This window comes from Primulina tabacum, chromosome 7, assembly GCF_025594145.1.
Source record: "Primulina tabacum isolate GXHZ01 chromosome 7, ASM2559414v2, whole genome shotgun sequence".
Lineage (NCBI taxonomy): Eukaryota > Viridiplantae > Streptophyta > Magnoliopsida > Lamiales > Gesneriaceae > Primulina > Primulina tabacum.
The window spans coordinates 21,844,883-22,133,240 of record NC_134556.1 but is presented as its reverse complement, the minus strand read 5'-3'; the positions used below and the strand labels follow the sequence as shown (position 1 = coordinate 22,133,240).

At 37.2% G+C, this 288,358-nt stretch overlaps 2 non-coding genes and 1 pseudogene across 2 annotated transcripts; 1 reads left to right on the top strand and 2 right to left on the bottom strand.

Annotated features, from left to right (window-relative positions):
• The first annotated feature begins 119,968 nt into the window (after positions 1-119,968).
• LOC142550602 (uncharacterized) lies at positions 119,969-237,690 on the top strand (annotated as a pseudogene).
• Positions 171,741-171,851, bottom strand: LOC142552443 (small nucleolar RNA R71). The gene has a single exon (XR_012821774.1). It is a non-coding gene; the product is annotated as a small nucleolar RNA R71 (small nucleolar RNA).
• Positions 207,725-207,833, bottom strand: LOC142552458 (small nucleolar RNA R71). Its single transcript, XR_012821788.1, has one exon. It is a non-coding gene; the product is annotated as a small nucleolar RNA R71 (small nucleolar RNA).
• Positions 237,691-288,358: the final 50,668 nt, after the last annotated feature.

Below are 288,358 nucleotides of genomic sequence, written 5' to 3'. Positions count from 1 at the left end.
AAATGAGTAAGTCTCTTGTGACACAGTTCTATATATATGAGATGGGTCGATATATATTTGTTTAATAAAATTGATCCCTAAAATATTCTTATGTGTTGTCAATAGTAGAGAATATAGAGAAGAGAGAATGATTTTTTGTGTGCTTTATTCATCATTGGAGACCTCTATTTATAGAGTAGATTTACAGAACTTGAATAGGTAACAATATCAATAATCACCTATAATATCTTTTCTATAATACTCCCCCTTAGATGATTATCGACTCATTAAATCACTTCTAAGAGATGTGGGAGTTCAAATGCTGCCTCGTTAAACCCTTGTCAGTAAAAACCCAATGGAAAAATCTGAACGAAGGAAAAAAGACTACAACAATAGATACTCCCCCTGATCTCAATCATCTGAGATCCTTCAACTGATGCATCCCTATCTTGTGCACCAATTTCTTGAATGTTGAAGTTGGTAATGTCTTTGTAAATAAGTCAGCTACATTGTCGCTTGAACGAATTTGATGGACGTCAATATCACCATTTTCTTGAAGCTCATGTGTATAGAAAAACTTTGGTGAAATATGCTTTGTTCTATCACCTTTGATGTAGCCTCCTTTTAACTGCGCAATGCAAGCAGTATTATCTTCGAATATTACTGTTGGGTCATCTTTGGCTGTTGGGAGTCCACATGATTCTTGAATTTGTTGTGTCATAGATCTCAACCACACACACTCCCGACTTGCTTCATGCATTGCAATGATCTCAGAGTGATTTGAAGACGTCGCTGTTAAGGATTGCTTCACCGACTTCCATGATATAGCAGTGTCTCCTCGTGTAAACACATAACCTGTCTGGGATTTAGCTTTATGTGGATCAGAAAGATATCATGCATCTGCATATACGACTAAAGGAGACTTTGATTTTGTCGAATAAAATAATCCCATATCAATTGTACCCCGAAGGTAACGAAATATGTGTTTTACACCATTCCAATGTCTTCGGGTTGGACATGAGTTATATCTCGCTAAAAGATTAACAGAAAATGATATATCTGGGCGAGTACAATTTGCGAGATATGACAGTGCACCAATGGCACTTAGATATGGTACTTCTGGACCAACGATTTTTTCTCCATTTTCAGGTGGTCGAAAAGGATCTTTGTTAGCATCAAGTGATCGAACAAACATTGGTGATGCCAATGGGTGTGCCTTGTCCATGTAAAAGCGCTTTAATATTTTTTCTGTATATGATGATTGATGAACAAATATTCCCTCTTGCAAATGTTCAATCTGCAATCCGAGGCAAAATTTTGTCTTTCCTAAATCTTTCATCTCAAACTCATTTTTCAAGTAATTGGCAGTTTTAGTAAGTTCTTCTGGAGTGTCAATAAGATTTAGATCATCAACATATACTGCCACAATTGCAAAACCCTCATATGTTCTTTTTATAAAAGCGCATGGACAAATAGCATTATTTGTGTATCCTTCTTTTAACAAATATTCAATAAGACGATTGTACCACATGCGACCAGATTGCTTTAATCCATATAAGGATTTATGCAGTTTTATTGATAACATAACCTTGGGCGCTTCACCATTTTCTTTCGATAGTTTGAATCCTTCAGGCACTTTCATATATATATATCACTATCAAGTGAACCATAAAGATAAGCAGTTACAACATCCATAAGTCGCATATCATGAGTTTCTGAAACTGCTAAACTGATTAGGAATCGAAAAGTAGTGGCATCCACCACAGATGAATATGTTTCCTCATAGTCAATTCCAGGTCTCTGCGAGAAACCTTGGGCTACGAGTCGGGCCTTGTATCTTACAATTTCACCATTTTCATTCATCTTTCGTACAAAAACCCATCAGTATCCTACTGGGATTACATCTTCAGGTGTTCGTACTACAGGTCCAAACACTTTATGTTTCTCTAGTGAGTCTAATTCAGTTTGTATGGCCTTCTTCCACTTTGGCCAATCATCTCTTTGTTGACAATCCTTAACGGATTGTGGTTCTGGGTCTTCATTATATATGATGTCAAGGGCAACATTTAGGGCAAAGACATTGTCAACAATTGTGTTATTTCGATCCCACAATTTTCGAGATAATATATAATTTATTGAAATCTCATTATTTTCATGAGAATTTGATTCTTCAGGAATAATATTATCCAAGTTTGGTTCATTGATCTCTCTTACTATATCATCCAAGATTTCTTTTTCGGGAGCTTTTGAATTTTCTTTCTCTTGTACCTTTCTTTTTCGAGGTACAATATCCTTTGAACCTTGGTCGACCACGCTTCTGGCGTATTTTAGATTCATTTTCAGGTTGAATAATAGCTGGTCCTACGGGGACATCAATTTTTACAGGGGTATTCTCTGCATGTATATGTGACTTTGTCACATTCTTTATATTAACAAAAGCATCGGGCAATTGCAAATGAATGATTCTTTCAACTTCTTTCTCACATTGATTATTTCGAGGATCATAATGAGATAGTGTTTTCTCATTCCAGCAAATCTTTTGTTGTTCTTCGGGACACAACTTTATTTCTCCTAGATTTGGAAATTCCAATTCATCGAAGTGGCAACCTGCAAATCTCGCAGTAAACAAATCTCATGTTAAAGGTTCAAAAAATCTAATAATAGATGGTGAATCATATCCCACATAAATCCCAAGTCTACGTTGTGGGCCCATTTTGGTTCGCTGTGTAGGTGGGAGAGGGACTTGTACTGCACAACCAAATACTCGAAGGTGAGAAACATCAGGCTCTCGACCATAAGCAAGTTGTAAGGGTGAGTATTGGTGATAATTAGTTGGCCTTATACGAATCAATGATGCAGCATGTAATATGGCATGTCCCCACACAGATGATGGAAGTTTGGTTCTCCTCAATAATGGTCTAGCAATTAATTGCAAACGCTTAATAAATGACTCTGCTAAGCCATTTTGTGTATGGACATGGGCAACCGAATGCTCAACTGAAATCCCTATTGACATACAATAGTCATTAAATGTCTGCGATTTAAATTCAGCAGCATTATCAAGACGAATTGTCTTGATTGAGTGATCTGGGAATTGAGCTCGTAATTTAATAATTTGCGCAAGTAATCTAGCAAAAGCTATATTTCGAGTTGAAAGCTATATTTCGAGTTGAAAGCAAACTAACAAGTGACCATCTAGTAGACGCATCAATCAATACCATGAAGTATCGAAATGGTCCACATGGTGGGTGTATAGGTCCACAAATATCCCCATGAATTCTCTCCAAGAAGGTTGGGATTTCAACATCAATCTTTGTAGGGGAAGGTCTTATAATTAGTTTTCCTTGTGAGCAAGCTACACATGGATAATCATTGTGTAAAAGAATCTTGGTCTTATAATTAGTTTGCCTTGTGAGCAAGCTACACATGGATAATCATTGTGTAAAAGAATCTTCTGGTTCTTTAGAGGGTGTCCATGTGAGTTAATTATTATTCTGCGCATCATTGTTGCCCCAGGGTGACCAAGTCGATCATGCCATAATTTGAAGCTCTGTTGGTCAACAAACTTCTGGTTTGTGACAATGTTTGCTTCGACTGTTTTTATTGTTGTAAAATACATTCCAGAAGGAAGTGCACATAATTTTTCTTTTATCTGCTTCTGGCCAGATATAATAGATGTTATGCAAAGGTATTCGAAATTATTTTCATTTAATGTTTCAATATGGTATCTATTTCGGCGGATGTCTTTAAAGCTAAGCAAATTTCTACTGGATTTGCTCGCATATAGGGCATTTTCAATATATAGGCTTGTATTATTTGGTAAAATGATTTTTGCCTTTCCATAATCTTCAATAATTTTTGATGCACCCGATATTGTTGTAAAATTATTTTCAGCTAATGTTAACTCCATGACAAATCCTGAACATGAACTGAACATCAAAATAAAAACGAGACCACGATAACCTAATAAACAATAGAAATTCAAAGTAGGAACAAGAGCAATGAAAGTAATTACTTATTATTTTCTAATACACCACCACCAATCAAATTATCTATATTTCCATCTGGATTAGCAAAGAAATCAGAGACGTCCAAGTGAGTTATATCAATTGGATCATCATTGTCCACAAAATTTATCTCCATTTTTTCATTTTCCTTGATTGATTTTTGGTACAGATCCACAAGATGTTTAGCCATACGACAGGTACGAGACAATGCCCTTCCACTCCACATCTATAACATTTTTCTTCATATACTTTGGAACTCTTCTCCTTTGCTTCTTCATTATTGGAATTCCACTGCTGGTGGCTTGTTTTATGTTTCTTTCCATTTTGTTGCTGATAGTATCTTCTGTGGCCATGCCCACGCCCACGCCCACGTCCATGTCCACGTCCATTGTTATGATTTTGAGTGGAATTAGCATTCGCTTCAGGAAATGCAATTTCATATTCTTCAGGAAATGTAGTTCCATTTGCTTCAGGAAATGGTGTGGATCCAGTTGGGTGCATTTGGTGATTTTTCTTGAGCAGCTCATTGTTTTGTTCAGCAACTAGTATGCATGAGATGAGTTCAGAGTACCTTTGAAATCCACGTTCAGGATATTGCTGCTGCAGGAGCACGTTTGATGCATGAAAAGTGGAGAATGTTTTTTCTAACATGTCTTGATCAGTGACTTTCTCTCCACAAAGTATCAGTGTGGAACTAGTCTTGAATAATGCAGAGTTATAGTCACTTACGGACTTAAAATCTTGTAACCGTAGGTGCATCCATTCATATCGGGCTCTTGGGAGAATTACAGTTCGTTGATGGTCAAATCTTTCTTTTAGATTTTTCCAAAGCTCTCGTGGCTCTTTCACAGTGAGATATTCGACTTTCAACTCATCATTGAGGTGATGACGGAGAAAAATAAGCGCCTTTGCACGGTCCTGCTGGGACATTTCATTTCCTTTTTTTATTGTATCTCCTAAATTCATAGAGATAAGGTGGACCTCGGCATCCAAAATCCATGATAAATAATTTTTTTCAGTCAAGTCAAGTGCTTCAAATTCAAGTTTGGTGATGTTCGCCATTGCAACTTAAAAAAAATTATATAATTAGAATTATGACATAAATAGAGTAAAATTGCATTACTATTATTGAAAATAAGCATTATAACAAATTATGCATGTTACTACTTTTACTATGTAATTTTGAAATTTTGTTATTCTATTTGTTAAACTAACATCGATGCAGGTGTACATTGAGATGTGCTCAATTAATAATTTATATATCTATTACAAATTGCACTAATTACAAATTGTAGCATTATAAACTAAAGAAAAAAATAAAACTCTTTTATGCACAATTATTCTAAATACGTAAAACAAATATCACAGAATCATGCCCAACTTCATAAACAAGCCATTTATTTCTTGAAAAGGAAAAAAATCCAACACTTTGGACTTAAAGAAATTATAATAAAATTTATGTCTTAAAAAAAATTACTCCCACACCTAGAATTCTCACACCACTGCTGCGGTTGTGAAGAATTATTATTATTATTAATTTTTTTTTTGTCCAATTGATATCAAAAATAGTGTTGTGATTGACTCAAAAGTTATCATAAAACTAGTAAATACTAGTATTCACACAATATTTTAGCGACTATTTAAATCATCAAAATCCAAATAATATAAATCTTAAATAAGCAATCCAAGATATGAAAAAAAAACTTAAATCAAAACAACAATACATTTGTAATCAATATTCTTCAAGAATATTGTCGAAACATATGATAGTTATCTAAATTCTTCAGGAATATGATAACATTATATTTTATATCAATATTATTCATAGATATTGATAGATCTTTATGATTTTAGATCAAGATTCTTCGGGAATATTGATAAATCTTATTCATCTATATTTTATTCATAGATCTATCAATATCTTCAACATAAAGTTGTGTTGTGCTACTGCAGGAGCATCAACATAAAATTAAAAGTTGTGATTCTTCAGGAGCATCAATATAAATCTATAATTTGTGCTGTTTCGGGAGCATCAATATTAAATCTAAATATTGTGCTTCTTCAACAGCATTCATACAAGAATAAGAATAAATTATTTATAAATTTTACCTTGAAGAGCACTCGTGCTGATAACGAGTTTTTTTGTTAATATAGATCCATATAATAATTAGAAAACTAAAACAAAATAATAACAAATTCTACAAATAGAACCAACTATATTAAAACGCAACATATGCATAGGGATACTACTTTCCTATAAAGCTCTAGATATAATCAAAATATTTAAATATTTTGAACTTAAACTGAAAAATTATTATTTAAATAAAAATATAGGAAATTTTAGGACTTGAAATGAAAATTTATTATTATTTGATTACAAGTATAATTAAAATATTAATAAATTGATGTAATAATTCTAATACTTAACAGGAAAGCTACGTGTGTGGAAGGTTAATAAAATATTTAACGAAAGTCATATGTACGTGTATTTTTATCATATGTATTTTTATCAAATAATATAATAATAAAAAATAATATGTTATGATCGAAAAATAGTTGAGAATGAGGGAATAACTTTTTCACAAATATATTTGATTTTTTTAGATTTAGTTGTTTTAGCAGCTCAAGTAACTTTTCATCAAACCAAGTGCTTCAAGCAACTAAAAAAATTTAAGTGCGAAAACAATTCTATTTACAAAATGAAGTGAATATCAAAACCATATAAGTAAATAATAGATAATAAAGAGTGTAGAGAATTTGTTTATGGAAGTTCAAAGATAAAGATTCTATATCTCTATTTCTTCAATTTCTACAAAGATTTCACTACAAGATTAGATTAGTACAATATTTATACAAAACCCACTTTATCTCGGTTCAACAACCCTCTTAACTGAAATTCCTAGCAACTATACAACAAAGTCTATCGGTTCATTAATAAGCTTTCTGACCGTTGCAAAATTTCTCACCACACGGTTTAGCTAAATAATTCAGTAGATGAGTGAGAGTAAACAAGTGCACAAAGTGATCCTAAATTGATATGATAGAATTTAAGCGTGTGCAAATCAGATTCAAAATAAAACTTTGAGATATCCTGATAATCGATTTAGAAAATGCTTGTAAGTATGCAAATTTTCCGAGATTCAGTTATGTGGAACGTTTCTGCTTCATTCCCCTTTCATAGATATTGATTCAAAGACAATAAATTTGAATAGTAATCGTAGATGTACTAGATCCTCGATATCTTATCAAAGGATACTACGTGTCTTTGATGTCTTTCCAACGTAGTGCTAGGCAAAAAATTCTCTTAGACAATATTTAGATATGGTAACCATCATACTTTTTATTATGTTATAGGGAGATAATGTTCGTCCTTACTGATCAAATTCAAAATAAACTATTAGATAATTGTCAATTGGACGCATAGAATGTTTTCATATCAGTCCAATGATTAGTTCGATCGGTCTTTACTTATTCAGCTCAATTTATCCTTGACTATTGTAGAAAATCAGATCAATACCATTTTATTCTTTAAGCATATCAGACAATCTTAATTGAGATCAGTTTAATTCAAGTAACTGTTTAACTGATTAGATTTTGTCATTGGATCAGTTCAGTTTGTAATCATCAAAACTTAAATCTTATCTTAATATATTATTTATACTTCATTTCTTGCTAAATGGACTCCAATTGATTTTTTTTAAAAAAATTTAATTATGTTTGACAAAGTTACTCTCAACATGACTTTCATTTTTTTAATCCATACACATTATTTTTTTATTATAAAATGTTGATTTACTTGTAACTTAAACATAATGTTTTCTTGGTTAACAAAAAAATTAACATTTTAAAATTTAGTAAATAAATTTTATAATATTATAAATATAATATAAAATAACTAAACTATATAAAAATAAATTAGTATAAACTTAAAAATACTTGCGTGTCAAAAATTTAAATTTAACAAACTAAAAATAGAACTTAAAAGAAAATAAAATTTGATATTAAAATGAAGGCCTTTTATTATTTTATTTGATTTTTACAAAATATAAAGCATACCTCTAGTGATTAAATTCAGATTTTTTACAATATAAAGCTATTATTTTGAGCAGTAAAATTTAAAATTTTATTATTTTTTCTATAATAAAAGATTGGTGAGAAAGATAAACAGATCTTTGAATTTGTCCAGAAGAAAATTTAAAATTTATTTCAAGAATAGAAATATAATCTATAATAAATGTTTTAAAAAACCATGCAACAAAATGTATTAATATATTCTGGTTATCAAAATATTTGTAGAATTACATAACAATATATTCAAATTCTTCTTCGGAAAAACTTTTAAAATATCATTCTCTGAAAAATTCTCATTTGGGTTGATAAAATTCTGCATTGATCATCGCTCTAGCACAAGATCCTTCAGTAAAATCAATTTTTGGTTTTATATCCATTAAATATTAAAATTCATTTCTAAAACTGTATCAATTTTTCTAATATTTTGAAAATTAATTTGATGAACAATATTGTTTTGATTTATAATTAAATCTTCTACTGTATCTTTTATAGAAGATTCAACTTCCTCTCTTATTTGAGAAGTAGATGCACAAGATGTTTGTGGAATATCTACGATATAATCTATACAATGAATATTAAAAATTAATTAACATAATAATTTTAATAATAATTTTACAAAAATATTTAAAATTTAATGAATAATTTTTTTTAGATAATAAAGATTGTTAAGTCTCCATAGTCTTTTCATTGAATATATGATTCCTAGAAAGAAATTAAGTTTTTTAAAAAAGAATTCTATAAAAAAAATATAAGAAGATATATGATAAATTATTAAAATAGAATAAAACATCTCCTGATCAGAAAAAATCAAAATATTATATATATTAACATGAATTAAGAGTAGCAATTATTATATTTATAATTGTTTAATTTTAATATTTATTTGTTTTTTTATATATTTTTTACTTTTAATATGTTTAATTATACTTTTTGACAATAGCAAAATAACAATCAACAAAATGTCAATACCGTGAATTTTGTTGAAAATAAGAGATTAAGTATTGAAAATAAGAGTTTTAAATATTGAAAATTAGGGTATGATGATGTGTGTGATGATGTATTTATTTTTGAATAATTTTTACAAAGAAACTTTATAAATAGGTGAAACATATATTACTTAAAAATGCTACTAATTTTTTTTTACAAGCTCATTCTCGAATATTCATAAATTATGTATGCATGCAACATTGCGAAAAAATTTCACCTTTCAAAAATAACAGTAATAATCTACTGATTGAAAATACTGCAATTTTAAAAAAAATAAAACAAATATGAACGAGTAAAAATCCTGATAATAAAATGATTGAGTAAAATATTTATGTCCACTCCTATTTCATAAACGTAATGTGTGGAAGAAATAAGGTCCTCGGGTTCACGTGCGCAGATCCAACTCCGCCTACTCAGTCTTCTGCACCTCCAATCACTTGATCAATTTGTTCACCTGTATCTTTCACACTTAGTGAGTCTAAAGACTCAACACACTTGTAACGTTATAACGAACACATATACCTAACAAGCAACAGTGAAAAGTACAGTAATCAAAATACGTTTCATGACCTTAAAAGCAGAAATGTAAACATATCGTAAAAGCATAACGTGTCAAAACATCTCATCATTCATCATATAATTGTTCGTTTTCTTCAATCGAATTCAGTTCGTTAGTTGTGACTTTCGTATCAGCTCTACTCGATGGATTTATGTACATATAACCGTGGTACCCGACGGTAGGGACATCAGCGATAATATTACCCATCCACTGAACCTTGGCCTTACAGCTCATCGTATACATATATCGTCTGTCACAACCAACTCTCATCTTTCAAAAACATCATCATTTTCATCACTAATCAAAATCATGCGCATATGTAGTTTTTCCTTAAAATCAAGCATGCAACTTATTTTCATAATTACATAAAAATCATATTCGTGATACATAACGTTTAGAAACATGATAAATTTTTTATCATGGCGCTGTCAGTACTAAAAACTCAACCGGGTGCAAAATGACTATTTTGCCCCAGGAAACCCTAAATGACGATTTTACCCCTGGACATCAAAATTTCGACCACAAGCCAACCAAACTCCTTAAAACACCTCAAAACATAATAGTAAGACGTAAAATCGACCCCGTTCAAAACCTATACCATTCGTTTTAAAACTTGGACTGGGTCCCGATTTTAACCCGAATCAACCCGAATTTCAACCAAAATTTTTCCAACTTTAAATATGACTTAAACCTACATGTCTAGCCCCTAAACAACACGTTCCAGACCACGAATGTGAAAGGAGATCCATTACGGTGCTCAGATGCGTAATGGAAGTTTCAAAAATCATATTTTCAAGTAACAAAGCCGAGCACCCCACTAGGTGTGTAGCAAATAACAAAACAAACACAAACATAGGGTGTTTTTAAAGATCTACCTATTAATCACAAAGATTGATGATGGCTCCAACTAAATTGTTCAACAACTTAGCTCTTGAATGGTAGACAAATCTACAAGGCTTCCTTGAGCACTCTTTTTTCAAAATCAAGCCCACCACCAATAAGCTAGAATCACCTTACACTTGCACTAGAAAATGCAAGGCATTTTCTGTTGGAAACTGAATTTCAAAAGTTTGACAAACTGAGAGTTAATATATTGAACTAACTGATCAAGAATACTGAAAGAAACAGATTTAAAATACGCAAACTATCAGTTACCCTTAACTAAAGGTTAGTATGAAGATTTTCAAAGTCAACTGGACTGGCAAACTTAACTACGCTGACAACTGACTGATCAGTTGGAACTGATCAGTTACTACAATAAGTTGTGAGCCTATCAGCTGATACTTCGGCTGTACACGTCATCAGTTAAGGAAAAGAAAGTTCAGCTGACAACTATACAAAAGCTGACTGCAACAAGTAGTAAGATTGCAAAAGCTGTTGTGTAAGATTGTCAGAAGAATGTTGACATGGCAAACAACGGATAGAATGTTTTAAATCACATTCAATATTACCGTTGGAGGTAAAGCCTATAAATAGCAAAGAAGAGCAGCTGAGAATCTCTATAACTCTGAATCAACCCGATTGATATCCTATTTTATTAAGTAAGCTGTTACTCTGCTGAAATATTTGCTCACACTTATTGAATACATTCATTGAAATCAAGGCTATACTTCGAGCTTACAAGCACAAACTATTATTGTGATTATACTTGATCTTGTAGAGATCAGTTGTGCTAATTTATTTCATTCTAGTTGAGTAGTATTAACTAGATTGTAACTAAGAGTTTTAGTTTGACATTGATAAGTCCAAAAATGAAGTGGGTCTGTACAACTCTTTGTATCGATCAAATTCTTTTAGTGAATATCCTATCTTTGAGATAGAAGTGGTGACATTGGAATGTTTGAAATCTTTGAACATCTATAAAATCTCGTGTCTCCTTATTTCAGCTTTATTCTATCTATCAGTCAGTTTATTTCCGCACTATTTTTGTTAACTGATTGATATCGACTTAAAAGATTCCCGAGTATCAGTTTATCACTACACTGACTCATCAAAGAGGAAAAGGTTTTGAAAATTGTTTGTGTTTATTCAACCACACCTTCTAAACACTATTTCACCTTTACCCGATCCTATCAAGTGTTATCAGAGCAGTTAAATCTTGTTCCTAAATATTCTTATATACAAACTAATTACCATGTTTTCATTCAACAAAATTCCAATGTTCTCAATAGTAGATTTTGATGATAGGAAAATCAGAATGCAGGATCTAGCCGCACAAGACAATGACATGTGGTACGTTATTAAAGACGGACCCATGAAAATATTAAAGGCAAACACTGCTGTTTCCATAACTGATTGGGCACCTCACCGCATTGGAAAATCTTGAGATGAATGGACAACTAGAGACAAAAGAAAAGCCAACTTGGACAACGTGGCTAAAGACATTTTATACAAAACGCTGGACAAAGTCATTTTCAGCAAAATAAAAATGTGCAAAACTGCCAAGAAAATCTGGGAGAAACTGATTCATCTCTGCGAAGGCAATGAGAAAACCAAGGAGAATAAACTATCTGTTGATGTTCAAAGATTCGACAATATCAAGATGAATATTGGAGAATCCATGCACGAATATGATGAAAGAATCAGCAACATAGTAAATGAACTGAATGCGCTCGGAAATGTGTATTCAAATAAAGAGGTCTTCCCAAGGAATGGGATGTTAAGACCATGGCAATGCGAGAATCAAAGGACCTGAACAAGATCAAACTTCATGATTTATTCGCTGATTTAAAAGCCTATGAGTTTGAGTTGCAAACCAGAGAAGCGGAACCTTCTACACCAGCTGCTACAACTGCCCTAACTGCTGTCAAACTGGAACCAACTGGTTCAGTTGACAAATCTGCTGATCAGTTAAGCAATGATGCTATGTCATTATTTATCAAAAAGTTTGGGGGAGATATGAGAAGAAATTAAGGAAACTTTCAAAGACAATATCAAAGAAATAACTCCAAGGAAGAACCTAATGATTGCTACAACTGTTGCAAAACTGGTCACTTTATTGCTGACTGTCCTAAGCCAAAGAAGGACAGTCGAGGCTCAAAATATTACGAGCACAAGAGAAGAACCAAGGATGATAATAAATCTTACAAAAAGAAACATGAAGTGCTTCTAGCAGAAATAGCAAGTCCAAATGGGCAGAATCTGACAGTGCTGATTCGGAACCTGAGAGCTTGAGCTGCTCCAGTGATGATAATGAGGAGATCAAGTGTCTGATGGCTGATGACATAGAACTGGAGTCAACCAGTCAAAATATATTCTATTTTAGTTCAAATGAGTTCAGATGAGATGAACTTATTTCTACACTTCATGACATGGTCAACTAGTATGACATGCTTTCCCTATCTTTTGAAAAAGGCCAGAGTAAAGCAAACTGATCCCAAAGACGATAAAACTGAAACTAATGAATCAGTTGATCTGTTGAGTTTTAAACGGCATATTGCTGAGCTGAATGCTGGAAGAAACAAGAATCAATCTATGATTCAGCAGTTAATGATTGAAAATTCAAAGCAAACTGAGCTTATTAAGGCATTGAATAAATCATCTGTTGCAATAGCTTAAATACAATATAAGCAAAAACCAGTTATTGATAATAATGGTTTAGGGCTCAGCAACAAAGATGAAACTTCAACCAATGTTACTCAGCCAAAATTGAACATGGACAAAGGGAAATATATTCACTTTGTAAAATCAATTGTGGTACAAGAACAACCTGAGCTAAGTAAACCAGTTTTGAACAGCCTATTGAAAATAAGAATAAGGCTAGAAGGTATGGTATTGATTATAGCCCAAAAATTTCAACTGACCCACAAAGTCAGTCATAAAAAAGGTTCAGCAATAAATACCTGAACTATTCAAATGACTACTTCAATTACTATAATAGAAAGCCAGTTCAGAAAAGATATCGGCTGAACAACCAGTTGAACAAGGCTAAAACTCATACTGCTTCATCTGCACACCACACATGAAGCACACACAAGCCGAGAAAAACTATTTGGAACACAGCAACTGGAAAGTCAGTTAGACTGGTCCAAGTCTAGGTTACTAAAGGACTAATCAGTTTAGGACCCAAATAGTTGTGGGTACCAAGATTATATATTGTGTATGATTGCAGGTGACAGGTACAAACAGAGAATCGACCTGGTATCTGGATAGTGGTTGATTGCGTCAAATGACAAGGGATGCAAAATTTCTATCCCAACTGATCAAATACACTGGTCCAAACACCAATTTTGGAGACAAATACAAAGGTAAAATTGTGGGTAAAGGTAAGCTTATCTATGGTTATTTCACTATCAAAGATGTTTTACTAGTTAAGAATTTGAAATATAACTTGATTATCATCAGTCAGTTATGTGACAATAAATTCTCACTTCAGTTCGACAGACACACTTGCTCAGTTAGAGACTCAACGGATGAGGTCATCCTAACTAGCAATCGTTGTGGGAACACCTACAAAGTCAGTTGGACTGATCAACCTTATGCACCAGTTTGTTTTATATCTTCCAAATCTTCTAAAAACTTGTTGTGGCATAAGAGGTTGAACCACCTAAACTTTAAATCTATTGCTTATTTGAGTAACCATGATCTTGTAACTGGTTTGCCCAAATAGATTTTTCAAAAGATAAAATTTGTTCAGCATGTCAGTTTGGTAAGCAAGTAAGATCTTCATTTAAAAATAAGGGTTGTAAATCATCTTCCCGATGCTTAGAACTGCTATATATGGATCTTTTCGGTCCTATATCAGTCATGAGATTAGGGGGAATGAAATACACCTTAATAGTCGTGGATGATTTTTTCAGATTTACTTGGTTCATCTTTCTTAAAACCAAAGATCAAACTGCTGGACAACTGATTAAGCTTTTCAAAAGACTATTAAATGAAAAATCAGTTGGGGTTTATAGAATAAGGTCTGATCAAGGGACTGAATTCATCAATCAAAATCTTTCACAATTTTTAGAAAATATTGGGATCAAGCATGAGCTCTCAGCAGCGAGAACTCCTCAGAAAAATGGTGTAGTTGAGAGAAGAAATTGGACCCTTAAAGAAGCTGCTAAAACAATTCTTGCTGATTCTGGTATTTCTCAGAGGTTTTGGGCAGAAGTAGTAAACACTGCATGTTACACTCAGAACAGATAAATGATTAATAAGAATCATTTGAAAACACCGTATGAGATCTGGCATGGACGCAAAAGCGTGGTTTCTTATTTCAAAATATTCGGCTGCATATGTTTTATTCTTGATAATGTCAAAAATCATTTAAATTTTTTTATGCTAAATCAGCAGAGAGAATATTTATTGGGTATTCATCAGTTAGTAAAGCTTACAGAGTTTTTAACAAATGCACTTTGAATGTAGAAGAGACTATTCATGTTGTATTTGATGAATCTGTGCCAACTGATACAGTTGAGCTAATTGATCGCTTTACAGATATTAGTTTGGAGGATGATAATGAAGAAGAGAATCACATTAATAGAAATATCCATCAAAAACCAGAACAAGAAGTGTTGGATCAATCAGTTGAACAAGAAATTGTTATTGATAATCAGTTGGTAGAACAAAATGATAATAATCAGTTACTAACTGATACAGCCGCAACTGAAACAACTGAAACTGGAGAAAATATTCATTTGCCAAATGTTGAGTACAGATGGAACAAATGCTGAGTCCAGATGGAAGAAATAACATCCACCAGAATTGGTAATAGGTAATTCATATGATCCGGTAATAACTCGAAATCAAATGTTTAATTTATTTATTTATTCAGCTTTCATTTCCCAAATGAAACCTAAGAAAACTGATGACGCTCTTGATGATCCTAACTGGGTAATTGCCATGCAAGAAGAGCTAAATCAGTTTACCAATAACAGTGTCTGGAACTTAGTTCCAAGACCAGTTTCTAAAATCATTATAGGTACAAAGTGGGTATAAAGAAACAAACAGAACGTAGATAGTTTAGGTGTGCGCAACAAAGCAAGGCTTGTAGCACAAGGATATAGGAAAGAAGAAATAATAGATTATGACGAAACTTATGCACCAGTTGCAAGACTGGAAGCAATCAGAATGTTCAGGAATAGATTATGATGAAACTTATCCACCAGAATTGATAATAGGTAATCTATCTGATCCGATAAGAACTCGGAATCAAATGTTTAATTTATTTATTCATTCATATTTCGTTTCCCAACTAAGAGCTAAATTGGTTTACCCATAATAATGTTTGGAACTTAGTTCCAAGACCAGTTTCTAAAACCATTATAGGTACAAAGTTGGTATACAGAAACAAACAGACGAAGATGGTTCAGTTGTGCACAACAAAGCGAGGCTTATAGCATAATGAAATAGGCAAGAAGAAGGAATAGATTATGTTGAAACTTATGCACCAGTTGCAAGACTGGAAGTAATCATAATGTTCCTTGCTTATGCATCATTCAAGAATTTTAAAGTCTACCAGATGGACGTTAAGAGTGTATTTCTGAAGGGTGAGTTGCAGGAAGAAATATATGTTGAACAACCACAAGGTTTTGTTAATCACTCTCTTCCTGATCATGTTTATCAGTTGAACAAAGCCTTATATGGTCTTAAATAAGCTCCAAGAGCTTGGTATGAAACTATTTCAAAATTCCTAACGGATCACGATTTTACTGTTGGATCAGTTGATAAGACTCTGTTCAAATTTTCAAAAAATGATCAAATTTTACTTGTGCAATTATATATTGATAATATTATTTTTGGGTCAAATAACCCCAAATTATGTGAGAAATTTGCCATGTTAATGCAGGAAATATTCGAGATGAGTATGATGGGTGAACTGACATTTTTCTTCGGTCTGCAAGTGAAACAACTGAAAATTGGTACTTTTTTAAGTCAGATCAAATATACAAAGGAAATGCTTAAGAAATTTGGCATGGAAAAATGTTCAGATGCAAGTACTTCTATGAGTTCATCAATCAAACTAGACAATGATCAAGGGGGAATATCAGTTGAGACGACGTTTTAGAGAGGTTTAATAGGTCCATTATTGTACCTAACTGCTAGTTGTCCTGATATTGTATTTGTTGTTTATATGTGTGCTAGATTTCAGGCAAATCCTAAGCAACCACATTTTTCAGCTGCCAAACGCATTTTAAAATATCTTAACGGCATTCAAAATGTGGGCTTATGGTATGCTAAGGACTCTTCTTTCAATTTAGTTGGACATTCAGATTCAGATTATGCAGGATGTAAGCTTGATCGTAAAAGCACTAGTGGATCATGACAGTTTCTAGGAGACAGACTAATTTCATAGTTCAGCAAGAAGCAAACATCCATAGCAACTTCCACAACTGAAGCAGAATATCTTGTTGTTGGAAGCTGCTATGCCCAACTGCTCTGGATTCAGCAACAATTGAAAGACTTTGGAGTCATTGGAAAAGAATCTCGGATATTTTGTGATAATACAAGCACGATGGCAATTACATACAATCCAGTTCTTCACTCTATGATCAAGCATATCGATGTCAGGCATCATTTCATCAGAGATCATGCTCTGAAGAAATCAATAAGGCAGGAATACTGTTGGAACTTTTCAAGTTCGCAATCTTGATTTTGATGATAACAAAACTTGTTAATTGTGTTACTAATGATCTACCTTAGTGTGCAGCATCTAGGTTCACTCACAAGATGCTTTCTTCGCAAAACTAAAGAACCAACTGATCGCATGAAATGAATCAGTCTAACTGGTTACGTCAATTGAGCAGTCCAGCTGATTGTCCAGTTGATAGGTGATTCAGCAGAAAAACCTCAGAAGCCTGGCCAGTCGAAGGAGTGTTCAACTGATGAAGAAACCTAGCTGATCAGTCCAACTGAACAAGTGTGAAATCAGTTCAACTGACGAGTCAACTGATTTCACCAGCCCAACTGAAAGATCAGTTCAACTGACCAGTTCAAAGCATCAGTTAGAATCCTTTAGTTATGGATGAAGACAAACTCTTTCAAGTGGAATCAAGCTGTACGTGAAGGTACAAAGCCATTATCCAGTCAAAGGACAATAATGGATGTTGCATCATAGCATTAAAGACAAAAACGTTACAGAAGGGCAGTCGAAAAGTCGAGACACGAAGTCCAAGAAACGAATTTAAGATGTAACGGATACAACCAATGAGTCTCATTGTACGATCAGTTTTCCAGCCTATATAAAGAGAAGATCAGTGAAGACTCAAACAAAAAAAAAAAAAACAAAACAACACAAGAGAGAGAAAAAAGGGCACGCTTCAAAGTTATATCAGCTTGAGAGAAGCATTCAGCCCAGTTGAGGGAATTCTTTACAGACATATCAACTTAAATTAGAAGCATATTTCCCTCAGTGTCTGATAACATCCTTGTTCAGTTCTCACACACAAACACTCTCATCCACTCAAATACAGTCTTGCACAAAGACGTTAAACTTGTGTATGTAGTCTTTCTCACATAGACATTAAAGAAGTGTTGACTAGAAGGTGCTGCCTTCAGTCTAAGTCTAGGAGTTCAGTTTAGGCAGTGGGTAAGTCCTAGCTGAGTGGGTTTGTACCGGGTGTTGTATAAATCAAATTCTTCTAGTGGATCCTACATGAGGCGGTAGAAGGGGTGACGTAGAAGCAGTTGAAGTCTCCAAACATCCATAAATATATCTTGTGTATTTAACTGTTTAACTATTGTTTTTAAACTGTTTGGATCAATTAGACTATCCATTAGTTCAGCTGTCATCATAACTGAACTAATGAATGCAATAACTAATCTATCCCTTTTCGGTTATTTATTTACATAAAATAAAATACTTTCTAATATAACAGTCTTCTTCACGAAGGATTAATTCGAATTTCTTCCGCTTGGTTTTTAACCAAAGTCAATGTAATTCATCGGTGTTCGTATTCTTAGAACACGAGCTATTGTAGCTCACTAGAGAATATTTTATTTGAAGCATCCGAAAGAATGTTCAACAAACGATCCTTCAATTAGTATCAGAGCAGGTTGTTCTAAGAAGAACATTTGAAGAAAACTGTGTTTTAAAAATATTACTTTAAAATAGTGTTAAAAGCAATTTAAAAGTATCTCATACGATTTTCAAAACTATTTGAAAATATTTATATGTCGCTCTTTGGTAAATAGTAAAAGGGGATCGATTAAGGTGTTCAAATACGCAACAGAAGTTCAAAAATTATTTTCAAAAAGAAAAACCGAACACCTGTACTAGATGTGTAGCAAATACAAAACACGAAATATGTCATACATAGGGTGTTTTAGAATTTTTACCTATCAATCTTAAAAGATTGATTGTGGCTCCAACTTAATTGTCAAACAACTAAGCTCTTCAATGGATGACCCAATCTACAAGCTTCCTTGTTCTTGAAATCTTTCCTTCAAATTAGGTCAACCACCAACAAGCTAAATCCACTCTAATTTTGCACTAGAAAAATTAGAGAATTTTTCATTTGAGAAGAGAGTGTTTCCTCAACAATTGAAGAACAAAAATATGGAGAATAAAATGCTCAAAATTTCGGCCATGGTGGAGTAGGAGAGAAAGGGAGACATTTTTCTTGGTTGTGAAAAAGGTGTTGTGTTGTCCCAAAAGCATGCATGTCTTTTTGACTCAAAAAGTAGTCTCCAACCCTTCACCTTCCAAGCATGCATTTTAAGTGAGCTTGTAACATTTACAAAGCCCATGGACTTTATTTTAATGTCTCAAACACATTTGAGACCATTTAACCATTACTTGATTTTACTCAAGCCCACTAGTTTAATAATTATTTTTAATTAGGCTCTACAAGGCCCAATGTTGTTTAATTAACCCAACACTTGAATTAATTTAATATTTGGACTCTACTAGGTCTACTAGTGTTTAATTAATTCAACACTTGAATTAATTTAATTTAGTCCAGAATAATGTATATGAAAATCACAATTTTCAAATACATTACTCGTTTGGTCAACTTTTAATTTAGGAACACTTCCTCAAATTGAAAGTTACATTCTCCTTATAGAAGTCATACTTCTATTTTTATTTACGCTTATAAACTCCTTTATAAGCCGTTCAACACATTGAACTATTTTACTTCTCAACGGGATCTAGAAAGTTAGCACTTGTGTGACCCTCAATGGTTCATTGATACAACTAGCCGTAGGTTCACATCTCCATGTGATTCGGACTAAACATGTCCTTATACGAGCATACCCCAATTGCTCCATTCTTACTTATCAACTCCTTGATAACAAGAACGTCAGAACTCAAGTCTGATAGTACCCAACCAATCATGTTAAACGCCTAGCAGCATCGCTTACATGATTCCCTATGTATCAAATGATAGTGCCTGCAAGAACCATTCAATTATGGTTAGCGTACAGTACGGTCCCTTCAACTCATATATCCCGATCGATTCGACAACCATTGGTATATCGAGAGCTGTCAATGAATCGATACTATGTGTCATGTCGTAGTTGCATCGATGGTGTAATCTATGAAACCTCTTTCATAATTACCACCATACTCTGATCAGAGATTTCATACTACATATACATGAGATCACATAGGATATCCATACCCGAAGGTAAGCGATGAATCCCCGACTACAATGCATCGACTCCTATATGTTTAGACAGAACACCCAACCTTGCCACCTAATGATCCCTTGAGAGTCAGTAAGCAAGTCAAAGTATAGTGCTAGCACATAGAGTCTCAATGTTGTCTCGGGTCTTAAGGACTAATGGTGTACAACCATAAACTAGGACGTTTACACTCGATAAGTGAGAACCACTTGGAAAGTCCTTTATGGAGGGTTGTTCAGTGCACTCTACAAGGAGCACCTATCTGCATGCTCGGACATCACAATGTCCCCTACCAATGAAACATGATACTCACATCGCAGATACTAGTCTCGAACTCGAGCGGCCTATATCCTTCTTAGCGGCGGATGAATCGACTAGGAACTGTTTAGAATATACAGTATTCCAAATATGAGTTTCATGATACTCATCATATGAGCATCTTATATTCTTTCTACTATTTTGTTATTCAAGGACTTTATCTATGCAACTAGCATGGGTATACAGATAAAGATGTGCCAAAACAATAATTTCAAATATTATTAAAATAAAGATTTTTTATACATAGAGTTTCATTGTAAACACTCGGCCAATACTTGGCTCGACGGGCACCTACTCTAACAATCTCCCACTTTCACTAGAGCCAACTACCCTTATGCTTCAAACCCATCGATTCGCGATGCTTCTCGAACAATGGTCCAGGTAAAGGCTTAGTTAGTGGATCAGCAACATTATTTGCGGAGCCGAATTTGTCAATCGAGACTTCTCCTCTCTCTACAATCTCTCGGAGGATGTGGTATTTTCTCAATACATGTTTGGACTTCAGATGAGACCTTGGCTCCTTTGCTTGAGCTATAGCTCCCGTGTTGTCACACAACACCGGGACAGGAGCAACTCCATAGGAACGATGTCCAACCCTTGGACGAAATTCCTTATCCAAACAGCCTCCTTTGCTGCATCTGATGCAGCAATGTATTCGGCCTCAGTGGTGCAATCCGTAGTACTGTCTTGCTTGGAACTCTTCCAAGAGATATCAACACCATTGAGCATGAATACGAATCCAGAGGTTGACTTCGAGTCATCGATATCGCTTTGAAAACTAGAGTCGGTATAGCCTTCTAATTTCAGTTCTCCACCCCCATAGACCAAGAACAACTTATTGGTCCTTCTCAAATACATGAGGATGTCTTTCACAGCTTTCCAATGTGAAAGACCGGGGTTCGATTGATATCTACTCACTACACTTAGTGCAAAATCCACGTCAGGACATGTAGATATCATCCCATACATGATGCTACCAATTGCAAATGCATACGGAATGCGTGTCATCGCCGCTATCTTTGCATCAGTCTTGGGAGACATGAACTTGAATAGGGACATGCCATGACACATTGGTAGATGTCCTCTCTTGGACTCATCCATCGAGAACCTCTTCACGATGGTATCAATGTACGTGGACTGGGTGATACCAAGCAATCTTCTTGATCTATCTCTATAGATCTGTATTCCCAATACAAAAGATGCTTCACCCAACTCCTGCATCGAGAACTTACTCGCTAACCATATCTTAGTTGATTGCAACATTTCTACATCATTCCCAATGAGTAGAATGTCATCAACATAAAGCACCAGGAATGTCACAGCACTCCCACTGACCTTCTTATACACGCAGGGTTCCTCAGGATTCTTAGTAAAACCAAACTCTTTGATTGTACTATCGAATCTAAGGTTCCAACTCCTAGATGCCTGCTTTAGACCATAAATAGATCTCTGAAGTTTGCATACCATATGCTCACTTCCGACAGATGTAAACCCTTCGGGTTGAGACATGTAAATCTCTTCCTTAATATCCCCATTAAGAAAGGATGTCTTGACATCCATCTGCCATAACTCATAGTCATACCATGCAGCTATGGCTAGCAATATCCTAACGGACTTGAACATTGCAACTGGAGAAAAGGTTTCCTCAAAGTCAACTCCTTGTCTTTGAGTATATCCTTTTGCCACCAATCGCGCCTTGAAGGTCAATACCTTCCCATCCGCCCCAAGTTTCCTCTTGAAAATCCATTTACACCCTATGGGAACAATTCCCTCAGGTGGATCCACGAGATTCCACACTTGGTTCGAATGCATGGAATTCATCTCAAATTCCATCGCTTCAAGCCACTTGGATGAATCGGCATCAGATAACGCTTCCTTGAAGGTCATTGGATCACATCCATGGTTAGGCTCATCATGGCCTTCTTCAAGAAGCAGACCATACCTCATATGTGGTCTCGAGACTCTCTCGGATCTTCTAGGAGCTTGTATCTCCTCTCTTGGCTCTTCAGGTGTGGGTTCTATAATTGTGGGTGTCTCTCGAACCTCTTCGAGTTCTATCATCTCCCCTTTTCTATCCAATAGAAATTCCTTTTCCAAAAATGTTGCATTCCTAGAAACAAACACTTTTGTTTCTTGGGGATGATAGAAGTAGTATCCAACCGAATTCTTTGGACATCCGACAAAGTAACATAAAATGGATCGACTATCCAATTTATCTCCCACTACCTGCTTCACATAAGCAGGGCACCCCCATATTCTAAGATAAGAATATTTGGGAGGCTTACCCATCCATATCTCATATGTTGTCTTGTCAACTGCCTTTGAATGGACATTGTTCAACAACAGTGCCACTGTCTCAAGCGCATATCCCCAAAAAGATGGCGGTAACTCCGTGAACCCCATCATAGACCGAACCATGTCCATCAAAGTCCGGTTACGACGCTCCGAAACACCATTCAACTGTGGTGTAGCGGGCGGAGTCCACTGCGAGAGAATCCCATTTTCCCTAAGATACTCTTGGAACTCGGCACTCAAGTACTCACCACCTCGATCCAATCGATGTGTCTTGATGCTTCGTCCCAACTGTTTCTCTACTTCACTTCTGAATTCTTTGAAACTTTCAAAGGCTTCAGACTTGTATTTCATCAAATACACATACCCATACCTCGAAAAGTCATCGGTAAAGGTGATGAAGTAGGCATGTCCATGCTTAGTGGTGATGCTAAGAGGACCGCACACATCGGTACGGATCAAATCCAATAACCCTTTGGCTCGCTCCACATGGCCCTTCAAGGGAATTTTGGTCATATTTCCTTTTAGACAGGATTCACAAGACGTGAGAGCATTAATATTAGACATATCAAACATGCCACTCCCACTAGCTTGTTCATCCTTCTTAGGGAAATATGTCCTAATCGAGCATGCCACAATTGTGTCGAATTTAGAGTATCTTGTTTTCGCTTGTTTGTTGTTGTTATTGCTTGGACATTGTTTAGTGGAATATCTTTCAATTTTAAGTTATAGAGATCGTTTTCAAGTTCTCCAGTACCAATTAAACATTTATTCTTGTAAATGTTGCAAACACATTTGCTAAATAAACAAAAATATCCATTTTTATCAAACATAGAAATGGAAATAATGTTTTTTCACCAAATCTGGTACAAACAGAACATCTCTTAAATATAACTTAAAATCATTGTTCAACAGCAAGTAAACATCTCCTTTGTCCTTGGCAGCAACTCTTGCTCCATTGCCCATCCTCAAGAAGATCTCACCTTCCCTAAGCCTTCTACTTCTTCCCATCACCTATAACTCATTACAGAGATGTGAGCCACAGCCGTTATCAAATATCCAAGAAGTATAATTAATTAAAATGTTTACTCCAATGTAAAACATACCATTTCCAAAACCTTTCTGGGCAAGATATTCTCTGCAGTTACGCCTCCAATGTCTAGGCTTCTTGCAGTGATGACAAATATCAACAGTCTTGTCAGCCTTGACTGGTGTGGCTGCCACAACGGGACTCGGAGCTAGCCTCTTCAAGGGCACGTTCTTCTTGGGACATTGGAAAGAACGCTTCTTTCCCTTCCCACGTGGATCAATCTTTGTACCAGATGAAGAACCCACATAAAGAACCGACTTCTCATTATTCATAGAAGCCTGCATATAACACTTGGCTTTCAAGTCATGGTCACACCATTCCTTGTAAGTCTGCAATTCCTCAGGAGTGCAGTCAGTCAGAGCCTCAACAGGGGGTGACTCAGTAAGTGTAAACGCTATCCTTTCCGAATTCAAGACAATTTTCAGATTTCTTAGCCAATTGAGGTAATTAGGTCTGGTTAATACGTGTTTGTTGAGTATTACAGATAGCGGATTGCGAATCGAAGACATTGTCAAAAAGTATTGAAAAGTAAAACAGATAAATGTTAATGACTATTTTAAAATATTTAATAAAATATAAAGTATGGACTTTTACTTTATAAATGTTTACTCCCACTGTTTTGACATCTTTCACTACCCTCCAGTGAAAACGGGAAACTCCTTTCCTCAGTAGGTACGCAAGGTCCAATTAGCGAATTAAGATCCCGAATAATATCAGCCAATCACAATTCCTAAAAGGTAGTTTCCAATTGCATCTCCATGCAACCCTCTACGTAAACTTTTGTCTCACGTTTGATTAGGACCCAATAATATGACGTCGTTCATCTTTACGTGTCAAGCCTTACCCATCGATGTTGAACCTTAATGGACGGTCGCCATGAGTTCCCTTAATAATATGAGCTGAAATCATGGGAGTTCCATGTAGTTCACATCACCATGTCAATGGATGTCACAGCTTTCCGGCATCCAGGGCCCCCCCAATAATATGAGCCGAGCCCCAAGCACGGGTAGCGTTCATCATGCACCCATTGTCGATGGAAGACATGGAAATTATAAACAACTTTATAATTCCCCTTTTCGGGCTTGATATTAATTTTGAATCTTATTCAAAATGAGGGTTTTTAATTTTGAAAGGTCTCATCATTAATTTTATTTAAAAATCTCGCCATGTTTGATCGTATGTTTGCTGGATTCATGCAACTTTGTTATTATAATAATAATAACTCACATACTCATTATTTATAACATATCATGCATATATTATAAACAGTAAACAAAACAAGGATGATCAATCGCCCCAAAACTAATGGCCCGTGTGAGCTAAACACGGGCCTAGGTCCAATCCTAGGAAAATGCATGGGATGCAAATGCAACTATTACATATGCTTCCAATATTTACATGCCTTCGATCTTCATAATCATCAAGGCCACCATCTTCCAATCTTGATCTTCCACTATACTAATATTTACAAATAAATATCCATGGCAAATAGGGATACATCTCATGGGGTGGGAACGGACCATAAACCAAGCCCACTTTATAAATTGATAATTATTACAATAATTCAACACAAAATATCATAGCATACACCTAGCAAATTGGGCTTGGGCTTTTGGTCATCCTTCATGCATAATATCACATATCATACACCATCAATTAATTAATTATCACAATAATTAATTGATCCAATATTATATATCTTGATTCAATCACTAACCGCCACGATTATAAACTAAATTAACAAAATATACAAACTCCTTTGTCTACTTTCTAATTAATTTATTTATAACCGAATTTCTTGTAAATCACAATTTACTATAAATAAAGTCCAACTTAAATTATTTATTTCATGAGAAAATATTTGCAACTTTTGTAAATTTAAACTTAAGGGTCCAAAAAATCATTTTTCACCAAAAACATTTTGGCCCATTTAAATTTCACAAATATGTTAGCCATCTAATGGCCCAACAACATCAAGGCCCATGACACTTTGATATTCCAAAACACTTTTGGAAACCCTAGTCGTCATCACCGTCGCCGGAGCTCCGTCGCCGGATTCCGGCCAACAAATATTTTTTTAATTTTAAATAGAGGGCTTCGGGCCGCCCCTCAAGCTGCCCTTGCTGCCCGAAATGGGCAGCCCCTCGGGCAGCAACATGCTGCCCGAAAATGTCCTATGTGTTGGCTTTGATTTTTTTGCAAAATTACATCTCATGCGGTTAGAAATCGACCTCAATATAATATCTTGTATAAGCTACACAAAATAGTATCCTTAGCTCTGATATCACTTGAAAGAAGATCGATTAAGGTGTTCAAATACGCAACGGAATTTCAAAAATTATTTTCAAGAAGAAAAACCGAACACCTCTACTAAGATGTGTAGCAAATACGAAACACGAAATATGTCATACATAGGGTGTTTTAGAATTTTTACCTATCAATCTTAAAAGATTGATTGTGGTTCCAACTTAGTTGTCAAACAACTAAGCTCTTCAATGGATGACCCAATCTACAAGCTTCCTTGTTCTTGAAATCTTTCCTTCAAATTAGATCCATCACCAACAAGCTAAATCAACTCTAATTTTGAACTAGAAAAATTAGAGTATTTTTCATTTGAGAAGAGAGTGTGTGAAGGCGACCGGGTGGTACCATACTGAACTGATCGGTCACTGGCGACCGTATAAAAATAACACTCCCACATAGTGAATGAACCACAAGCCATATCGCATAAATCTCAAAAATAATCATTTTCTATTTAATGCACGTAAAATAATTAACTGGCATAATGAAAATTCCTGTAATTTTACCAACTGGATTGGATTGGATCGTTCCCAGGCTCGCTGCAACCTAACTGTGCCATGAAAAATATGCAATAGCTTAAACTTGACCAACTATGCAATTTACGTTCAAAAGATGCGACTATGACGCCTAATGACTTCGCATTTAATCATGACTCCGAACCAACCTGAACCGACACCAAACCGACGTATAGTCATGATTAAAATACGCTGAAAAATCATAAAATAATGCTCCTAAAATGATAGGGTCGAAATCTAGGTGGAATAGAGGCCAAAACACGAAACGCTCTTTCGAGAGTCAATTTGGCACATTGCACCGTAAATTCTCGTACGACCTCAAAAATGATCCAAATGACAAACGGTTGAAAACATGACCTTCCTAACTCAATGAGGCACTGTCCAGTCCAAGGCCATGGGCTAAAAGCCAACCAAGAACTCAAACAAGCCTTCTAAACGACACAGCAACTTGCTGTAATTTCCAGCAGCTGCGACCTTGCTTGCATCGCGTCGTTTGCGAGACTTTTGGCCATTGGGGCTTGAACCACCGACCAAAGCCTCTCCACAACGTCCCAAGGAGTGATTTGAACCATGGATAAGGGCCCTAGGCCAGCCACAATTCGCCTCATTCCAGCAACCACCCGAAAGTTCTCACCGAGGGCCCTCATGCGTGCGTGTGTAGTGTTTATGCTATGATCGATGTCTTGCGTCGTTCCAGTGGCCATTTGATTGACCATGGCACGATCTAGACATCTAGGAGCATGATATGAACCGTGGCTAAGGGCCATAGGCCAACCAAGATCCACACCAAGCCAACCAACTCGAAGTACATGTGCTGTCAAAACCGAAGGGCCGAGAGGGGAGGGGGCTGTTGTGACGTTTTGATTAAAAACCGATGAACCATGGACCAAGCCACCAAAAGGGCAACTTAGTCACGTCTTAGACATGCTAGGGAAGTGATCCAACCATGGCTATAGGCCCTTGGGGCAGCCAAGATCAGATCCAACCCCTTGACAAGAAACTGAATTTTCGAACCACATTTTTCTGCACCTAAGGGACTTGCTGTCATTCTGAATTTCCAGCAAGCATGGGGCTGGTTTGAATGGACCAACATGGTCCTAATGCATCCTACTACATGTATACAAGCCGCCTTGGGAGCCTGGAATCGAACCAATCACCTGAAACCACAAAACTCAGAAAAACGTGAAGCTTGTCATGAAAGGGCCGAAATTCTGCATGTGTGTTCCAAAATATTTTGACATGGCTCTCGATTTTTGCTTGCTAAAACATGATCATGTACTGAAAAATAAATGATAATATGACTTGATTGAGGTTTGAAAGAAATCTAGACATGCCTGGTTTCGTTTTGAAAGAAAACGAACGAAACAACGACGACGCGGCACGGAGGAGGTGGAGCGCTACTCTTGCTCTTTCTAGTTCTCGATTTTTCTTGCCTTCCCTCTAGCTAAGACTCAAGATTTTTCTACACTGAAAATGGATCTGTATGGTGAGGTATTTCGGTGGAGAGGGAGAGGGATTGAGTGGTTATGAAGGTGAGGAGAAGGGTGCACAATATAAGGATCATATCAAGACCAAGTCCACTCCCCTTTTGAATTTGAATTTTGAATTGATATCAAATGAGTTGGTGGATGCTTCTAGGAGGTGGTGGCCGAAATTTAGCTTGATTCTAGACTAGGATATGTCCATTTATTTAATTAAATTGTGCTCCCAAAAATCCTAGAATTATCCTACTAATTACAAGCAAAGAATTGGTCAAAGTTGGTGAGTTGGAAAATGAATCTTCTAGCACTAAGGGTGGCCGAAAAATGCATGATAAAATAAAGGGAAATGTTGATTATCTAGTCAACTAATAATCCTTGAAAGCCTTACTAATCCTTTAAATAATTTAGTGAGCTAACCCCTTAATTTAATAACTTAAATGAGTTCATTTCTTAATCACCTCAAATAATTAAATTAAATCTTCAAACCTTCCTTTCTAACTTAAATGAACTTAGTTACTAGCTAAATTAACTTCTGGAAATATTTCTCGAATCTTAAATTCTATCTCAAAACTCCAGCTCCGGTCCGGCCTCATTGAAAATACTGAAATGCTAAAAATCAAACTGCTGAACTGAAATAATAAATAATTAACTTCAAATAAATGCATTTAAAATAATTATGCAATGAAGTCAATTAAATTTAAAAATCTAGAATTATGCATGGCTTATACGTCTACTGATTTACGGGTTCTACAATCCTCCCCCCCTTAAATAAATTTCGTCCTCGAAATTAGAACTCACCGAATAACTCGGGGTATCGACTTCTCATCTCCGGCTCAGACTCCCACCTAGCTTCCTCCTCTGAATGGTTGAGCCATTTGATTTTGACTCGCTTAACCAACTTGTTCCGAAGTTTCTTCTCTTTTCTGTCTAGGATCTGCACGGGTCTCTCCTCATAAGATAAGTTCGGAGTAAGCTGCAACGGCTCTAAATTCAGCACATGCGAAGGATTTGCCATATACTTCCTCAGCATGGAGACGTGAAAGACATTGTGTACTCCGGCCAGATTCGGCGGAAGAGCCACACGATACGCTAGCGTCCCAACTCTGTCGAGGATCTCAAACGGTCCAATGAATCTCGGACTGAGCTTCCCTTTCTTGCCAAATCTCATGACACCCTTCATAGGTGCCACTTTCACGAAGACATGATCGCCCACTGCAAACTCTAACTCTCTCCTCCGCTGATCGGCATAACTCTTCTGTCGGCTCTGAGCAGTCCTCATCCTATCACGGATCTTGACTACTACATCTGCTGCCTGCTGAACAATCTCCGGACCCAACTCTGCTCTCTCTCCTACTTCATCCCAATGAACAGGAGATCTACACTTGCGACCATACAGCGCCTCATACGGAGCCATACCTATAGACGACTGGAAACTGTTGTTATAGGTGAACTCTACCAATGGTAAGTTCGACTCCCAACTCCCAGAGAAATCAATGACGCAAGCACGGAGAAGATCCTCTAAGATCTGAATAACTCGCTCCGACTGTCCATCTGTCTGCGGATGGAAAGCTGTGCTAAACAGCAACTTCGTACCCAAAGTCGAATGCAAACTCTTCCAAAATGAGGAAGTGAATCTGGGATCTCTGTCGGATACGATAGAAACTGGAATACCGTGGAGTCGGACTATCTCTCGGATATACAGCTCTGCATACTGAACCATGGTGAAAGTCGTCTTAATAGGCAAGAAGTGCGCTGATTTGGTAAGACGATCTACAATCACCCAGATAGCATTCGATCCTCTGGCTGACCTCGGCAATCCGGTCACAAAGTCCATGGTAATGTTCTCCCACTTCCACTCGGGAATAGGAAGAGGCTTGAGCAAACCTGCTGGTCTCTGATGCTCGGCCTTCACTAACTGGCAAGTCAGGCACTCGGATACAAAACGCCTGATGTCCTTCTTCATTCCTGGCCACCAATACAATAGCTGCAGATCTTTGTACATCTTCGTACTCCAAGGGTGAATAGAGTACGGGGACGTATGGGCGGATAGAATCACTGCTAGGAACCCATATCCTATCTCGGTATCTCACAATACCGTCGCTGACTGTATACAAAACACTGCCCTTGGCTTCATCTCTCTTCTTCCACTGTGCCAACTGCTCATCTGCTGCCTGACCGCTGCGAATACGGTCAAAAAGAGAGGACTGGATAGTCAAGGTAGATAAACGAGGAACTCTACCTCGAGGATAAGTCTCAAGATCAAACCTCTGCATCTCAATCTGAAGAGGTTTCTGCATCGTAAAATGAGCCATCACTGCGACTTTCCTGCTCAAAGCATCCGCATTTACATTAGCTTTACCCGGGTGGTAGCTAATGTCACAATCGTAGTCTTTCACAAGCTCCAACCAACGTCTCTGACGCATGTTCAACTCCTTCTGCGTAAAGAAATACTTGAGGCTCTTATGGTCGGTAAAGCTCTGACACTTCTCTCCATACAGATAGTGCCTTCAAATCTTCAAAGCAAAAACTACGGCCGCTAACTCCAGATCATGGGTGGGGTAGTTCTTCTCGTGGATTTTCAGCTGTCGAGAAGCATACGCTATCACTCTCCCATGCTGCATCAAAACTGCACCTAAACCAAGCTTCGAAGCATCGGTATAAAGGACAAACTCACCAGATCCTGACGGTACAGCCAAAATGGGTGCTGAGATAAGAGCTTGCTTCAAAGTATCGAAGCTCTTCTGACACTCCTCGCTCCACACAAACTTCACATTTTTCTTTGTCAGTGCTGTGAGTGGAACGGCAATAGAGGAAAATCCTTGGATGAATTTTCTGTAATATCCTGCTAGCCCAAGGAAACTGCGGATCTCGGATGCATTCTGAGGCACAACCCAATCTCTGACTGCTACAACTTTTGCGGGGTCTACCTCAATACCACTGCTAGAAACAATGTGGCCCAAGAACGCCACCTTCTCTAACCAGAATTCGCACTTACTGAACTTTGCGAATAGTTTATGTTTCTGCAATGTCTGCAACACTGTGGTCAGATGCCTGCTGTGCTCCTCCCGACTCTTGGAGTAGACGAGAATGTCATCTATGAACACTATCACAAACTGGTCAAGGTACGGCTGAAATACGCGATTCATTAGATCCATGAAGATCGCTGGCGCATTCGTCAGACCGAACGGCATCACTAGGAACTCGTAGTGGCCATAACGAGTCCTGAAAGCTGTCTTCGAGACATCAGCATCTCTCACCCTCAACTGGTGATAACCGGAACGCAGATCTATCTTGGAGAAAATCGAAGCTCCCTGCAACTGGTCAAACAGATCCTCAATCCTCGGCAGAGGGTATTTATTCTTCACTGTAACCCTGTTCAACTCCCGGTAGTCAATGCAAAGCCTCATCGTGCCATCCTTCTTTTTCACGAATAAGACTAGCGCGCCCCATGGAGAAAAGCTCGGGCGAATGAACTCCTTGTCGAGAAGCTCCTGAATCTGTTTCTTAAGCTCTGCCATCTCTGTCGGTGCTAGTCGGTACGGCGCTTTGGATATCGGAGCCGTACCTGGCATAAGCTCAATGGAAAACTCCACCTCTCTCTCTGGTGGCATACCAGAGACGTCTTCGGGAAAAACGTCTAAGAAATCTCTAATTATCGGAACATCTGAGGCTGACTGGCTGGGTTCCTCGGGGACAGATAAAAGGGTTGCTAGAAATGCCCGACACCCTCTATGCATGAGCTTCCTAGCCTGAACATAAGGAATAATGCGCGGTAAAGGAAAGTACCTGTCCGGCTCAAATAAGAACTGCTCCATTCCAGGCGGTCGGACAAGAACGGATCTCCGCTGGAAGTCTATCAACATTCTGTTCCTCAATAGCCAGTCCATCCCTAGGATGATGTCAAATTCCGGCATCGGTAGCACAATCAGATCCGCATAAACAAGATTACCGTGCAGCTCAAGGTCTATATCTCGGATAACATTGGTAGCTGTCATCTCCTCGCCTGACGGCAACACTACTGAAAAGGCTGTATCTAGCCCAATGGTCTGGATCTTGAGAAAGTTTGCAAAGATCTCCGAAATAAACGAGTGAGTGGCCCCTGAATCTATCAAGGCCTTGGTAGCGGAACCAGATATAAAAATTCTCCCTGAAAGAGCGGAGCTCTAAGTTGAATCCCACTACAAGATCTAAACTTATAGACATGCAAAGGTCTAGGTTCCTCTAGCTTAATTTCCCCGAAATAAATCTGAGTAGAGCATGCAATCCTATAACAGTTCTAAGTTCAAAATCTAAATCCCGATTCCCAAAATGCTGAAATTCGAAGAATAACTTAAAGTTTAAAGGTACCTGTCAACAACATAGTCTCCGGGTTGGTTTCCGCGGCATGGAGAGCAAAAACTCTGCCTTGGGTAGGCAGATTCCTCTGAGGACACTGCAGCAACATGTGGTCTGGACTGTCACACTTAAAACACTTTCCTGAGCCAGCCATACATGCTCCAGGATGGCGACGTGAGCACCTGGGACAGACTGGGTGCTCCTGAGTCCTCGGAGCTAGGCGTCCCCGCTGCTGCTGCTGCTGCTGCTGCTGGCCTCTGTTCCTGGGCGGTCCATGAAAAGGCCTCTTATTCTGCTGTTGATGCTGAAGAGGAGGAGGGCGGTACGGTGCCAGGACTGGGCGCTTGCCCTGGCGATCCCTCTCGATATCCCGCAGATCCTGCTCTGCGGCTAAGGCTTGGAGACGGCAATCTCATAAGTAGCAGGGTCAGATACCCTAACATCCCGGCGCAAGATCGGCCGTAAACCCACCAGGAAGTGCATCAGCTTGGCTTTGGCATCATTCGCTATCAGGGGCACAAAGTGACAGCCCCTCTCGAACTTACGGATAAACTCCGTAACCGACATATCCCCCTGTCTCAGGCTCATGAACTCGGTGGTCAGCCTGGTGCGAACCTCCTCAGCAAAATACTTGGAGTAGAAAACCTCCGTAAAGCGGGTCCAAGAAAGTGTAGCCAAGGTCAGGGCTACCGAAGCTCCTTCCCACCATAAGCGGGCGTCTCCAGTGAACAGGTAGGTGGCACATCGGACTCGGTCTGCGTCCCCCAGCTCCATAAAATCGAAGATAACCTCGAGGGATTTGATCCATCCCTCGGCAACCATGGGGTCAGATGTCCCAGAGAATTCCTTCGGGCGCATCTTCATGAATCGCTCATAAACAGCCTCGGGCCCTGTCGGCCTGGCTGCGGCTGCGGTTACGGCTGCGGCATTGCCCCCCGCAAACTGTGCGAAGAACTGTGCCATCCCAGCTAACATCTGGGCACTCATGTCCGGTGGTGGCGGTGGAGGGGGTGGTTGGTCTCCCTCCGGTCTATGCTCCTCTCTGTCCTCTCGGCGAGGCTCCACCTCTCTGTTGCGCTCTAAAATGCGTCTAGGGGGCATACTGTTCCAACATAACCCATACGTAACTAACATGCATAATTCCATAATTTATTTTAAATGAACTCTGAAATACTGAAAATCTGGAAGCATGCTGACAAAATAATTCATGCTATAACTGAAATGCTGAACAAAATGCTGAACTGAAAAACTTACAGACCAAAGGCGTGGCTTCGTGAGCTTCTCGCGGTCAGTAGTAGTGAAACCCTATACAGAACCACCGCTCTGATACCAACTGTGAAGGCCCTCGAACTACTTGCTTGAAAATTTGCGGAAAATTAAAAATTTTCTTTTTAAAAGAACTTAAATGGCCTCATTCATAAAATCACTGGTGAATCAAGTTCAATATTTCAAAATATTGCAGCGGAAGAAAATCAAAGTTTTTGCCAACAACAACGGTTTAAAAATATCCAACAACTGATAAAAATTGTTTGCGAAGAAAATAACAACTGCTGCTCTGAGGTCCTCGGGTGCCACTACTGCCGACCCAAGCTGGCTCACTGGTCCCCGCCCTCGGCCCTGGCCTCATCAGTAACTACAACAATAAAGTCTAGTGAGCCTAAAGACTCAGCATGCATAAATCACAGGTAACGAGTAAAAATCTGAATTTAAAATATGCATGAGATAAAATATCCTGTCCTGAGGCATACTGAAAATAATCTGTACTGAGCAATTATAATACGTGCATAACTGAACTGGAAATCACTGTAAAAATATTTGCTCCTTGGAGCCTGTACTGAAATATCTGATAAAATTTTCTGTTGAGATTATGTTTTACGCCTGTGGCCACTGCACTAAGCTGAACTGATCGGTAACTGGCTACCGGGGAGGCTGAAACTGAACTGACCTGGCCGGTCACTGTCGACCGGGTGGTACCATACTGAACTGATCGGTCACTGGCGACCGTATAAAAATAACACTCCCACATAGTGAATGAACCACAAGCCATATCGCATAAATCTCAAAAATAATCATTTTCTATTTAATGCACGTAAAATAATTAACTGGCATAATGAAAATTCTTGTAATTTTACCAACTGGATTGGATTGGATCGTTCCCAGGCTCGCTGCAACCTAACTGTGCCATGAAAAATATGCAATAGCTTAAACTTGACCAACTATGCAATTTACGTTCAAAAGATGCGACTATGACGCCTAATGACTTCGCATTTAATCATGACTCCGAACCAACCTGAACCGACACCGAACCGACGTATAGTCATGATTAAAATACGCTGAAAAATCATAAAATAATGCTCCTAAAATGATAGGGTCGAAATCTAGGTGGAATAGAGGCCAAAACACGAAACGCTCTTTCGAGAGTCAATTTGGCACATTGCACCGTAAATTCTCGTACGACCTCAAAAATGATCCAAATGACAAACGGTCAAAAACATGACATTCCTAACTCAATGAGGCACTGTCCAGTCCAAGGCCATGGGCTAAAAGCCAACCAAGAACTCAAACAAGCCTTCTAAACGACACAGCAACTTGCTGTAATTTCCAGCAGCTGCGACCTTGCTTGCATCGCGTCGTTTGCGAGATTTTTGGCCATTGGGGCTTGAACCACCGACCAAAGCCTCTCCACAACGTCCCAAGGAGTGATTTGAACCATGGCTAAGGGCCCTAGGCCAGCCACAATTTGCCTCATTCCAGCAACCACCCGAAAGTTCTCACCGAGGGCCCTCATGCGTGCGTGTGTAGTGTTTATGCTATGATCGATGTCTTGCGTCGTTCCAGTGGCCATTTGATTGACCATGGCACGATCTAGACATCTAGGAGCATGATATGAACCGTGGCTAAGGGCCATAGGCCAACCAAGATCCACACCAAGCCAACCAACTCGAAGTACATGTGCTGTCAAAACCGAAGGGCCGAGAGGGGAGGGGGCTGTTGTGACGTTTTGATTAAAAACCGATGAACCATGGACCAAGCCACCAAAAGGGCAACTTAGTCACGTCTTAGACATGCTAGGGAAGTGATCCAACCATGGCTATAGGCCCTTGGGGCAGCCAAGATCAGATCCAACCCCTTGACAAGAAACTGAATTTTCGAACCACATTTTTCTGCACCTAAGGGACTTGCTGTCATTCTGAATTTCCAGCAAGCATGGGGCTGGTTTGAATGGACCAACATGGTCCTAATGCATCCTACTACATGTATACAAGCCGCCTTGGGAGCCTGGAATCGAACCAATCACCTGAAACCACAAAACTCAGAAAAACGTGAAGCTTGTCATGAAAGGGCCGAAATTCTGCATGTGTGTTCCAAAATATTTTGACATGGCTCTCGATTTTTGCTTGCTAAAACATGATCATGTACTGAAAAATAAATGATAATATGACTTGATTGAGGTTTGAAAGAAATCTAGACATGCCTGGTTTCGTTTTGAAAGAAAACGAACGAAACAACGACGACGCGGCACGGAGGAGGTGGAGCGCTACTCTTGCTCTTTCTAGTTCTCGATTTTTCTTGCCTTCCCTCTAGCTAAGACTCAAGATTTTTCTACACTTAAAATGGATCTGAATGGTGAGGTATTTCGGTGGAGAGGGAGAGGGATTGAGTGGTTATGAAGGTGAGGAGAAGGGTGCACAATATAAGGATCATATCAAGACCAAGTCCACTCCCCTTTTGAATTTGAATTTTGAATTGATATCAAATGAGTTGGTGGATGCTTCTAGGAGGTGGTGGCCGAAATTTAGCTTGATTCTAGACTAGGATATGTCCATTTATTTAATTAAATTGTGCTCCCAAAAATCCTAGAATTATCCTACTAATTACATGCAAAGAATTGGTCAAAGTTGGTGAGTTGGAAAATGAATCTTCTAGCACTAAGGGTGGCCGAAAAATGCATGATAAAATAAAGGGAAATGTTGATTATCTAGTCAACTAATAATCCTTGAAAGCCTTACTAATCCTTTAAATAATTTAGTGAGCTAACCCCTTAATTTAATAACTTAAATGAGTTCATTTCTTAATCACCTCAAATAATTAAATTAAATCTTCAAACCTTCCTTTCTAACTTAAATGAACTTAGTTACTAGCTAAATTAACTTCTGGAAATATTTCTCGAATCTTAAATTCTATCTCAAAACTCCAGCTCCGGTCCGGCCTCACTGAAAATACTGAAATGCTAAAAATCAAACTGCTGAACTGAAATAATAAATAATTAACTTCAAATAAATGCATTTAAAATAATTATGCAATGAAGTCAATTAAATTTAAAAATCTAGAATTATGCATGGCTTATACGTCTACTGATTTACGGGTTCTACACAGTGTTTCCTCAACAATTGAAGAACAAAAATATGGAGAATAAAATGCTCAAAATTTCAGCCATGGTGGAGTAGGAGAGAAGGGGAGACATTTTTCTTGGTTGTGAAAAAGGTGTTGTGTTGTCCCAAAAGCATGCATGCCTTTTTGACTCAAAAAGTTGTCTCCAACCCTTCACCTTCCAAGCATGCATTTTAAGTAGGCTGGTAACATTTACAAAGCCCATGAACTTTATTTAAATGTCTCAAACACATTTGAGACCATTTAACCATTACTTGATTTTACTCAAGCCCACTAGTTTAATAATTATTTCTAATTTGGCTCTACAAGGACCAATGTTGTTTAATTAACCCAACATTAGAATTAATTTAATTATTTGGACTCTACTAGGTCTACTAGTGTTTAATTAATTCAACACTTGAATTAATTTAATTTAGTCCACAATAATGTATATGAAAATCACAATTTTCAAATACATTACTCGTTTGGCCAACTTTTAATTTAGGAACACTTCCTCAAATTGAAAGTTACATTCTCCTTATAGAAGTCATACTTCTATTTTTATTTACGCTTATAAACTCCTTTATAAGCCGTTCAACACATTGAACTATTTTACTTCTCAACGGGATCTAGAAAGTTAGCACTTGTGTGACCCTCAATTGTTCATTGATACAACTAGCCGTGGGTTCACATCTCCATGTAATTCAGACTAAACATGTCCTTATACGAGCATACCCCAATTGTTCTATTCTTACTTATCAACTCCTTGATAACAAGAACGTCAGAACTCAAGTCTGATAGTACCCAACCAATCATATTAAACGCCTAGCAGCATCGCTTACATGATTCCCTATGTATCAAATGATAGTGCCTGCAAGAACCATTCAATTATGGTTAGCGTACAGTACGGTCCCTTCAACTCATATATCCCGATCGATCCGACAACCATTGGTATATAGAGAGCTGTCAATGAATCGATACCACGTGTCATGTCGTAGTTGCATCTATGGTGTAATCTATGAAACCTCTTTCATAATTACCACCATATTCTGATCAGAGATTTCATACTACATGCACATGAGATCACATAGGATATCCATACCCAAAGGTAAGCGCTGAATCCCCGACTACAATGCATCGATTCCTATATGTTTCGACAGAACACCCAACCTTGCCACCTGATGACCCCTTGAGAGTCTGTAAACAAGTCAAAGTGTAGGGCTAGCACATAGAGTCACAATGTTGTCCCGGGTCATAAGGACTAATGGTGTACAACTATAAACTAGGACGTTTCCACTCGATAAGTGAGAACCACTTAGAAAGTCCTTTATGGAGGGTTGTTCAGTGCACTCTACAAGGAGCACCTATCTGCATGCTCGGACATCACAATGTCCTCTACCAATGAAACATGATACTCACATCGTAGATACTAGTCTCGAACTCGAGCGGCCTATATCCTTCTTAGCGGCGGCTGAATCGACTAGGAACTGTTTAGATAATACAGTATTCCAAATATGAGTTTCATGATACTCATCATATGAGCATCTCATATTCTTTCTACTATTTGTATATTCAAGGACTTTATCTATGCAACTAGCATGGGTATACAGATAAAGATGTGCCAAAACAATAATTTCAAATATTATTAAAATAAAGATTGTTTATACATAGAGTTTCATTGTGAACACTCGGCCAACACTTGGCTCGACGGGCACCTACTCTAACAAAGAGTTGAGAAGATTGGCTCTGCGACTAATGTTACAGCCACTTCTTTAGACACTTTACTTATGGGTTTTAATTAGTTTGCAGGGGACTGAGAATCATCTGCAAAGATGCACAGCTAAATTGCTCCTTGAACAAGTCTTCTGTTGCAAGCGTACCAGGTCAGCTGTTCTTCAGACGAAACTCATAAATTCTGGGACGTTGGATGATTAAAATGACCAAGTGCATTCCAGTCGAGCTTAGTCAGAGTCTTCTCGACCAGTTAGTCTGCTAAGAAGTCAAGTTCAAGCAGTTTAACTCGTTTCTCTAGCAAGATAAACTCACAACCGATGCAGCAGTTCAAACAGTCAAGCAACCAGTTGATGATATATCCAGTTCTGTCACACAAACCAACTGATATCTGATGTTGTTTAAAATCTGCTACCGTTGTAGTAATCTTTCTTGTTCAACTGATATATGTACTAAGATGTAAATACAAGGAAATTTATTTAAATAAACATCGTATTTGTTCAGCTGTGTTTTATTGTAACTGAATGGATATTTCCAAATCTCTTGTCTATACTTCTTGAATGATTATAATATTTGAATGAATGACTATATAAATATCTTTCAGATATGGGTTTTTATTCAGTTTCTGATGGGGAGCTTCTTGTTTTTCTCTCAATCCAAAAGGATTATAAATAAGTTTTAAAACTCAGTTGTTACGAAAAATTCTTTCCTTTTCACCAACTGAAAAGTTGTTTCTTAATTCTGTCAATCTCTTTTGAAAGGTTTTAACTCAGTTTTGGAGATTGAGTTTTTGATTATTTTAATTTCATTAAATTCAGTTATAAAGGGGAACCTTTAATGATATTTGAACTTTCTATCCCTTGAACTGAATATATTGCACTTAACTGCTCAGGTTTTGTAATCATAAAAAAGGGGGAGATTGTTGGAACTTAGATTGTTGGAACTTTTCAAGTTTGCAATCTTGATTTTGATGATAACAAAACTTGTTAATTGTGTTACTAATGATCTATCTTAGTGTGCAGCATCTAGGATCATTCAGGAGATGTTTTCTTCGCAAAACTAAAGACCCAACTGATTGCACGAAATGAATCACTCTTACTGGTTACATCAAAATTGAGCAGGTCTGTTGATTGTCCAGTTGATAGGTGATTCAGCAGGAAAACCTCATAAGCCTGGCCAGCCAAAGGAGTGTTCAACTGATGAAGAAACCCAGCTGATCAGTCCAAATGAACAAGTGTGAAATCAGTTCAACTGACGAGTCAACTGATTTCACCAGCCCAACTGAAAGATTAGTTTAATTGACCAGTTCGAAGCATCAGTTAGAATCCTTAAGTTATGGATGAAGACAAACTCTTTAAAGTGAAATCCAGCTGTACGTGAAGGTACAAAGCCATTATCCAGTCAAAGGACAATAATGGACGTTGCATAAGAGCGTTAAAGACAAAAACGTTTCAGAAGGGCAGTCGAAAAGTCGAGACACAAAGTCCAAGAAAAGAATTCAAGATGCAACGGATACAACCAATGAGTCTCACTGTACAATCAGTTTTCCAGCCTATATAAAGAGACGATCAGTGAAGACTCAAACAAAAAAAAAAAACAAAACAACACAAGAGAGAAAAGAAAGGGCACGCTTCAAACTTATATCAGCTTAAGAGAAGCATTCAGCCCAGTCGAGGGAATTCTTTATAGACATATAAGCTTAGATTAGAAGCATATTTCCCTCAGTGTGTGAGAACATCCTTGTTCAGTTCTCACACAAAAACACTCTCATCCACTCGAATACAGTCTTGCACAAAGACGTTAAACTTGTGTATGTAGTCTTTCTCACATAGACATTAAAGAAGTGTTGATTGGAAGGTGCTGCCTTCAGTCTAAGTCTAGGAATTCAGTTTAGGTAGTGGGTAAGTCCTAGGTGAGTGGGTTTGTACAAGGTGTTGTATAAATCAAAGTCTTTTAGTGGATCCTACCCGAGGCGGTAGAAGGGGTGACGTAGGAGCAGTTGAAGTCTCCGAACATCCATAAACATATCTTGTGTATTTAACTTTTTAACTATTGTTTTTAAACTGTTTGGATAAGTTAGAGTATCCATTTGTTCAGCTGTCACCATAACTGAACTGATGAATGCAAAAACAAATCTATCCCTTTTCGGTTATTCAGTTTACATAGGATAAAATGCTTTCTAATATAACAGTCTTCTTCACAAAGGATTACTTCGAGTTTCTTCCCCTTGGTTTTTAACCAAACTTGATTTAATTCATCGGTGTTAATATTCTTAGAACATGATCTATTGTAGCTCATTAGAGAATATTTTGTTTGAAGCATCCGAAAGAATGTTCAGCAAACGATCCTTCAAATACATACCAACTGAACAACAAGCAGTTGAAATCTTCACCAAACCATTACCAGAGTGTAAGTTTTCTCATTTTCGCAATATTATTGGTTTAATTGATCTGTCTTAATTATATCAATGATATTGTTATGTCAGTTGTTGTTAATTTCTATTCAGTTAGTCAAATATCAATTATTAACTATTCAGTTAGCCATTATCAGTTAGTTAACTGTTTGCCAACTAATATAAGATCATGCAGATAAGGAACGAGCAGTGAATTGAAACAAAAATTTTATTGATAAAATCTCATCCAGATTACATGATTCAGTTCCCTTTCAATGGCATCTTGCAAAAGGGACAACCAATTAGATAATTCATGACAGTTAAATCTTCTGAAGCCCTCTAAAGATGAAATCTTTTCCAGCACCTTCCACTCCTTCATAAGCATCAGCTGAATAAAACCTTCATCAGTGGCAAGATCTGAAGTGTGGATGACTTCAAGACGCCTCTTATACTTTCTTGCAATTTCCCTCTGCTTTTCAGTAGCAACTAATCCATCACGTTGAATGGTCTGGAGCTCGTGTATCTTGGTCCAAGTGGACATGCCCTTTAAAAAGACGAGGTCTTCGATAGCTTCCTTCAAACTTTCCAAATGGCGAGGTGTTAATGCAGAAAGAGGGACGTTGGAACTGCTTGAACCATCCATCGGTGTTTAACTGTTATTATCTAATGACTTTGCTCTTATTTATAGACAGAGTAATATTGAAGAAATAGATGAAGACGAAGAGACACCAGTCAACTGCAAACCCTTGATTTATTCAGACAAAGTTTCTCTTACCCTTTATTTTATTTATATGAATTTTATTAAGGGGGAATATTGTATATAAAAGGTTAACTGAGAAGACAATAGTCAGTTGGTCTTCAACTGAAATGACTCAGCTTTCAACTGATCACTCAGTTGCTGACCTAACTAATCTTCTCCAATAAGTTAACTAATTAATTGATAAATATTCCATAATAAGTGATGTGACTGATAGTTACGCATTTAGTGGACGTCTTTTAATGAATAGTATTTTAAAACATGGCCCCACGTAGTCCATTTAAATTCTACACACGTTTTTATCTCACATACACACTATTTTATTCAAATTATCTTAAACTCACACGCATCCAAAGATTTGAACAATCACATACATATGTACTTGTCTGCGCCTCATTTCAGTTTTTCTTTAAGCACATTTCAGTTTACAGAGCAAATCAATTCACAAAACTCTCTTTCGCAAATAACTCATCTTTCAGCAATGGCAAATCAAATTCTGGCATACATGCTAAACACAATGGCAATTGATTTTGATTCAGTCCTGTCTATCCAGGACGAGAATATCAAGAACGTTTTTCTTAAACTAGAGGCTGTTGGACTTAAGATATTTTCTGAGACTATCTTCCCAAGAAATTTATCCAAAAGATAATCAGGATCTCTATGCAAATGGATTTATCTCAACTGACGGCAACATCACTACCACCATCAACAATCAACTGCTGATAATCGACAAAGACTCCTTTAGCAACATCTTTCAACTGCCTGTTGATGGACTGGCACATATCTCCGAGGTGAAATCTTCTGATGTCGAGGAGAGGCAAACTTTCCTATCGGCTGATGGATGGAAAATCAAATTTTCTGATCCCAAGAAAGAGCTGAAGCCAGAAATCTGGTTACTGGCTGACATTGTGGCCAAAGGGCTATTTGCCAAAGCATGATCTTTTGCTACTCTCACCCTGGAAAAATTTCAAGTCATGACTGCTATCATGGCTTGAAAAAGATTACAATGGAAAGGTATCATCTTCAACCTTTTAAAAAATATGTTTCAGTCCTTGAAACAATCAAAAGGATTTGCAGTGCCGCTCTGCTATCTGCTGAAAAGCAAGGGTTTAGTGGGTGACTCTTCTGAGAGGTCATCCAAATTCAAGATATTCAATGACAAGAGTGTTCAGCTGCTAAAGCTCGGGTTGGACATCTCTCCAGAAAAATTCATTAATGTGAAAAAGGAGATTGGGACGCAGGAGGCTCCCAAATCAGTTAAGAAAGCCATAAACACAATTCAGAAGAAGACAATCATATGAAAACTGATTCGGAGAAGACTCCCTCTCTTAAAATCGCCAAGAAGCCCAAAACTCTGAAGACAAAACCAGCAATTGCTCTGAGCACAATCCCAACTAAAAGGCTGATAAAATCAGGAGCTGAAAAGCCGATCAAGGCTACTCCTTTGCGAGCAATACCAGTTGAATCTTAAACTGAAGTTAAGTTACTTCCTCCTGCTGGTCAACTCAAGAAGTCTATCACCGAATCCGGTGATAAGAAGAAACTTGTTGTAGTTAAAACTCCACTAATCACTATCTCTGGCTCAATTTATTTGCCTTTTGCCAGACCCAAATGGGTAGTTATTAGAGAAAAGATTGACGCAACTGAATAAGGAATGAGGATTCCTCATGTTCTGACTGACTCTAAGGGAAAGGACAAGATGACTGAAGAGCCCAGACCAACAAACGCAATTCAAACTCATATTGACCTAATCTAGAAAGAAGTCAATGAGTTTTCTGAGAATAAGCTAAATACCTATGATGAATGGGTCATGTTTAGGACTGAAGTGTTTGCCAGACAACTCCAGAATAAATCAGTTTTGAAGAAATTTATTGCCTTGAAAACTTTAGTCCTGAAAGTGGTCAAAGCGGCCTCAATTGTTCAAGCGTTGCAGAGGAAGAAGTACATCTTTGATCTACTACGTGCAAAGAAGTTTGGACAAATGATTGTTCAGCTACGCCAAAATTATGATCCCACCAGTCCAACTGTTTTTAATGACAAAGCAGTTCATTATCAACTGGACTCGGATCTAATATCACTGCAGATGGAGATTAAGCATTGGGAACTGTATCAAGAACTGAATATTCCAGCAGATTTCCACAATCTTTCATCATACGAACAAACTTAAAAATCAGTTCAACCGCAAATTCTATAATGCCCGAGATTTTGTCCTGTTAATCCAAGATTATTTATTTATAAATTGATGTGATTAAAGAAGGATCAGACCGAGAACAAATTTGGAAAAGCATGAGAATTGGTGAGTATTTTTCCAGCAGACTTCGCGCACATGCGCGGCAGAGTGGGGTGCATATGCGCGAGTAGCAAATGCCGAGGCAGAAGAACTCGCGCATATGCGCGAGAAGAGGGGCGCATATGCGCGAGCATGTGAAATGAAGAAGTGCCGAGACAGTAGGTCTCGTGCATATATGCTGGGACAGGGCGCACATATGCACGAGCTGATGAATCCCGAATTGCCGAGACAAAGAGTCTCGTGCATATGCGCTAGTGAAGGTCGCGCATATGCGCGAGACGTGGCAGTACAAAGATTGAGCCACATGTCTTTGCCATGCATATAATATGTAAATGTATTAATCTTCCTTCAGAACTTGCAGCTGAGAACCGAGGAAAATCCATAGAATTCCTCGAACTCTTCAAATTCTAGACTTGTGATTTTGCGAGATCCGTACGTCAGAATTTCAATCCGACTTTAGTTCCGTGCTCATTTCGTCAATGGCTTCAGAAAGATGGAAGTTTTCTTGTGTTCTTGCATGGTTCAAAAGTTTGATGTTGAAGAAATCATGATATGATTGATATTATCTGTTCCTGAGTTTGTGATAATTGTATAACCAAAACCAGATCGAAGAACGGATACCGTATGAAATTGTTATCATTTTCCAGATTTGAATTGATTGAGAATATACAGATTTGGTATTGGAATTGTGTTTATCGATCGATTATGAGTTGCGATTGGTATCTATTGATATTGTATTGCTGGGTATATTGAGATTGTGCTGTTATGCCGTAGAAACAGAATTAGATTGAGTTATGATCATATCCAGTATGATTTGAGTTGTATATTGATGTTGTACTTCTCGAATGTCATGCCAGATTGGTATTGAAGATTTCAAAGACAGAACAAAGCCAAACCCCGAGAAAAGAAAGGTATAAATCAATGTTAAACCGGGAAGATACGACTCGAGTCAGAGATAGCTTGAGTTTTCCAAAATTACATACTTTATTGTAATTGCTTTTATGTTTGCAATTCATGAGATTGATATGCTTAGTCTATTTATTCATAGCAAAGCATGTATTGAGTCTTTGGCAGATGTGCCATGCCTTTGGCAGAGGTGCCAAGTCAATGGACATTTGGTTTATATCGATGTTGTTTAGGAGTAGATCGACTCCTATTGTAGAGATTCGATATAGAAGGCCAAAGTCTGAGAATAAGAACGTACAACCATCTAGCTGGGAAGAGTAGGTGGGAGACTATTGCGTTCTTATTCTAACCGGGATCCCTAGATAAGAGTCGAGTCAATATTATGAGTCAAAGAGTTTGATTTATTGTTTTGTATCGATTTATGCTTTCGTAGACTACGATGCATATTGTTTTATAAATGTTCTATGCTTTTATATATGTTTATATTAAATGCATGTATATGTTGTTTATACTGGGAATATAATTCTTACCGGAATTATCCGGCTGTTGTTGTGTTTGTATGTGTGCATGACAACAAGTGGGACATAATCAGGGTCGAGAAGAGGATGAGAGATTGAGTTTAGATTGGAGATTCGGACCCAGAAGTAGAGTTGATTTTCATCACTTGATATGTAGTGAAGGAACATTAATTTGTATGACTTACTTTTGTACAAGACTTGTACTTTTGATCATGTTGTAGATATTAAACTTGATCTTGTAGTTTGAATGAGATGGGACCTAACTTATTAAAGACTTTGTACATTTGTTTATAAAGTGTTCAACATTTAAAAAAAAATAATTTTATGACCCAATTTATTTAATTGTTCCCAATTAATCCTAATGATGATTAAGAAGAATGAGTTAGCGTCCGGGTCCCCACACCAGGTGATATCAGAGCTGTAGTTGTACTTTTCTTTAGACTGAGATAGAATCGAGTGAGCGGGGTAGATTGAGTTTTCTTTCCTGCTTTTGTAGTGCCAGCATGTTTTACTGCTTTTGAAAATACATGTTTACCTGATTATTTGATTTGATTGGAAACGTGTATTATTGAAGAATGAATCAGAACCGATTCTTGATCAGAGGTATGATGATCAGAGGAGGACTGAGACATATTTGTTATATTTGGTTATTAATGAAAGGGGATCGGTTACGGTGACCGAAAGCGCAACGGAAGTTAAAAATTTTGATTTTTCATGGAATATTTCGGCCACCTCATAATATTGTGTAGCAAATACAACAAACACCAAATATCATACATAGGGTGTTGAGAAGTTTACCTATCAATCTCAAGGATTGATGTAATGGCTCCAACTTTGTTGTCAAACAACAAAGCTCTTCAAGGCAAGACAATCTACAAGCTTCCTCCTTTGAACACTCCTTGTTCAAAAATCAAGCCCACCACTTGCTAGGTAAATCCCCTCTTAATTTGCACTAGAAAATTAAGAGGATTTTTCAAGGAGAAGAATATTTCTTCCTCAACACTTGAAGAAGAAAAGAAGAGAAAAACTTGGAGAGAAAAATCCAAGAAAATTTCGACCAAGCTAGTGTAGAATGAGGGAGGGAAGAGTTGTCTTGGTAGTGCAAAAAGTTGATCCAAAAAGTTACATGCTATGCATTATTTTAATCAAAAGTATCCCTCGACTCTTCACCTCCCAAGCATGCAATGTTACTTGGGCCTGTAACTATTACAAGGCCCATGGACTATTTAAATTGTCTCAAACATATTTGAGCCCAATTAGACTTTACTTGATTTTACTCAAGCCCACTAGTTAAATAATTATTTCCAATTGGGCTCTACAAGGCTCAATGTTATTTAATTAATTCAACACTTGAATTAATTTAATTATTTGGACTCTACTAGGCCCACTAGTGTTTAATTAATTCAACACTTGAAATAATTTAATTTAGTCCATAATAATGTTTATGAAAATCACAATTTTCAAATACATTATTTACTTGGCCTATTTTTAATTTAGGAACACATTCATAAATTAAAAATTACATTTCTCTCATAGAAGTCATACTTCTATTTTTCTCAACGCTTATAAACTCATTTATAATCCGTTCAACACATTGAAATATTTTTACTTCTCAACGGGATCTAGAAAGCTAGTACTTGTGTGGCCCTCAATGGTTCATTGATACAACTAGCCGTGGGTTCACATCTCCATGTGATTCGGACTAAACATGTCCTTATATGAGCATACCCCAATTGCTCCATTCTTACTTATCAACTCCTTGATAACAAGAACGTCAGAACTCAAGTCTGATAGTACCGAACCAATCATGTTAAATACCTAGCAGCATCGCTTACATGATTCCCTAGGTATCAAATGATAGTGCCTTCAAGAACCATTCAATTATGTTTAGCGTACAGTACGGTCCCTTCAACTCATATATCCCGACCGATTCGACAACCATTGGTTTATCGAGAGTTGTCAATGAATCGATACTATGTGTCATGTCGTAGTTGCATCGATGGTGTAATCTATGAAACCTTTTTCATAATTACCACCATACTCTGATCAGAGATTTCAACCTACATACACATGAGAACACATAGGATATCCATACTCGAAGGTAAGCGGTGAATCCCCGACTACAATGCATCGACTCCTATATGTTTCGACAGAACACCCAACCTTGCCACCTGATGACCCCATAAGTGTCGGTAAACAAGTCAAAGTGTAATTCTAGCACATAAGGTCTCAATGTTGTCCCGGGTCATAAGGACTAATGGTGTACAACCATAAACTAGGACTTTTCCACTCGATAAGTGAGAACCACTTGGAAAGTCTTTTTATGGAGGGTTGTTCAGTGCACTATACAAGGAGCACCTATCTGCATGTTCGGACATCACAATGTCCCCTACCAATGAAACATTGTACTCACATCGCAGGTACTAGTCTCGAACTCGAGCGGCCTATATCCTTCTTAGTGACGGCTGAATCGACTAAGAACCGTTTAGAATATACAGTATTACAAATATGAGTTTCATGATACTCATCATATAAGCATCTCATATTTTTTCTACTATTTGTATATTCAAGGGCTTTATCTATGAAACTAGCATGGGTATACAGATAAAGAAGTGCCAAAACGATAAATTCAAATATTATTAAAATAAAGACTGTTTATACATAGAGTTTCATTGTGAACACTCGGCCAACATTTGGCTCCACGTGCACCTACTCTAACAATTAACCATTTTGATAATTAGATATGCCTCCTTGAAGAATCTCAAAGCAGGGTAGTACCTCGAATAATCCGATGGATGTTACAGCGACACCCATGGAAACACTGCTGAAGAGATTTCAGTAGTTCAAACCGCAGACTTTGAAAGGCACTGAGAATTCTATTGATTGTGAGAGTTGGCTTGATGAAATTGAGATGCTGTTTGATTCACTTGATTATACAGATGAGCGAAGAGTTAGACTGATTGGGCACCAGTTGCATGACGTTGCAAAGAATTGGTGGCTCGCAACCAAGAGGGCGTTGGAGCATCGAGGTACAGTTATTACTTGGAAGATCTTTAAAACAGAATTCTATCAACGATTCTTCCCAGTATCGTACAGAATAGACAAGAGTGCAGAATTTGCTAATCTGAGACAGGGTCATTTGAACATAGAAGAATATGTGGCCAAATTCTCTATCTTGTTACGATTTGCTCCACATGTTGCAGAGAATGATGAAGCAGTGGCTGATCAGTTCATTAATGGGCTGAATCCCGAGATCTTTACACTGGTAAATACAGGGAGATCGAATAATTTTGCTGATGTTTTGAATCGAGCAAAAGGAGCCGAAGCGGGCCTGATTAGGCAGAAGGGAGCTTCTTATGTTGCTCCAGCACCGAAACAGCAACAACCATCAGCTCAGTTCCATCAACACCCTTCCAGATTTGATAGTGGTGGTAGCAGCAATGGAAAGAAAGATAATCTGAAAGCTCGAGGAAAACAGTTTAAGAGATCTGGTAGTAGTTCATCTAGCTCCAGCGGTTCACGACAGAGCCATAGTTATACAGGGGTCTATTGTAGAACTTGTGGAGGAAGACATCCCGCAGAGCAATGCCAAGGAGTGTTTGGTAGTTGCAATATCTGTCGACAGCAAGGACATTTTGCCAGAGTCTGTCCACAGCAAAGTTCTCAACGATCCCAGGGAGCAGAATCATCTAGATCAGTGGCTCAGACTGATAGACGATCATCTACTGTTCACTCTTTCGAGCCACCTACTACTAAGTCACAACCGAGGCCAGGAAGAAGCCAGACTGTTAGCCAACCTCCGAGACAGCAGGCCAGAGTGTTTGCATTGATTGAAGAACAGGCATAGGAAGCACCTGATGATGTTGTTGCAGGTAATTGTTCTCTTTGTGGTTACTCTGCTTATGTATTGATTGATACGGGTGCATCCCATACGTTTATATCTGAACAATTTGATTTGATGCATGATTTTCCTGTTGAGTCATTATCTAATGTAATATCTGTCTCTTCACCTTTGGGGAGATGTCTTTTATCAATGAAGTCTGTTAAACATTGTATACTGCAGTACGATGGAAATGAGATTGAGTTAGATTGTATTGTAATCGGTTTGTCTAATTTTGACTGCATTATCGGTATTGATATGCTGACCAAGTACAGAGCTACCGTAGACTGTTTCCAGAAAATTGTAAGATTCAGACCTGAAATGGCTGATGAATGGAAATTTTACGGTAAGGGTTCTAGAGCTAGAATTCCTTTGATGTCTGTGTTGTCTATGACTCGATTATTACAGAATGGAGCAGAGGGGTTCCTTGTGTATTCAGTAGATGTACTAAAATCGAGCCCGTCATTGGAAGATTTGCCAGTGGTATGTGAGTTTGCTGACGTCTTTCCAGATGAGATTCCGGGTTTGCCTCCAATCAGAGAAATAGATTTCAGCATTGAATTGATACCAGGTACAGTTCTTATTTCTAAAACTCAATAGAGAATGACACCGATTGAATTGAAAAATTGAAAGATCAGTTAGAAGATTTACTGGCCAAGGGTTACATCAAAAAGAGTGTTTCTCCTTGGGGTGCTCCAGTACAATTTGTCAGAAAGAAAGATGTTTCAATGAGACTATGCATTGACTATCGGCAACTGAATAAGGCTACGATAAAGAATAAATATCCTTTGCCTCGTATTGATGATTTATTTGATCAGTTGCAGGGTTCTTCTGTTTATTCCAAGATCGATCTAGGATCTGGATACCATCAGCTGAGAGTCAGATATTCTGATATATCGAAGACAGCCTTAGAACCAGGTATGGTCATTATGAGTTTATAGTAATGCCGTTTGGTTTAACGAATGCTCTAGCTGTATTTATGGGTTCGATGAACCGTATATTTCAGAGATATCTTGATGATTTTGTGATTATCTTTATTGATGATATTCTGATTTATTCAAAGAATATGATTGATCATGTTGAGCATCTTAGAACTGTATTGAAGATTCTGAGAAATGAGAAACTGTATGCAAAGGTGTCTGAATGTGAATTTTGGCTAAAACAAGTTGTATTTTTGGGACACATTATATCTGGAGATGGTATTTCTGTTGATCCTAGCAAAGTTGAGACTATGATCAGTTGGCCTAGACCGACATCAGTGCAAGAGATACGCAGTTTTATGGGTTTAGCAGGATACTATTGTCGATTCATTAAAGATTTCTCCAGCATTGCTAAGCCGATTACTCAACTGACCCAGAAGAATGCCCTATTTGTTTGGTCAGAAGCTTGTGAATCCAGTTTTCTAGAGTTGAAGAAGAGATTAACCAGTGCTCCTGTGTTGACTATCCCGTCAGGTACTGGTGATTTTGTTGTTTATTGTGATGCTTCTCACAGAGGAATAGGTTGTGTTTTGATGTAGCGAGGATATGTTATTGCTTATGCTTCAAGACAATTGAAACCACATGAGACTTGCTACCCGATTCATGATCTTGAATCGGCTGCCATCGTATTTGCATTGAAGATTTGGCGACACTAACTATATGGTGAGAAATTCGAAATTTATTCTGATCACAAGAGTCTGAAATATCTATTTTCACAGTCTGAACTGAATATGTAGCAATGAAGATGGCTTGATTTATTGAAAGATTTTGATTGTGAAATCAAATATTATCCGGGAAAATCGAATGCAGCAGCTGATGCACTAAGTCGAAAGGTATGTATCTTATTTTTATCGAAGATTGGTGTTTCGAATTTGATTGAAGATCGCTGTATTTCTGGATTAGTATTTGAGACGGATTGTCAACCTCTGAGACTTTATGCCATTCAAGTTGAACCAGAGTTGATTTTTTTAATTAAAGAAGCACAAAAAGTTGATGAGAATGTTCAGAACTCGATATTGATGGTTAGATCAGGGCATCAATCAGAATATCAGGTTCGTGATGATGTGTTATATGTGAATAATCGACTTGTTGTGCCAAATGTTTCAGATTTGAAACAGCAAATTTTGACAGAAGCGCACTGTAGTCGTTTGAGTATTCATCCTGGTGGCAGAAAGATGTACAATGATTTGAAGAAACAATTTCGGTGGAAACAAATGAAAGCGGATATTGCAGAGTTTGTATCCAAATGTTTGAATTGTCAACAGGTGAAAGCAGAAAGAAAGAAACCATGATGTCAGTTGCATAGCTTATCTATCCCAGAATGGAAATGGGATCACATTTCCATGGATTTTGTTATGAAGCTACCACGATCCTCTCGAGGTTGCAATGCGATTTGGCCCGTTATTGACAGATTGACCAAATCAGCATGTTTTATTCCGTACAGAATGAAGTCAGACATGACCAGATGGCAGAGATCTATGTCAGAGAAGTGGTCAGATTGCATGGTGTGCCTAAGTCTATTGTATCAGATCGTGATCCTCGATTTACTTCGCACTTTTGGCACAGTCTACAACAAGCTCTCGGTACGAAGTTACATTTGAGTACTGCATATCATCCTCAGACAGACGGACAGTCAGAGCGGACTATCCAGACATTGGAGGATATGCTGAGAGCTGTAGTGCTAGACTTTGGCACTAGTTGGCAAGAATCTTTGCCACTTTGTGAATTCTCGTACGACAACAACTATTAGACGAGTATAGAGATGGCTCCGTTTGAAGCGTTGTACGGCCAGAAGTGTAGATCCCCTCTCTATTGGGATGAGATATCTGAGGTACCTGAACTTGGGCTTGATGTGATTCGAGATATGACTGAGAAAGTGAAGCTGATTCAGCAAAGAATGAAGACAACTTAGGATAGACAGGCCAAATATGCAGATATTCGATGTCGACCGTTAGATTTTGAGCAAGGAGACAGAGTATTTTTGAAGATTTTTCCTTTCAGAGGTATTGTCAGATTTGGCAAGAAAGGGAAATTATCTCCACGCTATATCGGTCCGTATGAGATCCTTGAGAAGATAGGTACTCGTGCATATCGACTTGCTATTCCGCCTTCTCTGTCTGGGATACATGATGTCTTTCATGTGTCTATGCTGAGGAAATATCTTGCTGATGATTCTCATGTTCTTCAGCCAGATGAGGCAGAACTTGATGAAACTTTGAGTTATTTTTAGAAACCGATCCAGATTCTAGATCGTAAAGAAAAACAGCTCAGAACGAAGACTATTCCGATTGTGAAAGTTCAGTGGAGTCGTCATGGCGTTGAAGAAGATACTTGGGAAACTGAATCAGATATGAGACAGAAGTTTTCAGAATTATTTCATTGATGTGAGTTTTCTTATTTAGCTTCTGTATATCTCCTTCTTGTATGTGATTTGATTGCCTGTGATTTCGGGGACGAAATCAGATCTTAGAGAGGGAGAATTGTAATGCCCGAGATTTTTTCCTGTTAATCCAAGATTATTTATTTATAAATTGATGTGATTATAGAAAAATCACTCCGAGACCAAATTTGGAAAAGCATGAGAATTGGTGAGTATTATTCCAGCAGACTTCGCGCACATGCGCGGCAGAGAGGCGCGCATATGCGCAAATAGTAAATGCCGAGGCAGAAGACCTCGCGCATATGCACGAGAAGAGGTGCGCATATGCGCGAGCATGTGAAATGAAGAAGTGACGAGACAGTAGGTCTCGCGCATATGCACGGGGACAGGGCGCGCATATGCGCGAGCTGATGAATCCAGAATTGCCGAGACAGAGAGTCTCGCGCATATGTGCTAGTGAAGGTCGCGCATATGCACGAGACGTGCAGTACAAAGATTGAGCCACATGTCTTTGCCATGCATATAATATGTAAATGTATTAATCTTCTTTCAGAACTTGCAGCTGATAACCGAGGGAAATCCATAGAATTCCTCAAACTCTTCAAATTCTAGACTTGTGATTTTGCGAGATCCGTCCGTCAGAATTTCAATCCGACTTTAGTTCCGTGCTCCTTTCGTCAAGGGCTTCAAAAGGATGCAAGTTTTCTTGTGTTCTTGCATGTTTTAAAAGTTTGACGTTGAAGAAATCATGATATGATTGATATTATCTGTTCCTGAGTTTGTGATAATTGTATAATCAAAACCGGATCGAAGAACGGATATCGAATGAAATTGTCATCATTTTCCTGATTTGAATTGATTGAGAATATACAGATTTTGTATTGGAATTGTGTATATCGATCGATTATGAGTTGTTATTGGTATTTATTGATATTGTATTGCTGGATATATTGAGATTGTGCTGTTATGCCGTCGAAACAGAATTAGATTGAGTTCTGATCATATCCAGTATTGATTTGAGTTGTATATTGATGTTGCACTTCTCGAATGTCATGTCTGATTGGTATTGAAGATTTCAAAGACAGAACAAAGCCAAACCCCGAGAAAAGAAAGGTATAAATCAATGTTAAACCGGGAAGATACGACTTGAGTTTGTGATAATTGTATAATCGAAACCGGATCGAAGAACGGATATCGAATGAAATTGTTATCATTTTCCATCTTTGAATTGATTGAGAATATACAGATTTGGTATTGGAATTGTGTATATCGATCGATTATGAGTTGTTATTGGTATCTATTGATATTGTATTGCTGGATATATTGAGATTTTGCTGTTATGCCGTCAAAACAGAATTAGATTGAGTTCTGATCTTATCCAGTATTGATTTGAGTTGTATATTGATGTTGTACTTCTCGAATGTCATGTCTGATTGGTATTGAAGATTTCAAAGACAGAACAAAGCCAAACCCCGAAAAAAAAAGGTATAAATCAATGTTAAACCGGGAAGATACGACTTGAGTCAGATATAGCTTGAGTTTTCCAAAATTACATACATTATTGTAATTGCTTTTATGTTTGCAATTCATGAGATTGATATGCTTAGTCTATTTATTTATCGCAAAGCATGTATTGAGTCTTTGGCAGAGGTGCCAAGTCACTGGACATTTGGTTTATATCGATGTTGTTTAGGAGTAGATCGACTCCTATTGTAGAGATTCGATATAGAAGGCCAAAGTCTGAGAATAAGAACGTACAACCATCTGGCTGGGAAGAGTAGGTGGGAGACTATTGCGATCTTATTCAAACCGGGATCTCTAGATAAGAGTCGAGTCAATATTATGAGTCAAAGAGTTTGATTTATTGTTTTGTATCGATTTATGCTTTTGTAGACGACGATGCATATTGTTTTATAAATGTTCTATGCTTTTATATATGTTTATATTAAATGCATGTATACGTTGTTTATACTGGGAATATATTTCTCACCGGAGTTATCCGACTGTTGTTGTGTTTGTATGTGTGCATGACAACAGGTGGGATAGGATCAGGGTCGAGAAGAGGATGAGAGATTGAGTTTAGAGTGGAGATTCGGACCCAGAAGTAGAGTTGATTTTCATAACTTGATATGTAGTGAAGGAACATTAATTTGCATGACTTACTTTTGTACAAGACTTGTATTTTTCATCAACTACAGCTCCTCAATCCTCAACTGCAGAACTTCAACTATATATAGATGTTGAATTATCATTGGCGAACATCGACAAAGTGATTAAATATATTGCCACTGACATTTAGCTGATCACTACAAAAGCTGTTGAAGAACAAATAGCAACTGAAGAACCAGCCTCACAGGCTCTTTCTCAACCAACTGAAGAGCTAGTTCAGTCGACTACCACGACTGAACAAGCATTTGTCTCAATAATTGAAGAAGTGCCAGCTGAAAGGCCAACCACATATTCAGTTGTTCAACCAACTGAAGGCCCAACTGCTGATTCAGCTGAGCAACCAACTGGGGAACCAACTGCTGATTCAGCTGATCAACCTATTGCAGAGCCTTCAGATTCCACTGTTGTTCCAAATCTCTCTCCTTCTCCACAGCTTCATAAGGAAGCTGTACTAGCAGATGTTTCAAAAATGGTTGGTCTTGAAACTACAACAACTGACAGGGCCTTGGTGATCTTTAATTAAGAAAACCGGCAGCAAGAACTAGAAACCTCTGGAGCCATGTCTCCTGGTATATCAATTAAAATTGAATCAATGTTCGAAGAAATTCAGGCTATTCAGACCAACCTTGTAAGTGTAATGTAATGCCCGAGATTTTATTCTGTTAATCCGAGATTATTAATTGATGAATTGATGTGATTATAGAAGGACCACTCCGATACAAGAAATTGGGAAAGCATGAGCATTGCAATTGTGAGACCAGAAGGTCTCGCGCATATGCGCGGAGACGAGGTGCGCATATGCGTGAGCTGCTATATGCCGAGACAGTAAGTCTCGCGCATATGCACGAGACGGGGTGCGCATATGCGCGAGCAAGATTTAGGTACAAGCATTGAGACAGTAGGTCTCGTGCATATGCGCGAGACGAGGCGTGCATATGCGCGAGCTGGTGACTTCCATAAGTTCCGAGACATAGAGTCTCGCGGCGCGCATATGCGCGGAGACACGACGCGCATATGCGCGAGCAGATGAATTGTTATGCGCCGAGATAGTAGGTCTCGCGCATATGCGCCGATGATGGACGCGCATATTGAAACGTCCTGCCCTTTTTATTGCTTTAAAAGTACTAATTTTTTTTTTTTTTTATCCTCACTTAGCATCGGCCGAACCATAAAATATCTTGACATCATTTTAAAAATAACCATCCAACTGCTGTTTAAAAATCCAAAGGAAAATATTTTAAAGCATAAAATTGTCAAACATTTTACCAAACCTAAAAAGCAATAATTTGAAAAGAATAGCCTATACTAAACCTCTCAAAAATCTCTCAAATGCATAAATAAATAAACTTAAAAATCTTTAACTTAAATCATAAAGCATAATGCGGAAAATATAGCGCTGGTTCTCGGGTTTTGTGCGTCTTCAGCCCAGTCAAATCACTCATCAAGTCCTCCCTCTCAATACCACCTGCATCCATCACACCTAGTGAGTCTAAAGACTCCACACACCATAATCTTGATAACGAGTAATACGTAATACAGTCAACATATAACGGTGAAAAATACTTGTACTTAAAATAATGTTTTCATTAAGATGCATAATCATAAACATTTTCGTAAACATTTTCATGATGCATAAAACTTCAACATAAACATTTTCATAACATGCAAACATGAATTTCCTTTCCCTCAACATGACATGACATAAAATCTTAAACATAATCATGAACATTTCCTCTTTTTTTTCTTTATCCTTTGTTGAATTCAGATCGTTAATTGTGACTTTCCTGACATGACATGACATGACGATGGATCCATCTACATAAAACCACAGTACTGGGCGGCGGGGACATCAGCGACACTCTCACCGGTCAACCGAGCCTTGGCCTAACATGATCGAATAGAAATACGATCGTCGGGGCTCCCTCTGGGGCCTTCTCCCATAAATGGGCTCCCTCTGGGGCCTTCTCCCTTCACGATATTCCCATTCTTCCTCAAACCTCATAACCTCATATTCGCAATAATGGAAACACGATCGTCGGCTCCCACTAGGACCATAACCCTCACGAAGTCGCCATTATCAACGAATTAGTCACAATCACTTCACTTCCTTCAACATTTTTCATTCACATCACTTTATAAAAATCATGCATAACATAACATTTTGTTTTCGAAACCAAGCATGCAATATGTCTTTTAAATGTCTTCCTTAAATCATAAAAATCAAATAGACATTTTAAAATCATAATTTAATCATAAACATTTAAAAATAATCATAATATCATAAAAACAGTGTTTAGGGCACTGCCACGACCTTTACTAATTTCCCGGTGTAAAAAGATCGTTTTACCCCTGGACTAAACATTTTACGTTTTCGACTTTTTTCTTGATTTCATGACTCTAACATGTCCCAAATAATTATTTAAGCTTACGGTGAATTTTTTCATAATTTTATTTTACTTAAATGTTAGACTTTTTCAATTATCTTTTCTTAATTGTTTTAACGGTGTTTTAATCCCGAAAAATACCAAGCATTAATATAAAATTCCTAAATTCCAAATTTAGTCTTTTTATATTATTTTAGTCCTTATGGACCACGACTCGACCCCCGTGAGCCGTTTTCCGAAATTTTCTTTGTTTCAAAAACCCTATTTGACACCTAATTTTCACCCCCGAGCCAACTCTCGATTTTCACGAGTTACCCCCGAACTATGTCGAGCCAAAAGGTGCCCAACATATTAAATTAACTTACTGGACCCTAACTTTATCAAGGAAACCATTCTAATGCCAAAAACGAGGACCCTCTACACACACCTATGCTGGCCGAGAATTTCACTTTGTGTGGACTCTATCTTGTGTGATCGTGTGGACCTAGCCGATGACTCAGGCCGTGAACCAGTGCCTTGTGCACCACCTAAGGACCCTAATGAACCACCCTGGCCCAGCCCGTGCCCCATGCACCGAGCCCCTGGCCCTGCAGCCGTGCGAAGGCACCCCAGCAGGACTCCTATATTCTTGGGTAGAGTCCTAGCTTGGCTAGGACTCTTTCCCGACCCTTAGTGTGAGTCCTAGCGTGGCTAGGACTCCCACCATGACTCACTCAAGGCCTTGGCTAGCCCGTGGAACCAGCCAACCGAGCCCCCCGTCCCTGCACAACAAAACCGAGCCCCAAACTTGACAGCAACAAACGGTTCCTGCACGAGTTCTGGTTTCGTCATTCATTCTTGGTTTTAGTCGATTCATGTGTGGTGTTTGGGACTCCAAAACACGTGTAATACTTACCTATCCATGCCTAGACATCATGGCAGCCCCTTAGTATAAAAAAACGTGAGTCATGGCATCAAACAAATTGCATATAAATCACAAATCCAATGCACGTACAAGATGGTCTTTTTTTTTTTTCCGAAAATTCTGAATGTATACATGTATGACTTCAAGCTTTTCATGCACCCATACTTTAAACAATATTATGATGTAATCGGATGAGAAAAGGGAGATTAAGGTGTGCCTTTGCGTAGTATACGCTCGAATAATCGTTGACGACGAAGAACGGGACGCCACAAAAGCTTGGCTTGATGCTAAACTATCGAAAAACCCTTCCAAAAAGGTGCAGCCGTGAGGTGGTGTTGTGTTTGGGAGAGTTTTCACCAATGAATCTAGGGTGGCCGATTGATTGAGTAGCTAGTGTAGGGTTTTGTGATTTTTTTGCACTTTAAATACTAATCTAACCACTAAGTAGGCTTTAGGCCTAATAAGCCCCAAAATTCGAGCCCATTAGTTAAATTAGGATTTAATAAAATATTAACCAAAGTTTTGATTAATTAAATATGTGAATTTATTAGCCGGGTTGCCAAAAAGTTCGTATTTTAGTTGAAAAACCAACACCGATAAAATTTTCGTCCCGGCGTATAAAATCACTTCAAAACCCTTTATTTTCAAAAATACTAAAAAGCATCGACCATCTTTTAGATAATTAAAAATAATTATTTAATAAAAATATTTTACGTTTTCTTCAGCCCTCGGTCCCCGTTCCTCGATCGTCACTTAAATATTCCTAAAAATACATTTTTTATGCATGATGACAAATAAATCTCATTTAGCATATAAACAAGTACGTCACATAATTAATTAGTAATTAAAATAAATTTACTTCTCATTTTTCGTATTTCCTAGATTTGTATGTAGTTGGATTACGTCGTCTTAATTTTGGACCTTACAATTCCTCCCCCCCTTAAATAAAATTTCGTCCTCGAAATTAGAACCGACCGAATAACTCTGGGTAGCGACTCTTCAAGTCCCTCTCGGTTTCCCAAGTAGCTTCCTCTTCCGAGTGATTCGGCCACTTGACCTTGACCATTGGAATGACTTTGTTTCGCAATCGTCTTTCTTGTCTAGCCAGAATCTGGACAGGTCTTTCCTCATAAGTCATATTTGGAGTTAGTTGAAGAGGTTCATAATTAAGCACATGTGACGGATTAGACATGTACTTCCGCAGCATCGAAATGTGGAACACATTGTGAACTCCAGAAAGTGCGGGTGGCAATGCCACTCTATAAGCTAGTGTCCCAATCCTCTCCAAAATCTCGAATGGGCCAATAAATCTAGGACTAAGCTTGCCCTTCTTGCCAAAACGCATAACACCCTTCATGGGTGCTATCTTCACAAACATGTGGTCGCCTACTGCAAACTCCAAGTCCCTTCGTCTTTTATCCGCATAACTCTTTTGTCGGCTTTGCGCAGTCTTCATTCTATCACGAATTTTGACTACCAGCTCAGCTGTCTCTTCAATCACATCTGGACCAATATCTCTTCTATCCCCAACCTCGTCCCAATGAATAGGAGATCTACACTTCCTTCCATAGAGTGCCTCAAAAGGAGCCATTCCTATTGATGATTGATAGCTGTTATTGGAAGTGAACTCCACTAGAGGTAATTTTGGTTCCCAACTACCTTGGAAATCAATAACACATGTTCGCAGTAGATCTTCCAAAATCTGTATAACTTTTTCTGACTGACCATCGGTTTGAGGGTGGAACGCTGTACTGAACAATAACTTGGTCCCCATCGCTGCATGCAGACTTTTCCAAAAAGATGACGTGAATCTCGGATCTCTGTCAGAGACAATGGATACAGGAATCCCATGCAGCCGAACTATCTCTCGAATATACAAGTCGGCATACTGAACCATGGTGAATGTCGTCTTAATAGGTAGAAAATGCGCTGATTTCGTAAGACGATCTACTATCACCCAAATGACATTCAATCCCTTAACAGTCTTAGGCAATCCCACAACAAAGACCATGGTGATATTTTCCCATTTCCACTCGGGAATAGGGAGTGGCTTCAATTTTTCCGCTGGTCTCTGATGCTCTGCTTTGACTTGCTGACAAGTTAAACACTCGGATACATACCTCAAGATGTCTCTCTTCATGCCTGGCCACCAATATAACAACTGCAGATCTCTATACATTTTTGTGCTACCCGGATGAATGGAATATGGTGTGTCATCGGCTTCCTTCATAATAAGTTTTCTCAAGGAATCATCCCTAGGAACCCATAGACGGTCTCTATAACGGACCAAGCCATTCACTACTGAATATAAATTCCGGCCCTTGGCTTCTTCTCTAGCTATCCACTTTTGCAACTGCTCATCAGTAGACTGCCCATCACGAATTCTGTCTCTCAAAGTCGACTGTACTGATAATGTTGCAAGATTAGGGGCCCTGCCCCTGGCATATACTGTAAGCTCAAACCGCTGTATCTCGGACTGCAACGGTCTTTGGAGCGATAACTGAGTGATAACTGCTGCTTTTCTACTCAATGCGTCTGCCACTACATTAGCTTTCCCCGGATGGTAGCTAATGTCACAATCATAGTCCTTTACCAATTCGAGCCATCTGCGCTGTCTCATATTCAACTCCTTTTGGGTGAAGAAGTATTTCAAACTTTTATGATCGGTGAATATCTTGCACTTCTCCCCATAAAGGTAGTGTCTCCAAATTTTCAGTGCGAAGACTACTGCTGCAAGCTCAAGATCATGAGTAGGGTAGTTCTTTTCATGAATTTTCAACTGTGTTGACGCATAGGCAATAACTCGGTCGTTTTGCATAAGAACTGCGCCCAAACCAAGCTTAGAAGCGTCGGTATAAAGAACATACTCCCCTTGCCCCGATGGCATAGATAACACTGGTGCGGATATCAAGGCTTGCTTCAGCTTGTCAAAACTGTCTTGACACTCGGATCCCCAAATAAACTTAGCATTTTTCTTCGTCAAAGATGTCAAAGGCACTGCAATAGATGAGAACCCCTTGATGAATTTGCGATAATAGCCAGCTAGTCCCAAGAAACTGCGAATCTCGGTGACACTCTTCGGTACTGGCCACTCTTTTACTGCCTCAAATTTACTCGGATCAACTTCTACGCTATCACTAGAAATGATGTGGCCTAAGAACGCCACTGTCAAGCCAAAACTCGCACTTGCTGAACTTTGCATATAGCTTTCTTTCATGTAATACCTGCAGTGCGATCCTCAAATGACGGCTATGCTCCTCTCTGTTCTTGGAATAGATCAATATGTCATCAATGAAGACAATAATAAACTGATCCAGATATGGCTGAAATACGCGATTCATGAGATCCATGAAGATCGCTGGCGCATTGGTCAACCCGAATGGCATGACCATAAATTCATAGTGCCCATATCTCGTGCGAAACGCTGTTTTGTGAACGTCAGACTCTTTGACTTTCAACTGGTGGTATCCAGATCGCAGATCAATCTTAGAAAATATCGATGCTCCTTGCAACTGATCAAATAAATCTTCAATTCTTGGCAGTGGAGTGGGGACCCGGACGCTAATCATTTTCTTAATCATCTTTGGGAGTTAATTATCAATTCAGATAATCAGGGTCTAAAAATTTTTCTTTTTAAAATGCAAGTGCGGAGCGTAATGGAATGTAACTAATATACATCTCAGTAAATAAGTACAATAATGTACAACAATTATTCAAACTAGTCTAAGGTTCAACTACTAAATTTCAAGTATTAAATCAAATCTACAATAAGTCCGGAATCACCACTCTAAACTCGTCTTCTCTCATCATCTTCTTGACCCTGATCATGTCCCACCTTTCTCTTCTCGGTCTGATGAAGACGAAGTCTTGTATTCAAATCTGTCCATACCCAGTCTCTTTTTGAAGCTCTTGAGGCAAGGAGCGAGAATCTATACTAGGATTGACAACTTGATGGTTGGATCTTGAGATACGAAATTTTGAAGATCAAAATCCTTGAAGGAAACCATGGAAGCTCACGTCTTTACCCTTCCAAGCTAGGCATCTATGCAAAATGAAATTTGGAAGGGAATGCCACGTTCAAGAGGTGAATCAAGCCAAGTGTCCCATGCAAAATACATTAATTACACTTTAGTCCCTAAAATTTTCACTAATTGCAAATTGGCCCCCGCTCAATCTTTTTAATTCAATTCAATCCTAAATAATTCCATTTCAATCCTAAATAATTGTAAACATCTTGGAATATAATTCAACACTCCAAAAGTTTCCAATTACATACTCTTAGATTAAAATAATATCATCTTTATTATCTCGGGTCTTACAAGTGGATACTTATTTTTGATAGTGACCCGATTAAGCTCCCGATAATCGATACAAAGACGCATGCTACCATCTTTCTTTTTCACAAACAAAACCTGTGCGCCCCACGGAGAGTAACTAGGGCGAATAAAACCCTTGTCTAGCAGTTCTTGGATTTGATCTTTTAGTTCTTTCATTTCAGCAGGTGCTAGATGATAAGGTGCTTTAGATATAGGAACAGTGCCCGGCATAAGATCAATAGAGAATTCCACTTCACGATCGGGCGGAATGCCAGAAACGTCTTCGGAAAAGACGCTAGGAAAATCTCTCACGACATCAACATCCTCTAACTTATGGCTGATGGATTCATGTGTAGTAGTGACACATGCTAGATACGCCTGGCATCCATGCTTAATAAGCTTCCTTGCACATAGATAAGAGATAATGTGCGGCATTTGCTTGTTTCTCGCCGCCTCGAAAACAAAAGATTTACCACTTGGTGGCCTGATAGATACTCACCGCTGACGGAAATCAATCGAAGCTCCATTCGCTGAGAGCCAATCCATCCCAAGTATAATATCGAATTCGGGCATAGGAAGCACAATAAGATCTGCCCGAACAACATCTCTGAATAAACGAAGCTCCAGATTCTTAACAATCTTAGATGTGAGCATCTGATCACCGGAAGGAATCAAAACTTTGAAACCCAAACCCATGTCTTGAGGAGTAATTTTCAGTCTTTTTATGAAGGTTTCAGATATGAAAGAGTGTGTAGCTCCTGAATCTAGCAATGCATAGGTAGCTACACCTAAAATGATGATCCTCCCTGCGATGAAAATTGTCTTATATGTCTTTTCGTGTTGAATCTTAAGGATTTACTATCATTAATTCCCAAAGTTATAAGAAGGTTTCGTGTTGAACTTAAACGTTTTTAGGAAAAATTGCACTTTAGTCCCTCAACTTGAAATTTGCAAAATTGACCCCAAAATTTTTGAATTATTGCAATTAAGTCGTTATATTATTCGAAGTTCTGATTTAGCTCTTCCTATTTTGAGAATTACATTTTGATCCTTAAGATTTCAGAAATTGCACTTAGGTCCCTTATTTTCGAATTGTTGCATTATAGTCCCTTTAATTTTCGAAAAATTGCGTTTTAGACCTTAAAATTTCGAAATTTGCACAATTATGCCCCAATAATTCGAAATCCCTCTTAATTATGATTTTCTTTAATTTTGGCCCTAAAACATTTTACTTGGAATCAATTTATCCTTCACATAGAATAAGGCACAAAATTCAAATCATTTCTATCGTTTCTAACATCAACACTTAAGTCCCACTAAGTAGAACATGCAACCTAATTTATTCTAGGTTGAATCTTGGTCCCAGTTCCATAATATTAACCAATTTAACATTTCATGCAGCAATATAAAAATGTTAAATAACTAGGTTACCCGTGATGAGTGTAGTGTCTGCCTCTCCCTCAGCATCCTCGGCATTCATAACATAAGCTCGGGCCGTAGTAGCTGCTTTCCTCTTTGGGCAGTCATTGGCTTTGTGTCCATCCTCCTTGCAGTAGAAACATTTAAACGAACCCCATTCACACTTGCCAAGATGTGGGCGGTTGCACTGTTTGCATAGTTGTCTCTCAGCAGGCTTTGGTGTTCCAGGATTTTGTGGCTTTGGTGGCGCTGGCTTCTTGACTTGACCTTGGGGCTTTTGAGGCCCTTGAGGTCTAGGAGGACCCATATTTGGCTTCTTATTCGGCTGATTGTTATTCTGAGAGTGCTGCCTCTTGCGCTGAATCTCAAACTCAATGTCCCTCAAGGACTGATCAGCCTGATATGCATAAGTAACTGCCATAGCATAATTCTCCAGACGCATCATCATAACTTTATCCCGAATGGTAGGTCGTAGGCCATCCATAAAGTGTCTAAGCTTTTCTTCAGCATCCCTGGCAATAAGAGGCACAAAGTGGCAACCCCTATCAAACTTCTTCACAAATTCAGCAACAGTGGCATCTCCCTGGCGAAGAGCCATGAATTCCCTCTTTATTCGGCTCCTTGCATCCGGGGTGAAATATTTCTCATAGAACTTCGTCTTGAACTGTGCACAAGTGAGTGTGGCAAGGTTGACACCGTGCTCGGCTCCTTCCCACCATAAGGAAGCGTCGTCTCTAAACAGATAAGTGGTACATCTCACCCGGTCCGCATCCCCCATATCAAGATAGCGAAAATGTACCTCAAGTGAACGAATCCAACCCTCTGCAGCAAAAGGATCGGTAGTGCCAGAAAATTCCTTCGGCACTAGCCTCCGGAACTGCTCATAAACATCCTGCTGTGGCCTAGTCGCCTGCTGCTGCTGCATCTGCTGTAACTGCTATTGTAACTGTTGCTGCTGTAACTGCTGCTGCTGTGCTTGCTGCTCGAAGAGACGAGCCATCCCCTCAAGTGCACGTGTAGCAGCATCCCGTGGTGGTGGCGGTGGAGGTCCATTCCCTTGACTATTTCCTCGATGGTTAACACTGTTCTCGGCTTGATTCTCATGAACGGGTGCACGTCTAGGAGGCATTATATCTGAATGTTTTCCAAATTCTAACGTAACCAACATGCATTTAAATCTAAGTTCTCTAATCATGGTAACACATCCTGACTTAATTAGCATTTTAAGCATGCAAGGCAATACTACCCAAAAAGCTAATAAACATGTATCATAAACATAATATCCATAACGTCATGCAGGTTAAATCATATAGAATCACATAAAGCAAGTAAAACTTACAACTTGAGGCTTGACGACTGATCTTCCCGGCGCTGATGGTGGCACAACCCTTTACAGGACCTTTGCTCTGATACCAACTGAAACGTCCTGCCCTTTTTATTGCTTTAAAAGGACTAAATATATATATTTTTTTTATCCTCACTTAGCATCGGCCGAACCATAAAATATCTTGACATCATTTTAAAAATAACCATTCAACTGCTGTTTAAAAATCCAAAGGAAAATATTTTAAAGCATAAAATTGTCAAACATTTTACCAAACCTAAAAGCAATAATTTGAAAAGGATAGCCCATACTAAACCTCTCAAAAATGTCTCAAATGCATAAATAAATAAACTTAAAAATCTTTAACTTAAATCATAAAGCATAATGCGGAAAATGTAGCGCTGGTCCTCGAATTGTGTGCGCCTTCATCCCAGTCAAATCACTCATCAAGTCCTCCCTCAATACCACATGCATCCATCACACCTAGTGAGTCTAAAGACTCAACACACCATAATCTTGATAACGAGTAATACGTAATACAATTAACATATAACGATGAAAAATACTTGTACTTAAAATATCATTTTCATGAAGATGCATAATCATAAACATTTTCGTAAACATTTTCATGATGCATAAAACTTCAACATAAACCTTTTCATAACATGCAAACATGAATTTCCTTTCCCTCAACATGACATGACATAAAACCTTAAACATAATCATGAACATTTCCTCTTTTTTTTCTTTTTCCTTTGTTGAATTCAGATCGTTAATTGTGACTTTCCTTACCTGACATGACATGACGATGGATCCATCTACATAAAACCACAGTACTGCGCGGCGGGGACATCAGCGACACTCTCACTGGTCAACCGAGCCATGGCCTAACATGATCGAATAGAAATACGATCGTCGGGGCTCCCTCTGGGGCCTTCTCCCATAAATGGGCTCCCTCTGGGGCCTTCTCCCCTCACGATATTCCCATTCTTCCTCAAACCTCATAACCTCATATTCGCAATAATGGAAACACGATCGTCGGCTACCACTAGGACCATAACCCTCACGACGTCGCCATTATCAACGAATTAGTCACAATCACTTCACTTCCTTCAACATTTTTCATTCACATCACTTTATAAAAATCATGCATAACATAACATTTTGTTTTCGAAACCAAGCATGCAACATGTCTTTTAAATGTCTTCCTTAAATCATAAAAATCAAATAGACATTTTAAAATCATAATTTAATCATAAACATTTCATAAACATTTAAAAATAATCATAATATCATAAAAACAGTATTTAGGGCACTGCCACGACCTTTACTAATTTCCCGGTGTAAAAAGATCGTTTTACCCCTGGACTAAACATTTTACGTTTTCGACTTTTTTCTTGATTTCATGACTCTAACATGTCCCAAATAATTATTTAAGCTTACGTGAATTTTTTCATAATTTTATTTGGCTTAAATGTTAGACTTTTTCAATTATCTTTTCTTAATTGTTTTAACGGTGTTTTAATCCCGAAAAATACCAAACTTTAATATAAAATTCCTAAATTCCAAATTTAGTCTTTTTATATTATTTTAGTCCTTATGGACCACGACTGGAGCCCCGTGAGCCGTTTTCCAAATTTTCTTTGTTTCAAAAACCCTATTTGACACCTAACTTTCACCCCCGAGCCAACTCTCGATTTTCACGAGTTACCCCAGAACTATGTCGAGCCAAAAGGTGCCCAACATATTAAATTAACTTACTGGACCCTAACTTTATCAAGGAAACCATTCTAATGTCAAAAACGAGGACCCTCTACACACACCTATGCTGGCCGAGAATTTCACTTTGTGTGGACTCTATCTTGTGTGATCGTGTGGACCTAGCCGATGACTCAGGCCGTGAACCAGTGCCTTGTGCACCACCTAAGGACCCTAATGAACCACCCTGGCCCAGCCTGTGCCCCATGCATCGAGCCCCTGGCCCTGCAGCCGTGCGAAGGCACCCCAGCAGGACTCCTATATTCTCGGGTAGAGTCCTAGCTTGGCTAGGACTCTTTCCCGACCCTTAGTGTGAGTCCTAGCGTGGCTAGGACTCCCGCCATGACTCACTCAAGGCCTTGGCTAGCCCCTGGAACAAGCCAACCGAGCCCCCCGTCCCTGCACAACAAAGTCGAGCCCCAAATTTGACAACAACAAACGGTTCCTGCACGAGTTCGGGTTTCGTCTTTCTTTCTTGGTTTTAGTCGATTCATGTGTGGTGTGTGGGACTCCAAAACACGTGTAATACTTACCTATCCATGCCTAGAAATCATGGCAGCCCCTTAGTATAAAAAAACGTGAGTCATGGCATCAAACAAATTGCATATAAATCACAAATCCAATGCATGTACAAGATGGTCTTTTTTTTTTCGAAAATTCTGAATGTATACATGTATTACTTCAAGCTTTTCATGCACACATACTTTAAACAATATTATGATGTAATGGATGAGAAAAGGGAGATTAAGGTGTGCCTTTGCGTAGTATACGCTCGAATAATCGTTGACGACGAAGAACGGGACGCCACAAAAGCTTGGCTTGATGCTAAACTATCGAAAAACCCTTCCAAAAAGGTGCAGCCGTGAGGTGGTGTTGTGTTTGGGAGAGTTTTCACCAATGAATCTAGGGTGGCCGATTGATTGAGTAGCTAGTGTAGGGTTTTGTGATTTTTTTGCACTTTAAATACTAATCTAACCACTAAGTAGGCTTTAGGCCTAATAAGCCCCAAAATTCAAGCCCATTAGTTAAATTAGGATTTAATAAAATATTAACCAAAGTTTTGATTAATTAAATATGTGAATTTATTAGCCGGGTTGCCAAAAAGTTCGTATTTTAGTTGAAAAACCAACACCGATAAAATTTTCGTCCCGGCGTATAAAATCACTTCAAAACCCTTTATTTTCAAAAATACTAAAAAGCATGGACCATCTTTTAAATAATTAAAAATAATTATTTAATAAAAATAATTTACGTTTTCTTCAGCTCTCGGTCCTCGTTACTCGATCGTCACTTTAATATTCCTAAAAATACATTTTTTATTCATGATGACAAATAAATCTCATTTAGCATATAAACAAGTACGTCACATAATTAATTAGTAATTAAAATAAATTAACTTCTCATTTTTTGTATTTCCTAGATTTGCATGCAGTTGGATTACGTCGTCTTAATTTTGGACCTTACACATATGGGCGAGATGTGCACTATGAAGATTGAGCCACATGTCTTGCCATGCATTTAAAAATGAAATTAATCCTTCATTTCTTCAGAAACAAGAACCGAGAGTCCAGGGAAGATTCTCAAGTTCTGAAATTTAAATTGTTGATTGTGCAAGATCCGGCATCCGAGTTGAGTTCTGTGCCTCTCTTGTCAAGAGCTTCAAGGGGATGTAAGTTTTATTACTTTTCAGCATGGTTCAAAAATATATTGTTGAAGGAATCATGATATGATTATTATTCTGTGTTCCTGATATTGTGATAATTGTATAATCGAAACCGGATCGAAGAACGGACAACGTAGGCAATTGTTATCATTTTCCAGATTTTATTTGATTGAGATTATACAGAATTTGAGAATATCAGCTTGTGTCTGTTATGATTATGAGTTGTGATTTGTATCTGTTGATATCTGAGTTGCTGGATATATCGAGATTGTGCTGTTATGCCGTCGAAACAGAATTAGATTGAGTTCTGATCGTATCCAGTATTGCTTTGAGTTGTATATTGATATTGTACTTCTCGAATATGTGATTCCAAATTTGGTAATGAAGGCTTCGAAGACTGAACAGATCCAGATTGATATTTGATTTCGTTGACCAGATTGATCTACGAAAGGAAAGGTATAAATCAATGTTAAACCGAGAGAAATAACTCGAGTAAATGAGTTTCCCAAAAACCACATACTTTATTATAATTGCTTTGATGTTTGAAATTCATGAGAGTGATATGCTTAGTCTATTGAGTTATAGCAAAGCATGTATTGAGTCTTTGGCAGAGGTGCCAAGTCACTGGACGTTGGTTGATATCGATGTGCGTAGGAGTAGATCGACTCCTATTGTAGAGATTCGATATAGAGGGCCAATGTCTGGGAATAAGAACGTACCACCATCTAGCTGGGAAGAGTGGGTGGGAGACTTATTACATTCTTATTCAACCGGGATCGCTAGATAAAAGTCGAGTCAAGATTATGAGTTAAAGAGTTAGATTTATTGCTTTGTATCGATTTATGCTTTCGTAAACTACAATGCATATTGCTTTACAAATGTTATATGCTTTTGTATATTTTTATATGAAATGCATGTATACGTTGTTTATACTGGGAATTATATTTCTCATCGGAGTTATCCGGCTGATGTTGTGTTTGTATGTGTGCATGAAAACAGGTGGGACAGGATCAGGGTCGAGAGGAGCTTGAATGATCGAGATTAGAGTGGAGATCCGGGCCTAGTTGTAGAACTGGCTTTGAACACTTGATATGTAGTTGTTGAACCCTAGGTTGTTATAATTTGATTTTGTACAAGACTTGTACTTTTGATCATATTGTAGATAATAAACTTGATCTTGTAATTTGAATGAGATGAGACCTAACTTGTTGTAGAACTTTGTACACTTGTTTATAAATTGTTCAACTTTAAAAAAAAAAAAATTTTACGACCCAGTTTATTTAATTGATCCAATTAATCCTAATGATGATTGAAAAGAATGAGTTAGCGTCCGGGTCCCCACACCAGGTGGTATCAGAGCCGTAGCGGTATGTTCCTTAGATTGGAATAGAAACAAGTGAGCGGGGTAGATTCAGTTTTCTTTCCTGCTTTTGTGATGCTAGCATGTTTTATTGCTTTAGAAAATACATGTTTACCTGATTATCTGATTTGATTGAAAACGTGTATTATTGGAAAATGAATCAGAACCGATTCTTGATCAGAGGTATGATGATCAGAGGAAGAGTGAGGCAGATTTGTTATATTTGATTACTAACCATTTTGATAATCAGATATGCCTTCTCGAAGAATCCCATAACAGGATAATACTTCTACTAATCCGATGGATGTTAAAGCAACACCCATGGAAACACTACTGAAGAGATTTCAGTCCTTTAAACCGCCGACTTTGAAGGGCACTGAGAATTCTATTGATTGTGAGAGTTGGCTTGATGATATTGAAATGCTGTTTGATTCATTTGATTACACAGGTGAAAGAAGAGTTAGACTGATTGGACACCAGTTGCATGACGTTGCAAAATGCTGGTGGCTCACAACCAAGAGGGCTTTGGAGCATTGAGGTACAGTTATTAGTTGGAAGATCTTTAAAGCTGAGTTCTATCAACAATTCTTCCCAGTATCGTACAGAAAAGACAAGGGTGCACAGTTTGCTAATCTGAGACCGGGTCATTTGAATATTGAAGAATATGTGGCCAAATTCTCTACCTTGTTACGTTTTGCTCCTCATGTTGCTGAGAATGATGAAGCAGTGGCTGGTCAGTTTATTAATGGTTTGAATCCAGACATTTTACACTGGTAAATGCAGGGCGAGAAAATAATTTTGCTGATGACTTGAATAGAGAAAAAGGAGCTGAAGCAGGCCTGATGAGACAGAAAAGAGCTTCGTATGTTGCTCCAGCACAGAAACAGCAACAACCTTCCACCCAGTTCCACCAACCACCTCTCAGATTTGATAGTGGTGGTAGAAGCAGTGGAAAAAAAGATAATCTGAAAGCCCGAGAGAAACAGTTTAAAAATTATGGTATTAGTTCATCTAGCTCTAGTGGTTCACGACAGAACCAGAGTTATACAGGGGTCTATTGTAGAACTTGTGGAGGAAGACATCCCAAAGAGCAATGCCAAGGAGTGTTTGGTAGTTGCAATATCTATCGAAAGCAAGGACATTTTGCCAGAATTTGTCCACAGAGAGGTTCTCAACGATCCCAGGGAGCAGAATCATCTAGATCAGTGGCTCAGACTGATAGAAGATCATCTGCTGTTCACTCGTTCCAGCCACCCACTACTCAGTGACAGCAGAGGCCGGGAGGAAGCCAGACTATTAGCCAACCTCCGAGACAGCAGGCCAGAGTGTTTGCATTTACTGAGGAACAGGCACAGGAATCACCTGATGATGTTGTTGCAGGTAACTGTTCTCTTTGTGGTTACTCTGCTATGTATTGATTGATACCGGTGCATCCCATACTTTTATATCTGAGCGATTTGCATTGATACATGATTTGCCTGTTGAGTCATTATCTGTTGTTGTATCTGTCTCTTCACCCTTGGGGAGAGGTCTTATATCAATGAAGTCTGTTAAACATTGTATACTGCAGTATGATGATAATGAGATATAGTTAGATTGTATTGTACTCGGTTTGTCAGATTTTGACTTCATTATCGGTATTGATATGCTGACCAAGTACAGAGCTACCGTAGATTATTTCCAGAAAATTGTGAGATTCAGACCTGAGATGGCTGATGAATGGAAATTTTACGGCAAGGGTTCTAGAGCTAGAATTCCTTTGATATCTGCTTTGTCTATGATTCGATTATTACAGAAAAGAGAAGAGAGATTCCTTGGGTATTCAGTAGATGTACTGAAATTGAGCCCGTCATTGGGAGATTTGCCAGTGGTATGTGAGTTTGCTGACGTCTTTCCATATGAGATTCCGGGTTTGCCAAATATACTTCAGTATTGAATTGATACCAGGTACTGTTCCTAATTCTAAAACTCCATACAAAATGGCACCGATTGAACTGAAAGAAATGAAAGAGCAGCTAGAAGATTTACTAGCTAAGGGGTACATTAGACCTAGTGTTTCTCCTTGGGGTGCTCCAGTGTTATTTGTCGGAAAGAAAGACGGTTCAATGAGACTCTACATTGATTACCGGCAATTGAACAAGGCTACGATAAAGAATAAATCTCCTTTGCCTCGTATCAATGATTTATTTGATCAGTTGCAGGGTTCTTCTGTTTATTCCAAGATCGATATGAGATCTGGATATCATCAGTTGAGAGTCAGAGATTCTGATATATCGAAAACAGCTTTCAGAACCAGGTATGGCCACTATGAGTTTATAGTCATGCCGTTTGGTTTAACGAATGCTCCAACTGTATTTATGGGTTTGATGAACCGTATATTTCAGAGATATCTTGATGACTTTGTGATTATCTTTATTGATGATATTCTGATTTATTCAAAGAATTTGATTGATCATGCGGAGCATCTTAGAACTGTATTGAGAACTCTGAGAACTGAGAAATTGTATGCAAAGCTGTCTAAATGTGAATTTTGGTTGAAACTAGTGATATTTTTGGGGCACATTATATCTGGAGATGGTATTTCTATGGATCCTAGCAAAGTTGAGGCTGTAATCAGTTGGCCTAGACCGATATCAGTACCAGAGATACGCAGTTTTATGGGTTTAGCAGGCTACTATCGTCGATTCAATAAAGATTTTTCCAATATTGCTAAGCCGATTACTCAACTGACCCAGAGGAATGCCCCTTTTGTTTGGTCAGAAGCGTGTGAATCCAATTTTCTAAAGTTGAAGAAGAGATTAACCAGTGCTCCAGTGTTGACTATCCCATCAGATACTGGTGATTTTGTTATTTATTCTGATGCTTCTCATAGAGGAATATGTTGTGTTTTGATGCAGCGAGGACATGTTATGGCTTATGCCTCGAGACAATTGAAACCACATGAGACTCGCTACCCGATTCATGATCTTGAATTGGCTGACATCGTGTTTGCATTGAAGATCTGGCGACACTACATATATGGTGAGAAATTTGAAATTTATTCCGATCACAAGAGTTTGAAATATCTATTTTCACAGTCAGAACTGAATATGAGACAACGTACATGGCTTGATTTATTGAGAGATTTTGATTGTGAAATCAAATATTATCCGGGAAAATCAAATGCAGCATTTGATGCACTGAGTCGAAATATATGTTCTTTATCCTTATCGACGGTTGGTGTTTCGAATTTGATTGAAGATTGCTGTCTTTCTGGATTAATATTTGAGACAGATTGTCAACCTTTGAGACTGTATAATATTCAAGTTGAACAAGAGTTGATTTCACAAATCAAAGAAGCACAGAAAGTTGATCAGAATGTTCAGAACTCTATGATGATGGTCAGATCAGGATATCAATCAAAATATAGGTTCGTGATGATGTGTTATATGTGAATAATCGACTTGTTGTGCCAGATGTTTCAGACTTGAAACAACAGATTTTGACAAAAGCGCACTGTAGTCGTTTGAGTATTCATCCTGGTGGCAGAAAAATGTATAATGATCTGAAGAAACAGTTTTGGTGGAAACAGATGAAATCAGACATTGCAGATTTTGTGTCTAGTTGTTTGAATTGCCAACAGGTGAAAGCAGAAAGAAAGAAACCAGGAGGTCTGATGCATAGCTTATCTGTGGGGACCCGGACGTCAATTCATTACTTTCAATCATCATTAGGAGTTAATGGATCAATTAAATAAACTGGGTCGTAAATTTTTTTTTTAAATGTTGAACACCTTATAAACAAATGTACAATTTCTATAACAAGTTAGGTCCCATCTCATTCAAATTACAAGATCAAGTTTAATATCTATAACAAGATCAACTTACAAGTCTTGTGCAACAGAAAGTCATAACAAACTACTGTTCAACGACAACATATCAAGAGTTGAAAATAAGTTCTACATCTAGGCCCGGATCTCCACTCTAATCTCGATCTCTCAAGCTCTTCTCGACCCTGATCCTGTCCCACCTGTTGTCATGCACACATACAAACACAACAACAGCCGGATAAGTCCGGTGAGAAATATATTCCCAGTATAAACAACGTATACATGCAGTTCATATAAACATATACAAAATCATATAACGTTTGTAAAACAATATGCATCGTAGTCTACGAATGCATAAATCGATACAAAGCAATAAATCAACTCTTTGACTCTTACTCTTGACTCGACTCTTATCTAGGGATCCCGATTGAATAAGAACGTAACAAGTCTCCCACCTACTCTCCCCAGCTAGAAGGTGGTACATTCTTATTCCCAGACATTGGCTCTCTATATCGAATCTCTACAATAGGAGTTGATATACTTCTAATCACATCGATATACACCAAATGTCGAGTGACCTGGCACCTCTGCCAAAGACACAATACATGCTTGCTATAAATCAATAGACTAAGCATATGAATCTCATGAATTGCAAACATCAAAGCAATTACAATAAAGTATGTGGTTATGGGAAACTCAAGCTATCTCTTACTCGAGTCGTATCTTCCCGGTTTAACATTGATTTATTCCTTTCTTTTCGTAGTTCAATCTGGCCAACGAAATCAAATATCAGTCTGGCTCTGTTCAGTCTTCGAAGCCTTCAATAACAAATCTGGAATGACATTTCGATAAGTACAATATCATATACAACTCAAGGCAATACTGGATATGATCAGAACTCAACCTCATTCTGTTTCGACGGCCTAACAGCACAATATCAATATATCCAGCAATACAAACAACAAACGGCCAATCTCAACAACTCATAATCAATCAATAAACACCATTCTAACATCAAATCTGTACAACCTCATTCGAATATAACTGAAAATTAATAACAATTACATAGGTTGTCCGTTCTTCAATCCGGTTTCGATTATACGATTATAACAATCTTAGGAACACATAATATAGATCAAATTATGATTCCCCCAACAATATATTTTCAAACCATGCTAGAACATAAGAAAACTTACATCCTTTTGAAGCCTTTAACGAAAGGAGCACGGAACTAAACTCTGATTGAATTTCTGACGGATGGATCTTGCGCAAATCAAATTCTAAAATTTAAAGAGTTTGAGGAATTCTATGGACTCTTCGATCTTTCCTCTGCAAATTTTGAAGGAGAAGGAATTGAAAGTCTTGTTTATACATGTCCCAATGCATGGCAAGACAAGTGGCACCATTTCATATATCATGGCTCGCGCATATGCGCGCCTGGTCTTCGCGCATATGCGCGAGACCTACTGTCTCGACACATGACCAATTCTTCTGCTCGCTCATATGCGCGCCCCGTTTACGCGCATATGCACGAGACCTACTGTCTCGGCACTTCTGCATTTCACATGCTCGTGCATATGCGGGCCTAGTCTCGCGCATATGCGCGAGGTCTTCTGCCTCGGCACTTGCTTCTTGCAAATATGCGCGCCTCGTCTTCGCGCATGTGCGCGATACCTACTGGATTTCACAACTACAATCCTCATGCCTTTCCAAATCGGGTCTCGGAGTGGTCCTTCTATAATCACATCAATTTATCAATTAATAATCTCGAATTAAACGAATAAAATCTCGGGCATTACAATTCTCACCCTCTAAGATCTGATTTCGTCCCCGAAATCACAGGCAATCAAAGTACACAAAATCAGAATTTATAACAGAAACTGAATAAGAAAACTCACACCAATGAAATAACTCTAGAAATTTCAGTCTCATGTCTGATTCAGTTTCCCAAGTAGCTTCTTCAATGCCATGATGACTCCACTGAACTTTCACAAGTGGAATAGTCTTCGTTCTGAGCTGCTTTTCTTTACGATCTAGAATCTGGATCGATGTTTCAAAATAACTCAGAGTTTCATCAAGTTTTGCCTCGTCTGGCTGAAGAACAGGAGAAGCATCAGGAAGATATTTCCGCAGCATAGATACATGAAAGACGTAATGTATACCAGATAGAAAAGGAGGAATAGCGAGTCGATAGGCACGAGTACCTATCTTCTCAAGAATCTCATACGACCCAATATAACGAGGATATAATTTTCCTTTATTGACAAATCTGACAATGCCTCTTAAAGGAGAAATCTTCAAAAATACTCTGTCTCCTTGTTCAAATTCTAACGGTCGACGTCGAATCATATCAGGTCCAAGTTCAGGTACCTCAAATATCTCATCCCAATAAAAAGGGGATCTGCATTTCTTGCCATACAATACTTCAAAAGGAGTCATCTCTATACTGGTCAGATAGCTGTTGTTGTACGAAAATTCACAAAATGGCAAAGAATCTTGCCAACTAGTGCCAAAGTCTAGCACTACAGCTCTAAGCATATCCTCCAGTGTCTGGATAGTCCGCTCTAACTGTCTGTCGGTCTGAGGATGATATGCAGTACTCAATTGTAATTTCTTACCTAGAGCTTGTTGCAAACTATGCTAAAAGTGTGAAGTAAATCAAGGATCACGATCTGATACAATGGACTTCGGCAGACCATGCAATCTGACCACTTCTTTGACATAAATCTCTGCCATCTAGTCATGTCTGTACGTCATTCTGTAAGGAATAAAGCATGCTGATTTGGTTAATCTGTCAATAACGACCCAAATCGCATCGCAACATCTGGAGGATCGTGGTAGCTTCGTAACAAAATCCATGGAAATGTGATCCCATTTCCATTCTGGAATAGATAAGCTAAGCAACAGACCTCCTGGTTTCTTCCATTCTGCTTTCACCTGTTGGCAATTCAGACATTTGGATACAAACTCTGCAATGTCTGCTTTCATCTGTTTCCACCAAAACTGTTTCTTCAGATCATTGTACATTTTTCTACCACCAGGATGAATACTCAAACGACTACAGTGCGGTTCTGTCAAAATCTTCTGTTTCAAGTCTGAAACATCTGGCACAACATCATCACGAACCTGATATTCTGATTGAAGTCCTGCTCTTATCATCAAAATCGAGTTTTGAACATTCTGATCAACTTTCTGTGCTTCTTTAATTCGCAAAATAAACTCTAGTTTAACTTGAATAGTATACAATCTCATAGGTTGATAATCTGTCTCAAATATTAATCCAGAAAGACATCAATCTTCAATCAAATTCGAAACATCAATCGTCGATAAGGATAAAGAACATACCTTTCGACTCAGTGCATCAGCTGCTGCATTTAATTTTCTCGGATAATATTTGATTTCACAATCAAAATCTTTCAATAAATCAAGCCATCTATGTTACCTCATATTCAGTTCTGACCGTGAAAAGAGATATTTGAAACTCTTGTGATCAGAATAAATTTCAAATTTCTCACCGTATAGGTAGTGTTGCCAAATCTTCAATTCAAATACGATGGCAGCCAATTCAAGATAATGAATCGAGTAGCAAATTTCATGTGGTTTCAATTGTCTCGATGCATAAGCAATAACATGTCCTCGCTGCATCAAAACACAACCTATTCGTCTGTGAGAAGCATCACAATAGACAACAAAATCACCAGTACCTGATGGAATTGTCAATACAGGAGCACTATTTAATCTCTTCCTCATTTCCAAAAAACTGGATTCACACGCTTCTGACCAAACAAATGAGGCATTCTTCTGAGTCAACTGAGTAATCGGCTTAGCAATGCTGGAAAAATCTTTAATAAATCGACGATAGTAGCCTGCTAAACCCATAAAACTGCGTATCTCTGGCACTGATGTCGGTCTAGGACAACTGATCACAGCCTCAAATTTGCTAGGATCAACATAAATACCATATCCAGATATAATATGCCCCAAAAATACAACTTGTTTCAGCCAAAACTCACATTTAGACAGCTTGGCATATAGTTTCTCATTTCTCAGAATCTTCAATACAGTTCTCAAATGCTCAGCATGATCAATCATATTCTTTGAATAAATCAGAATATCATCAATAAAGATAAACACAAAATCATCAAGATACTTCTGATATATATGGTTCATCAAACCCATAAATACAGCTGGAACATTCGTTAAACCAAATGGCATGACTATAAATTCATAGTGGCCATTCCTAGTTCTGAAAGCTGTTTTCGATATATCAGAATCTCTGACTCTCAGCTGATGATATCCAGATCTCAGATCGATCTTTGAATAAATAGAAGAACCCTGCAATTGATCAAATAAATCATCGATACGAGGCAAAGGATATTTATTCTTTATCGTAGCCTAGTTCAGTTGTCGATAGTCAATGCAAAGTCTCATTGAACCATCTTTCTTTCTGACAAATAAAACTAGTGCGCCCCAAGGAGAAACACTCTGTCTGATGTAACCCTTGGCCAGTAGATCTTCTAGCTGTTCTTTCAATTAAATCGGTGACATTCTGTATGGAGTTTTAGAAATAGGAACAATACCTGGTATCAATTTAATGCTGAAGTATATTTCTCGGATTGGAGGCAAACCAGGAATCTCATCTGGAAAAACGTCAGCAAACTCACATACCACTGGCAAATATGCCAATGACGGACTTGATTTCAGTACATCAAATGAGTACAAAAGGAACCCCTCTGCTCCTTTCTGTAATAATCTAGTCATAGACAACCTAGATATCAAAGGAATTCGAGTAGCTTTGTACTTGGTCAGCATATCAATACCGATAATGCAGTCAGAATTACACAAATCGAGTACAATACAATCTAACTCAATCTCATTACCATCATATTGCAGCATACAATGTCTAACAGACTTCACTGATATAAGACCTCTTCCCAAAAGTGAAGAGACAGATACTACAGCAGATAATAACTCAACAGGAAAATCATGTATCAATGCAAATCGCTCAGATATAAATGTATGGGATGCACCCGTATCAATCAATACATAAGCAGAGTAATCCCAAAGAGAACAGTTACCTTCAACAACATCATCAGGTCCTTCTTGGGACTGTTATTCAGTCAATGCAAACACTCTTGCTTGCTGTCTTGGAGGCTGGCTAACAGTTTGGCTTCTTCTTGGCCTCTGCTGTGACTGGTTAGTAGGTGGCTGGAAAGAGTAAACAACAGATGATCATCTATCGGTCTGAGCCACTGACCCAGATGATTCTGGTCCCTGGGATCGTTGAGAACCTCGCTGTGGACAGACTCTGGCAAAATGCCTTTGCTGTCGACAGATATTGCAACTACCAAACACTCCTTGGCATTGCTCTGTGGGATGTCTCCCGCCACAAGTTCTGCAATAGACCCATGTATAACTCTGGCTCTGTTGTGAACCACTGGAGCTAGATGTACTACTACCAGACTTTTTAAACTGCTTCCCTCGAGCTTTCAGATTGTCTCTCTTTCCACTGTTGCTACCACCACTATCAAATCTGGGAGGGGGTTGGTGGAACTGAGCTGAGGGTTGTTGCTGTTTCGGTGGCTGGGCAACATATGAAGCTCCTTTCTGCCTGATCAGGCCTGCTTCTGCTCCTTTACCTCTGTTCAAAGCATCAGCAAAATTATTCGATCGCTCGGTGTTTACCAGTGTAAATATCTCAGGATTCAGCCCATTGATGAACCGATCAGCAACGGTTTCATCATTCTCAGCAACATGAGGTGCAAAACGTAACAAGGTAGAGAATTTTGCCACATATTCTTCAATATTTAGATGACCCTGTCTCAAGTTAGCAAATTCTGCACCCTTGTCTTTTCTGTACGATACTGGGAAGAATCGTTGATAGAATTGAGCTTTAAAGATCTTCCAAGTAATAACTGTACCTCGATGCTCCAAAGCCCTCTTGGTCGTGAGCCACCAATTCTTTGCAATGTCATGCAACTGGTGCCCAATCAGTCTTACACTTCGTTTATCTGTGTAATCAAGTGAATCAAACAACATCTCAATATCATCAAGCCAACTCTCACAATCAATAGAATTCTATGTGCCATTCAAAGTCGGCGGTTTAAATGACTGAAATCTCTTCATTAATGTTTCCATAGGTGTTGTTGTAACATCCATTGGATTGTTTGAGGTACTATCCTGTTCTGGGATTCTTCGAGGAGGCATATCTGATTATCAAAATGGTTAGTAACCAAATATAAAAAATCTGTTTCAGTCCTCCTCTAATCATCATACCTCTGATCAAGAATCGGTTCTGATTCATTCTTTCAATAATACACATTTCCAATCAAATCAGCTAATCAGGTAAATATGTATTTTCTAAAGCAATAAAACATGCTCTCATGCTAGCATCACAAAAGCAGGAAAGAAAACTCAATCTACCCCCCTCAGTCGCTTTTATCTCAATCTAAGGAACTTACAACTACAGCTCTGATACCAACCGCTGCAGGGACTCGTACGTTAACTCATTCTTTTCAATCATCATTAGGAGTTAATGGATCAATAATATAAACTGGGTCGTAATTTTTTTTTTTAAATGTTGAACACATTATTAACAAGTGTACAATTTCTATAACAAGTTAGATCCCATCTCATTCAAATTACAAGATCAAGTTTAATATCTATAACAAGATCAACTTACAAGTCTTGTGCAACAGAAAGTCATAACAAACTACTGTTCAACGACAACATATCAAGAGTTGAAAATAAGTTCTACATCTAGGCCCGGATCTCCACTCTAATCTCGATCTCTCAAGCTCTTCTCGACCCTGATCCTGTCCCACCTGTTGTCATGCACACATACAAACACAACAACAGCCGGATAAGTCCGGTGAGAAATATATTCCCAGTATAAACAACGTATACATGCAGTTCATATAAACATATACAAAAGCATATAACATTTGTAAAACAATATGCATCGTAGTCTACGAAAGCATAAATCGATACAAAGCAATAAATCAACTCTTTGACTATTACTCTTGACTCGACTCTTATCTAGGGATCCCGATTGAATAAGAATGTAACAAGTCTCCCACCTACTCTCCCCAGCTAGAAGGTGGTACGTTCTTATTCCCAGACATTGGCTCTCTATATCGAATCTCTACAATAGAAGTTGATCTACTTCTAATCACATCGATATACACCAAATGTCGAGTGACCTGGCACCTCTGCCAAAGACACAATACATGCTTGCTATAAATCAATAGACTAAGCATATGTATCTCATGAATTGCAAACATCAAAGCAATTACAATAAAGTATGTGGTTATGGGAAACTCAAGCTATCTCTTACTCGAGTCGTATCTTCCCGGTTTAACATTGATTTATTCCTTTCTTTTCGTAGATCAATCTGGTCAACGAAAATAAATATCAGTCTGGCTCTGTTAGTCTTCGAAGCCTTCAATAACAAATCTGGAATGACATTTCGATAAGTACAATATCATATACAACTCAAGGCAATACTGGATATGATCAGAACTCAACCTCATTCTGTTTCGACGGCCTAACAGCACAATATCAATATATCCAGCAATACAAACAACAAACGGCCAATCTCAACAACTCATAATCAATCAATAAACACCATTCTAACATCAAATATGTACAACCTCATTCGAATATAACTGAAAATTAATAACAATTACATAGGTTGTCTGTTCTTCAATCCGGTTTCGGTTATACGATTATCACAATCTTAGGAACACATAATATAGATCAAATTATGATTCCCCCAACAATATATTTTCGAACCATGCTAGAACATAAGAAAACTTACATCCTTTTGAAGCCTTTAACGAAAGGAGCACGGAACTAAACTCTGATTGAATTTCTTACGGCTTGATCTTGCGCAAATCAAATTCTAAAATTTGAAGAGTTTGAGGAATTCTATGGAGTCTTCGATCTTTCCTCTGCAAATTTTGAAGGAGAAGGAATTGAAAGTCTTGTTTATACATGTCCCCATGAATGGCAAGACAAGTGGCACCATTTCATATGTCATTGATTGCGCATATGCGCGCCCGGTCTTCGCGCATATGCGCGAGACCTACTGTCTCGACACATGACCAATTCTCCTGCTCGCACATATGCGTGCCCCCTCTTCGCGCATATACGCGAGGCCTACTGTCTTGGCACTTCTGCATTTCACATGAGTCTCGCGCATATGCGCGAGGTATTCTGCATCGACACTTGCTTCTCGCGCATATGCGCGCCTCGTCTCCGCGCATGTGCACGATACCTACTGGATTTCACAACTACAATCCTCATGCCTTTCCAAATCTGGTCTCAGAGTGGTCCTTCTAGAATCACATTAATTTATCAATTAATAATCTCGAATTAAATGAATAAAATCTCGGGCATTACATTATCTATTCCAGAATGGAAATGAGATCACATTTCCATGGATTTTGTTACGAAGCTACGAAGATCCTCCAGAGGTTGTGATGAAATTTGGGTCGTTATTGACAGATTGAACAAATCAGCATGTTTTATTCCTTACAGAATGACATACAGACACGACCAGATGGCAGAGATCTATGTCAGAGAAGTGGTCAGATTGCATGGTGTGCCAAAGTCCATTGTATCAGATCGTGATCCTCGATTTACTTCACATTTTTGGCAAAGTTTGCAACAAGCTCTAGGTACGAAATTACATTTGAGTACTGCATATCATCCTCAGACAGACGGACAGTCATGTGTCCATGCTGCGAAAATATCTTCTTGATGCTTCTCATGTTCTTCAGCCAGACGAGGCAGAACTTGATGAAGCTTTGAGTTATTTCGAGAAACCGATTCAGATTCTAGATCGTAAAGAAAAGCAGCTCAAAACGAAGACTATTCCGCTTGTGAAAGTTCAGTGGAGTCGTCATGGCATTGAAGAAGCTACTTGGGAGACTGAATCACATATGAGATAGAATTTTCAAGAATTATTTCATTGATGCGAGTTTCTTATTTAGCTTCTGTTGTATATTCTTCCATTATGTGCTTTGATTGCTTGCGATTTCGGGGACGAAATCATGTCTTTGAGGGGAAGAATTGTAATGCCCGAGATTTTATTCTGTTAATCCGAGATTATTAATAGATGAATTGATGTGATTATAGAAGGACCACTCCGAGACAAGAAATTGGGAAAGCACGAGTACTGCAAGTGTGAGACCAGAAGGTCTCGCGCATATGCGCGGAGACGAGGCGCGCATATGCGCGAGCTGCTATATGGGCGCGCATATGCACGAGCAAGATTTAGGTACAAGCGTTGAGACAGTTGGTCTCGCGCGAGACGTGCATATGCGTGAGCTGGTGACTTCCATAAGTTTCGAGACAGAGAGTCTCGCGCATATGCACTGAGACATGGCGCACATATGCGCGAGCAGATGAATTGTTATGCACCGAGACAGTAGGTCTCGCGCATATGCGCCGATGATGGACGCGCATATGCGCAAGATGTGCACTATGAAGATTGAGCCCCATGTCTTGCCATGCAATTAAAAATGAAATTAATCCTTCATTTCTTCAGAAACAAGAACCGAGAGTCCAGGGAAGATTTTAAATTAATGAAATTTAAATTGTTGATTATGCAAGATCCGGCCGTCTGATTTTCGATCCGAGTTGAGTTCTGTGCCTCTGTTGTCAAGAGCTTCAAGGGGATGTAAGTTTTATTAATTTTCAGCATGGTTCAAAAATATATTGTTGAAGGAATCATGATATGATTATTATTATGTGTTCCTGAGATTATGATAATTGTATAATCAAAACCGGATCTAAGAACGGACACCGTCGGCAATTGTTATCATTTTCCTGATTTGATTTGATTGAGATTATACAGAATTTGAGAATAGCAGCTTGTGCTTGTTATGATTATGAGTTGTGATTTGTATCTGTTGATATCTAAGTTGCTAGATTTATCGAGATTGTGTTGTTATGCCGTCGAAACAGAATTAGATTGAGTTCTGATCGTATCCAGTATTGCCTTGAGTTGTATATTGATATTGTACTTCTCGAATATGTGATTCCAGAGTTGGTATTGAAGGCTTCGAAGACTGAACAGAGCCAGATTGATATTTGATTTCGTTTAGCAGATTGATCTACGAGAAGAAAGGTATAAACCAATGTTAAACCGGGAGAAATAACTCGAGTAAGAGATAGCTTGAGTTTCCCAAAAACCACATACTTTATTATCATTGCTTTGATGTTTGCAATTCATGAGATTGATATGCTTAGTCTATTGAGTTATAGCAAAGCATGTATTGAGTCTTTGGTAGAGGTGCCAAGTCACTGGACGTTGGTTGATATCGATGTGCATAGGAGTAGATCGACTCCTATTGTAGAGATTCGATATAGAGGGCCAATGTCTGGGAATAAGAACGTACCACCATCTAGCTGGGAAGAGTAGGTGGGAGACTTGTTACGTTCTTATTCAACCGGGATCCCTAGATAAGAGTCGAGTCAAGATTAAGAGTTAGAGAGTTTGATTTATTGCTTCGTATAGATTTATGCTTTCGTAGACTACGATGAATATTGCTTTACAAATGTTATATGCTTTTGTATATGTTTATATGAAATGCATGTATACGTTGTTTATACTGGGAATTATATTTCTCACCGGAGTTATCCGGCTGTTTTTGTGGTTGTATGTGTGCATGACAACATGTGGGACAAGATCAGGGTCGAGAAGAGCTTGAAAGATCGAGATTAGAGTGGAGATCCGGGCCTAGATGTAGAACTGGCTTTCAAAACTTGATATGTAGTTGTTGAACCCTAGGTTGTTATGATTTGCTTTTGTACAAGACTTGTACTTTTGATCATGTTGTAGATATTAAACTTGATCTTGTAATTTGAATGAGATGGGCCCTAACTTGTTGTAGAACTTTGTACACTTGTTTATAAAGTGTTCAACATTTTTTTAAAAATTTTTTTACGACTTTATAAAATGTTCGACATTTTTAAAAAAAAAATTTACGACACAGTTTATTTAATTGATCCAATTAATCCTAATGATGATTGAAAAGAATGAGTTAGCGTCCGGGTCCCCACATGTAATGACTTCCATTTCTGATATAAAGTCAACCCAATTCATGCATACTATGAAGCTTGAATTTGTAAAGGAGCACACTCTGGGAAGACTACAGCAAATCACAAAGGGTGTAACTTCTCTATTTTTCCAAATGGAAGAGCTTAGAAAAGACAGACTACCAGCTGAAACTCACGTCCAAACTCAAGCCTTGTTCACAAGACGCCCTGATTTTTTGGAAAACACTGTCTCAAAAAGAATGGATTTGCTGCAAGAAATTATGATGAATGCAGTATCAAAACTCTCCTCGAATGTTAGTCTACTATCCAAAAAGGTTGATGCGTTTGACAAAAAGGGGGAAGAGAAAGGAAAAAATCAGTAGGAACAATCTACAAAGAGACCCAGCTAGAAGATATTTGGCAGATTTTGAAGATTATTCTTGAAGATTATTTTTAATCAGTTAGAAGATTTTTTTATTCTTTCATTCTTTGTACGAATCTGTACATTGAAAGAGTTGTCAATAAAATGTTATTTTATCTACAATGAGTTCTGTTGATCAGTTTTTATTTTCTAAGCTTCGTCAAACACCAAAAAGGGTGAAATTGTTGGAAACTGAATTTCGGAAGTTTGACAAACTGAACGTTTAATATATTGAACTAAATGATCAAGAAGACTGATAGAAACTGATCTAAAATGCGCAAACTATCGGTTGCCTGTAACTAAAGGTTAGTACGCTAATTTTCAAAGGCAACTAGAATAGCAAACTGAACTACGCAGACAACTGACTGATCAGTTGGAACTGATCAGTTACTACAATCAGTTGTGAGCCTATCAGCTGATCCTTCAGCTGTACATGTCATCAGTTAAGGAAAAAGATGTTCAGCCCACAACTATACAAAAGCTGACTGCAACAAGTAGTGGGATTGCAAAAGCTGCAGTGTATGATTTTCAGAAGAATGTTGACGTGACAAAAAACGTATAGAAAGTTTCAATTCGCATCAATATTACCGTTGGAGGCGAAGCCTATAAATAACAGAGGAGCAGCTGAGAATCTCTACAACTCTGAATCAACCCGATTGATATCCTATTTTATTAAGTAAGCTGTTACTCTGCTGAAATCTTTGCTCACACTTATTGAATACATTCATAGCATTCAAGGTTATACTTCGAGCTTACAAGCACAAACTGTTATTGTGATTATACTTGATCTTGTAGAGATCAGTTTTGCTAAGTTATTTCATTCCAGTTGAGTACTGTTAACTAGTTTGTAACTAAGAGTTTCAGTTTGGCATTGTTAGTCCAAAACTGAAGTGGGTCTGTACAACTCTTTGTATCGATCAGAGTCTTTTAATGAATATCCTATCCTTATGATAGAAGGGGTGACGTAGGAGTGTTTGAAATCTCCGAACATCCAAAAATCTTGTGTCTTCTTATTTCAGTTTTACTCTATCTATCAGTCAGTTTATTCCGCACTATTTTTGTTAATTGATTGATATCGATTTACAAGATTCTCGAGTATCAGTTTATCATTAAACTGACTCATCAAAAAAGAAAAGTTTGTGAAAATTGTTAGTGTTTATTCAACCCCCCCCTCCTTTTAAACATTCTTTCACCTTTACCCGATCCTATCGTTTTCATTGAGAAGTTTGCTTAAAATTCATCAAATGAATAAGAAAAAGTTTTAAAGAAAAATGGAAGAAAATTTTGGCCAAGAGGGATGGGAGAGAAGAAGGGAAAACTTTTATCGGTGCTTGAAAAATTTAAAAGTTGCATGTGCATGCTATGCCTTGTTTATTGAAAAAGTTGTCTTCCAACTCTTCACCTCCTTTGCATGCAATTTATTTGGGCTTGTAACATCTACAAAATCCATGGACTTTTATTTAAATATCTCAAACACATTTGAGATCAATTATATATTACTTGAATTTACTCAAGCCCACTAGTTGAATTATTATTTCCAATTGGGCTCTACAAGACCCAATGTTATTTAATTAATTCAACACTTGAATTAATTTAATTATTTGAGCTCTATTAGGTCCACTATTTTTTAATTCATTCAACACTTGAATTAATTTAATTTATTTCATAACAATGTTTACGAAAATCACAATTTTCAAATGCATTATTTATTTGGCCAACTTTTATTTCAGGAACATTTCCACAAATTAAAAGTTACATTCCCCATATAGAAGTCATATTTCTAATTTTCCTTGTGCTTATAAACTAATTTATAAGCCATTCAACACATTGAACTAATTTCCTTCTCAACAGGATCCAGAAAGCTAGTGCTTGTGTGGCCCTCAATGGTTGATTGATACAACTAGCAGTGGATTCACATCTCAATGTGATTCAGAGCTAAACATGTCCTTATATGAGCATACTCCAATTGCTCCATTCTTACTTATCAACTCCTTGATAATAAGAACTTTAGAACTCAAGTCTGATAGTACCCAACCAGTCATGTTAAACGCCTAGCAGCATCACTTAAATGATTCCCTATGTATGAAACGACAATGCCTGCAAGAACCATTCCATTATGGTTAGCGTACAATACAGTCCCTTCTTCTCATATATTCCGACCGATTCGACAAATATTGGTATATCGAGAGTTGTCAAAGAATCGATACTATGTTTCATGTCGTAGTTGTATCGATGGTGTAATCTAAGAAACTCCTTTTTTAATTACCACCAACACTCTAATTAGATATTTAAAACTACATACACATGAGATCACATAGGATATTAATACCAGGAGGTAAGTGGTGAATCCTCGACTACAATGCATAAACTCCTATATGTTTGATAAAACACCCAGCCGACCACATATGAGTCGGTAAATAAGTCAAGGTGCAATGAAAACATATAGAGTCTCAATGTTGTCCCTGGTCATAAGGACTAACGGTGTACAACGATAAACTAGGACGTTTCTACTCGATAAGTGAGAACTATTTGGACAGTCCTTTATGGAGGGTTGTTCAATGCACTCTACGAAGATCACCTATCTGCATACTCAGACATCACAATGTCCCCTATCAATGAAACATTGTACTCACATCGTAGATACTAGACTCAAACTCGAGCGGCCTTTATCTTTTCTAGCGGCGGCTGAATCGACTAAGAACTGTTTAGAATATATACAGTATTCCAAATATGAGTTTCATGAGGCTCATCATATGAGCATCTTATACTCTTTTTAATATTTTTATATTCAAGGACTTTATTTATGAAACAAGCCATGGTATACAGATAAAAATGTGCCAAAAAAATAATTTCAAATATTATTAAAATAAAGATTGTTTATATATAGAGTTTCAATGTGAATTCTCGGCCAACACTTGGCTCGACGGGAACCTACTCTAACAATCTCCCACTTGCACTAGAGCCAACAACCCATATGCTTCAAACCCATCGATTCGTGATGCTTCTCGAATAATGGTCCAGGTAAAGTCTAAGTATGTAGGATGTTGTACTTTCTCAATACATGTTTGGATTTTTGATGAGACCTTGGCTCCTTCGCCTGAGCAATGGCTCCCGTGTTGTCACAAAACACGGAAACTGGAGCAACTCCATTAGGAATGATGCCTAACTGTTGGACAAAATTCCTTTACCAAACATCCTCTTTTGCTGCTGCTGATGCAGCAATGTATTCGGTCTCAGTGGTGGAATCCGCAGTACTGTCTTTCTTGGAACTCTTCCAAGAGACAACATCACCATTGAGCATGAATATGAACCCAGAGGTTGACTTTGAGTCATCAATATCGCTTTGGAAGCTAGAGTCGGTATAGCCTTCCAATTTAAGTTCTCCACCCCCATAGATAAAAAAAACTTATTGGTCCTTCTCAAATACTAGAGGACGTCTTTCCCAGCTTTCCAGTGTGGAAGACCAGGGTTTGATTGATATCTACTCACTACACTTAGTTCAAAATCTACGTCAGGACGTGTAGATATCATCTCATACAAGATACTACCAATTGCATATCCATACAAAATGCTTATCATCGCCGCTATCTCTGCATCAGTCTTAGGAGACATATACTTGGATAGGGACATGCCATGACACATTGGTAGATGTTCCCTCTTGGACTCATCCACCGAGAAACGCTTAACGATGGTATCAATGTATGTGGACTGGGTGAGACCAAACAATCTTTTTGATCTATCTCAATAGATCTGGATCCCCAATACAAAAGATGCTTCACCCAAGTCTTGCATCAAGAACTTACTCGCTAACCGTATTTTAGATGATTGCAACATCCCTACATCATTCTGAATTAGTAGAATGTCATCAACATAAAGTACCAGGAATGTCACAGCACTCCCACTGACCTTCTTATACACACAGGGTTCCTCAAGATTCTTAGTAAAACCAAAATCTTTGATTGTACAATCGAATTTGAGGTTCCAACTCCTATATGTCTGCTTTAGACCATAAATAGATCTTTGAAGTTTGCATACCATATGCTCACTTCCGACAGATGTAAACCCTTCAGGTTGAAACAGGTCAATCTCTTCCATAATATCTCCATTAAGAAAGGCTGTCTTGACATCCATCTGCCGTATCTCATAGTCATACCATGCAGTTATGGCTAGTTATATTCTTATAGACTTGAACATTGCGACTGGAGAAAAGGTTTCCTCAAAATCAACTCCTTGTATTTGAGTATATCTTTTAGCCACCAATCGCGCTTTAAAGGTCAATACTGTAATGCCCCAGATTCGACGACTGTACAGTCCATTACATTGAACAGTCTCGAAATCCATCTCATTCCGGTGTGGGATCGGTTCATTCATGTTCCCTCTACCTAGAAGCCTGCCAGGAGCCGCTCATTGTCCGTGCAACATCATGGCACCGGCGATCACCCCCCGCCCTCTTCGGATGCGAGGCCCGGTGCCGAAGAGGGCGTGGGGGTGATCGCCGGTGCCATGAGGTTGCACGGACAATGAGCGGCTCCTAACAGGCTTTTAGGTGGAGGGAACATGAATGAACAGATCCCACACCGGAATGAGAGGGATTCCGAGACTTTTCAATGTAATGGACTGTACAGTCGTCGAATCTGGGGCATTACAGTTGGTATTAGAGCTGACCTCTCTTAGTACGGTATGGTTCGGGGACGAACCAAGCGGAAGCTAGTGGGCATGTGAGGCCCGGGGCCGAAGAGGGCGGGGGGTGATCGCCTGTGCCATGAGGTTGCACGGACAATGAGCGGCTCCTGGCAGGCTTCTAGGTGGAGGGAACATTAATGAACCGATCCAATACCGGAATGATAGGGATTCCGATAGTGTTCAATGTAATGGCCTGTACAGTTGAAGAGGGCTTAAAAGATTTGATTTGTACTACTCATATCACAAAGGTGCATCTTCTTTTCGGTAACTCATCACATAAGAACTCCAAAGTTAAGCGTGCTTGACTTGGGGAAATTTTGGGATGGGTTTTCCTCCTGGGAAGTTTCTCAGGGTGCGTGTGAGTGAGGACATAAGCACACTGGAAAGACTCGCCTTGGTACAGTGAGGACAGTCGTCGAATCTGGGGCGTTGCAAATACCTTCCCATCCGCCCCAAGTTTTCTCTTGTAAATCCATTTACACCCTATGGAAACAGTTTCCTCAGGTGGATCCACAATATTCCACACTTGGTTCGAATGCATGGAATTCATCTCAGATTCCATAGCTTCAAGCCACTTGGATGAATCGGCATCATATAACGCTTCCTTTTAGGTCATTGGATCATATCCATGGTTAGGCTCATCATGGTCCTCTTCAAGAAGCAGACCATACCTCATAGGTGGTCTCGAGATTCTCTCGGATCTTTTAGGAGCTTGTATCTCCTCTATTGGCTCTTCGAGTGTGATTTCTTCAATCGTGGGTGTCTCCCGAACCTCTTCGAGTTCTATCATCTTCCCTTTTCTATCCAATAGAAATTCATTTTCCAAAAAGATTGCATTCCTAGAAACGAACACCTTTGTTTCTTCGAGATGACAGAAATAATATCCAACTGAATTCCTTGGATATCCCAAAAAATAACATAAAATGGATCGAATATCCAATTTATCTCTCACAACCTGCTTCACATAAGCAGGGCATCCATATATTCTAAGATAAGAATATTTGGGAGGCTTACCCATCCATATCTCATATGGTGTCTTTTCAACTGCTTTTGAAAAGACATTGTTCAACAACAGTGCCGCTGTCTCAAGTGCATATCCTAAAAGGATGGCGGCAACTCCATGAACCCTATCATAGACCATACCATGTCCATGAAACTCGGGTTACGATGCTCTGAAACACCATTCAAATGCGATGTAGCAGGCGGAGTCCACTACGAGAGAATCTCATTCTCCTAAGATACTATAGAAACTTGACACTCAAGTATTCACCACCTCGATCCGATCGAAGTGACATGATGTTTCGTCCCAACTAATTCATTACTTCACTTCTGAATTCTTTTAACCTTTCAAAGGCTGCAGATTTGTATTTCATCGTATACACGTAACCATACCTTGAAAAATCATCAGTAAATGTGATGAAGTAGGCATGTCCATGCTTAGTGCTGATGCTCTGTGGACCGCACATATTGGTATGGATCAAATACAATAATCCTTTGGCTCGCTCCACGTGGCCCTTAAAGGGAATTTTGGTAATCTTTCCTTTTAGACGATATTCACAAGTGTTGAGAGAATTAATATCAGGCAAATCAAACATGTCAAGGACAAGTTCTTTGAAAGGTTCGTATGATTCTTCAATTGTTTCAGTCGTGATTATTTTTTGGTAAGTTTTATAGCTTAGAGTTGAATATCACAAATTCATACTTGTTTCAAATGATCGGGACAACATCGATCCTTGTTCGTTATCGAATCGAGGGCGCGATTCCAATTAATCGTGTTTGCTTTTCGTTCGTACGAGGATTCATATCATTTGGTATCAGAGCTTTGGCTCGTTGAATTCAAGTAATTTTATCTTGTTCTTAAATTTTCAGATATGTGTTATTTCTTTGTTCGTTTCCAGATCTGTTATTGTTCTAGCCTTCTTCGACTTTCGTGAAACTGTGTTTCTCGAAATTTTGAGATTTTCTTGGAATTTTCGTGTGCACAAATCATCCTTGTGCAAGAGCAAAAAAAAAGTACAAAAATTCCAAAAATTGCCTAAAAATTTGTGTTGGTATTTTGTTCTATTTCATTTTGTGAGTCATATTCAGTAGTCTCTCACAGTCAAAAAAAAAAAAAATCGAGGTGTATATATAGACTTCAAATTGCTTTTCTATGCAGTTCAAGTGAGTAGATCACATTTGTTCACAAGTTGAACTTGATTGTTTGATATATCCAAATACGAAGCTTGAGCACACTTTCGAGAGAACTACCAAATTCAAGTGAAACACATGAATGCGAGTGTTATTTCTTTGGAGTGACCGGCGAGTATTTGTAGTGAGTGAAAATAAATAGAGAGGAGAGACGAGCGAATATTCTTTGGAGTGACCGTGAGAATTTGGGTGAGGAATATCTTTTAGTTCTACTAATATTTTCTTGCAGGTAAAAGTCCGAAAAGTAAAATGGAGAGAGAGGTAGGAGATAGTTTGAATCATGGTTTATCTAAGACTCAAATGGAAGAGTTATTTGGACACTTCACTAGGATAATAAGGGTTGAGATTTAGCCGTTACATGAGAGGATCAGTAGGCTTGAAGTTAGTACCAATGGAGATAAATCTAAACCTAAAGATTTGGGTAGAGGAGAAGAAGAGGAAGTGCATGATTCGGGAGGAGACGATGTAATGCCCAAAATTTTATTACTGTAATCTGAAATGATTAATTGATAATTGATGTGATTATAGACGGAAAGGAACAGAACCCCTCGCGCATATGCGCGACCAAGCAGGGTGCATATGCGCGAGATAGGCAGAGAACCTCGCGCATATGCGCGACAGAATGCGCACATTTGCGCGAGCATGGCAGAGAACCTCACGCATATGCGCAAAGAGAGGACGCGCATATGCGCGAGCTGAGGAAATGAAGAATGCCGAGACAGAGTGTCTCGCGCAAATGTGCCGGAGGAGGTCGCGCATATGCGCGAGACGTGCAGCATGAAGATCGAGCCACTTGGCCTTGGCATGCATGATATATATATGAAAAATGAATTCTTGTCCCTCAGAATCCTAGAAAGAACGAGAAGAGATCCTAGGAAAGCTTCGATTCTTGATTTTAGAAGTGTAAACTTTGGGAAAAATCCAACCGTTAGATTTTCAATACGAATTCAGTACTGTACTTCAATTGTCAAGAACTTCAACATGATGTAAGTTTTGTTACTTTCTGATATGGTTTGAAATTCATGTGTTGGTAGAATTATGATTCGCTTATTAATTGGTGTTCTTGAGATATTAGACATTGTATAATCGAAATCGGATCGAAGAACGGATACCGTATGAAATTGTTATCATTTTTCAGATTAAATTTGATTGGGATTATACTAATTTGATATCAGCTTGAGTTTGTGATCAATTATGAGTTATGATTTGTATCGGCTGATATTGTATTGCTGTGTATATCGAGATTGTGCTGTTATGCCGTCAAAACATAATTATATTGAGTTCTGATTATATCCAATATTAATGGGGTTGTATATTGATATTGTATTTCTCAATATTGTCATTGCCAGATTGAGTATTGACAGCTTCGACTTCAAGACTTCGACTTCGTCAGATCGACAAAAGAAAGGTATAAATCAATGTTGATCCGGGATTGCACAACTCGAGTTTGATTTAAATTGAGTCTCCCAAAATCACATACTTAATTGTCATTGCATCGATATGTTGCAATTTCTGAGATTGAGATGCTTATTCTATTGATTTATAGCAAAGCGTGTATTGAGTCATGGGCGGAGATGCCTAGTCATTGGCAGGAGATGCCAGGTCTGTGGCGGATATGCCAAGACACTGGATGTTTGGTTTATATCGATGTTTGCATAGGAGTTGATTTAATCCTATCGCTGAGATTCGATATATGAGACAATGTCCAGGAACCGAGATCCCTAGATTAGAGATGAGTCGAGTCTGAGATGACGAGTCCAGAGTTTATTTACAGCTTTATATCGATACATGTCTTTCTGATTTGATACATGTTATTGATATCTGTTTCATGCTTTTATAGTTGTTATATGATTGCATGTATACATTGTTTATACTGGAATTATATTCTCACCAAAGTTATCCGACTGTTGTTGTATTTGTATGTGTGCATGACAACAGGTGGGACATGATCATGGTCAAGAAGAGAATGAGAGAGGACAAGTTAGCGTGGAGATCCGGATCAGAAGTAGATAGGCTTCAGCACTTGATATATAGTAGTTGAACCCAAGTTTGATTATAATGTATTGAGTACAAGACATGTACTTTACTTTTGATATGTATATCAGATTGATTACATTATGTTTCAGCATTTGTATTTTAAAAAAAAATTAGACCCTGTTTCTTTAATTGATTTAATCATTCTCAAAGATGATTAAGAAATGAATTAGCGTCTGGGTCCCCACAGCAGGTGGTATCAGAGCAGTAGGTTCCTTAGGTTGAGATAAAAGCTAGTGAACGGGGTAGATTGAATTTTTCTTTCCTGCTTTTGAAATGCTAGCATGACAGCATGTTTTACTGCTTTAAATACATGTTTACCTGGATATATGATTTGATTGGAAACATGTGTTGTGGAGAATGAATCAGAATCGATTCTTCAATAGTAGTAAGATGATCAGAGGAGTACTGAAAGGGATTTGTTGTATTTGGTTGCTAACCCTTTTGGTAATCAGATATGCCTCCTCGAAGAGTACCAAAACAAGGTAGTACTTTTGCGAATCCGATGGATGTGACAGCTACACTGATGGAAACGCTACTGAAGAGGTTTCATTCGTTTAAACCGCCAACCCTGAAAGGAACAAAGAATTCTGTTGACTGTGAGTGTTGGTTAGATGATATTGAGATGCTGTTTGATTCCTTGGATTACACAGATGAGCGCCGAGTCCGATTGATTGGACACCAATTGCATGATGTTGCAAAGAACTGGTGGATTACGACAAAGAGAGCATTGGAGCATCGAGGTACGAATATCACTTGGAATGTCTTTAAAGCTGAGTTTTATCAGAGATTTTTCCCAGTATCGTACAGGAAAGACAAAGGGGCGGAGTTTGCCAATCTGAGAGAGGGTCAGTTGAACAAAGAGGAGTATGTGGCCAAGTTCTCTACTTTATTGCATTTTGCGCCGCACGTTGCTGAGAATGACGAAGCTATTGCTGATAAGTTCATCAATGGATTGAATCCTGAGATCTTTACATTGGTGAACACCGGGCGACCGAATAACTTTGCTGATGCCTTGAATAGAGCCAAAGGCGCAGAAGCTGGTCTGATGAGACAGAAAGGAGCTTCGTATGTTCCTCCAGCACCGAGACCCCAGCAACCCCCTCCCAGATTTGAGAGTGGCAGCAGTGGTGGAAAGAAGGATTTTCTGAAAGCCAGAGGAAAATAGTTTAAGAAGTCTGACAGCAGTTTTTCTAGCTCCAGTGGTTCTCGACAGAGCCAGAGTTATACCGGGGCTTATTGTAGAACTTGCGGAGGGAGACATCCTACCGAGCAATGCCAGGGAATGATTGGTAGTAGCCGTATTTGCAGACAGCAGGGACACTTTGCCAGAGTGTGTCCACATAGAAGTTCGCAGGGATCCCAGGGAGCAGAATCAGCTAGATCAGAGGCTTAGACAGATAGACGATCATCTGCTGTTCATTCGTTCCAGCCACCACCGACTACTACTCCGCCACAGCAGAGGCCAAGAGGATGCCAGACAGTTAGCCAGCCTCTTAGACAGCAGGCATGAGTATTTGCTTTGACAGAGGAACAGGCCCATGAAGCACCAGATGATGTTGTTGCAGGTAATTGTTCTTTATGTGGTTACCCAGCTTATGTATTGATAGATACGGGTGCTTCTCATACATTTATATCTGAGCGATTTGCATTGAGTCATGCATTGCCTGTTGAGTCATTATCAGTTATAGTATCTGTCTCTTCACCTTCGGGGAGAGGTCTTATATCAGTGAATTCTATGAAACATTGTATGCTACAGTATGACGGGCTTGAGATTGAGTTAGATTGTATTGTACTTGGGTTGTCTGATTTTGACTGCATTATTGGTATCGATATGCTGACCAAGTACAGAGCTACCGTAGATTGTTTCAAGTAGATGGTAAGATTCAGACCTGACATGGCTGATGAATGAAAATTTTATGGTAAGGGTTCTAGAGCTAGAATTTCCTTGATATCTGCATTATTTATGACTCGATTATTACAGAAAGGAGCAGAGGGATTCCTTGTGTATTCAGTAGACGTACTAAAATCGAGCCCATCATTGGCCGATTTGCCAGTGGTATGTGAGTTTGCTGATGTTTTCTCAGATGAGATTCTGGGTTTGCCTTCGATTCGAGAGATAGATTTCAGCATTGAATTGGTACCAGGTACAGTTTCGATTTCTAGATCTCTGTACAGAATGGCACCGATTGAACTGAAAGAATTGAAACAGCAGTTAGAAGATTTATTGGCCAAGGGTTACATCAGACCGAGTGTTTCTCCTTGGGGTGCTCCAATATTGTTTGTCAGAAAGAAGGACGGTTCAATGAGACTTTGTATTGACTATCGGCAATTGAACAAGGCTACGGTAAAGAATAAATATCCTTTGCCTCGTATTGATGATTTATTTGATCAGTTGCAGGATTCATCTGTCTATTTCAAGATCGATCTGAGATCTGGATATCATCAGCTGAGAGTCAGAGATTCTGATATTTCGAAGAGAGCGTTCCGAACAAGGTATGACCATTATGAGTTTATAGTCATGCCGTTTGGTTTAAAGAATGCTCCAGCTGTATTTATAAATTTGATGAACCGTGTGTTTCAGAAGTATCTTGATGATTTTGTTATTATCTTTATTGATGATATTCTGATTTATTCCAATAATATGATTGATCATGATGAGCATTTGAGAATTGTGTTGAGAATTCTGAGAACTGAGAAATTTTATGCCAAACTGTCAAAATATGAATTTTGGCTGAAACAAGTTGTATTTTTGGGACATATTATATCTGGAGATGGTATTTCTGTTGATCCTAGCAAAGTTGAGGCAGTGATCAGTTGGCCTAGACCGACATCAGTGCCAGAGATACGTAGTTTTATGGGTTTAGCAGGATATTATCGACGATTTATTCAAGATTTTTGAGCATTGCTAAGCCTATTACATAGCTGACTCAGAAGAATGCTCCATTTATTTGGTCAGAAGACTGTGAGTCCAGTTTTCTTGAGTTGAAGAAGAGATTGACCAGTGCTCTAGTGTTGACTATTCCGTCAGGTACTGGTGAATTTGTTGTTTATTATGATGCTTCTCACAGAGGGTTGGGTTGTGTTCTGATGCAGAGAGGACATGTTATTGCCTATGCCTCGAGACAGTTGAAGCCCCATGAATCTCGCTACCCGATTCATGATCTTGAATTGGCAGCCTTTGTATTTGCACTGAAGATATGGCGACATTATCTATGCGGTGAGAAGTTTGAGATTTATTATGATCACAAGAGTTTGAAATATCTGTTTTTAGAGTCAGAGCTGAATATGAGGCAGCGAAGATGGCTTGATTTGCTTAAATATTTTGATTGTGAAATCAAGTACTATCCAGGAAAATCGAATGCAGCGGCTGATGCACTGAGACGAAAGGTATGTTCTTTGTCCTTATCGACGATTGGTGTTTCGAATTTGATTGAAGACTGCTGTTTGTCTGGGTTAGTATTTGAAACAGATTGTATACCGTTGAGATTATATGCTGTCCAAGTCGAACCGGAGCTGATTTTGAGAATTAAAGCGGCTCAGAAAGTTGACCAGAATGTTCAGAATTCGATATCAATGAGCGGATATGTTCAGAAAGTTGATCAGAATGTTCAGAAAGTTGATCGGAATGTTCAGATCTTTGGATGTGAGGCCCAGGGCCGAAAAGGGCTGGGGGGTGATCGCCGGTGCCATGAGGTTGCACGGACAATGAGCGGCTCCTGGCAGGCTTCTAAGTGGAGGGAACATGAATGAACCGATCCCACACCGGAATGAGAGGGATTCCGAGACTGTTTAATGTAATGGACTGTACAGTCATCGAATCTGGGGCGTTACAGTTGGTATCAGAGCCGACCTCTCTTAGTACGGTGTGGTTTGGGGACGAACCAAGCGGAAGCTGGTGGGCATGTGAGGCCCGGGGCCGAAGAGGGCGGCGGGTGATCTCCGGTGCCATGAGGTTGCACGGACAATGAGCGGCTCCTGGCAGGCTTCTAGGTGGAGGGAACATGAATGAACTGTTCCCATACCGGAATGAGAGGGATTCCGAGACTGTTCAATGTAATGGCCTATACAGTTGAAGAGGGCTTAAAAGATTTTATTTGTACTACTCATATCACGAGGTCCATCTTCTTTTCGGTAGCTCATCACATAAGAACTCCAAAGTTAAGCGTGCTTGACTTGGGGCAATTTTGGGATGCTGACCTCCTGGGAAGTTTCTCAGGGTGCGTGTGAGTGAGGACATAAGCACACTGGAAAGACTCACCTCGGTACAGTGAGGACAGTCGTCGAATCTGGGGCGTTGCAAATACCTTCCCATCCGCCCCAAGTTTTCTCTTGTAAATCCATTTACACCCTATGGAAACAGTTTCCTCAGGTGGATCCACAATATTCCACACTTGGTTCGAATGCATGGAATTCATCTCAGATTCCATAGCTTCAAGCCACTTGGATGAATCGGCATCATATAACGCTTCCTTTTAGGTCATTGGATCATATCCATGGTTAGGCTCATCATGGCCCTCTTCAAGAAGCAGACCATACCTCATAGGTGGTCTCGAGATTTTCTCGGATCTTCTAGGAGCTTGTATCTCCTCTATTGGCTCTTCGGGTGTGAGTTCTTCAATCGTGGGTGTCTCTCGAACCTCTTCGAGTTTTATCATCTACCCTTTTCTATCCAATAGAAATTCATTTTCCAAAAAGGTTGCATTCCTAGAAACGAACACCTTTGTTTCTTCGAGATGACAGAAATAATATCCAACTGAATTCCTTGGATATCCCAAAAAATAACATAAAATGGATCGAAAATCCAATTTATCTCCCATAACCTGCTTCACATAAGCAGGGCATCCATATATTCTAAGATAAGAATATTTGGGAGGCTTACCCATCCATATCTCATATGGTGTCTTTTCAACTGCTTTTGAAAAGACATTGTTCAACAACAGTGCCGCTGTCTCAAGTGCATATCCCTAAAAGGATGGCGGCAACTCCGTGAACCCTATCATAGACCGTACCATGTCCATGAAACTCCGGTTACGATGCTCTGAAACACCATTCAAATGCGGTGTACCAGGCGGAGTCCACTACGAGAGAATCTCATTCTCCTAAGATACTATAGAAACTTGACACTCAAGTATTCACCACCTCGATCCGATCGAAGTGACATGATGTTTCGTACCAACTAATTCATTACTTCACTTCTGAATTCTTTGAACCTTTCAAAGGCTGCTGATTTGTATTTCATCGTATACACGTAACCATACCTTGAAAAATCATCAGTAAATGTGATTAAGTAGGCATGTCCATGCTTAGTGCTGATGCTCTGTGGACCGCACATATTGGTATGGATCAAATACAATAATCCTTTGGCTCGCTCCACGTGGCCCTTAAAGGGAATTTTGGTAATCTTTCCTTTTAGACGATATTCACAAGTGTTGAGAGAATTAATATCAGGCAAATCAAACATGTCAAGGACAAGTTCTTTGAAAGGTTCGTATGATTCTTCAATTGTTTCAGTCGTGATTATTTTTTGGTAAGTTTTATAGCTTAGAGTTGAATATCACAAATTCATACTTGTTTCAAATGATCGGGACAACATCGATCCTTGTTCGTTATCGAATCGAGGGCGCGATTCCAATTAATCGTGTTTGCTTTTCGTTCGTACGAGGATTCATATCATTTGGTATCAGAGCTTTGGCTCGTTGAATTCAAGTAATTTTTTTTTGTTCTTAAATTTTCAGATATGTGTTATTTCTTTGTTCGTTTCCAGATCTGTTATTGTTCTAGCCTTCTTCGACTTTTTTGAAACTGTGTTTCTCGAAAATTTGAGATTTTCTTGGAATTTTCGTGTGCACAAATCATCCTTGTGCAAGAGCAAAAAAAAAGTACAAAAATTCCAAAAATTGCCTATAAATTTGTGTTGGTATTTTGTTCCATTTCATTTGGTGAGTCATATTCAGTAGTCTCTCACAGTCAAAAAAAAATCGACGTATATATATAGATTTCAAATTGCTTGTCTACGCAGTCCAAGTGAGTCGATCACATTTGTTCACAAGTTGAACTTGATTGTTTGATATATCCAAATACGAAGCTTGAGCACACTTTCGAGAGAACTACCAAATTCAAGTGAAACACATGAGTGCGAGCGTTATTTCTTTGGAGTGACCGGCGAGTATTTGTAGTGAGAGAAAATAAATAGAGAGGAGAGACGAGCGAATCTTCTTTGGAGAGACCGTGAGAATTTGGGTGAGGAATATCTTTTAGTTCTACTAATATTTTCTTGCAGGTAAAAGTCCGAAAAGTAAAATGGAGAGAGAGTAGGAGATAGTTCGAACCATGGTTTATCTAAGACTCAAATGGAAGCAATGAGTATGCATGACATGTAATGAGAGGCACTGAATGAGATTATGAAGGGTTGCATAAAGTCTAGACCGCACCCGCGCTACGAACAAGACCGCACCCGCGGTTGATGGACAGAGAGTTGGAGATTATTTACAGAAGTGACACCGCACCCGCAGTGAAGATGTACCGCACCCGCGGTGCATGGCCAGTAGGGTATGAAAGTGCTACTAGAGATTGAGCGCACCCGCGGTGCTAGACATACCGCACCCGCGGTGTTGTACCAGTAGGGTCAGCGCACCCGCGTTAAAAGACAGAGCGCACCCGCGGTCCAAGCTTCGGGGAAAGTTGATTCATATCAATACATGGAGCGCACCCGCGGCGCAAAAGTGAGCGCACCCGCGGTGCGACGTGCAGTATGAAGATTAAGCCACTTGCCTCCTAACTAAAGAACGTGAGTATATATATATATATACCTACATGCAATCCATGAGAATGAAGGAAAGAACCGAGGGAAGTGCAAGAAAGAATTGAAATATTCTTACACCTTTTTGTGAGAAATCCGTCCGTCTGTTTTTGAATCCGACTTCAGTACTGTGTTCCTATCGACGCAGGCTACAACTGGACGTATGTTTCGTTACGTTTAGACATGATTTGAATTTATGATATTGTCAGAATTGAATATGAATCAGATATGATGTTTCTGCTACAGTAGACATTGTATAACTGAAGTTAGATTAAAGAATAGACTGTTTATGAAATTGTTATGAATTTCAGAGTTGATTTAGTTGAGATTCTATATCAGAGTTGTGTTATTATTCAAATTATGAGTTGTACTGGTACTGGTTATGAATTCTGGTATTATATATGTGATGTTGAGATAGACGGGGTTATCGTGACTGTATTGTTATGCCGTCGAAACATCAGTAGATTGAAATTGATCAGACTCAGTAATGATTTCGATTGTATCGTGATATCATTGATATGAATTAGATTGTACCTTGTTCAGATATGGATCGGATTATATACCGATTTGAGTATTGATAAGAACAGGTCTTGAATTGAGTTATATACTGATATGGTATTTATATGATTGTCATTATCAGATTTGGATATGGACAGATTGGAATACAAGACTTCGTCTTCATCAGACCGAGAAGAGAAAGGTATAAATCGATGTTAATTGGGAGATCGACTTGAGTTAGATTTAACTCGAGTTTCCCTAAACCACATACTTGCATGGTATTGTTTCTGTTGTACCTTTATGCTTTCTTTAAATGATTGTGCTTATTCGATTGAATTAGAAGTAGAGAGCAGAGAGCTATTAAGTGAGAGTCACTGACAGAAGGGTGAGATTATGACAGACTTGTCACTGACCCATTGCACATTGTCAGGATAGGCTTAGTCTTGGTAGATACGCCAAGGCACTGGACGTTTGGTATATCGTTATGCTTCAGATACAGATAGCATTCTATTCGATATAGATTAGACCAAAGTCCAGAAATAAGAACGCACCGCCACTGCGACTGGTAGTAGTAGGTGGGAGACTTGTTACGTTCTTATTCACCGAGATCCCTAGATTAGAATGAGAGATGAGTCGAGTTTTAGATATTGAGACTAGAATTGGATTTACAGATCCGTATTGATTTATGTTTCGTAGATTACGATTCATGTTTTATTTACAGACTCCTATGGATACATGTTGTTTGATTATGCTACATGTGATAAGATATAATTCATGCTTTTATGTTAATTCAGTTAACTGCATGTATACATTATTTATACTGGGATTATTTCTCACCGGAGTATCCGGCTGTTGTCTTGTTTGTATGTGTGCATGACAACAGGTGGGACAAGATCGGGGTCAAGAAGATGATGAGAGATCGAGATTAGAGTGGTGATTCCGGACTTGGATGTAGACTTGGTTTAATACTTAAAATTTAGTAGTTAACCCTTAGACTAGTTTGAACTAGAAGCATGTTGTACAAGATTTGTAGTATTATACTGGTTTGTATAATAGATTGATTCCATTACCTTCCGCATTTTAAAAGAAAATTTTTTAGACCCTGTTTATCTTAATTGATAATTAAATCCCAAAGATGATTAAGATGATGATTAGCGTCCGGGTCCCCACAACAGGTGGTATCAGAGCGATAGATCCTTTAGACTGAGATAGAAGAGAATGACACATCTGAGGGAATCAATGTTGCTAGCATGAGATTTATTTTAATGTTGACTTACATTGTGTGTGCTAGCATGACATTATGTTTTACTGCTTTAAATACATGTTATCTAATTATCTTATTTGAATTGGTAATATACATTATTGAGTATGAATCAGATTTGATTCTTGATCAGCAGTAAGATGATCAGAGAAAGATTGGAACAGATTTGTAGTATTTGAGTACTAATGTTTTGAAAAGCAGATATACCTCCACGGAGAATTCCAGAAAGGAGTAGTGCTTCGACTGAACAGATAGATGTATCAGAAACTCAGATAGAAATACAGTTGGAAGAATTTCAGTTATTTCAGCCGCCGATTCTGAGTGGGGTCGAGACGTCTGAAGATTGTGAGAACTGGTTTGATGGCATAGAAATACTGTTTGATTTACTTGATTATTCAGATGAGCAGAGAATTAAACTGATATTCCACCAGTTACGAGAGACTGCCAGAAGTTGGTGGATTACAAGTAAAAGAATGCTAGAACAGAGAGGTACAGTGATTTCGAGGGAAATATTCAGAACTGAATTTTATCGAAGATTTTTCTCAGTTTCGGATCGAGAGGACAAGAAAGCAGAATTTGAGAATTTGAGACAAGGCCAACTAAATATTGAAGGATATGTTGCTAAATTCTCTACTTTACTGCGTTTTGCTCCTCAAGTAGCTGGGAATTATAAAGCTGTAGCTGAGCAGTTCATCAGAGGATTGAACTCGGAGATAGTTGCATTGATGAATATGCAGCGACCTTACCATTTTGCTGATGCCTTGAGTAGAGCGAAGAGAGCGAAGGCGAGTCTGATTAGACAACTAAAAAGGGTGTGTGCGATGCAACCCCAGACACAGCAATCCCCTCTCTGATTTTGATCGCGGCAGCACGAGTGGAAAGCAAGATTTGCTGAAAGCTCGAAAGAAACCATTCAAGAAGTTAGGGAGCGGAATGAGCGATTCATCTAGCTCCAGTGGTTCCAGCCCAAGTTATACTGGAGTGTATTGCAGAATTTGCGGAGGGAGACATTCCACAGAGCAATGCCAGGGAGTGACTGGTAGTTGCCATATTTGTAGACAGCCGGGACACTTTGCTAGAGTTTGTCCTCAGAGAAATTCCCGAAGATTTTAGGGAGCATAAGACCGAGGAACAGACACCGGACACACCTGATGATATAGTGGCAGGTACTGTTCTTTTATGATTATATTGCATAGGTATTGATATATACTAATGCATTCCCTACGATTATCTTTGACTGAGTTGCATTGAGATATGCTGTATCTGTTGAGTCTGAGTGTACTGTAGTATTGATTCCCTTACTTGTTGGGAAAGAAAGATTGATATCAGAGATTTCTGTGAAATATTGTATACTACAGTAAGATGAGAATGAGGTCGAGTTAGATTATGATGTACTTGTATTTTTTATTTGACTGCATTATTGATATTAATATGCTGAACAAGTACAGAATTATGATAGATTCCTTTCAGGAGAGTATAAGATTCAGACCAGATAGAGTTGATGAACAGAAATTCCACGGTAAGGATTCTAGATCTAGAATTCCTTTGATATCTGTATTATTTATGACTCGATCTATACAGAAAGGAACAGATGGTATCCTTATGTATTCAGTAGACGTACTGAAATCGAGCCTAACATTGGCAAATTTGCCAATGATGTACGAGTTGGTTGATGGTTGTCCAGATGAGATTCCGGATTTGCCTCGAATTGAAAGAGAGACTTCAGAATTGAATTAAGATCAGGTAGTGTTTGTGCTTTAGAATTCAGTACAGAATGATATTAAATGTACAGAATGACACTGAATGAATTGAAAGAATTGAAAGATCAGTAGAAGAGTACGGGCCAGGAGTTACATTTGATTTAGTGTTTCTCGGTGGCATATTTCAGTATGTTTAGAGATATTCTGATGATTTCATGCTCGTTGTATCTATGACATTTTGATATATTTGTAGCATCTGATTGATTGAATCGAATATCTGAAGATTGTATTGAATACTCTGAGAACTGTGAATATTGTATACAAATATTATTCAGATATGAATCCTGCTTGAAACAGATTGTAGGCAGAATGTGCGATATCTGAAGTTAGTATACCGATTGAGTTTGACACAGTTGAGATCATGATCAGTAGATAAGAATAATACCGATATCAGAAATTTCAGAAATGTTAGAATTGTCAGAAATTTATTTTGGTCTGAATTGACAGATTTTCGTATACGATTGTTGTTTTACGTCTGCCTGAGTATTGTTATATTTCTACAGCCGTATTTGATAAAGATCAATGTGAACCGTTGAGATTATATACAGTTCAATCCGAATCAGAGTTGAATTCGAGAATTTCAGTAGATCAGAAATATAATCAGAATGTTCAGAGCTTAATTTCAATAATCAGAACAGAGCATCGATCAGAGTGACAAATAAGTGATTTTACGATATGAGAATGATTATCTTGTGATGTCAAATGTTTCAGAATTGTAAAACAAAATTTGATATCGACAATCAGAACCGAATACCAGGTAGGTATTTTTCTTTAATTTATATTATTAATTGATTGTTTATACCAAATAGTTCGAATTGGAAATGACAGATAGGGTCAGAAGCGCACAGAAATGGATTCAGTAGTCGTTCAGATAACAGAAAGTATATGATATTCGAACAGATAGTCCTGACCTAGACAGATTAAATCAGTTATGGCAGAATTTATGCTGAAATGTTGGCAGAATTGTACTGAAATGTCTGAACCGCCAATAAATGAAGATAGAAAGATAGAGATCAGAAGATTTATTACAGAATTTGTATATTCTTAACTAGACATGGGGAGTATATTTCGATGAATTTCATAATAAGACCACTGCAATACTTTCTAGATTGTGATGTAATATGATTGTGATTGACAGATTGTTCAATCTATATCTATTAGTTTGTACAAGATGACGTACAAACATGACCAGATGACAAAGATCGATGTCAAAGAAATGGTCAGATTGATCAGAATGTAGAACTAGACTATATCAGATTGTGATTTGGATTGATTTTGTAATTGTGGCAGAATATACCTTGAACCCATTCAAATATTATCCACAGACTGACAGATAGCCAGAGTGTACTATCCAGATATTAGAAGATAATTATGGAGTTGTAGTGCTGGATGCTAGCACTAGTTAATATGACATATTGTCATCCTATGAATTATAGTATGATAATAGCCATCAGAAGAGTAATGAGATAGTTACAGATAAGATATTATACAGTGAGTACCACAGATTTCTTTCATATAGAGATGATATCTTTAAGGCTTATGAACTTTAATCTAAATGGATCAGAGATATGACAAAGAAAATGTAGCTAATTCAGAAGAGAATGAAGATAGCTCAGACCAGACAAATTTAATATGCCGACGTTGGATGGTGACGATTGGTATTTGGGGCCGAAGATTTAATATATCCTTGACTGGGATAAACAGATCTGATATCAGCTAATGATATTGATTTGGTATGAGCCGTTGATTGGTATATAAAGATGTTGTATAGCCAGTGTTTTGCGATTGATTCGATTAAAATGATTTCAAGTGGTATAATGATTTTATGCTTCTTGAATGACTACTCCGGTCTGGAATCAGAGATCCGTGAAAGAAAGAAAATTTAGAACGAAGAATATTCTACTGTTGCATATACAGTAAAGTCGACGGAGCATTAGAAATATTCCTTGAAAGACAGAATCTGATAAGAGATTAAGATTTCAGAATGGATTCATGGATATGAGTTTCTGATTTAAACTCTGTATACATTCCTTCTGATATGTCTGAATTGATTACTTGCGAGTTCGAGGACGAACTCAGATCTAAGAGGGGGAGAAATGTAAGGCTCGAGATTTATTAGTCTTCATTGATGTGATATTCGGAAGATATGAGTATGCATGACATGTAATGAGAGGCACTGAATGAGATTATGAAGGGTTGCATAAAGTTTAGACCGCACCCGCGCTACGAACAAGACCGCACCCGCGGTTGATGGACAGAGAGTTGGAGATTATTTACAGAAGTGACACCGCACCCGCAGTGAAGATGTACCGCACCCGCGGTGCATGGCCAGTAGGGTATGAAAGTGCTACTGGAGATTGAGCGCACCCGCGGTGCTAGACATACCGCACCCGCGGTGTTGTACCAGTAGGGTCAGCGCACCCGCGTTAAAAGACAGAGCGCACCCGCGGTCCAAGCTTCGGGGAAAGTTGATGCATATCAATACATGGAGCGCACCCGCGGCGCAAAAGTGAGCGCACCCGCGGCGCAAAAGTGAGCGCACCCGCGGTGCGATGTGTAGTATGAAGATTAAGCCACTTGCCTCCTACCTAAGGAACGTGTATATATATATATATATACCTACATGCAATCCATGAGAATGAAGGAAAGAACCGAGGGAAGTGCAAGAAAGAATTGAAATATTCTTACACCTTTTTGTGAGAAATCCGTCCGTCTGTTTTTGAATCCGACTTCAGTACTGTGTTCCTATCGACGCAGGCTACAACTGGACGTATGTTTCGTTACGTTTAGACATGATTTGAATTTATGATATTGTCAGAATTGAATATGAATCAGATATGATGTTTCTGCTACAGTAGACATTGTATAACTGAAGTTAGATTAAAGAATAGACTGCTTATGAAATTGTTATGAATTTCAGAGTTGATTTAGTTGAGATTCTATATCAGAGTTGTGTTATTATTCAAATTATGAGTTGTACTGGTACTGGTTATGAATTCTGGTATTATATCTGTGATGTTGAGATAGACGGTGTTATCGTGACTGTATTGTTATGCCGTCGAAACATCAGTAGATTGAAATTGATCAGATTCAGTAATGATTTCGATTGTATCGTGATATCATTGATATGAATTAGATTGTACCTTGTTCAGATATGGATCGGATTATATACCGATTTGAGTATTGATAAGAACAGGTCTTGAATTGAGTTATATACTGATATGGTATTTATATGATTGTCATTATCAAATTTGGATATGGACAGATTGGAATACAAGACTTCGTCTTCATCAGACCGAGAAGAGAAAGGTATAAATCGATGTTAATTGGGAGATCGACTTGAGTTAGATTTAACTCGAGTTTCCCTAAACCACATACTTGCATGGTATTATTTCTGTTGTACCTTTATGCTTTCTTTAAATGATTGTGCTTATTCGATTGAATTAGAAGTAGAGAGCAGAGAGCTATTAAGTGAGAGTCACTGACAGAAGGGTGAGATTATGACAGACTTGTCACTGACCCATTGCACATTGTCAGGATAGGCTTAGTCTTGGTAGATACGCCAAGGCACTGGACGTTTGGTATATCGTTATGCTTCAGATACAGATAGCATTCTATTCGATATAGATTAGACCAAAGTCCAGAAATAAGAACGCACCGCCACTGCGACTGGTAGTAGTAGGTGGGAGACTTGTTACGTTCTTATTCACCGAGATCCCTAGATTAGAATGAGAGATGAGTCGAGTTTTAGATATTGAGACTAGAATTGGATTTACAGATCCGTATTGATTTATGTTTCATAGATTACGATTCATGTTTTATTTACAGACTCCTATGGATACATGTTGTTTGATTATGCTACATGTGATAAGATATAATTCATGCTTTTATGTTAATTCAGTTAACTACATGTATACATTATTTATACTGGGATTATTTCTCACCGGAGTATCCGGCTGTTGTCTTGTTTGTATGTGTGCATGACAACAGGTGGGACAAGATCGGGGTCAAGAAGATGATGAGAGATCGAGATTAGAGTGGTGATTCCGGACTTGGATGTAGACTTGGTTTAATACTTGAAATTTTGTAGTTAAACCTTAGACTAGTTTGAACTAGAAGCATGTTGTACAAGATTTGTAGTATTATACTGGTTTATATAATAGATTGATTCCATTACCTTCCGCATTTTAAAAGAAAAATTTTTAGACCCTGTTTATCTTAATTGATAATTAAATCCCAAAGATGATTAAGATGATGATTAGCGTCCGGGTCCCCACAGAAGCGTTGTTTGGACACTTCACTAGGATAATGAGGGTTGAGATTTAGCCGTTACATGAGAGGATCAGTAGGCTTGAAGTTAGTACTAATGGAGATAAATCTAAACCTAAAGATTTGGGTAGAGGAGAAGAAGAGGAAGTGCATGATTCGGGAGGAGACGATGTAATGACCGAGATTTTATTACTGTAATCTGAAACGAATAATTGATAATTGATGTGATTATAGACGGAAAGGAACAGACCGGGGAAGACGAGATAAGACATTGTTATGTGCGAGGACTGAACCCCTCGCGCATATGCGCGACCAAGCAGGGCGCATATGCGCGAGATAGGCAGAGAACCTCGCGCATATGCGTGAGCATGGCAGAGAACATCGCGCATATGCGCGAAGAGATGACGCGCATATGCGCGAGCTGAGGAAATGAAGAATGCCGAGACAGAGTGTCTCGCGCATATGCGCCGGAGGAGGTCGCGCATATGCGCGAGACGTGCAGCATGAAGATCGAGCCACTTGGCCTTGACATGCATGATATATATATCAAAAACGAATTCTTGTCCCTCAGAATCCCAGAAAGAACGAGAAGAGCTCCTAGGAAAGCTTCGATTCTTGATTTTAGAAGTGTAAACTTTGGGCAAAATCCAACCGTTAGATTTTCAATCCGAATTCAGTACTGTACTTCGATTGTCAAGAACTTCAACAGGACGTAAGTTTTATTAATTTCTGATATGGTTCGAAATTCATGTGTTGGGAGAATTATGATTCGCTGATTAATTGGTGTTCTTGAGATATTAGACATTGTATAATCGAAATCGTATCGAAGAACGTATACCGTATGAAATTGTTATCATTTTTCAGATTGATTTTGATTAAGATTATACAGATTTGATATCAGATTGAGTTTGTGATCGATTATGAGTTATGATTTGTATCTGGCTTATATTGTATTGCTGTGTATATCAAGATTTTGCTGTTATGCAGTCAAAACATAATTAGATTGAGTTCTGATTATATCCAGTATTAATGGGGTTGTATATTAATATTGTACTCCTCAATATTGTCATTGCCAGATTGAGTATTGACAGCTTTGACTTCAAGACTTCGACTTCGTCAGATCGACAAAAGAAAGGTATAAATCAATGTTGATCCGGGATTGCAAAACTCAAGTATGATTTAAATTGAGTCTCCCAAAATCACATTCTTAATTGTCATTGCCTCGATATGTTGCAATGTCTAAGATTGAGATGCTTATTCTATTGATTTATTGCAAAGCGTGTATTGAGTAATGGGCGGAGATGCCTAGTCATTGGCAGGATCTGCCGAGTCTGTGGCGGATATGCCAAGACACTGGATGTTTGGTTTATATTGATGTTTGCTTAGGAGTTGATTTATTACTATCGCTGAGATTCGATATATGAGACAATGTTCAGGAACCGGGATCCCTAGATTAGGGATGAGTCGAGTCTGAGATGACGAGTCACGGGTTTATTTACAGCTTTATATCGATACATGTCTTTCTGATTTGATACATGTTATTGATATCTGTTTCATGCTTTTATAGTTGTTATATGATTGCATGTATACATTGTTTATACTGGAATTATATTCTCACCGGAGTTATCCGGCTGTTGTTGTGTTTGTATGTGTGCATGACAACAGGTGGGACAGGATCATGGTCAAGAAGAGAATGAGAGAGGACAAGCTAGCGTGGAGATCTGGATCAGAAGTAGATAGGCTTCAGCACTTGATATATAGTAGTTGAACCCTAGTTTGATTTTAATGTATTGAGTACAAGACATGTACTTTAACTTTTATATGTATATCAGATTGATTACATTACGTTTCAGCATTGGTATTTAAAAAAAAAATTAGAACCTGTTTCTTTAATTGATTTAATCATTCTCAAAGATGATTAAGAAATGAATTAGTGTCCTGGTCCCCACAGCAGGTGGTATCAGAGCAGTAGGTTCCTTAGGTTGAGATAAAAGCTAGTGAACGGGGTAGATTGAATTTTTCTTTCCTGCTTTTGAAATGCTAGCATGACAGCATGCTTTACTGCTTTATATACATGTTTACCTGGATATATGATTTGATTGGAAACATGTGTTGTGGAAAATGAATAAGAATCGATTCTTCATTAGTAGTAAGATGATCAGAGGAGTACTGAAAGAGATTTGTTGTATTTGGTTGCTAACCCTTTTGGTAATCAGATATGCCTCCTCGAGGAGCACTAGAACAGGGTAGTACTTCTGCGAATCCGATGGATGTGACCGCTACACCGATGGAAACGCTACTGAAGAGGTTTCAGTCGTTTAAACCGCCAACCCTAAAGGAACAGAGACTTCTGTTGACTGTCAGTGTTGGTTAGATGATATTGAGATGCTGTTTGATTCCTTGGATTACACAGATGAGCGCCGGGTCCGATTGATTGGACACCAATTGCATGATGTTGCAAAGAACTGGTGGATTACAAAAAATAGAGCATTGGAGCATCGAGGTACGAATATCACTTGGAATGTCTTTTAAGCTGAGTTTTATCAGAGATTTTTCCCAGTATCGTACAGGAAAGACAAAGGGGCAGAGTTTTCAAATCTGAGACAGAGTCAGGTAAACATAGAGGAGTATGTGGCCAAGTTCTCTACTTTATTGCGTTTTGCGCCGCACGTTGCTGAGAATGACGAAGCTATTGCTGATCAGTTCATCAATGGATTGAATCCTAAGATCTTTACATTGGTAAACACCGGGCGACCGAATAACTTTGCTGATGCCTTGAATAGAGCCAAAGGCGCAGAAGCTGGTCTGATGAGACATAAATGAGCTTCGTATGTTCCTCCAGCACCGAGACCCCAGCAACCCCCTCTCAGATTTGAGAATGGCAGCAGTGGTGGAAAGAAGGATTTTCTGAAAGCCAGAGGAAAATAGTTTAAGAAGTTTGGCAGCAGTTTTTCTAGCTCCAGTGGTTCCCGACAAAGCCAGAGTTATATCGGGGCTTATTGTAGAACTTGCGGAGGGAGACATCCTACCGAGCAATGCCAGGGAATGATTGGTAGTAGCCGTATTTGCAGACAGCAGGGACACTTTGCCAGAGTGTGTCCACATAGAAGTTCGCAGGGATCCCAGGAAGCAGAATCAGCTGAATCAGTGGCTTAGACAGATAGATGATCATCTGCTGTTCATTCGTTCCAGCCACCACCGACTACTACTCCGTCACAGTAGAGGCCAAGAGGATGCCAGACAGTTATCCAGCCTCTTAGACAGCAGGCCAGAGTATTTGCTTTGACAGAGGAACAGGCCCAGGAAGCACCAGATGATGTTCTTGCATGTAACTGTTCTTTATGTGGTTACCTAGCTTATGTATTAATAGATAAGGGTGCTTCTCATACATTTATATCTGAGCGATTTGCATTGAGTCATGCATTGCATGTTGAGTCATTATCTGCTGTAGTATCTGTCTCTTCACCTTCGGGGAGAGGTCTTATATCAGTGAATTCTATGAAACATTGTATGCTACAGTATGACGGGCATGAGATTGAGTTAGATTGTATTGTACTTGGGTTGTCTGATTTTGACTGCATTATTGGTATCGATATGCTGACCAAGTACAAAGCTACCGTAGATTGTTTTCAGAAGATGGTAAGATTCAGACCTGACATGGCTGATGAATGAAAATTTTACGGTAAGGGTTCTAGAGCTAGAATTTCTTTGATATCTGCATTATCTATGACTCGATTATTACAGAAAGGAGCGAAGGGATTCCTTGTGTATTCAGTAGACGTACTGAAATCAAGCCCATCATTGGCCGATTTGCCAGTGGTATGTGAGTTTATTGATGTCTTCCCAGATGAGATTCCGGGTTTGCCTCCGATTCGAGAGATAGATTTCAGCATTGAATTGGTACCAGGTACAGTTTCGATTTCTAGAGCTCCGTACAGAATGGCACCGATTGAACTGAAAGAATTGAAACAGCAGTTAGAAGATTTATTGGCCAAGGGTTACATCTGACCGAGTGTTTCTCCTTGGGGTGCTCCAGTAATGTTTTTCAGAAAGAAGGACGGTTTAATGAGACTTTCTATTGACTATCGGCAACTGAACAAGGCTACGGTAAAGAATAAATATCATTTGCCTCGTATTGATGATTTATTTGATCAGTTGCAAGGTTCTTCTGTCTATTCCAAGATCGATATGAGATCTGGATATCATCAGCTGAGGGTCAGAGATTCTGATATTTCGAAGACAGCTTTCCGAACAAGGTATGACCATTATGAGTTTATAGTCATGCCGTTTGGTTTAACGAATGCTCCAGCTGTATTTATGGATTTGATGAACCGTGTGTTTCAGAAGTATCTTGATGATTTTTTTATTATCTTTATTGATGATATTCTGATTTATTCCAAGAATATGATTGATCATGCTGAGCATTTGAGAATTGTGTTGAGAATTCTTAAAACTGAGAAATTATATGCCAAACTGTCAAAATATGAATTCTGGCTGAAACAAGTTATATTTTTGGGACATATTATATCTGGAGATGGTATTTCTGTTGACCCTAGCAAAGTTGAGGCAGTGATCAGTTAGCTTAGACCGACATCAGTGCCAGAGATACGTAGTTTTTTGGGTTTAGCAGGATATTATCGACGATTTATTCAAGATTTTTCGAGCATTGCTAAGCCTATTACACAGCTGACTCAGAAGAATGCTCCATTTATTTGGTCAGAAGACTGTGAGTCCTAGTTTTCTTGAGTTGAAGAAGAGATTGACCAGTGCTCCAGTGTTGACTATTCCGTCAGGTACTGGTGACTTTGTTGTTTATTGTGATGCTTCTCACAGAGGGTTGGGTTGTGTTCTGATGCAGCGAGGACATGTTATTGCCTATGCCTCGAGACAGTTGAAGCCCCATGAATCTCGCTACCCAATTCATGATCTTGAATTGGCAGCCATTGTATTTGCACTGAAGATATGGAGACATTATCTATACGGTGAGAAGTTTGAGATTTATTTTGATCACAAGAGTTTGAAATATATGTTTTCACAGTCAGAGCTGAATATGAGCCAGCGAAGATGGCTTGATTTGCTTAAAGATTTTGATTGTGAAATCAAGTACTATCCAGGAAAATCGAATGCAGCGGCTGATGCACTGAGTCGAAAGGTATGTTCTTTGTCCTTATCGACGGTTGGTGTTTCGAATTTGACTGAAGACTGCTGTTTGTTTGGGTTAGTATTTGAAACAGATTGTAGACCGTTAAATTATATGCTGTCCAAGTCGAACCGGAGCTGATTTTGAGAATTAAAGCGGCTCAGAAAGTTGATCAGAATGTTCAGAATTCGATATCAATGATCAGAGCAGGGCATCGATCAGAGTATCAGGTACGTGACAGTGTACTGTATGTGAATAATCGTTTTGTTGTGCCGAATGTTTCAGATTTGAAACGAAAAATTTTGTCAGATGCGCAAATCAGTCGATTCTGTATTCATCCTGGTGGCAGAAAAATGTATAATGATTTGAAAAGACAGTTTTGGTGTAAACAGATGAAAGCTGATATTGCTGAATTTGTATCAAAATGTCTAAATTGCCAGCAGGTGAAAGCCGAAAGAAAGAAACCAAGAGGTTTGTTACACAGCTTGTCTATTCCTGAATGGAAATAGGATCACATTTCTATGGATTTTGTGAAGAAGCTACCGCGATCCTCCCGAGGTTTTGATGCCATTTGGGTTGTTATTGACAGATCGACCAAATCAGCACGTTTCATTCCGTACAATATGACGTATAGACATGACCAGATGGCAGAGATTTATGTCAGAGAAGTGGTCAGATTGCATGGAGTGCCAAATTCGATTGTATCAGACCGTGATCCTCGATTTACTTCACATTTTTGGCACAGTTTGCAGCAAGCTCTAGGTACTAAATTGCATTTGAGTACCGCATATCATCCACAGATTGACGGACAGTCAGAGCGGACTATCCAGACATTGGAAAATATGCCTAGAGCTGTGGTGCTAGATTTTGGCACTAGTTGGCAAGATTCTTTGCCACTCTGTGAATTTTCGTACAACAACATATATCAGACGAGTATAGAGATAGCTCCATTTGAAGCGTTGTACGGCAAAAAATGCAGATCCCCTCTTTATTGGGATGATATTTCTGAGGTACCTGAGATTGGGCCTGATATGATTCGAGATGTGACAGATAAAGTGAAGCTGATTCAGAAGAGAATGAAGACAGCTCAAGACAGACAGGCCTAATATGCCAATGTTCGTCGTCGACCATTGATATTTGAGGAAGGAGACAGAGTATTTCTGAAGATTTCTCCTTTCAAAGGCGTTGTCAGATTTGGCAAGAAAGGAAAGTTATCTCCACGATATATCGGTCCTTACGAGATTCTCGAGAAGATAGGAGATCGTGCCTATCGACTTGCTTTACCACCTTCTCTATCTAGAATACATGATGTGTTTCATGTATCTTTATTGCGGAAGTATCTTCCTGATGTATCTCATATTCTTCAGCCAGACAAGGCAGAACTTGATGAGAGGGAGAGTTATTTTGAGAAAGCCGATACAGATTCTTGATCGTAAAGAAAAGCAACTCAGAACAAAGACTATTCCGCTTGTGAAAGTTCAGTGGAGTCGTCTTGGCATTAAAGAAGCTACTTAGGAGACTGAGTCAGACATGAGACAGAAATTCCCAGAATTATTTCGTTGATGTGAGTTTCCTATTTAGCCTCTATTATACATTTCTTCTTGTATATGATTTGATATCTGATTCGATTGCTTGCGATTTCGAGGACGAAATCATATTTTAGAGGGGGAGAATTGTAATGCCCGAGATTTTATTACTGTAATCTGAAATGATTAATTGATAATTGATGTGATTATAGACGGAAAGGAACAGACCGGAGAAGACGAGAGAAGACATTGTTATGTGCGAGGACTGAACCCCTCGCGCATATGCGCGATCAAGCAGGGCGCATATGCGCGAGATAGGCAGAGAACCTCGCGCATATGCGCGACAGGATGCGCGCATATGAGCGAGCATGGCAGAGAACCTCGCGCATATGCGCGAAGAGATGACGCACATATGCGCGAGCTGAGGAAATGAAGAATGCCGAGACAGAGTGTCTCGCGCATATGCGCCGGAGGAGGTCGCGCATATGCGCGAGACATGCAGCATGAAGATCGAGCCACTTGGCCTTGACATGCATGATATATTTATCAAAAACGAATTCTTGTCCCTCAGAATCCCAGAAAGAACGAGAAGAGCTCCTAGGAAAGCTTCGATTCTTGATTTTAGAAGTGTAAACTTTGGGCAAAATCCAACTGTTAGACTTTCAATCCGAATTCAGTACTGTATTTCGCTTGTCAAGAACTTCAACAGGACGTAAGTTTTATTACTTTCTGATATGGTTCGAAATTCATGTGTTGGGAGAATTATGATTCGATTATTAATTGGTGTTCTTGAGATATTAGACAATGTATAATTGAAACCGGATCGAAGAACGGATACCGTATGAAATTGTTATCATTTTTCAGATTGAATTTGATTGAGATTATACAGATTTGATATCAGATTGAGTTTGTGATCGATTATGAGTTATGATTTGTATCTGCTTATATTGTATTGCTGGGTATATCGAGATTGTGCTGTTATGCTGTCAAAACAGAATTAGATTGAGTTTTTATTATATCCAGTATTAATGGGGTTGTATATTGATATTGTACTCCTCAATATTGTCATTGCCGGATTGAGTATTGAGTGCTTCGACTTCAAGACTTCGACTTCGTCAGATCGAAAAAAGAAAGGTATAAATCAATGTTGATCCGGGATTGCACAACTCGAGTTTCATTTAACTTGAGTCTCCCAAAATCACATACTTAATTTTCATTGCCTCGATATGTTATAATGTCTGAGATTGAGATTCTTATTCTATTGATTTATAGCAAAGCGTGTATTGAGTCATGGGCGGAGATGCCTAGTCATTGGCAGGATATGCCTAGTCTGTGGCGGATATGCCAAGACACTGGATGTTTGGTTTATATCGATGTTTTCTTAGGATTTTATTTATTCCTATCGCTGAGATTTGATATATAAGACAATTTCCAGGAACCGGGATCCCTAGATTAGAGATGAGTCGAGTCTGAGATGACAAGTCCAGAGTTTATTTACAGCTTTATACCGATACATGTCTTTCTGATTTGATACATGTTATTTATATATGTTTCATGCTTTTATAGTTGTTATATGATTGCATGTATATATTGTTTATACTGGGATTATATTCTCACCGGAGTTATCCGGCTGTTGTTGTGTTTGTATGTGTGCATGACAACAGGTGGGACAGGATCAGGGTCAAGAAGAGAATGAGAGAGGACAAGCTAGCGTGGAGATCTGGATCAGAAGTAGATAGGCATCAGCACTTGATATATAGTAGTTGAACCCTAGTTTGATTTTAATGTATTGAGTACAAGACATGTACTTTACTTTTGATATGTATATCAGATTGATTACATTACGTTTCCGCATCTTTATTTTAAAAAAAAATTTAGACCCTATTTCTTTAATTGATTTAAACATTCCCAAATATTATTAAGAAATGAATTAGCTTCCGGGTCCCCACAGACGAGGTGAGCCAAAATGAAAATTGGGGTAGGAATGGACGAGGTAGAGGATTTGGTAGAAGAAGAAGAGGAGCCGTACGGGGTAGTTACGATGATAGGGAAGATGGTAACATGGGTAGTATTAAGATGAAGATTCCATCGCTCCATGGGAAATTTGACCTGGAGACATATTTATAGTGGGAAAAATGGGTAGAGTTTGTATTTGAATGTCACCACTACTCCGAACAAAAGAAGGTTAGGTTGGCGGTGGTTGAATTTCTAGACTACGCTCTCATTTTGTGGGATCAACTAGTGACCACTAGGAGGAGATATAATGAGAGACCCATTGAAACTTGTGATGAGATGAAGAGGGTCATGAGGAAGAGGTTTGTGCCAAATCACTATTATAGGGAGATGTTTAAGAGGCTACAAACTTTGAGGCAAGGAGTAAAGAGTGTTGAGGACTACTATAAAGAGATGGAAGTAGTCATGATTAGGGCATACATAGAGGAAGATAGTGAGGCAAGAATGGCATGTTTTATTTGTGGTTTGAACAGAGAGATTCAAGATCAAGTGGAGCTTATGTACTACTGGGATCTAGATGAGATGGTGCAAATGGCCATAAAGGTGGAGCAACAACTTAAGAAGCGAGGATTTGGCCGCACCAATCAAATTTGGAATTCGTCATCTTCTTGGCGACCAAATGTGGTGAAACGTGAAGAAGGCAAGGTGGTGGCCAAACCGAAATTTGAAATTAAGCAGGAGACTCCTAAACAAGGATTGCAAGGTAAATCTGAAACTCCTTTTAATCGTTCTAGGGATATTAAATGTTTTGTCAAGGGGTTGGTCATATTGCTAGCCAATGTCCTAATAAGAGAGTAATAATATTTAATGACTATGGTGAATATGAGTCTCAAAGTGAGGATGATGAGATGCCTACATTAGAGGATCTTAACGAGGGATATGAGGCGGTTGTAGGTTAAGCACTAGTGACTAGGCGGATCATGAGTGCCCTAAGTCAAGGACGAGGAGACTAACCAAAAGGAAAACTTGTTCCATACTAGATGTTTTGTGAATAGTAAAGTTTGCAAACTTATATTAGATGGAGGAAGTTGTACTAATGTGGCTAGTTTTGATATGGTGGAGAAGTTGGGTTTATCTACATTGAAGCATCCTCAACCATATAGGCTTCAATGGTTGAATGATTGTGCGAAATTGAAGGTAAATAGACAAGTCTTATTTGCGTTTTCAATTGGGAAGTATGTTGATGAGGTGTTGTGTATGCGGTGCCAATTCATTCTTGTCATATTTTTCTAGGGAAACCATGACAATATGATAGGAAAGTTACTCATGATGGGTTCAAGAATCGGTATTCATTTGTATTGAAGAAGGAATCCATTGTATTGCTTCCCTTATCCCCAAAAAAAGTGTTGAAGGATCAATTGTAAAAAAAAAAAAAAAGACCGAAAATAAGAGTGAACTAAAAAGTGAGATGGCCTTTGAAAACAAAAATGAGATGGCTGAAAAAAAAGTGAGATAGCCATACAAAAGAAAAAAGAGAGGAAAGAAAATGAGAGGAAATAAAATGAGAGGAAAGATGCCAAGAAAAAAATATATATGACCCAAAAGAGTGAGTTGAAGCAATTGATGCACACATATGAACCACTTGTGTTGATTCTTTATAAAGAGATCCTTTTTAACACAAGTGGTATAGACGGGTACCTTCCGAGCATTGTTGTTTCACTTTTTCAGGAATTTGATGATATATTTCCGGAAGAGCTACCTCAAGGAATACCACCATTGAGGGGAATTAAGCACCAAATTGACTTTGTGCCCGGAAGTGCATTACCAAATCGTCCAGCTTATATAAGCAATCCGGAGGAGACTAAGGAGCTTCAACGGCAGGTAAGTGAGTTGTTAGATAGGGGTTTTGTGTGTGAGTCCATGTCTCTTTGTGTTGTACCTGTTTTACTAGTTCCTAAGACTGATGGCTCATGGCGTATGTGTGTGGATTATAGAGCAATCAATAACATAACCATTAAGTAAAGGCATCTCATACCCAGACTAGATGATATGTTAGATGAATTGCATGGTGCTTGTATATTTAGCAAAATTGATTTGAAGAGTGGTTATCACCAAATTAGAATGAGGGAACGTGATGAGTAGAAAACTGCATTTAAAACGAAATACGGGTTATATGAGTGGATGGTCATGCCTTTTGGCTTAACTAACACTCCTAGCACCTTTATGAGGTTAATGAACCATGTCTTGCGTGCATACATAGGAAAATTTGTTGTGGATTACTTTGATGATATCCTAGTGTATAGCAAAAACTTGGATGAGCATGTTAAACACTTGAGACTTGTGCTAATCACATTAAGGGAAAAAAATTTATATGCTAACTTTAAGAAATGTGATTTTTGTACAAGCAAACTTGTCTTTCTTGGTTTTGTGGTAAGCTCACAGGGTATACAAGTTGATGAAGACAAGGTAAGTGCTATTCGAGATTGGCCAACGCCTACTACTGTTGGTAAAGTTCGAAGCTTTCATGGTCTTGCAAGCTTCTATAGGAGGTTTGTCAAGGATTTTAGCACATTGGCAGCGCCGATGACGGCAGTGATTAAGAAAAATGTTCCATTCCATTGGGGCGAGGAGCAAGAGAAGTCTTTTAATCCTATTAAGCGAAAATTAATTAATGCTCATTTACTTGTTTTACCTGATTTTGCTAATACTTTTGAGATTGAATGTAATGCTTCAGGTGTAGGTATTGGTGGAGTGTTGATGCAAAGAAGATGGCCGGTGGCATACTTTAGTGAGAAGCTTAATGGAGCAGCGTTGAATTACCCGACACATGACAAGGAGCTTTATGAACTTGTGAGGACTCTTGAGACGTCGCAGCACTACTTGAGGCCTAGGGAGTTTTTGATTCATATGGATCATGAAACCTTAAAGCATCTTAAGGGGTAACAGAAGTTGAACAAGAGACATGTCAAGTGAGTGGCCTTTGTGGAGACATTCCCCTACATGATCAAATATAAGCAAGGTAAGGAAAAAATTGTTGTCGACGCACTATCACGAAGGTACATACTTTTCTCTACCTCGGAGTCTAAAATTTTGGGATTTGAGCATGTGAAAGAGTTATATGTGCTAGATGAGGACTTTAAGGGTATATTTGAAACATGTATGAATTGTCCACGTGACAAATTTTATTTGCATAATAGTTTCTTTTTTAGAGAAGATAGGTTGTGTGTGGGGACCCGGACGCTAATCATCATCTTAGTCATCTTTGGGATTTAATTATCAATTAAGATAAATAGGGTCTAAAAATTTTTCTTTAAAATGCGGAAGGTAATAGAATCAACTAATATACATCTCAGTATAAAAGTACAAGTCCTGTACTACATACATTTATTCAACTAAGGTTTAACAACTAATATCAAGTGTCCAACCCTATCTCTAATCCAAGTCCGGAGCCTCCACTCTAATCACTATCTCTCTTCATCTTCTCAACCCTGAACCTGTCCCCCAGTTGTCATGCACACATACAAAACAAGACAACAGCCGGATACTCGGTGAGAACAAATCCCAGTATAAATAATGTATACATGCATGCAGTTAACTTAATTAACATAAAAGCATGAATTATATCTTATCACATGTAGCATAATCAAACAGCATGTATTAATACCAATCTGTAAATAAAACATGAATCGTAATCTACGAAACATAAATCAATACGGATCTGTAAATCAAGTTCTAGTCTCGATATCTAAGACTCGACTCATCTCTCATTCTAATCTAGGGATCCCGATCTAATTTAGACTTTGGTATGCTGTATCGAATGTCTACAATAGACGTCGATCTACATCTAAGCTCATCGATACACCGTAAGTCTAGAGTCTACGAGGTTCTGACAAAGACTCGGCGATTCTGCCCTAGCTAGGCTGATCTGCCCTAGACTCAAGCTCTGGATCTACTATAATTCAATAGACTAAACATATCAATCTGATAATCTGCAAATATCAATGCAATAAAATAAAGTATGTGATTTTGGGAAACTCAAGTCAAACCTAACTCGAGTTGTGCAATCCCGAATCAACATTTATTTATACCTTTATCTTCTCGTTCTGACGAAGACGAAGTCTCGAAGTCAAGTCTGTCCATATCAATCTGATAATGACAATTGCATAATTACCATATCAGTATATAACACAATTCAAAATCTGTTCTAATCAATACTCAAATCAGTACATAATCTGATCCATATCATGATACAATCGAAATCATTACTGAATCTGATCAATATCAATGTACTGATGTTTCGACGGCATAACAATACAGTCTTGATAACCCCGTCAATCTCAACATCACAGATATAATATCAGAATTCATAATCAGTATCAGTACAACTCATAATCTGAATAATAACACAACTCTGATATAGAATCTCAACTAAATCAACTCTGAAATTCATAATCATTGTATAACCAGCCTATTTCTTAATCTGACTTCGATTCTATGATGTCTAACATGTCAAGAACATCATATATGAATTCCATTTAATTCTGACAACATCATAATTTCAGAACATGTCTAAACGTAACAAAACTTACGTCCAGTTGTAGCCTGCGTCGATAGAAACACGATATTGAAGTCGGATTACAATTCAGACGGGCGGATCTCCAAATTCTTCAATCCCAAATCGAAAGCTTCTCTCGGCCGTTTCTCGCTTTTCCTTGAAGATTTACGTTTGTGTATATATATATATATATATATATACATCTCGTACTACACGATCACCCCACATGTCACTCTTTCCTTTTGCATGCCGCACGCATATGCGCGCCCAAGGCCCGCGCATATGCGCCAGAAGCTTTATCCGGAAATTGCTACTGGAGTGCTCGCGCATATGCGCGCCCATCTCGGCGCATATGCGCCCAAGGTTCTGGACATTCCGCGCATGTGCGCGCTTACACGCCGCGCATGTGCGCGAAAGATTCTGCCTCGAAAATGTGTTTCGCGTCTGTTCTCGTCTTTCCCAGTCTGATCAGTTCCGTCTATAATCATATCAATTATCACCAATAGATTATAATAATTATCGCCAAATCATTTCAGATTAATCTCAGATTACGGTAATCAAATTCTCGGGCCTTACATTGTGCATCCCTGAATCATCCATTCGTGAATTACTTGTTAGGGAGGCACATGGGGGTGGTTTGATGGGACACTTTGGTGTGGCAAAAACTTTGAGTGCTTTGCATGAACATTTTTATTGGCCGCATATGAAAGTGATGTTGAGCGTGTGTGTGATAAGTGCATAACTTGTAGGCAATCTAAGTCTAGAACACAACCACATGAATTATATACACCACTTCCCGTCCCTAGTGAACCTTGGGTTGATATTTCTATGGATTTTGTTTTGGGGTTGCCTAGTGATGCGACTTTGATTGTTGCACTCCCAAGAGCAGTTATCCACAAGCAGTATAATTCAATGAGTCCGATATCGTATTCACAGGGAAGCTAAGGTAATTACAAATCCACTACAATGTCTTTTTGTTTTGTTTTTGTTTTTTTCTTTTAATTGTTTAAATATTTAATTGGTAATTTTTAATTTTTCAAATTTTAATTTAAGTAGTTGATATTAAAGGATCCACTCTTGGTATTTAATAAAGTTAACGTTAATGAATATTATTGAAATCCACTTAATAAAATGGTTCTAATATATTAAATAATCATATTTATATTATGTTATAAATTATTATCTTATAAGTATATAATATATACCAAAACTTATAAATGTTGTCAAGTATTTAGTGTGCTATATATATATTTGTAAATACTAAATTAAGGTTCCCACTTTAAATGGTTGGTAAAATCAAACTAACATTTAAATGGTACCAAGAAATTAATATTATGATATATTCATATATAATTAATCAAGGCCTCCACTTTAAATAGTTGGTAAAACCAAACAAACATTTAAATGGTACCAATAAATTAATATTATGATATATTCATATATAATAAATCAAGGCATCCACTTTAAATGGTTAGTAATACCAAGCTAACCTTTAAATGGTTCCAAGAATTTAGTGAAACATATAGCAACAATAAATCAAAACTCCCAGTTATAAGTAGGGTATAATAATGCTTAAAGAAATAAATATAACATAAACAATAAATAATGATTAAATAATATAAAACATAAATTCTTACCTTTTAATAACCTTATTATCATGCTAAGAGTTTCACCTTTTCATCTGAACTTTGGGAAGTTAGCTACTCATTATTCAAAGTGTAAAACTTTGAATATGAAATTAATATACTAATTATATTTAATTGAAGAAATAAAAGAAAAATAAAGAGAGAAATATTATGAACTCAAAGGTTTGTTCATAAAATGAGGGATATCTCAATACATTACAATGCACCCCTATTTATAGCCAAATTTGGGGAGACAACCACAAATAAAATATTATTTTTTAGACAAAAGTCTTCATTGGTGTTCCAAAAAATTATGTTATCATACACATCACTTTTGAAAATTTTCTCATCTGAATTTTTTTTTGACACCTAAAACAAAACTTGTAGATAATTGAGTTGTTTGAATTGTGGTATTTTCTTTTAACCATTTGACCAAGTAATTTGAGATATTTGGCCAAAATGCTATAGCATGGTAAAACTTCTACTCCTTTGGTAACTTTATTTGTTGCTTAATTTCATCACCAATATTGTAGATATTATCATCAACTTTCTACAGGTCTAAGAATCATCTTAATCTCATTTGCAATGCCAAGGTTATTCTTGTTTTATCGAACCTGTAAAAATAGTAAAAACTTATAATTACACAACAACTTATTTTTATATATTTTATTATAAAACATATAATATTTAAACAATTAATAAAAAAACTATAAATTTATATTATAAAACATTTAACTAATGTAAAATTTTTATGTTTATCACACCCCCAACCAGCTTATTGCTAGTCCGTAGCAATTTAAGCGTTAATAGCAATACAAACATATTGATTAATTTAAATAGAAATGTGATCGGAATTATCCAAGTGTTTAAATTAAATTTGAAAACTGTCAAAATTATATCAAGATCATCATAATTATAATTTATGAAATAATATAAGCTGATCAATTCAAAGCTTATTTTCAGGTAATTAAATTTATATGGCCTTCAAAAATTCCTAGTAAGAGTCTCAACTCCATATCTTCACAGGTTAATAAATGTTTCAATTTATGGAAATGATTTCTCTCATGAAGTTGGAATACAGATAAATACTCAGGAAAATGGTTTATAGAATGCAGACAGACAAACGAGCCAAATTAATCAAAAGATAGGAAATACAATGATTCAAAAATCACATAGATCTTTAACATTAATTTTCTCTTTTTTTCAGGAAATATAATTTTTTTTTCAAAACAAGAACTCAAGATCTAAACAATAGATAGCCTCTCTGATGATCAATAAAGGCTCGCAAGCTGTTTTCTCAATCCTTTCCACTCAATCACAAAATATGTGTGAGTTTAAAAATTTTAGGCACATTTAACAGGTATATCTTGGGCCATATACTTTAATAACTGATTTTATCACAATGGTTAATTATTCAAAAAGATTTAATAAATCATATTTTTATAGTGATCAAAATATTAAAATTTACTTTTTTTCAAATAAAATTTTAAATATCTTTAGATAAATTAATACATTTTCTAATTTAAACCTTTCAAACATGTAGTGTAATGATATTTTTGCAAAAATTACTAAGATACAAACAATAAACATGGTTTTATTTTAAAATAATATTTTTAATTTTTAAAAAAAAAATTAGTTTTTTCTCTCCCCAATTTGAATATGACATTGTCCCTAATGTCAAAATAACTATTAATAGAGAGTACATAATGAATGAGATATCAACTGGAATTTTATTGAAGATAACAAACTGAAACAAACGCAAACCAATCCACGACTTTTGAATCAATGATCCAACTTTATTTTCTTACTGCTTGATTGTGACCAATTGATCTTTGTTATCATCGGATCAGGCTTATGAACAAAAGCTTCCAAATCATCAATTAATTGGTCTGCAGTCGAAACAGAGATGAGTATCCGTCGTAAATTTTCTGAAATGAAATTCTGTTCCACAGCTTTATCAAGAAATGTCAACAAACTGTCATAATAATTATTGATATTCAACAATCCCACAGGTTTATTATAGATATTAAGTTGTGCACAAGAAACAGTGTGAAAAATTTCTTCTAATGTACCAAAACCACCTGGTAGTGCGATAAAAGTATTAGAATTTTCAATCATTTTGGTGATTCTTTCATACATAGAAGAAACTTTTAATTCATCCCCAATCGTAACACCTGTAATGTTTCCTTCATATAAAGTTGTAGGAATAATACCCAAAACCTGACTACCTCCAAGATGACCAGATGTTGAAACAGATCTCATTAACCAAATATTACGTCCCCCATATACCAAGTGAATTTTTCTCTCATCCAATAACTTTCCAAGATTATTCGCTTCTTCTACAAACACTTCATTTTTTCCAGGACTCGACCTACAAAATACACAAATATTTTTCAATGTTTGTGTAGAGGATCCATCCATGATTTTACTTTCTTTTTTTCTGCGAAAATAAAGAGAAAAATGAGGGATTTTATAGGGGTAATATGTTATCATGACAAAACTATGGGTCACAGCTGTAAGCAGAATAAACAGTAAAAACAATAATGACACACATGCATATAAACAGTAGTGTGATTGTGGCTCACAGTTTTCCTCTGATTTTAAGTCCAGAAACGGCTTCAATGCCTTCTATGAGTCGAGGATAAGCTTCCCATCCAATTTTCTTATTAATTGGCAAACAGGGTCTTTTTTAGTCGAATTCCCAAGACTATTAAGATGACGCTCATCTTGGAATTATTTCCATATACGGAGAAGTTCAATATGCACGTCTCCACTAGAATGCGCCTCAAGAGCCAATAAGATGTTATTCAAAGACTCCTTACTCGGCCCATTCTTAATGAAACCAATTTTATCTTCACTGTTATTGGAAACACATCCCAAAGATCTGCATCGGTTGTCACAAGTCCATCTTGCACACTTATGACAAACCCCTGACCTTTTGTCCCTTTGTTTTTTCTCATAAGTGCTTTTTCCAAATCCAGGAAAATACCGAATGAGCAATGATTGTGGAACTTCTCCTCCTAATCAGACCTTAGCTTCTATTACAAGACAAACATCTTTTGGAATTTCTTTTTACATTAGCAATCTCAATCTTTCGCACCTACCTGCATAAATTTTTCTTAGAACATTTTCAGAAACAGAGGGAAAATATTTACAAACTTTTTAGAGAATTTCATCCATTTTGAAAAGAAACGAAATGTTTTTTTTATTTTTGTATCAGCAATTGCAAGAAACTGATTAACCAACTATGAGAGTCATGGAGTACCGTTATCCGCCATTTAACCGGGAAAATAAAAAGATTAAGAAAACCTCAAATAAAAACAAAAAAAAAATCAAGGATCGGAAAAAGAAATAAACTCTTCTTGAAAGATTTCATTTTCTAAAAATTGTTTAAGCCTTTGTCCATTTACTTTAAAAACATCACCATTAGGATTTTCAATGTCCACGGCTCCATAAGGATACACATGCTTTACACCATATGGGCATGTCTATCTTGATCGTAATTTTCCTGGAAATATGTGAAGTCGAGAATTATAAAGCAAAACCTTTTTACCAATGTCAAAATATTTTCTAAGAATTGTTTTAACATGAAATGATTCGATTTTCGTTTTATAAATCATTGAATTCTCATACGGGTCATTTCTAACTTCATCAAGTTCATTAAATTGCAATTTGCGCAATTTGTTGGCATCATCCATGCTTGAATTAAATGTTTTGATCGCCTAATAAGCTTTATGTTCCAATTCCACAGGCAAATGACAATGTTTTCCGTAAACTAACCTATAGAAGACATATTCAATGATGTTTTAAAAGCTGTTCGATATGCCCAAAGTGCATCATTAAGTCGCAGATACCAATCTTTTCTATTTGAGTTAACGTTTTTTTCCAAAATTTGCTTTATCTCCCTATTAGCTAATTCAACTTGTCCATTTGTTTGAGGATGATAAGGAGTAGTTAATTTCTGAATAATACCATATTTTTCATTAATGAAGCAAATGGTTTATTAACAAAGTGAGTTCCTCCATCACTTATCATGGCTCGAGGAATTCCAAATCTACTAAAAATATTTTCTTTCAAAAATTTGATGACTATTTTATGATCATTTGTTCGACATAGAATAGCCTCTATCCATTTGAAAACATAATCAACTGCAACTAAAATATACAAGTATCAAAACGATAGTGGAAAAAGTCGCATAAAATCAATTCCCCAACAGTCAAAGATTTCAATTTCAATTATTGGAATCAAATGCATCATGTTTCTTTTTGAAATCGCACCGAATTTTTGAAAATTTTCACAGATCTTGCAGATTTCGTAAGTGTCTTTAAATAAAATGGGCCAATAAAATCCACACTATAAGATTTTTCCAGCCGTTTTCTTTGAAGAAAAATGTCCTCCGCATGCTTATGAAAGACAAAAATTAATGACACTACTTACCTCATTTTCGGGTATGCAACGTCGAAAAGTTTGATATGAACAATACTTGAACAGAGACGGATCATCCCAATAAAAGTTTTTTACCTCATTCAAAAAATTTCTTTTATCTTGGGAACTCCATTGCGATGGCATTTTTCCTGTCACAAGAAAATTTACTATGTTAGCAAACCAATGTGTATTAGTAACTGAAAATAGATATTCATCACGAAAATTATCGTTAATTGGTATCATTTCACAAGATGATCATGTTACTAGTCTCGATAAATGATCGGCTACGACATTCTTGGTTCCTTTTTTATCTTTCATCACAATGTCAAATTCTTGGAGCAACAAAATCCATCGTATCAGTCGTGGCTTTGCATCATGTTTGGTCAATAAATATCTAATAGTAGAATGATCAGTAAACACAATAGTCGTTGATCAAATCAAATATGAACAAAATTTATCTAACATAAATATTACAGCAAGTAGTTCTTTTTCAGTTGTGGAGTAATTCATTTGAGCATTGTTTAAAGTTCTACTTGCATAATATATCACATAAGACTTACCATTTCTTCTTTGACCCAATACTGCACCGACTGCATAATCACTCGCGTCGCACATGATTTCAAATGATAAAGACCAATCAGGAGGTTGCATGATAGGAGCTGATGTTAAATGTCGAATGATTTTATCAAAAGCATTTTGACATTCTTGAGTCCACTCAAATGCACTGTCTTTTGTTAAGAGGTTACAAATGGATTTAGAGATTAGACTAAAGTCCTTCATAAACCTCCTTTAAAATCCAGCATGTCCCAAAAATAAGCGAATTTCTTTAATGATTTTTGGACGGGGTAAATTGGAAATGACATCAACTTTTGCTTTATCAAATTCAATTCCATGAGATGACAAGACATGTTCCAAAACAATCCCTGAAGTAATCATGTAATGACATTTTTCACAATTTAAAATAAGACCTTTTTCCTCGCATCTTTTTAAAACTTTTCAAAATTTTCAAGACAATTATCAAATATATTCCCAAAAACAGTTAAATCATCCATGAAAATCTCCAAAAAATTTTCAACCATGTCTCTAAAAATGCTTAGCATACATCTTTGAAATGTTGTTGGGGCATTGCATAATCCAAATGGCATCCTTTTGAATGCAAATGTTCGAAAACGACATGTGAATGTGGTTTTATCTTGATCTTCGAGTGCAATGGGAATTTGATAATAGCCTGAATATCCGTCAAGAAAACAGTAGTAGGGAGGACCTGCTACTCTTTCTAAAATTTGATCCAAAAATAGTCATGGAAAATGATCTTTTCTAGTGGCGTCATTTAATTTTCTATAATCAATTAACATCCACCAACTAGATAGGACTTGACTTGTTAACAATTCACCTTTTTCATTTTTTATCACTGTGATGCCATATTTTTTTGGAACTACTTGTGTTGGGCTTACCCACTTACTATCACAAATAGGGTAGATAATTCCAACATCAAGTAGTTTGAGAACTTCAGTTTTCACAACATCTTTCATGTGTGAATTTAATCTCCTTTGTGGTTGTTGAGATGTTTTAGCATTTTCTTCTAAGTGAATTTTGTGAGTGCAAATTAGTGGATTAATGCCATTGAGATCTTTTAGTGTCCAACCAATTGCATTTTTATGTCTTTTAAGCATATCAACTAATTTACCTTCTTGATCACTTGCTAGTTTGGAAGAAATTACCATCGGATATGTTTCATCTTCTCCAAGAAATGCATACTTCAATTCTTCTGGTAAGGGTTTTAACTCCAATATGAGTGATTCGTCTTTGTTCTCATATTTTGCCTCAAATTATTTTTCTGATCCTGGTAACGAGTGATACATGATAAAATCATCAAGATTAATTTAAATATTTTCTTTAACAGTATCAATTGAACAAATATCTAATTGGTCACGAGTACTCCCTTCTTGAATGTTTGTTTACACAAGAGTTTCAATAATATTTTTGTAATGCCCGAGATTTAATTACTGTAATCTGAAATGATTAATTGATAATTGATGTGATTCTAGACGGAAAGGAACATAATTTGGGGAAGACGAGAGAAGACATTGTTATGTGCGAGGACTGAACCCCTCGCGCATATGCGCGACCAAGCAGGACGCATATGCGCGAGAAAAGCAGAGAACCTCGCGCATATGCACGACACGAGCCGCGCATATACGCGAGCATGGCAGAGAACCTCGCACATATGAGCGATGAGAGGACGCGCATATGCGCGAGCTGAGGAAATAAAGAATGCCGAGACAGAGTGTCTCGCGCATATGTGCGTGACACACAGCTTGAATATGAAGCCACTTGGTCTTGCCATGCAAATATAATATGATAAACCTTCTCATTCCTGAAGGATTCAGAAAAAGAAAGAACGAAAATTCCCTGGAGAATTCCCAAACTTCGATAATTTAGAATTGTGATTTTACAAGATCCGTCTGTTAAAATTTCAATCCGACTTCAGTATCGTACTCCTCTCGACAAGAGCTTCAACAGGACGTAAGTTTTCTTATGTTTTGTTATGATTTGAAAATATGATATTGAAGGAATCCTGATATAACTGATATTATCTGTTCCTGAGATTGTTGTAACTGTATAATCGAAATCGGATCGAAGAACAGTCACCGTATGAAATTGTAATCATTTTTCAGATTGAATTTGATTGAGATTATACTGATTTGATATCAGATTGAGTTTGTGATCGATTATGAGTTGAGATTGGTATCTGCTGATATTGTATTGTTGGGTATATTGAGATTGTGCTGTTATACCGTCGAAACAGAATTAGATTGAATTCTGATTATATCCAGTATTGAATTGAGTTGTATATTGATATTGTACTCCTCAATAATGTCATTGCCAGATTGAGTATTGACAGCTTCGACTTCAAGACTTCGACTTCGTCAGATTGACAAAAGAAAAGTATAAATCAATGTTGAACCGGGAAGATACGACTCGAGTTAGATTCGACTTGAGTTTCCCAAAACCACATACTTTATTTTATTGCATTGATGTTTCAATTCATGAGATTGATATGCTTAGTCTATTGATTTATAGCAAAGCATGTATTGAGTCATAGGCTGATATGCCTAGTCATTGGCTGAGGTGCCAAGTCTTTGGCGGATGTACCAAGACACTGGATGTTTTGTTTATATCGATGTTTCTTATGAGCAGATCGACTTCTATTGCTGAGATTCGATATAGTGTACCAATGTCCAGAAACCGGGATCTCTACATTAGGAAAGAGTCGAGTCAGAGATGATGAGTCAAGAGTTTGATTTACAGTTTTATATCGATTCATATCTTTCAGATTATGATACATGTTATCGATATCTATTTCATGCTTTTATATCTGTTTATATGATTGAATATATACGTTGTTTATACTGGGAATATATTCCTCACCGGAGTTATCCGGCTGTTGTTATGTTTGTATGTGTGCATGACAACATGTGGGACAGGATCAGGGTCGAGAAGAGGATGAGAGATCAAGATTAACGTGGAGATCCGGACTTAGAAGTAAATTTGATTTTCCGCACTTGATGTAGTTGTTGAATACTAGTTGATCTGAACATATGTTGTACAAGACTTGTACTTTACTTTCGATGTTTATATCAGATTGATTATCACATGTTGCGCACTCATGTATTTAAAAAAAACAAAAAAAAAATATTTAGACCCAGATTAATCAATTAATCCGAATGATGATTAAGAAAATGAATTAGGTTCGGGTCCTCACAGCAGGTGGTATCAGAGCACTAGATTCCTTAGACGGAAATAGAAGAGAATGAGCAGAGTAGATTGAGTTTTCTTTCCTGCTCTTGCATGCTAGCATTACAGTATGTTTTACTGTTTTAATATATGTTTACCTAATTATATGATTTGATTGGAAACATGTATGATTTGAGACTGAATCAGAACCGATTCTTGATCAGCAGTAAGATGATCAGAGGAGGACTAAAACAGAATTGTTGTGTTTGGTTACTAATCTTTTTGATAATCAGATATGCCTCCTCGAAGAATCCCAGAACAGGGTAGTACTTCAACTAATCCGATGGATGTCACAGCAACTCCAATGGAAGCACTGCTGAAGAGATTTCAGTCGTTCAAACCACCGACTCTGAGAGGCATGGAGACTTCAGTTGACTGTGAGAGTTGGTTAGATGACATTGAGATGTTGTTTGATTCCCTCGACTACACAGATGAACGACGAGTCAGACTGATTGGGCACCAGTTGCATGATGGTGCAAAGAATTGGTGGCTCACGACCAAGAGGGCGTTGGAGCATCGAGGTACGGTTATTACTTGGAAAATCTTTAAGACTGAGTTTTATCAAAGATTTTTCCCAGTATCGTACAAAAAACAAAAGAGTGCAGAGTTTGACAATCTGAGACAGGGTCAGCTGAACATTGAAGAATATGTGGCCAAGTTCTCTACTTTGTTACGTTTTGCTCCACATGTGGCTGAGAGTGATGAAGCTGTTGCTGATCAGTTCATCAACGGGCTGAATCGTGAGATCTTTACACTGGTAAATGCTGGGAGACCGAACAACATTGCTGATGCTTTGAACAGAGCCAAAGGAGCAGAAGCAGGTTTGATTAGACAGAAAGGAGCTGTGATGTTGCCCCAGCACCGAAACAGCAACAACCCTCAGTCCCATTCCAACAACCCCCTCCCAGATTTGAGAGTGGAAGTAGTAGTAGCGGAAGGAAAGACTATTTGACAGCTCGAGGAAAACAGTTCAAGAAGTCAGGGAGCAGTTCGTCTAGCTCCATTGATTCCCAACAGAGCAAGAGTAATACAGGGGTGTATTGCAGAACTTGTGGAGGAAGACATTCCACAGAGCAACGTGAAGGAGTATTTGGTAGTTGCCACATCTGCAGACAGCAGGGACACTTTGCCAGAGTCTGTCCACAACGAAGTTCCGAAAGATCCCAGGGAGCAGAATCATCTGGATCAGTGGCTCAGACTGATAGACGATCATCAGCTGTTCACTCTTTCCAGCCATCCCCTACTATTCAGTCACAGCAGAGGCCAGAGGAAGCCAGACTATTAGCCAGCCTCCGAGACAGCAGACCAGAGTATTTTCTTTGACTGAAGAATAGGCACAGGAAGCACCAGATGATGTTTTTGCAAGTAACTGTTCTCCTTGTGGTTATATTGCCTATGTATTGATTGATACGGTTGCATCCCATACGTTTATTTCTGAACGATTTGCATTGATACATGCTTTGCCTATTGAATCATTATCTGCTGTAGTATCTGTCTCTTCTCATTTGGGGAAAAGTTTGATATCAGTAAATTCTGTGAAACATTGCATGCTATAGTATGACGGGCATAAGATTGAGTTAGATTGTATCGTACTTGGGTTGTCTGATTTTGACTGCATTATTGGTATTCATATGCTGACCAAGTACACAGCTACCGTAGATTGTTTCCAAAAGATGGTAAGATTCAGACATGACATGGCTGATGAATGAAAATTTACGTTAAGGGTTCTAGAGCTAGAATTTCTTTGATATCTGCGTTATCTATTACTCAATTATTACATAAAGGAGCAGAGGGATTCCTTGTGTATGCAGTAGACGTACTAAAATCGAGCCCATCATTGGCCGATTTGCTAATGGTATGTGAGTTTGCTGATGTCTTCCCCGATGAGATTCCGGGTTTGCCTCCGATTCGAGAGATAGATTTCAACATTAAATTGTTACCAGGTACAGTTCCGATTTCTAGAGCTCCGTACAGAATGGCACCGATTGAACTGAAAGAATTGAAAGAGCAGTTAGAAGATTTACTGGCCAAGGGTTACATCAGACCGAGTGTTTCTCCTTAGGGTGCTCCAGTACTATTTGTGAGAAAGAAGGATGGTTCAATGAGACTCTGTATTGACTATCGGCAACTGAACAAGGCTACGGTAAAGAATAAATACCCTTTGCCTCGTATAAATGATTTATTTGATCAGTTGCAGGGTTTTTCTGTCTATTCCAAGATCGATCTGATATCTGGATATCATCAAATGAGAGTCAGAGATTCTGATATTTGGAAGACAGCTTTCAGAACCAAGTATGGCCATACTGAGTTTATAGTCATGCCGTTTTGTTTAACAAATGCTCCAGCCGTATTTATGGGTTTGATGAACCGCATATTTCAGAAGTATCTTGATGACTTTGTGCTTATCTTTATTGATGATATTATTATTTATTCCAAGAATATTATTGATCATGCTGAACATCTGAGAACTGTACTGAGAACTCTGAGAACTAAGAAATTATATGCTAAACTGTCGAAATGTGAATTCTGGTTGAAACAAGTTGTATTTCTGGGTCATATTACATTTGGAGATGGTATTTCTGTTGATCCTAGCAAAGTTGAGGCAGTGACTAGTTGGCCTAGACCGACATCAGTGCCAGAGATACGTAGTTTTATGGGTTTAGCAGGATATTATCGACGATTTATTCAAGATTTTTCGAGCATTGCTAAGCCTATTACGCAGCTGACTCAGAAGAATGCACCGTTTGTTTGGTTAGAAGAGTGCGAAGCTAGTTTCCTCGAATTGAAGAAGAGATTGACCAGTGCTCCTGTGTTGACTATCCCGTTAGGTACTGGTAATTTTGTTGTTTATTGTGATGCTTTTCACAGAGAATTGACTTGTGTTTTGATGCAGCGAGGACATGTTATTGCCTATGCCTCAAGACAACTGAAGCTACATGAGTCTCGCTATCCAATTCATGATCTTGAATTGGCAGCCATCGTATTTGCATTAAAGATATGGTAACATTATCTATACGGTGAGAAGTTTGAGATTTATTCTGATCACAAGAGTCTTAAATATCTATTTTCACAGTCTGAATTGAATATGAGACAACAAAGATGGCTTGATTTATTGAAATATTTTGATTGTGAAATCAAATATTATCCGGAAAAATCGAATTCAGCAGCTGATGCACTGAGTCGAAAGGTATATTCCTTATCCTTATCGACGATTGGTGTTTCGAATTTGATAGAAGATTGTTGTCTTTCTAGATTGATATTTGAGACAGATTGTCAACCATTGAGACTCTATACTGCTCACGCTGAACCAGAGCTGATTTTGAGAATTAAAGAAGCTCAGAAAGTTGATCAGAATGTTCAGGACTCGATTTTGATGGTCAGAACAGGACATCGATCAGAATATCTGGTACGTGATAATGTACTGTATGTGAATAATCGTCTTGTTGTGCCATATGTTTCAGATTTGAAACGACAGATATTGTCAGAAGCGCACAGTAGTCGATTCAGTATTCATCCTGGTGGCAGAAAGATGTATAATGATTTGAAAAGACAGTTTTGGTGGAAACAGATGAAGGCAGATCTTGCAGAGTTTGTATCAAAATGTCAGAATTACCAACAGGTGAAAGCCGAAAGAAAGAAACCAGGAGGTCTGTTGCATAGCTCATCTATTCCTGAATGGAAATGGGATCACATTTCCATGGATTTTGTGACTAAGCTACCACGTTCCTCCCGAGGTTGTGATGCGATTTGGGTTGTTATCGACAGATTGACCAAATCAGCATGTTTTATTCCGTACAAGATGATGTACAGATATGACCAGATGGCAGAGATTTATGTCAGAGAAGTGGTCAGATTGCACGGAGTGCCGAAGTGGATTGTATCAGACCGTGATCCTCGGTTTGCTTCGCACTTTTGGCACAGTTTGCAGCAAGCTCTAGGTACTAAGTTGCACTTGAGTACCGCATATCATCCTCAGACTGACGGACAGTCAAAGCGGACTATCAAGACATTGGAGGATATGCTTAGAGCTGTAGTGCTAGATTTCGGCACTAGTTGGCAAGATTCTTTGCCACTTTGTGAATTTTCGTACAACAACAGCTATCAGACGAGTATAGATGGCTCCATTTGAAGCGCTGTACGGCAAAAAGTGCAGATCCCCTCTTTATTGGGACGATATTTCTGAGGTACCTGTGATTGGGCCTAATATGATTCGAGATATGACAGATAAAGTGAAGCTGATTCAGAAGAGAATGAAGACAGCTCAAGACAGACAGGCCAAATATGCAAATGTTCGTCGACGACCATTGATATTTGAGATAGGAGACAGAGTATTTTTGAAGATTTCTCCTTTCAGAAGCGTTGTCAGATTTGGCAAGAAAGGAAAGTTATCTCCACGATATATCGGTCCTTACGAGATTCTCGAGAAGATCGGAGATCGTGCCTATCGACTTGCTTTACCGTCTTCTCTATATTGAATACATGATGTCTTTCATGTATCTTTATTGCGGAAGTATCTTCCTGATGCATCTCATATTCTTCAACCAGACGAAGCAGAACTTGATGAGACATTGAGTTATTTTTAAAAGCCGATTCAGATTCTTGATCGTAAAGAAAAACAGCTCAGAACGAAGAGTAGTCCTCTTGTGAAAGTTCAGTGAAGTCATCATAGCATTGAAGAAGCTACTTGGGAGACTGAATCAGACATGAGACTGAAATTCCCAGAATTATTTCACTGATGTAAGTTTCCTGTTTAGCTTCTAGTATGCATTTCTTATTTTATCTGATTTGCTATCTGATTTGATTTCCTGTGATTTCGGGGACGAAATCAGATCTTAGAGGGGGAAAAATGTAATGCCCGAGATTTTATTACTGTAATCTGAAATGATTAATTGATAATTGATGTGATTCTTGACGGAAAGGAATAGACCGGGGAAGACGAGAGAAGACATTGTTATGTGCGAGGACTGAACCCCTCGCGCATATGCGCGACCAAGCAGGGCGCATATGCGCGAGATAGGTAGAAAACCTCGCGCATATGCGCGACACGTAACCGCGCATATGCACGAGCATGGCAGAGAACCTCGCGCATTTGCGTGAAGAGAGGATGCGCATATGCGCGAGCTGAGGAAATATAGAATGCTGAGACAGAGTGTCTCGCGCATATGCGTCGGAGGAGGTCGCGCATATGCGCGTGACGTGCAGCTTGAATATGAAGCCACTTGGTCTTGCCATGCAAATATAATATGATAAACCTTCTCATTCCTTAAGGATTCAGAAAAAGAAAGAACGAAAAGTCCCTGGAGAATTCCCAAGCTTCGATAATTTAGAATTGTGATTTTACAAGATCCGTCTGTTAGAATTTCAATCGGACTTCATTATCGTACTCCTCTCGACAAGAGCTTCAACAGGAAGTATGTTTTCTTATGTTTTGTTATGATTTGAAAATATGATATTGAAGGAATTCTGATATGATTGATATTATCTGTTCCTGAGATTGTTGTAACTGTATAATCTAAATCGGATCGAAGAACAGACACCGTATGAAATTTTTATCATTTTTCAGATTGAATCGAGGGTGCGATTCCAATTAATCGTGTTTTCTTTTCATTCGTACGAGGATTCACATCAACATTTACTTGGGACGTTGGAAAGAACGCTTTTTTTCCTTCCCATGTGGTTCGAACCCATATAAAGAACCGACTTCTCTTTCTTGATAGTGGACTAAAATGTTACAAGCATATTCACCAACTTCTCAAGAGGAGGCTCTAGCTTGTTCATGTTGAAATTCACCACAAAAAGATCAAATGAGCTAGGCAGTGACAAGAGCAACACATCAGTGGTCAACTACGATGGCAACGTAAGAACCATGCCAACGAGCTTGTCCACAAGCCCAATCATCTTTAGGCCATGCTCGTGGACCAAAGCCCCATCTCGCATGCGTAAAGTGATTAGCTCCTTGATGCTAGCATGCCTAAGAGGTCGTGTTTGCTCACCAAAGAGCTCCTTGAGATGCAAATGAATGTTAGCAGTACTCTTTGCATCCTCAAAACGCCTCTGCAGCTCACAATTCATAGAAGCCTGCATATAACAGTTTGCTCGCAAGTCATGGTCACAACAATCCTTGTCAGTCTGCAATTCCTCAAGAGTGCAGCTAGTCGGAGCCTCAACAGGGGGCGACTCAGTCAGTGTATATGTAATGCCCGAGATTTTGAATTATTGTAATCTGAAATGATTTATTGATAATTGATATGATTATAGACGAAAAGGATCAGACCGGGAAAGACGAAAGAAGGCTGAATTATGTGCGAGGACTGAGCCCCTCGCGCATATGCGCGACCAGGACCCACGCATATGCGCGAGTATGGCAGAGAGCCTCGCGCATATGCACCGGATGAGGACGCGCATATGCGCGAGCTGAGGAAAGGATAATATGCCGAGACCGATTGTCTCGCGCATATGCGCCGAGGAGGTCGCGCTTATGCGCGAGACGTGTTGCACAAAGCTGAAGCCATTTGGTCCTAGCCATGCAGATATATATATGAATTCCTTCACTCTTCTGAAGGATTTCATAGAAAAGGCCGAGGAAAGCTTCCGAGAATCTTCAAACTTTTATATTTTGGAATCGGGTTTTTACAAAATCCGTCCGTCTGAATTTCAATCCGACTTCAGTACCATATTCTTATCGACGAGAGCTTCAATTGGACGTAAGTTTTCTTATGTTTTGATATGATTTGAAAATATGATATGGAAGAAATCATGATATGACTGATATTATCTGTTCCTAAGATTTTGGTCTTTGTATAATCAAAATCAGATTGAAGAACGGATACCGTATGAAATTGTTATAATTTTCAGAAATGAATCGATTGAGATTATGTTTGTCGATCGATTATGAGTTGAGATTGATATCTATTGATTTGTATTGCTAGGTATATTGAGATTGTGCAGTTATGCCGTTGAAATAGAATTAGATTAAGTTCTGATTATATCCAGTATTGATTTGAGTGGTATATTGATATTGTACTACTCAATATTTTCATTGCCAGATTGAGTATTGACAGATTCGAATTCGAGACCTCGACTTCGTCAGACCGAGAAAAGAAAGGTATAAATCAATGTTGAACCGAGGAGATACGACTCGAGTTTGATTTGACTTGAGTTTTCCAAAAACACATAATTTACTTTATTGCATTGATATTTGCAATTCATGAGATTGATAAGCTTAGTCTATTGATTTATAGCAAAGTATGAGTTAGAGTTTTAGGCAGATGTGCCTAGTCATTGGCAGAGCCGCCAAGTCTTCGGCAGAACTGCCAAGACACTAGACTTTTGGTGTATCGATGTTGCTTAGGAGTATATCGACTTCTATTGCGGAGATTCGATACAGAATGCCAAAGTCTTAGTTAGACCGGAATCCCTATATTAGAGAAGAGTCGAGTCTGAGATGACGAGTTAAGATGTTATTTACAGCTTTATATCGATTCATGTTTTTCAGATTTTTATACATGTTATTGATATCTGTTTCATGCTTTTATATATGTTTAAATGATTGCATGTATACATGGTTTATACTGGGAATATACTTCTCACCGGAGTTATCCAGCTGTTGTTGTGTTTGTATGTGTGCATGACAACAGGTGGGACAGGATCAGGGTCACGAAGAGGATGAGAGATTCAAGATTAGCATGGAGATCCGGACTTAGAAGTAGATGTGGTTTTCAGCACTTGATGTAGTTGTTGAACCTTAGTTGAGATAAATGTATTTTGTACAAGACTTGTACTTTACTGTTGATATGTATATCATATTGATTATCTTATGTTCCACACTTATGTATTATAAAAAAAAAAATTTAGACCCAGATTAATTAATTGATCCTAATGATGATTAAGAAGTCGAATTAGGTTCGGGTCCCCACAGCAGGTGGTATCAGAGCAGTAGGTTCCTTAGACTGAGATAGGAGCTAGAGAGCGGGGTAGATTGAGTTTTCTTTCCTGCTTTTACGTGCTAGCATGACAACATGTTTTACTGCTTTGAAATGCATGTTTACCTGATTATCTGATTTGATTGGAAACATGTGTTGTGGAGAATGAATCAGAACCGATTCTCGATCAGCAGTAAGATGATCAGAGGAGGTCTGAAACAGATTTGTTGTATTTGGTTACTAATCCTTGTGATAATCAGATATGCCTCCTCGAAGAGTCCCAGAACGGGGTAGTACTTTGACTAATCCGATGGATGTTACAGCAACTCCGATGGAAACACTACTGAAGAGGTTTCAGTCGTTTAAACCGCCAACTTTGAAGGGTACAGAGAATTCTGTTGAGTGTGAGAGTTGGCTCGATGATATAGAGATGTTGTTTGATTCATTGTATTACACAGATGAGCGCAGAGTCCGACTCATTGGACACCAATTGCATGACGTTGCAAAGAATTGGTGGATTAAGACCAAGAGAGCGTTGGAGCATCGAGGTACGGTTATTACTTGGAAAATCTTTAAGACTGAATTTTATAAAAGATTTTTCCCAGTATCGTACATGAAAGACAAAGGGGCTGAGTTTGCTAATCTGAGACAGGGTCAGTTGAACATTGAAGAGTATGTGGCCAAGTTCTCTACTTTGTTGCAATTTACTCCACATGTTGCTTAGAATGATGAAGTTGTTGCTGATCAGTTTATCAATGGGCTGAATCCTGAGATCTTCACATTGGTAAACACAGGGAGACCGAATTACTTTGCTTGTGGTTTGAACAGAGCAAAAGGAGCTAAAGCTGGTCTGATGAGACAGAAAGGAGCTTCATATGTTCGTCCCGTACCGAGACCACATCAACCACCTTCTACTCAATTTCAGCAACCCCCTCCCAGATTTGAGAGTGGCAGTAGCAGTGGTGGAAAGAAAGATTTCTTGAAAGCCCAAGGAAGATAGTTCAAGAGGCCTGGTAGTAGTTCATTTAGCTCCAGTGGTTCACGACAGAGCCAGAGTTATACAGGAGCTTATTGCAGAACTTGCGGAGGGAGACATCCCACAGAGCAATGCCAAGGAGTGTCTTGAAATTGCAACATATGCAGACAGCATTGACATTTTGCTAGATTGTGTCCACAGAGAGGTTCCCAAAGATCCTAGGGAGCAGAATCATTTGGATCAGTGGCTCAGACTGATAGACGATCATCAGGTGTTCACTCCTTCCAGCCACCACCGACTACTACTCAGTCACAGCAGAGGCCAGGAGGAAGCCAGACTGTTAGCCAGCCTCTGAGGCAGCAGTCCAGAGTGTTTATTTTGACTGAAGGACAGGCTCAGGAAGAACCAAATGATGTTGTTGCAGGTAACTGTTCTTTATGTGGTTATCCTGCTTACATATTGATCGATACGGGTGCATCCCATACGTTTATTTCTGAGCGATTCGCATTGATTCATGCATTGCCTATTGAGTCATTATCATCTGTAGTATCTGTCTCTTCACCTTTGGGGAAAGGTCTTATATCAGTGAATTCTATGAAACATTGTATGCTACAGTATGACGGGCATGAGATTGAGTTAGATTGTATTGTACTTGGGTTGTCTGATTTTGACTGCATTATTGGTATCGATATGCTGACCAAGTACAGAGCTACCGTAGATTGTTTCCAAAAGATTGTGAGATTCAGACCTGATATGGCTGAGGAATGGAAATTTTACGGTAAGGGTTCTATATCTAGAATTCCTTTGATATCTACGTTATCAATGACTCGATTATTACAGAAAGGAGCAGATGGATTCCTTGTGTATTCAGTTGACATACTGAATACGAGCCCATCATTGGCTGATTTGCCAGTGGTATGTGTGTTTGCTGATGTCTTCCCAGATGATATTCCGGGTTTGCCTCCAGTTAGAGAGATAGACTTCAGCATTGAATTGGTACCAGATACAGTTCCGATTTCTAGAGCTCCGTACAGAATGGCACCAATTGAACTAAAGAATTGAAAGAGCAGTTAGAAGATTTACTGGCCAAGGTTTACATCAGACCGATTGTTTCGCCTTGGAGTGCTCTAGTATTGTTTGTCAGAAAAAATGACGGTTCAATGAGACTCTGCATTGACTACCGGCAACTGAACAAGGCTATTGTGGGGACCCGGGCTCTAACTCAATTGTCTTTGTGATTAATTGGATATTTGCTAGAAAATGTGGGTCATAAAAAAAATTTCTTTTAACAACATAAACCAGTGTATATAAATCATACACACATGATAACTCTATTTTATTTCAACCAACATAAATACATGTCTTGTTCCATTTCATTCTTAAACAAACTAGTATTTGAAACACATTACATATCAAATGTAAAAACTACTAGTCCATCTTCTACGCCCGTAATCACCACGCTATCTCGATCTCTCGTCTTTGTCTCGACCCTGATCCTGTCTCACCTGTTGTCATACACACATACAGACACAACAACAGCCGGAAACTCCGGTGAGAAAAAATCCCAGTATAAAACATATATACATGCATGTCATGCAATTTCATACAAAATCATAACGCATAATTCAGTAATTATGACACATTAGTGAATACAGATAAAACAATTCGACTCTTACTCTTAACACGACTCATATCTAAATCTAGGGATCCCGGTGTGAATAAGACGTAACAAGTCTCCCACCTACTCCCCCAATCGTGGTGGCGGTACGTCTTATTCCTAGACTTCGGCCCTGTCTTTATCGAATATCTACAATCGGAGTCGATCTTCTCCTATGCCTCGATACCACCGAACGTCTAGAAACTTGGTATATCTACCAATGACTTTCCTATCTCAATGCTTGTATATAATCAATATAAAGCACAACATAACAAGGTATAGAAGTCTAGTATGTGATTTGTGGGAAACTCAAACTGGATCTGATTCGAGTTATATCTCCCCAATCAAACATTGAATTATAACTTTCTTGTCGAAGTCTCGGTTTGAACAAGTCGAAGTCTTGCAATCTCGATATCAACTCTGTCAATACAATCTGAAATGATATTTATGACATGTACCATATCAATCTCCAACCCAAAGGAATACACCTACGGATCAATATTCAATCTCGGTCTATTTCGACGGCATAACAACTTAATCTCGCGATACCGATTATCTCAAACAACAATAATCAGTCACAATCACTTACAATCTTCATCATAAACACCTATCAATGCTGAAATCTGCATATCTCGAATTCGATACATGCTGAAAATGAACAAAATTTGCATATCATATTCGTTTCTTAATCCGGTACCAACTATATGTACTCCTTCATCTCAACAACCTATACTATCAAGCATATATTGATTTCTCCAACACATACATATCAAAACATGCTGGAAAGTAATAAAACATGTACCCTTTCGAAGCTCTTGTCAAGAAGAATAAGAATCTCAACTCTGATTGAAAATCGTACGGCTAGATCTTTCACAATCAATTGTCTAAAAGAAAATGAAGTTTGGAGGCTTTCTCTGAAGTTCTCTCGGTGCTTTCCTGCTCAATATGAAGGAAATGAAGACACTTCACATATATATTGCATGTCTAAGGGCAAGTGTCGTATTTTCCATTTAGCACGTCTCATCGCGGGTGCGCTCGTTCTTTACCGCGGGTGCGTTGAGCGTACTGGATCACTTCCAACAATTTGGAAGACTCGACCGCAGGTGCGGTGCATTTTGCACCGCGGGTGCGGTGCCTCTACTGTACCAACACCGCGGGTGCGGTAGATTTTATGGTGCGGGTGCCGTGAGCATACTATATATCTTCCAAATTTCAGAAGAACCACCGCGGGTGCACTGTCTTTTGAACCGCGAGTGCACTGTCTCTGCTGTCCCAACAATATATTTTGCAACTAGAATCGAATCGCAACATCGCTTCTTCGGCCTTCGATAATTACATCAAATCATGCATTAATAATTGTTGTTTACCAACTCACATCTCGGGCATTACATTTCTCCCCCTCTTAGATATGAGTTCATCCTCGAACTCGCAGGCAATCAATCAAAACAAGTAAAAGAAGTAATATAATCAAAAGCTGAATAAGTACTCACATTATGGAAATAACTCTGGATATCTCTGCCTCATCTCTGATTCTGTCTCCCAAGTTGCTTCTTCAGTGCCATGACGACTCCACTGGACTTTTACTAGCGGAATGATCTTCGTTCTGAGCTGTTTTTCTTTCCAATCAAGAATCTGAATTGGATGTTCAATATAACTCAAAGTGTCGTCAAGCTCGGCTTCATCAAGCTGAATGACATGAGAAACATCAGGCATATATCTACGCAGCATTGATACATGAAAGACATCATATATCCCAGATAGAGAAGGAGGAAGCGCAAGTCGATATGCACGATCACCAATCTTCTCAAGAATCTCGTTCGGACCGATGTATCTAGGAGACAATTTCCCACGTTTGCCAAATCTGACAATACCTCTAAATGGAGAAATCTTCAAAAATACTCTGTCTCCCTGTTCAAATACTAACGGTCGACGACGTACATTTGCGTACTTGGCTTGCCTATCCTGCGCTGTCTTCATTCTTGTCTGAATTAGTTTTACTTTCTCAGTCATTTCACGAATCATATCAGGCCCAAGTTCTGGTACTTCAGATATATCATCCCAATACAGATGAGATCTGCACTTCTTTCCATATAATGCTTCAAATGGTGCCATCTCAATTCTCGTTTGATAGCTGTTGTTGTACGAGAATTCACAAAGAGGTAGTGAATCTTGCCAACTAGTGCCAAAATCTAGCACTACAGCTCTCAGCATATCCTCTAAGGTCTGGATAGTCCGCTCTGACTGTCCGTCTATCTGAGGATGATATGCAGTACTCAGGTGCAATGTCGTACCTAGAGCCTGCTGCAAGCTGTGCCAGAAATGTGAAGTGAATCGGGGATCACGATCTGATACAATAGATTTCGGCACACCATGCAATCTGACCACCTCTCTAACATATATTTCTGCCATCTGATCATGTCAATACGTCATTCAGGTACGGAATAAAGCATGCTGATTTGTTCAATCTGTCAATCACGACCCAAATCGCATCGCAACCCCGGGATGATGGTGGTAACTTCGTAACAAAATCCATGGAAATGTGATCCCATTTCCATTCAGGAATAGATAAAATCTGAAGTAAACCTCCAGGTTTCTTCTGCTCAGCTTTCACCTGTTGGTAATTCAGGCACTTAGATACAAACTTTGCAATGTCTGATTTCATCTTTTTCCACCAAAACTGTGCTTTCAGATCATTGTACATCTTTTTGCCACAAGGATGAATACTGAACCGACTACAGTGTGCTTCTGATAAAATCTGTTGTCTCAAATCTTAAACATCTGGCACTACAAGACGGTTATTCACATACAAAACATGATCATGTACCTGATACTCTGACTGACGTCCTGATCTAACCATCTCAATAGACTTCTGAACATTCTGATCATTTTTCTGTGCTTCTTTAATGCGAACAATCAAATCTGGTTCCACTTGAATCGTAGCAATTCTTAATGGTCTACTATCTGTATTAAATGCTAATCCAGACAAACAACAATCTTCAATCAAATTCGAAATACCCATCGTCGATAAGGATAGAGCACATACCTTTCGACTCAAGGCATCCGCTGCTGCATTAGACTTCCCTGGATAGTACTTGATTTCACAATCGAAATCCTTCAACAAATCGAGCCATCTACGCTGTCTCATATTCAATTCTGACTGTGAAAACAGGTATTTCAAGCTCTTGTGATCAGAATAGATTTCAAACTTCTCGCCCTAAAGATAGTGTCGCCATATCTTCAGTGCAAACACAATGGCCGCCAATTCAAGATCATGAATTGGGTAACGAGTCGATACGAGGCAAGGGATATTTGTTCTTTACTGTCGCCTTATTCAATTGTCGATAATCAATGCAAAGTCTCATCGAACCATCTTTCTTCCGAACAAACAGTACCAGAGCACCCCAAGGAGACACACTCGGTCTAATGTAACCCTTGGCCAATAAATCTTCGAGCTGTTCTTTCAATTCAATACTGAAATCTACCTCTCGGACTGGAGGTAACCCTGGAATCTCGTCTGGGAATACATCCGCAAACTCACACACTACTGGCAAATCTGCCAATGCTGGGCTCGATTTCAGTAGATCTACTGAATATACAAGAAACCCCTCTGCTCCTTTCTGCAACAATCGACTCATAGACAACACAGATATCAAGGGAATTCGAGCTCTGGAACCCTTACCGTAGAATTTTCACTCATCAGCCATCTCTGGTCTGAATCTGACAATCTTCTGGAAACAATCTACAGTGGCTCTGTACTTGGTTAAAATATCGATGCCAACAATACAATGAAAATCAGATAACCCAACCACAATGCAATCTAGATCAAAATCATGACCCTCGAACTGTAGCATGCAATGTCTAACCGATGTCACTGATATCAAACAACTCCCCAAAGGAGAAGAAATCGACACTACAGCAGATAATGACTCGACAGGTAAAGCATGCATCAATGCAAAGCGCTCAGAAATGAATGTATGAGATGCACCTGTATCTATCAATACATAAGCAGGATAACCGCAAAGAAAACAGTTACATGCGATCACATCGTCTGGTGCATCTTGGGCTTTCTCTTCTGTCAGTGCAAATACTCGAGCCTGCTGTCTGGGAGGTTGGCTCACTGTCTGGCTACCTCTGGCTCGGGGCTGGGTCTGTATAGGTGTCGGCTGAAAGGAATGAACAGATGAAGCTTGCCTCTCAGGCTGGGTTACTGAACCAGATGCTCCTACACTTTGAGCTTGCTGTACTCCTTTCTGTGGACATACTCTGGCGAAGTGTCCCTGTTGTTTGCAGATATTGCATCGCCCCATCACACCCTGACATTGCTCTGTGGCATGTCGGCCTCCACAAGAACTGCAATACATACCTGTATACTCTATACTCTGGCCAGGACCTCTCTGTCGTGATCCACTGGAGCTCGACGAACTGCTCCCTGATCTCTTGAACTGTTTTCCCTTTGCTTTCAGCTGGTCTTTCCTCCCGCTGCTGCTACCACCGCTCTCAAATCTGGGAGGGGGTTGAATTGAGGATTGTGGCGGTCTAGGAGTCGGAGCGACATAGGAAGTGCTTTGTTGCCTAAGCAATCCAGCTTCGGCCCCCTTGGCACGGTTCAATGCATCAGCAAAGTTGTTGGGTCTACCGGTATTTACCAAAGTAAAGATATCAGGATTCAAGCCATTGATAAACTGATCTGCAATGGCCTCGTCATTTTCTGCCACGTGAGGAGCAAATCGAAGCAATGTCGAAAAATTTGCCAAATATTCTTCGATGTTTAACTGTCCCTGTTTCAAATTTGCAAATTCAGCACCTTTGTCTTTTCGGTAGGACACGGGAAAGAAGCGTTGATAAAACTCTGCTTTAAAAACTTTCCAGGTAATTTCTGTGCCACGATGCTCCAATGCTTTCTTCGTGGTAAGCCACCAGTTCTTCGCAACTTCTTGCAATTGATGCCCAATGATTTTAACTCGTCGCTCGTCGGTATAGTCAAGAGACTCAAATAGCATCTCGATATCATCGAGCCAACTTTCACACTCAATTGAATTTTCTGTGCCCTTTAGTGTCTGTGGTCGAAACGACTGAAACCTCTTTAGCAAAGTCTCCATCGGTGTAGCGGTCACATCCATCGGATCATTGGAGGTACTGCCCTGTTCTGGTGCCCGACCTACTACTGGTTGCGGTACTCGTCGAGGAGGCATATCTGATTATCAAACGGATTAGTACACAATCTATACAATTTGTCTCAATCCTCCTCTGATCATATACCTCTGATCCAGAATCGGTTCTGATTCAGTCTTTGCAATTATATGCTGTAATCAATTCAGATAACAATATAACATGTAATAGTGAAAGCAATAAATCATGCTAGCACAATAAAAGCAAGGAAGAAAATTCAATCTACCCCCCGCTCATTCTATTCTATCTAAATCTAAAGGATCTATCGCTCTGATACCACCTGTTGCGGGGACCCGGGCTCTAACTCAATTGTCTTTGGGATTAATTGGATATTTGCTAGAAAATGTGCGTCATAAAAAAATTTCTTTTAACAACATAAACCAGTGTATATAAATCATACACACATGATAACTCTATTTTATTTCAACCAACATAAATACATGTCTTGTTCCATTTCATTCTTAAACAAACTAGTATTTGAAACACATTACATATCAAATGTAAAAACTACTAGTCCATCTTCTACGCCCGTAATCACCACGCTATCTCGATCTCTCGTCTTTGTCTCGACCTTGATCCTGTCTTACATGTTGTCATGCACACATACAGACACAAATACAGCCGGAAACTCCGATGAGAATAAATCCCAGTATAAAACATGTATACATGCATGTCATGCAATTTCATACAAAATCATAACACATAATTCAGTAATTATGACACATTAGTGAATACAGATAAAACAATTCGACTCTTACTCTTAACTCGACTCATATCTAAATCTAGGGATCCCGGTGTGAATAAGACGTAACAAGTCTCCCACCTACTCCCCCAATTGTGGTGGCGGTACGTCTTATTACTAGACTTCGGCCCTGTCTGTATCGAATATCTACAATCGGAGTCGATCTTGTTAGAGTAGGTGCCCGTCGAGCCAAGTTTTGGCCGAGTGTTCACAATGAAACTCTATGTATAAACAATCTTTATTTTAATAATATTTGAAATTATTGTTTTGGCAAATCCTTATATGTATACCCATGCTAGTTGCATAGATAAAGACCTTGAATATACAAATAGTAGAAAGAATATGAGATGCTCATATGATGAGTATCATGAAACTCATATTTGGAATACTGTATATTCTAAACAGTTCCTAGTCGATTCAGCCGCCGCTAAGAAGGATATAGGCCGCTAGAGTTCGAGACTAGTATCTGCGATGTGAGTACCATGTTTCATTGGTAGGGGACATTGTGATGTCTAAGCATGCAGGTAGGTGATCCTGGTAGAGTGCACTGAACAACCTTCCATAAAAGGACTTTCCAAGTGGTTCTCACTTATCGAGTGGAAAAGTCCTAGTTTATGGTTGTACACCATTAGTCCTTATGACCCGGGACAACATTGAGACTCTATGTGCTAGAATTACACTTTGACTTGTTTACCGACTCTCATGGGGTCATCAAGTGGCAAGGTTGGGTGTTCTGTCGAAACATATAGGAGTCGATGCATTGTAGTCGGGGATTCACCGCTTACCTTCGGGTATGGATATCCTATGTGTTCTCATGTGTATGTAGGTTGAAATCTCTTATCAGAATATGGTGGTAATTATGAAAGGGGTTTCATAGATTACACCATCGATGCAACTACGACATGACACATAGTATTGATTCATTGACAACTCTCGATAAACCAATGGTTGTTGAATCGGTCGGGATATATGAGTTGAAGGGACCGTACTGTACGCTAACCATAATTGAATGGTTCTTGCAGGCACTATCATTTGATACCTAGGGAATCATGTAAGCGATGCTGCTAGGCGTTTAACATGATTGGTTGGGTACTATCAGACTTGAGTTCTGACGTTCTTATTATCAAGGAGTTGATAAGTAAGAATGGAGCAATTGGGGTATGCTCATATAACGACATGTTTAGTCCGAATCACATGGAGATGTGAACCCACGGTTAGTTGTATCAATGAACCATTGAGGGCCACACAAGTACTAGCTTTCTAGATCCCGTTGAGAAAAAAAAATAGTTCAATGTGTTGAACGGCTTATAAACGAGTTTATAAGCGTAAGGAAAATTAGAAGTATGACTTCTATAAAGGAGAAATTAGTTCAATGTGTTGAACGGCTTATAAAGGAGTTTATAAGCGTAAAGAAAAATAGAAGTATGACTTCTATGAGAGAAATGTGAATTTTAATTTATGGAAGTGTTCCTAAATTAAAAGTTGGCCAAGTGAATAATGTATTTGAAAATTGTGATTTTCATAAACATTATTATGGACTAAATTAAATTAATTCAAGTGTTGAATTAATTAAACACTAGTGGACCTAGTAGAGTCCAAATAATTAAATTAATTCAAGTGTTGAATTAATTAAATCATATTGAGTCTTGTAGAGCTCAATTTAAATTAATTATTTAACTAGTGGGACTTGGGTAAATTCAAGTAATGTTTAATTAGTCTCAAATATGTTTGAGATGAATCGAATTTAGTCCATGGTTTTTTTTTAATTGTTAAAAACACCATATAATATTGCATGCATGGGAGGTGAAGAGTTGGAGACAACTTTTTCAAATATCAAGGCTTGGCATGCTCCTTTTGCCTTTTTCTTTTTGCAAGACCAAGAAAAGTCTTCCTCTCCCAATTTTTGAGATGCAATGGCCGAAATATTGAAGGAATTCTCTCCAAAATTTTTCTCCAATTTTCTTCTTCAAGTGTTGAGGAAAGAAAATAATTCTCATTGAAAAATCCTCTTAGTTTTCTAGTGCAAATTAAGAGGGGATCTACCTAGTTGGTGGTGGGCTTAATAGTTGAGCAAGGAGTGCTCAAAGGAAGCTTGAAGATAGTTTCTACCATTGAAGAGCTAAGGTGTTTACACCTTAGTTGGAGCCATACATCAATCCTTGTGATTGATAGGTAAAATTCTAAACACACTATGAATGTCATTTTTGTGTTTTATTGTATTTGCTACACAATTTCATGCGGTGGCCGAAAATTCCATGCAAAATTTCGATTTTTAAACTTCTGTTGCGCTTCCGGTCACCGTAACCGATTCCCTTTCAGATCTTCTCCTATGCCTCGATACCACCAAACGTCTAGAAACTTGGCATATCTACCAATGACTCTCCTATCTCAATGCTTGTATATAATCAATTTAAAGCACAACATAACAAGGTATAGAAGTCTAGTATGTGATTTGTGGGAAACTCAAACCGGATCTGATTCGAGTTATATCTCCCCAATCAAACATTGAATTATACCTTTCTCGTCGAAGACTCGGTTTGAACAAGTCGAAGTCTTGCAATCTCGATATCAACTCTGTCAATACAATCTGAAATGATATTTATGACATGTACCATATCAATCTCCAACCCAAAGGAATACACCTACGGATCAATATTCAATCTCAGTATATTTCGACGGCATAACAACGTAATCTCGCGATACCGATTATCTCAAACAATAATAATCAGTCACAATCACTTACAATCTTCATCATAAACACCTATCAATGCTGAAATTTGCATATCTCAAATTCGATACATGCTGAAAATGAACAAAATTCGCATATCATATTCGTTTCTTAATCCGGTACCAACTATATGTACTCCTTCATCTCAACAACCTATACTATCAAGCATATATTGATTTCTCCAACACATACATATCAAAACATGCTAGAAAGTAATAAAACATGTACCCTTTCGAAGCCCTTGTCAAGAGGAACAAGAATCTCAACTCTGATTGAAAATCGTACGGCTAGATTTTTCACAATCAATTCTCTAAAAGAAAATGAAGTTTGGAGGCTTTCTCTGAAGTTCTCTCGGTGCTTTCCTTCTGAATATGAAGGAAATGAAGACAATTCACATATATATTGCATGTCTAAGGGCAAGCGTCGTCTTTTCCATTTAGCACCTCTCACCGCGGGTGCGCTCGTTCTTTACCGCGAGTGCGTTGAGCGTATTGGATCACTTCCAACAATTCGGAAGACTCGACCGCAGGTGCGGTGCATTTTGTACCGTGGGTGCGGTGCCTCTACTGTACCAACACCGCGGGGGCGGTAGATTTTATGGTGCGGGTGCGGTGAGCATACTGTATCTCTTCCAAATTTCAGAAGAACCACCGCGGGTGCACTGTCTTTTGAACCGCGGGTGCACTGTCTCTGCTGTCCCAACAATATATTTTGCATCTAGAATCCAATCGCAACATCGCTTCTTCGGCCTTCGATAATTACATCAAATCATGCATTAATAATTGCTGATTACCAACTCACATCTCAGGCATTATAGCTATGGTAAAGAACAAATATCCTTTTCCTCGTATCGATGATTTATTTGATCAGTTGCAAGGTTCTTCTGTCTATTCCAAGATCGATCTGAGATCTGTATATCATCAGCTGAGAATCAGAGATTTTGATATCTCGAAGGCAGATTTCAGAACCAGGTATGGCCATTATGAGTTTATTGTTATACCGTTTTGTTTAACGAATGATCAAGCTGTATTTATAGGTTTTATGAACCGTGTATTTCAAAAATATCTTGATGATTTCGTGATTATATTTATTGATAATATTATGATTTACTCGAAGAATATGATTGATCATGCTGAACATCTGAGAACTGTGTTGAGAATTCTGAGAAAAGAAAAATTGTATGCAAAGCTGTCGAAATGTGAATTCTGGCTGAAACAAGTTGTATTTCTGGGACATATAATATCTGGAAATTTTATTTCTGTTGATCCTAGCAAGGTTGAGGCAGTGATCAGTTGGCCTAGACCAACATCTGTGCCAGAGATACGTAGTTTTATGGGTTTAGCAGGCTATTACCGTCGATTTATTAAATATTTCTCCAGTATTGCTAAACCTATTACTCAGCTGACTCAGAAGAATGCACCATTTATTTGATCAGAAGACTGTGAGTCCAGTTTTCTTGAATTGAAGAAAAGATTGACCAGTGCTCCGATCTTAACTATTCCGTAAGGTACTGGTGATTTTGTTGTTTATTGTGATGCTTCTCACAGAGGATTGGGTTGTGTTTTGATGCAGCGAGGACATGCCATTGCCTATGCCTCGAGACAATTGAAGCCACATGAGTCTCGCTACCTAATTCATGATCTTGAATTGGCAGCCATTGTATTTGCACTGAAGATTTAACGACACTATCTATACGGTGAGAAGTTTGATATTTATTCTTATCACAAGAGTCTGAAATATTTGTTTTCATAGTCTGAACTGAATATGAGGTAGCGAAGATGGCTTGATTTACTGAAAGATTTGATTGTGAAATCAAATACTATCAGGGGAAATCTAATGCAGCAGCCGATGCACTGAGTCGAAAATTATGTTCCTTATCCTTATCGATGATTGGTGTTTCGAATTTGATTTAAGATTGATGTTTGTCTGGGTTAGCATTTGAAACAGATTGTAAACCGTTGAGATTGTATGCTATTCAAGTCGAACCAGAGCTGATTTTGAGAATTAAACAAGCTCAGAAAGTTGATCAGAATGTTCAGAATTCAATTTCGATGGTCAAAGCAGGGCATCGATGAGAGCATCAGGTACGTGATCATGTACTGTATGTGAATAATCGTCTTGTTGTGCCAGATGTTTCAGATTTGAAACGACAGACATTGTCAGAAGCGCACAGTAGTCGATTCAGTATTCATCCTGGTGGCAGAAAGATGTATAATGATTTGAAAAGACAGTTTTGGTGGAAACAGATGAAGGCAGATATTGCAGAGTTTGTATCAAAATGTCTGAATTACCAACAGGTGAAAGCCGAAAGAAAGAAACCAGGAGGTCTGTTGCATAGCTCGTCTATTCCTGAATGGAAATGGGATCACATTTCCATGGATTTTGTGACAAAGCTACCACGTTCCTCATGAGATTGTGATGCGATTTGGGTCGTGATTGACAGATTGACCAAATCAGCATGTTTTATCCCGTACAAGATGACGTACAGACATGACCAGATGGCAGAGATCTATGTCAGAGAAGTGTTCAGATTGCATGGAGTGCCGAAGTTGATTGTATCAGACCGTGATCCTCGATTACTTCGCACTTTTCGTACAGTTTGCAGCAAGATCTAGGTACGAAGTTACATCTGAGTACCGCATATCATCCACAGACTAACGGACAGTCAGAGCGGACTATCCAGACATTGGAGGATACGCTTAGAGCTGTCGTGCTAGATTTTGACACTAGTTGACAAGATTCTTTGCCACTTTGTGAGTTTTCGTACAACAACAGCTATTAGACGAGTATAGAGATGGCTCCATTTGAAGCGTTGTATGGCAAGAAGTGCAGATCCCCTCTTTATTGGGATGTTATCTCTGAGGTACCTGAGATTGGGCCTGATATGATTAGAGATATGATAGAGAAAGTGAAGCTGATTCGTCAAAGAATGAGAACAGCTCAAGACAGACAGACCAAATATGCCAATGTTCGTCGTCGACCGTTGGTATTTGAGGCAGGAGACAGAGTATTTCTGAAGATTTCTCCTTTCAGAGACGTTGTCATATTTGGCAAAAAAGGGAAGTTGTCTCCACGATACATCGGTCCTTATGAGATTCTCGAGAAGTTAGGAGATCGTGCCTATCGACTCGCCTTACCGCCTTCTCTATACATGATGTATTTCATGTATCTTTATTGCGGAAATATCTCCCTGATGCATATCATGTAATTCAGCCAGATGAGGCAGAACTTGATGAGACACTGAGTTAGTTTGAAAAGCCAATTCAGATTCTCGATCGTAAAGAAAAGCAACTCAGAATGAAGACTATTCCGCATGTGAAAGTTCAGTGGAGTTGTCATGGCATCGAAGAAGCTACCTGGGAGACTGAATCAGATATGAGACAGAAATTCCCAGAATTATTTCACTGATGTGAGTTTCCTGTTTAGCTTCTGTTATACATTTCTTATTGTATCTGATTTGCTTTCTGATTTGATTGCCTGTGATTTCGGGGACTAAATCAGATCTTAGAGGGGGAGAAATGTAATGCCCGAGATTTTGAATTATTGTAATCTGAAATGATTTATTGATAATTGATGTGATTATAGACGAAAAGTATCAGACCGGGAAAGACGAAAGAAGACTGAATTATGTGCTAAACCTCGCGCATATGCGCGAGTATGACAGAGAACCTCGCGCATATGCGCCGGACGAGGACGCGCATATGCGCCGGACGAGGACGCGCATATGCGCGAGCTGAGGAAAGGATAATATGCCGAGACCGATTGTCTCGCGCATATGCGCCAAGGGAGGTTGCGCGCGCTTATGCGCGAGACGTGTTGCACAAAGCTGAAGCCATTTGGTCCTAGCCATGCAGATATATATATGAATTCCTTCACTCTTCTGAAGGATTTCAAAGAAAAGGTCGAGGAAAGCTTCCGAGAATCTTCAAACTTTTATATTTTGGAATCGGGATTTTACAAAATCCGTCCGTCTGAATTTCAATCCGACTTCAGTACCATGTTCCTATCAACGAGAGCTTCAACTGGACGTAAGTTTTTTTATGTTTTGATATGATTTGAAAATATGATATGGAGGAAATCCTGATATGACTGATATTATCTGTTCCTAAGATTGTGGTCATTGTATAATCAAAATCAGATTGAAGAACGGATAACGTATGAAATTGTTATAATTTTCCGAATTGAATTGATTGAGATTATACAGATTTGGTTTCAGATTATGTTTGTCAAACGATTATGAGTTGAGATTGATATTTATTGATTTGTTTTGCTGGGTATATTGAGATTGTGCAGTTATGCCGTTGAAACAGAATTAGATTGAGTTCTGATTATATCCAGTATTAATTTGAGTGGTATATTAATATTGTACTCCTCGATATTGTCATTGCCTGATTGAGTATTGACAGATTCGAATTCGAGACCTCGACTTCGTCAGACCGAGAAAAAAAAGGTATAAATCAATGTTGAACCGTGGAGATACGACTCGAGTTTGATTTGACTTGAGTTTCCCAAAACCACATACTTTACTTTATTGCATTGATATTTGCAATTCATGAGATTGATATGCTTAATCTATTGATTTATAGCAAAGCATGAGTTAGAGTTTTAGGCAGATGTGCCTAGTCATTGGCAGAGCCGCCAAGTCTTCGGCAGAACCGCCAAGACACTAGACTTTTGGTGTATCGATGTTGCTTAGGAGTAGATCGACTTCTATTGTGGAGATTCGATAAAGAATGCCAAAGTCTTAGTTAGACCGGATCCCTAGATTAGAGAAGAGTCGAGTCTGAGATGACGAGTTAAGATGTTATTTACAGCTTTATATCGATTCATGTTTTTCAGATTTTTATACATGTTATTGATATCTGTTTCATGCTTTTATATATGTTTAAATGATTGCATGTATACATGGTTTATAATTGGAATATATTTCTCACCGGAGTTATCCGGCTGTTGTTGTGTTTGTATGTGTGCATGACAACAGGTGGGACAGGATCAGGGTCAGGAAGAGGATGAGAAATTCAAGATTAGCATGGAGATCCGGACTTAGAAGTATATGTGATTTTCAGCATTTGATGTAGTTGTTGAACCTTAGTTGAGATAAATGTATTTTGTACAAGACTTGTACTTTACTGTTGATATGTATATATCAGATTGATTATCTTATGTTCCGCACTTATGTATTATAAAAAAAAATTTAGATCCAGATTAATTAATTGATCCTAATGATGATTGAGAAGTCGAATTAGGTTCGGGTCCACACAGTATATGCTATCTTTTCCAAATTCAAGACGATTTTTAGGTTTCATAGCCAATTGAGGTAATTAGGTCCGGTTAAAATGTGTTTGTCGAGTATTGCAGATAACGTTTTGCGAATCGAATACACTGTCAAATTTGTACTGAAAAGTAAAAACAGATCAATGTTATTGACTATTTTAAAATATTTAGAAAGATATAAAGTATGGACTTTTACTTCATAAATTTTTACTCCCACTGTTTTGACAATTTTCACTACCCTCTGGTGAAACGGGTAACTTCTTTCCTCAGTAGGTACGTAAGGTGCAATTAGTTATGATCCCGAATAATATCAACCAATCATAATTCCTAAAAGTAGTTTCCAATTGCATCTCCATGCAACCATTTACGTAAAATTTTGTCTCACGTTTGTTTAGGACCCAATAATATGATGTCATTCATCTTTACGTGTTAAGCCTTACCCATCGATATTGAACCTCATTGGACGGTCGACATGAGTTCGCTCAATAATATGAGCCGAAATCATGGGAGTTCCACGTAGTTCACATCACCATGTCAATGGATGTCACAGCTTTCCAGCGTCCAGGCTCCCCCAATAATATGAGCCGAGCACTGAGAACGGGTAGCGTCCATCATGCATCCATTGTCGATGGAAGACATGAAACTATAAACACCTTTATAATTCTCCTTTTCGGGCTTTATATTAATTTTGAATCTTATTCAAAATGAGGGTTTTTTAATTTTCAAATTTCTCACAAATAATTTTATTTAAAAAGCTCACCATGTTTGATCGTATGTTTGTCGGATTCATGCAACTTAGTTACTATAATAATAATAACGCACGTACTCATTATTTATAATATATCATGCATATATTATAAATAGTAAACTAACAAGGATGATCAATCGCCCCAATCGCTAATGGCCCGTGTGAGCCAAACACGGGCCTAGGTCCAATCCTAGGGAAATGCATGGGATGCAAATGTAACTTTTACATAAGCCTCCAATATTTACATGTCTTCGATTTTCATAATCATCAAGGCCCACAATCTTTCAATCTTGATCTTCCACTATACTAATATTTACAAATAAATATCCATGGCAAAAAGAGATACATCTCATGGGGTGGGAACGGGCTATAAACCAAGCTCACTTATAAAATTGATAATTAAAACAATAATTCAACACAAAATATCCTAGCATACACCTAGCAAATTGGGCTTGGGCTTTTGATCATCTTTCGTGCATAATATCACATATCATACACCATCAATTAATTATCACAATAATCAATTGATCCAATATTATATATCTTGATCCAATCACTAATCGCCACGATTATAAATTAAATCAACAAAAAAACCCTAGTCGTCATCGTCGTTGCCGGAGCTCCGTCGCCGGATTCCAGGCAACAAACAAAAAAATTTTTTTTATTAAAAGTAAAGGGGCGTTTCGGCTGCCCTTACTGCCCGAAATGGGCATCCCCTCAGGCAGCCCTAGCTGCCTGAAATGGGCAGCAACATGCCACCCCAAAAACGGCCTCGATTTGTAGTGTTGAATTATCTCATGCGGTTAGAAATAGTCATCAATATAATATCATTTATTTGATACACAATATAGTAACATTAGCTCATGATACCACTTGAAATGGGATCGATTGCGGTGCCCGGATGCGCAACGGAAGTTTCAAAAATCATATTTTCAAGTAACAAAACAGAGCACCCCACTAGATGTGTAGCAAATAACAAAACAAACACAAACATAGGGTGTTTTTAGATATTTACCTATCAATCATAAAGATTGATGATGGCTCTTGAATGGTAGAAAAATCTAATAGCCTCCCTTGAACACTCCTTACTCAAAATCAAGCCCACCAACAACAAGCTAGAACCACCTTACACTTTCACTAAAAAATGCAAGGCATTTTCATCGAGAAGTTTGCTTATAATTCATCAAATGAATAAGCAAATTTTTTAAAGAAAAAGGGAAGAAAATTTCGGCCAAGAGGGGTGGGAGGAGAGAAGAGAAAACTTTTCTTGGTGCTTGAAAAAGGTAAAATTTGCATGTGCATATCATGCCTTGTTTATTGAAAAAGTTGTTTACCAACTCTTCACCTCCCTTGTATGCAATTTATTTGGGCTTGTAACATTTACAAATCCCATGTACTTTTATTTAAATATCTCAAACACATTTGAGATCAATTAAATCTTACTTGAATTTTCTCAAGCTCACTAGTTGAATTATTATTTCCAATTGGGCTCTACAAGACCCAATATTATTTAATTAATTCAATACTTGAATTAATTTAATTATTTGGACTCTACTAGGTCCACAAGTGTTAAATTAATTCAACACTTTAATTAATTTAAATTAGTCCATAACAATGTTTATGAAAATCACAATTTTCAAATACATTATTTATTTGGACAACTTTTATTTTAGGAACACTTCCACAAATTAAAAGTTACATTCCCCATATAGAAGTCATATTTTTAATTTTCCTTGTTCTTAAAAACTCCTTTATAAGCCGTTCAACACATTGAACTTTCCTTCTCAACGGGATCTAGAAAGCTAGTTCTTGTGTGGCCCTCAATGATTCATTGATACAATTAGCAGTGAGTTCACATCTCAATGTGTTTCAGGGCTAAACATATCCTTATATGAGCATACCCCAATTGCTCCATTCTTACTTATCAACTCCTTGATAATAAGAACTTCAGAACTCAAGTCCGATAGTACCCAACCAGTCATGTTAAATGCCTAGCAGCATCGCTTAAATGATTCCCTAGGTATCAAATGATAGTGCCTGCAAGAACCATTCCATTATGGTTAGCGTACAGTACAGTCCCTTCATCTCATATATCCCGACCGATTCGACAACTATTGGTATATCGAGAGTTCTCAAAGAATCGATATTATGTGTCATGTCGTATTTGCATCGATGGTGTAATCTAAGAAACCCCTTTCTTATTTACCACCAACACTCTGATCAGAGATTTCAAACTACATACACATGAGATTACTTAGGATATCCATGGCCAGAGGTAAGTGGTGAATCCCCGACTACAATGCATCTACTCCTATATGTTTCAAAAAGACACCCAACCTTGCCACCTGATGACCCCATATGAGTCGGTAAACAAGTCAAAGTGCAATGCTAGCATAAAGAGTCTCAATGTTGTCTCGAGTCATAAAGACTAATGGTGTACAACAATAAACTAGGACGTTTCCACTCGATAAGTAAGAACCACTTGGAAAGTCATTTATGGAAGGTTGTTCAGTGTACTCTACAAGGAGCACCTATCTGCATGCTCTGACATCACAATGTCCCCTACCAATGAAACATGGTACTCACATCGCAGATACCAGTCTCAAACTCGAGCGGCCTTTATCCTTCTTAGCGGCGGCTGAATCGACTAGGAATTGTTTAGAATATATACTATTCCAAACAAGAGTTTCATGATGCTCATCACAGATTGTAGAAAGAATATGAGATGAGCATCTCATATTCTTTCTATAATTTGTATATTCAAGGACTTTATCTACGTAACAAGCATGGGTATACAGATAAAGATGTGCCAAAATAATAATTTCAAATATTATTAAAATAAAGATTGTTTACACAAAGAGTTTCAATGTGAATCCTCGGCCAACAGATGGCTCGATGGGCACCTACTCGAATAGTATGACCTACGATCCACACCCAAAGGTTGCTGGAAATTTCAAGCGTCTCACGAACTTAAACCCTAGTCCACCAAACGTGTAAACCATCGACCCTAAGCCCTACTAGCTCGTTCCAGCCTTGGAAAAACCCTTCCTAGCCCACCTTAAGACCCTTCTCGACCGACCTAACCCAAGCTCACAGCCCCATGCACACCGCACGAAACACACGATAGCTATCCACCCACAATGCCCCAACCAAGAAAAACCTTAGCACCCTTCATTCAAACAACCTCTTCACTAACTCCAGCCGTGTTTGAGCCATCCTAGGCCACGGCTCAGACCCACTAGGGTCTGGTCCAGGACTATGGACGACCCTTTCATAGCCGGCGCACCACGACCTCTCGATCTAGTCGTCTAGCCGCAAGGGTATTCCAACAAATCCGCTTGACCCTCACCTAGACCAACCAAGCTTCGACTCTAGCACTTAGACACCATCTTAATTGACGTTTACAGCCCCTTAGAAACATAACTCGGCAGTCCCCTTGCACAAGAATCATAAACATGGGTTGTATGCGTAAACATGTGGATTTCATGACAAACCAAATTCATAAACGATTTAACATGCAAGAACTATGAAACCTCCATACATTGCATGCACAACAGTATATTTACAGCATGAATGATGAGAAAGGAAGAAAAATAGCGTGCCTTAATGTTTATACGCTCAAAAACTCGAAGATACGCGCGTAGGACTTGCACCGGAGAGGCGGGAAGAAGCTTTCTTGAAAACTTGAGTGGAGAAACCGAGATTCTGCTGGTTTTATGTTAGAATGGAGGCTGCTGAATGAAGGGATGGGGCGACCTTTAGAGGGCATTAGGTTAGGGTTTAATTAATTAGGTTTAATTCAAAATATAGTACACTAATGGGTCTCTAATTAAAATTAAATGGATTAAAAGGGTTTTGGGCTCATTAAGTACTAAAATAAACCCATCAAGCCCAAACACACTCTCGAAAAATATTTTGTCTTGGTACATTTTTGAAAATATTACTCGAACTCTCAAAAAGTCCTCTAAATCATTAAAAATTGTGTACCGGTTAAAAATATGACCCGGTGAGTAAAAATACTCAACCAAGGCCCATTTTCAAAAAGCATACATAAATACACCATATATTAAATAATTAAAAAAATAATTATTTAATTAAATATTTTTCTTCATCATCCCCGATCTCCGTTACTCGTTCGTGCGTGAAATACAACTTAAATCTCTAATGCATTAAACTCTAAATAAAACATGAAATGACATGCATATTCGTGCAATAAAAAATTAAACACATATTTTGTAAAACCCTAGATTTCATGCAGTCGGGTTACGTAGTTCGAATTTCCTAGACCTTACAATTCTCACCCCCTCTTAAATTGAATTTCGTGCTCGAAATTTAAAACGTACCGAACAACTCTGGGTAGTGACTCCTCATCTCGGTCTCTGTCTCCCAAGTAGCGTCCTCCTTGGAATGATTCAGCCACTTGACTTTGACCATGTGGATCACCTTGTTCTGGAGCCTTCTCTCCTGTCTATCCAAAATATGAGTGGGTATTTCCTCGAAGGACAGGTACAGTGTCAACTGCAGTGGCTCCTAGTTCAGTACATGCGAATGACTTGATATGTACTTTCGTAGCATCAAGACGTTGAACACATTATGAACTCCCGCCAGTTTCGGAGGTAATGCAACTCTGTATGCGAGTGTCCCAACTCTCTCTAGGATCTCAAACGGTCCTATGAATATAAGGCTGAGCTTTCCCTTCTTTGCAAATATCATAACACCTTTCATCGGTGCGACCTTTGCGAACACAATGATCCCCTACTGCGAATTCAAGGTCTCTACACTGCTGATCTGTAAAACTCTTCTTGTCAGCTTTGAGAAGTCTTCAGAACTCTGCAGTCTGACTGACAATATCCGGCCCCAACTCTGCTCTCTCTCCTACCTCATCCCAATACACTGGTGACCTACACCTCCTCCCGTACAATTCCTCATAGGAAGCCATATCGATCGATTTCTGGTAACTGTTGTTGTACTTGAACACCACAATAAGTAACTTCGGCTCCCAGCTGCCTTGGAAGTCAATCACACATGCTCTGAGCAGGTCCTCAAATATCTGAATCACCCTCTCTGACTGTCCATCGGTCTGAGAATGAAAGGTAGTACTGAATAGCAATTTGGTCCCCAATGCCTGATACAGACTCTTCTAGAATTCATATGTGAATCTCGGATCCCTATCGGACACGATTGACATTGGAATCCCACTCAGTCTGACTATCTCTCTTATGTACAGCTCTGCATAATGAGTCACGGTGAAAGTCTTCATGATTGGTAAAAAGTGTGCTGATTTAGTGAGTCGATCAACTATCGCCCAAATGAAATTATATGCTACAATCTTCCTCGGAATCCCTGTCACAAAGTCCATGGTAACGTTCTCCCGACTTTCACTCGAGAATGGGGAGTGGTCTCAGCTTCGGTGCAGGTCTCTTATGCTCTGCCTTGACCTGCTGACACGTCAAACACTCGGAGAGGAATCGCAAAATATCTCGCTTCATGCCCGGCCACAAATAAAGAGACTGAAGATCCTTAAACATCTTCGTACTCCCTGGATGAATGGAGTACGGGGTGTTGTGGGCCTCACTCAAGATATCTGCTCTGAGGGAATCACTGCTAGGAACCAACAGTCGGTCACGATATCTGACTATGCCGTCCACAACTGTGAACAACCTCCTGCCCTTAGCCTCATCCCTCTGTCTCCACTTCTGTAACTACTCGTCCGAAGTCTGTCCTACCCGAATTATGTCTCTAAATGTCGACTGCACTATTTGGGTAGAGATATGGGCACTGCCCCTGGCATAAACTGCAAGCTCAAATCGTTGAATCCCTGCCTGCGACGGTCTCTGTACTGACAACTGAGTGATCATTACAGTCTTCCTGCTCAGAGCATCTGCAACTACATTAGCCTTACCCGGATGGTAGCTAATGTCGCAGTCATAATCCTTCACTAGCTCTAGCCACCTCCGTTGTCTCGTGTTCATCTCTTTCTATGTGAAGAAGTACTTCAAGCTCTTGTGTTCAGTGAAAATCATGCACTTCTCCCCATACAGATAATGTCTCGAAATATTCAAGGAGAATACCACTGCCGCTAGCTCGAGGTCATGAGTCAGATAATTCTACTCATGGACCTTCAACTGTCGGGACGCATAAGCTATAACTCTCTCAGGCTACATCAACACTGCGCCCAAACTGAGCTTCGAAGCATCTGTATATTCCACTAACTCTCCTTGCCCTGATGGCATATCTATAACTGGTGTCGTGGTCAACGCCTGCTTCAGCCTATCAAAACTCTGCTAGCACTCCGGTCCCCAAATAAATTTGGCATTCTTCTTTGTCAAGCAGTCATAGGCACCACAATAGAAGAGAAGCCATGAATGAACTTCCGGTAGTAAACAGCCAATCCCAAGAAACTTTGGATCTCTGTCACACTCTTAGGCAATGGCCAATCTTGGACTGCCTCAACCTTGCTGGGATCGACCTATACTCTATCTCGGGATACAATGTGGCCCAAGAATGCCACTCTGTCAAGCCAGAACTCGCACTTACAGAACTTGGCATACAACTGTCTGTCCTGTAAAGTCTGCACTACGGTCCTCAGATGCTGACTGTGCTCCTCTCTGCTCTTTGAATAGATCAGGATGTCGTCTATGAAAACTATAACGAATTGATCCAATTATGGCTGAAACACACGATTCATGAGATCCATGAAGATCACTGGACGTTTGTCATTCCGAAGGGCATCACCATAAACTCATAGTGCCCGTAATGCGTCATGAAACCCGTCTTATGCACGTCAGCCTCTCTCACCTTCAGCTGGTGGTATCCTGATCGGAGATATATCTTTGAGAATACTGTTTCTCCCTGAAGCTAATCAAATAGATCCTTGATCCTGGGCAGTGGATACTTGTTTTTGACCGTGACCCTGTTCATCTCTCTGTGATCGATGCAGAGCCGCATGTTGTCATCTTCTTCGTAACAAATAGTACCGGTGCGCCCCATGGAGAGAAACTAGGGCGAATGAAACCCTTATCTAGCAAGTCCTGAATCTGATCCTTCAGTTCTTTCATCTCTGCAGGTGCTACACGATAGGGCGCCTTATAAATAGGCACGGTACCTGGCATAAGCTCGATAGAGAAGTCCACCTCTATGTCTGGTGGAATGCATGAAACGTCGTCTAGGAAAACACTGGGAAAGTTCGTGACCATTTCGACCTCCTCTAGACTATGACTGATTGGCTCTGATACTGTCACAATACTAGCCAAAAATGCTCTGCAGCCTATCCTCATGAACTTCCTCGCACAGATACAAGAAATGATGTGCTGCATCTACTGATGTCTGGCTGCCTCAAACACCAACGGCTTACCACTGGGCGGTCGGACAGATACTAACCTTCGTCAAAATTATATGACAGCTCCGTTAGAAAAAAGCCTGTCCATACCCAGAATAATATCAAACTCCGTCAACGGTAGCACAATCAAGCTTGCCTGTACCGCATTTTTCTATAACTGAAGCTCCAATTTCTTCACTATCTGGGAGGTAAACATCTGATCCCCAGATGGAATCGATACTCTGAATCCCAAATCCATAGCCTCCGGTATGATACATAGTCTCTTGAAAAAAGATTCGCATATAAACGAATATGTAGCTCCAGAATCTAGCAATGCATGTGTAGCTATACCTGAAATATATATCTTTCCTGCGACAAAACATACCATCAAATCTATTCGCGTTGAAACTTAATAAATTTTTTCGTCATAAATAATCCCAGAATTCGCAAAAGCTTTACTGATCTACTCCAAAAATCTCGAATTTCACCTCAAAAATTTCGGAAATTGCAATTTGTCCCTTAAAGTTTTCAAAAATTACATTTTTGTCCCAATGAACTTTTTGAATTTTGCCCAATTAACCTTTAAGATGCTCAAAAATGAAGAATTTGATCCACACAATTTCCAAAAATTCGAAATCAGCCCTTAAAAAATTTCGATTTTGCAAATAGGTCTCTATCATATCGATTACTAAAATTAGGTCCTTAAAATTCTCAATTCATTCAATTCAATCCTTAAATTCAACTAGGTAGAGCATGCATCCTAATTTACTCTATGTTCTTAATCCCATAAATTAATTATCACAACAATCAACAACCGTATAACCCATGCAATCAAAGTGGTAAATTAAAATCTTAAACATAAGGGTTACCAGTGATCAATGTAGAGTCTGGCTCTGTCTTTCCCTCCTCCGCGTGCATCACATATGCTCTGCCTATATTAGGGCCCTTGTTCTTAGGGAATCTGCTGAATTGTGACCCTCCTACTCACAAATGAAACATTTGTAGGTTACCCATAAACACTTGCCGAGGTGGAACCTATTGCACTTCTTGCATGGCTGCCTCTCTGCCGGCTTTGGAGCCCCTGGTGCCTTCGGTGGCCTCTGTTGTCCAGGCCTCTTAAGCTGTCCCCTGGGCTTCTACTGCCCCTGATGTCTCGGTGGCCCCATGAACTATTTCTTTTGTGGCTAGGAACTGGACTGGGCCTATGATCTCTTCCTCTGCATTTAAAAATCAATGTCCCTCAGGGCCTGCTGATGAAAATTAAAATTAATAATTTATTATATGTTAAAACCTGTATTTTAAAATTTAAGTTTCATTAAAATTATAAAATAATGTTATTTTAGAATTGTTTGTTTATATTTAATTGTCTTACTAAATATGTTTTATTTTCAGGTTTTCTACGTGTTGGTAAAATAATGATAACTCAAGCTTGAAAATTCAAATGGAGGTGACTCAAACATGTTTGGAATCCTTGAGAAATTATCTACAAATTTGCAGAAGACATGATTGCCTAAAAAGTTCATTAAGATGATCAAAATGTGCAAATATTAAAAGGAGCACAAATTTACTTTTACTATGACCAGCATATAGTAAAAAAATCATAACTATTTCAATATTTAACCAAATGAGGTGAACCAAGTGGCCAAATTCATCTGCAGACAATTCCCCACATGTTTGCCGTTTTGAGCATAGTCAAATTCGGTGATTAAAGTCGTGGAACAAAGCATTGAAAGAAGGGACATGGAATTGAACTTGGAGGAGACAAAGAATACTATTGCAACTACATGGCATTAATAAAAAATTTGACCCTTTCTCTCATTTGGTATATAAATAGAGGCCTTGTGCTAGCTTGAGAATCATTCTATCTCATTGTAAAATATAGTGTGAGTGTGTATCAAAGTTCTAAGTTCCAATATATTTTCTTTCATGTTCTCAACTATGAGTGATATTTTAGTGTTGATCAAAAGTAAGCTTATGGCAAGCTAAATCTATTATGCCAAGGTGAAGAGGATGCATTCTTGGTGAAGTAAGATTGTTTATATTTTTTATATTCTTTCTTTATTTTTTTCATTTAGCTAACTTATTTTTATTGTAGGTATAAAAATGAATTATTTGTTGTTATCAATTTACATCAAATGCTTGATACCATTAAAGTGGTTATCTTGATTTGTTGTTTAATTTTGATACAATAAATATTTCATCACTTATTATTATATATATATATAGATATATATATATATATATTTATATAATAATACCATAATATTTCATTTAGACGATAGCGTGCGTGGCTCTGCCGGTTGTTCTAAATGAAATATTATGATTTAATACTAACATCTAACAATCTAACATTTACTTTATCGCAACTAACTTTTATTTTTCGCATCTAACTTTTATTTTATCGCAACTAACTTTTACGTTTCCGCAACTAACATTTACTTTATCGCAACTAACTTTTACTTACCGCAACTAACTTATTAAATCAATATATTTCATTTAGGCAATAGCGTGGCTCTGCCGGTTGTTCTAAATGAAATATAATGATTTAATTTAACATTTACTTTATGCAATTATTTATTTATATAGTTATAATTATAATCATAGGTACCATATATAAAATATCGGTTAATTCGGTATTTTCTATAGTGGGAACTATATTATATTATGTGTGTGTTTAATTTTCTTGGAACCATTATTTATGATGGTTTCTTTTGTTTTACTTTTAGTTAAACAATATTACATAAACCAAGAATAAATCCTCAAGCCTTGACAAAATTTATAATTTGTAAACTTCATTCTTGCATTTGGTAATCTATAAATTAATAAATTTAAACTCAAAATAACCTCTTTGAGAATCGATCTCGTACTTACGAAATATATTACTTGCAGACAACCTACACTTGGGTGAATTATTATTTAAGTATTATCACCTGCTCTGCCTGAAAAGCACAAGAGTTAGCCTTGTTTTTTGTTATCAATTTACATCAAATGCTTGATACCATTAAAGTGGTTATCTTGATTTGTTGTTTAATTTTGATACAATAAATATTTCATCTGTAAAGACCTAAAATCCTTACTTGGAAATTTGCGAAAAATTTAAAATTTTTCTTTTTAAAATAATTAAAATACCTCAATCATAAAATAAAGTGATCAATAAAGTTTGATGTTCAATGTGGCAGCGGAAGAATTAACATTTTTGAAATAACAATAAAAAGTTTTTTCCAACAATAATTAAAACGTTTGAGCCATCAATTAAAAATAAATGCTGAACTGAGGTCCTCAGGTCCTACTACTGCCGACTCGAGCCTGCTCACTGGTCCCCGCCCTCAGCCCCGGCATCATCAGAACCTACAACAATCAAGTCTAGTGAGTCTAAAGACTCAACATGCATATATCGTAAATAACGAGTAAATACTATAGTAAAATTTCATGGAATAAAATTGTCGTGTCATGAGGCATATCGTAAAAGTGTCTTGTCATGATTAATTATAATACGTGCATAACTGAACTGAAAATATCATGGTAAAAATGTTTGCTCCTTGGAGCCCTGTACTGAAATAGCCTGTAATAATTTTCCTGATGAGATTATGGTATACGTAAGTGGCCCCTGCACTGAAACTGACCGGTAACTGGCGACCGGATAATAAAATGCTCCCATGACCAGTAACTGGCGACCGGGTAAAATAGTAAACGTCTGATTAGACTGTAGCCACAGTATACTGGGTGAAACAAATTCAACTAACCGGTAACTGGCGACCGGATTTAGCAATAATCCCATGATAGTGAAATGGCCACAAGCAATATCGCATAATCTAAAAAATGAACATTTTATATATTTATGCACGTAATATAATTAAATGGCACAATTAAATATCCTGTAATAATTTACTTCTTAGATTGGATCGCTCCCAGGCTCGCTGCAACCTAAATATGTCATGAAAAAATATGCAATAGATTTATTGAACCAAACTATGAAATAACATTCTAAAATGTGACAATTATGCCTACCGACTTCGTATTTAATCATGACTCCGAACCAACACTGAACTGTCATGTAGTCATGATTAAAATACGCCTAAAATGATAAAATAATGCTCATAAAATGGTGAGGGCCGAAATCTAGGTGAATGGAGGCCAAAACAAGAAACGCTCTTTCGAGAGTCAATTTGGCACATCGCACCGTAAATTCTCGTACGACCTCAAAAATGAACCGAATTACAAACGGTCAAAAACATGACCTTCCTAACTCAATGAGGCACTGTCCAGTCCAAGGCCATAGGCTAAAAGCCGACCGAGAACTCGAACGAGCCACTGAACCGTCACAGAAAGTTGCTGTCCAAAAATACAGCAGCTGTGGTTGGTTTGCTTGCGTCGTTTGCGAGGCTAATGGCCATTGGGACTTGAACCTCCGACCAACACCTCTTACCAACGTCCCAAGGAATGATTTGAACCATGGATAGGGGCCCTAGGCCAGCCACAATCCTCACCATTCCAGCAACCAACCAAAAACTCCTACCGAGGACACTCATGTGTGCGTGTGTGGTGTTGTGATTTGCTTGCTGTCTCGTCTCGTTCCAGTGGTCATTTGATTGACTATGGCACGACCTAGACATCTTGGGGCATGGTGTGAACCGTGGCTAAGGGCTTTAGGCCAACCAAGATCCACATCATTCCACCATACTCGAACCAACACATGCTGTCAAAATCAAAGGGGCCGAGAAGGGGAGGGGATGTTCTTGCGTTTGATTTAAAAACCGATTAACCATGGACCAAGCCACCAAAAGGACGACTTAGTCACGTCTTAGACATGCTAGGGAAGTGATCTATCATGGCTATAGGCCCCTAGGGCAGCCAAGATCCGATCTATTCCCTTGTGACCGCAACATCAGATTTTCGAACACAAATGGACACAAATGGAGTTTCTGTCATTTTCGAATTTCCAGCAAGCATGGGGGCCGAAACAATGGACTAAAGTGATCCTAATCCATCCTAGAACATGTCTAGATGTTGCCTTGGGAGCCTGGAATCGAGCCAACCACCTGAAGGTACAAAAACAAGCAAAAACCGTGAAGCTGCATCATGAAATTCGAAAATTCTGCATGTGAAGTTTTCTGAAAATGCTGAGGTATTTCGGTTTTTGCTTAATAAAACATGATCATGTAATGAAAATAATTGATATTAGGACTTGATTGAAGAGTCAAGGAAGAATATATGCATGCCTGGTTTCGTTTGAAAGAAAAACGAAAAGAAGAGACGATCCGACGTGGAGGAGGTGGAGCGCTTTGCTACTTATCTTGATTCTGAATTTTTCTCTCTTGTTTTCCCTTAGCACCTCAAGATTTTTGCCTCTAAAATGACTCTGAATTTCGAGCTTAGGGAGAGGGGAAGATGGTTAGGGAGAGTGAGGCAAGTGGGTGCAAAATATAAGGGGCAACTCAAGACCAAGTCTCCCTCATTTTGAATTTTGAATTGTTGTTTGATATCAAATGAGTTGATGGATGGCTCTAGAAGGTGGGGGCCGAAATCTTAAGCTTTCTAGACTAGGATAATGCTCAATAATTAATTAATTAAGGTGGACTAATCATAAAAGAAAGATTAGCATGTTAACACCAAAAAGAATGGGTCAAAAGGGTGATGAGTTGGCATGGTAATGCTTAATCTATTAAGGGGCCAAAAATACAATAAAATGAAGGGGAGAAATTGTTTAGTTACTAAATATTAATACCTTAAGAGCCTTATCTATCCCTTAATTAATTTATTGAATTAATCCCTTAATTAAGTAACTCAAATGAGCTTATTTTCCTACTCACCTCAAGTAATTAAATTAAATCCTCAAACTTCCTTTTTAACTTAAATGAAGTTACTTGCTAGCTAAAATAAATTCCGAAAATGTTTTCTAAATCTTAAATTTTATCTCAAAACTCCAACTCCAGTCCGGCCTCACTGAAATAATTGAAATGGTAAATATCAAACTACTGCATGAAATAATAAAATAATTAACTTTAAATACTCATGCAACAAAAATCATTTTTAATTTAAATACTAGAATTATGCATGGTTTATACGTAGTCTAAGTTACGGGTTCTACACCATCACTTATTATATATATATATATATATATATATATATATATATATATATATATAATAATATCATAATATTTCATTTAGACGATAGCGTGGCTCTGCCGGTTGTTCTAAATGAAATATTATGATTTAATACTAACATCTAACAATCTAACATTTACTTTATCGCAACTAACTTTTATTTTTCGCATCTAACTTTTACTTTATCGCAACTAACTTTTACTTTTCCGCAACTAACATTTACTTTATCGCAACTAACTTTACTTTACCGCAACTAACTTATTAAATCAATATATTTCATTTAGGCAATAGCGTGGCTCTGCCGGTTGTTCTAAATGAAATATAATGATTTAATTTAACATTTACTTTATGCAATTATTTATTTATATAGTTATAATTATAATCATAGGTACCATATATAAAATATCGGTTAATTCGGTATTTTCTATAGTGGGAACTATATTATATTATGTGTGTGTTTAATTTTCTTGGAACCATTATTTATGGTGGTTTCTTTTGTTTTACTTTTAGTTAAACAATATTACATAAACCAAGAATAAATCCTCAAGCCTTGACAAAATTTATAATTTGTAAACTTCATTCTTGCATTTGGTAATCTATAAATAAATAAATTTAAACTCAAAATAACCTCTCTGAGGATCGATCTCGTACTTACGAAATATATTACTTGCAGACAACCTACACTTGGTGAATTATTATTTAAGTAGTAGCAAGTTTTTGGCGCCGTTGCCGGGGAGGTATAAATTAAGTTTATATTTGTTAATTATGTTTTATTTATAAGTATTGTGTTGTTTTTTTTTTTTGTATGAGTATTTGGAGTCGAAAAAAAAGTGGTAGACTTATTCGAGTATCTGAAAATAATTTAAACATGGATGATAATTCAAATAATCAAGATAATGATAATAATAATAATAATAATAATAATAATAATAATAATAATAATCAAGAACATGATCAATTAAGAACACTTAGGCATCATATAAACCCTATTAGAACTAGTGCCCCATCTTGTTTAGTTTTTCTTCCTGATGCATCTAATTTCAACTTCAAACCTCAAATTATTCAACTTTTACCAAATTTTCATGGCTTAGATTCTGAAAATCCATATTTGCATCTAAGAGAATTTGAGGAAGTTTGTAACACTTATAATGATCAAAATTGTAGCATTGATTTAGTTCGATTAAAGCTTTTCCCTTTTTCTTTAAAAGATAAAGCTAAAACATGGCTACAAAATTTAAGATCAAGTTCAATAAGATCATGGGAAGAAATGCAACAACAATTTCTCAAAAAGTTTTTCCCTTCCCATAGAACAAACTCTTTTAAAAGACAAATTACAACTTTTTCTCAAAAACAAGGAGAAACGTTTTATCAGTGTTGGGATAGATATAAAGAATTACTTAATACATGCCCACATCATGGTTTTGAAACATAGAGAATAGTTTCTCACTTTTATGAAGGTCTAATACCTAAAGATAGGCAAATGATAGAATTCATGTGTAATGGAACTTTTGAAGATAAAAACCCAAATGAAGCTATGGAATATTTGGATTCATTAGCAGAAAATGCTAAAAATTGGGATAATATAGGCACAATAGAATCACCAACAATTAAAAACAATAATTCAACAAATGGGGGTGGTATCTATAATCTTAAAGATGATATAGATATTCAAGCTAAACTTGCATCTTTAGCAAGAAAAATTGAGTCATTAGAAATGAAAAAGAGTGGTCAATTAAAAAGTATTCAAGAAATTGTTTGTCATATATGTGATACACATGATCATGCTACAAAAGATTGTCCAACATTACCTTCATTTAAAGAATGTCTCCATGAACAAGCAAATTATGTTAACAATTATAAAAAAACAATACTAGATCCTTTTTCACCATCATATAATCCTGGATGAAAAAATCATCCTAATTTTAGTTGGAGGAATGATAATAATTCACAACCGTCACAACAATATTTTCAAAATAACCAAAATCATCAAGGTTATATTCCTTATGTTACACCTCCAAGAAAAAACTTTGAAGATGTAATTCATGCATTTATCCAAAAGCAAGTGTCTATCAATATTCAAAACAGTCAATTTATGAGTGATTTGAAAGAAACTCTTGCAAAATTTGCATCTGCACTTAATATTCATGAAAAAGGAAAATTTCCATCTCAACCTCAACCTAATCCTTAAAATCAAAATCAAGAATTAAAAAATGAAAAAATTGATCAAATAAAATCTGTTATTACCCTTAGAAGTGGTAAAATAGTTAATGATCCATATAGTAATGAAAACAAGGATCATTTAAAATCAAAGAGTAAGGATGATAATCCTAATACTTTTGAGAATGATGATACCTTAAATTTTAAGAATAATATGGTGAATGATAAATCATCTGAAATAGTAAATAAGTCAAATAAACCTCCACCATTTCCTCATGCATTAACAAATCATAAAAAACAAAAAAAATGATTATGATATCTATGAAGTTTTTAAACAAGTGAAGATAAATATTCCATTATTAGATGCTATTAAACAAGTACCTTCTTATGCAAAATTTTTAAAAGACTTATGTACTGTAAAGTGAAAATTGCATGTGAAGAAAAAAGCATTCTTGGCTGAACAAGTAAGTTCTATTCTTCAAAATAATTCTAGTTTAAAATATAAAGATCCTGGTTGTCCAATAATTTCATGTATTATTGGAGAAAATAAAATTAAAAAAGCTTTGTTGGATTTGGGAGTAACTGTGAATTTACTTCCTTATTCAGTTTATGAAAAACTTAATTTAGGAGAATTAAAACCCACTTCTGTTACTCTCTTACTGGCGGATAAGTCAATCAAAATACCTAGAGGTATTGTAGAAGATGTGTTGGTTCAAGTTGATAAATTCATATATCCTGTAGATTTTATTGTTTTGGATACACAACCAATAAAAGTACATAATGAAATTCCAGTAATATTGGGACGACCATTTCTAGCAACTTCAAATGCTTTAATTAATTGTCGAAATGTAATAATCAAATTGTCTTTTGGAAATATGACTCTAGAACTTAATGTGTTCAATTTATGTAAAAAAACCAAGTATTAATGAAAATGAATATGATAATGAAATTGAAACAATTGTGGAAGAAAATATACAAGAAGAAAACTTAAATCAACAACCTGAAGTTTTTTCAATAGAAAGTTTTGAGTCTAAAAATAATTTTAAAGAAGATGATAATACAAAACTTGAATTAAAAGTTTTATCATTAGAATTGAAATATGTATTTTTTGGTGAAAATAAAACATTTCCTGTTGTAATTTCTTCCACTCTTTTGCCAAATCAAGAAGAAGATTTGATTAAATTACTTAAAAAATATAAAAATGCAATTGGATGGACTTTGAAAGATATAAAAGATATGAATCCTTTAATTTGTACACATAAAATTCACTTGGAAGAAAATACTAAAACATATCAACAACCACAAATAAGGTTAAATCCACATATGAAGGAAGTTGTTAAGAATGAAGTATTAAAACTATTAGACGCTGGAATTATCTATCCAATTTCAGATAGTAAATGGGTAAGTCCAACACAAGTAGTACCTAAAAAGTCCGGCATCACTGTTATAAAAAATGAAAAGGGAGAGTTATTACAAGCTAGGATTCCATCTAGTTGGCGTACGTGTATTGATTATAGAAAATTAAATGATGCAACTAGAAAAGATCATTTCCCACTACCATTTTTAGATCAAATTAAAGAAAAAGTAGCAGGAAATTCTTATTACTGTTTTCTTGATGGGTATTCGGGGTATTATCAAATACCTATATCATTAGAAGATCAAGAAAAAAACTACTTTTACTTGTCCTTTCGGAACTTTTGCATTTAAAAGAATGCCATTTGGTTTATGTAATGCTCCGGCTACTTTTCAAATATGCATGTTAAGTATTTTCAGTGATATGATTGAAGAATATGTAGAAGTTTTTATGGATGATATAACTGTTTTTGGAAACTCATTTGAAAATTGTCTTAAAAATCTAGAAGAAGTATTAAAAAGATGTGAAGAAAAAAAATCTTGTTTTAAATTGGGAAAAATGTCATTATATGGTTAAATTTGGGATTGTTTTAGGACATGTGATATCTGAAAAAGGAATTGAATTTGATAAAGCCAAAGTTGATGTTATTGCTAATTTAACATCACCAAAAACGGTCAAAGAAGTTCGATCATTCTTGGGTCATGCAGGATTTTATAGAAGGTTTATAAAAAATTTCAGCATAATATCTAAACCAATTTCAAATATTTTAACAAAAGATACACAATTTGAATGGACTCAGAAATGTGAAAATGCTTTTAAAGAAATTATTAATCTTTTAGTTACATCACCTATTTTATGAAAGGGGATCGGTTACGGTGACTGGAAGCGTAACGGAAGTTAAAAATTTTGATTTTTCATCAAGAAATTTCGGCCACCTCATATTATTTTGTGTAGCAAATACAACAAAATACCAAAATGTCATACATAGGGTGTTTAGAAATAGTTACCTATCAACCTCTTGAGGTTGATGATGGCTCCAACTTTGTTGTCAAACAAAAAAGCTCTTGAATGGATGACAAATCTTCAAGCTCTCCTCCTTTCCTTCAAAATTAGGCCCACCACCAACTTTGTAGATCCACCTCACACTTGCACTAGAAAATGTAAGGCTTTCTCAAAGAGAAGTGACTTGTTTCTCCAACTTTTGAAGAACACAAGAGGAGAGAAAAATTAAGGAAAAACTTGGAGAGAAATTTCTTGAAGTTTCGGCCAAGGTGATCAAAATGAGGGAGGGAAGAGTTGTCTTGGTAGTGCAAAAAGTTGATCCAAAAAGTTGCATGCCATGCATTATTTTAATCAAAAGTAATCCACAACCCTTCACCTCCCAAGCATGCATAACCCAATGGGCTTGTAACATTAACAAGGCCCATGGACTTTTTAATTGTCTCAAACATATTTGAGCCGAATTAGACTTTACTTGATTTTACTCAAGCCCACTAGCTAAATAATTATTTCCAATTGGGCTCTACAAGGCCCAATGTTATTAATTCAACACTTGAATTAATTTAATTATTTGGACTCTACTAGGCCCACTAGTGCTTAATTAATTCAACACTTGAATTAATTTAATTTAGTCCATAATAATGTTTATGAAAATCACAATTTTCAAGTACATTATTTACTTGGCCTACTTTTAATTTACGAACACAATCATAAATTAAAAGTTACATTTCTCTCATAGAAGTCATACTTCTAATTTTTTTCTCAACGCTTATAAACTCATTTATAAGCCGTTCAACACATTGAACTATTTTTACTTCTCAACGGGATCTAGAAAGCTAGTACTTGTGTGGCCCTCAATGGTTCATTGATACAACTAGCCGTGGGTTCACATCTCCATGTGATTCGGACTAAACATGTCCTTATAAGAGCATACCCCAATTGCTCCATTCTTACTTATCAACTCCTTGATAACAAGAACGTCAGAACTCAAGTCTGATAGTACCCAACCAATCATGTTAAACGCCTAGCAGCATCGCTTACATGATTCCTTAGGTATCAAATGATAGTGCCTGCAAGAACCATTCAATTATGGTTAGCGTACAGTACGGTCCCTTCAACTCATATATCCCGACCGATTCAACAACCATTGGTTTATCGAGAGTTGTCAATGAATCGATACTATGTGTCATGTCGTAGTTGCATCGATGGTGTAATCTATGAAACCCCTTTCATAATTGCCACCATACTCTGATCAGAGATTTCAACCTACATAAACATGATAACACATAGGATATCCATACCCGAAGGTAAGCGGTGAATCCCCGACTACAATGCATCGACTCCTATATGTTTCGACAGAACACCCAACCTTGCCACCTGATGACCCCATGAGAGTTGGTAAACAAGTCAAAGTATAATTCTAGCACATAAAGTCTCAATGTTGTCCCGGGTCATAAGGACTAATGGTGTACAACCATAAACTAGGACTTTTCCACTCGATAAGTGAGAACCACTTGCAAAGTCCTTTATGGAGGGTTGTTCAGTGCACTCTACAAGAAGCACCTATCTTCATGCTCGGACATCACAATGTCCCCTACCAATGAAACATGGTACTCACATCGCAGATACTAGTCTCGAACTCGAGCGGCCTATATCCTTCTTAGTGGCAGCTGAATCGACTAGGAACCGTTTAGAATATACAGTATTACAAATATGAGTTTCATGATACTCATCATATGAGCATCTCATATTCTTTCTACTATTTGTATATTCAAGGGCTTTATCTATGCAACTAGCATGGATATACAGATAAAGAAGTGCCAAAACGATAAATTCAAATATTATTAAAATAAAGACTGTTTATACATAGAGTTTAATCATGAACCCTCGGCCAACACTTGGTTCGACGGGCACCTACTCTAACAGTTTACAACCTCCAGATTTGTCTTTACCATTTGAATTAATGTGTGATGCAAGTGATTATGCTTTAAGAGCTGTGTTAGGACAAAGAAAAGAAGAAAAACCTTATGCAATCTATTATGCTAGTAGAACCTTAAATAGTGCCCAAATAAATTATTCAACTACTGAAAAAGAATTACTTTCAGTAGTATTTGCATTAGATAAGTTTCGATCTTATTTAATTGATTTTACTACTATTGTTTACACCGATCATTCTGTCATAAAATATTTATCAAATAAACAAGATGCTAAGCCAAGATTAATACGGTGTATTTTATTGTTACAAGAATTTGATATTATAATTAAAGATAAAAAAGGAAAAAAAATGTTGTAGCCGATCAATTATCTAGAATAATGACTGAATCATCTCATAATGAAATACCAATAAATGAAAATTTTCCAGATGATCAGTTGTTTAATGCTACTATTATGCCCTGGTTTGCTAACATTGTAAATTTTCTTGTGACAAATAAAATGCCTTCTCATTGGAATTCACAGGATAAGAATAAATTCTTGATAGAAGTTAAAAAATTTTATTGGGATGATCCTTACTTATTTAAGTATTGTCCTGACCAAATTTTTCGACGATGCATACCCGACAATGAAGTAAGTAATGTTATTAAATTTTGTCATTCTGAAGCATGTGGAGGTCATTTTTAATCCAATAAAACAGCTACAAAAATCTTACAATGTGGATTTTATTGGCCGTTTTTATTCAAAGATACGCATTTATTTTGCAAATCTTGTGAAAACTGTCAGAAGATGGGATCAATTTCAAAACGAAACATAATGCCTTTAAATCCAATCATAATTATTGAAATATTTGATAGTTGGGGGATAGATTTTATGGGTCCATTTCCATTATCTTTTGGATATACGTACATTTTAGTCGTTGTTGATTATGTTTCAAAATGGATTGAAGCAATTGCATATAGAACTGATGATCATAAAGTTGTTATAAAATTTTTTTAAAAAAATATTTTTAGCCGATTTGGAATACCTAGAGCAATAATTAGTGATGGGGGAAGTCATTTTATAAATAAATCATTTTCTTCTTTGTTAAGAAAATATGACATTACACATAAAGTTTCTACCCCATATCATCCTCAAAGTAATGGTCAAGTTGAACTTGCAAATAGAGAAATAAAACAAATTTTAGAAAAAACAGTTAATCCAAATCGAAAAGATTGGTCTTTAAGATTAACTGATGCATTATGGGCATATAGAACTGCATTTAAAACATCATTAGGGATGTCACCATATAGGTTAGTTTTTGGTAAGCATTGTCATTTACCGGTTGAACTTGAACATAAAGCTTATTGGGCAATTAAAGCATTTAATATTAATTTTGTAGAACCCGTAACTTAGACTACGTATAAGCCAGGCATAATTCTAGTATTTTAAATTAAATTGACTTCATTGCATGAGTATTTAAGTGTTTCTTTGAAGTTAATCCAGTAGCTTAAATTTTTCTCTTTTCAGTTAATTCGGTGAGGCCGGACCGGAGTTGGAGTAAAGAGATAAAATTTACTAGTAAGAAAACATTTTTCCAAAATTTATTTAAAGATAAATAATGAGTAAATTTATTGTAAAAGAAAGTTTAAGGAATTATTTAAATAAGTTGAGATAAGTAGTAAATAAAGTTCAATAATTAAATCCTTAATTCTGTAAAATATTTAATGAGTAGATAATACACTAAAGATTTAAAGTTCAATATTTAAGAAGTATTTTCCCCTCCTCTTGTATTATAATTTTCGGCCCCTATGATTTGATTTAAAAGTTTATTTGGCAACCCATTTAATTAATAGTCTCCCCTATCCATTTTTATTGAGAAATAGTTTTATCACAACAAATCTTCCATGATAATTAATTGAGCAAGATCCCACCCCACCTAGCTAGATAAAAATCGGCCATGCTCCTTTTTTTTTTTTAAGATTTAATTGTGATTTCTTTTCAACTCATTCTTTATTTATCCCCTTAACTTTTCTAGATGGATTTATCCTCCCCAACTTTTAAATCACTACCAAGATTTAATTAAACCAATTCTCCCTTGCACCTAGACCTTAAAATCGCCCATATACACCTCTAGTATCCCCAAGAAAAATCTTTGATATCATTCTTTTCCTTATCACTCAAACTAGTAGATAGAAAGAATATTTTCCCTTCCCTTTATCTTGCATCTTCCCATATATTTTCCCTAGCCTTCCTCCCCATCACAACCACCGAAAATTGGAGAGAATTCAGAGCATTTCAGAGAGGGAAAAACCGTGAGAAAAGTAGAGAAAACAAGAGGGAAAAATCGAAGGAAAGCTAGGTAGAAAAGTGCACTCCGTCTCCTCCGCGCCGTATCGTCTATTCTTTTCGTTTTTCTTTCAAACGAAAACCAAGGCATGTCTTTATTTCTTTCAAACCTCAATCAAGCCATAGTAGTATTTTTTATACACATCAAACTCATGAATTTACTGCATGAAAACCGAAATTTGTTCAACCCATTTTCAAAAATAGCGTGTACTAGAATTTTCTGTGTTCCCTTGTGCTTCACGTTTTCTGTGGTGTTGATGATTCAGGTGGTTGGCTCGACTCCAGGGGCTCGAGGCTGCATATAGACACGTACTAGGGTGTGTCAAGACCATGTTGGTCCATTCGTCCAGTCCCATACATGCTGGAAACTCACATGTGACAGCAACACCCCAAGCAGGCCCCTTCTCCATTCGATTTTTTGTTTACTGTCAAAAAGGGTGACGTTCTGCTTGTGGCTGCCCTAGGGGCTATAGCCATGGTTATAACATCTCCTTGTTATGTCTAAGACGTGACCAAGTTGTCCTTTCAAGGCTTGGTCCATGGTTGCATCGGTTTTTAAACCCAAAGCAAGAACAGCCCCTTCGCCCCTTTTTAATTCTGCATGTGTCCCTCAGTTTTTGATGGTGTGGTGTGAATCTTAGTTGGCCTATGGCCCTTAGCCACGGTTCATACCATAACACTGGATGTCTAGATCGTCCCATGGTCAATCAAATGGCCACTGGAACGAGTCGAGACAGCAAGCAAAGCAAAACAACCCCTCACGCGCGCAAAGGTGCTTTCGGGTGGAACTTTTCTGATGTTGCTGGAATAATTCGAATTGTGGCTGGCCTAGGGCCCTTAGCCATGGTTAAAATAATTCCTTGGGATGTTGGTAAGAGTCTATGGTCGGTGGTTCACGCCCCCAATGGCCGGTAGTCTCGAAAACAACACAAGACACGCGATTGCACAGCTGCTGGAATTTGACAGCAACTTGCTGTGACGGTTCGGAGGCTCGTTCGAGTTCTTGGTTGGCTTTTAGCCTAAGGCCTTGGACTGGACAGTGCCTCATTGAGTTAGGAAGGACCACGTTTTTGGCCGTTTGTGATTCGGATCATTTTTGAAGTCGTACGAGAATTTACGGTGCGATGTGCCAAATTAACTCTCGAAAGAGCATTTCATGTTTTGGCCTCCATTTCACCTAAATTTCGACCCTCATCATTTTAGGAGCATAAATTCATAATTTTAAGCGTATTTTAATCATGACGTTACGTTGGTTCAGTGTTGGTTCGCGTTGGTTCGGAGTCATGATTAAATACGGTCGTTAGTAGTAATTGTCGCATTTTCACACTTAATTGCATAGTTTGGTTAAGAAAAATCTATTGCATATTTTTTCATGGCATATTTAGGTCGCAGCGAGCCTGGGTACGATCCAATCCAGTTGGTAAAATAGTACAGGATTTTTCATTATGCCATTTAATTATATTACGTGCATAAAAATAGAAAATACTTATTTTTGAGATTTATGCGATATTGCTTGTGGTCAATTCACTATTATGGGAGCATTATTTTACCCGGTCGCCAGTGACCGATCAGTTCAGTTTGGTACCACCCGGTCGTCAGTGACCGGTCAGTTCAGTTCAGTTTGATACTCCCCGGTAGCCAGTTACCGATCAGTTCAGTTCAGTGCAGGGACCACATGCGTAGACCATAATCTCAACCGAAAATTATTATCAGTCATTTCAGTACAGGGCTCCAAGGAACAAATATTTTTACTATGATATTTAATTCAGGCATGCACGTATTATAATTGCTCAGTACAAGTTATTTTCAGAATGCCTCATGACATGATATTTTATCCATGCAAATTATATTTTACTCGTTACCTACGATATATGCATGATGAGTCTTTAGGCTCACTAGACTTGATTGTTGTAGGTACCGATGAGGTCAGGGCCGAGGGCGGGGACCAGTGAGCCAGCTTGGGTCGGCAGTAGTGGCACCCGAGGACCTCAGTTCAGCATGTATTATTTTATTCCTCAAACAATTTTTATCAGTTGTTGGATATTCTTAAATTGGTATTTCGCAAACAAATATTTTCTTCCGCTGCCATTTTGACTATCAAACTTTGTTTATCGGTTTAATTATGAATGAGGCATTTTAATTATTTAAAAAGAAAATTTTTAATTTTTCTCAAATTTTCAAGCAAGGATTTTCGGGCCCTCTACAAATTTAGATGATGCATCAAAATTAAGAAAATTTCAAATAAATGAACTTGAAGAATTAAGAAATGATGCATATGAAAATTCAAAGATTTATAAAGATAAAACTAAAGCCTTTCATGATAAAAATATTATGAGAAAGTCATTTGAAAATGGACAAAAAGTTTTGCTTTATAATTCTCGTTTGCATTTATTTTCAGGTAAACTAAGATCGAGGTGGTCAGGACCATTTATAGTCAAATTTGTTTATTCCTCATGGTGCTATTGATATTGAAAATCCTCAAAATAATGACGTGTTTAAAGTTAATGGACAAAGACTTAAGCCTTTTATAGAAAATGAAATTCTTAATAATGAGTTTATGCCTTTATATGATCCACAATAATTGTTTGATATTTTCATTTTGTTTTGCAGAATCTAGTTTATTTTTCGGTTAAGTGGCGGATAACGGTACTCCGTGACTGTTTAAGTCGGTTTCTTCAGTTTTCCCAAAATAATTGAAATATATATAATAATAATAATATGGATGCGTGTATTATGAATCTTCGTAAATATTTTGCTTGTTTACTTGATAATGCGTTGAAAAAAATTTATAAAGCTAGATGTGAGCGGCTAAGGTTGATGATGTCATATGGCATACCGAATGATGTCCGTTTGATAATTGAAGTAAAAGTCCGATTGGTTGGGGAAGCAAGTGAATTAATAATAAGACATATGACAGGATTTGGTAAAAGCACATATGCCAAAAAGCGAAGAGCTAAACGTATAGGTGGATGTCATAAATGTGCAAGGTGGACTTGTAAGGAAAAATGCAAAAATGTTGGAATGACATCAATGAATAGAGAAGATAAAATTTTATTCATTAAGAATGGTTTGAGTAAAGATCCTTTGGATAATTTTCTAGAGGTTCTTGATACGCATTCTAGTGGGTACGTGCAAAATGAACTTCTTAAACTATGGTGACAATTTCAACAAGAGGAATATCAATATGGACGGTGGAATCAGCCTTACAATGATCCTACTGTAGTAACGCATATCTATTTAGATAAGTAAATATATATACACAATTTCGTCTTGGGAATCTGACGTTAAAAGACCATGTTTGCCAATTTATAAGAAAATTGGATGGGAAGCATATCCTCGACTCATAGAAGGCGTTGAAGCCGTTACTGAACGTAAAATCAGAGGAAGATGTGAGCCACAATCACAACTACGCTGTATATATTTGTTTTAATTTTGTCATTTTTATTTTCTTTTAATAATAATAATTTCATGTTCAAATATTGACTTTTGGCATGTTACGCTTTTAAATTCATATGTTGTGATCTAACAATTACAACAAAACATATTTCTCAACATTTCAACGTCCATGGTAAGTAAAATCAAAAATATTTGTGTATTTTCTGGATCTAGTGCAGGAAAAGATTCAATTTATGAAGAAATAGCAGAAAATCTTGGAATAACACTTGCTAAAAAAAAGATTCATTTGGTATATGGTGGTGGTGAAGTTGGCCTCATGGAAAAAGTTGCAAAAGCTGCGCATGCAGGTGGAAGTGAAGTTTTAGGCATTATTCCGATTACCTTAGCCAATCTTACAGGGACCAACAATAGGAGAAGAAATGAAAGTGGACAACATGTATGAACGAATTACTCAAATGATTGAACATTCAGATGCTTTCATTGCTTTGCCAGGAGGTTTCGGTACTTTGGAAGAAATATTTCATACTGTTTGTTGGGCACAATTAAATATCCACAATAAGCCAATTGGTTTGTTAAATGTTAACAATTATTATGATAAACTGTTATCGTTTCTTGATGATGTTGTGGAACAGGGATTTATTCCATTAGCTTCGCGAAGGATGTTAGTTTCTGCTACAAGTGAAGGTGAACTTATTGATTTACTGCAAGGATTTAGTCATGAACCAGATCCATCCTTATCTCAAATTAATTGGCCAACATACAAAAGTAAGAAAAGAAAATTCATGTGATGCTAAACTTGTGATTCAACGGTATGTTTTAATGTTTTTCTTTAAGGTATGAATAATTTCTTCTTCTTCTACTCTTAGTTTTTTTATATAAAAATTAAAATATATACTTATATATAGTAATAATAATAATAATTTTTAGTTCAATGTCGAGTAAGGTGTCAGTAAAATGCACCTGAGACGCATTAGTTAATAATTATTGGAAAATCACAATACACTAGATTTTAATATTCATTATATTCAAAATACAGACTAAAAGAAAAATTAGTTTTTCATGTGGACCAATTTATATATATATTTTGATCAATTAATATAAAATATATAATAGATGTGTTCATATATATATATAATTATATGTGTTTTCAAATAAAATAATTTCTAAAATTTTTATGAGAATATAGTTAAAAAATATGGTTTGTATGGTTGTTAACATGTATAATTGAAAGAATTCTTTTGTAAAAGTATAATATATATACTCACACATCTTTTGTGAGTGAGTGGTGAGAAATGAGAAAACAATTAATAAACTTTTATTGATTATTAAAAAATGGTTAATTACAAGAATATAACTCCCCTAAAAAAAATATTTATTGAAAAAAGAAAAAAAAAAGAAGTAAATATATAACGGACTACAAAATACTTTATTCATTGTAATTTTTTTAGATTTGATTGATATACTATCAATGTGTTCTAAAAACATCAATATTGTGTTAAAAACAAAAACAAAAAAAACAAAAAAACAAACAAACAAAAAAATTTGTTTGTGCTAGATAAGTTTCAAAGTTAGTCGGATGTATCCGTTATATAAATGTTTATATATATACATATATATACATATATATTGGGAATTTGATATTGAGAATTGTAAGAAAATTGAAATTCGAGGTTATAATAGTAATAACACTAAGTATTTGGGTCTTTTTAAGTTGCGATTTGAAAATAAGGATTTAAGAAGGAAAATTTAATTGGGATAAAGAGACTTAAGGACATTCTAGAGTTTAAGTTTTATCAAAGTAAGCGCAGCGGAAGCGTGAAGTTTTGGGATACTAGAACTAAGTCTAAACTTTGGGTTATTAAGGATAAGCGAATTTCGAGGACGAAATTCAATTTAAGGGGGGAAGATTGTAACGCCCCGAAAATTTTAAAGTCCACGCAAACCACGTACATGCAATTATTAAATTCTTTTGTATTTTAATTAAATATTTTAATTGAATGAATTAATTATGTTTTGCATACTTGCATATTTAAAATATATTTTTCTACATGAATGCATAAAAGTTGTATTTTTTAAGGAATATTCAAGTGACGATCGAGGAACGGGACTGAGGGCTGAAGAATAGAAAATATTTTTATTAAATAATTATTTTTAATTATTTAAAATATGGTTGATGGTTTTTAATATTTTTGAAAATAAGAGGTTTTGACGTGATTTTATACGCCGGGACGTAATTTTTACGGTGTTGGATTTTCAACAAAAATACGAACATTTTAGCAACCCGGCTAATAAATTCACAAACTTATTTTAACAAAATTATTTTTAGTATTTAATTAAAGACTAATGGGCCTAATTAAATCCCTTAATGGGCTTAAGCCTAATTAGTTATTAATTAAACTATATAATATGATTAAACCCTCCCCAAACCCTCGCACCTACACGCCACTTTCAGAATTCTTTTCTCTCCCAAATCACTCCACGTACACGGCACCCACTTACCACAATTTGAAGGGAAATTTTGAAAGTTTCAAAGAGGAGTTGCTAAGGTTTCATAGCCAAGGTTTTTGTCCGTTCTTCGCAAATCGTCAACGGTTTTTCGTGCGTTCATAACGCAAAGGCACGCCATATTCTTTTCTTCAAACATCTATCACACCATAGTATTTTATTTAATGAATTTTTGCATGAAAACAAGTCTCACCATTCACAATTTTCGTAACTATGCATATATGTGTTATAAACTCTTGATTTTTCATCCAAAAACATGTTTATTATGTTGTCAAAGGGGCTGCCATGAATTAGGATGATATAGGGCATGTTTTACACGATTTTGAGGCCTTAGATGCACCCCTCATACGCCACGAAAACAGAAACACAAAGCTGGAACCAAAAATCTGGTATGGGATGATTGAGGGGCTCGGTTAAAAGAAAAGTGATGCATGGGGGCAGGTGGCTCGACCAGGGCTGGTGGTTGGGTCCTAGGGGTCATGGATAGGTCCTACGAAGGGTCCTAACAGGACTAGGGCTCGCGCTAAGGGGCTGGAGAAGAGTCCTTCCATGAAAGGACTCTTCCCGTGCAGGTTTTAGAATGGCCGAGAGATTTCAGAAGGTGACTCGAGAGAGGGCTGGGCTAGGTCGTTTAGGTTATGGCTCAAGGTGTTCCAGAGAGGGTCAGGTGGGTTCGGGCTTGAGGGAGACTCGAGCAGGAAGTCCTAGCCGAAGTAGGAAACTAACAGCGTGTAGGAACAACAGCGCGCAGGATGTATCCTTAGGATTCAGAAGCTTCGAGCTTGGGTTCCAGGGGCTGTGCCGGTCTGGGCTGGGTCTGGGTGTGGTCTAGGGAAGGTTAGGGTTGGGAGGGGTCAAGTGGTTGAGGGCTGGGAGATCTCCTAGACTAGTTAGGAGTCCTATGGGCCATGGGAGTCTCACGCTTGAATCGTGCAGAAATTGGGGTGAGTTTCCAGCGAGTTTTTGGTCGGGCCAGGGCTTGTTTTTCTGGCTAGGCTTGGTCAATAGGGTCCCTGGGTGGGTTGACTAGGTTTTGGCTCATGGTGGCTCGAGCGTGGCTCAAGTAAATTAGGAGATGGCTCGGTGCATTCGATAGGGTGTCAAAAACGAAAATTAAAAGGCTAAAAACGAAATTATGGGTCCACGGGGTGGCTCATGACTTATAAGGGTTGAATAAATATTGAAAATGTTATATTTAAAATTTGGGATAAAAATAATGAGTTTTGGGTTTAATCGGGAATTTAATCGCCGCACGAAACGCTAATTAACGAGTTAATAAAAAAGCCTAGTTTTAAGCTTCATAAAATTATGGAAAATTAGGTTTAAGCTTAAATAATTATTAGAAGTCTAAGTTTTTAATTTGGCAATTTTATATTAAGGTTTGGATTAATTCGGGATTAAAACGCATTAATACATCACATTTAAATATTAATTGAAAAAGTCTAAGTTTTAAGCCAAATAAAATTATGAAAAAATTCATGTAGGCTTAAATAATTATTTGGGAAATATTAGAGTCATGAAATAAAGATAAAGTCGAAAACATAAAATGTCGAGTCTAGGGGTAAAACGGTCTTTTTACACCTAAAAACTAGTAAAGGTCATGGCAGTGCCCTAAATGCTGTTTTTATGATATTATGATTATTTTTAAATGTTTATGATGTATCCATGATTAAATTATGATTTTTAAAATGTCTATTTGATTTTTATGATTTATGGAAGACATTTAAAAGACATGTTGCATGCTTGATTTCAAAAACAAAATGTTATGTTATGCATGATTTTTATAAAGTGATGAGAATGTAAATGTTGAAGGAAGTGAAGTGATTGTGACTAATTCGTTAATGTTGGCAACTTCGTGAGGGTTATGGTCCTAGTGGGAGCCCGACGATTGTGTTTCCATTATTACGAATATGAGGTTATGAGGTTTGAGGTAAGAATGTGAATATCGTGAGGGGAGAAGGCCCCAAAGATAGCCCATTTATGGGAGAAGGCCTCAGAGGGAGCCCCGACGATCGTATTTCTATTCGATCATGATAGGCTAGGGCCCAGTTGACCGGTGAGAGTGTTGCTGGTGTCCCGCGCCGCACAGTACTGTGGTTACATGTAGATGGATCCATCGAATTTTAAGGTTTGAGGAAAGTCACAATTAACGATCTGAATTCAACAAAGGAAAAAAAAGGAAATGTTCATGATTATGTTTAAGGTTTTATGTCATGTCATGTTGAGGAAATGGAAATTCATGTTTGCATATCATGAAAATGTTTATGTTTAAAGTTTTATGCATCATGAAAATGTTTAGCGAAAATGTTTATGTTTATGCATCTTCATGAAAACGATATTTTAAGTACAAATATTTTTCACCGTTATATGTTGACTGTATTACGTATTACTCGTTATAAAGATTATGGTGTATTGAGTTTTTAGACTCACTAGGTGTGATGGATGCAGGTGGTATTGAGGGAGGACTTGATGAATGATTTGTTTGGGCTGAAGGCGCACACAACCCGAGGACCAGCTCTTCTACTTTTTCCGCATTATGACTTTTGACTCATGCTTTATGATTAAAGATTTTTAAGTTTATTTATTTATGCATTTGAGAGATTTTTGAGAGGTTTAGTATGCGCTATTCTTTTCAAATTATTACTTTTTAGGTTTGGTAAAATGTTTGACGATTTTATGCTTTAAAATATTTTCCTTTGAATTTTTAAATAGCAGTTGGATGGTTATTTTTAAAATGATGTCAAAAATATTTTATGGTTCGGCCGATGTTATGTGAGGTTTAAAAAAAATAATTAGTACTTTTAAATCAATAAAAAGGACAGGACATTTCAGTTGGTATCAGAGCAATGGTTCTGTAAAGGGTTGTGCCACCATCAGTGCCGGGAAGATCAGTCGTCAAGCCTCAATTTGTAAGTTTACATGCTTTATATAATTTTATGATATTACCTGCATAAGTACATGAATTAAATGTTTACATCACATGTTTAGTAGTTTCACGATAATATATGTTCTATATGCTCTGAATTTTTATACGTGTTATGATATGAAATAAGAAATTATTTGATTTTAACGCATGTTGGTTTTGTGGTGGGATTGGACGATGTTGATTTTTGGGTTTTAGAATTGACGTTCTACTTTTTGGGCTATAAGTTAATCATGAATATTATGAATGCTTTGGGACACGTAGATTTTCTAAGAAAATATTTATGATTCATGGTTACTAGTCGAATTAATTTTTAGGAATTAGACGTAAGGAATAATTATTCGAGGATTACAACGACTTTGGAAATAAGAAAATATATAAATTGGGATTTTAAGTTGATGAAAAGTAAGATTGGTTATATGAATTGTTTTTTTTTTGGGTAAATAAGTTTAAATTTATTGAAATTATATTATGGGAAACCTGTAGAAGAAAATTAAGAATGCCAAAAACTTATAGGTTAATCATAGGATTTTTGAAATTAAAGACCAATTAAGATAATTCTTGGGGAAATTAAAAATTAATTTTGAGATTTTTAAGGAATTTGGGGACTAATTTAGCAATAAGCGATAATTTGATGGTTTAATTGATAGGAGTTTTGAGGATTTAGACTTGTAAGAATATTTTGAACCTTGGGATATCTTAGATATAGTGTTATAAGGAATTTTAATCGAGGGTTTTCAAGGATGAATCAATATTAGGCTTGAAAAATCTAAGCCTTAGCGGATGCGTTTGGGATTTTAAGATTGAAATTTGATAAGTTGATGAATATTTTGGGTATAAAATAAGGAAAGTAAGATACGATAAGTATGTTCATCCATCATTTGATATTGAGAATTGTAAGAAAATTAAAATTCGAGGTTATAATAGTAATAACACTAAGTATTTGGGTCTTTTTATGTTGCGATTTGAAAATAAGGATTTAAGAAGGAAAATTTAATTGGGATAAAGAGACTTAAGGACATTCTAGAGTTTAAGTTTTATCAAAGTAAGCGCAGCGGAAGCGTGGAGTTTTGGGATACTAGAACTAAGTCTAAACTTTGGGTTATTAAGGATAAGCGAATTTCGAGGACGAAATTCAATTTAAGGGGGGAAGATTGTAAGGCTCCGAAAATTTTAAAGTCCACGCAAACCACGTACATGCAATTATTAAATTCTTTTGTATTTTAATTAAATATTTTAATTGAATGAATTAATTATGTTTTGCATACTTGCATATTTAAAATATATTTTTCTACATGAATGCATAAAAGTTGTATTTTTTAAGGAATATTCAAGTGACGATCGAGGAACGGGACTGAGGGCTGAAGAATAGAAAATATTTTTATTAAATAATTATTTTTAATTATTTAAAATATGGTTGATGGTTTTTAATATTTTTGAAAATAAGGGATTTTGACGTGATTTTATACGCCGGGACGTAATTTTTACGGTGTTGGATTTTCAACAAAAATACGAACGTTTTAGCAACCCGGCTAATAAATTCACAAACTTATTTTAACAAAATTATTTTTAGTATTTAATTAAAGACTAATGGGCCTAATTAAATCCTGGGCTTAAGCCTAATTAGTTATTAATTAAACTATATAATATGATTAAACCCTCCCCAAACCCTCGCACCTACACGCTACTTTCAGAATTCTTTTCTCTCCCAAATCACTCCAAGTACACGGCACCCACTTACCACAATTTGAAGGGAAATTTTGAAAGTTTCAAAGAGGAGTTGCTAAGGTTTCATAGCCAAGGTTTTTGTCCGTTCTTCGCAAATCGTCAACGGTTTTTCGTGCGTTCATAACGCAAAGGCACGCCATATTCTTTTCTTCAAACATCTATCACACCATAGTATTTTATTTAATGAATTTTTGCATGAAAACAAGTCTCACCATTCACAATTTTCGTAACTATGCATGTATGTGTTATAAACTCTTGATTTTTCATCCAAAAACATGTTTATTATGTTGTCAAAGGGGCTGCCATGAATTAGGATGATATAGGGCATGTTTTACACGAGTTTGAGGCCTTAGATACACCCCTCATACGCCACGAAAACAGAAACACAAAGCTGGAACCAAAAATCTGGTATAGGATGATTGAGGGGCTCGGTTAAAAGAAAAGTGATGCATGGGGGCAGGTGGCTCGACCAGGGCTGGTGGTTGGGTCCTAGGGGTCATGGATAGGTCCTACGAAGGGTCCTAACAGGACTAGGGCTCGCGCTAAGGGGCTGGAGAAGAGTCCTTCCATGAAAGGACTCTTCCCGTGCAGGTTTTAGAATGGCCGAGAGATTTCAGAAGGTGACTCGAGAGAGGGCTGGGCTAGGTCGTTTAGGTTATGGCTCAAGGTGTTCCAGAGAGGGTCAGGTGGGTTCGGGCTTGAGGGAGACTCGAGCAGGAAGTCCTAGCCGAAGTTGGAAACTAACAGCGTGTAGGAACAACACCGCGCAGGTTGTATCCTTAGGATTCAGAAGCTTCGAGCTTGGGTTCCAGGGGCTGTGCCGATCTGGGCTGGGTCTGGGTGTGGTCTAGGGAAGGTTAGGGTTCGGGAGGGGTCAAGTGGTTGAGGGCTGGGAGATCTCCTAGACTAGTTAGGAGTCCTATGGGCCATGGGAGTCTCACGCTTGAATCGTGCAGAAATTGGGGTGAGTTTCCAGCAAGTTTTTGGTCGGGCCAGGGCTTGTTTTTCGGGCTGGGCTTGGTCAATAGGGTCCCTAGGTGGGTTGACTAGATTTTGTCTCACGGTGGCTCGGGCGTGGCTCGAGTAAATTAGGAGATGGCTCGGTGCGTTCGGTAGGATGTCAAAAACGAAAATTAAAAGGCTAAAAACGAAATTATGGGTCCACGGGGGTGGCTCATGACTTATAAGGGTTGAATAAATATTGAAAATGTTATGTTTAAAATTTGGGATCAAAATAATGAGTTTTGGATTTAATCGGGAATTTAATCGCAGCACGAAACGCTAATTAACGAGTTCATAGAAAAGTCTAGTTAAGCTTCATAAAATTATGGAAAATTAGGTTTAAGCTTAAATAATTATTAGAAGTTTAAGATTTTAATTTGGGAATTTTATATTAAGGTTTGGTTTAATTCGGGATTAAAACGCATTAATACGTCACATATAAAGATTAATTGAAAAAGTCTAAGTTTTAAGCCAAATAAAATTATGAAAAAATTCATGTAGGCTTAAATAATTATTTGGGAAATATTAGAGTCATGAAATAAAGATAAAAGTCGAAAACGTAAAATGTCGAGTCTAGGGGTAAAACGGTCTTTTTACACCTAAAAATTAGTAAAGGTCATGGCAGTGCCCTAAATGCTGTTTTTATGATATTATGATTATTTTTAAATGTTTATGATGTATCCATGATTAAATTATGATTTTTAAAATGTCTATTTGATTTTTATGATTTACGGAAGACATTTAAAAGACATGTTGCATGCTTGGTTTCAAAAACAAAATGTTATGTTATGCATGATTTTTATAAAGTGATGAAAATGTAAATGTTGAAGGAAGTGAAGTGATTGTGATTAATTCGTTAATGTTGGCAACGTCGTGAGGGTTATGGTCCTAGTGGGAGCCCGACGATCGTGTTTCCATTATTACGAATATGAGGTTATGAGGTTTGAGGTAAGAATGTAAATATCGTGAGGGGAGAAGGCCCCAAAGGTAGCACATTTATTGGAGAAGGCCTCAGAGGGAGCCCCGACGATCGTATTTCTATTCGATCGTGATAGGCTAGGGCCCAGTTGACCGGTGAGAGTGTTGCCGGTGTCCCGCGTCGCCCAGTACTGTGGTTACATGTAGATGGATCCATCGAATTTTAAGGTTTGAGGAAAGTCACAATTAACGATCTGAATTCAACAAAGGAAAAAGAAGAAAATGTTCATGATTATGTTTAAGGTTTTATGTCATGTCATGTTGAGGAAATGGAAATTCATGTTTGCATATCATGAAAATGTTTATGTTTAAAGTTTTATGCATCATGAAAATGTTTGCGAAAATGTTTATGTTTATGCATCTTCATGAAAACGATATTTTAAGTACAAATATTTTTCACCGTTATATGTTGACTGTATTACGTATTACTCGTTATAAAGATTATGGTGTATTGAGTTTTTAGACTCACTAAGTGTGATGGATGCAGGTGGTATTGAGGGAGGACTTGATGAGTGATTTGTTTGGGCTGAAGGCGCACACAACCCGAGGACCAGCTCTTCTACTTTTTGCGCATTATGACTTTTGACTCATGCTTTATGATTAAAGATTTTTAAGTTTATTTATTTATGCATTTGAGAGATTTTTGAGAGGTTTAGTATGAGCTATTCTTTTCAAATTATTGCTTTTTAGGTTTGGTAAAATGTTTGACGATTTTATGCTTTAAAATATTTTCCTTTGAATATTTAAATAGCAGTTTGATGGTTATTTTTAAAATGATGTCAAAAATATTTTATGGTTCGGCCGATGCTATGTGAGGTTTAAGAAAAAAAAATTTAGTACTTTTAAAGCAATAAAAAGGGCAGGACGTTTCAATATATATATATATATATATATATATATATATTTCTGGTAGAATGTTTAGATAAAAAATTTTATGTTATTGTAAAATTTTGCAGTCGCGTTATTTAAAAAAAACAATAAAAAAAAAGAAAAAAGGGGGATTTTATTCTTTGTAAATTTTCCTATTTTATTTTCAATATTAGTTTAATTAATTGTCTGCTTTAATACTTAGCCTTTTTCAATGAGAGTTAATATTCATTCCAACTCCATGAGTGAAAACTAGCTATTCCTTAAACATTTTGACCTGAAAGAATATATGGAGTTGAGGCTTTTACAATAATATTCTTGATATTATACATGTTATGGTGGGTGGTGTGAATTATCTTTTTGACTATATTATTATAAAAAAATTTAGAAATATAAAAAACATTATATATATATATATATATTGTTACTTTATATATTATGTGAAAATAAGAATAATAATAAAAACACATCTAATTATATATTATTATATTAAACAAAAATATATATATATATATATAAATAGGTATATGATTTTGTTTTTAATAAATATGTTTGTATTTGAATATATAAAAGGAATAAAGAATCTAAGTTGTGATTTTCCGATAAATTTTATTACTAAGGGACTAGTAATAAGATAGTGTGGGGGTGTGATGAAACTTAAAATTAATAATTTATTATATGTTAAAACCTATATTTTAAAATTTAAGTTTCATTAAAATTATAAAATTATGTTATTTTAGTATTGTTTGTTTATATTTAATTGTCTTACTAAATATGTTTTATTTTCAGGTTTTCTACGTGTTGGTAAAATAATGATAACTCAAGCTAGAAAATTCAAATGGAGGTGACTCAAACATGTTTGGAATCCTTGAGAAATTATCTACAAATTTGCAGAAGACATGATTGCATAAAAAGTTCATTAAGATGATCAAAATGTGCAAATATCAAAAGGAGCACAAATTTACTTTTACTATGACCAGCATATAGTAAAAAAATCATAACTATTTTAATATTTAACCAAATGAGGTGAATCAAGTGGCCAAATTCATCTACAGACAATTCCCCACATGTTTGCCGTTTTGAGCAGAGTCAAATTCGGTGATTAAAGTCGTGGAACAAAGCATTGAAAGAAGGGACATGGAATTGAACTTGGAGGAGACAAAGAATACTATTGCAACTACATGGCATTAATAAAAATTTTGACCCTTTCTCTCATTTGGTCTATAAATAGAGGCCTTGTGCTAGCTTGAGAATCATTTCATCTCATTGTAAAATATAGTGTGAGTGTGTATCAAAGTTCTAAGTTCCAATATATTTTCTTTCATGTTCTCAACTATGAGTGATATTTTAGTGTTGATCAAAAGTAAGCTTATGGCAAGCTAAATCTATTATGTCAAGGTGAAGAGGATGCATTCTTGGTGAAGTAAGATTGTTTATATTTTGTATATTTTTTCTTTATTTCTTTTCATTTAGCTAACTTATTTTTATTGTAGGTATAAAAATGAATTATTTGTTGTTATCAATTTACATCAAATGCTTGATACCATTAAAGTGGTTATCTTGATTTGTTGTTTAATTTTGATACAATAAATATTTCATCACTTATTATTATATATATATATAGATATATATATATATTTATATAATAATACCATAATATTTCATTTAGACGATAGCGTGGCTCTGCCGGTTGTTCTAAATGAAATATTATGATTTAATACTAACATCTAACAATCTAACATTTACTTTATCGCAACTAACTTTTATTTTTCGCATCTAACTTTTACTTTATCGCAACTAACTTTTACGTTTCCGCAACTAACATTTACTTTATCGCAACTAACTTATTAAATCAATATATTTCATTTAGGCAATAGCGTGGCTCTGCCGGTTGTTCTAAATGAAATATAATGATTTAATTTAACATTTACTTTATGCAATTATTTATTTATATAGTTATAATTATAATCATAGGTACCATATATAAAATATCGGTTAATTCGGTATTTTCTATAGTGGAACTATATTATATTATGTGTGTGTTTAATTTTCTTGGAACCATTATTTATGATGGTTTCTTTTGTTTTACTTTTAGTTAAACAATATTACATAAACCAAGAATAAATCCTCAAGCCTTGACAAAATTTATAATTTGTAAATAAACTTCATTCTTGCATTTGGTAATCTATAAATTAATAAATTTAAACTCAAAATAACCTCTTTGAGGATCGATCTCGTACTTACGAAATATATTACTTGCAGACAACCTACACTTGGGTGAATTATTATTTAAGTATTAGCACCTGCTCTGCCTGAAAAGCACAAGAGTTAGCCTCATCATAGCTCGTCGGTCTCATCATCATAACGTCCCCGGCGCAACGTGGGTCTCAAGCCATCCATTAAATGCCCCAACTTCTGGGCGGCATCTCTCGCAATAAGGGGAACAAAATGACAGCCCCTGTTAAACTTCCTGATGAATTCTGCTACAGACAAGTCCCCCTGTCGGAGACTCATAAACTCCCTCGTCAAGCGGCCCCTGACGTCTGCTTTAAAGTACTTGTCCTAGAACATCTCTTTGAACTTATCCCAGGTGAGGGTAGCCAAGTTCAGCCCGTGAGCTACTCCCTCCCACCAAAGAGATGCGTCATCTCTTAACATGTAAGTGGGGCACCAAACCCGGTCTCCATCCATCATCTGCAAATACTGGAAGTGTAGCTCCAAATACCGAATCCAACTTTCCACTACGAAAGGGTCAGTAGTTCCCCCCAAACTCCTTCAGGTTGAGCCGTCTAAACTGCTCATATACCTCTATCTGGGGTCGGGGAGCCTGTTGTGCTTGCTCCATAACTCTATCAATACCCTTTAGTAAACGGGTAGCTGCATCCCATGGCGGTGGTGGTGGTGGGAGGCCTCTATCGCCTCCAGTAGTGTCATCTTGGCGATCTGTTCTGGGGGGCGAATCGGGGAGGCCTGATATTTTAATACATTCCAAATTCTAAACCTATCCCATCATTCAATTTAATCTTGTTTTCAACGCATTAAACACTTAAATCATAAAAGCAACTAAAAATGTTTTGTAAATCGCTGTAAAATGCGCATCATTTAATCATGCAGATGATAACAGTAAACTATTTAAAAGATTTAAAATATAAAAGCTTACAGACTTGAGGCTTGAAGGCTGAGCTGCAGAAGATGGCGGTGGCACAACCCTTTACAGGACCCTTTCTTTAATATCAACTGAAACATCTACTACTTAAAAATGATACTAATTTTTTTTTACAAGCTCATTCTCGAAAATTCATAAATTATGCATGCATGCAACACTGCTGAAAATTTCACTTTTCAAAAATAATAGTAATCATCTATCGCATGAAAATGGTGCAATTTAAAAAAAAATAAAACCAATATGAACAAGTAAAAATCCTGATAACCAATAACATAATAAAATGAATGAGTAAAAATATTCATGTCTACTATTATCTCATAAACGTGAGGTGCGGAAGAAATAAGGTCCTCGGGTTCACATGTGCACATCCAACTTCGCCTACTCAGTCTTCTGCACCTTCCAATCTCTTGATCAATTTGCTCACATGCATCATTCACACTTATTGAATCTAAGGACTCAACACAGTTGCAACGTTATAATGAATACATATATATAGCAAGCAACAGTGAAAAGTACTGTAATAAAAATACGTTTCATGATCTTAAAAGCGTAAACATAAACATATAGTAAAAGCATAACGTGTCAAAACATCTCATCATTTCATCATATAGTTGTTCATTTTCTTTAATCGAATTAAGTTCGTTAGTTGTGACTTTCGTATCAGCTCCATTCGATGGATCCATCTACATATAACCGTGGTACTCGACAGCGGGGACAACAACGACAGTATCGCAATCCACTGAGCCTTGGCCTTATAGCTCATCGTATACATATATCGTCAGTCACAACCAACTCTCATCCTTCAAAAACATCATCATTTTCATCACTTATCAAAATCATGCACATACGTAGTTTTTCCTTAAAATCAAGCATGCAACGTATTTTCATAATTATATAAAAATAATATTCATGATACAAAATATTTAAAAACATGATAAATTTGTGATCAGGGCACTTTCAGGACTAAAAACTCGACCCGCGTACAAAATGACTATTTTGCCCCAGAAACCCTAAATGACCATTTAACCCCTGGACCTCAAAATTTCGACCCAAAGCCATCCAAACTCCTTAAAACACCTAAAAACATAATATTAAGCATTTCTTAGACGTAAAATCGAATCTGTTCCAAAACTTAAATGATTCGTTTTAAAACTTGGACCTAGGTCTCGATTTTAACCAAATCAACCCGAATTTCAACAAACTTTTCCCAACTTGAAATATGACTTAAACCTACATGTCCAGCCCCTAAACCACGCGTTCCAGACCATGTATGACCTACTATCCACGCCCAAAGGTTGCTGGAAATTTCCAGCGTCTCACGAACTTCAACCCTTGTCCACCAAACGTGCAACCATTCGATCCTAGGCCCTACCAGCTCGTTCCAGCCTTGGACAAACCCTTCCTAGACTACCTTAGGACCCTCCTAGACTGACCTAATCGAAGCTCACAGCCCATGCACACCGCACGATGCACACGACCTCTAGCCACCCACAATGCCCCAACTGACAACAACCTTAGCACCATTCACGCAAATGATCTCTTTACTAACTCCAGTCGTGTTCGAGCAATCCTAGGCCATGGCTCAAACCCACCAAGGTCTAGTCCAGGTGTAATGCCCGAGATTTGAGTGTGATACTTATGAATTGGTATATATTATGAATAAGGCGATAGAAGAACAGACGGGAAGAAGCGGCATTGCAATTTGAGTGTTTTGGCAAAGAGAGACCGCACCCGCACCAAGAAATTCTACCGCACCCGCGGTGACTAGCCAGTAGGGTACGTTTTTGGTGAAAGAAGACAGCGCACCCGCGGTACCAGACAGAGCGCCCCCGCGGTGTTGCTACAGTAAGGTGAGCGCACCCGCGGTATAAAGCATAGCGCACCCGCGGTTCATGCTTCTGGAAAAATTGATGTATATCAGTACACCGAGCGCACCCGCGGTCCAAGGTATAGCGCACCCGCGGTGCGACGTGCAGTATGAAGATTTAGCCACATGTTTTACATGCAATTGAGATATATTTATAGATCTTGATTCCTCACGATTTCAGCAGAAGAAATCGTGATTTTCCCTCAGCAAATTCCTCAAAGCTTCCCATACCTTTAAATCGTGATTTTGAAATATCCGTGTATCAGAATTTGAATCCGAATGCAGTATCGTGCTCCTCTCGCTACGAGCTACAACTGGACGTAAGTTTTACTACGTTTTGATATGATTTAAAAATATGAGGTTGATGGAATCGAATAGGATTCATATATGGTGTTCTAGACATAGTAGACATCGTAGAATCGAAACCGGATTGAAGAACAGATATGGTATGGAATTATTATGAATTTCGGAAGATATTGAGTAGGAATCGATATCAGATTTGTATTGCTACTGATTATGAATTGAGAGTTGATTATTATTATGTGTGCTGGATATACTGATAAGTATGTATTTGTAGTCAGATCGAAGAACAGACTGTTTATACAATTGTTATAATTTATCATATTTGATAGGATTGAAATGATGCCGATTTAGTATCAGATTATGTTAAACGATTGATTATGAGTTATGGAGATTGATATACACTGATCTGTACTACCGATACTTGGAAATTGGACCATTGTGCCGTCAAAATTTGATAAGACTGAGAGATCTTAAATTTAATTGAATATTGATACAGTAGATTGGATATTAATTAGAACAGATTTTGAATTAAGCTATACATTGATACAGTGTATTCGATATTGTTATTGCCAGATTGTTTTGGACAGGCAGTGAGTTTGAGACTTTGACAAAACCAGATCGACAGAACAAAAAGAAAGGAATAAGTCAGTGTTAACCGAGAGATCGACTTGAGTCAGATTAGACTTGAGTTTCCCTAAACCACATACGTGTATGTTATTGTTTTCATATTTTTGTATGCTTTGTCTAAGTATGTTGATTTTATTGATGTATATAGAAGCAGTGAATAACAGATAGTTATTGAGTGTGAGTCACTGACAGAGGGGCTAGATTTTGACAGAGCGATCATTGGCCCATTGCACCTTGTTAGAATAGGATTGGCAGACATGCCAAGTCTTTGGCAGATCTGTCAAGACAGTGGACGTTTGGTGTATCGACGTGCTTAAGAGACAGAGCATGTCCTTATTGCTGATAATTCGATACAGATCAGACCAAAGTCCAGAAATAGGAACGTACCGCCACCACGAACGGGAGGGTAGGTGGGAGGCTCGTTACGTTCTTATTCAGACCGGGATCCCTAGATGAGAGATGAGTCGAGTCTGAGAGATTGAGTTAGAGTCTTAGAATCACAGAGTGTGATTCAGAGTCTATATTGATTCATATTTCTTATGTGATACATGTTCAGAATATGAATTACTGTTTGATATCAATTTATGATTTCAGATTATGATACATGTCTTGATATCTATTTCATGCTTTTATATGTGCTGTTATATGAAATGCATGTATACATGATTTATACTGGGATTAAATTCACACCGGAGTTATCCCGCTGTTGTCTTGTTTGTATGTGTGTATGACAACAGGTGGGACAGGATCAGGGTCGAGAAGATGATGAGAGATCGAGATTAGAGTGGTGATTCCGGACTTTGATGTAGATAGGTTTCATTACTTGATTGTAGTAGTTGAACCTTAATTTGGAACTAGAATGCATGTTGTACAAAACTTGTAGTTTTATACTGTTTGTATATTAGATTAATCCCATTACGTTCCGCAGTTTAAAGAAAAAAATTTTATGGCCCTAATTACTTGATTAGTAAATTGATCCTAATAACGATTAAGAAGATAATTAGCGTCCGGGTCCCCACAACAGGTGGTATCAGAGCGATAGATCCTTTAGATTGAGATTGAAGATAGAATGAGCGGGGTAGATTGAGTTTTCTTTAATTGCTCGTGATTGCTAGCAAGATTTATTGCTTTAATATTTGATTTCATGAATATCTGAATTGATTTGATAATATATATGATTGAGAATGTATCAGACCCGATTCTTGATCAGCTGTAAGATGATCGGAGGAGGATTGAAACAGAACTGTTATATCTGGTTACTGATGATTTTCATAATCAGATCTATCTCTTCGAGGAATCACAGAAAAGAGAAGTATCTTGATTGATCAGATGGATGTGTGAGAAACTCTGATGGAAACATAGTTACAGAGGTTTCAGTCATTTCACCGTCGATTTTAAGGGGTACTGAGACGTTTATTGATTGCGAAAGTTGGCTAGATGATATAGAGATACTGTTTGATTCACTTGAGTATCCAGAGGAACGAAGAGTTAAACTGATTGGACATCAGTTACGGGAAGTCGCAAAGAGCTGGTGGATTGCAACCAAGGAAGTCTTAGAACAGCGTGGTACAGTGATTTCTTGGAAGATCTTCAAAGTTGAATTCTATCGAAGGTTTTTCCCAGCTTCGTACCGAGAGGACAAGAAGGCAGAATTTGAAAATTTGAAACAGGGTCAACTAAACATTGCAGAATATGTTGCCCACTTTTCTACTTTGCTACGTTTTGCTCCTCACGTGGCTGAGAAAGATGAAGCTGTGATTGATCGTTTCATCAAGGGATTGAATCCTGAGATATTGACATTGATAAGTGTGAGCCGACCCTATACTTTTATTGATATTTTGAGTAAAGCTAAGAGAGCCGAAGCTAGTCTAATGAGACGGAAAGGAGCTTCGTTTGTACTTCCAACATTGAGACCACAACAACCACCTCTCAGACTTGAGATTGGTGGCAGCAGTGGTGGAAAGAAAGATTATTTGGAAGCCAGAGGAAGACAGTTCAAGAGGTCTGGCAGTAGTTTGTCTGGTTCCAGTGGGTCTAGCCAGAGTTATACTGGAGTTTATTGCAGCGCTTGCGGAGGGAGACATCCCACAGAGCAATGCCAAGGAGTACTTGGTAGTTGCAACATTTGCAAACAGCAAGGACACTTTGCTAGAGTATGTCCACAAAGAGATTCCCGAAGAGTCCAGGGAACAGAAGCATCTGGTGATAGTTACCGAAGAACAGACCCCGGATGCACTTGATGATATAGTGACAGGTAGTTGTTATTTATGATTATCCTGTATTGGGATTGATAGATACTAGTGCATCCTATACGTTATTTTTGAACGAATTGCATTGATTTATGTATTATCTATTGAGTACTTATCTGCTGTAGTAGTTTATCTCTTTAGTTTTGGGAAGCGATTTGGTATCAATAAATTCTGTAAGCATCGTATACTACAGTGGGGTGAGAATGAGATTGAGTTAGCTGGTATTGTACTTGTGTGTCTGAGTATGACTGCATTACTGATATGGCTATGCTGATCAAGTACAGAGTTACCATAAACGGATTTTAGAAGATGGTAATATTCGAACCTGAAATGGCCGAAGAATGAATATAGTACGGTAAGGATTCTAGATTTAGAATTCCTTTGATATCCGTGTTATTTATGATTTGAGTATTACCGAAAGGAGCAGAGGGACTCCTTATGTATTCAGTTGTTGAATATTTGAAGACGGTATTGAATATTTTGAAAACTGAGATATGGTATACAGAAACTGTTAAAATGTGAATCTTGATTGAGACAAGTTATATTCAGGGCTTGTTATATTCAAAGATGATATATCTGTTGATCTTAGCGGAGTGAGATCGTGATTAATTGGTTAAAATTGACGTCAGTGTTAGATATTGGCAGTTGTAGGAGTATTAGCAGGCTATTATCTATCACTGATGTTCTGAATTTGATTTGATATTTCAGTTGTTCAGAATGAATATTTGAAACAGATGGTAGACTGTAGAAATTTGATATTGTGTCAGTTGAATCAGAACTGATTTTGAGAATTAAAGCGACTCAGAAAGTTGATCAGAATGTTCGAAAATTGATATCGATAGTTGGAGCGGGGTATCAATCAGAATATCAGGTATGTGGTACTGTATAGTATGTGAATAACTGACTTATTGTGTCAGATGTTTCGGATTTGAAACGAAAGATATTGTTAGATATGTACAGTTAGTAATTCAGTATTCATCCTCGTGATCGAAAGAAAGAAACCAGGAAATTGATTATATAGCTTATCGATTCCTGAATGGAAATAAGGTCACATTTCCAGGGAAATCGTGATGAAGCTATTGCAATGCTGCCGAAAGAGAGCATTGATTTGAGTTAAGAATGACTGACTGACCAAGTCTGCGAATTTTAATTCGTACATAAGAACGTACAGACAGGACTCGATGACAGAGATTTATGTCAAAAAATTGGTCAGATTGCATGAAATGCCGGAATTGATTGGATAAGATCATAATTTTCGGTTTACTTGTACATTGGCACAGTTTACAGTAGGTTCTAGGTACAAAGTGACAGTTGAGTACCATATATCATCCTCAAACCGACAGATAGTAAGAGCCGACTGTCTACACATTAGAAGATATACTTAGAACTATAGTGCTTGATTTTGGCACTAGTTGATTGGATTCTTTGCCATTTTGTGAGTTATCGTACAGCGCAGCTATCAAACGAATATTGAGATGGAACCGTTGTACAGAAAGAAGTGCAGATTCTCTATTTATTGCGATAATATCTATGTGGTACCTGAGATTGAACCTGACATAGTCAGAGATATAACAGAAAATTGGAATTGATTCGGAAGAGGATAAAGACAGATCAGTATAGACTGGATAAATATGCCGATATCAGTTGACAGATGTTGGTAATTACAACAAGAGTTTAAATATTGAATGGATTTGGCACTAAACAGACTTGGTAACAGATGATGGTGTTGATCTATTTTGAGTTGTTGATTAGTATATACGGATATGGTATAGCCAGTATTTTGATATCGATTATATCAGAATTACCTCAAGTCGTATTATGACGTTATACTTCTTGAATTAATATTCCAGATTGGAATCAGAATCAATAGAAGAAGAATAATTCAGAATGAAGACTATTCCACTGCTGAAAATTCAGTAGAATTATTAAGGAATTAAAGAAGCTACTTGGGAAACAGAATCTGATATGAGACAGGAATTCCCAGAATTATGGCTCTGATGTAAGTATTTAATTCAGCTTCTATTATTTCTTCCTGTTTATTGCATTGGATCTTATTGCTTAGGAGATGATTGTCTGTGATTTCGAGGACGAAATCATTTTTTAGAGGGGGAGAAATGTAATGCCCGAGATTTGAGTGTGATACTTATGAATTGGTATATATTATGAATAAGGCGATAGAAGAACAGACAGGAAGCAGCGGCGTTGCAATTTGAGTGTTTTGGCAAAGAGAGACCGCACCCGCGGTGACTGGCCAGTAGGGTACGTTTTTGGTGAAAGAAGACACCGCACCCGCGGTACCAGACAGAGCGCCCCCGCGGTGTTGCTACAGTAAGGTGAGCGCACCCGCGGTATAAAGCATAGCGCTCCCGCGGTTCTTGCTTCTGGAAAAATTGATGTATATCAGTACACCGAGCGCACCCGCGGTCCAAGGTATAACGCACCCGCGGTCCAAGGTATAGGGCACCCGCGGTGCGACGTGCAGTATGAAGATTTAGCCACATGTTTTACATGCAATTGAGATATATATATAGATCTTGATTCCTCACGATTTCAGCAGAAGAAATCGTGATTTTCCCTCAGCAAATTCCTCTAAGCTTCCCATACCTTTAAATCGTGATTTTGAAATATCCGTGTATCAGAATTTGAATCCGAACGCAAGATCGTGCTCCTCTCGCTACGAGCTACAACTGGACGTAAGTTTTACTACGTTTTGATATGATTTAAAAATATGAGGTTGATGGAATCGAATAGGATTCATATATGGTGTTCTAGACATAGTAGACATCGTAGAATCGAAACCGGATTGAAGAACAGATATGGTATGGAATTATTATGAATTTCGGAAGATATTGAGTAGGAATCGATATCAGATTTGTATTGCTACTGATTATGAATTGAGAGTTGATTATTATTATGTGTGCTGGATATACTGATCAGTATGTATTTGAAGTCAGATCGAAGAACAGACTGTTTATACAATTGTTATAATTTATCAGATTTGATAGGATTGAAATGATGCCGATTTAGTATCAGATTATGTTAAACGATTGATTATGAGTTATGGAGATTGATATACACTGATCTGTACTACCGGTACTTGGAAATTGGACCATTGTGCCGTCAAAATTTGATAAGACTGAAAGATCTTAAATTTAATTGAATATTGATACAGTAGATTGGATATTAATTAGAACAGAGTTTGAATTAAGCTATACATTGATACAGTGTATTCGATATTGTTATTGCCAGATTGTTTTGGACAGGCAGTGAGTTTGAGACTTCGACAAAACCAGATCGACAGAACGAAAAGAAAAGTATAAATCAGTGTTAACCGAGAGATCGACTTGAGTCAGAATTGTAAGATTTTTGTAGCTGTTTTATTGGATGAAAAATGACCTCCACATGCTTCAGAATGACAAAATTTAATAACATTACTTACTTTATTGTCGAGTATGCATCGTTGAAAAATTTGGTCAGGACAATACTTGAACAAGTAAGGATCATCCCAATAATTTTTTTTAACTTCTATCAAGAATTTATTCTTATCCTGTGAATTTCAATGAGAAAACATTTTTTTTCACAAGAAAATTTACAATGTTAGCAAACCATGGCATAATAGTAGCATAAAACAACTGATCATCTGGTTTTTCATTATGAGATGATTCAGTCATTATTCTAGATAAATGATCGGCTACGACATTTTGTTTTCCATTTTTATCTTTAATTATAATATCAAATTATTGTAACAATAAGATCTACCGTATTAATCTGGGTTTAGCATCTTGTTTATTTGATAAATATTTTACGTCAGAATGATCAGTGTAAACAATAGTTGTAGAACAAATTAAATAAGATTGAAACTTATCTAATGCAAATACTACTGAGAGTAATTCTTTTTCAGTAGTTGAATAATTTATTTGAGCACTATTTAAGGTTCTACTAGCATAATAGATTGCATAAGGTTTTCCTTCTTTTCTTTGTCCTAACACAGCTCCTATAGCATAATCACTTGCATCATACATTAATTCAAATGGTAAAGACCAATCTGGAAGTTGTAAAATAGGTGATGTGATTAAAAGATTAATAATTTTTTTTAAAACATTTTCACATTTTTGAGTTCATTCAAATTGTGTGTCTTTTGTAAAAGATTTGAAATTAGTTTAGATATTATACTGAAATTTTTTATAAACCTTCTATAAAATCCTGCATGACCCAAGAATGATCGAACTTCTTTGACCGTTTTTGATGATGTTAAATTAGCAATAACATGAATTTTAGCTTTATCAACTTCAATTCTTTTTCCAGATATCACATGTCCTAAAACAATCCCAGATTTAATTATATAATGGCATTTTTCTCAATTTAAAACAAGATTTTTTTCACATCTTTTTAATACTTCTTCTAGGTTCTTAAGACAATTTTCAAATGAATTTCCAAAAGCAGTTTTATCATCCATAAAAACTTCTACAAATTCTTCAATCATATCATTGAAAATACTTAACATGCATCTTTGAAAAGTAGACGGAGCATTACATAAACCAAATGACATTCTTTTAAATGCAAAAGTTCCAAAAGGGCAAGTGAAAGTATTTTTTTTTTATCTTCTTATGATATAGGTATTTGATAATATCCTGAATACCCATCAAGAAATCAGCAATAAGAATTACCTGCTATTTTTTCAAGAATTTGATCTAAAAATAGTAGTGGGAAATGGTCTTTTCTATTTGCATCATTTAATTTTCTATAATCAACACATACGCTGATAAACATAAAAATTATACATTAATTAAATGTTTTATAATATAAATATATAGTTTTTGTTTTATTAAATGTTTAAATATTATATGTTTTATAATAAATTGTATAAAATATAAGTTGTTGTGTAATTACATGTTTTTACTATTTTTTACAGGTTCGATAAAACAAGAATAAACTTGGCATTGCAAATGGGATTAAGATGATTCTTGGACCTGTAGAAAGTTGATATTAATATCTACAATATTGGTGGCAAGCATGAGATAAAAATCTTCTCACAATTGGGATCAAATTAAGCAACAAATAAAGTTACCAAAGGAGTGGCAGTTTTACCATGCTCTAGTATTTTGACCATATCTCTCAAATTACTTGTTCAAATTGTCTGAAAAAAATACCACAACTAGACAACTTAAATATCCACATGTTTCTTTTTATGTGAAGAAGCAAATTCGGAGAAGAAGATTTTCGAAAGTGATGTGTAATATAATATAATATCTTGGAACATCAATGAAGACTTACGTGCTCCCCAAATTTGGCTATAAATAGGAATGCATTGTAATGAATTGAGATATCCCTCATTTTATGAACAAACCTTTGAGTTCATAATATATCTCTCTATATTTTTCCTTTATTTCTGCATTTAAATATAATTAGCATGTTAATTTCATATTCAAAGTTTTACACTTTGAATAATGAATAGCTAACTTCCTAAAGTTGAGATGAAAATGTGAAACTCTTGCATGATAATAAAGTTACTAAAAGCTAAGAATCTATGTATTATATTATTTATTCATTATTTATTGTTTATGTTATATTCATTTCTTTAAGCATTTTTATACCCTACTTATAAGTATGAGTTTTGATTTATTGTTGCTATATGTTACACTAAATTCTTGGAACCATTTAAATGTTAGTTTGGTATTACCAACCATTTAAAGTGGATGCCTTGATTTATTATATATGAATATATTATAATATTAAATTCTTGGAACCATTTAAATGTTTGTTTGGTTTTACCAACCATTTAAAATGGGAACCTTGATTTACTATATATAAATATATCATAATATTAATTTATTGGTACCATTTAAATGTTAGTTTGGTTTTACCAACAATTTAAAGTGAGAACCTTGATTTAGTGTTTACAAATATATATATAGCACAATAAATACTTTGACACATTTATAAGTTTTGGTATATATTATATACTTATAAGATAATAATATATAACATAATATAAATATGATTATTTAATATATTGGAACCATTTTATTAAGTGGATTTCAATAATGTTCGTTAATGTTAACTTTATTAAAATATCAAGAGTGGATCCTTTAATCTCAACTACTTAAGTAAAATTTGAACAATTAAAAATTACCAATTAAATATTCAAACAACTAAAAAAAAATAAAAATAAAAATAAAAAGACATTGTAGTGGACTTGTAATTACCTTAGCTTCCCTATGGATACGATATTCGGACTCACCGAATTATACTACTTGTGGACAACTTGCTCTTGGGAGTGCAACAATCAAAGTCGCAACAAGTTTTTGGCGCCGTTGCCGGGGAAGTATAATTTAATTTCAAGTCTATTTAATTTTGTTTATATTTTATTTTTCTTTATTTGAATTTTTATTGCTTTTGTGTGTTTTTATTCTTTTTCTTTTGCATTTGCATGAGCATTTGGTCACGTACACTTAATGGTCGACTCATTCGAAATAAACCTTCATTTTTACAAAACATGGCAGAAGAACCCATCCAAGAAAATGAAGATGAAATTCAATCTCAACATAATCATGATAGACGAAGAACACTTAGAGATCACATGAATCCTACACGTACTAGTGCACCTTCATGTCTAGTTTTTCCCCCTGATGCATCTCATTTCAATTTTAAGCCTGGTATTATCCAACTTTTACCGAATTTTCATGGATTAGATCCTGAAAATCCATACATGCATTTACGAGAATTTGAAGAAGTGTGCAACACATATAATGATCTAAATTGTAGCATGAACACAATTCGACTTAAGCTTTTTCCTTTTTCTTTAAAAGATAAAGCTAAAACTTGGCTACAAAATCTTAGATCGGGATCCATTCGAACTTGGGATGAATTGCAACAACAATTTTTGAAAAAGTTTTTTCCATCTCATAGAACAAATTCTTTCAAAAGGCAAATCATCACTTTCACTCAAAAACAAGGAGAAACTTTTTATCAATGTTGGGATAGATACAAAGAATTGCTTAATCTTTGTCCACATCATGGTTTTGAAATTTGGAGAGTTGTTTCTCAATTTTATGAAGGCTTAACACCTAATGATAGGCAAATGGTTGAATTTATGTGTAATGGAACATTTGAAGATAAAGATCCAAACGAGGCAATTGAGTATCTCGATTCATTAGCTGAAAATGCTCAAAATTGGGACACTATAGGTACAATCGAACCATCAAACAAGATTCAATCTCCTACATCTGGTGGAGGTATGTACACTCTCAAAGATGAACATGATCTTCAAGCTAGATTTACCTCTTTGGCAAGAAAAGTTGAGGCACTTGAATTGAAAAAGAATGGTCAATTAAAATCTGTTCAAGAAATTGCGTGTCACATCTGTGATACAAGTGATCATTTTACAAAAGATTGTCCCACTTTGCCCTCTTTTAAAGAATGTCTCCATGAACAAGCCAATGTTTTGAACAATTTCAAAAGGCCAAATTTTGAACCATTTTCTCAAAATTACAATCCAGGTTGGCGAAATCATCCAAATTTTAGTTGGTGGAATGATAATGCTGCACAATTTTCACAACCACATTTCCAAAATCAACAAAATTTTAAAATTATGCATCTTATGTTCCTCCACCTAAAAGAAATTTGGAAGATACATTGAATTCTTTCATTGCAAAGCAAGAGTCTATCAATACTCAAACTTCTCAAACCATGACAGATTTGAAAGATACTCTTGCTAAATTTGCATTTGCACTTAATGTTCATGAAAAAGGTAAATTTCCTTCACAACCTCTGCCTAATCCCAAGGATCATCATTCACAAACTGGAACTTCTGGAACTCAATCGATGGATCAGGTAAAATCTATTATTACCCTTTGAAGTGGTAAGGTTGTGGAAAAATCCATTCTTGAACCTTGTGAAGATGATGGTAAATCAACTCCAAAGGGTAAGGAAGTGGAACCCATAACTTGCGAAGAGGAGGTTCAACAGACAGTGTCACCACCATTCCCTCATGCATTGAAAAATACAAAAAAATCAAATTTGAATTCTGATATATATGATATTTTTAAACAAGTAAAAGTTAATATTCCTTTATTAGATGCAATAAAACAGGTACCATCATATGCCAAATTTTTGAAAGACTTGTGCACTGTGAAAAGAAAATTGAATGTGAAAAAGAAAGCATTTTTAGCCGAACAAGTAAGTGCAATCATTCAAAATAATAATACTTTGAAATACAAAGACCCTGGTTGTCCTACTATTTCATGTATTATTGGAGAACGAAAGATTGAAAAAGCCTTGCTTGATCTCGGAGCTAGAGTGAATTTACTTCCATATTCAGTTTATCAAGAACTCAATCTAGACGAGTTAAAACCTACTTCGGTAACACTTTTACTTGCCGATAGATCTGTTAAGGTGCCAAGAGGTATGGTAGAAGACGTATTGGTCCAAGTTGATAACTTTGTATATCCTGTCGATTTCATAGTTTTAGATACACAACCTATCGAAGCTTGTAATGCAATTCTTGTAATTCTGGGTCGTCCATTTTTAGCAACTTCTAATGCTCTAATAAATTGCATGAATGGAATAATGAAGTTGTCATTTGGTAACATGACCTTGGAGCTTAATGTTTTTAATCTTTGTAAGCAACCACATGACAAAGGAGATGAAAATATTATTGAAATTCTTGTGGAAGAAAACATTCAAGAAGGGAGTACTCGTGATCAATTAGATATTTGTTCAATTGAAACTGTTAAAGAAAATATTGAAATTGATCTTGATGATTTTATAAGGTATCACTCGTTACCAGGATCAGAGAAAGAATTTGATGCAAAATATGAAAACAAAGACGAACCACCCATATTGGAGTTAAAACCCTTGCCAGAAGAATTGAAGTATGCATTTCTTGGAGAAGATGAAACATATCTGGTGGTAATTTCTTCCAAACTAGAAAGTGATCAAGAAGGTAAATGAGTTGATATGCTTAAAAGACATAAAAATACAATTGGTTGGACACTAAAAGATCTCAAGGGCATTAATCCACTAATTTGCACTCACAAAATTCACTTAGAAGAAAATGTAAAAACATCGCAACAACCACAAAGGAGATTAAATCCACACATGAAAGATGTTGAGAAAACTGAAGTTCTCCAACTACTTGATGTTGGGATTATCTACCCTATTTCTGATAGTAAGTGGGTAAGCCCAACACAAGTAGTTCCGAAAAAATCTGGCATCACAATGATAAAAAATGAAAAAGGTGAATTGTTAACAAGTCGAGTCCCATCTAGTTGGCGGATGTGTATTGATTATAGAAAATTAAATGACGTCAATAGAAAAGATCATTTTCCATTCCTATTTTTGGATCAAATTTTAGAAAGAGTAGCAGGTCATCCATACTACTATTTTCTTGATGGATATTCAGGTTATTATCAAATTCTCATTGCACTCGAAGATCAAGATAAAACTACATTCACATGTCCTTTTGGAACATTTGCATTTAGAAGGATGCCATTTGGATTATGCAATGCCCCAGCAACATTTCAAAGATGTATGCTAAGCATTTTTTGCGACATGGTTGAAAATTGTTTGGAAATTTTCATGGATGATTTAACTGTCTTTGTGAATACATTTGATAATTGTCTTGAAAATTTGGAAAAAGTTTTAAAAAGATGCGAGGAAAAAGGTCTTATTTTAAATTGGGAAAAATGTCATTACATGATTACTTCTGGAATTGTTTTGGGACATGTCGTGTCATCTCATGGAATTAAAGTTGATAAAGCAAAAGTTGATGTCAATGCCAATTTACCCCCTCCAAAAACCATTAAAGAATTTCGCTCATTTTTGGGACATGCTGGATTTTATAGGAGGTTTATAAAGGACTTTAGTTTAATCTCTAAACCCATTTGTAACCACTTAACAAAAGACAATGCATTTGAGTGGACTCAAGAATGTCAAAATGCTTTTGATAAAATCATTCGACATTTAACATCAGCTCCTATCATGCAACCTCCTGATTGGTCTTTACCATTTGAAATTATGTGCGATGCGAGTGATTATGCAGTCGGTGCAGTATTGGGTCAAAGAAGAAACGGTAAGCCTTATGTGATATATTATGCAAGTAGAACTTTAAACAATGCTCAAATGAATTACTCCACAACTGAAAAAGAACTACTTGCTGTAATATTTGCATTAGATAAATTTCGTTCTTGTTTATTTGGATCAACGACTATTGTGTTTACTGATCATTCTGCTATTAGATATTTGTTGACCAAACAGGATGCAAAGCCACGACTGATACGATGGATTTTGTTGCTCCAAGAATTTGACATTATGATCAAAGATAAAAAAAGAACCGAGAATGTCGCAGCCGATCATTTATAGAGACTAGTAACAGGATCATCTTGTGAAATGACACCAATTAACGATAATTTTCCTGATGAACATCTATTTTCAGTTACTACTACACCTTGGTTTGCTAACATAGTAAATTTTCTTGTGTTAGGAAAAATGCCACTGCAATGGAGTTCTCAAGATAAAAGAAAATTTTTGAATGAGGTAAAAAACTTTTATTGGGATGATCCGTATCTGTTCAAGTATTGTCCGGATCAAATTTTTCAACGTTGCATACCCGAAAATGAGGTAAGTAGTGTCATTAAATTTTGTCATTCAGAAGCATGCGGAGGACATTTTTCTTCAAAGAAAACAACTGCAAAAATCTTGCAGTGTGGATTTTATTGGCCCACTTTGTTTAAACACACCCACGAAATCTGCAAGATCTGTGAAAATTGTCAAAAATTGGGTGCAATTTCAAAAAGAAACATGATGCCTTTGAATCCTATTGTTGAAATTGAAAAATCTTTGATTGTTGGGGAATAGATTTTATGGGACCTTTTCCACAGTCGTTTGGATACTTGTATATTTTAGTTGCAGTTGATTATGTTTCCAAATGGATAGAGGCAATTCCATGTAGAACAAATGATCATAAAATTGTCATCAAATTTTTAAAAGAAAATATTTTTTGTAGATTTGAAATTCCTCGAGCCATGATAAGTGATGGGGGAACTCACTTTGTTAATAAACCATTTGCTTCATTAATGAAAAAATATGGTATTACTCATAAAGTAACTACTCCTTATCATCCTCAAACAAATGAACAAGTTGAATTAGCTAATAGGGAGATAAAGCAAATTTTGGGAAAAACTGTTAACTCAAATAGAAAAGATTGGTATCTGCGACTTAATGATGCACTTTGGGCATATCGAACAGCTTTTAAAACATCATTGAATATGTCTCTCTATAGGTTGGTTTATGGAAAACATTGTCATTTGCCTGTGAAATTGGAACATAAAGCTTATTGGGCGATCAAAACTTTTAATTCAAGCATGGATGATGCCAACAAACTGCGTAAATTGCAACTTAATGAACTTGATGAACTCAGAAATGACACGTATGAGAATTCAAGGATTTATAAAGCAAAAATCAAATCATTTCATGATAAAACAATTCATAGAAAATCTTTTGAGATTGGTAAAAAAGTTTTGCTTTACAATTCTCGACTTCACATATTCCCAGGAAAATTACGATCAAGATGGACATGCCCATATGTTGTAAAGCATGTGTATACTTATGGAGCTGTGGATATTGAAAATCCTAAAAATGGGGATATTTTTAAAGTAAATGGACAAAGGCTTAAACCATTTTTAGAAAATGAAATCTTTCAAGAAGAGTTTATTTCCCTTTCTGATCCTTGATTTTTTTTATTTTTTTTTTGGTGTTGCATTTAAGTTTGTTTGTTTTTATTTCAGGTTTTCTTAATCTTTTTATTTTCCCGGTTAAATGGCGGATAACGGTACTCCGTGACTCTCATAGTCGGTTAAATCAGTTTCCCACAATTTCTGATAAAAAAATTAAAAAAAATCATTTCTTTTCTTTTCAAAATGGATGAAATTCTCTAAAAAATTTGTAAATATCTTCCCTCTGTTTCTGAAAATGTTCTAAGAAAAATTTATGCAGGAAGGTGTGAAAGATTGAGATTGCTAATGCAAAAAGAAATTCCAGAAGATATTCGTCTTGTAATAGAAGCTAAGGTCCGATTAGGAGGAGAAGTTCCACAATCATTGCTCATTCGGTATTTGTCTGGATTAGGAAAAAGCACTTATGCGAAAAAACGAAGGGCCAAAAGTTTAGGGGTTTGTCATAAATGTGCAAGATGGACTTGTGACAAATGATGCAGATCTTTGGGATGTGTTTCCAATAACAGAGAAGATAAAATTGGTTTCATTAAGAATGGGCTGAGTAAGGAGTCTTTAGATAACATCTTATTGACTCTTGAGACGCATTCTAGTGGACATGTGCCTATTGAACTTCTCCGTTTATGGAAACAATTCCAAGATGAGCGTCATAGTCTTGGGAATCCGACTAAAAAAGACTATGTTTGCCAATTTATAAGAAAATTGGATAGGAAGCGTATCCTCGATCATAGAAGGCGTTGAAGCCGTTTCTGGACGTAAAACCAGAGGAAAATTGTGAGCCACAATCACACTACTGTTTATATGCATGTGTGTCATTATTTTTTTTACTATTTATTCTCTTTACAGCTGTGACCCATAGTTTTGTCATGATAACATATTACACCTATAAAATCTCTCATCTTTCTCTCTATTTTCGCAGACCAAAAAAGAAAGTAAAAACATGGCTGAATCCTCTACACAAACATTGAAAAATATTTGTGTATTTTGTGGGTCGAGTCCTGGAAAAAATGAAGTGTTTGTAGAAGCAGCGAATAACCTTGGAAAGATATTGGCTGAGAGAAAAATTCACTTGGTATATGGGGGAGGTAATATTGGGTTAATGAGATCTGTTTCAACATCTGCTCATCTTGGAGGTAGTCAGGTTTTGGGTATTATTCCTACAGCTTTAGCTGAAGGAAATATTACAGGTGTTACGATTGGGGAGGAATTAAAAGTTTCTTCTATGTATGAAAGAATCACTCAAATGATTGAAAATTCTGATGCTTTTATCGCACTACCAGTTGGTTTTGGTACATTAGAAGAAATTTTTCACACTGTTTCTTGGGCACAACTTAATATCCATAATAAACCTGTGGGCTTGTTGAATATCAATAATTATTATGACAGTTTGTTGACATTTCTTGATAAAGCTGTGGAACAGAATTTCATTTCAGAAAATTCACGACGGATGCTCATCTGTGCTTCGACTGCCGACCAATTAATTGATGATTTGGAAGCTTTTGTTCATAAGCCTGATCCGATGATAACAAAGATCAATTGGTCGCAATCAAGCAGTAAGAAAAGGAAGTTGGATCATTGATTCAAAAGTCGTGGATTGGTTTGCGTTTGTTTCAGTTTGTTATCTTCAATAAAATTCCAGGTGATATCTCTTTCATTATGTACTCTTTATTAATAGTTATTTTGACATTAGGGACAATGTCATATTCTGATTGGGGGGAGAAAAAACTTATAAAAAAAAATAAAAAAAATTTAAAATAAAATATATATATATATTATTTTAAAATAAAATCATGTTTATTGTTTGTATCTTAGTAATTTTTACAAAAATGTCATATATTACATGTTTAAAAGATTTAAATTAGAACATTCATTAATCTATTTAAGAATGTTTAAATTTTTATTTGAAAAAAAAAGTCAATTTTAATATTCTGATCAATATAAAAATATGATTTATGAAATCTTTTTGAGTGATTAACCCTTGTGATAAAATCAGGTATTAAAGTATATGGCCCAAGATATACCTTATAAAAGTGCCTAAAATTTTAAACTCACACATACTTTGTGAGTGAGTGGAGAGGACTGAGAAAACAGCTTTCGAGCCTTTATTGATCATGAGAGAGACTATCTATTGTTTAGATATTGAGTTCTTATTTTGAAAAAAAAATGATATTTCCTGAAAAAAAAAGAGGAGAAAAATAAAAAAAAAGATATTGAAGATCTATGTAATTTTTAAGTTATATGCTACGACCCATATATCTCTAATAAAAAAACAGAGAGAAATTTATTGTACAAATTAAATAAATATGTGGTCAAGAAGCATAAAATTATTTTGATTTCATGATGTTATGAAAAAAAAATATATCAGGAAAAAATATATAATAAGAACAACTAGATTTTGAATCAATGGATTTTCTATCTTTTGATTAGTTTGGCTCGTTTGTCTGTCTGCATTATGTAAACCATTTTTCTGAGCATTTATCTGTATTCCAACTCCATGAGAGAAATCGTTGCCATAAATTGAAATATTTATTAACCTTTGAGGATATGGAGTTGAGACTCTTACTAGGAATTTCTGAAGGTCGTGTACATTTAACTACCTGAAATAAGCTTTGAATTGATCATCTCAAATTATTTCATAAATTATAATTATGATGATCTTGATATAACTTTGACAGTTTTCAAATTTAATTTAAACACTTTGATAGTTCTTATTACATTTCTATTTAAATTAATCAATATGTTTTGAATTGTTATTAACGCTTAAATTGCTAGGGACTAGCAATAAACTGGTTGGGAGGTGTGATAAACATAAAAATTGTACATTAATTAAATGGTTTATAATATAAATATATAGTTTTTGTTTTATTAAGGTTTAAATATTATATGTTTTATAATAAATTGTATAAAATATAAGTTGTTGTGTAATTACAATTTTTTACTATTTTTTACAGGTTCGATAAAACAAGAATAAACTTGGCATTGCAAATGGGATTAAGATGATTCTTGGACCTGTATAAATTTGATGTTAATATCTACAATATTGGTGGCAAGCATGAGATAAAAATCTTCTCACAATTGCGTTCAAATTAAGCAACAAATAAAGTTACCAAAGGAGTGATAGTTTTAACATGCTCTAGTATTTTGACCATATCTCTCAAATTACTTGGTCAAATGGTCTGAAAAAAATACCACAACTAGACAACTCAATTATCCACATGTTTCTTTTTATATGAAAAAGCAAATTCAGAGAAGAAGATTTTCAAAAGTGATGTGTAATATAATATAATATCTTGGAACACAAATGAAGACTTATGTGTAAAAAATAATATTTTATTTGTGGTTGTCTCCCCAAATTTGGCTATAAATAGGGGTACATTGTAATGAATTGAGATATCTCTCATTCTATAACAAACCTTTGAGTTCATAATATTTCTCTCTATATTTTTCTTTTATTTCTTCATTTAAATATAATTAGCATGTTAATTTCATATTCAAAGTTTTACACTTTGAATAATGAATAGCTAACTTCCTAAAGCTGAGATGAAAAGGTGAAACTCTTGCATGATAATAAAGTTACTTAAAGGTAAGAATCTATGTTTTATATTATTTAATCATTATTTATTGTTTATGTTATATTTATTTCTTTAAGCATTTTTATACCCTACTTATGAGTGGGAGTTTTGATTTATTGTTGCTATATATTACACTAAATTCTTGGAACCATTTAAATGTTAGTTTGGTATTACCAACCATTTAAAGTGGATGCCTTGATTTATTATATATGAATATATTATAATATTAAATTTTTGGAACCATTTAAATGTTTGTTTGGTTTTACCAACTATTTAAAGTGGGAACCTTGATTTACTATATATAAATATAACATAATATTAATTTCTTGGTACCATTTAAATGTTAGTTTGGTTTTACCAACCATTTAAAGTGGGAACATTGATTTAGTGTTTACAAATATATATATAGCACAATAAATACTTTGACACATTTATAAGTTTTGGTATATATTATATACTTATAAGATAATAATATATAACATAATATAAATATGATTATTTAATATATTGGAACCATTTTATTAAGTGGATTTCAATAATGTTCGTTAATGTTAACCTTATTAAAATACCAAGAGTGGATCCTTTAATCTAAACTACTTAATTAAATTTGAACAATTAAAAATTACCAATTAAAGATTCAAACAACTAAAAAAAAATAAAAATAAAAATAAAAAGACATTGTAGTGGACTTGTAATTACCTTAGCTTCCCTGTGGATACGATATTCGGACTCACCGAATTATACTACTTGTGGACAACCTGCTCTTGGGAGTGCAACAATCAAAGTCGCAACATACGCCAACTAGATGGAATCCTAGCTTGTAATAATTCTCATTTTTCATTTTTTATAACAGTGATGCCTGGCTTTTTAGGTACTACTTGTGTTGGACTTACCCATTTACTATATGAGATTGGATAGATAATTCTAGCAGCTAATAGTTTTAATACTTCATTCTTAACAACTTCCTTTATATGTGGATTTAATCTTCTTTGTGGTGGTTGATATGTTTTAGCATTTTATTCTAAGTGAAGTCTATGTGTACAAATTAAAGGATTTATACCTTTTATATATGTCAAAGTTCATCCAATTGTATTTTTATATTTTTTAAGTAATTTAATTAAATCTTCTGCTTGATTTGGTAAAAGAGTGGAGGAAATTACAACAAGGAATTTTTTATTTTCACTAAAAATACATATTTCAATTTTAATGGTAAAACTTTTAATTCAAGTTTTATATTATCATCTTCTTTAAAATTATTTTCAGATTCAAAACTTTCTATTGAAAAAATTTCAGATTTTTTATTTAAGTTTTCTTCTTGTATATTTTCTTCCACAATTGTTTTAGTTTCATTATCATATTCATTTTCATTAATATTTGGTTGTTTACATAAATTGAACACATTAAGTTCTAGAGTCATATTTCCAAAAGACAATTTCATTATTCTATTTCAACAATTAATTAAAGCATTTGAATTGCTAGAAATGGTCGTCCCAATATTACTGGAATTTCATTATGTACTTCTATTGATTGTGTATCCAAAACAATAAAATCTACATGATATATAATTTATCAACTTGAACCAACACATCTTCTGTGAGGGCCCTCGAACTACTTGCTTGAAAATTTGCGGAAAATTAAAAATTTTCTTTTGAAAGAACTTAAATGGCCTCATTCATAAAATCACTGGTGAATCAAGTTCAATATTTCAAAATATTGCAGCGGAAGAAAATCAAAGTTTTGCCAACAACAACGATTTAAAAATATCCAACAACTGATAAAAATTGTTTGCGAAGAAAATAACAACTGCTGCTCTGAGGTCCTCGGGTGCCACTACTGCCGACCCAAGCTGGCTCACTGGTCCCCGCCCTCGGCCCTGGCCTCATCAGTACCTACAACAATCAAGTCTAGTGAGCCTAAAGACTCAGCATGCATAAATCGCAGGTAACGAGTAAAAATCTGAATTTAAAATATGCATGTGATAAAATATCCTGTCCTGAGGCATACTGAAAATAATCTGTACTGAGCAATTATAATACGTGCATAACTGAACTGGAAAATCACTGTAAAAATATTTGCTCCTTGGAGCCTGTACTGAAATATCTGATAAAATTTTCTGTTGAGATTATGTTTTACGCCTGTGGCCACTGCACTAAGCTGAACTGATCGGTAACTGGCTACCGGGGAGGCTGAAACTGATCTGAGCTGGCCGGTCACTGGCGACCGGGTGGTACCATACTGAACTGATCGGTCACTGGCGACCGTATAAAAATAACACTCCCACATAGTGAATGAACCACAAGCCATATCGCATAAATCTCAAAAATAATCATTTTCTATTTAATGCACGTAAAATAATTAACTGGCATAATGAAAATTCCTGTAATTTTACCAACTGGATTGGATTGGATCGTTCCCAGGCTCGCTGCAACCTAACTGTGCCATGAAAAATATGCAATAGCTTAAACATGACCAACTATGCAATTTACGTTCAAAAGATGCGACTATGACGCCTAATGACTTCGCATTTAATCATGACTCCGAGCCAACCTGAACCGACACTGAACCGACGTATAGTCATGATTAAAATACGCTGAAAAATCATAAAATAATGTTCCTAAAATGATAGGGTCGAAATCTAGGTGGAATGGAGGCCAAAACACGAAACGCTCTTTCGAGAGTCAATTTGGCACATTGCACCGTAAATTCTCGTACGACCTCAAAAATGATCCAAATGACAAACGGTCAAAAACATGACCTTCCCAACTCAATGAGGCACTGTCCAGTCCAAGGCCATGGGCTAAAAGCCAACCAAGAACTCGAACGAGCCTCTGAACCGACACTGCAACTTGCTGTAATTTCCAGCAGCTGCGCAACTACAAGACTTGCGTTGGTTTCGAGACTATCGGCCATTAGGGGAGTGAACCACCGACCAGAGACTCTTACCAACATCCCAAGGAATGATTTGAACCATGGCTAAGGGCCCTAGGCCAGCCACAATCCGCATCACGCCAAATCTCAACCGAAGGGTCCAACCGAGAGCATCTTGAATGCGTGTGTAGTGTTTATGCTATGATCGATGTCTTGCGTCATTCCAGTGGCCATTTGATTGACCATGGCACGATCTAGACATCTCGGAGCATGATATGAACCGTGGCTAAGGGCCATAGGCCAACCAAGATCCACACCAAGCCACAAAAGAAACGAAACCAAATGCTGAAAAATGGAAGGGCCGAATGGGGAAAGGGGTTGTTCTTGTTGATTATTTAAAAACCGATGAGCCATGGACCAAGCCACCAAAAGGGCGACTTAGTCACGTCTTAGACATGCTAGGGAAGTGATCCAACCATGGCTAAAGGCCCTTGGGGCAGCCAAGATCAGATCCACAACCCTTGACACAAAACTGAAATTTCGAATCACATTTCTGCACTTATGGGGAACTTGCTGTCATTCTGAATTTCCAGCAAGCATGGGGCTGGTTTGAATGGACCAACATGGTCCTAATGCATCCTACTACATGTATAAAAGTCGCCTTGGGAGCCTGGAGTCGATCCAATACCTGAAACCATCAAAACTCAGAAAAACGTGAAGCTTGCCATGAAGAGCCGAAATTCTGCATGTGTGTTCCAAAATATTTTGACATGTATCTCGGTTTTTGCTTGCTAAAACATGATCATGTACTGAAAAATAAATGATAATATGACTTGATTGAGGTTTGAAAGAAATCTAGACATGCCTGGTTTCGTTTTGAAAGAAAACGAACGAAACAACGACGACTCGGCACGGAGGAGGTGGAGCGCTTCTTGTCTACCTTTCTTGAACTCGATTTCTCTCCCTTATTTTCCTACTGGATTCCCACGGTTCTCAGCTTAAAATTTCACTCAGATTTTGAAAGAAAAGAGAGGGGGAAAAATGGTTAGGAAGGTGAGGAGAAAGGGTGCAAGATATAAGGAATGAATCAAGACTAAGTCCACCCTCCTTTTGAATTTGAATTGTTGTTTGATATCAAGTCTTCTTGGGGATAAGGTGGCCGAATATTGGCTTGATTCTAGTCTAGGATATGTCCATTTATTTAATTAAATTGTGCTCCCAAAAATCATAGAATTATCCTACTAATTACATGCAAAGAATTGGTCAAAGTTGGTGAGTTGGAAAATGAATCTTCTAGCACTAAGGGTGGCCGAAAGATGCATGATAAAATAAAGGGAAATGTTGATTATCTAGTCAACTAATAATCCTTGAAAGCCTTACTAATCCTTTAAATAATTTAGTGAGCTAACCCCTTAATTTAATAACTTAAATGAGTTCATTTCTTAATCACCTCAAATAATTAAATTAAATCCTCAAACCTCCCTTTCTAACTTAAATGAACTTTGTTGCTAGCTAAATTAACTTCTGGAAATATTTCTCAAATCTTAAATTCTATCTCAAAACTCCAACTCCGGTCCGGCCTCACTGAAAATACTGAAATGCTAAAAATCAAACTGCTGAACTGAAATAATAAATAATTAACTTCAAACAAATGCATTTAAAATAATCATGCAATGAAGTCAATTAAATTTAAAAATCTAGAATTATGCATGGCTTATACGTCTACTGATTTACGGGTTCTACAATCCTTCCCCCCTTAAATAAATTTCGTCCTCGAAATTAGAACTCACCGAATAACTCGGGGTATCTACTTCTCATCTCCGGCTCAGACTCCCACGTAGCTTCCTCCTCTGTATGGTTGAGCCATTTGACTTTGACTCGCTTAACCAACTTGTTCCGAAGTTTCTTCTCCTGTCTGTCTAAGATCTGCACGGGTCTCTCCTCATAAGATAAGTTCGGAGTAAGCTGCAACGGCTCGAAGTTCAGCACATGCGAAGGATTTGCCATATACTTCCTCAGCATGGAGACGTGAAAGACATTGTGTACTCCGGCCAGATTTGGCGGAAGAGCCACACGATACGCTAGCGTCCCAACTCTGTCGAAGATCTCAAACGGTCCAATGAATCTCGGACTGAGCTTCCCTTTCTTGCCAAATCTCATGACACCCTTCATAGGTGCCACTTTCACGAAGACATGATCGCCCACTGCAAACTCTAACTCTCTCCTCCGCTGATCGGCATAACTCTTCTGTCGGCTCTGGGCAGTCCTCATCCTATCACGGATCTTGACTACTATCTCTGCTGCCTGCTGAACAATCTCTGGACCCAACTCTGCTCTCTCTCCTACTTCATCCCAATGAACAGGAGATCTACACTTGCGACCATACAGCGCTTCATACGGAGCCATACCTATAGACGACTGGAAACTGTTGTTATAGGTGAACTCTACCAATGGTAAGTTCGACTCCCAACTCCCAGAGAAATCAATGACGCAAGCACGGAGAAGATCCTCTAAGATCTGAATAACTCGCTCCGACTGTCCATCTGTCTGCGGATGGAAAGCTGTGCTAAACAGCAACTTCGTACCCAAAGTCGAATGCAAACTCTTCCAAAACGAGGAAGTGAATCTGGGATCTCTGTCGGATACGATAGAAACTGGAATACCGTGGAGTCGGACTATCTCTCGGATATACAGCTCTGCATACTGAACCATGGTGAAAGTCGTCTTAATAGGCAAGAAGTGCGCTGATTTGGTAAGACGATCTACAATCACCCAGATAGCATTCGATCCTCTGGCTGACCTCGGCAATCCGGTCACAAAGTCCATGGTAATGTTCTCCCACTTCCACTCGGGAATAGGAAGAGGCTTGAGCAAACCTGCTGGTCTCTGATGCTCGGCCTTCACTAACTGGCAAGTCAGGCACTCGGATACAAAACGCCTGATGTCCTTCTTCATTCCCTGGCCACCAATACAATAGCTGCAGATCTTTGTACATCTTCGTACTCCCAGGGTGAATAGAGTACGGGGACGTATGGGCCTCTGATAAGATGTCTGCTCGGATAGAATCACTGCTAGGAACCCATATCCTATCTCGGTATCTCACAATATCGTCGCTGACTGTATACAAAACACTGCCCTTGGCTTCATCTCTCTTCTTCCACTGTGCCAACTGCTCATCTGCTGCCTGACCGCTGCGAATACGGTCAATAAGAGAGGACTGGATAGTCAAGGTAGATAAACGAGGAACTCTACCTCGAGGATAAGTCTCAAGATCAAACCTCTGCATCTCAATCTGAAGAGGTTTCTGCATCGTCAAATGAGCCATCACTGCGACTTTCCTGCTCAAAGCATCCGCAACTACATTAGCTTTACCCGGGTGGTAGCTAATGTCACAATCGTAGTCTTTCACAAGCTCCAACCAACGTCTCTGACGCATGTTCAGCTCCTTCTGCGTAAAGAAATACTTGAGGCTCTTATGGTCGGTAAAGATCTGACACTTCTCTCCATACAGATAGTGCCTCCAAATCTTCAAAGCAAAAACTACGGCCGCTAACTCCAGATCATGGGTGGGGTAGTTCTTCTCGTGGATTTTCAGCTGTCGAGAAGCATACGCTATCACTCTCCCATGCTGCATCAAAACTGCACCTAAACCAAGCTTCGAAGCATCGGTATAAAGAACAAACTCGCCAGATCCTGACGGTACAGCCAAAACGGGTGCTGAGATAAGAGCTTGCTTCAAAGTATCGAAGCTCTTCTGGCACTCCTCGCTCCACACAAACTTCACATTTTTCTTTGTCAGTGCTGTGAGTGGAACGGCAATAGAGGAAAATCCTTGGATGAATTTTCTGTAATATCCTGCTAGCCCAAGAAAACTGCGGATCTCTGATGCATTCTGAGGCACAACCCAATCTCTGACTGCTACAACTTTTGCGGGGTCTACCTCAATACCACTGCTAGAAACAATGTGGCCCAAGAACGCCACCTTCTCTAACCAGAATTCGCACTTACTGAACTTTGCGAATAGTTTATGTTTCTGCAATGTCTGCAACACTGTGGTCAGATGCCTGCTGTGCTCCTCCCGATTCTTGGAGTAGACAAGAATGTCATCTATGAACACTATCACAAACTGGTCGAGGTACGGCTGAAATACGCGATTCATTAGATCCATGAAGATCGCTGGCGCATTCGTCAGACCGAACGGCATCACTAGGAACTCGTAGTGGCCATAACGAGTCTTGAAAGCTGTCTTCGAGACATCAGCATCTCTCACCCTCAACTGGTGATAACCGGAACGCAGATCTATCTTGGAGAAAATCGAAGCTCCCTGCAACTGGTCAAACAGATCCTCAATCCTCGGCAGTGGGTATTTATTCTTCACTGTAACCCTGTTCAACTCCCGGTAGTCAATGCAAAGCCTCATCGAGCCATCCTTCTTTTTAACGAATAAGACTGGCGCGCCCCATGGAGAAAAGCTCGGGCGAATGAACTCCTTGTCGAGAAGTTCCTGGATCTGCTTCTTAAGCTCTGCCATCTCTGTCGGTGCTAGTCGGTATGGCGCTTTGGATATCGGAGTCGTACCTGGCATAAGCTCAATGGAAAACTCCACCTCTCTCTCTGGTGGCATACCAGAGACGTCTTCGGGAAAAACGTCTAAGAAATCTCTAACTATCGGAACATCTGAGGCTGACTGGCTGGGTTCCTCGGGGACAGATAAAAAGGTTGCTAGAAATGCCCGACACCCTCTATGCATGAGCTTCCTAGCCTGAACATAAGGAATAATGCGCGGTAAGGAAAAGTACCTGTCCGGCTCAAATAAGAACTGCTCCATTCCAGGCGGTCGGACAAGAACGGATCTCCGCTGGAAGTCTATCAACACTCTGTTCCTCAATAGCCAGTCCATCCCTAGGATGATGTCAAATTCCGGCATCGGTAACACGATCAGATCCGCATAAACAAGATTACCGTGCAGCTCAAGGTCTATATCTCGGATAACATTGGTGGCTGCCATCTCCTCGCCTGACGGCAACACTACTGAAAAGGCTGTATCTAGCCCAATGGTCTGGATCTTGAGAAAGTTTGCAAAGACCTCCGAAATAAATGAGTGAGTGGCCCCTGAATCTATCAAGGCCTTGGTAGCGGAACCAGATATAAAAATTCTCCCTGAAAGAGCGGAGCTCTAAGTTGAATCCCACTACAAGATCTAAGCTTATAGACATGCAAAGGTCTAGGTTCCTCTAGCTTAATTTCCCCGAAATAAATCTGAGTAGAGCATGCAATCCTATAACAGTTCTAAGTTCAAAATCTAAATCCCGATTCCCAAAATGTTGAAATTCGAAGAATAACTTAAAGTTTAAAGGTACCTGTCAACAACATAGTCTCCGGGTTGGCTTCCGCGGCATGGAGAGCAAAAACTCTGCCTTGGGTAGGCAGATTCCTCTGAGGGCACTGCAGCAACATGTGGTCTGGACTGCCACACTTAAAACACTTTCCTGAGCCAGCCATACATGCTCCAGGATGGCGACGTGAGCACCTGGGACAGACTGGGTGCTCCTGAGTCCTCGGGGCTGGGCGTCCCCGCTGCTGCTGCTGCTGGCCTCTGTTCCTGGGCGGTCCATGAAAAGGCCTCTTATTCTGCTGCTGATGCTGATGAGGAGGAGGGTGGTGCGGTGCCTGGACTGGGCGCTTGCCCTGGCGATCCCTCTCGATATCCCGCAGATCCTGCTCTGCGGCTAAGGCCTTGGAGACGGCAACCTCATAAGTAGCAGGGTCAGATACCCTAACATCCCGGCGCAAGATCGGCCATAAACCCACCAGGAAGTGCATCAGCTTGGCTTTGGCATCATTCGCTATCAGGGGCACAAAGTGACAGCCCCTCTCGAACTTACGGATAAACTCCGTAACCGACATATCCCCCTGTCTCAGGCTCATGAACTCGGTGGTCAGCCTGGTGCGAACCTCCTCAGCAAAATACTTGGAGTAGAAAACCTCCGTAAAGCGGGTCCAAGAAAGTGTAGCCAATGTCAGGGCTACCGAAGCTCCTTCCCACCATAAGCGGGCGTCTCCAGTGAACAGGTAGGTGGCACATCGGACTCGGTCTGCGTCCCTCAGCTCCATAAAATCGAAGATAACCTCGAGGGATTTGATCCATCCCTCGGCCACCATGGGGTCAGATGCCCCAGAGAATTCCTTCGGGCGCATCTTCATGAATCGCTCATACACAGCCTCGGGCCCTGTCGGCCTGGCTGCGGCTGCGGCTACGGCTGCGGCATTGCCCCCCGCAAACTGTGCGAAGAACTGTGCCATCCCAGCTAACATCTGGGCACTCATGTCCGGTGGGGGCGGTGGAGGAGGTGGTAGGTCTCCCTCCGGTCTATGCTCCTCTCTGTCCTCTCGGCGAGGCTCCACCTCTCTGTTGCGCTCTAAAATGCGTCTAGGGGGCATACTGTTCCAACATAACCCATACGTAACTAACATGCATAATTCCATACTTTATTTTAAATGAACTCTGAAATACTGAAAATCTGGAAGCATGCTGACAAAATAATTCATGCTATAACTGAAATGCTGAACAAAATGCTGAATTGAAAAACTTACAGACCAAAGGCGTGGCTTCGTGAGCTTCTCGCGGTCAGTAGTAGTGAAACCCTATACAGAACCACCGCTCTGATACCAACTGTGAGGGCCCTCGAACTACTTGCTTGAAAATTTGCGGAAAATTAAAAATTTTCTTTTGAAAGAACTTAAATGGCCTCATTCATAAAATCACTGGTGAATCAAGTTCAATATTTCAAAATATTGCAGCGGAAGAAAATCAAAGTTTTGCCAACAACAACGATTTAAAAATATCCAACAACTGATAAAAATTGTTTGCGAAGAAAATAACAACTGCTGCTCTGAGGTCCTCGGGTGCCACTACTGCCGACCCAAGCTGGCTCACTGGTCCCCGCCCTCGGCCCTGGCCTCATCAGTACCTACAACAATCAAGTCTAGTGAGCCTAAAGACTCAGCATGCATAAATCGCAGGTAACGAGTAAAAATCTGAATTTAAAATATGCATGTGATAAAATATCCTGTCCTGAGGCATACTGAAAATAATCTGTACTGAGCAATTATAATACGTGCATAACTGAACTGGAAAATCACTGTAAAAATATTTGCTCCTTGGAGCCTGTACTGAAATATCTGATAAAATTTTCTGTTGAGATTATGTTTTACGCCTGTGGCCACTGCACTAAGCTGAACTGATCGGTAACTGGCTACCGGGGAGGCTGAAACTGAACTGAGCTGGCCGGTCACTGGCGACCGGGTGGTACCATACTGAACTGATCGGTCACTGGCGATCGTATAAAATAACACTCCCACATAGTGAATGAACCACAAGCCATATCGCATAAATCTCAAAAATAATCATTTTCTGTTTAATGCACGTAAAATAATTAACTGGCATAATGAAAATTCCTGTAATTTTACCAACTGGATTGGATTGGATCGTTCCCAGGCTCGCTGCAACCTAACTGTGCCATGAAAAATATGCAATAGCTTAAACTTGACCAACTATGCAATTTACGTTCAAAAGATGCGACTATGACGCCTAATGACTTCGCATTTAATCATGACTCCGAGCCAACCTGAACCGACACTGAACCGACGTATAGTCATGATTAAAATACGCTGAAAAATCATAAAATAATGTTCCTAAAATGATAGGGTCGAAATCTAGGTGGAATGGAGGCCAAAACACGAAACGCTCTTTCGAGAGTCAATTTGGCACATTGCACCGTAAATTCTCGTACGACCTCAAAAATGATCCAAATGACGAACGGTCAAAAACATGACCTACCCAACTCAATGAGGCACTGTCGAGTCCAAGGCCATGGGCTAAAAGCCAACCAAGAACTCGAACGAGCCTCTGAACCGACACAGCAACTTGCTGTAATTTCCAGCAGCTGCGCAACTACAAGACTTGCGTTGGTTTCGAGACTATCGGCCATTAGGGGAGTGAAACACCGACCAGAGACTCTTACCAACATCCCAAGGAATGATTTGAACCATGGCTAAGGGCCCTAGGCCAGCCACAATCCGCATCACACCAAATCTCAACCGAAGGGTCCAACCGAGAGCATCTTGAATGCGTGTGTAGTGTTTATGCTATGATCGATGTCTTGCGTCATTCCAGTGGCCATTTGATTGACCATGGCACGATCTAGACATCTAGGAGCATGATATGAACCGTGGCTAAGGGCCATAGGCCAACCAAGATCCACACCAAGCCACAAAAGAAACGAAACCAAATGCTGAAAAATGGAAGGGCCGAATGGGGAAAGGGGTTGTTCTTGTTGATTATTTAAAAACCGATGAGCCATGGACCAAGCCACCAAAAGGGCGACTTATTCACGTCTTAGACATGCTAGGAAAGTGATCCAACCATGGCTAAAGGCCCTTGGGGCAGCCAAGATCAGATCCACAACCCTTGACACAAAACTGAAATTTCGAATCACATTTCTGCACTTATGGGGAACTTGCTGTCATTCTGAATTTCCAGCAAGCATGGGGCTGGTTTGAATGGACCAACATGGTCCTAATGCATCCTACTACATGTATACAAGTCGCCTTGGGAGCCTGGAGTCGATCCAATACCTGAAACCATCAAAACTCAGAAAAACGTGAAGCTTGCCATGAAGAGCCGAAATTCTGCATGTGTGTTCCAAAATATTTTGACATGTATCTCGGTTTTTGCTTGCTAAAACATGATCATGTACTGAAAAATAAATGATAATATGACTTGATTGAGGTTTGAAAGAAATCTAGACATGCCTGGTTTCGTTTTGAAAGAAAACGAACGAAACAACGACGACTCGGCACGGAGGAGGTGGAGCGCTTCTTGTCTACCTTTCTTGAACTCGATTTCTCTCCCTTATTTTCCTACTGGATTCCCACGGTTCTCAGCTTAAAATTTCACTCAGATTTCGAAAGAAAAGAGAGGGGGAAAAATGGTTAGGAAGGTGAGGAGAAAGGGTGCAAGATATAAGGAATGAATCAAGACTAAGTCCACCCTCCTTTTGAATTTGAATTGTTGTTTGATATCAAGTCTTCTTGGGGATAAGGTGGCCGAATATTGGCTTGATTCTAGTCTAGGATATGTCCATTTATTTAATTAAATTGTGCTCCCAAAAATCCTAGAATTATCCTACTAATTACATGCAAAGAATTGGTCAAAGTTGGTGAGTTGGAAAATGAATCTTCTAGCACTAAGGGTGGCCGAAAGATGCATGATAAAATAAAGGGAAATGTTGATTATCTAGTCAACTAATAATCCTTGAAAGCCTTACTAATCCTTTAAATAATTTAGTGAGCTAACCCCTTAATTTAATAACTTAAATGAGTTCATTTCTTAATCACCTCAAATAATTAAATTAAATCCTCAAACCTCCCTTTCTAACTTAAATGAACTTGGTTGCTAGCTAAATTAACTTCTGGAAATATTTCTCAAATCTTAAATTCTATCTCAAAACTCCAACTCCGGTCCGGCCTCACTGAAAATACTGAAATGCTAAAAATCAAACTGCTGAACTGAAATAATAAATAATTAACTTCAAACAAATGCATTTAAAATAATCATGCAATTAAGTCAATTAAATTTAAAAATCTAGAATTATGCATGGCTTATACGTCTACTGATTTACGGGTTCTACATCTTCTACAATACATCTATGTATTTTGATTGACCTATCCGACAGTAAAAGTGTAACATAAGTGGATTTTAATTCTCCTAAATTAAATTTTTCATAAATTGAATAAGGAAGTAAATTCACACTTGCTCCCAAATCTAACAAAGCTTTTTTAATTTAATTTTCTCCAATATTACATGAAATTGTTGGACAACCAGGATCTTTATATTTTAAACTAGAATTATCTTTGAAGAATAGAACTTACTTGTTCAGCCAAAAATTCTTTCTTCTTCACATGCAATTTTCTCTTCACAGTACATAAGTCTTTTAAAATTTTTGCATAGGAAGGTACTTGTTTAATTGCATCTAATAATGAAATATTTATCTTTACTTATTTAAAAACTTCATAGATATCAGAATCACTTTTTTGTTTTTTATGATTTGTTAATTCATGAGGAAACATGGAGGTTTATTTGACTCATTTACTATTTCAGATGATTTATCATTCACCATATTATTCTTAGAATTTAAGGTATCATTATTCTCAAAAGTATCAGGATTATCATCCTTACTCTTTGATTTTAAATGATCCTTGTATTCATTGCTATATGGATCAATAACTATTTTATTGCTTCTAAGGATAATAACAGATTTTATTTGATCAATTTTATTATTATTTAATTCTTGATTTTTATTTTTAGGATTAGGTTGAGATGAAAATTTTTATTTTTCATGAATATTAATTGCAGATACATGGACTAGGCGTCCCCAACTGCTACTGCTTTTTACTTTGTTTTGATACCAGCGAATGCTCTTCATAAGATCCACAAGTGGTTGATCTTAGCTTAGCGTGCTAGCCGCTGCTTCATTTCGTATAGTGATAACGCTTTCTCTTATAGGGGTCTATTTTATCTGACTTGACTCAGCTTGACCTACTTGAGGCTTTCAACTAAACAACATGGCCGCCCCGCCGCTAACAGAAGCTAAGCGCGATTGTATACTGAGGTGCTCCCCACCGGTTGTTGGAACGACGCGAGCCGGGCCGGGTCTCGATTCAGAAAGATGAAGGGCCCGAAAGATTTTTTTTTGAAAAAGAGGAACTGACCCTCTTTGGAGTAATCCTTTCATACCTCGATGAAACTGTGCCTGTGAAAGGCTAGAGAAAAAACTTATTAAGGATGCCGAGAAGAAGCTCTTGGTCTTGCTTGTTATTGTTATATTCAGTTCCTTCCCCCACAAAATTAGAGTTCACCAGACCCCTAGGAGGACAGCGGATAAGCAGAGATTCCGAGAATCCAATCTACTCTGAATTGATCCAACATCAGTAATTTCGAACATCACAACTATAAATAGGAATGATTTCCGGTATACAGTCAGTGTATAGTAAATTATTGTATGCATAGGATATTAATAGTTGAATGAATCCCGGTCACCGATGGCTAACGCTTTCAAAAAAGTCAGTTTTTTGGGATGTTCATGTCCTTCGCTGGCTCCGATACATTTACATAAAAAAATGATTTGTGGACCGACCGAACGGTCGGGCCTCCCATGTGGCGCACCCTCAGACCAATAGAAGGGGATTTCGAACTAAGCCGAAAGAAAGCGCTCAAGGGATTAACTGACACCAATCTGTGCTCTCCTACGAGTAGGAGTGAAATTTTGCAAGAGTTTATTTAAAATCACTCATAGATTGACTGTTTTGAATATTGATAGACTCTTGATTTTGGATAAATGCATGAATTACGTCTTCAAACTTTTTTCTTGATATGTAACATAGGGAATATAACCTTGATTATTTTGGTTTTTTTGAAAATATTATTGTGAGGGTTGTGCATTATTATCATTCCTCCAACTAAAATTAGGATGATTTTTTCATCCAGGATTATATGATGGTGAAAAAAGATCTAATATTGGTTTTTTATAATTGTTAACATAATCTTCTTGTTCATGGAGACATTATTTAAATGAAAGTAATGTTGGACAATCTTTTATAGCATGATCATGTGTATCACATATATGACAAACAGTTTCTTGAATAATTTTTAATTGACCACTCTTTTTCATTTCTAATGACTCAATTTTTCTTGCTAAAGACACAAGTTTAGCTTGAATATCTATATCATCTTTAAGATTATAGATATCACCCCAATTTGTTGAATTATTGATTTTAATTGTTGGTGGTTCTATTGTACCTATATTATCCCAATTTTGAGCATTTTCTGCTAATGAATCCAAATACTCCATAGCTTCATTTGGATTTTTATCTTCAAAAGTTCCATTACACGTGAATTCTATCATTTGCCTATTTTTAGGTATTAGATCTTCATGAAAGTGAGAGACTATTCTCCGTGTTTCAAAACCATGATGTGGGCATGTATTAAGTAATTCTTTATATATATCCCAACATTGATAAAATGTTTGTCCTTGTTTTGAGAAAAATTTGTAATTTGTCTTTTAAAAGAGTTTGTTCTATGGGAGAGAAATTTTTTTTGAGAAATTGTTGTTGCATTTCTTCCCATGAATTTATTGAACTTGATCTTAAATTTTGTAGCCATGTTTTAGCTTTATCTTTTAAAAAAAAAAGGAAAATCTTTGATCGAACTATAGTCATGCTACAATTTTGATCATTATATGTGTTACAAACTTACTCAAATTCTCTTAGATGTAAATATAGATTTTCATAATCTAAACCATGGAAATTTGATAATAGTTGAATAATTTGAGGTTTAAAGTTGAAATTAGATGCAGCAGGAGGAAAAACTAAACAAGATGGAGCACTAGTTCTAATAGGGTTCATATGGTGCCTAAGTGTTCTTAATTGATCATTTTCTTGATTATTATTATTATTATTATTATTATCATCATCATCATCATCTTGATTATTTGAATTATCATCCATGTTTAAATTATTTTCAGATACTCGAATAAGTCTACAACTTTTTTACGACTCCAAATACTCATACAACTAAAAACAACACAATACTTATAAATAAAACATAAATAAAAATATAAAATTAATTTATATCTCCCGGCAACGGCGCCAAAAACTTGCTACTACTTAAATTATAATTCATCCAAGTGTAGGTTGTCTGCAAGTAATATATTTCATAAGTACAAGATCGATCCACGGAGATGTTAATTTAAGTTTAAATTTATTAATTTATAAATTACCAAATGCAAGAATGAAGTTTAAAAATTATAAATTTTGTCAAGGTTCAATTATTTATTCTTGGTTTATATAATATTGTTTAACTAAAAGTAGAACAATGAAAACCACCATAATTAATGGTTCCATGAAAAATAAAATTAAATATTTAGACACATACATAATATAATATAGTTCTCACTATAAAAAATAACGAATTAATCGATATTTTAGATATGGTACCTATGATTATATATATAACTGTATAAATATAAAATTGCATAAAATAAATGTTAAATTAAATCATTATATTTCATTTAGAACAACCGACAGAGCCACGCTATTGCCTAAATGAAATATATGATTTATTAAGTTAGTTGCGATAAAGTAAAAGTTAGTTACGAAAAATAAAAGTTAGTTGCGGGAAAGTAAAAGTTAGTTGCAATAAAATAAATGTTAGTTGAAATAAAGTAAATGTTAGATTGTTAGATGTTAGTATTAATTCATAATATTTCATTTAGAACAACCGTCAAAGCCACGCTTTCGTCTAAATAAATTATATGATATAATTATATATTATATATAATAACAAAAATAATCATTGATGAAATATTTATTATATCAAAATTAAACAACAAATCAAGATAACCACTTTAATGGTATCAAACATTTGATGTAAATTGATAATAACAAATAATTTATTTTTATACCTACAATAAAAAAAGTTAGCTAGCTAAATGAAAAAATATATAGAAAGAATATACAAAATATAAACAATCTTACTTAACCAAGAATTCATCCTCTTCACCTTGAGATTTAGCTTGCCATGAGCTTACTTTTGATTCACACTAAAATCTTCCCTCATAGTTGGGAAAGAAAATATATTAAACTTAGAACTTTTATACACACAAATTTTATTTTACAATGGGATATCTTACTTCTCAAACTATCACAAGGCCTCTATTTATATGCTAAATGAGAGGAAAGGTCAAAAATTTCATTATTGCCATTGAGTTGTAATAGTAGTTTTTGTCTCCTCCAACTTCAATTCCTTGGCCCTTCTTTGAATGCTATGTTCCACGACTTTAATCTCCGAATTGGATTTTTCTCAAAACAAAAAAAATGTGGGGAATTGTCAGTAGATGAATTTCGCCTTTTGGTTCACCTCATTTGGTTAAATATTGAAATATGTATGATTTTTTTGCTATATGCTTGTCATAGTAAAAGTAAATATGTTATCTTTTTGATATTTGCACAATTTGATCATCTTAATGAAATTTTTAGGCATTCATGTCTTCTGCAAAGTTATAGATAATTTTTCAAAGATTCCAAACATGTTTGAATCACCTCAATTTGAATTCTCTAGCTTGAGTTATCATTATTTTACCAACGTGTAGAAAACCTAAAATAAAACATATTTAGTAAGACAATTAAATATAAACAAACAATACAAAAATAACATAATTTTATAATTTTAATGAAACTTAAATTTTAAAATATAGGTTTTAACATATAATAAATTATTAATTTTAAGTTTCGTCACTTCCAGTATATAAATGTTGAGTCTTTAGGCTCACTAGATCGATGCAGGTGAGGACGAGTATGAGGAGATGAGGGGTGGGGACCAATGAGCCGGCTCGGTCTGCGCAGGAGGCTAAACCCGAGGATCGCCTATGATTTTAAGAACTTTACGCATGTTTTAAATACTCTAATTTTCATGAGTTTGTTTACAATGTTTAAACGATTACCTTTTTGCAAACTTTGTTTGTAATAGTTTTACTTCAAATATTTATAGACGAGCAGTTTATCTTTATCGCAATTTGAAAGATTATTATTTATTTAAGAAAATTTTAATTTTTCCGCAAATTTCAATTAGTTTAAAAAGTACGGTACGTTACACTTTCTACCCCGACAGTACAGTCGACGCTGAAGGACATGATTCGAGCAGGGCAGTCATATGATAAGCAGTTGCAGAAGTGGAAACATGCAGAGGGATGAGTATAAAGGTCTGAGATCGTCTTCCGTTGAGGATGGTATAGTCCGATATTGCAGCCGACTATGGGTGCCTAGAGGTGATTCGCTGAGAGATGACATTATCAGGGAGGCCCACAACACCCCGTACTCTATTCACCCATGGAGTATGAAGATGTATAAGGATCTAGAGTCCTTGTATTGTTGGCCGGGCATGGAGCGAGATATTTTGCGTTTCGCGTCTGAGTGTTTGACACGTCAGTAGGTTATGACAGAGCATCAAAGACATGCAGGAAAGCTGAGACCGCTCCCCATTCCCGAGTGAAAATGGGAGAACTTCACTATGGATTTTGTGATAGGGCTACCGAGGACCATTGGAGGATATATTACCATTTGGGTAATAGTTGATCGGCTTACCAAATCAGCACATTCTACCGATCAGGAAGACTTTCACCATGACCAAGTACACAGAGCTATAAATCAAAGAGATAGTCAAATTTCACGGGATTCTATTGTCTATAGTTTCAGACAGAGATTCTAGGTTTACATATGCATTCTGGAAGATTCTGCATCAGGCATTGGTACCAAATTGCTATTCAATACAGCCTTCCATCCTCAGACCGACGGTTCAGTCTGAGAGAGTTATCCAAATCTTGGAGGACCTACTCAAGCTTGCGTGATTGACTTGGAAGGCAGCTGGGAGCCGAAGTTACCTCTTGTGGAGTTCACATACAACAACAGTTACCAAGAATCTATCGGAGCTCTATACGAGGCACTCTATGGGAGAAAGTGTAGGTCGTCTATCTATTGGGATGATTTAGGGGAAATAGCAAAGTTGCGTCCAGACATTTTCAGACAGACTAAAGAGCTAGTGGTCAAGATCCGGGATAGGCTAAAGACTGCACAGAGCCGACAGAAGAGTTGTAAGGTCCATGAATTTAATTCACGTAATCTGAATGAATGCAATCTAGGATGTTATTTAAATTATATGTTTAATCATTTTTAAGCATTTTATGCATAATTATTTCAAGGTATAATTTATTTCATGGTATTTTAAAATTTCATGCATTAGGGTTTCTAGATGCATTTCGTGCTCGAACGAGGAACGGAGACCGGGGAATTATCAGGAAAATTATTTTCATTACATGATTAAATTTTATCAATTAATAAGATGTTTTAAATGTATTTTTCAAGAAATAGTTTTTTTGGGTATTTTTACCCATCGGAGCATATTTTTAAGCGGTACGTGAATTTTATCGAATCGAGGGATTTTTTTAGGGTTCGGGTAATATTTTCAAAAACTTACCAAAACAAAATATTTTTCAAGAGTGTGTTTGGACTTGTTGGGCCTATTTTTGAGCTTATTGGACTCAAAACTCTTTTAATCCCTTTTAAAACAAAGTTAGGGCCCATTAGCAATTTAATAATACCTAAACACTCCTTAAACCTAAACCTAATCCCCCACCAGACGACACCCCCTCCACTCAGTAATATTCTCTTTTTTTCAGCACCTCCATAGTAGCAAGCTTCGACCAAGCTCTTCTCTTGCAATAAAAATTCACCCTGCAATTTCCCGACGCTCGTTCTTCGATCTTCTTGCATATAATTCATCAAGGCACGCTTGTAATCTCATTTTCTCATCATACACATCATTAGTATGATGTGATATATTTATTTGTATAAAAACGTCATGATCTACTTCATACTTGCATGTTCGAATAGTTTTGACATGCAAACCCTTGCATTGCTTGCTTCTAACTCACGTTTTTTTTTGTATTGTCGTGCAAGGGGCTACGATTTTTGGTTTTTAAGGGTCTGAGCATGGTGACGAGATGGTGTTTTGGGGTTAGACTTGCTGCTGTTTGCTGTAGGTTGAAGGGCCGAGAGTTGAGTGTGTGTCTAAGGGGTTCCTTTTTGACAGGGCTTGGGAGAGAGACCGATCTGGTTGTGTAAGAGCCATACCTAGCCAGAAACAAGACCCTGGTGGGTCGAGGTTGTGGTTCTATATGGCTGGACAGGGCTGGAGCTGGTCTTGAAGCCAATCTATCGAGGAGTAGGCTCTGCCGTAGCTAGGTGTTTTGAGTGTTCTTCGGTTGTTCAAAGGTTTGGGCATGTGAGGGGCTGCAAGTCTTGATTATTTGGGACTATTAGGGTCTGGACATGGGCTTAGATGAATTGGTTTGGGGCTGATTCGATCCGGTAGAGCCTAAAGTTGGTGACTAGTGTGATTGGTGTACTAGGGCTTTCGGGTAGCACATGCTCGAAATTCCACCAGCCAGTTGTGCTTTATTTCGAATGTCTAAGGGTCTGGTTTTGAGGTTTTTAGGACCTTTGAGATGTTTATAAGGTGTGGTAAAAAGTTAGGAGAATTTTTGTTAAGTTTTGGTTCGATTCGGGTTAAAACCGGGACTCCGGTCCAAGTTTTAAAACGAATCGATTAAGTTTTGAAACGGGCTCGAGTTTAAGTCTAAGAAATACTTTTAATTATGTTTTGGAATTTTTTAAGGAGTTTTGTAAGCTTCGGGTCAAAATTTTGAGGTCCAGGGATAAAACGGTCATTTTGGCTTTCCAAGGGCAAAATGGTCATTTTGCACCCGGGGGTGAGATTTTAGTCCTGACAGCGTCCTAAGCTCATTTTATCATGTTTTTAAATGTATATGGATCATAATTATGAATTTTATGTAATTATATAACATACGGTGCATGCTTGGTTTTAAGGGAAAAACTTATGTTTATGCATGTTTTTATTAAGTGATGATAATGATGATGTTTTTGATGGATGAGAGTTGGTTGTGACTGACGATGTATATGTAAACGATGACATGAGATATTATGAGCTGAGGCCAAGGCTCACTAGACGGGTAATGATGTCGCTGATTTCCCTCGCCCCGGGTATCACAATTATACGTAGATGGATCCATCTAATAGAGCTGATACGAAAGTCACAACTAATGAACTGAATTCAATTAAAAATAAAATGTATATGTATATGAGGACATGGTGATACTTGCTTTGACACATCATGATTTTATATGACACGTTTATGTTCATGTTTTTAAGTTCACGAAATATATGTTGAGTATGGTATTTTTCACTGCTTTGTGCCATGTATATGTACTTTTTATTTCTGGTACAGGTGTGTTGAGTCTTTAGACTTACTAGGTGTGTGTGATGTAGGTGAGCTTGATGTTGAGGGGACTAGAGGTGCCGAACTCTGAGTAGACAGACCTGGTGTGGTGACGCGAGCCGAAGACCTTATGTTTTCCGCATTATGATTTATGAAATTTGAGAGGATATGAACATTTTTAGACGTTGATGATTTTAGTAATTTATTTGATTATGTTTGCGTATAATTTTGGATGAGTTTGATTATTTTAAATTGCACTATTTTTACTGTCAAATATTTAAGATCATTTTTTATGTTTTATTTTACTGTAGAGCGCATGCATGCGAAAATTTTAAATGATATTTCGAAAATGGGAGCTTTTAAAAAAAAATAATTTCCGCACTTTTATATTAGTAAACGTTTCAGTTGATATCAGAGCAAGGGTCCTGTATAGGATCGTGCCACCGCCAGCTTCTGCCGCTCAGTCTTCAAGCCTCAAGTCTGTAAGTTTTTATGTTTTAAATGTTTTAAATGATTTACTGTTATCACCTGTATGTTTACATGATTTACGCTTTACAATGATCTATTGTACTTGTTTAACTGTTTTTTGATTTAAGGATTTATTATTTTAAAAACTAGATTAATTGCATGATGTGTTACATTTATAAATTGGACTGTATTCATATATGCCTCCCAGACGTGCTCCCAGTACAGATAGGCAGGATGAGATTCTTGGAGGAGGCAGAGGACCTCCACCACCACCGCCTGAAGACCCAGCTACCCGAGTACTTGAGGGGATAGCGAGGCTTATGGAGTAGGCCCAGCTAGCCCAACAGGCACCCCGACAGCAGACCGATGTTTATGAGAAGTTCCGTAACCTGAAGGAGTTCTGGGGTACCACCGATCCATTCGTGGCAGAGGGATGGATTAGGTCTCTGGAGTTGCATTTTGAGTACCTAGAGATGAGGGATGGCTGAACGGGTCAGATGTGCCATTTTTATGCTGAGGGATGATGCGTCCCTTTGGTGGGAGGGAGCTGCATATGCAGTGGATGTGGCTACTCTCACTTGGGCCATATTTAGGGAGATGTTATTCGGGAAGTATTTTCCAGCTGACGTCAGGGGTCGCCTAACGAGGGAGTTCATGAGTCTCCGGCAGGGGAACTTATCTGTGGCGGAGTTTATGCGCAAGTTTGATAGGGGCTGCCATAAGAGATGTCGCCCAGAAGCTGATGCATTTTTTAGATGGATTGAAACCCACCCTTCGCCGGGACGTCATGTTGATGAGGCTGGCAGGTTATGATGAGGCCACCGCCTGCGCTTTTCAGACAGAGCAGGCTCTGCGGGACATAGACTATGAGATGCAGAGGAAGCGACATCAGACTCAGTCCAGTTCCCAGCCGCAGAAAAAACCGTTTACTGGGCCACCGAGACAGCAGGGGCAGCAGAAGCCTCAAGGGCAGTTTAGGAGGCCACAACAGCAGCAATGGCAGAGACCTCCTCAGGCGCCAGGGGCACCTAAGCCAGATGACAGGCAGCCGTGCCCACAGTGTTGAAGGTTTCGGCAAGTGCATGTGGGGGACCTTTAAACGATTCGTTTGTGGATATTAGGGCCATAAAAAAGCGGATTGCCCTAGGAGCAAGGGCCCCATTACTTGCCGAGATTATGTGATGCATGTCGAGGAGGCTGAGGCAGAGCCAGACACGGCACTGATTACTGGTAACCCTTTTGTTTAAGATTTCACTTTATCACATAATTGCAAGTGCTTGCCTGAGGATTAAATTTCAGGATTTATAACATATAAGGGATTATGATGCATGCTCTACCTAATTGCGATGAATAATTTAACTGTTTTATTTGAGAAATTTTAGGGACCCAATTGTAATAATCGATAATTTGAGGACCTAACTGCTAAAATCGAGAATTTTGGGATTTTAATTCAAAAATGAGAAAGGGTCATATTGCAATTTTTGAAAAGTTGAAGGACCAAAGTGGAATTTTTGAAACTTTAAGGGGCTAATTTGTGATTTTTGATTTTTTTGCGGATTAATTTCGAATTTTGGCAACGATGTTTGGGTTAATTAAGTGATTTTTGAGGATTTTGGGTTAATTTCCGGTAATAAATTCCTTAAGTTCAACACTATTAGATTTGTTGGCATGTTTTGTCGCAGGGACGATATATATTGCAGGTGTAGCCATGCGTGCATTGCTAGATTCAGGGGCTACACATTCTTTATATTCGAATCTTTCATCAAGCGACTAGGAATCTTACCTGTAGCGATGGATTCAGGGTTCAGAGTATCGATCCATCCGGGGAGCAGATGTTCACTTCCCTAGATAGTTAAGAGATTGGAGCTTCGGTTACAGAAGTATACTGTGCATGCAGATTTGATAGTGCTACTGTTGCCCGAGTTCGTCATCATCTTGGTCATGGACTGGCTATTTTCTCATGGAGCAATCATAGACTTTCGACAGAGGTCAGTGTCCGTCCGACCGCCCAGTGGTAGGCCATTTGTTTTTGAGGCAACCAGACACCAGCATTTGCCGCACGTCTTTTCCTGCTTGTGTGCGAGGAAGCTTATCAAGATAGGCTGCCGGACATTCTTAGCCAGCATTGTATCATTGACAGAGCCAGTAAGTCAGATGTTGGAGGATGTGGATGTAGTTAGTTAGTTTTCTAGTGTTTTCCCTGACTATGTTTCAGGCGTTACACCAGATAGAGAGGTGGACTTCTCTATTGAGCTCATGCCAAGGACAGTGCCGATATCTAAGGCACCCTACAATCTAGCACCTGCCAAGATGAAAAAACTGAAAGATCAGATACAAGATTTGCTAGATAAAGGTTTCATTCGCCCTAGTTTTTATCCTTGGGGTGCACCAGTTCTTTTTGTCAAGAAAAAGGATGGCAGCATGTGACTGTGTATTGACTATAGAGAGCTGAAATGAGTCACAGTCAAGAATACATATCTGCTACCTAGGATGGAGGGCTTCTTTGATCAGCTTCAGGTAGCATCTTTGTTCTCAAAGATAGATCTTCGATCCAGTTACCATCAGCTGAAAGTGAGAGAGACTGAGGCGCACAAGATAGCCTTCTGGATGCAATACGTGCACTACGAGTTTTTGGTGATGCCGTTCGGCCTGACGAACGCGCCGGTTATTTTCATTGATCTCATGACTTGTGTGTTTCAGCCATACTTGGATCAGTTCGTCATAGTTTTCATTGACGATATCCTGATCTATTCGAAGAGCAGGGAGGAGCACAGTCAGCACCTGAGGACAATACTGCAGACTCTATAGGACAGACAGCTGCATGCGAAGTTCAGTAAGTGTGAGTTCTCGCTTGACAGGGTGACATTCTTGGGCCACATTGTATCTCAGGATGTCATATAGGTCGACCCCAGCAAAATAGAGACAGTCAGAGATTGGCCAGATCCTAAAAGCATGACAGAGATCCGTAGTTTCTTGGGTTTGGCAGGTTACTACATGAAGTTCATTCAGGGCTTCTCTTCTATTGCGGTGCCTATGACAACCTTGACGAAGAATAATGGCATGTTTATCTGGGGACCTGAGTGTCAGGAGAGCTTTAACATACTGAAGCTATGTTGACCACTGCACCAGTACTAGCTCTGCCATCAGGTCAGGGAGAGTTTGTGTTTTATACAGATACATCGAAGCTTGGTTTGGGCACGGTTATGATGCAGCAGGACATAGTGATAGCCTACGTGTACATACAACTAAAGGTCCATGAGAAAAATTATCCAACTCATGACCTCGAGCTAGCAGCAGTGGTATTTGCTCTGAAGTTCTGGAGATACTATTTGTATGGGGAGAAGTGTAGAATTTTTACTGACCATAATATCCTGAAGTACTTCTTCACACAGAAAGAGTTGAATATGCGACAGAGGAGGTGGCTTGAGCTGGTGAAGGATTATGATTGTGACATTAGCTACCATCCAGGTAAGGGTAATGTGGTTGGAGATGCTCTGAGCAGGAAGCACGCAGTGATTGCCTATTTTTCAGTATAGAGACCGATGCAGGCTAAGATTCAGAGATTTGAGCTTGCATTTTACGCCCTGGGCAATGCCCCATATCTTGCTACTCTCACAGTACAGCCGACCTTGAGAGACAGAATTCGAGCAGTGCAGAATTCTGACGAGCAGTTACAGAAGTGGAGGCAGAAGGACGAGGCTAAGGGCTAGAGACCGTATACAGTTGTGGATGACATAGTCGGATATAGGGACTGCCTATGGGTTCCTGACAGTGATTCCCTGAGAGCAGACATCTTGAGCGAGGCCCACATCACCCCATACTCCATCCACCCAGGGAGTACGAATATGTATAAGGATTTACAGACTCTTTATTGGTGGTCGGGAATGAAGCGAGATTTTCTGCGATTTGTCTTAGAGTGTTTGACTTGTTAGCAGATCAAGGCAGAGCATCAGAGACTTGCAGGAAAACTGAGACCCCTCCCTATTCATGAGTGAAAATGGGAGAATATCACTATGGATTTTGTGACAGGGTTTCTGAGGACTACTGGAGGATTTAATTCCATCTCGGTGATTGTTTATCGGCTTATTAAATCAGCTCATTTTATATCGATCAGTAAGACTTTCACCATGACTCAGTACGCAGAACTGTACATCAAAGAGATAGTCAGACTGCACAAGATTCCAGTCTCCATCGTGTCAGACAAGGATCCGAGGTTCACGTCTGCGTTCTGGAAGAGTCTACATCAGGCGTTGGGTACAAAGTTACTGTTCAATACTGTTTTTAATCCTTAGATAGACGGACAATCAGAGAGGGTGATTCAGATTCTAGAGGTCCTACTCCAAGCTTGCATTATCGACTTCTAAAATAGCTGGGAGCCGAAGCTACCTCTTGTGGAGTTCACATACAACAACAGTTATCAGGCATCGATCGGTATGGTTCCATGCGAGGCACTGTACTGGAGGAAGTGTAGGTCGCTAGTTTACTGAGACGAGGTAGGAGAGAGAGCAGAGTTGGGTCTAGATGTGGTTTGGCAGACAGCAGAGTTAGTGACCAGGATTCGAGACAGAATGAAGACCGCTTAGAGCCGTCAGAAGAGTTATGAAGATCAGAGGCGGTGAGACCTTGATTTCGCAGTAGGGGATCATGTCTTCGTGAAGGTCGCACTGATGAAGGGTGTGATGAGGTTCGGGAAGAAGGGCAAGCTCAACCATAGATTCATCGGGCCATTCGAGATCTTAGAGAAGGTTGGGACACTGGCATATAGAGTTGGATTACCGCCGAATCTGGCAGGTGTACATATTGTGTTCCATGTCTCTATGCTATGGAAGTACATGTCGAATCCTTCGCATGTGTTGAACTATGAGCCACTTCAGCTGACACCGCACCTGTCTTTCGAGGAGAGACCCACACAGATACTGGACAGGCAGGAGAAGAGGCTCTGGAACAAGGTGATCCAGATGGTTAAGGTCAAGGTCAAGTGGCTGAATCCAGCCGACACCCCTCCACTAAGCAATATTCTCTCGGTTTCAGCACCTCCATAGCAACAGGCTTCGGCCAAGCTCTTCTCTTGCAAGAAAAATTCACCCGGCAATTTCTCGACGCTTGTCCTTCGATCTTTTTACGTATAATTCATCAAGGCTCGCTTTTATTCTCATTTTCTCATTATACACGTCATTAGTATGCTGTGATATATGTATTTGTATGGAAACGTCATGATCGCATGTTAGAATAGTTTTGACATGAAAACCCTTGCATTGCTTGCTTCCAACTCACGTGTTTTTTGTATTGTCCTGCAAGGGGTTGCGGTTTTTGGTTGTTAAGGCTTTGAGCATGGTGACGAGATGGTGTTTTGGGGTTAGACTTGCTGCTGTTTGCTGTAGGTTAAGGGACGATAGGTGAGTGTGTGTCTAAGGGGTTTGTTTTTTATAGGGCTTGGGGGAGAGACCGATCTGGTTGTGTAAGAGCCATCCATATCCACAAACAAGACCCTGATGGGTCGAGGTTGTGGTTATATATGGCTGGACATGGCTGGAGCTGGTCTTGAAGCCAATCGATCGAGGAGTAGGCTCGGCCGCAGCTAGGTGCTTTGAGTGTTCTTTGGTTGTTGGAAGGTTTGGCGTGTGAAGGGCTGCAAGTCTCAATTATTTGGGACCAGTAGGGTCTGGCCTTGGCCTTATATGACTTGGTTTGGGGCAGGTTCGATCCGGTAGAGCCTAGGGTTGGTAACTAGCGTGATTGGTGGACTAGGGCTTTCGGGTAGCACATGCTCGAAATTCCACCAGCATGCTGGTTTTGAGGTTTTTAGGACCTTTAAGATGTTTATAAGGTTTCGCAAAAAGTTGGGAGAAATTTGGTTAAGTTTCGGTTCGATTCTGGTTAAAACCGGGACTCCGGTCCAAGTTTTAAAACGAATCGGTTATGTTTTAAAACTGGCTCGAGTTTACGTCTAAGAAATAATTTTAATTATGTTTTGGGATGTTTTAAGGAGTTTGGCAAGCTTCGGGACAAAATTTTGAGGTCTATGGCTAAAACGATCAATTTGGGTTTCCAGGGTAAAAATAGTCATTTTGCACCTCGGGTGAGATTTTAGTCCTGGCAGCGCCCTGAGAACATTTTATCTTGTTTCTAAATGTATATGCATCATGATTATGATTTTTATGTAATTATGGAAAATACGGTGCTCGCTTGGTTTTAAGAGAAAAATTTACGTTTATGCATGTTTTATTAAGTGATGATAATGATGATGTTTTTGAAGGATGAGAGTTGGTTGTGACCGACGATTTATATGTATATGATGACTTGAGATATTATGAGCTGAGGCCAAGGCTCAGTGGACAGGTAATGCTGTCACTGATGTCCCAACCGCCGGGTACCACGGTTATACGTAGATGGATCCATCGAATAGAGCAGATACGAAAGTCACAACTAATGAACTGAACTCAATTAAAAAAAAATGTATACGTATATGAGGACATGATGAGACATGCTTTGGCACGTTACGATTTTATACGACACGTTTATATTCATGCTTTTAAGTTTACAAAATATATGTTGAGTATGGAATTTTTCACTGCTGTGTGCCATGTATATGTACTTGTTATTTCTGGTACAGGTGTGTTAAGTCTTTAGACTCACTAGGCGTGTGTCATGCAGGTGAGCTTGATGTTGAGGGGACTGGAGGTGCCGAACTCTGAGTAGACAGACCTGGTGGGGTGACACGACCCGAGGACCGCATTTTTTTCGCATTATGATTTATGTGATTTGAGAGGATATGCTTATTTTTATACGTTAATGATTTTAAAATTTTATTTTGTTTATGTGTGCGTATAATTTTGGATTAGTTTGGTTATTTTAAACTGCACTATTTTTACTGTCAAATATTTATGATCAATTTTTTATGTTATATTTTTCTGTAGAGCGCATGCATGCAAAAATTTAAAATGTTATTTCGAAAATGGGAGCTTTTAAAAAACAAAAATTCCGCACTTTTAAATTAGTATACGTTTCAAGAGTTATGCAGATTAGCGACACAAAGATCTAGAGTTTGGAGTGGGTGATCACGTGTTCGTGAAAGTCACACCTATGAAGGCTGGATGAGATTTGGTAAGAAGGGCAAACTCAGTCCTAGATTCATAGGACTATTCGAGATCCTCGAGAGTTTTGGACACTTGCATGCAGACTTGTGTTGCCGTCGAATCTGGCGGGAGTTCATTGTTGCATTCCCAAGAGCGGGTTGTCCACAAGTTGTATAATTCTGTAAGTTCGAATATCGTATCTACATGGAAGTTAAGGTAATTACAAGTCCACTAGAATGTCCTTTATTTTTGTTTTGTTTTTATTTTAATTGTTTGAATCTTTAATTGTTCAAATTTTAATTCAAGTAGTTGAGATTAGAAGATCCACTCTTGGTATTTTAATAAAGTTAACATTAATCAACATTTTGGAATCCACTTAATAAAATGGTTCCAATATATTAAATAATCATATTTATATTATGTTATATATTATTATCTTATAAGTATATAATATATGCCAAAACTTATAAATGTTGTCTAGTATTTATTGTGCTATATATATTTTTATAAACACTAAATCAAGGTTTCCGCTTTAAATGGTTGGTAAAACCAAACAAACATTTAAATGGTATCAATAAATTAATATTATGATATATTAATATATAATAAACAAGACATCCACTTTAAATGGTTGGTAATACTAAACTAACATTTCAATGGTTCCAAGAGTTTAGTATAACATATAGCAGCAATAAATCAAAACTCCCACTTATAAGTAGGGTACAATAATGGCTTAAACAAATAAATATTACATAAACAATAAATAATGATTAAATAATATAAAACATAGATTATTATCTTTTAATAACCTAATTATCATACACAGAGTTTCACCTTTTCATCTCAACTTTCGGAAGTTAGCTACTCATTATTCAAAGTGTAAAACTTTTAATATGAAATTAACACGCTAAATAGATTTAAATGAAGAAATAAAGGAAAAAAAAGAAAAATATTATGAACTCTAGGGCTTGTTCTTAAAATAATTGATATCACATACATTACAATTCACCCCTATTTATAGCTAAATTTGGGGAGACAACAACAAATAAAATATTATTTTATACACATAAGTCTCATTGGTGTTCTAAAAAATTATGTCATCATACAAAAAACTTTTGAAAATCTTCATATCCGATTTTGTTTTTCTACATAAAACAAAACATGTAGATAATTGAGTTGTTTGAATTGTGATATTTATTTTTACCATTTTACCTAGTAATTTGAGAGATATGGTCAAAATGCTAGAGAATGGTAAAACTGTCACTCCTTTGGTAACTTTATTTGATGCTTAATTAGATCCCAATTGTGAGAAGATTTTAATCTCATGCTTGCTACCAATATTGTAGATATTAAAATAAACTTTCTACATGTTCAAGAATAATCTTAGTCCCATTTGCAAAGCCAAAGTTATTCTTGTTTTTTCGAACTTGTAAAAATAGTAAAAACTTATAATTATACAACAAATTATATTTTATACAATTTATTATAAAACGTATAATATTTAAACGTATAATGTACAATTTTTTATATTTATCACATCCCAACCAGCTTATTGTTAGTCCTTAGCAATATAAGCGTTAATAGCAACACAAAACATATTGATTAATTTAAATAGATATGTAATCGAAACTATCCAAGTGTTTAAATTAAAGTTGAAAATTGTCAAAGTTATATCAAGATCATCAAAATTATAATTTATGAAGTAATCTAAGTTGATTAATTCAAAGCTTATTTTCAGGTAATTAAATGTACATGGTTTTCAGAAATTCCTAGTAAGAGTCTCAACTCCATATCCTCATAGGTTAATAAATGTTTTAATTCACGGGAACGATTTCACTCACGGAGTTGGAATAAATATAAATGCTCAGAAAAATAGTTTACAGAATGCATACATACAAACGAGCCAAATTAATCAAAAGATAGAAAATCAATTGATTCAAAAGCCTCTCTAATGATCAATAAAGGCACGAAAGCTGTTTTCTCAATCCTCTTCACTCACTCACAAAATATTTGTGAGTTTCAAATTTTGGGCATTCTTATCAGGTATATGTTGGATTATATACTTTAATAACTGATATTACCACATTGGTTGATCACTCAAAAAAATTTCATAAGCCATATTTTTATAGTGATCAGAATATTAAAATCGACTTTTTTTCAAATAAAAATTTAAACATCATTAGATAGATTAATACATTCTTTAATTTAAACATTTCAAATATGTAATGTATGATATATTTGCAAAAATTACTAAGATACAAACAACAAACATGATTAAATTATAAAATAATATATATATTATATGTTTAAAAAAATTTAAAGAAAAAAAGTTTGTTCTCTCCCCAATAAGGATATAACATTGTCCATAATGTAAACATAAAAGAGTACATAATGAAAAAGATATCACCTGAAATTTTATTGAAGATAACAAATTGAAACAAACACAAAACAAATCCACGACTTTTGAATCAATGATCTAACTTTCTTTTCTTATTGCTTGATTGTGACCAATTGATCTTTGTTATCATCGGATTGGGCTTATGAGCAAAAGTTTCCAAATCATCAATTAATTGGTCGGCAGTCGAAGCAGAGATGAGCATCCGTCATGACTTTTCTCAAGTGAAATTATGTTCCACATCTTTATAAAGAAATCTCAACAAACTGTCATAATAATTATTGATATTCAACAAGCCTACATGTTTATTATGGATATTAAGTTTTGCCCAAGAAACAGTGTGAAAAATTTCTTCTAATGTACCAAAACCACCTGATAGTGCGATAAAAGCATCATAATTTTCAATCATTTTGGTGATTCTTTCAGACATAGAAGAAACTTGCAATTCCTCCCCAATCGTAACACCTGTAATATTTCCATAAGCTTAAGCTTTACGGATAATCCCCAAAACCTGACTACCTCCAAGATGAGCAGATGTTGAAACAGATCTCATTAACCCAAAATTACCTCTCACATATACCAATTGAATTTTTCTCTCAGTCAATATCTTTCTAAGATTATTCGCTGCTTCTACAAATATTTCATTTTTTCCAGGACTCAACCCACAAAATACACAAATATTTTTCAATGTTTGTGCAGAGAATCCAGCGATGTTTTTACATTTTTTTGGTCTGAAAAAATAGAGAAAAAGAGGAGAGATTTTATAGGGGTAATATGTTATCATGACAAAACTATGGGTCACAGCTGTAAGCAAAATAAACAATAAAAATAATAATGACACACATGCATATAGACAGTAGTGTGATTGTGGCTCACAATTTTCCTGTGGTTTTACCTCCAGAAACGGCTTCAACGTCTTCTACGAGTCGAGGATTTGCTTCCCATCTAATTTTCATATAAATTGACAAATAGGGTCTTTTTTAGTCGGATTCCCAAGACTATTACTGTAAGGCCCTGGCCCTGTCCTCAGACCCTGCAATCACAGTTCCTGGACTCAGACCTCAAGTGGTTACCAGGATTGTAGCCAATATACCTATATGCCAGGAGGTTGAGGGGTCGAATCCTGGGAAGGCACAAACTCCACTTTCCTAGCGTGGAGAAGTCCGATGAGTAAGTGCAAGCCGGTCTGAGTCCAGGAACTGTGATTACAGGGTCTGAGGACAAGGCCAGGGCCTTACAACAAAAGGCGCCTTTTAATTACGATGACGCTCATCTTGGAATTGTTTCCATAAATGAAGAAGTTCAATATGCACGTGTCCACTAGAATGTGTCTCAAGAGTCAATAAGATGTTATCTAAAGACTCTGTACTCAGCCCATTCTTAATGAAACCAATTTTATCTTCTCTGTTATTGCAAACACATTCCAAAGATCTGCATCGTTTGTCACAAGTCCATCTTGCATACTTATGACAAACCCCTAACCTTTTGGCCCTTCGTTTTTTCGCAAAAGTGTTTTCTCCTAATCCAGGCATATACCAAATGAGCAATGATTGTTGAACTTCTCCTTCTAATCGGATCTTAGCTTCTATTACAAGACAAATATCTTCTGGAATTCCTTTTTGCATCAGCAATCTCAATCTTTCACACCTACCTGCATAAATTTTTCTTAGAACATTTTTAGAAACAGAGGGAAAATATTTACAAATTTTTGAGATAATTTTATCCATTTTGAAAAGAAAAGTAATTATTTTTTTAATTTTAATTTTTGTATCACCAATTGTGGGAAACTGATTTAACTGACTGTGAGAGACACGGAGTACCGTTATCCGCCATTCAACCGAGAAAATTAAAAGATTGAGGAAAAACCTCAAATAAAAACAAACAAATTAAATGCAACACAAAAAATCAAGGATCAGAAAGAGACATTTTATAAAAATGTTTTAAGCCTTTGTTCATTTACTTTAAAACATCACCATTTTTAGGATTTTCAATGTCCACATCTCCATAAAGATACATATGTTTTACAACATATGAGCCTGTCCATCTTGATCGTAATTTTCCTGGGAATAGGTGAAGTAGAGAATTTTAAAGCAAAATTTTTTTACCAATCTCAAATGATTTTCTAAGAATTCTTTTATCATGAAAAGATTTGATTTTTGCTTTATAAATCCTTGATTTCCCATACCGTCATTTCTGAGTTCAACAAGTTCATTAAGTTGCAATTTGCGCAATTTTTTGGCATCATCCATGCTTGAATTAAAAGTTTTGATGGCCAAATAGCTTTATGTTCCAATTCCACTGGCAAATGATAATGTTTTCCGTAAATCAACCTATAGGGATATGTACTCAATGATGTTTTAAGAGTTGTTTGATATGCCGAAAATTCATCATTAAGTCGCAGAGACCAATCTTTTCTATTTGGATTAACAGTTTTTTCAAAATTTGTTTTATCTCCCTATTAGCTAATTCAACTTGTTTGTTTGTTTGAGGATGATAAGGAGTAGTTACTTTGTGAGTAATACTATAATTTTCATTAATGAAGCAAATGATTTATTAACCAAGTGAGTTCCCCCATCACTTATCATGGCTCGAGGAATTTCAAATCTACTAAAAATATTTTCTTTCAAAAATTTGATGACGACTTTATGATCATTTGTTCGACATGGAATTGCCTCTATCCATTTGGAAACATAATCAAATGTAATTAAAATATGCAAGTATTCAAACGACGGTGGAAAAGGTCCCATAAAATCAATTCCCCAACAGTCAAATATTTCGATTTCAATGATAGGATTCAAAGGCATCATGTTTCTTTTTGAAATCGCACCCAATTTTTTACAATTTTCACAGATCTTGCAAATTTCGTGGGTGTCTTTACATAAAGTGGGTCAATAAAATCCAAACTGCAATATTTTTGCAGCCGTTTTCTTTGAAGAAAAATGTCCTCTGCATGATTCTGAATGACAAAATTTAATGACACTACTTACCTCATTGTCGGGTATGCAACGTCGAAAAATTTGATCTGGACATTACTTGAATAGATACAGATCATCCCAATAATTTTTTTTTACCTTATTCAAAAAAAATTTTTATCTTGGGAACTCCATTGCGGTGGCATTTTTCCTGTCACAAGAAAATTTACTATGTTAGCAAACCAAGGTGTAGTAGTGACTGAGAATAGATGTTAATCAGGAAAATTATCATCAATTGGTGTCATTTCACAAGATGATCATGTTATTAGTCTCGAAAAATGATCAGATACAAAATTCTTGGTTATTTTTTTTTATCTTTGATTACAATGTCAAATTCCTGGAGCAACAAAATCCATCGTATCAGTCATGGCTTTTTCATCCAGTTTTGTCAATAAATATCTAATAGTAGAATTATCAGTAAACACAATAGTTTTTGATCCAATCAAATAAGAACAAAATTTATCTAATGAGAATATTACAGCAAGTAGTTCTTTTTTAGTTGTGGAATAATTCATATGATCATTGTTTAAAGTTCTACATGCATAATATATCACATAAGACATATCGTTTTTTCTTTGACCCAATACTGCACCGACTGCAGAACCACTCGTGTCTCACATGATTTGAAATGGTAAATAAGGAGGTTGTGCGATAGGAGCTGATGTTATCTGTCGAATGATTTTATCAAAATCATTTTGACATTCTTGAGTCCACTCAAATGCAGTGTCTTTTGTAAAGAGGTTACAAATAAGTTTAATGATTAAAATAAAATCATTTATAAACCTAGTATAAAATCCAGCATGCTCCAAAAATGAGCGAATTTCTTTAATAGTTTTTGGAGAGGGGGTAAATTGGCAATGACATCAACTTGGGTTCACATGGACCATCAAATTTTCGGGATGTTACAATCTGCCCCTCTTAAATTCAATTTCGTCCCCGAATTTCGTTTATCCTCGATAAATAAAAGGTTTAAACTCTTAATTCTAGTATCCCAATAATCCATGCTTCCGCTGCGCTACTATGATAAAATAAGTGATCAATCCTAATCAAGATGCCTACCGAAATCCTCATTTCCGATTCGCAACTTAGAACGACTTATGGCGATTTAGTTATATTCTACTAAGACCTCGAATTTAGACTTATCTCGCAATTCCTTATACTAGAGATGGATGCCCAAACTTATCGCACTTTTTTTTTCTTATACTATACACGTAATATTGATCAACCTATTACATTAGCATTTATGCAGTTCGACTTAAGAAACCATAGAACCAAAATTTACTGATCGAATTCTATCCTCGGTAAAAGACTTAAAATTCAAACCTTATCTCAACTCATAATAATATTAGCCTAAGATCCTTGAATCGAATCTTTATCTTACGGAACCAAACTTACTATTTACAAGTACATCCCAATGTAAAATTGTTTCAAAACTTAAACCTCGAGTAACGTTAATCGATAAAACCGAATTATACAATATCTATCTTCTACCTATATATTAAAGCCCTTCAATCCCCAATTACATGCTTAAATTATTTCCTTTCTAATCACAATATAGTTAAGGCCTAAGGCCTTGGACTTTCCTCCTTGAAACAAATGTCGCATTCTTACGTATCCTCAATTCTTAATTAGTACTAGCGTATAAAACTTATTAAGTCATCCCATGGTAGCCTTAGACTAACTCTAATAAATTAACATAACTTATAACCCATAGAGTTCTAGAATCCCCATATCAAAGTTTTAGATTTCTTACTCGATAAAAATCATAATATTCGTCCATTGGTAACCTGTGTTGAACACAACTAATTCCTTTTTGTTTTTATTTCACCCAAATATTTTGTATGAACACTTTTTCATATTCTTGAAATTCAAGCTTACACAATCCAAGTAGTCTTAGATAACATAATTCCAACACACATAATCACATATTCCCAAGTTTCTCAATGACTTAAAAAAAAATTCTTAAGATGTGGTGTCTAATTCACTTATTACATGTGTCTGTCGAGTGATCTAACCAACAATAATACCCAACTTTCTAGAAAAATTTAACCTTAACAAAGTTATAACTTTAACTGGTAAGATCCTGACTAAAACTTATGTTAAATCAAACCTTAAGCACCCAAAATTAAGTTAACCTACTGTCTAATCGTATAACTTAACTAATTGAAAAACTTTATCTTAAGTTGTTATCACTCTAAATTCATAATTTGCCACAACATTATTTAACTAACAATTAAATTTTCAATCTCAATATTGATTCATCTACAATGTCCTTAATTATCATTCCTTATAACATTATAACCTAGATATTACAAGGTTCTAAATATCCCTTCAAGCCTAAATCATCAAAAATTCATATCCTTTAAACCATTCGATTCTCGCTTACTGCTAAACTAGTCCCCAAATTTCTTAAAAAGTACAAAATTAATTCTTAATTTTCTAAAAAATTATGCAGTTTGTCCTTAATTTCGAAAATACTACAAGTCCATAATTTCTTGGCGTTCCTAATTCCATATTTTTTGGGTTTGTCGTAACATAAAGTTTAAAATTTTAAGCTTATCAATCCTAAAATCAATTCTCATAATCAATCTTACATTCTCATAAATACTTAAAATCCCTACTTATACATTTTATACTTCTAAAGACCGTAGTACTCTTCGAATAATTATTCGTTATATTAAAACCTCAAAAATTAACAAAAATAGTAACCATGAACCATCAGTAATATCTTAGAAAGTCTACATGTCTGAAATGTAAGAACCGATTTTTTTTAGCATGCAATTAATGACGATAAGGAAATTTGTCAGATTTGATTATTGTAATAAATAAGATATACATATGAGGGGATAATTAATTATTGGAATCTTTGTCACCAAGTCAAGAATACCTACAATATGGCATGCATATTTTCGAAAAATGCAAGGGGATATACAAGATTTGGTAAGGACCATCCAAGGCTAGAGGAATCAATGCATGGACTTGAAAATTTTCAAAAATCCTCTTATTATTGTGCATAAAGATTGTTGTGCAAGAATAAACCACAAGGAAATTGGAAACAAATCCCATAATTCAACCATCATATTTTCGAAAAGGGGCAAGGAAATTTGGAGTAAAATATTGCAAGATTTGAAGCAATTTTGGCATGATTTAACCACCATATTTAGCTCAATCCTCCTCCCCTATAAATAGGCCACCACCCCTAATCATTCTCCACTCCACAAATTCGAAAATCCTCTCTGAAATTTCGAGAATTTCCAGCAGCTTTTCCTAGCCAAACTCTGCCGAAAATCTTCCAAGAAAAATCGAGCCGTAGTGCCGCCGAGTGAAGAACAAGGAACGATCCACTTCCCGAAGCCGAGCACCTACGTTTTCTTAGCATTCAAACTGTAATTGGGCTGTTTTAAAGAATTAATTTCTATTATGCATTCTTCGTGTGTTTTTGAAAATACAGTCGAGTACATGTCCTTTCCTACTCCTTTTCTTGTGTCGAATTGTCATTCGTTTTTAAGCACTGTGAGGAGTCGACTGTATATGGGTGGGAATCCCAACCATGACGTACCCTTATGCGGTGGGGGATATAACCGTTATACGGTCTCGCCCCCTTAGAGGAGTAAAAATTAGGGACTGACGTCAGTAAACCATAGAAGGTTAGATAAATCACAGTGGCTGGTAAATGTTATGCATGTTTATGAAGTATGTATGCAAATCATGTGTTTCGAAATTTATGCATGTTGTTTTATTGTGCTCGATATTCCCCCACTTGCTGAGTATTCCCAAATACTCACCCCACTTACCACCCTTCCCAGATAAGTTCGAAGAACAGATTGAGGAGGAAGAATCCGAGCAGTTTTGGGGATGGTGAATGCTCAAGGAAATCGATTATGTTTAAGTTATTAGTATTTAGATTTACGTTTCCGCATTAAAACTCTGTCGTCTTATTTATTTCGGTAATTGTAAAGACAATGGCTATTTAATTTGAGATTATGATATATAAACTGGTTCGGTTTATACTGTGCTACAAGAGGCTTGTTGTTTTGATTGTGTGATTGTTAAACAACGCCGGTGTCAAATCCCGAGTTTCGGAGCGTGACATCAAAAGCATTTATAATTTTCATGACTAACTTGTGACCCAAAGAGTAGAACATCAGTACTTAGTAACAAAAAAATCAATATAGAAAAATCATGTTCAACCATTCCTAATGCCCCATAGTAAAATTTTTACTCATGTACAATTTCACCTCAAAGCCAGCATGCATGAAAATCATATAATTTCTCATTTCATGTCGAAGCATGCATAAAATTTTTAAAACATCTAATATCAAAAACGACAGATAAACATGTACTGTAAAAACGTATATCATGTGAACATGCAGGTGATATCGTAAAACTTTCAAAACATTAAGAACCTTTACACTTACAGACCTTAGGCTTGAAAACTGAGCTGCAGAAGCTGGCGGTGGCACAACCCTATACAGGACCCTTGCTCTGATACCAACAGAAGCGTCTACCGTTTTTAAAGTGCGGAAATATTTTTTTTATAAAGCTCATATTTTGAAAATAAGCATTTAAATAAATTGCATGCATACAGTCCTACTTACAGATATCATTTAAAAATAATCGTAAGTAATTACCAATAAAATGTAACGGAGCAAAACGAGTGAAAATCCTAACATCAAACAGTAAAATAAAACGGCGTGTAAATGCTCATATCCTCTCAATAACATAAAATCGTGAATGTGCGGAAAATCATGAGGTCCTCGGGTCGTGTCACACACCAGGTCTGCCGGCTCAGAGTTTAGCACTTCCAGTCCCCTCAAAATCATGATCACCTACATCACACACGCCTAGTGAGTCTTAAAACTCAACACACCTGTACCGTGATAACAAGTACATATACGTAACAAATAGTAGTGAAAAATATCGTAATCAACATACATTTCATGTCTGCGGTAAAATCATGAGCATAATCATGACCTGTCAAAACACGTTAATAATCATAGTATGTATCTTAAAGGATCAGTTATAAGGTGATAAGTGCTTAGAAGGGGGGTTGAATAAGCACTCACGTATTTTGTATTCTTTTCGAGTATGAGTTCAGTTTAGTGACAAACTGACGCTCGGTATCTCGTCAGTCGATAACAATCAGTTTAACTGTAGAAAACAGTTGCGGAAGTAAACTAACTGAGAGATAGAATAGCTAACTGAAATGAAAATGCACACGGTTTGTTTCTGGATGTTCGGAGAATAGAATAACTCCTACGTCACCCATTCTATCACGAAGATAAGATTTCCACAAAAAGACTTTGATCGAATACAAGAGTTGTACTGACCCACTTCAGTTTGGACTTAACACTTCCAAAACTGAAACTCTTAGTTCACAAAAACTTTTACAGTGCATGACTGAAATTTAACACGACTAAATGAATTTAACAAAGATTTCAAAGTGCTAACAAGCTCGTAAATATAGCCTTTATTGCTACTGATATATCTGATAAGAGTGAGCTCTTGATATTTGAATACGAGTGCAGAGTAACAGCAAGCTTGAATAGACTAGTAGTTCGTATGTTTTCTCAGCTGCCCTCTTCACCTATTTATAGGCTTTTCTCTCAACGGTAATATTAAATAATGTTTGAATTCATATATTTGTTGATTGTCAATATTCTCTGACATTCGTACACTGCAATCTCTGAAATGCGGCGTTCCACTACGAGTTGCAGTCTGTTGTACTATTTGTCGGTTGTCGTTCTCAACTGATGACATGTACAACTGAGAGATCAGATGAAGGATAATCGCTTGAGTGTTTTCGGCTGAATATATCGACTGATAGGTTTACGACTGATCAGTCAATTGACTGCTCATTCAGTTGCGTAAATCAGTTGCGTTGGTATCAGTTGCCTTTAATATTAAGCACATTAATCATCAGTTAAGCAAGTGATAGTTGATTTGCGAAGCCTGGTAACTTGATCAGTTAGTCCAATAAATTTGATGCTTAGTTTGTCAAATAACTGAAATTTAGTTTCCAACAGTATCATCGTATCAACATATACATGTTCATTTTCTTAATTTGAATTATATTCATCTGTTGTGACTTTCGTATTATCATGTAATTCGATGGATCCATCTACTTGTAATTGAGGTACCCGACGGCGGAGGCATCAGCGACAGCACTACCCGTCCACTGTGCCCCAACCTTTCGTCTCATCATGTCATCGTGTCATCGTATTAGTCCCAACCAACTCCTTTCCTTCAAAACGTGTCATCATATTCACCACTTAAATAAAATCATGCATATACATAATTTTTCCTTTAAATCAAGAATGCAACATATTTATCGTAATCCCATAAAAATCACGAACATGATGCATAAACATTTAAAGCATGATAAATTTGTTCTTAGGGCGCTGCCAGGACAATTGGTAGATTTTAAAAAGAACTTTTAGCTTTTGTAAACTGATCGACTGATATATGGAGAATCAGTTGTGGCTTATATCAGTTCAGCTATGAACTTAACTGAACTGATATCAGCTGAATTGATCAAATCAGTTTAAAACACAGTTTAACAGTTAATACACAAGATATGTTAATGGATGTTAGGCGACTTCAATTGCTCCTATGTCACCCCTTCTACCACCTCGGGTAGGATCCAATAGAAGACTTTGATTCATACAACGCCTTGTACAAACCCACCCAGCTTAGGACTTACCCACGGCCTAACTGAACTCCTAGTCTAGACTGAAGGCATCACCTTCCAGCCAACACTTCTTTAACGTCTTTGTGTCAAAGACTACATACACAAGTTTTACATCTTGTGCAAGACGGAATTTGAGTGGAGGTGTGTATGTGTGAGAACTGATCTCTGAAAACAACCCGAAAGATGTTCTCACACAATGAGGGAAAATAGGCTTCTACACTAAGCTGATATATCTCGAAGTGTTCCCTCGATTAGGCTTATTGCTACTTTTAAGCTGATATGCAATAACCGTGCACTTTCTTTTTCTCTATTGTTTTTCACCTCTCGTTCTATGTCTTTGTTGATGGTCTTGGTCTATATTTATAGGAGTAATGCGTCCGTACATCAAGACACATCACATGTGATTGTTGCAGCCTTAATGCATTTCTTGAAATTTGTGTCTCGACTTCTCCAACAATCATTCTGGAACATTTTGTCTTTAAGCTTTGCTGAAACGTTCATTATTGTACTATTGAAAATACATATGCTTTAGTACCTTTCTAACGCCCTTGACTGATTTTATAAAATAACAGCGGAATTTTAAAAAAATATTTTACTTAGAGGAAAGAAGGATTTAAAATTTCTTGACATGAATATATTTTCAATATATACAATCAAAAGTATATACAGAATCATTAAAGTGTTGTATTAAAATACAAAATATCATTTGTATTCATGTCAAAATGCTAACAAAATATCTTTCTTCCTTCCATCTCTTTGTACATATGACCTCGGCTCCAATCAACGTCCCGGCTCGTCACTCTTATCTGCATCACATGAAATAACTGGAATGGGTATAAAACTCAGCAAGTGAAACTCTTACATAACAATTTATACATATCATACTCTGTAAAACATGACTTTGAAATCATTAAATACCATCTAACTCTTAAAACATGAATAACATAGTATAACATGACAATAACGATGATATTTCTCTTTTCTCTGGCGGATTGATATCAAAACAGTATCTCTGTCTCTGTACCTATATCCCATCGATATAAATCGATTACTGTATTGGAATATAAGCCTATGGTCGTTAATCAACTAATTGCATGCAATCTCTGACTATCTATTTATCAATCCAATAAATTATTTGAACTCTCTCTTGACATTAAAACAAACACTTTGAATACTCTTTTCATTTATATTCCCTTTTATATAATTGAGACATATAAAAGCCTCTAATATACAACAAGTGTATCCATACATAACATGAATCAAGTGGAAGGGAATAACATGATAAAACCCAAGAAATATCATACATATACTTCATATGAGCACAAGAAATGAATTTCACTTACAACTAATGGAAAGCTTGATTCTAATCTCTTGGTACAAATCATACAACAGTAAACCATGTATTGAATCATCAACAACTTAATAATCAAATAACCAAACCATAAAACCCATAAAACCAACACAATCATAAACCCCATAATTTCCCCAATACCATAATCCAAGAATATCTAAAACAATAAGATTACCTTAGCTCCTTAAACCCAAAATGATCTTGCTCTCACTTCAATAATCCAACTAGGAGCTTGAATCAAAGGAACAAAAGAAAGAATTAAGAACCCTAGCTCTCCCTTGAGCTGAAGAACCGAGAAGAAGGGTAAAGAATGAGAGAAAATGAGCCAAACCCTTGTATTATATCACTTAAAACTCCAAAACACGACTTCACTGTTTACGCACCGCAGGTGCGCTAGTCCTTTGACCGCGAGTGCACTACGTAGATTGAACCACATCTGAAAATCCGAAGGAAACGACCGCGGGTGCGATGCATTTCCTACCGCAGGTGCGATGGCCCTTCTGTCCAAACAACGCGGGTGCGGTAGCTTTCCTGGCGCGGGTGCAGTCTCCTCTGTAGCCAACAAATATTCTTTGCAACTAGAATTGAATCGCAACGTCGCTTCTCCTCATATTTTGGCAACACTCTCAACATGAAAGTTGCACCTCTATGTCTTATCTAACCACTCCGATTGGCCTCATACCAATTGGCTCAACATACAAATTATCATGAATTTAATCGTAACGACACTACCATATAACTACACATCATCTAAAATCAACAATACTATAAATATAAATCGAGATTCTTAACATCTAAACTATACTTAAACTTGACCAAATAGTCCATAAACATAAAAAATCTTAAACCGTACCGTACACCAAGCTTGGATATTATAATCTCCCCTCCTTAAAGAAATTTTGTCCCCAAAATTGACGTCACTGTGCAAACAACTCATGATACTTTTCTATCATCTCATCCTCTGGTTCCCACGTGGCTTCTTCAATCAATTGATTCTTCCAAAGGACTTTAACAATGCCGATCTCTTTGTTTCTCAATACTTTAACTTTGTGATCCAGAATCTGAACTGGAATCTCTTGGTACGTCAAATTTGGCGTCAAATCCAATGGCTCGTGACGAAGAACATGGGAAGGATTCGCAATATACTTCCTGAGAATGGAGACATGAAAAACATTATGAACTCTATCAAGATCTGGTGGTAAGGCTAACCTGTAAGCTTGATCACCGACTCTGTCCAAGATCTCAAATGGGCCAATAAACCTTGGACTCAACTTTCCCTTTTTGCCAAACCGCATCATACCTTTAAGAGGTGCAATCTTCAAAAACACGTGATCGCCAACCTAAAACTGCAACGGCCTTCGTCTTACATCAGCATAACTCTTCTGTCTTGACTGTGCTGTCTTCTTCCTTTCTTGAATAACAGCAACAACATCAGCTGTCTGTTGGACCAACTCTGGACCCAACATCTTTCTCTCACCAATCTCATCCCAATATAAGGGGGATCTACATTTTCTGCCATAAAGTGCTTCATACGGTGCCATGCCAATCGTCGCTTGGTAGCTGTTATTGTACGTGAACTCAACCAGAGGCAATTTGGAATCTCAGCTACCATGATAGTCGATAGTACAAGCTCTAAGCATATCCTCCAAAATCTGAATAACTCTTTCTGATTGACCGTCGCTCTTGGGATGATATGTTGTACTGAATGCTAACCGTGTACCCAAGGCTTTGTCTAAACTCTTCCAAAACTCTGAAGTAAATCTAGGGTCACGATCAGACACGATCGACACAAGAACACCATGAGGTCTGACAATCTCTGCTATGTACTCTTCGGCATACTGGTTCATGGAATACGTTGTCTTGGCTGGGAGAAAATGCCCTGACTTGGTCAACCGGTCAAAAATAACCAAAATAGAGTTATAGCCTTTCTGCGTTCTGGGAAGACCAATCACGAAATCCATTGTAATGTGCTCCCATTTCCATTGAGGAATCGGCAATGACTGCAATGTTCCAGCAGGTTTCTAGTGTTCGATTTTCACCTGCTGACAAGTTAAACACTGAGAAATAAACATGGCATTATCCTTCTTCATACCTTGCCACCAATAGAGTCTTCGAAGATCCTGATACATCTTGGTCTACCTGGATGTATCGAGTATGGCGCGGTATGTGCCTCTGTCAAGACAACTCGCCGAATATCATCACCAGTAGGAATGCATATACGGCCTCTGAATGTCATCAAACCATATTTATTCATCCCAAACTCTGAATTACCTCTCTCTTCTGCTCTGGCTCTCATCTCTGTCAACTGTGCATCATTGGCCTGGTCTTTACGGATTTTGTCCGTCAATGTAGCCCGAATGATCAACGCTGAAAAGCGAGCAATGGTTCCTGGTACTACCAAAGCTATCTCTTCTCGTTGCAAGTCAAACAACAATGGTTTCTGGATCATAGAACTCAAAGAAGAACTCGACTTATGGCTCAATGCATCCGCTACAACATTCGTCTTCCCAAAGTGGTAACTAATCGTCACATCATAATCTTTGATAAGCTCTAACCACTGTCTCTGTCACATATTGAGTTCTTTCTGAGAAAACAAATACCTTAAACTCTTGTGGTTCGAGAAAATTTCACACTTTTCATCATATAAATAGTGTCTCCAGATTTTCAGGGCGAATACCACAGCTGCCAGTTCCAGATCATGCGTAGGATAATTTTTCTCGTAGTCTTTCAACTGACGAGAAGCATAAGCTATAACCTTTCCACGTTGCATCAGCAATGCACCGAGGCCCTTCTTCGACGCAGCGGTATAAAAAACAAAGTTTTCTGTACCACTGGGCAATGCAAGTACCGGAGCTGTCGTCAACCTATCTTTCAACTCTTGGAATCCACTTTGGCATTCATTGGACCACTCAAACTTCACAGTCTTCCTCATCAGAGTGGTTAACGCCGGGTCAATTTTGGAAAAGTCTGAAATAAAACGACGATAATATCCCGCCAAACCAAGAAACCTGTGTACCTCTGATACAGTGGTAGGGATAGGCCACTTCTGCATCGCCTCTATTTTTTTGCTGGATCAACAGCTAAACCATCTTTCGAGACAATATGGCCTAAGAAAGAAATCTGCTCCAACCAGAACTCACGTTTATTCAACTTAACATACAGCTTTTTCTCTCTCAACAACTGAAGAACGACTCTGAGGTGCTCTGTGTGAAGCTCTCTGGTCTTGGAATAAATCAATATATCATCGATGAAAACAATGACAAAGCTATCCAAATACGGCTTGAACACCCGGTTCATAAGATCCATGAAGACTGAAGGAGCATTAGTCAGACCGAACGACATAACAAGAAATTCGTAATGACCATACCTGGTTCGGAACGCAGTCTTAGGGATATCAGACTCCCTAAATTTCAATTGGTAATAGCCAGATCGCAGATCAATCTTAGAAAACACTATAGCCCCCTGCAGCTGATCAAAAAGGTCGTATATTCGTGGCAACTGATATTTATTCTTAATCGTCACTTTGTTGATTTCTCTGTAATCAATGCACAGCCGCAAAGACCCGTCTTTCATTTTAATGAAAAGAATCAGAGCTCCCCAAGGCGAAGAACTCGGCCGTATAAAACCTTTATCTAGAAGATCCTGCAACTGCGTCTTCAATTCTTTCATCTCTGTCGGGGCCATTCTGTACGGAGCTTTGGAAATAGGAACCGTCCCCGGAACTAGATCGATCACAAACTCTACATCTCTGTCCGACGGTAAACCCGGCACATCATCCTCAAATACATCAGGGAACTCTCTCACAACATTAATATCATCAATATTCAACTTCACAATTCTATCCATATCAACAATCAAAGCCAAAAACCCATCACAACCTCTAAACAACAACTTCTTAGCCTCAAGACCTGAAATAAAAGGAAGGACCAGCGAAGTACCTGCACTGGCGAGTATACCTTCCTTATTTTCATCATCTGCAAATTTCACCGTCTTGGCAACGCAATCAATCACTGCACGGTAAGTCGATAGCCAATCCATGCCAAGTATAATATCAAACTCAACCATCGGAATAACCATCAATTCGACATAAACCACTCGCTTATCAATTTGAACAGAACACACATACATAATAGACGTCGAGCATAACACATCTCCAGAAGGCAAAACAACATTAAACTGGAGGGGAAGAACAGAAGTGTCAAGTGCCCTAGAACTTCTTGCTTAAAAATTTAAGGAAAATTAAAAAATTTCTTTTTAAAAGAAGTTAAATGGCCTCATTCATAAAATCACTGGTGAATCAAGTTCAATATTTCAAAATATTGCAGCGGAAGAAAATAAAGTTTGCCAAAGATCATAATTTAAAAATATCCAACGAGTGATAAAATGTTTGCGGAATAAAATAACAACTGCTGCTCTGAGGTCCTCGGGTGCCACTACTGCCGACCCAAGCTGGCTCACTGGTCCCCGCCCTCGGCCCTGGCCTCATCAGTACCTACAACAATCAAGTCTAGTGAGCCTAAAGACTCAGTATGCATATATCGCAGGTAACGAGTAAAAATCTGAATTAAAATATGCATGAGATAACATATCCTGTCCTGAGGCATGCTGAAAATAATCTGTTCTGAGCAATTATAATACGTGCATAACTGAACTGATAATCATAGTAAAAAAAATGTTTGCTCCTTGGAGCCTACACTTAAATAACTGGTAAAATTTTCTGTTGAGATTATGTTTTACGCCTGTGGCCCCTGCACTAAGCTGAGCTGATCGGTAACTGGCTACCGGGGAGGCTGAAACTGAACTGAGCTGGCCGGTCACTGGCGACCGGGTGGTACCATACTGAACTGATCGGTCACTGGCGATCATATAAAATAACACTCCCACATAGTGAATGAACCACAAGCCATATCGCCTAAATCTAAAAAATAATCATTTTCTATTTAATGCACGTAAAATAATTAACTGGCATAATGAAAATTCTTGTATATGTTACCAATTGGATTGGATTGGATCGTCCCCAGGCTCGCTGCAACCTAACTGTGCCATGAAAAATATGCAATAGCTTAAACTTGACCAACTATGCAATTTAGTTCAAAAGATGCGACTATGACGCCTAATGACTTCGCATTTAATCATGACTCCGAGCCAACCTGAACCGACACCGAACCGACTTATAGTCATGATTAAAATACACTGAAAAATCATAAAATAATGCTCCTAAAATGATAGGGTCGAAATCTAGGTGGAATGGAGGCCAAAACACGAAACGCTCTTTCGAGAGTCAATTTGGCACATCGCACCGTAAATTCTTGTACGACTTAAAAAATGATCCGAATCACAAACGGTCGAAAACATGACCTTCCCAACTCAAAGGGGCACTGTCCAGTCCAAGGCCATAGGCTAAAAGCCAACCGAGAACCAACGTGCATGCGTGTGTAGTGTTTTGCTTTGATCGAAGTCTTGCGTCGTTCCAGTGGCCATTTGATTGACCATGGCACGATCTAGAAATCTAAGAGCATGGTATGAACCGTGGCTATGGGCCATAGGCCAACCAAGATCCATACCAAGCAACCCAAAACCGAAATGCATATGCTGAAATTTGAAGGGGCCGAAGGGACATGGGGCTGTTGTGATGTTTTTATTAAAATCGATGAGCCATGGACCAAGCCACCAAAAGGGCGACTTAGTCACGTCTTAGACATGCTAGGGGAGTGATCTAACCATGGCTATAGGCCCTTGGGGCAGCCAAGATCAGATCCTTCCTCCTTGCCATCAAAACTGAATTTCTAAACTCATAATGGACCAAATGAGAGGTTGCTATCCATTTCTGAATTTCCATAAACCAGGGGCTTGAACGAACGGACAAATCTGATCCTAATGCATCCTATTACGTGTATAGATGTCGCCTTGGGAGCCTGGAATCGAACCAATCACCTGAAACAACAAAACTCAGAAAAACGTGAAGCTTCTCATGAAAGGGCCGAAATCTGCATGCATTATTTTCTGAAAATTCTATGATGTATTTCGGTTTTTGCATGATAAAACATGATCATGTACTGAAAAATAATTGATAATATGACTTTATTGAGGTTTGAAAGAAATCTAGACATGCCTGGTTATCGTTTGAAATAGAAACGAGCGAAACCACAACGACGCGGCACGGAGGAGGTGGAGCGCTACTCTTGTTCTTTCTAGTTCTCAATTTTTCTCCCTTTCTCCCTAGCTATTACTCACGTTTTTTCTACTGAAAAGGGGTCTGATTTCGGTGGGGAGGGAGTGTGATGGAGTGGTTATGAGGGGTGAGGAGGATGGTGCAAGATATAAGGATCATATCAAGACCAAGTCTTCATGCATTTGAATTTTGAATTTGAATTGCTATCAAATGATCTCTTGGGTGATTCTAGAGTATAGTGGCCGATTTCTCTCTTGTTTCTAGACTAGGATATGTCCAATAATTAATTACATGGTGCTCCCAAAAATCCTAGATTTACCCTACTAATTACATGCAAAGAAATGGTCAAAGTTGATGAGTTGGCAATTGAATCCTCTAGTAACCAAGGGGTGGCCGAAATCTACTAATAAAATGAATGTGGAGTGTTGTTTATTTACTAGATTAATAACTCTAAAAAGCCTCACTAATCCCTTAATTAATTTATTGAATAAATCCTTAATTAAGTAACTCAAATGAGCTTATTTTCTACTCACCTCAAATTGCATAAATAAACCCCAAATCTCCTTATTAACTTAAATTAACTTACTTGCTAGCTAAATTAACTTCTGGAAATATTTCTCAAATCCTAAATTATATCTCAAAACTCCAATTCCAGTCCGGCCTCACTGAAATAACTGAAATGATAAAAATCAAACCACTGCAATGAAATAATAAAATAATTAACTTCAAACAAATGCATTTAAAATAATCATGCGATGAAGTCAACTAAATTTTAAAAATCTAGAATTATGCATGGCTTATACGTCTACTGATTTACGGGTTCTACAAGAAGGAACTAAACCCAAAGATCTCAAAAATAGTTCAGACATAAAAGAATGAGTAGCACATGTATCAATCAATGTCGTAGCTACTCTTCCTGAAATTAAGATAGTGCTAGAGATCACAGAAGAATCAGGATTTATACCTTCCTTCATCGTGGTGAAGATACGACCCTCCACCTTCTCTTTAATCGATCCTCTCAGCCAATCCTTGGCGATATGGCCTGCAGTACCACATCGGTAGCACGTATGCGTACCAAACCTGCACTCACCCCTATGATGCCTATTGCACTTGGGACACAACGACTTCTTTGGATCAAATGGGACTGTCGGTGCTTTAGAACTCGGCTCTATCTTGCCTTTCCCCTTGTAACTGCCTTTTCCTCTTTGGCTCGAACCTTGACTTCTTTGAGCAATAGCCTGCTGCCTCGCCTGTCTCTCTCTAGCAATATCCTTCTCATCTTGCTCGGCTAACAATGCTTTAGCCACAATCTCTTTAAATGTCACCGCCTTAGACATATTGATGTCCCTCCTTATCTCTGCTCGAAGTCCTCTAATGAAATGAGCACCCTTGTCTTTGTCATTCGAGGCAATATATGGGGCAAACAGACAGCCCTCCTCAAACTTCAAAATGTACTCGTCAACATTCATACTTCCCTGTCGAAGCTCTAAAAACACAATCACCTTCCGAGCTCAAAGTGCATCCGGGAAATACTTGTTGTAGAAAAGATCCGTGAAATCTTGCCACTTTAATGCAGGAACATCAACACCTACCTTGGTAGCATTCCACCAAATACGTGCTGCTTTGACTAGCATGAATACTGCACAACCAACTATGTCCTTGTCTTCATACTTGAGATGATCAAATATCGCCTCAAGTGCTTTAATCCACTCTACAGCCACCAATGGATCAGTGCTTCCTACAAACTCAGGCGGTTCCATCCTCTTAAAAGCAGTAAAGATCCCATCAGTCCCAACTGCTTGAACCATTTGGCCTCTCCCTTGGCCTCTACCCTGACCTGAACCTTGCAAACGGAGCAACTGTTGAATCTGTTCACTGTGAACCTTGGCTTGCTCTTTCAGTAATTTGCCGAACTCATCGACAACTCTCGATGAGGAGCTATCCTCATCCTCTGAAGCCTTTCTCTTAGGAGGCATTAAATCCTACATTGTGCTCACATAAAACATATCAACCAATAACAATAAATAGATGTAGGAGAAGACATACCCAGACTGTTGAAAGTAGACGAAGTCATATGCATTGGTCCGAAGAACGTTGCTCTGATACCACTAAATGTAACTCCCTTGACTGATTTTATAAAATAACAGCAGAATTTTAAAAAAATATTTTACTTAGAGGAAAGAAGGATTTAAAATTTCTTGACATGAATATATTTCAATATATATAACAAAAGTATATACGAAATCATTAAAGTGTTGTATCAAAATACAAAATATCATTTGTATTCATGTCAAAATGCTAACAAAATATCTTTCTTCCTTCCATCTCTTTGTACATATGACCGGCTCCAATCAACGTCCCGGCTAGTCACTCTTATTTGCATCATCCTCCGTTCTTCACCGACGTTCCACCGCTACGGTATTCGTATTTCAAGCGTTTTAAATGCAAAGGCACATTTCTAAACATTATTTTTTCACCATTCAAATCATATTATGTGTGTTAAATCATGTTTGCATGAAAAATATGAAACCCTCCTTTTATTTTAATTTTTATGACTTGTACATCTTAAAACTTGATTTGCATGCATTGAAACTCATGCTTATGATGCACAAAAGGGATCCCATAATAGGGCTATGGGAAGGGACAATTTTCAACATGTTTAGGGGCCCATAGATGCATGTTAAGAGCTTGACAATAGGGATGCAAGAGCTGAACAAAAATTGGGTTTTTAGGAACTATGGTTTGCATTTTTGGTCCTAAGAAGAAGCACTCTGGGTCCTAGAATGGTTACATAGGGTCTGGACATGATGGTTAAGAGCTAGGCTCGACGGATTGAAAGTTGGCTTGGGCTAGGGTTTCATCGAATGCGCAAAAAATTTAGTAGGTTTTATAAGCTATTCTAAGGGTCTTAAATGGTTTGATTTGGGTTGCATAAGGTATGGTTAGGTTTTAATAAACTATGATTCAAGTTTAGTTAAGTTTTGAGTCGATTCGTATTAAAATGGAGGCGTACGGTTAAGTTTTAAAACGAATTGTAAAATTAGTTGAAGAGCTTAATTTTACGTCTAAGAAATGTTTATGAGTGTATTTTAAGGTGTCAAGGATGAAAAGATTAGGTTAAAAATTTGGGAAGAAAATATTAAGTTTTGAATTTATTCGAGTTAAAAACGCTTTGTGGTTTAGTAATTAAGTTATTAAATCGAAACGTTCGGGTTTACATCTAAGAAAAATAATAGAATTCAAATTTAACTTATAAGATACTATGGGATAGGCTCGAGTCAATAAGGGTTAAAGAGAGTCAAAATCGGGAATTTTGGAGTCTAGGGGTAAAAATGGTCATTTTGCGTCCCCGGGTAGTACGAAAGGCTTGGCAACACCTCAAAGAATCATAACACATGCTAAATAATATTTTAAAACGTTCATGATGAAAATATGGGATTTTATGATTTATTATAAAGATGTGAAATTTTTACTGTTAAGATGCTATTTTTCGAATGTGGAAAGGACACGATATTTTATAATTAAAAATAAAATAAAAAATATTTTGAAAGATGTGAATTGACTGTGACAAAAATGACATGATATATGATTTTTGAGAATATCGTGAGGGAAAAGGCCCAGAGGGAGCTTGTTTACGGGAGAAGGCCCCAGAGGGAGCCCAACGATCGTATTTCCATTTACGTCAGTGCCTAGTGCCCGTCCCCATGCGCAATGGTGAGCTAAGGCTGATCAATTGACTAGAGGATACAACTAGTCACTTTCAAGGATCAAACTTCACCTAAAATGATATATGGTGATTGAAAGATTTACGATTAAATGATTTATTTATGATTACAAGCCTATTTTAAATAAAAGTATGATTTTAATGCATGTTCCTGTATATGTATTATTGTTACATATGTTTAGAACGTGCGGAGTTATTAGACTCACTAGGTTTGAATGCTGCAGGTGAGGATGAGATTGAGAGAGGTGCCGACGCTTGAGTAAATCGAGTCCGGCAGTACGCTCCCAAGAGACATTTACTTTCCGCACATATTATTATTTAAATTTTTAAGAAAAGATTTTGCGGTTTTTATATTTAGAGATTTAAGCTTTATTTTGAAGTTCAATTTTGGATTATTTTTAAATGAGACAATATTTTATATTTTAAATGTTTACTGTTTCAACCGAATGAATTAGAAAAAAATTAATACTTTTTAATAAAAACGAGTTGACGTTTCAGATGGTAACAGAGCAAAAGATCCCAAAAGGGTTTTATTACTGCCACTCCAAGAAACTCAAAAAGTCAAGCCTCAAGTCTGTAAGTTTTACTGCTTTAAGATTTATATGCTGAGCTTTAAATGCTTATATGATACATGAATTAAGAAGTAAGACGTAATTTTAAATTTAAATGCATGTTTGTTACGTGATTTGGATGATGCTCACAATTATGCCCCCAAGACGTGAGAAGAATTTGGTTTTGCGTATCTCGAGTTTTGCACTACCTAAGATTAAGCTGAGACGAATTGAACTTGGTGATTTAGAACGGCATGTTTCGAACTTTATACTGAAGGGGATTTCGAACTTGATAGTTATGGGTTGGATTTTTTTAGGAATCTTTAACTTAGGGACTGAATTATAATAACTTGAGGGACTTAATTGCAAGTTTTTGGAAATATTGAGGGTGATTTTGCTATAATTTAAAAATCTAGAGGGCTTAGTGTATGAATCTGAAAAATTGGAGGGCTAAAATACGAAAATTTTGGGGCTAAATTGGAGAATTCAAGAATTTTTCGGTCATAATTGAAAGTTTAGGAGAATTATGAGGTCAATTTAGCAATTTTTAAAATCTATGGGAGCCGTTTTGCATTAAATTTGATAATTTGAGGAGCTAGGTATGCGATAAATTAGGCTTAATCGAATAATCCAAGAGTTTTGGGAGTTAGGTTGAAATTTACTGAAAAATAAAAATGGTCTATTTGAATGTAGTCAGCAAGTAAATTACCAATTAAGGGAGACACAAGGAATTGCGATAGAGGAAATTAGACAGATGTGTAAGTATGAGGATGTACAAGGAGAAACGAGAAATATGAGTATTAGCAATTTTGATGAGAAAGTAAAATTTGTCAAATTAATAATTTTTGGGTATCTAGTTGATTATATAGAATTACGATTTTATAGGTATTATAAGTTTATGACATGAAGAACAAATGATATAAACATTAGAAATAAGAGTTAATCAACAATATTTTTATATTTTGTTTTATAGTAAAATACAAATACTTTTGGGTTCAACGATTGCTATTGTATTATGAAGTTTTGGCGTTTTGTGCTGTAGATTCCAAAATTTAAATAAGATAATTGAGGGGACAAAAGACCGAAGGAGAAAAAAATCAGTACACGGACTTCGTGTATATCGGGATATTAGGAAAAACTGTGGAAGTAATGTCATGAAGGAGTCGAGGAATACAAACTAAGAATATATGAGTTCATATAATTTTTGTAAGCTTTTGAGGAAAAATATTATTTGGAAACTATTAGAGGTAATTGTGAAACGTGGGAACTAAGCTAAAAAAAAATTCATTTTTTGGTTGACACTGCAATTATTATGATTTATAAGGTCCGAAAACCTGTCTTTGAACTTTGTCGCTAAACCTTCTAATGATGAATTCATTTGGGGAAATGTTTAAATTTTTTAGGAAAAAACTTGTAGTGTCATGAAATAGTTATTTTTTTTTTGAGATTATGAAATTAGGAATATAAATTTTAAATGGTGATTAAGAGTATAGTTTTTATTAGGAGACATTTAATTTGGGACCAATTGGAAATGTGCATTGGGATTATGTAGTAAGCTTTATTAGATAAATAATTTATGATTGTATGGATGCTAGGTTCGGTGGACTATGAGATTTATAGGAATACATGGAAATGAAGCTTCATGGATCAATTTTCAAGTTCCAATATAAAACATTATTTTTGGGTCAACGATTAACCTTGTGAATACTAAATTGGGATATATAGGACCTTGCGTTATCTTGACTACAATAAGTTAATGACTGATATTTCCAGGATAAGGAAATTACTCTAACTTTTGGGATAACAAATAGACAACTACCTTACGTAAAATAAGTCGTAAAACATAGATGGGCATCGAGGAAAGAGTAGAACAATAAGTTTTACATTTATATGATACTAAGAGTAAAAATTATTTTGGGAAGGTGGATAAAAGTTTTTTTCCCCTACAATTTTAAGATTTTTGTGAGTATAAAGGTCATTTGACATAAGCTTGAGTTCCGAGGTTATATATAAGTGTTCGATGTTATGGTGGGATTTAGAATTGAATCATAATGTGAAGTAGTGACTCGATAGGCTTGAACCGTTTAAGTTCTTGGAATGTTTGGGATTTAAGAAAACAAATGTATATTGATGATGGTAATTGTAAGGACAATGTGTTTGGCATATACATGAATGATGTTTTAGTAACTATCAGTCATTAAGGTGTTTTATAATCATGTATATTATATGATGACTATGTATCGAAATTGGTTTTGACACTAGGAATATATTTTGGGAATTAAATTATACGATCAAGATTACATAAGGTAAAGTCAACAATTAATTAATCTTTGGTAAGAAAAATAACTTAAGGTAGTTTAAGATTTATAAAAGATAGAGGATGTAGAGTTAGTTAAGATTTTGATTTTCTTGAGATCAAGAATTTTTTATAAATTGATAAAAATGGAAGATGTCACATCAGAGTATGTAGTGAAAGTGTCATAGAATGCAAACTTTAAGCAAATCAGGTTAAGTATGAAGTGAATGAGGGTGTCTAAGCTTTACATAATTAAGGCTAAAAAAATTTTGTCCTCAAAATTTTTTTTAAGGAGGAGGGGGAAGGGGAGGGGAAGGGGGAGAGAATTTGTAACGGCCCAAAATCTGTCCACGTAGAGAACATGCATGAAAATTATTAAATTGCTAAAATATTTAAATGATTTTGGATGCATAAATGATATATTTTGAGTGAATAAATTATTAATTGTGTAATTTTGTTTGATTTCATGATTTAAAAATTTTCATACGAATATCACTGGAAGGCCGGAACGGACGACTGTAGACGATTAAGGTGTTAAAGTTTTAAAATCTAAATTTTTATTTTTATTTAAGTAAATATTTATTTTAAATATTTTAGAAATTATTGCATTTTTAAGCTCAAGTTTAAAAAAATTAGTGGGATCAAAGGATTTTATGTATTTTATAAAGGGTTTTTTGTAAATAGATATTTTTAAATATTTTAATTTGAGGCCTAACGATTTTATTAATCTTAATGGGTCTAATTAATTATTCAAAAAGCTAGGCTTAATTAAGCCCATTAATTAAGTGTTTAGGAAATTTTTTTAATTCTTTTTAAAAGAGTCCTACCCAAACCTAAACACCTAAACACACCTACACACCTACACACACCCAAACACACACAAAATTCGCGTAAATTGAAGGAGAGGAGAGAGGAATCGGCCAAATCTAGGGAAGATTTCAAGGAAGTTTTTGATTTTTTTCCGTCTTTGTTTTTCGATCATCTTCCTCATTCTTCCTTCCAACCGCGATCACCCGACTCCCTTAAATCCCAAGGTGGGTTTTCGGTGCCGTTATGACAAGAAAAAGGGGTAGAAAAAAATAGAAATCATCCTCCGTTCGTTACCGATGTTCCACCGCTACGGTATTTTTATTTCGAACATTTTTAACGCAAATGCACTTTTCCAAACCTTCTTTTTTCACTATTCAAATCATATTATGTGTGTTTAATCATGTTTGCATGAAAAATATGAAACCCCCTTATTTTCGTTTTTATGGATTGTACATCTTAAGACTTTGATTTTCATGCATTGAAACTGAAACGTTCACTATTCGTTTTTCTTTAAAATATACTAGGAAATTTTTTTTTCCGATATCTTCGTCCGAAATGATACAATACATACATATATATTTAAAACACTTTGCACCATTTAAATTTAAACCAATCAACTATTATTTAAAAATGCAAAAGAACGCATTTAAAACATAAAATCGTAAATTGTCACCGAAACCTAAATTTAAAATTTTTAAAAACTAAACTTAACTCTAACATCCTCTCAAAAACCTCTCAAAAGTATCACAAGTCATAAAAATATTTACGTAATCATAAATCATAAACTTATTTTATTTGCGGAAAACTAGCGCTGGTTCTCGGGTTGTGTGTACCTTCAGTCCAGCCAATTCAACTGTCAAGTCCTCCATTAACATCAAGTTCACCTGCATCGATCACACCTAATGAGTCTATTGACTTAGTAAACCTTAACCATAATAACAAGTAATACATATACATCCACATGCAAAAATTAAAATACTATTACTTAAAATAGATTTTCATGACCATGCATAAACATAAACATTTTACTTTCATCGTATCATATCATATTTCCTTTCATCATATACGTATATGTTTTTCTTTTATTGATTCGGATCGTTAATTGTGATTTTCGTATCAGCTGAAGGTCGATGAATCCATCTACGTGTAACCACAGTACTGGGCGGCGGGAACATCAGCGGCACTCTCACCGTCAACTGAACCTTGGCCTTACATATCATCATATCATGTCGATGGAAATACGATCATCGGGCTCCCTCTAGGGCTTTCTCCCGTAAACGGGCTCCCTCTAGGTCTTCTCCCTCATGATATCTCCAACCATATCATCGTATTAGTCATAGTCACTTGACCTCCTCCAATGTTTCAAATTTTTATCACTTTTAAAAATTCATGCATATATATATATATAAATCATTTTTCTTTTAAACTAAACATTCAACATGTCTTAAGCGTTAACGTTTCATCATAAAATTTCATAAACATTTAAAATAAACATTTTAACATTATTTACAGCATTCAGGGCACTGTCAGGCGTATAACATTTTCATGTGTAAAATACCGTTTTACCCCTAGAAGAATAACTTTTCGTATTTTCCTTAGACCTCGAAACGACGACCCAAATCATTCCAAACTTAACGTATCATCTTAAAATAGACCGATAAATATTTATTAGACGTAAACTTAAGTCCCTCGACTAATTTCCCAATTCGTTTTTAAACTTAGATTTACTTTCCGGTTTTAACCCGAATGGACTCGAAACTAAACCAAATTACGAAACTTTAACCATAGCTTATTTACACCTAACCATACCATATACATCCCAAATCAGGCCAAGTAAGAACTTCGATCAAGCCTAGAAAGCTGCTGAAAATTTCTGCACAAACCCTAGCCCCTACTTGGTTCGATCCTAAGCTAACCTTGACTCCACATGTAAAGACCTTAGTTAACCATCCTAGGACCATGACCAACCCCTAAGGAACCTGCTGGACCGAACCTAACAGCCCTAACACAAGCAGCCCCTTCACTCGTGCACTGTGTAACCTTTCCCGACCCTCCTAAGTGTGTTTCCTGCCTAGCCCTCGTTTAAGCCTTCGTGCAACCTGTCTAAGACCCTGTCTTGAACCTCTCAAGACCCTTGGACGTGACCTAACAGTAGCTAGTAGCCGCGTGCAGCTAGGAAGAAAAATCGCCAGCCCTAGCCTTAGAAACCCCTAAACCCGAGCGAACCTCTCCTTGCTTGCTTCCAGCCTTTGCACAGCCAGCCTAGGACCCTTATACCATCCCCTTAGATCCAATGGACGTGACCCTAACCACATTTAAGTGTTCTTTTCTCCTAGGAAGGAATGCCGAACCTAGTCCTCAATACATATAATTTTCGTTCAACCTAGTTGCTCTATTTGTACAGCCTTCAAACATGAACCTAAGCGTCCTTAAACATGTTTAAAATCATCCCTTCAAGTTTCCCTACCATGGCAGCCCCTTTTGCATCATTAGGAAGAGTTTTAGGTTTCAAAAGCACATGTTATAATCATAATTTGGCATAAAAATGAAAATAATTACTAAACCCACATGTTTTTCATGCAAACATGCATCAAATATATATTATGGTGTGATAGATGAGAAAAAAGAGAATTAAGGCGTGCCTTTTCATTAAAAACACTTGAATTATCGATAATCGTTGCTAGGAATTTGGCGGCCGATCGGAACGACGTTTTGATTGTATCTTTTGCGTAAAGATGGCGTGAATCGATAGTGCACTACAAGAAAATACTGAATACACAATACTTAAAAGACAAATGTTTTACAAAGAACCGTTGTATTTTAATTTTTAACAACGGTTTTAGTGAAAACCGTTGTTTTTTAGCATTTTTTTAAGCAAAGACTACGGTTTTCTAAAAATCGGTCTTTGACCCCAAAAAAATGCTAAAAGACAACGGTTTATAGGTTTTATAAACCGTTGTCTATTAGAATGTTTTTTTGGACAAACAACAATGATTTTACAAAAGGTTGTGGATTAGCGTGTTTTTTGGACAAATAACAACAGTTTTGCTTAAATTGTCACTATATTTAGCGACGGTTAGCGACTGTTTTAATAAAATCGTCGCAATTTTTTAAATAACGACGGTTTAAACAAAAACCATCGTAAATTGTCTATAAATACTCGCTTTTTCGGTCTATTTTTCTCTACACCGTCCACATCTACGATAAATTTTTCTCTCTTAGACTATTTTAGTTTAGATTTAGGGTAAGCTTTTTTGCTTTAATTCTTGGTAAATTTCTATGTGTTAGTTAAGATCATGAATATTATTAACTTAGTCAGATTTTCAGTTTTTTGGTAGATTTAATAAATTATAAAAGTAATTTTTTCTATTTTACTTAAAAAATTAGCGACGAATTATGTCTAAACAATTGCTAATTAGCTATGGTATTTCTCTAAACCGTCGATAATCAGCGACGGTTAGTCAAAAACAGTCGCTAATTTTAGCGAGGATATATCTTAAATCGCCGCTAATAAGCGACGGTTTAATCAAAATCCGTCGCTAAAATTAGCTACGGTATATCATAATTAGCGACGGTTTTTTAGCGATGATTTTTGAAAAACCATCGCAATATGATAGCTATGACAACGGTTTAAAACTGTTGTCGTTGAACGCACTTTCAACAACACTGTCAGTTACAACGATTTTCTGGCATCCGTTGTCGTTTTGCGTTTTTGTTGTAGTGGTGCTACATTTGGTGAAGGATCGGTGATGGAGGGATCAAAGAAAACAAGCCCAAAAGTTCAAATTCCAAGGCTAGAAGCTCTCGGCACTTACTATGTGTATTTAGTGTGTGTTTTAGGTGTCCTTCACGTGAATGGAATTTGTGTGCGTGAGTTCTTTCTCGTGATTAGTTTAAAATTGTAACGACCCGAAAATCAGACTACGTATAAGCCATGCATAATTATTACTATTTAAATTTAAAAATGATCTTTATATATATATATATGAAGGGTCTAATTCATTTTGATATTTGACAAGTCATAACTATTTATTTTAAATGCAAAAGTTTAGTTTTATCTTTTCAGTTAAATACGCGAGGACGGACCGGAGTTTGAAGATTAGAGATAAGATTAATAATAAGAAAGACATTCCTAAATTTAAGTTAAGTCAAAGAATAATTTAATTTAAAGAAAAAGAATGTCCTTGGGATTTAATAAATTAATTAGAACTAAGTTGTTAAATAAGTTCTTTAGGTTAATATTTACGTAGAGTTAAATTAAAATATGTAAACAAATAAGGATGAATTAATTTAAGAAATTAAACATAGCATTTTAATACTTAAATTTTAGGTTAAGTATGTCATGCAAGAGTTTATCTCACATTAATGGGTTAATTCACTAAAATAAATATAATGGTATTTAAAAACCTCAATCATTTAAAATAAAAGAATTAAACAAAAATTATACCATACAATAGCATCAACTCTCGGTCAATCCATAAACAAATTCAAATGGTTAGTAACTCCCCATTCAAGCCACCTTTAAATGGACTTCATAGTGTATTCAATTCCTCATTTTAATCCTCTAATTATTAGTAATCCTAATACTACAATTCCACTTCATTCCTCCTCAACTTATGAGTCTAGAAAATAGACTGAATGTGCAGCAAGAATGAGGGCAAGAATCGGTAGCTAGGGGGAGAAGAAATAATTCAAATGCCATTCAAAATTCCATTCACTTGTAACCTTCAAATAAATGCATTTCAAGACCCATTAATCCCCACTTATAACATTCATCTTCCTTACCTACATATCCTACACTCTCATGCTCGAAAAATCAGAAGGAATCAGCTGCTAAAAACGTGAAAACAACAGCAATAAAAGAAGAGAAGAAGAAACAATTCAAAAACCATTTCACTCCTTCACTTGTAACTCCCATTTTAATGTATGTTATGGCACCTTTAACACCTCCTATACCACTCCTCTTCATTTCCTAACAAGCCTACATCCTCACCTTCGGAACATATCACAAATAGCAGCTTAGGAACGTGATAACAGTAGCTGAAACAAGAAGGAAAACTCAACTCCGCTCCGCCGCTCGCATTCGTCGTATTGATTTGTTTTTGTGTCAAAACAAATTCCAGGCATGTATATATTATTTCTTTGCTCTTCAATCAAGTCATATTAGATATTTTTAAGCAGTATATGTTCATGAATCAAGCAACATCACGAAAATGACAGCAACATCCAAGTAAAAATATGTACATGATTTCTTGGCTCTCTTGTTTTCAACTTCACGGTTTGGTAGGTTTTTGGTTGCTTACAGGGAGTTGCTCGGTTCCAGGCACACATGGCTGCAACTAGGCATGATTTAGAGTGAGTTAGGGTGTTATTGGTCCATTGGTTTACATCCATACACTCAGGAATAAAAGATATGACAGCAACATTTTTATGAGTACAGAATTTTGGATCACAGTTTCTGTCATTGGATTGTTTAAAGGGGTGTTCGAATCTTGGCTGTCCTATGGACTATAGCCATGGTTAGAATCCTTCCTTACCATGTCTAGGACGTGACCAAAACAATTTTTTTCAAGCTTGGTTCACGGATCCTTGGGATTTTTACATAAACATGACAAGGGCCCATCGATTTTTCAAAAATCTGATTTCTATGTGAGTGTGAGTTCGGTTTTGGGTGTTGTCTGGATTATGGTTGGCTTCTAGCCCATAGCCATAGTTCATACAACACTTCATCATGTCTAGATTGAGCCATGGTTGATTATAGGACCACTGGAAATGATACAAGACAGCAAGTTAGTGCAAAACATCACAGTACAGAATTTTGTGTCTTGGGTTGGAGCTGTGATTTGTCCTAGGTATTTGCTTGGGTTGTGGTTGGCTTTTAGCCCTTAGCCATGGTCCAAGTCATGCCTTAGGATGTTGGTAAGAGTTCTTGGGAGGTGGTTCAAGCCATTGGTCAATAAATTTCAAAGTTTACACCACAAACGCACAAGTTGCCACAGCTGGTTTTTTTTCTACAGCAACTTTCATCTTCGGTTTTGAGGTTGGTTTGAGTTCTTGTTTGGCTTTTAGCCCATGGCCTTGGACTGGACAATACCTTAATGAGTTAGGAAATTCGTGTTTTTGGCCGTTCGTGATTTGGTCGAGTTTAGAGGTCGTACGAGAATTTACGGTGAAAGGTGCCAAAATGACTCTCGAAAGAGTGTTTTATGTTTTTGGATTCCTTTCACCTATTTTCGTGTTTTACAGTTATTATGCATATTTTTCAGTATGTTTGGGGTATTTTAATCATGGTTAAACGTCGGTTTAATGTTGGTTCGGGTTGGTACGAAGCCATGGTTAAAAATCAAGTTATTGGCTCTAATCGTCTCGTTTTTGGTTCTATTGTTAAGTTTTTTTTTTTGTCAAGTTAAGATTTATTGCATGTGTCACATATTAGTAGTAAGTCGCAGCAAGCCTGGGAGCGATCCAACTCATCCGGTAAAAATAAGGTTATAATTATATTACGTGCATAAAAATATAAAATGTTTATTTTTGAGATATATGCTATATGTCTTGTGGCCACCTTATGCTTATGGGTTTGGAAGTCGGTAGGCGCAACCGAGGACCTCTCCGCCCGGTGACTTACGACCGGTTTATGATTATGTATGGGTACAGACATCCAGTCCAAGGGCTGTGATTGATCTCTACCGCCCAGTATACTGTGGTTTAGTCTGATCAGGCGCTTACGTTATGTTATGGGCCACTTGCTTAGAAACATTATCTCTACCAGAAAATTATGATATGACCTGACAGAGCTTTATTGAGCAAAGCTTTTACGTATGATTTTCAGATATGCACGTAGTTATAATTATTCATGATGCTATTTTCACCGTACGCTTTACGATACTTTATTTTTACGTTGCATGCGATTTTATGATATATTTACCTGTTATTCACGATATATACATGTTGAGTCTTTAGACTCACTAGACTTGATTGTTGTAGGTATTGATGAGGTCGGGACCGCGGACGGAGACCAGTGAGCGATCTTGGGACAGCAGTAGTAATCCCGAGGACCTCATGATTTAATTTATGCACCTTTTATTATTCAAACTCAGTTTTAATACGTTGGATTATTTTTAAGTTGATGTTTACGTTTAATTATTTTTAAATTGTTGGTTGAAAACAATATTTGCTTCCGCTGTTATTTTAAAATTAAAATTATTTACATGTTTACTTTAATTAAATGGGACAAGATAATTATTTATTTACAAAATTTTTAATAATTCCGCAAAATTACGAATACGAAATACGGGCCTTGACAAAAATAGTTTAGGGTTAAATAAATATCTAATAAATAGTTTAGACATTAGTTAGGTAATTGAATTAACCCACAACTTTTATTTAAAATTATAATACCATGATCAAGATAAGTTCCAATTTAAAAGATTAGTATTCCTTTTTCAAAAATTGCCAATTAAAATTATAAAAATCTTAAATTAAACTTAAATACTAATTAAATAAATTAATTGAGGCATAAAAATCATTATAAAATATTTCACAACAATTTCAAGGATTAAATCCTAAATTTTCAAAAATTTACCTTTTAAACGCTTAAAATATTTTAAATCGTCTAATAAATTAAATTAGGCTTTAAAATTCTAAAGTTCATAAATTATTAAAAATAAATATTTTCTCGACTTAAAATAAAATATAACATTCAATTTTTGCACATTAATCGACTCTGATTTCCGTTCGCCGGTGCGACATTGAATATCGGGACTGAAAATCCTTAATTTCATGAAATCATGCAAAATACTGCATTTAAAGTAATTTTATTAAAATACATAAGAAGTTTGATAACTTGTATGCATGTGGTTCACGTGAACCTTCAAATTTCGGGACGTTACAGAAACTCATGCTTACGATGCACAAAGGGTCTGCCATGATAGGGCTTTGGGAAGAGACGATTCTCAACATATTTAATGGTCCATAGATGCATGTTTAAGGGCTGGACAATAGGGATGCAAGAGCTGAACGAAAATTGGGTTTTAGGAACTAGGGTTTGCGTTTTTGGTCTTAGGAAGAAGAAGGCTATTAGCTGATGTAGGCACATGTTCATAGGTCCTAACAGGGCCTAGTCATGGTCCTAGATGGGCTGTGCAGGGGCTGTAAATGGAAGATAAAGGTTGCACGTCGCTTTGGGTCGCTTAAGGCTTGTAGGGGCGCGGGTTAAAGGTTGCAAGTGCTAGAGCTGTAGAGGCTGGTCCAGTAGAGTTCTAAAGGTTCACTCTACGTCCTAGGATGGGTACATAGGGTCTGGCCCAGTAATGGTTGGTTTGCCACGTCAAGGACATGATGGTTAAGGGCTAGGCTCGATTTATTGAAAGTTGGCTTGCGCTAGGGTTTTATCAAATTTGCAGAAAATTCAGTACGCGTTCTAAGCTATTCCGAGGGTCTTAAATGGTTTGATTTGGATTGCATAAGGTATGGTTAGGTGTTAACAAGTATGGTTCAAGTTTGGTAAAGTTTTGATTCGATTCAGGTTAAAATTGGGGCGTACGGTTATGATTTAAAACGAATTATGAAATTAGTTGATGAGCTTAATTTTACGTTTAAGAAATGATTATGAGTGTATTTTAAGGTGTCATGTTAAGTTTAAGGATGAAAAGTTTAGGTTTAAAATTTGGAAAGAAAATATTAAGTTTTGTATTTATTCGGGTTAAAAACGCTTCATGGTTTAGTCATTAAGTTATTAAATTGCAAGGCTCGGGTTTACGTCTAAGAAAAATATTAGAAGTCAAATTTAAGATTATATAATACTATGGATAGGCTCGAGTCAATAAAGGTAAGAGAAAGTCAATCGAAAATTTTGGAGTCCAGGAATACAATGATGATTTTGCGTCTCGGGTAATATGAAAGGTTTGGTAGCGCCGCAAAGAATTATAACACATGCTAAATGATATTTTAAAACGTTTATAATGAAAATATGAGATTTTATGATTTATGATAAGATAAAGTGGTGAAATTTTTACTGTTAAAATGCTCTTTTTCGAATGTGGAGATGACACGATATTTTATGACAAAAAGGATATTAATTATGATTTTTTAGAATATCGTGAGGGAGAAGGCCCCAGAGGGAGCCTGTTTACGGGAGAAGGCTCCAGAGGAAGGCCAATGATCGTATTTCCATTTATGTCGATGCCTAGTGTACATCTCCATGCGCAATGGTGAGCTAAGACTGATAAGTCAACCAGAGGATACAACTAGTAAATTTCAGTAACAAACTTCACGTAAAATGATATATGATGACGAAAACCTATATGATTAAATGATTTTTGATTTAAATAAAATAATGATTTTAATGCATGTGTCTGTATATTTATTATTTGTTACATATGTTTAGCACGTTCGGAGTCATTAGACTCACTAGATTTGAATGCTGCAGGTGATAATGATATTGAGGGAAGCGTTGAAGCTTGAGTGAATCGAGTCCGACAGTACACTCCCGAGGGACATTTATTTTCTGCACTTATTAATATTTAAAGTTTTACGAAAAGATTTCGAAGATTTTCTATTTAGAGATTTATGCTTTATTTTGAAGTCCAATTTTGAATTATTTTTAAATAGTACGAAATATTTATATTTTAAATGTTTATTGTTTCAGCCGAATGAATTAGAAAAAAATGTATACTTTTTAAGAAAAACGAATAGTTGATGTTTCATTTACATTTTCCTTTTAACATATCACATCGTATTTTCATTCATCATATATGTATACATTTTCCTTTTTATTGAATTCAGATCCTCAATTGTGACTTTCATATTAGCTGAATGTCGATAGATCCATCTACGTATTACCACGGTACCGGACGGCGGGGACATCAGCGACACTCTCACCCATCAATTGAGCCTTGGCCTTACATATCATCATATCAGTCACAATCAGTTTACCTCCTTCAACTTTTCGTATTTCCATCACTTCTAAAAATTCATGCACGTATAAATCATTTTTTTTAAACCAAGCATGCAACATGTCTTTTAGCATTAACATTTCATCATAAAATTCCATAAACATTTAAAATAAATATTTTAACATTTATTACAGCATTCAGGGCACTAGCAGGACGTATAACATTTTTAGGTTTAAAATGACTATTTTACTCCTGAAACCTTAACTTTCCCAATTTGTCATTACACCATAAAAGACGACCCATATCAGTCCCAACTTAACATATCACCTTGTAATACACCCTTAAATATTTTTTAGACGTAAATTTAAGCTTCTCGAGCAATTTCTCAATTCCTTTTTAAACTTAGACGTACATCCCGGTTTTTGGCTCGTGTAGACTCGAAACTTAACCAAACTTTACCAAATTTGAAACATAGCTTAATAAAACCATATGAAACCCAAATCAAGCCAATTAAGACCTTGAACCAGCCTAGGAAACCTATTTAATAGTGGCCCCCATTTTCGAAAACCCTAGTTTATAATGCAATGAACCCTTCGACCTTAGCCTTCAAGAAACAAGACCAGCCCCTATGTACCCTTCCTAGGACCATCATTGAACCCTAGTCAACCTACTGGATAGAACAAAACACACCTAGTAGCTGCAGTCCTCAAAGCTGATCGCCCCTAGCCAAATGCACAAGCCTCACGTCCCGATCCCCCTTGTCTTCGACCCAGATATCGTGCAGCCACCCTAGGACCATAATACCGCCCCCTTAGGTCTGTTGGTCATGCCCTAATAGCAACCAAGTCTGTGCCCCTCTAAGGAAACCCTAGCCGAACCCATACCTCACTTTAACCCAAATTTTCGTTCCACCTTTTTCCTCTATTGTCCAGCCCTTACCTATGCATCTAGGGACTCTTAAAAACGTGGAAAAACATCCCTTCAAGTACCCCTACCATGACAGCCCCTTTGTGAATCCTTAGCAAGAGTTTTAGGAAAATAAAACTCTAGTTTTATGCATGTATAGCCATAAAAACGAAAATAAAAGTTGTGCATTATATTTTTCATGCAAACATAATTAAATACACATAATATGGTGTGAAAGATGTTTGAAGGAAGATTAAGGGGTGCCTTTGTCACGCCCCGTGTCCAAAGTGTCTGTGACATCCGGCATTGTTTAACAATTACTTGAAAAAAATTAAGCCTCGTATCGAAATGCCAAAAACCAGTCTTTTTCTTAAATAAAACATTGTCATTACATTGACAATAGAATACAAATACATCAGAGTTGCAAATGCGGAAACTGAACAAAAGGAAAATAAAGTCTTGATTTCTTGTATCTTGCTCATCGGCTACCATTCCCAGAAGGCTTCTTGTTCCTCCTCATTCAGTAGCTTTTCATTTTAATCTGAAATTTGTAAGGGGTGAGTGTTTTGGGAAACACTCATCAAGTGGGGGTCGATCGATTTTCCAATGATACATATAGAACTTAATCTTTAAAACATTTCTTTAACAAACTTTCAAATCTTATTACTTTTAACTCATCATAACAGAAACTAAACAAATATGAGACAGAGGTTATCAGACGATTCAGAGCAATTCAGAAACAGATCAGAACAATTCAGAACAGAAAAAATCGGAACAGACAGAACACTGTTACTCATCTCATTTCTATGGTCAAATTGTCCCCAATATGTTAGTCCTCTTAGGGGTCAGGCCAGGACACGGTTTTATACCCACCGATGGGGGCCAAACAGAAATGGTTTTATACCCACCATTGGGGGCCAGATAGAATCACAATCCTCGTCCCATTTCAAATCGAGTTGTAACAGTGCAACACAGAATTCAGATTTATCGGACAGAAATTTTCAGAATTTCAGATATCAGAATTTCAGACGGATTCAGCGGAACCAAAGAATTTCGAAGCATAGAAGAAAACATATAATCGATCAAAATTTTAAAAGACGGACATCATGCTGTTTTCGAAAATGAGGACACACATTCATGCATGTCATAACTTATATACTCAAGATTTAAAAATATAAATGAATATACATAACAAAAACCCACTTACTGTTCTTGAAGTTACAGTCCGAACATGTGGAGCTTGGTTGAACGAAACCTGCTGAATTTTGGTCGAGTAATGACCAAACCTGGGCAAAATCTTCTCATCAATGTAGACAGCAGTTCACTGCAATTGAAACACCAGAACAACCTCCCTTCTTCCTTCTTGCAGGCGACGGCTGAGAAGTGGTTTTGGAAGGGAAGGAGCCGATTTTTCTTGCTGATTTTTGGGTGCGATTTCTTTGGCATGTTGAGGTGGTATTTATAGGTGAAGGATGGTCTTTTCCCCTCCCCATGGCTGAAATCTTGGAGCCCAAGCAAGCCATCAATGTGGTCAAGGTTAACTCAAGCATCAAAGGTCATTTCCTGCACCATAAATGTGTCCTAGCCTCTTAGCTCCTCCCTTAGCTCCTTCATTGGTTATCTCAATGGTCATTTCTTGCATAATAAGTGTGTCCAAACCTTTAGCTCCTCCTTTAGCTCTCTTTTTGGCCTTTTTAGGACAAGCATGGTTGAGCTTCTTTGAGCTGAAAGATCGAGCTCATGAGCTAGGGATTTTCTCCCCAAGAATAAATGAACTTCCTTGAGCTGAGGGTTTTAGATTTTGAGCTGAGAGTTTCTTTTACAAGAATCTTGGAGCTTCCTTGAGCTGAGGGTTTTAGCTTGTGAGCTGAGGGTTTCCTCTTCCGAGCAACGTACCCTTAATTCTCAAGATTTTACATTGCCTCGGCTTCTTTTTGAGCTATTTTCCGAGGTTTTTGAGGTGCTTTGCTTCGAAAAATCCGGGTTCTCACAGCCTTTGCGTTTATTACGCACGAAAACAACTTGGCGATGCGAAGAACGTCGACGTAGAGGGGGACTTGCTGATTTTTTTTTCAAACCATGGCTTAATCTCACTAATTACATGTGGTGTGTGTGCATGAATGCTGAAGGAAGAGTCCTAGAAGGTTTAGAGAGGAGTGGGGCGTGTGGTTATGGGGTTTGGGGGTAGGGTTTGAGGCTTTTTATTTTAATTAAAACACATGATATAATATTAAGCCCATTAACCTAGTATAATAGGCCCATTAAGCCCATTATTTAATATTTAAAATATTTTGTTTAGGAACGTTTGTTAAAATAATAGTCGAGTTATCAAAAAGTCTATATTTTTATCGAAAATTGATCGCCGATTTAAAATACGACTCGGAGTTTAAAAACAACTCAAAAATTGCCATTTTTAAAATCCATATGCCATATACCATATATTAACTAATTAAAATTAATTATTTAATAAAAATATTTTCCCTTCTTTGGTGCCCGGTCTCCGTTCTTCGATTGGGTTTCGAATAACCTTTACAACACAATTTTAATGCCTTCAAGTAGAAAACTACATCCTAAACACATAAACATGTCTAACATAAATAATTCATGCAATTTAAATTATTTAATTAACTATTTTTCATTTTTCCTAGATTTGCATGCAGTAGGGTTACGTAATCGCCTTTTGGACCTTACAGTGGGATTCGTTGAAACGCTATGGACATGCCGCCCCATCCTCAAAAATTATCTAATTAAACATAGTCCCAAAGATGCACTCGGACGCGTATGATTCCTGAATTAATTAAAATAGCTTCCGACTTACCGAACGACTCGGGACTCGAACAATGCTTAGACGACATCCTAACTACTGTCCAACACCCTAACCAGCCCCAAACCATAATTGAACCAACTTAAAACAACCTACGATCCATAGAAAACAAAGTTGTCCCTAGGAAATGCGCTTCTAACGACTCCACGCTTAAACCTACTGGAACCGAACCTGAAACAGGCCCTAGACTCGACCCTTAGACATAACATAAGACCATGGTTAAGCCCTTTTTAACTCAGAACCAGCGACTAAGCCCCAAAACATCAGAACCGTTGATAAGTGCAAGATTTGCACTTAATTTATATTAGAATCCATTTTGAATTATGCTTGTTTCGAACAGAATTATGCGTTTTTGGTTTGTTTTTGTTGTCATTTCAGGAATGAAGAAAATAGTGGGCACGAAACCAAGTGGACTAAGAAATCAGAGTAGTGCGCAGCCGAGAGCACACCCAAGGACAGAGGTGTGCGCGCGGTAGCGCCACTTAACGCACAAACACGCAAGTCATCGACCCGAGAGGCGCGCGCAGCAGCGCCACTTCTCGCGCAACCCCGCGTAGGAACAAAGGCGAGAAACCAGCATCTTGCGCGCCACCGCGCCACATCACGCGCGACCGTGCGCGCACAGGTGAAGAACACGAGCAGAAGCTTGCGCGCGGTCGTGCCACTACATGCGCAACCGCGCGCGCATGGATATAGCTCACCAACAAGAAGCTTGCGCGCGGCTGCGCGACTTCATGCGCAACCGCACGCGCAGCGTCTAGAAAATTTAATAAACGCGCGTCGCTAGGTCAGATTTGGAGGAGTAGCCGCCGTGAGAGAAAAACACACGAGAGAAGAGAGGCGCAGAAACGAGACGAAGATCTAGAGTGCGAAGAACAATCACAAATACGAAGAACGACGGATCTGGGGACGGAGACGACACTTCGGATTTGTCATCTATTTCTCGCTTTTATATTTTCCTTTATCTCGATGTCTAAAGCTTCGAACATATGTTGTTTTTATTTAGAATTCATTATGAACTAATTTTCTAGTCTAGAGAATGATGTAATTTGTGGATACGATGATTTGACGCAGTAGTTTATTTGATTGGATTCCGCTCTTGTTTAATTGTGTTCTCTGTATTCATTTCATTGCAATTTACTGGCCATAAATTGTGTGTTGTCTGATTAATTCTACAACTCGGGAGAGGGACTAGCATTATATATCATTAGAGACACATCGTTGAAAGTTTATATCGATCGGAAGGCGTATAACTTTAGCGATGCTTAGGTAAGAACATCGTTTGCATTTATCAATTAAACTTGGATTTTATTAGAAATAATTGAATCGAAGTTTGATTGATACAATTTATTCGTCACTTGGGAAAGGGGGAATAAAATAATTAAGTGTTCTTGGTCATTAAATAATTGGAATTCGTGAATATAAATTTAACTAGGAATAATTATCGTGGAAACTTGGTGAAATAATTTCTCTAGATATTTTCTCTCATTGTTACTCCTCAATTCGGTGATTAAATTAATTCATTGTTTTCAATTAATTCGTTCAAACAAACCAATCTGGCTATTGATTTTTCTAGATAAAGTTGAGACTATTTTAATTACAAGCATTGATATAATTTTAGTTTTGCACTCCTCGTGGGATCGACACTAGTACTCAAAATTTCATTTTACTATAACTTGACGTCATGCGCTTGCGAGAAATCAAGAAAACACGCAACAAGTTTTTGGCGCCGTTGCCGGGGAGTGTCAAAATTTAAATTTATATCAGTATTGTTACCAATTAGTCTAGATTTAATTTAGAGCTTTATTTTATTTTTATTTTTATATTTATTGGGTTGTTCATTTTTTCTGCTTTACAGTATATTCGAAGATCGCAAAACTCAGACTTGCTGATTTTTTATCCGGAGATCGAAAGAACTGCGAGAAGATTAAGAAAAGCAAAAAGGGAAGAGATCCAAGCAATGGCTGAACACAGAGAGAATGACAGACGTAATTCGCCAGAGGCTATACATATCAGATATCACTTCCGACCAGCGATCAACACTCATTATTCTGGCATCGTTCGAGGGACCATAAATGCCAATAATTTCGAGCTGAAACCCGCTCTTATCAATATGGTTCAACAAAACCAGTTTTCTGGAACCGCTACTGCAGATCCTCATCTACATCTCAGAACATTCCTTGAAATCACTGACACGGTAAAAATAAATGGTGTTTCTGAAGATATAATTTGATTGCGCTTGTTTCCTTTTTCTCTTAGGGACCAAAGCAAGAGGATGGCTACAATCGCTTCCCTTGGGAAGCATCACGACATGGCAGGAGGTGGCGATGAAGTTCATTTCTAAATATTTTACCCCTCCGAAGTCTGCACAATTGAAGATTGAGATCAACACTTTTAGACAGACCGACTTCGAGCAGTTGTATGAAGCTTGGGAAAGGTATAAAGAGTTGCTGCGGAGGTGCCCGAATCATGGTTTTGAAGACTGGGTGCAGGTTGAGCTATTTTATAACGGGTTGAATGGTCAGACACGGACAACAGTAGATGCAGCGGCAGGTGGCACGATCTTTGCCAAGTCTCCTGCTCAAGCCTATGACTTGCTTGAGCAGATGACTATTAATAGCTACCAATGGCCGTCTGAGAGGTCAGGCGTACAGACGATAGCTGGAGTTTATGCTGTGGATCCTATCACATCACTCACTGCGCAAGTATCAGCATTGACGACAAAGATAGCAACCATGAATAAAGTGAGTACATCAAATACTGAGGGACCATCGGTTGTCGTTGAAGAATCTCAAATTCCTGAAGAAGTGCAGTACATCAACAACAAGAACTTTGGAGACTATGGAGGATATCGAGGTAACCCTCCCCCTAACACTTATCATCCTGGTTTGAGAAACCATGAAATTTTTCATACGAAAATAAAAAGAATGTGTTGAATCCTCCACCGGGGTTCAATACATTAAACGAGGAAGGGAAACCGTCATTTGAGGATTTAGATGGGACATTCGTTTCTGAATCTGGCAAGAGGATGGCTAGGACTGAGTCTAGGCTTGACAACCTAGAGACACACATGGCGAATATTGGTGCTGCTTTGAAAATCCTTGAGTCGCAAGTGGGGCAGATAACGAGGCAACTCACATCTCAACCATCAGGCGCATTACAAAAGACTGAAGACCCAAATATGAGAGAGGTGAAAGCCGTTTTTATACAGCACGAGGAGATTGGTATGGTATACAGATAAGAGAAGGAGGTTGAACCCACACCTGTTCGGGATGAAAAGCCAACTCCAACCAAAAGAGCCCGAGGTAAGAAATATGAGAGTTAAGATTTAAATCA